Source organism: Pezoporus wallicus, unplaced genomic scaffold (assembly GCF_028554395.1).
Source record: "Pezoporus wallicus isolate ANWC-B61680 ecotype Strahan unplaced genomic scaffold, APGP_CSIRO_Pwel_v1 contig_2749, whole genome shotgun sequence".
Taxonomy (NCBI): Eukaryota; Metazoa; Chordata; class Aves; order Psittaciformes; family Psittacidae; genus Pezoporus; species Pezoporus wallicus.
Genome location: NW_026638346.1, coordinates 83,206 through 371,563, shown reverse-complemented (window position 1 = coordinate 371,563; position 288,358 = coordinate 83,206). Strand labels below are relative to the sequence as shown.

Below are 288,358 nucleotides of genomic sequence, written 5' to 3'. Positions count from 1 at the left end.
ATCTAAAATGCTTTTCTGCTTTATGCAGCTGCTAACAAACCTTTGAAGAATTCAGGTGACTGTAGTACCTTTTTGAAAGGATAGAGGTTTTTGTGTATATAAGCGTCTTTGACCTGAGAAATGAGTAACTCGCCTGTTCCCTTATCTTGGTTATTTAGTCACTGGTGTGTTGCATCTGTAAGACTAGTAAGTTTTGCAGAACTATGTCTTGTCAGCATGTATTGGGTGTGTTTTGAAGAGGCCTGCTAAACTGAGCTTCTGAAAGAAGACAGACCAATACCCACTTCTATGGTTGTGCTATCCTGGAAGAACTTGAGAAGAGGATATTATGTGTCTTGGGAACTAGATTGCCTAAAGGGTTTCTTTGTAAATTGGTTCTCTGCTTTCACGTGACTAAATGGCTCATATTAGACATGCAGGTAAATTAATGCATGACTCCTTCTCTTATTTTGAGATATTTTGAATCTAGGTAGAAGTTAATTTCTCCTGTAAGCCAAATGTGACAGACCAACTTTTAGTAAATGGTGAAAGCTTTCACTATATTGATCTAATATATCTTTCCTAGGGCAGAAGAATAACTGCATGATGTATCTTAAGAACAGTTTAATACAAGATGGAATGAAAAAATATAATGCATTGCAACCAGCTTTAAAGATTTTGCATGCTGTGAACATCAATTTAAAAAAAGTAAAACATTTGCTTTCAGGGAGTTTGACTCTCAGGAGCCCACATCAGTTTCTGAACAATACTGGTCTTTTAGTAAACAAACTAAAATTAAGAATTAGGCAGTTATGTTGCATTTTTACCTTTTTTGTTTCAATCACTTGTACTGCCAGCTTCCTCTGTTGCTATGCCAATTTACTAATCTAAGTGTTGGATTCTTCTCTAAGCTTGGATGTGGCTGCTTGTTGTCTGCTCCTTCTGGCAGTCTGCTAACCAGCTATGTTATAATCAGTGAAAATTTAAGAATTTCACAGCTTGTTTGAATAAAAATGACTTGCTGGTTTACTTAAAAGGATATTAACTGGCTGACTAATTAAGAATATTGTTAGTCCCCTGTTTCTTGCATTAATTGCACAGACTTTTTTGGCAAAAATAGTAGAGAGTTTTCAACTTCCAGATGATTGCAGAAGTAGCATAGTTAATAACAAATTGACAATTTTATGTTCCATTATTTAATATGGATGGGCAGGTTTGGACAAATACCTGAAAATACTTTAAAAGATGATGATATGTAATCAAACTACACAGATAAATGAGAAAAAGGCCTCTGATACCTGCTAATTTTCTTCTGCAAATGTTCAACTGAGTTGCATCCCAGGTCTGTAGAAATAAGCAATATCACCATATTGCATTTAGTGAGGGGCATGTTTGGACTTATACAGTGTTCATAGAACTGGGCTATGGTTTGAGAGATTTCATGTGTGAGAAAAGTGAAAAGAAGACATGACTAGGTTTTCATTTTTTAAGGGAGATTTAGAGCCATAGATATAATGTGTGAATAATACCACATTTTTGTAGCAAATGGTTCCTTAGAATTGGCTAAAAATAATAAACAGTGAAGCTGACAGCATTAGATAAAAGATTCCTTATATTATAATTTGCTTATATGTTGCAATTTTAAGCAATTGAATTATAAATATTTTCCTTTTCTTTTTAAGCACTACAAGTATTGTTGCTTTTGCTGTCAGTTCACCTGGGAATGAAACTGATACTTTAGACTCTTGTGGCAGGTGTTTTATTGTGAGTGTAATTTTGCTTGGTTTACTCCAACTGTATCTTTTTTTTTCTATGTCAGGCTGGAAGAGAAAGTGATTATATCATATTTCTTTTCTTGGAACTTGCATTTTTTTTCTTAGGCTCTGAAACTTCCACCATCATTATACCACTAATATTTCTGTGTTGGTTGTTTCTTTTTTGTTTTTGGTTTTTTTTCCTCTGTGTGTGTGTGTATTCTGTGTAGTAGGTTGGTGTTGTGGGTGTTAGTTGTTGGTGGGGTTCTTTTGTTTGTTTTTGTGCTTTGTTGTTTGTTTTTTTGCCTGTTTTGTTTTTATTTGCTTTGGTTGTAGTTTTTTGTTTGGTTGGTTGTTTTTTGTTTGTTTGTGGTTTTTTGTTTTTTTTCCTCATTTTCCTCCTGTGGGGAAGATGAGGCAGCAAGTATTTATTTTTTTTTTCCACTGAAATTTGACTGAAGTGCAGAACTGCTAGGAAATGTTTTCAGAATTGCCATACTGGCAACTGTAGACCAAAATCTTACAGGATACTATGTGACTGAACCTCTTAAGACTAGCTCCTACTAGAAGTTCTAGCTTACAGTAGGTAGCTTTCTTCTGTTTGCTTCATCAGTAAAGCTTCTAAGGGATCATGTGATTTCTGTGAGTGCAGACCCAAGAAAATACTCCTTTTTTTTTTTTTTTCCCCTTTCGTTTTATTTTTGTGAGTTATGCTAGGTTAGACAGCTAACAGAGTTAGTTTCCTGTATGTCAGTCCTAGCTGACAGCTTCAACAGTGAGGCTAGTTTAAAAAAAAAACAAGAACAAAAAACCAGTACTTGGACTCTTTGGTAGTTGGTACATGTGTGCAGTTGTATCTTCTAGGCAGTCCACATATTGGCTATTCTGCTTGAAGCTGCATAAAATAACTGCCAATAAATATTTTTTTTGCATATATGTATTCTCTTTTAAAGGGTAGTGAAGAGATCAATTTCATAGTCAGAAAAGAAAAAAGCTTTCTTTTCTGGAGTTCAGAAAACTGTATTACTGGTTGCAGATTCCATTTTCATGGACTTCAATGTCTCCTTTGTCAGTTTGACTCCTTGAATGGCTACATTGTTAATTTCATATATTGTAAAGATTAAAAGTGACTTAGAGAGACACAAAAAGCCACTGAGCATCTGCAATACTGAACTTCTAAAAGCATTTGCACAAACAACAGCCTTTGGATATGAACCCTTCTGCTAAATTATTAATAGTGAGTCTTTCTGGGGCCCTGGTTTTGGTTTGAGAGACAGTAGCAAACCAAACCAAACAACAGAAATGCCCCAGAAAGTGAACATGTATGGATTTTTCACTGTATTTCCAATTTTAAATAAGGTGCAGATAACTAGAGAATGAAACTCCACATCTTAACACCCCTGGAAGTGTTCATGGTCAGGTTGGACAGGGCTTTGAGCAACCTGGTCTAATGGAAGGCACCCACTGCCCACGGCATGGAACTAGATGAACTTTGAGCTCCCTTCCAAATGAAACTATTCTATGCTAATAGCTGATTCTACTCCTGTAGTAAAATCTCTCTTCATTTCAATATTGGCAGCTTTCCACCACTGTTTTTCAAGTTTTCTTGTACACTTATCCCATGTTTTCTTGGCAAAAGCATTAAGATCTGTTAATACAGAATGCTGCTGTAATAGCAACCATTTGTGGACAATTGCCTTGTATGGCCATGCCTGCACATGAAGTGTGAAGAATAAAGCCTTCTTTCTGAGACTTAGGACTTCTGTTTTAGAAGATGTGATTTGATTAATTGTACTCTTTCCATCACAGAAAGCCAGCTAGTGCTAGTTCAGTTTTTTGCATTACCTGAAGGCTTTTCTGCTATAATGCTTGCAAACATTTTGTAAGCTGACAGATGTGCTGTGTCACAGCTATGTGCAGAAGTGCATTACATTTGAAAAAAAAGTCAAGTGACATCTGGGCTTTTTTTTTGTTTAAAGTCTCTTATTTACTACAGACATGTTAAGATGGGGGCAAAACTGCTGTTTGTCAGTGTTTTGTGTAGATGAAAAGTATGTGTTTTCACAACATATGTGCTGAGAGCACTCCAGGTTCTCAGTAATTTTATTGTTAGTGAAGTTCAAGACCTTACAGGGATAGGAAATTTTTGCTAAAAAAATTATATCAAAGTGTTGGAAAAGAGGGAAATTATCAAGTCATAATGTTGTCTCAGAAGTCTGTCTTTTTCTTTCCTCCATAATCTTACGTAGCAATGGATAAAGAAAGTGGCAAGCCTGCCTGGCCCAAGCCATCAAGAAGATATCGGACTATTACAGGTAGAAGATATGGAAGAAGGTATGCCTATGTTGGTTTTACACCATCTTCGGATAGCCAAGTCGGAGATGAACATCAACACAATGAAGACCACAAACGATTAGAACTAGAGGATATTCAGAAAGCGAATTCTTTAGGTACGTGTGTATCTTTGTGTATGTCCATTTAATTGCAAACTGAGATACTTGGGAGTGGAGGGAAAAGGCACATGGAGGGAATGTGAAGGGAAGATGGTAGCCACTTAGCATGTGTAAAGTACAATTCATCTGGCTTCATAGAATGAAACTTACTATGAAGGCAAATTGAAGTATATCTATCTTAGGCTGTTTAGTTTTGCCGGAGGAAGGGCCTTCCTGAGGGAGTTAATTCTTTCTAACCAACCTGATAACTAAAACATTGTATAATTCAAATTATTTTTGTCTTCAGATCAAACAACAAATCACATTTACATCTAACCTGTTTGGAACTAGGCTATGAAATATTTGACATATGGACCGGGTTATTCTGTCTTGGTCAACTGTCATATAGTTAGTGGGAATTAGTTTAAGCCTATGAAACATCTTTAAAGGTTTTCTTTCCATTTGTTTATACCAGTCAGAGCAATTCCTTTATTTAATGAATATAGAATGTTAGTGTTTCCCAAAATGTCTTTTGTGTTTTCAGTGTCGAATAATAATTTTGTAGAGAAATACAAAATGGCTTATTGAATTAGACTTGGTCCCATCTCTGTCAGTGTATGAGGTTTTCTGCAAAAAAAAACCACCCAAGAACCAACCAACCAAACAACCTCACCAAAACCAATCAAATAACAACAGCAACAAAAAAATCCAAACAAACCAAACCAACCAAACCAAAAACCAGCCAAACAGCAATCAACCCTTTTTTTTTTGATATAGTTTTAGATGTTCCAAAGCTGCAGGTCCTGCACTTGGGTCACAGCAACCCCATACAATACTACAGGCTTGGGGTTGCTACAGCTAGAAAGCTGCCTGGTGGAAAAGGACCTTGGGGTGTTGTTCAGCAGCCGCCTGACTATGAGATGGCAGTGAGCATCAGCATCCTGGCCTGTATCAGCAATAGTGCTGACAGCAGAACCAGGGCAATGATTGTCCCCCTATACTGGGCACTGGTGAGGCTGTACCTCTAATCCTGTGTTCAGTTCTGGGCCCCTCACTACAAGAGAGACGTTGAGGTGCTGGAGTGGGTCCAGTGAAAAGCAACAAAGCTGCTGAGGGGTCTAGAGAGCAAGTTGTGTGAGGACTGACTGAGGGGACTGGTTTAGTTTGGAGAAAAGGAGACTGAGAGGAGACCTTATTGCTCTCTACAACTGCCTAAGAGGAGGTTGTAGTGAGGTGAGCGTCAGTCTCATCTCTTGAGTAGCAAGAGGAAATGACCTCAATCTGCCCCAGGGGAGGTTTAGATTGGATATTAGGAAAAATTTCTTCACAGAGAGGGTTGTCAGGCACTGGAACAGGCTGCCCAGGGAAGTGGTTGAGTCACCATCCCTGGAGGTATTAAAATACATGTTGATGTGCACCTTGGAACACTATTTAGTGATGGATTTAGCTGTGCTAGCTCAACAGCTGGACTGGATCTTCAGGGTCTTGTCCAACCTAAATGATTCCATGATTCTATACAGTAGCATTTTTGTCCTCCTTCCTTTACAGACTTTATAAACTATTTTGTAACTGCTTTCTCCTTCTAATTTTCTGGGACTTTGTTATTTTAGGTTTGTTAGTTGTTTGTTTGGGTTTTCTTGATAATTGCATATTGCTAATGTAACTCTATCATGGCATTGATCTTTTAGGCTGTTATGTGATGTAGATAATATTGGCATGGTTTTATTTTTCTTGTCGTTTTAACATTATTGCAGTTGTTTGTTTCATACACTTTCTACACTTTCATCTAGTTAAAGATTCATTTCCTCTACAGAAGTGTTGACACTTGTGGAGATCTTCCTTCTGTTTCTCTATAATGCTACCACTTTTCTTGTTTCTCTTACTTAGAAATGAGCATGTTATTATTTTAGGGGTCACAAGAAATATGCATTTTAGAGTGTCTTATCTCCTTGTTCATATACAAAGCAACTGTATTAAGAACTCTTGAACGACTCATTTTCTACATTAAATCTAATAATAAATTGCCTTTCCTTTTATATTTTGTCCTTTTTTCATGTTATGGCTTTTCACATTTATTTTTGAGAAATGTTTTGGATTGACTTCTGTTACCTCAGCTAGGTTGCATTTTCCCTAGTGAGTAGTTATTTTTTGATGGGTGGGTACTAGCTAAAAACATGCTGTGTATTTCCTTGCTAGTTGGTGTAACATCTTATATGCATCTAAGCAACTATGGAAGATGGGTAGAAGAAGACATCCTTGGAAATATTAAAAATCTGTCTGCATTTGGTCCTTGGTAACCTGCTACAGGTGACCCTGCTTGAGCAAAAGGGGTGAACTGGATTGTCTTCAGAGGTGCCTGCCTACCAAGCTCAGCTGTTAGTAATTTTGTGAAGGAGCTTCAAGTTTTTTGTTAGATAAAACGTAATATTACAGGTATTGTTTCCTGAAAGTCAGACTTCTAGAGCTGGGAGGCATGGCTCTCATAAGAGTTCAGCCTCATAAGGGAGCCTACACATAGATTAGGTATGTTAAATGAGATGTGCTTTTTCTTTTTTTTTTTTTTTCAACCCTTGGAATTCTCATTTTACATTATTTACTACCTCCACCTGATTTTGAAATAATGTGCTAGAAAACCCCTTCAATTAACCATGCATCTCATTTTTCTTCACCTTTTCTTCACCTTCACCTTTTCTTCACCTGTAGTTAAGTCAAAATCTCTTGATGAGGTTACTCAAAATTTTAAAGTCTACATTAGTTATGCAAGCCATTGTATGTCGAAAAATTGTTTGGACTATTGCCTTGGTTAGAAGTTTGTCAATTAATTGAACTAAGCATTAAATTCATAGTAGGAGCAATATATGTATTTTTACTTTCTATAATTCTTGCTGCTGGGTTTGTTTATTGTCCATTTATGCAAGAGGTGTTCGAGTGTAATATAACCATACTGAATTTGTGATGGTAACTGCTAACTGTATTTCCACATTCATGCCTGCAATTATTTGCTTCTTAAGAGGAGTTGCATTCACAGCTGCATGTACAAAATATAGTGCTATTAGTGTGTAATTTGTAGTAGCAAGAAATAAATTCATCTTAGTGTGGCAGGAGGCACAATTTAGCTAGTTAATGAATGGATAGTCTGATTTTTAGCTTATAGAGGGAAATGTAGATTTTTTTTTAATCTTGTAGTAATTTTTTCAGCTTTCCTGTTCTTATCTTAAAATTCCCCTTTATATATAAACAGTGTAAAATGCTGCTTATGTAAAAGTGTTTCCTTAACATGTGGGGTTTTTTTTTCATATCACAGGTTAAGCTGAAACTGTAGCGTTTAAGTCTACTTCTATATGCTTAGTTTATATAAATGAGAACATAAATGTATTGGTACAGAATGACTGCATCTTTGGTAAATGTTTCTCTTAATCAAATTGCACTGCAGTCCTAGTGAACTATCCTTTCTTTTTCATGAGTATTTGTTATACTTGAGAATATTTTTGTTGGTTTTGATTATTCCAATGCATTCTTTCTTACAAATTTCTGTAAAGACCCCAGTCCACCAGTTTAAAGTTTCTTCTTGTTTATTAGGTGAGCCTTTGTTAGAAAATACTGGAACTGGAGAACCTGTTTGCGCAAGTGTATCAAGTCAAACTTTGGAAGTGAACATGTCACCTTTTTCTTTATTCTCTTATGGTCTGGAAGGCAACCAAATCTCAGGGAACTTTATGAAACCTGACAAAAATTTTGAGGGCCTTGCAGAATATGCGACTGCTGGATGTAATGATTGGAATGGTCAGAATGGAATTGCTTTTGTAAACATGGACTCTTATAAGCCACATGGTGGTGCTGGAGAAGATCATACTCACGATGAATTTTCTTTGGGAACAGAAGAAGCAGTTGTGTTCCAGGAAACAAGAAATAAAATATATTCTCAGTTTGAAAAAGTCAGAGAGTCATTTACTGACTTACAGTCTCAATTGTCCGGTCTCAATCACAGTGTTACTAGAGAATGTTGTGAAGAAGCAGGACCAATGCCTTTAAGGAGATATTTTAGCATAGATTCAGACTTGGCATGTCCAAACAGCAGGACATCTAAAACGTCTGATGAAGATCAAGCCATACTGAAAAGTAACCCAAGTGATACAGTTCATGAAGTACGGCAGATAAAAAGTAGAGAGAATGTTGAAATCCAAACCCCTAGAGCAATTGCTAATGAGCTACATGTCATTGATGACCAAGGAAGTTCACTTGAACTAGTAGTGAGACCTAAAATAAGAAAACAAAATACTTCAAACGAGTTGGAGAAAGAGAGGCTGCTTCTTGATGATGAGGAAGGGGAAAGTATTTCCTGGAGGAGAACTGAAACTGATGAAGTTCAGCAAGGGTGTGCTGAATGTGCCTTAAATAGCAAAGATACTAATTCTAGTATGTTCTTTGGCTCAAGAGGGCATGAAGTTCATCGAAACAACACAGAACTAAGGAAAAATGCAGCAGCTCAAGAACGAAAAAATGTTCTGGAAGATAGTACTTCTTGGGATGGGCTTGAAGGCTGCAGCAGACACTTACCAATGTACCGTAAAGATGAAGACAGGTAAAATTTAAGTTTTGTTTTAGTATTGAATCTTTTGTGTACCTAATGTGCAAATCTGAATAGTTTGTTAGGAGATGGTTTGTTAGCAAACACAAGCAATTTTGGAATATGATCAGATAACAAGATGCCAGCTTTTCCTTTCAGTTTTTCTTCACCCTTCTTCAAGTCCATCTAAAGAAATGGTGATGTGCTTTCTTCTAGTAATGTAAAAAGCCTTTTCTTATGTTTAAGACCAAAGTGTCTTACCACTAAGGAAGACTACTTTTCCATTTTATTTTTGCTGAGCAGATGAAGACAGAAAAGCTTGTTCAGCATAGGTTTTGGCAGATCATGGGTCTTTGAAAGTCCCCTTCAGGACTTGTAATTTTCAGTTGTTCTTTTTGCGATCAGATGTCAATATTCTGCATTACAGCATGTTTATATTCTTATCCCCAGCCTTTTGAAAGAAACTTTTCTTCCTTGTTATATCTGAACAATAACTTCATAGGATTGCTTATAGTTCCTTTTTCTGATGGTAGTCCTTTACACTAGTGGGTGTTTCCAAAGTGACTATTATAGTTTCAGATCTGTACAAATGGCTCCAACTTGGACACCAGGGTCAGTATTCAGGCTTCTTCTATTCTGAGCTCTTTACCCAGAAGACAAATTAATTTGGATGGAATTTACATTGATTAACTTCTACTCATATAGTGCTGTGTTAAGAGCTTTTCACTGTGGATTGGAATTGGGTAACTGAGGTATTTGAGGGTAAAAACATTTCTAACATTCTGTTCATATACGTCAAATGCAGTAGTGTTGTTTTTTTGATTTTTTTTTTTCCTATGTTTCTTCCAGTTTGCTTTCATCTTGCAGATTCTGTTACTGCTGCATTTTTAACATGACATGTCTTCTAGATGTTGTGGTTTTTTTGTGTGTGCTTGACATTAAGCTTCATAAGCTAACCTGCTTAGTGTAGATTGTGTTTCCACTGCTTCTATAGAGAGAACGGCATGAAAATTAGTCTACATAAACTCTTGTCCTTAAAATATCTTACAGTCCCGATTATGAAGAAACAAAATGCTTAAGGCATTGTAAAATGAGGTAGTAGACTTAATTTGGGTTTGTTTTTCTTATTCAAGAAATAGGAGGACTTGCAAATGAATCCTTTCCTTCCTTGTAAGGTTTACTTTTTGCAAGTTTTTGTTACTGTGTGATCTTTTCCATATCTGAAATGTTGCTACTACAAAATTAAAATGTAATGGAGAAAAAGGAATATATTTTACATTTATAGCATGGCAAAAAATACAGCTTGCTTGTCTGAAAGTGACTGTATTTGTCATCATGGCAGCAACTAAACCACTAAACAAGGAAAATGTGTATTCTTGAACTTAAAAAAAATAATTTCCTTTTTAAACCCTCAAAAACCTTATCCCTAGGAAGTAAATTGTCAATAATTACTCTGTACAAAGGAGCAGTATGGTTTTCCACTCTCACAAGGTAAAGTTTCATGTTTAAAGGGTTAAGCCATATCACATGTTTAAATTTACATGTATAGCTGCATAAAAAGCAGAATTAACATATGTATCAAGTTAGATCCTGCAACTCACTATTCACTTATGTCCAATTCTGGCAGAAACTCACCCTGCTGATTACTGCAGCCTGAGCCTTCACCTCACCTTTTTGCTTCAACAAGGTGCTATTATGGTGTTAGCATGTAAAACCTATGTGTGGGAAGGAGAAAATCCTGCATATTTGTTAGAACCACATATGCTCCAACTTGGAAGGGTCATCATAGGTTCCCAGAGGGTAGAGGTAGTGGGAGATGAGAATTGTATCAATTGACTTCCTCCATTTACTTTTAGATCAAAGGACAAGTACAGGCCAGTTAAGGCAGGGCAGAGACTATTCTCAGAAAACTTATGTTCAGATTCTAACTTAATCTTTTTTGCTTTTGACAAGTGACAAGTCTGTAACTCTTTAACCAGTAAGTGGTGTTCTGCATCTCCACACAATTGGGCACAGTTAAATCATAGAATAGTTTAGGTTGAAAAAGACTTTCAGAGGTCACCTAGTCAAACTCCCCTGCAATGAACAGGGACATCTTCAATTAGATCAGATTGCCCAGAACCACATGGAGCCTTAAATGTCTCCACATGGTGCATCCACTGCTTCTCTGGGCAGCCTGTGCCAGTGTTTTGTCACCCTCAGTGTAAGAATTTTTTTCCTCAGATCCAGCCTGAATCTCCCCTATTTTAAAGCCATTATCACTTGTCCTATCACAACAGACACTGCTAAAAAGTCTCTCTCCATCTTTCTTATATGTATAAGTACTGAAAAGCCAAAAAAGGTCTCCATGGAGACTTCTCTTCTGCAAGCTGAACAGCCCTAACTCTCTCAGCCTTTCCTCATCAGAGAGGTGCTCTGTCCCTCTGATCGTTTTTGTAGCCCTCCTCTGGGCCATCTCCAACAGGTCAATGTCTTTCCTGACCTGAGGACTCCAGAGCTGGACACAGTACTGCAGGTGGTGTCTGATGAGAGTGCTGTAGAGGGGAGAATCACTTCCCTTGACCTGCTGGTCATGCTCCTTTGGATTTAGCCCAACATATGGCCAGCTTTCTGGGCTGCAAGCACATACTGCCAAGTTATGTCCAGTCTTAAATCCACTAGTAGCCCCAAGTCCTACTCCGCAGATATTCTCAATCCCTTCATCCCCAGCCTGTATTGATACCAGGGGTTGCCCTGACCCAGGTGCAGGACCTTGTACTTGGCCTTGTTGACCCTCATGCAGTTTGCATGGGTCCATGTACCTCTGGATAGCTTGCCATCCCTTGGGCATGTCAACTGCATGAAAATCTGAAGTCTGGAAACTTAAACATTCAGAGTTTTTTCTTTGTTCAGTATTAATTACTTCAGATTTATACTCCTTTCTAGTTTGAACTAGTAGCTTTGTGTCAACTTTAAAGAAGGCAAATTTGACTAATAACAAAGGAATATTATTCTAAACTATTTTGGAAATTCCTGAATTACAAAATAGAAAAAAGATTTGAATATTTGGGCTAGTCTTACAGTGCATTTAGATAACCTTTTTAAAAGATTCTAAAATGTTAGTATTCAGCTTTAGTTGGTATAATATAAGATGCATTAGACTGTATAGCACAGTTTCTTAACAGATACGATGTCTACTGTAGTCCTTTTAAAAGGCCCAGAGTTAATGAATATTCTCATTTCCATAGTTGTCAAAATTGTGATAGAAAAATATATTCCTGCTTCAAATTAAAATCCTTCCATATAATCTGTGTCTTGATCTTCTTTATGCTTGTAAATATTTGCGTATAATATGCAATTTTTCAGAAGTACTTGTAATTCATTAAATGGCAAGATTGCTTGGAATTTACTTATAACATTAGATAGGAGGGTTTCTTTAAAGTGAGTTTGTAGAGGGAGACATAAGATAGATACCAACAGTCATACTGTATTTAGCAGATTGAAAACAGCTGCAGGTGTTGTGGATTGCTGTGTAAGATGTGCTCTGATAAGTATATTTGTATATTAGTAGTTTCCTATCACTCTTTGAAAGGACATAGCTACTTGACTGTGCTTTGAATTTTGCTAGCTGTCTTCTGCCACTCAGTATTGAGTGAATCTTCTAAGCGGCATTACCAGAGGTAGCAGTAGATAAATTCATTTTTCTTGAGATTCTGCCAACATCACTGTTTTGTTTAAGCTGCCCTCAGTATGTTATTTACTGCCCTTTTGTGTGTGATGGCTGACCAAATTCTTTTTGAAAAGCTCCCTGTTTCATCTGTCCAGGCTAGTGAATTATAATTTGCAGTAAGTCATCCATTGTATCTTCGTATGATTTTTCTGTTTTGAAAAGAAGGGGCATTGTATATGACTTAAAGGCTATGAGAGTTTTTAAGTTTTCTCTGTCTGAGAGGTAAGGCTGATATGGCTTATTGTTTGTTAAGCAAGCATTGGTTTCTCATTGTCACTGCTGCTGTTTTATCTTTGTGTGCTTGGAGAAGGACATGTAGAGTGGGTCTGGGTTTATTTTAATGAGTTATGTGCTCTGTAATGTACTCATGTACTCTGAAGATGTGGAGGGGGAAGAACAAAAAAACTTCACAAAGTGAGATGGACAGAATTCTTTCTTAACTTTTTTCAATCAGCTCTTTACATATATTTGCCTTTTAGTACATCTACAAATACTACATACTGAATTTCTCCTAGATAAAAACAGACTATATTGAGAGCAATGTTCATAGGAAGTAGGAAATCACAGAACACTTGTGTTTGTTTCCTTTTAAGCAGTGTTTAAATTCACACCCTGTTGCCTTGTTTAAATCGCAGCTCAGAATGCAGCGATGGAGAATGGTCTGCAGCTGCACCTGCATATTTTACTGCTACAGAAAAAGACCACTCAAGTGCTGAGAGCTGTGAGACTATCCCAGGCAGGGAGAAATGTGAACCTGAAGTGCAGAGCAGCAGCAGCAGTGGTGCAGAAGAGGAGAGCAAAGACTGCTGTTCACAAGGAGGGTATGGTTTTATTAGCTAACTTCCTGTAAGTTTTGACATGTAACATGGTATCCACATGACACCATGCAGAATAACAAATTCTAAAAGTAGTTACTGTACTAGCAGTAATAATTTACCTACATGAAAATTATTTGAATGCTTATAAGTATTTCAAATCAGGAGAAAAAATGGCATGTCATGTAAATAATTCTATTTAATGAAAGATACAGAAATAATGAGAGGGCATTGACATGTAATGTTAATAGGGATAATAGACTTGATGTACTGACTTTAAAAAGCTATATTATGCCTGTTAATTGTAAAGACATACATGGTACATACCCATCTGATACTTAATACTCCTCAAAAAGCAATTGTTTATCTTTGCATTGTTGCTTCTTATATTCCATTGCTGCTCTTTATTCCTGCAGCCCCATCAGTAAGTATAGTAAAGTATACTTGAACTACTTGCTTACTGAGAACTTAATAGAATCATAGAATCACAAAATGGTTTGGGTTAGAAGGGATGCTAAACATAATCTATTTCCAAACCCTCTGCCATGGGCAGAACACCATCCACCTGACTAGGCTGCTCAAAACCCCATCTTACGAGGCCTTGGACAGTTCCAGGGGTGGGGCATCCACCACCTCTCTGGGCAACCTGTGCCAGTGTCTCACCACCCTCACAGTGAAGAATTTTTTTTTCTTAATATCTAAACTTCCCCTCTTTCAGCTTAGAGCCATTCCCCCTGGTCCTGTCAATACAGGCCATGCTAAACTGTCTCTCCCCATCTTTCTTATAGGCCCCTTTCAAGTACTGAAAGGCCACAATAAGGTCTCCCTGGAGAATTCTCTTCTCCAGGCTGAACAGCCCCAACTCTCTCAGCCTTTCCTCATCAGAAAGGTGCTCCATCCCTCTAATAGCTTCTGTGGCCCTTCTCTGGACCCTCTCCAACAGGTCCATGTCCTTATGCTGGGGGGCCCTGAGATATAAATGCAGTGCTTCACGTGGAGTCTCACCAGAATGGAGGGGTAGAATCCCCTCCCTCGACCTGCTAGCCACTCTGCTGCGGATGCAGCCCAGGACACAGTTGGTTTTCTGGTCTGTGAAGGCATACTACTGGCTCATGTCAAGCTTGTCTTCAACCAAGAGCCTGAAGTGCTTCCTCTCAGGGCTGCTCTGAATCACTTCTTTGCCCAGCCTGTGTTTGTGCCTGGGATTGCCCTGATCCAGGTGCAGGGCATTGCGCTTGGCCTTGTTGAACTTCATGAGGTTGGCATTGGCCCACCTCTCAGGCATGTCAAGGTCCTTCTGGATTGCATCCCTTCCATCCAGCGTATCAACTGCACCATACAGGTTGGTGTCATCAGCAGATTTGCTGAGGGTGCATCAGTCCTACTGCTCATGTTGCCAACAAAGATGTTGAAAAGCATGGGTCCCAATACTGACACAAAGGGACACCACTTGTCACTGATCTCCACCTGGACATTGAGCCATTGACCACAACTCTTTGAGTGCGATCATCCAGCCAATTCCTTATCCACTGAGTGGTCCCTCTGTCAAATCCATACTTCCTCCAATATATAGACAAGGATGTTGTGTGGGGCAGTGTCAAATGCCTTGCACAAGTCCAGGTAGATGACATCAGTCACTCTTCCTTTCTTTACCTGTCAATGCCATCACCTCAAAGGCCACCAAATCTGTCAGGTATGATCTGCTCTTAGTCATTGACCAGCAACAGGATGAGGAGCAGTGTTCATAAACTAAACCACAAGAAGTTTCACCTCAACATGAGGAAGAACTTCACATTGAGGGTGGCAGAGCACTGGAACAGGCTGCCCAGGGGGGTTGTGGGTTTTCCCTCCCTGAAGGCATTGAAAACCTGCCTGAACATGTTCCTGTGTAACCTGGTGGCTCTGCCTTAGCAAGGGGTTAGATCAGATGGTCTCCAGAGGTCCCTTCCATCCCTAACAATTCTGTGATCTTATCAGACCCCATTGACTTCTGCACCTTCAGGTTCCCTAGATGATCTTGAACCTGATCTTCTCTACCATGAGCAGTTCTTCATTCTCCCAGTCCCCATCTTTGCATTCTGTGACTTTGGTGGTTTTGGTTTGTTTAGATGCTTTGTGGAAAGAAAAAGGAAAATTGATCTTTTATCCTTATTTTTTGCTTTTTATAAAGCAACAAGCAATGCCTATATGTTCTTTCTGTTTCTTCCACTCTTATGTAGATGGTACCTACTACCAAGTAGTCCAAATCGCTGGTACTGCTTTCTTTAACATTGCCTACTCTTAAGTTTTGGAGAATTAGTGTGGCTTTATGAAAACACTATCAAAACGCATCTGTTTCAGAACAACAATTAAGCTATGTACTCTTTAGGTTTTTTTTGATGTGAACAGCCTGCAAACATACCCCTTTCTAATGTGATTCCTCTTTATTTGCCCTTTAATAAGGAAAGTGGACTTGCCGCCCTGTGGCTTTAAACATCCAGGTGATTTGTGCTCTTCTAGAAAGTACAGGAATGAGAGGAATCTTAGTCCTTATGCAAGTAGATTCTCTTGCAAATAGTATATTTTTGCATTTGGGCCAAGCTTTCCCATGAAGGCTGTTTCAGGGTGTTGAGACAGCTTTTCTTTTTAGTAGCTTTACAAACTTCTAGATGAATAAGTATCTTTAGTAACAAACTTACCAGCTCTGGCAGGGATACTGCCTGTACTAGTGAAAATGCAAATAAGGTGCTTACTGTACTACTGGCCTTGAGCATTAGACAAATAATTTTGCCATGGAATCATAGTGTTACTAGATTCTGAAACTGGAGCTGATACCATTGGGAGTTTTTTGTTTTTTTTTTTTACAGCAAATGCTGTATTCCTAATATGGGCCTCTGCTGTCTGGGAAACATGCATCTTCAACCCTTGCAATATGTGTAGCTTTTGTTACTTGCATGTGTTTGTAATTTCTCCTACCTCTTTAGTTTCAGCTTTGCATTTATTTATTTTAAGGCAACCCTTGTTGGAGGAAGGAGAGATTCCTCCGTTACAAAACCAGCAAGTAGAAAACATCAGTGATGTGGAAGCTAATCTACTTCATAATTTTATGTATTCTGGATTCTTCTTGTTGGCTGGAAATGACAGTCTTGAGGATGATTCCAGTGAGAGTGAAGATCTGAATTCGGACCAGAGGTATACCTTTAATAGTTTTCTGCATTAATTTCATAGGGCTTGTAGCTACTGTATCGCTTATCATGTAAGATGTCAAAGATATTCCTGGCTATCAGTATGCACATGCTTCAAAGGCTGATAAATCTGAGGTTTAAGGCTTAAGGAATTTCAAGTGCTACATGCCTTCTGATGAGAGTAAAAGGAAGTAGATTTACTAAATCAGGCTGTGAGACTCTGAGAAATTGGTGCACTAAATATTCAAGGGATTGCTCTACTTCTTCAATTAATTTTCAAGGTGGTAAGTTTGGTGCAAGTATAATGAAAGTAAAGCAACATAAATGTAGTCAGTATTCAAGTCAGTGCTATTTTATAATTGGTCTTCCCTCTTTTGCAGCTGGCATAGTTTAGATGTTATAAGCCTAATCTATTTCACTTTGAAATGCCATGTGCTTACCTGATATCATAGTTTTAAGGGCATTTTTCTATTTTCTGTCATAAGGTTACTGAAGAATATTGCAATATATTCATTACAAAAAAATCTGCAGATACCAGGAAGAAAGTGATTGGAGACACTTTCATGGCCTTATTTTAGAATAGTATAATGTGTTTAAGAGTGATCTAGACAGAATGCTTTCCAGTGAGATTTAACACTTGTTCTCTCTTTTTAAAAATAGTATGAACTGCAGCATAGGCATAACAGAAACACTGGTATTTTTTCCTTGTGAAGCTAAATTGTGAAAAAGCACAACAGGTATTAATACATGAAATTCCAAGCTAGAAATAAAGCATGTGTTCTTACAGCACCAGACAGCAAAGTAGCAAAGGAATTACAGAAAAGAGACAAAACTTGGTTTTTCAGTGTTGGAGGGTTAGCCTCAGGAAACTTGCTAATTAATCAAAATAGGAAGGAAGATGCTTCTCTAATAACACATTAAGTTTTGTCTGCTGACCATGTGCAGATCCACACATGACTTTTTACCTGGTTTAGGATTTGATACCTGAACATTGAAAATAGAACTCAAAGCAGCTGCCAAGCTATGAACTGTGACACAGAATGTAATAAAAATCTGAACAGTAATTGCAAAATGAGCTTAACATATGTATTAAACTTACTAGCTGAACCATATGCCCTTTTACTCTGGAGCAGTCAATGGTAAAATTTGCCATCATATTCTCCTGAAGCCTATATTGTCTTGAGTGTGCCAGTGTACTGTGAGCTGTGAGGCAGGCTGCAGGGTGGCCTGGGAAAGTATATTTAAGAAAGGATAAACAACGCTGCACAACAGAGTAAGAGAAAGGAGTGAGGATAAGAGAAGCAACCCTGCAGATGCTAGACTGAGACGAAGGGGAGGAGTTGCTCCAGGTGCTAGAGGAGGGATTCCCCTGTAGCCCTGAGAGAAAACCACAGTGGAGCAGGTAGGTACTTGTTGAAGGAACTGTACCTGTGGAGAACCCAAGCTATAGGAATTGGTGAAGGACTGCAGCTTGTGGGAAAGACCCATACATGAGCATGTTTATAGTGAAGGACTGCAGCCTATGGGAGGGACCTACGCTGGAGCAGGAGAACTGTAAGAACAAAAGAATTAAAGAGAAGAACTGCCATGAACTGGCCACAGCCCTCATTCCCTATTTATCTGCATTGCTTGGAGTGGGGAAACATGGTGGAGTCAGGAGTGAAGTGAAGGAAGGGAGGGCTAAGGGTAAGGCATTTTAATTGTTGTCTTTGTTTCTCGCCATCCAAATCTATTTTTGTTAGCAAAACCTTTTAGTTAAATTAAGGTTCCCCTTTGAGTCTGTTTTCCCTGTGATAGTGATTCACAAGTGATCTCCCTGTCTTTATCTTGACTCATGAGCTTTTAGGCCTATTTATACACCTATCCAGTTGGGGTGGGAGAGTGAGAGAGCTGCTGGATGGGCAACCAGCCTAGGTGAACCAAATACAACCAACTCATGTGAGTGTAAGATCACAGTTGTTAATCGGTGATGTGCAGTGATTTGATGTATCCAGCCCTCGTGTTGTTACTATTTGCTTTTAAATGACCATGATTCCCAACTCCTGTTTTTCAGACCACGTAGCGAGTCTGGTAATGGCCTAGGAGTTGCTCAAGCCGCTTCTAATGTGTACTCTATCACATTTGAGTCACTAGAAGAACGCTTACAAGAAGCTATGGAGGTATTAAAATATTTTTGGTGATATTATATTAGTGATGTTGAATCATTTTTTAGCATAATCTGAAAATTGGGAGAATTGGGGAAGAATTACTTTCCTGCTTTAGCTTGAAGTTTCAGGTCTGCAAGGTTGAAAATAAGCGTTAGAGATTCTTCTAAAGCATATAGTGCAAGAAGTCATTCATTGGTGCTGCTCCTTTTAGAATAGATATTTATTTCCTCTTGCAGGAAAAAAGATATTGATTTCTATCATGTAGATTTCTAACATGTAATTTAAATTATTCTAGGAATGTTTTCAAATTCCCTTCATAACAAAGAAAAGTTCTTACCTGTATCTGTGCCTATGAGATGTCCCAGCTTTATTTTATTACAAGAGTACAACTGGATGTCTCATGTTTTTATTCCTCAGTTGACAACTTTTCTGTTTGACTGTCTTGACTCCATGTGGTTTAAATTAAAAATAAAAACAAACAAAAAAACGGAACCAAACAAAACAAAAACAAATGTAAAAAACCCCAACCAGAAGCAAAGAAACCTTTTATCTTTACCTTGTTCTACTCATTTCATCTATCTAACTTTGGATGAACCAGAGCATTTTGTCTTTTCTGTGTTACATGACATTGGTTACTGTCAGAGTGAATACAAAGCTAGCTGAAATTCAGTTTGCAGTATGACTATTCTTGCACTGCCAGAAATCTCCCCTGCTGGGTATTTTGTCAAAATAAGAGTTGAATGATGTATAGACTTATAATATGGTGTTACAGCAGTCAAAGTAAAAGTTGTGTATGACATAAATTTAGGGGCAGTTTGACTACTAGCTCTTGGTTAAAAGGGGTGAACAGGGCAGACTGTATGTCATAGTATGCTTGAAGACAAAATACCGAGGATGCTTTAAAGTGCTTTCTAAAGCTGACTGTCAGGGGAACAATCATAGAGTTTTATTATTTTTTTTCCTTCCATGGATATGTGCACAATCAGTGGTTTTGTGAATAAACTTCATGGGGATTTTCAAGGGGTGGAAAGGTTGCTCCCTGAAGCTGGCAGTCATTCAGTTTCCAGGTATTGTTCATCCCCCAACTTTATGTAGGAGGTCAGTGTTATTCATGGTCAAGTACCACAGGGTCTTCAGCTGTGTAGGATCTTGTTAGCATAACTCATCTGGAGACACTTCAGAACTGCTTATTAATATGTAGGAGGTCTGTTAATGTCATTACTATAAAAGCAGTATTTTGAAGTTGTGTAGAGAAAATTCCTTGTCTCTTTCATAGCTGCTGGTTCTCACTACATCAAAAAGCACAGAACTACAGAAGCATTTGATCTCCTTTGCACCAAAGCAAGAGGATCTCTGTAGAGAGGCACAACTAATCTGATCTTTTTTTTTGTCTTGTTTCCATGTTAACACTTGAAGAGGAGACTGAGTTGTTACAGCTCTGAAATTTTCTTTCTTACTACCATGTAACAATGGTTTTTCTAGTTACTTTGTCAGATGAAACATTCACCCTCTTGTGAGGTTGACCTGTAAAAGCAATCCTGGGTGCCTATGTGCATGACTCACTGAGAAGATGTTGCAATTATGTTAGTGTTACCAGGAACAGTGTCACTGAACACACCTGGCAAGCGGGTAGATGACTAGAAAGGTAGTTGTGCTCTGGTATCTGTTGAACAGGTCACTGTGGCTGTTGGGCAAGAGGTAAAGCAAATTTTCTGAAGTATTATTTGTGCTTGAATTATCACTTACGTGTCTGAAACCTTATGGTGGTCATAGAAGTCTGGCATAATTTGAATTAGTCAGCAGAAAATGGTGGCTGTGTAATAAAAGGAATCACTGTATTGACTAACTAAATGGTCAACACAGGTTTTGAGTAAAAATTATCAGCATTTCTTCCAAATCTCAAGCATAATATATAAAGCACCATTCCTCCTAGTATGAAAATGCTTACTAAAATTTTTCAGAAAATAAAAGCAAGGATTACACAAAAACTATACAACATATCTGTTGGGCAATACAGCAAATATTTTGGGAAGTGGAGAGAAAGAAAGCAAAAAAGGCTCTGTAATGTCTTAATTCTAATTACTTGCTGAATTAGTTTTAATTATTTGATGAGATCCTATCTTTTAATGTCCAGATAAGATCTAGATATGTTTTCTGCTTTCTAGAAAGTAAGACTTGCAAACAGCTAGTCCAGTGTCCTCTTTTAATGAAATATGAGCTGACCCTGTCACTGACTTGATTGACATAGACTAGAAACTTGTGCTCCTGGAAGGACATTAAGTACAGCTTTTAAACACAACTTTTCTGGTTATCAGAAAATTGTAGATGAAGATGTAGAAGTGTTCCACAAATTTAAAAATGTAATATCTTTCACTGAAAAAGTAAGTATCTTACAGTGTTACAAAGCCTTTTTCTGAACTTCAGTACTGCGGTCACAGTGCTTGCTCAGAAATCCAAAATGTGGCTTACAGCATTTTCAGGGTAAAAAAAACCCAAACCAAACAACTCTTTAAAAAAACAAAACAAACAAGCAAACAAAAACTAAACCAAAAAAACAAACCAAAAAAACAACCCAAAACACAACTGTTTCTTTTGTGATAGAAAGAGCAAACTGAACTATCTTTTCAAGTCTGGGTGAGGAGATTGCTGAAAATGTCTTTACTTTCTTCTAGAAAATGCAATTTCTGATTTTCTATTTATAGGGTTTATGGAAAATGTAATATGACAGTTTTTGTTGGTAGTTTATCACAACTCTATGTATGTATCATGTAGAGTTAGAGATCACTGTGAGGGGCATCTTAGTAACTAAGTTCAAGGTGATCAGGCTTGATCACTCTTTGAGGGAAGTAAGAATTGGAGCTAGTTGTTTTTCTTCCTCGTGATTGGCATTTTATGTTCCTCATCTCTCTCTCCAAACATAAAGTGATTTCATCTATTCTTGACATCTTTCATGTTATTTTTGGGATCAGGACTTGTTATGCTTTTGCTAGGCATTTTTCTGCAGTATGATTAGATTTCATCAGATACCTTTTCTGATTGTTCTACAATTTTATTTCTCACCTTCCGGATCTTGCTTGCTTGAAGGTTTTCTTTCCCTGGTTACACTGAAACTGGTTTGCCACCTTGCAGTTACATAGTATCTGTATATTTATACTCAGCTTTCTAACAGGCTACTTGCTGCTGGTGATGCGATCTCGGCAGTATTTAGATCTGGCTTTAGGGCAAACAGCTATTTCTTAAACCTTTATTATCTAATTCTGCCTATGGGTGTAACAGACCTCTGCTTTTGCTTCATAAAGTTGAAGTAGTAAACCTGTTAGAAAGTATTTTTGCACCAGAGATTTTGTAATAGAGAATTCTGAGCTTTTACTAACTTGAAGTAGTATTCTAATTCAGTGAACAGGTTGGGTTAAGTTTAATTATAACATCACTAGTAATCTAATGACTGTAAATTTATTCAACCTCTTAATGATTTATTTAATCTGCATGCTTCAGTGTCAAATTCTTTTAGCTAAAATAGCGGATTCATGAACCAGATCTTTTTCACCTATAACAATGTAGTTTATTATGACAGCCTATAGCTCAGAAACTTTTCTGAAAATTGCTCTATCCAGCAAGCTCATGTAGTGTAGCTGTGAAACACTTAAAGGATGTGATGTAATGCATCCAGAATTCAAGTATATCTTAACTGGGGAGGAGGGGAGGGAGGAGGATCAGTTAATTGTGACACTTGAAGGAGAAAAGTAATGAACGTATAAAATAGGGTTTTTTTTGTAAATAGGAAAAAAAAAAATGCTCTGTGAGATTCTGCGATCCTAAAATAACCTGTATGTGTGATTTATATTTGTTTCCATTTGTTTTAAAGAAATTACTTAGCTGGGAGTATTTAGTTCATTAGTAGTATAGAGCAGGAGCATCAGAACTTCATTTATGAATATTTCTTGTACCAACTCAAAGACATGAGGAGTTGTATGCTATGGCACTCCTGGTTTTAGCAGTGTCTGACATTTAGTTTTTGATACATGGAGCAGTAAGTAGTTGCATAAGTGATAAGAGGAAGAAAATAAAGGTATCTTTGAAGTTATACATTTATCTTATAAAAGCTGTAAAATGGCTGCTTTCGAAGATGTGATGTGGATCAGTCATTGTGGAGCTGTGATGTCTCTTTATTATAGCTTTCAAAAGCAAACAATACAATGATTTTGTTAATTGGTTTCTGGTTTTGAATGCTAATATATAGACAGAGAAGTTTGACACATAGGTAACACTGCTTCCTTCTGCCTGGATCTTAACCTAACTTTTCCTGCTGTAGTAGGCAACCTAATTACAAATACCTACACCTTATTCTCAGACCACTGCCACTGTAGCAAAATACCGCAGGAAATTTTAAAATCATCTTAATGTTAGTCAGGCAGTATTGTCTGCTGTAGCAGAAGTGAATGTTTTTAAACTGTTAAATTGGAGGAGTGTAACTGTTTTGCATTGTAAAATGCACTAGGGATAACTGTCCCAGGATTTTCTTTTAATTAGCAGATTTCTAAATAAGTATGTGTGGCAGTAGGAGCTGTACATATTTGTCTTGTTAGCTCAATCTCTCTCTGCCTGCTACAAACATTTGACTGTATGTGTAAACATGCTAGTTTAGATCTGTGGTAGGATGGTTGCCTGAGCTACTTTGCCACTGTGATAAAAGTGCAGGCATGTTTTCAGTCTACAGGTCTTGTAACTTTCTCTGAAGCTTAAGACGAGGCATTACTGAAGATGTTTGTATTATCTGATCTTTCTCTAGTATATTTTGGGGTTTTAGTTAAGTGTACCCCCACATAACAAAAATGTTAGGTTATCTTAAACATCATACCAAGGGAATTTTGTGGCCATTAGAATAAATAATTTTCATGTTGATCAGAGCAGTATTTGTACTTGAGGAGTGTGACTGATTCATTCAGGATATGAACTAAATGTTTCTGTGTTCTTGGCTCTTCAGTTTCAGCTTGTTATGCTGTTGGCACAGGTATATCTAGTACATTCCGTAATGAATGTAACCAATAAGAGTTCTGTTGCATTTCTTTCTACTGGAGGTCCTTAGTGTCTTAGGTAGTCGAATGTATGATGTTTACATCAAATCTGCCTGCTGCAGCATACGAGTCTTAAAAATGATTCATTTCAGAGGGCTGTGTCTCTTAAGTCATTATACAGATGAGGAACATATATGTGGATCCTGTTTTGGTGCCTTTTTTTTTTCTTCTCTGAAAGCTTGCATTGGTCATATAGCTGAGGTACTTCATATTTTTGCTTGCACCTGAGTGATTTGATAGGTGAAGCCAGGAAACACACTGATGTGGCTTTTATTCTCAGAAAGTAATGACAGTTTTGTGTTAGCAAGTTTTATTACGTTTTTGACTTGCTACCATTTCTGAAATTTTATAAAAGGACCAAATGTTCATTAGAGAGTACTGACTCTGTCCTGATACTTTATGAAGGCTTAAAAACCAAGCTATTACTTTTTTGACCTTCACTTTAATCTCATTCATTATGAAAATAGAAATGATGTAGTGGCTAGTGTGACAGACATAACTTCTATTTAAGAAAGTAGTAGTATTGGAACTGGATTCCTTTTCCTGCTTTTTCTTTATATGGAATGTTACATTTGTGAGTAAAAAAAAAACTTAGTTTCTGCTCACTTTTTTCAGAATGCTCTGGCACACTTGGGGCTTCTTGGATTTGAGGTTGACGAGGCTCATCCACCAGCTACTAAAGAAATGATAGATTCTCTGCCACAGGTTGTCATCACAAATGACCAAGATGGTATGGAAAAGTAATTAAGAATTAATTTCCATGAAGTTTATAAGAACAAATTTAGCTTTCTGAAATATCATAGGCACAGTTTCTAAACAGACTATGCAGCTGGCAATACTGGCCTAAGAGCTTTTGAATCTAGAATCAGACTTAATATAGCTTGGAAAAGTAATTAACTGGAGTAAGAGTAATTATATTTTTTAATCATTAGGGATACTGTTGATTATATATATTATCTTAGATGTAAACCAAGATAATACTAATTTTTGATTTATTTATTTTTTATCATGAGTTTAGGTCAAGAGCAACGTTGTATTATCTGTTGCTGTGAATATGTGGAAAACGAAATCATAACAGAGCTACCCTGTCATCATTTGTTTCACAGAACTTGTGTAACTCTGTGGTTAAAGGAAGTAAGTACTACAGGATTGATGGAGGGTTGGTGGGTTTTTTGAGTATTTGCATTCTTTTGTGGAGAACCATTTAAATTTCTGAAATGTGGGATGAAATACAAAGAACTGTGGAACTGAATTCTAGTGCAAGTGAGGAAAGCAATATATCTGTACTCAGCTGAAGGGCAATTTCTTGAACAGAAAGGGTATTTTTGTGAAGAAAAGCATGATCTGCTTTTATTAAGTATAAGTGGCTTAGTTATAACTCATTTTGATACAAGAAAAGCTTTCTTTACTGTACTCATATCTTGAAGTAAAGAAGATTGCTTGCTTTTCTCTGAGAAGAGTCAAGGATCTGTTCCCTTGCCAGAATATCAGGACCCTTTTCTAGTGACGGTTAAGGTTGGTGGGAAGAATAGTGGCATGCATGTAGATTAATTTTAAAAAAATTGTTTGGTAAGTCTATGTTGTATTAGATTTCATTTTCATCATCTGTAGTCAGTTTTCCTTCCAAGTGTCTTACGAAGCTTACGTCATGTTGAGGCTATACTAAAATAACTGCAATTAATGAACTGGTATTTTCCTTGCACTTGCACTCTCCTTTACACCATATAAGCCCTGAACTTCCTAGTTGTCAGTGAGCCTACAGTGTAACACATTGTTTCCTCAAGAGGTACAAGAGAGATTAATTGACTCAGACTATGGAGATCAGATTAGAACACCTCTAGTGCAGGTTGTTGTTGGGTTTGTAATTTTTTAACTTTATAGTTTTAAAAAAGGTTTATTACCATTTTAACATTGCTTTTATTATATGTTCTGCCTTTTTCTGCAGTCACAGTAAACTGCTCTTGCTGAAAACTAGGACAAAATACTTCCTGTTAGATGTGGGCTAATTTATTTTTAATCCTTGCCTTGAAAAAAATTCTCACCTGTAAAATCAGTTCTTTGAAGATGACCTTGCAGGGAACCTGATGTGTCTGCTGTGCAACTGGTGTAAAAGCAAAATGAAGCTTTCTTCTCAGATTTTTAGCTGTCTTTTAGCTCCAGGTAGCTATCCAGTCAAATTTGACTTTGAGGCAGTGCTGTTGGGAAGACATTAAAGACTCCATAAACAATGACCTTCAGCTTTTCAATAGAATTGTATGCAAATTGCAAATGACCTGAATTTTTTTTTCTCTCTCCCTGTAGTCAGGAACGTGCCCGGTTTGTCGTCGTGTGCTTGCACGTGTGCCTCCTGAAACAGCTGCTGCCACTGTTTCTTTCCTACCTGATCATGACTTGGCATCTTCTGCTCACAGCATTACCGGAACTACAAACTAGGACCTGAACTTAAATTGCTGCCACCAAAAATAAAAATGTAAATTTTCCTGTTTAATTACAATGTGAATAAATTGTGTATAAAATACTATATTTAAAGTACTATCTATATTCTAGTTTAGAAAAAGGGTAAAAGACTTTTTCTGAACTCTTTAGGCTTACAATGATAGCTTAATTTTTCAAACTGCAAGTTAGAAGAACATGTGGCAGCCTTGTTAGAGCAGAATATTCCTGGTAACTGCAATGTCTAAATCTTGTATTATGGTAACTTTACTCCTGAATGTGGCACTTTGTTCAAGTTCTTGCAGCTGCAGTGCAGTTGCATCTTATTAATGGTATGCTTACTGGGTTTTCACAATAAAGTGCAATTGATCTCATATTTGTGTCAAATGCAAAGATGTTTTGTGATACCGGCAGTGGTAGAATTTGATTTCATTGCATAGTGGGCAACTCTCCTACCTCTCTTTTCTTCCTGTCCTTTCTGAATAGTTTATAGCCGTCCATCACAGGATCCCAATCATTGGGTTCATTGAATCATAGAATCACAGACTCATTTGGTTTAGAAAGGACCTTGAGAATATCTAATTCTAACCCCCTCTTCCAGGGGCACAGACTCCTCACCCTAGACCATGATTTTGTTAATAATTGTGATAGTGATTTAATAAGATTCAGTGGTGAGGTATACTTGAATATTTGCTGCATAGAGGGCAGGGTCAGTCAAAACTGTCAGGGAAACTCTCTGAGTCACAAGGTTCATAAAGAAACCCCTTGCTTTCTAAACTCCTTCTTAAAGAGGAGTCTAGGTGTGGCTGGATCCAAATGTAGTCTCAGAGGTCAAAGGTTTACGTCTAAAGGATTATATATGTACAATCAATCCTTTATGTCACTTGGCTAATATTTGAAAGTTGAGCATGTTATTAATCACTTACTGAGAATATGTGACTGCAAGGGCAAGGAATCTCCCAGCCTCAAGGAGTAACTTTGGGAGGCATCCTTACTCAAGGGGAGAGCCTGGTGTGCAGTGCCCTATCATGTAGGATTGCTCAATGGGCCCTGGGCTGTCCACTGATTATGGAGTGAGGTAGTTGACTCAGCCATGTTTGTGTACTAAGTACAGAAACTTGGCTTGAGTTAGACCTTGACCAGGACTATGGCTGAGGATGGTGGTGCATGTTGCTCAGATTAGCCCTTGGCTATTGTGTTATCTGTCTTTGCTGAATACACTTTGAATCTGGTGCAACCATCACAACCAAACAGCATCAGTTACCAACACTGGTGGTTATCAGTTGAACAGTATTATGGGAAATAAAGGTCAGGTTTGAAGAACACACCACTACAGTGTCTTCTGTGTTTGCTTTAAGCATTTAATCCATTTTTCTGTTGGCTCTGCCAGGACCTTGAACAGCCTGTTGTGTCTGAAGTATTTTAATTCCACAGCTTTTTTTCTTCATGGGCTTCACCAGCTGTCTTTTGGTCCTAATTTGGAGTGGAAGCATTCACTTGAAACTCCTGCTGGAGGCAGTTTTTCAGCTGCCTGAGTTTACCAAGTGTTGATTTTCAGAACTCTGCACCACTGATTCCACTTGCTGCCCTGTACTAGGTGTGCTATTAGCTCTGGTGATTGTTTAGCAGAGCCTCATCATATGGAGCTACCTTGGCTCCAGCACTTCCCTTGAATTTACATGCTTTACATTTGAAGTAAATCTATCACTTTGCTTTGTGTGGGATGTCATTCCTCATTTCTCTCCCCCCCCCCCCCCCCCCCCAAAAAAAGTATAAAATTATACTGCGTTAGTGTTGTGACTTAGCTTTCCAGGCTTGAATTCACTGATCATCACATTGACTTCTTACACTGTGGGAAATGATGTGCTCAATATCTGATGAGGATATCTACCATTAACAAAACAAAGAAACAAAAAAAAAAGGTAAAAACCAAAGAACTATAACAAAACACACAGACCCTATACCGCAAACAAAACCCTTCTCAACCTAGTAGCTACAGTGTGGAAAAAGCCAAAAATCTTTTTTCTGTTTTTTGTATAAATAGTCCATTTCTGCTCTGAACACACAGAAAATATTTTCTTTGCATTGCTTTTAACCTGTTCACTTGAATTTCATTGACAGGTAGATGGTGAGGTAGAGATGGCCTTTAGGATGAATTGTTGAATCTGTAACTATTTTTAAGATGTTACCTTTTTGGTACATTTTTAAAGATACAAAAGCTCCCTTACTGTTCAGTTCCATAAAGAATTGCAAAGTTTTATGCAGAAAATTGGGCGTTGCAACAACAGAATTTTTCTGAGCATGAAAATACTATAACGTACTGTATCTTGTGCGGTCTTTTTCCTACAGAGATGGTTTATGAGTTTTGAATTGAAAAAATAATAACTGCATCTTGGGAACAGGGGGCTAGTTAAAACTTGTTGACATGATGATACAATTTGATATTTGTGCTCTGTCTTGAAAACTATGATTTTGCTAATTTTGGGGGGTTGTGTGGGTTTTTTATTGGGGTTTTTTGTGTGTGTTTTTTTTTTTTTTGCTTGGGTTTTTTTTTAGGTGGCACTAGGAAAAGGCCTACTTGAGTGAACTTTGTAACTTCAATTTCTCTAGGGTTTGGTTGGTTTTTGGTTGTTCTTTTTTTTTCCCAGACCTCCCCTTGTTAGGAACTACTTCTTTAAATTTAAACCTTGAAAACTGTTTTAAAACCTTTGTGGTGCTGCTTGCTTTTTTGCATAAATACCTGTGATGTATGCTTACAAAATTCAGTTTGTTCTTGAACAAAATATGAATACAAAGCAGGACTTGCTGGGGCTGACAAGATTTGTCCATTCCATGACTTCCTTGAGTCATTGTAAGTTCAAGGCATTTTTGTCATGGTAGCAAAATGGGTCAAAGAAGGTAGAAGATAATACTCTCTGGAATAAGCAGATGTGTGAGATGAGAAGCAGAAGTGGGAATTCGATGGTGCTGCCCGTTAGAGGTGGGGAAGGTGTGTTTTTTAAAGGTTTTCTCCTACCCCTTTCTGGAAATCTTTTCCAACAACTTACAGTCTCGCCCCAAGATCAGCAGGTGCCCTTCACCAGTACAATGGCATCCCGTGAGTACAGTCTTTTCTGTTCATTTCCCTTGGCAGTGACCCTGCTTTCCTTCTTTTGGCCAGCCAGCTGCTAAATATAGGAAAAATTGAGGCAGAGGCGGTGGGCTCTAATCACAGACCTGGGATGCCAGTGGAGGTGAATGGCATTGTTGTGAATGGAATTATAATTTGTAGAATTTTAGTTGTTAAAGATTGAGAAGATTTGTTTATATTGTAACTTCTCAATAAGAAACAACTATTGACACTTAATGACGTATACTATTGTTTTTAAGCTGCTTCTTTCTCAGAAAGCCAAAACAACAATTAAACCAAAGAGAAATAAGTTTCCTTTTTAACTGCCCAGCTGTTATTTTTGCCTTGAAATTTCTTTCCTCTTCTTCCATTCTTGTTGAGGCAGATATAATGAGGTTTTACGGAATATGGAGGGTGTACAGAGATAGCCTCCCTTAAACTGAGGCTTCATTGATTATGGGGGGTAAGGCACAATTACTGAATTGTAGAATAGCTGGCAACTACTAGTGGATAAGTCTCCTTGTCCTGTGTTATTCAAGGAACAAACAGGATGACAATCATCTGTGTAACTCTTCAATGTATAAACTTGATGTCAAAAGTTACACCAGTGTTTGAGTCTTGAAGTGCCCCTGACTGTTACTGTTTTGTGATTGGAATTCTGTCCAAGCTAACAAAAACAAAATTTGGTATTTGTCAGAACCAACGGAGTACAAGGCTTCAAAATTAGTTCATCTCTCATTCCTCACATACAGTGTAATCAAATAATAATAAAAAAGGTCTTTTCTCTGGGTATGGAAGCAAAATCTATCAGGTGATTTTAGGTGGAGAGACAGGAGAGAGTATTTTGCTGAGAAAATTATGTATTTGGTATAAATGTAATTTCAGTATACACTCCCAAAGTATATTTCCAGATTCGTTATTTTGCTTATCTTTTCAACTTGCAATAACATCAATCCTGAAATGGCCTATCATATTTTAGTTAATTTAAGACTATTGTCATAAGTTACACATTAAAGCAGCAACATCAGAATAACACTCTTTCATAAAACAAATATATGCAGCTGTGGGAATCCTATTCCACATTCTCCTTCTAATAGGACAGTCTATGGTGGCAGAGTAACTGTGAGCACATCTGAATTGATGCTGTGTATTTAGCCCTTGTTGTTATAGGTATCCTATTCTGAAAAATATTAACGATGGGAACAGAAAAACAATGCCACTCAGTAATCTGAGTTTTGGTTTATCTACATGGCTTTGGAATCCATGCTCTTTACGCAGTGTTTTCTGTTGCTCAGTGCTTTAGGATATTCACAATAGAAAACAGATAGAATGTTGGTCATGTGCATTCCTTTAGTCAGTGTGCTACACACACAGCTAAAGTACATAATTACCTAGGCAAGAGAAGCAATATTGCTATTTGGAGAATAAGCCTTTATTCTTTATAGGCTATTAAGCAAAACCTTTATTTACAGATCTTTGTCCTAAAATTCCACATAATTGTGACTTCTTTTTTTTTCTAGTGTCAAGCCTCTCTGCAGATAGACAGTTACCTTACTCTAAGCCATATATCATAAATAATGATAGATAAAACAACTAATGATGGTTATTCATGAGTAAGTATGAGGATTTAATGATGCCTTGGGGCCAAAATATAAAGGACATGACTTTCATTTATGGAAGGTGTCTGCCCATGGCAGGGGGGCTGGACCTAGATAATCTTTAAAGTCATTTCCAACTTAAGCCATACTATGACTCATTTATACTGGAGTAGCTCTGCCTTTCTGATGCATAAGAAAATGCTTTCAAGAAGAAGTAAAGGAGAATTAGGTAACAACAAGGAAGGATACTGTAAACTGGATTATAATCCAATGTTTCGTCAACAACCTTTAAACCACACTAAAACAAGACCTTTTTTCAGTTGTGAAGCCTGCTAGACAGGAGCCTTTGAAAAGACTTCCATGGAGTCAATTAAAATTAATACAGTGGTGAGAATTATATTTTCCAAGTGAGGTTAGGTATTTTATCAGTTATGCTAATTGAAAGGAAGCAAGAGCTACAATTTTAGCTTTATAACAGTGGTGGTGCTGATTAATAATAGCTAGACCCTAGTGGTTTTTGATACCTTTGTGATAGGAAAACCTGATCAAATAAAAACTGCAAGTCAAAATATTTCTTCATTGTATATTGAGTACTGTGACCTGCTAAAGTGAAAGATCATCTCAGTCAATGGGTAGAAGAGCTTCCCTGTGTATCAATAGAATTCCCTCCTCTTACTAAAACCAGAAATACACAAAAAGATTTTCTAATGCTGCTATAGTGCTGCAGTAGGAAGATGTCAGCTGCAAAAAAACTGATACAGATTTGAAAATGCTGTTTGCATATTCCAGCCAGTTTGGTAGTAGCTGAATCCAATTTTAAGGTAGTTAACTTTTCATTTGCTTGTCAAGGAAGACGTTCTTATTAGCAATACCATTAATAGGCTTCTCTTAAGCTGTTGTAGTGAAATACACTGAATAAAGCCTGTGCATAAGTATGCCTTTATCTTATTGTTTTACATGCCTCAATCACATGCCATGTAAGAAAGGAGAAATTTTTGCTTTAAGGCTAGAGAAAGTGGTTTAGTCTTCATTACTTATGTTTAAGCTGTGTTGGTCCATCAGACTGTCAGACCTTTTTTTCTGACAGTATGAAAGACAACTAAATAGACCAACACAAAGTAACTGTAAAATCATACACCAAAACAGTGAAGCCTAAGTAAAAAGGTCACTACTGAACAGTGAGCATCTGGGACATGAAAATACCATCATTTAAAGAGAGAAGTGATGCAAAAGAAGAGGTACTATTCAACAGTGTCTGTTGGCAGCCTGATGGCCACAGTCCATCTTCAGTTCTCTTTCTTCCTGTGAGGCAGTGTTTTGCTTGGAGCTTTTGTACCTACTTTCAAATTCACTGGTGGTTTGAACTTTCAGTGAAGAAATGCTCTTCAGGTCTATTCCTTTCATGCAGTTTTCATCTGAAAATGGACAAGAGGAGAAATGGGACCAGAGAGAGTATGGTCTTTTCAGTGAATCTAAGCAACCTACCGTACCAACCAAGACCAAATCCAGTTGTGAGTTAAGGGGAAGGAAGCTGAAAGGGGGGTGTGCAGTACAATCATGCTTTTGGCAGTCCTGTTCCACAGCAAAAAGCATGCAAGCTCCCCAGGCATTCCTGCCTGGCCTGCAGCACCCTCCTAGCTCTTCAGGAAAGGTGGAGCCTGATCCCTACAGCACACTTAAAACTCTGTACATCTAAGTCTTACATGATGCATGAGATAATTTTCTTTCTGATTGAGAGGAATAACTTGCACGTGTCTGGTGTCAGGGACAAGAAAGGATGCCTGCATGCCCTGCAGGTTGTTAAAGGCAATCTAATACTGTGCTCATGAGCTACACCTTGCCTGCAGAATGGTGTCTGTCTTAAAATATCCCAGCTCCTTTAAGCTGTTTTACTGTATACTCTTCCTCCTATGAATTGGTTAGCATACCTAATCAAAAGAAAGAAGCATAATTTCATTTGTTGAAAAGTTACTTTGTGTTCTGCTCCTGCAAATGGTGTGATGAATGACAGTAAACAGAGGCATTTATTACTAGTACAGTCAGTGTGTGTTAGTGGGAAGGTGTCTGAAAATAATATACATTAGAGAGGAAAGATAGCTCTTTGTGTTCTTAATTAAAGCTTAGAGCTTCAAGAACAAGTTCTGGATGCTTCATTTTCAGAATTAACAGCTATTCAAATAATAATTTATATTTCCAAGCAAATATAAATTATTTTTCCTACCTTTTAGGGTTTGTACTTGGGATGTCTATCTTACAACTGTTCATCTTCTATCCTTTGTAATGCATGATATCACATACCCAAGGCAGATGACTATATTCTTTTCTATCCATCTACTGTATTTTGAAGTTATCAGCAAGGTAGTATAATTGGTTTACTTACATTAACATTCTGGCTTCCTTGTTATGATATGGTTTGGAGCACACCAGAGAGTGCCATCTAGTCTCACCTCCTCTAGAGTATAAGAATAGGGTGCATACAGGGAACAAAATGCAATGCAGGGTAGCAGCTTGTCAGAAAGATTTTAAGACATTCCTTCCTAAAGGAAAAAAAGGGGATCAGGTCAGTGCTGATTACTTCCAGGTTTCCACAGCTTTTGCTGCATAATTTCATCACTCACTGGATAATCTTCATAATAATAAGAGATAATACCACAGGTCTAGATATAAGTACAATATCTGAATAAAGGTTTTTTTTTACACAATACACTCCCTTCAAAACTGAGATTACACCTATGTACTATATACAATGGAATTTCTAGTTCATATTAAAGAGCAGAAGATTAATTAGAAATCCTTTCAGGATTCTCATTATCCAACTGAAAATTCATCAAATATTGATGAACTTCTTGAAACATTGTGATCTGTCTTTACATCATGTTAACAAAAACCCCACTTAAATGTATATATTTATATTCACTGCAGTTAGAACTGACCTCATACAGTTTTTAGCTGTCATTCTTACTAACAAATACTATTTATGTCTTCCTGTATCACACAAATTAAGCTTTGCTGAATATCTAATCCCTCAAAATTCTTTCCATGCATAAAATTCAAATATATTTGCAACCCCCAAATGCAAAAGGCGATTTTGCTGTTATATGAGACCTCCTCATTCAGAGGAAAATTGCTTCTTTTTTTTTTTTTTTTTTTTTTGAGATGGAGCTGTGGGAGAGCAAAAAGGTTGCCGAGCCTTTCTCTGTTTCCTTAGATCAGTGAGTCTCTTGCCCTCTATATATGAGAAATTGACATATGAGGTGATGACTAATTTTTAAGAACATCAGAGTGACTTAGAATGGAAAAACTTGCTGAAAGATGCTGTGAAAGTTCATTTTGAAATAATAAAAAACATATTAATTGCAAAGATGCTTTATATGCCTGCCAGCATTTGCATTCTCTTCTCTGCTATTTAAAAAACTAATGGAAGGAGGGTAGTGCTAGATGCTCAGGTGTTAGCCTTCCAGCCTTTAAATGTCTTCATTATGGGCTTATTATGTTTTCTTAGCTATGACCACTATTGTTATTAGGTTTGATTTTTTTGGTTGGTTGTTTTTTTTTTGTTGAGAATATATTTAGTATAACTGGGTAGTGATTTATAGGTCAAAGTGAGGAAGCAGGAAGAGATTAAAGGCTGTCCCTCAGTAACAAAATACAGACTGCGGTGTGGAAAGGAAAAAGAAAATCTTGGCAATTTCCCAGATATTAAAATATCACTGCCAGTTTTGTGGCTCCTTTTCAGGCAATATTCCCACTGAAGTCAGTGAACTAAAACTGTATTTAAAAATATTTAAATTTTTATTCACAGTGGTAGTCAATGCAGAAGCATATCAGTTCTTCTAAAATCATTTATTTACCACTAACTCAAGGCATATGCCCTTCATTTTCCTTAACTACTCGTAAAATTTTAGATTGTGGCACATTTATGATTTTGACCTGGTAAATTCGAGAACACTTGATAAAGCATTAAGGATCATTGTAAGCAGTGCTTTCAGGAAGCAAAACCATTTCACCTCCTAAATGCTTGTATAAACTAGTGTAGGACTGCACAAAACAGTAACCAAGAACTGTACAGCAAGAGTAGATGGACTACTGGAGACTGCCTGCAAAATAAACATGTTTTATGTAAAATGGGGGAGTCGATACCTGCCAGCTGTCTCAGCGTTGTCACATCACAGAGCAGTAGAGTCATCTTGGCAGAATTTTCAGGAAGGATGTGAAAGTGTACAAGACAGAGGCTTTATGGAGTTTGACAGGTAGGATAGGCACTATTGTGTGAGGAGGCATCTTGGTGCTGGAGACAAGTCTCTCTGGCACTGCATTCTAGTGCACTTTACATGTATCTGATGCTGCATTTTTTCTTGCAAAATATTTTATTTCAAAAGCAGTGCTGTTTTAAGTCATAAGTCTGTTCTCTTTTAAGCCTGGTTTAAGTCGTACGATTTAAGAAGGACTGCGTGAGCTGGAGCTTCTGGCTTACTCCCCCTAGCATATCTATTTTATTGGTATCTGGAAACAGATGGTTTGTGCACAAGGAGCCTCAAAGGTGGCCTTTATTGCTGCATGTACCCACCAGAGCCTTAGATGCATCATTATGGGATAATATGCTGTACCAAGTAATCACAATATACTGCTTTTATACTATCCAAACCATGTCTTGAATGTGTTTGAGAAGCAGTGGATGATTGGAGGAGGCAAGGAAGGATTTATGGAGCACAATGTGGGAGACCATATGCTGGTGAACGCAGCCATACGATCATGATCCCTGAATGTGGTCATGATCACTGATGTCTCAGTGAATATCATGAGGTTATTCATTAAGGTCTTTGCAGCCCTTCTGCTCGTGCTGCACCTCTGCCAAATGCTGCCTGTGCAGTGGCACTCCGCAGGTTCGGTTGGAGAAAGCTCCTGTGGAGCAACAGGATTTACTTTGTCTTGTTCCCAATGGGATAGAAAGAAGAAGACTTTGTTCCCTGATGTTCAAAAAGAGATTTGAACTAACAGACAGTTACGGCACTTCCAATCAAGAACCTTTCTGGCCTTCCAAGGGTATTAAAAGCCAAAAAAAATTTGTTTTATGTGCCATGTTGTAATATCTGAAAAGATGAATAAATTGTATTGGTTTGTAAGCTGTTAAATAGAAGGATTAGTGTTTAGATTGTGTATTTAAAAACTGGTGCAATTCTGTGATGGTTGTGTGGACAATGGAATTTCAGAGTAAATGCAATCTATTATGTTTTCACAAGTGCAAGTAAGTCACAGCATCTGCTTGCCATTACTAATGTACATGGATCTGTGCATATATGTACACAGGAGAGACAGTTTGTTAAACTGTTCATTAAAGTGGAGTGTTGTGTCTTGGCAGGACATATATTTCTGTGGACCACACTACACTTTGAGGAGGATTTTTCTTTCTTGTGCACTAGTCCCATAATTTGTTTAACTGGGTCATGGCAAAATATTTAGTGTTTTTTTCTGAAGAGCTCTCCAGCCTTATCTCAATGACAGTAAGGCAAGAGAACAGTAGAAACATATGGCTCACTCATTTAAACATATACTCTTGTCAACTTCAGAGGAATAAATATGCCGAATAAACTTTCATTGTTAATTATATGTGTGTGTGTAAGGTCCCCCTTAGAAAACCTGTGTTCTTTTTTCTCATGAATGCATATGATAAATTTTTTATTTTAAATAAAAAATTACTACAGTCCAATTTCAGACAGCCACCATTTTATTTGTAGTAAAATCTCAAGATACAGTAGACTTACATGTCCTTATTTAATAGCTAGAATGTATACCTGTCAGACTACATGAACGTGCTTATAACTTGCATATATAAATACTTTATTGACAATTAGAATGAATGTGGAATAATTTCATCTTGCTGTATTTTTGAAATGTGTTTTACATACGTGTTTATTTCACAATGCTATCACTTCCATATTTCCCATGAGGGGCTCTATACATTTGAGTAGCAGCAAGATACTGAAACTGAAATTTATGGCAGAGGTTAAAATCAGGTATTTTCTTGATTTCCCTACCTATTGAATATTTTTGTCTGTGTATTTTCCTTGATACCAACAGTAATAATTGTCAATAATCGTATTGGGTATCAGACAAACTTGCTTTTCCCTGGTGATTGCCTCTGAAGTAAGGATAACGTCTGCCAGGTGTATGTGTCTCAAAGACTATATTAGTCACAGAGAATCTGTGTTTCTCTTCTAAAGCAGGTGACTTCACCAATAATCTTTAATGTATTTTACTTTATATGAATCACCAAGTCATCTAAATTACATAGTAAAGTCAAATTCCAGTTCTCATGAATCTCTGGAAGAATTACCATCTGTGATTTGCAGTTCAGCCAGCAAACAGTACCCATGTAACAGCAAAAACACAATCATGGATAACACATGTAAACTTGGTCTTCAAGGGATTTCAAAACCTTGGCCTATGCTCAACATACCCTTTGACAAGCTGCTTTTACAGTCTGCTGGAGACTTCATTGCCTGCAAAACCAGTGAAAAAACCCACTGCTGCATTGAGTTAAACAACAGGCACCAGAAGTTAGTGTTGAATCCTTATCTGGAAAATATGGAATGGGCATAGGCCACATCATCATAATCCATAAACACATATGAAAACACAGCATCAACAGGAATAGAAAGAAATTGAGAGCACTCTTTCAAATTTTTTTTGCATATGAAAATTAACATTTTAAACACAACGATATAAGGTGAAAACATTTTGGGGCAGTTTCCTGCTCCATAAACTTTGAAAGGAAGTTGCCATTATCCATTTTACTATCAGGGTAACAGAGTAAGTTACTACAGCGAATCCGAAAAGGTCCTGGCACTTTGGCACTGCTAAATCCTAAATTTTTGTGCACTTTGACTGAGAAAGATGTTGCTCATAATAAATGCGTAATACAGTATGAATTCAGTATTTGCTTGAAACAAACATAATTGCATTTAAATGTAGGAAACTACAAGCTTGATGTTGCTCTGTGCAGTTCTAGCCTGTTGATTTCAGTATTAAAAAGGGAAAGGTAAGAGACCTACTTGATAATGAGTTTTGTTACATGGTACTGAGCAGTATTTTTTTGTTTTGGTTTTAACTCTTGCTGCCAAAGAGTTGTACTCACTGGAGCACTCACTGGTGTCATTGTGTAGTTACTTTCCCCTGCTCCCAGTGCTCACAGCACAGTTTATGCATCAGTGTGCATCCCCATTTCACCTGGTGGATATCCTTGGGATTGAAGGAACTATAAGTCCATACCTCCTTTTTAGCTTACCCTTGCATGAGGATTGTTCACAGCAGTGAGATTTTTCCATCTCCAGTCTAACATATTTCAGCCGTTTCATAAGTCAATTTGGACTAAATTAATCTCACATTAACTTTGAATCTGTGGAGTTTGCAGTAGAGTTTACCCTGGGCTAGTGTTTCTAAATTGGATCTACACAGACACTGGTTCTTCTTTGTTTGATGCTTTTTCCCCAGCTAAACAGCTTGATCTAATTTCATACTGCTCTAGCTAATGTACCCAGGTTGAGAGCGCTTTGCAGCAGCCATCTGCTAACAGTTTGAGTCTATTCCAGGTTACAACGTAAGGAGATTTAAATTGATCCTGTACTTTTCTTTCTTTTTTTTCCTCTTTTGACTACTGGCAATGTCATGTACATTAACGCTGTGTACAAGAGTAATGTGTTTCCCCATAAAAAAGGCTTCCTAAATGACATGGTTTCTGTCAGATCATCAGATGGCATGGGTCAATACATGACCCATTTTTATTTACCAGTTTTCCTAGTAATCATAGAATCATAGAATAGTTAGGGTTGGAAAGGACCTTAAGATCATCTAGTTCCAACCCCTCTGCCATGGGCAAGGACACCTCACACTAAACCATAACACCCAAGGCCCTGTCCAACCTGGCCTTGAACACCACAAGGGATGGAGCATTCACAACTTCCCTGGGCAACCCATTCCAGTGCCTCACCACCCTTACAGGAAAGAACTTTCTCCTTGTATCCAATCTAAACTTCCCCTGTATAAGTTTTAACCCATTACGCCTTGTCCTGTCACTAAAGTCCCTAATGAAGAGTCCCTCTCCAGCATCCCTATAGGCCCCCTTCAGATACTGGAAGGCTGCTATGAGGTCTCCACGCAGCCTTCTCTTCTCCAGGCTGAACAGCCCCAACTTTCTCAGCCTGTCTTCATACGAGAGGTGCTCCAGTCCCCTCATCATCCTTGTGGCCCTCCTCTGGACTTGTTCCAACAGTTCCATGTCCTTTTTATGTTGAGGACACCAGAACTGCACACAGTACTCCAAGTGAGGTCTCACGAGAGAAGAGTAGAGGGGCAGGATCACCTCCTTTGACCTGCTGGTCACGCTCCTTTTGATGCAGCCCAGGACACAGTTGGCTTTCTGGGCTGCGAGCGCACACTGAAGCCAGCTCATGTTCATCTTCTCATCAACCAACACCCCCAAGTCCTTCTCCGCAGGGCTGCTCTGAATCTCTTCTCTGCCCAACCTGTAGCTGTGCCTGGGATTGCTCCCACCCAGGTGTAGGACCTTGCACTTGTCATGGTTAAACTTCATAAGGTTGGCATCAGCCCACCTCACAGGCGTGTCAAGGTCCCTCTGGATGGCATTCCTTCCCTCCAGCATATCAACCGAACCACACAGCTTGGTGTCATCAGCAAACTTGCTGAGGGTGCACTCAATCCCACTGTCCATGTCAGTGACAATGGTCAGTGAACAAGACTGGTCCCAACACCGATTTATGAGGGACACCACTGGTTACTGGTCTCCAGGTGGACATGGAGCCATTGACCACAACTCTGTGTGTGTCCATCCAGCCAGTTCTTTATCCACCGAGTGGCTATGGGTAATAGGCAAGTCTCACAATCTTTACATTCACAGCCATTACATGAAAATAATGAGGCTTACTTTAACATGTAAAATACAGTGTTAGTGCTATAGGAGTTATTTTAGACTATACCAGCATTTCTACAACAGATTTCTACAAGAAATGACAGGTCATGTTAATCTAGAGTTTCATAAAAACAATCAAAAGGATTTCTTTACAGATATATGCCTTTCTGTTACAGACTTCTGAGATCTGTGCCTAACATTATGAGAAATCTTGTCGTTTGTTCCTGAAAGATATCTCAAACTCAGGATCATTCCAATGCATTTTGTTTTGTATTTTATTTCTGAATACTTCATTTTCTAGCAGATGTCTCCTATCTGTTTTCCACCTAATCACTTTAGAACGAGATCATTTAGGATGCATGCATTCACAGATGTATAAATTAATTTTTCAGAGCATTTACCTCTGCAACATTATCTATAAGCCTCACCTAAAAGAGAACCACCACTCCGGGAACAGGGTGAGAAAAGAAACCAGGATTTTCTCTCAGGTGTTTGCTGCTTCTTCTTTTTATTCCTTAGTGCTTAGAAAATTGTTGAGCTCAGCTTTATGGTTCTTATTCAGCAAGAAGAATTCCTTGAACATATGGACTTTCATATGGATGGTTTTTGTAATAATAATAATAATAATAATAAAAATTCTTACAGGACCAAGTCTCTTACTGTTTGCTGGTTTAAAACTGTCTGTGGAGGTTCCTATGTTGGACAGGCGGCATCTCCTAGAGACAGAAGCTACTCCAAAAGCTGCCATCCCTCTCCGCTATTTCCTTAGGTTAGTCTAGACTGGAGCAGCTTCATTTACACATTGAAATGAGGTGTCTATCCACTGCATTGGATTCAGTGAGATGGAGCAAGTGTTGTCCTCCAGCTGTGCACATCTCAGGGCTGTGAAGAGTGTGTTTTTGTAAAGGAGTTTTGGTTATGTGGTACTGCCTGTGCCTGTGAGCTTTATATATGAAGATAACATAACATCAGATAGAACAGAACTGAAGACTGAAGAATGTGTTGCTGTAAGGTGTTACTTGAAGTAGCTTTAAAACTAAAATATTCTTCTGATTTGGTCTTTTGCTGAGAGCTTATTTTTCCACATATTCTTTTCAGAAAAGGAAATTTTAGATGAAAAGTGGTGATGGAATCTTGCCCATTGCTGGATATATTTATGGGATGCTTAAGCCCAAGTTGATGAAGATGTCCTTCTTTTAGCTATTGCTTGATACAAAAATACAATAGCTTGTTTTCTAGCAGATGTCTCCTATCTACTTTCCACCTAATCACTTTAGAACAAGATCATTTCGGAGGCATACATTCATAGATGTATAAATTAAATCTTAAGAGCATTAACCTCTGCAACATTATCTATAAGCCTCACCTAAAAGAGAACCACCACTCTGGGAACGGGGTGGGAAAAGAAACCAGGGTTTTCCCTCAGGTGTTTGTTGTTGTCCTTGTCTTTTGTTGTCCTTTCTGTGTCCATGGATTTTTACCTCTGCCATTCACCTTCTCATAACATCCCAGAGAAAAGTAGAAGACTGTGAAAGTGGTTGCTAGGAGAAAATACCAAGAAGGATATGGGGAAAAAATAATCTCATAATAAATTGCAGTACAGTTTCTCCTTGGTATGAGGCAATTCAGAAACAGTTCATAGAATCTGAAAAACATGATTGGATACAAATTCATTCCATGCACTGGTATATGTTTCCAAATATTCATCCAGTGAGTGATGTATGTGTATATATAAAGACTCACAGTGATATGTGTCAAATATAACTGTAATCTTAAAGAAATGCATACTCTTTTCTCATGTTATTATTTTGTGTGTGACTGTAATGTTCTGTTGATTGCACCTGTGCTCATTTCATCCTGCTTACATGGATAAGTGCTTTCCCATGTAAAATAAATAATAGCTTTCTTTTAAATAGTGCACATAAAAATATAAAATTTTTATAGTTTCATTACTGCAACTTTGTTTTTGCCATTGGTCTGGTTGGTCTTAAAAAATAATTTATATAAGTTGTTCTTATATTTGTAATGAAATGAAAAAAAAAAAAAAGAACCAAATTCAGCCATGCATTAACTGTGTTGATTTCAGTCTGCTTCTGCTTAGTTTATTTTGGTATATTATGTCCAGACAACAGGCAACACACTATGTATTTTTGCACTAGACAAATAAGTCTCTGTAGGTGTAAGGGAGAAATCACACTGTCCTCATGAGAAATAGTCCTGTGGTGAGCATCAGCACGAAAAGGAAGAAGTCATTGCGCTGAAATGTGACAAACCCTTTTGCTGCTGAAAATGGAAATGAAAGGTAGCACATACCTATAACATGTCACGTAAAAGTGGCAGTTAAATGCTTTCTATTAACCCTTTAGTTATTATCATGCTCCTGAGCACTCAGATGTGTATGAGGTGAAAGTATTTTTTAAGAGACCTCTCAGAAAAATGGAAGACAGAAGAGAATAGAAACATGAGTATATTATCTGTCTTCTAACCTTCCCATCTTTCCACTGTAATGTACAGTGCAGCAATTGTCAATGTTGGATTTCCTTATAAGGTCCCTGAAAATGCATTCTGGATTTGAAATTCAGGTCTTACTATTTTTGGGTGCATATAGTTTTGGGTTCTGTTTTTTGTTGGTTTTTTTTGTTTGTTTTTTTTTTTGTTTCAGAAATAATAAAGAACAGCAAAATATAATCCTCATATTAATCCTTATATAAAATATATTATCCTCAGCTGTGGATAAGTGGATAGTCACTGGTTCACTGCTGCTCTGAAGAACAGAGGACAGCCTTGCTTTAATCTGTTGTTTTAGCACCTGCTGCACTATCTATTTATTATTCTGAACTTTTCTCCAGCCAAGTACGGATTTCCTCCTCCACTCTTCCTGTGTTGTGTCCAGTCTTGAGATATACTTGGCGCCTCACCTTTTCCTCTGTTGTTCCACTATCTCTTTTCGTTTGCCAAAAAACTGTTTTTCCCATGCTGAAACATTTGTCTCCAACCTGCTTGCAGAAGAGCTGCCCTTTTAGCATGTTCCCAGGGGAGGCAGAGAGCAGAGGGGCATGCTGATTCCCCATGCCCATTTTTCTCCCTCGCTGCTGCTCCTGGCTGCAGCTGCTCCCAGACATATGTGAAGCAGAAGGGAGAGGCATAGGCAATGCCCTTGATGCCAGCATCAGTGCCAAGGGCTTTACCCAAATGCAGATATCTGCAGGCTTTGTTAAGTTTCTAGGAAGGGGACATGTGACTTTTTAAATTTACCTTATTCTGAAAATCATGAACATAATCTTGTAACAGCAGCGTGCCACTGGACAGTTAAATCACTTCACAGTAAGAAATTTCTGCATTTAAATATCAAATCAAATGGCTCAATCCACTGACTGGTGGATTTCAGTCAGCAGAGTCTTTTTATGGAAAAAAAACACAACTAAGATCACTCTCTCCATGAAAACTCCTAGCTGAGATGTGAGTGAGGAAGCCAGATACCACTGGCTTACTGCTGTGGGTCTGCAGCAGCAGGGGTAGCCCAGGCCAGATGTGGTGATGAGATGCTTACGGCCTCCCCCAGCACAGGAGGTGGTGAGCAGCATGTGACACCAACAAAACAACACCTTCAAAGCTAACAAAAGGAGGCGATTCTTCATGCCACAGGTAGCAGTTTCATCCTTGCCAGGGCACCTTGCGGCTGTGTGCAGCTGCAGAGTGTGGCCCAGTTTAAGCCTGCCATTGATAAGCTTGTGGTTGGTCCCTCATTTCATCAGATAACATTTGGAATTCCCCTTTGGGATGCTGGTCTCCCTCCTGGGTGGAGAGTGGTGGCCTGCCTGCCACTGCTTCCCAGATAACAGCATTCAGATGCTGGCAGAATGAGTGCCTGCTCATCAGGCACCTAGGAAAGCAAGGTGGACAGAGAGGGGACTTGCCTCCATTCATGCCTTTACTTTAAGCTGATGTCTTCTGCCTGGTGGGAAGAGGATACAGGATCCCCTTGGTCTTGTGTTTTTTCTTGTGGCTGGTCCTGTTCTATTTCAGGGAAGGCAAAGCAGATTCTGCCAGTCTATCTTTTTTCATACTCCCTGATACTCTATGATTCTACGATGCTCTTTAACCTTCCCACTTCACCTCGAAGCTCTGCCACCAGGCTGAGCACATCATCTGGTTGGTCAAACCTCACACTACAAGTTACTGCCAGCCCTGGGAACTGGGGGTAGAATACATCAACAACAACAAAAAACAGCCACACTTGAAAACAGTGACAAGAGACATCACCCAGCATGGAAAGAGTTCTCCGTGTTGTGGTCATCACTGCTCTGACCTTAGGGCTCTGTACTGTGCCTCACCAGCTTATTAACAGGAAACCACTAGCGGAGAAGGTCTCATGGGGTAAGATACAGCACAAAATACCCAGAACCACAACAAGGACTTTGAAAAATATAGTGAGCCACAGATAAATTCTTGTCATTGGTCGCTTCCCCAACACATGCACACATACACATCTCTGCATTAGTGGGTCTTGTATTGAAATGAAAAAATGCTATGTTTTCACTTCTTTAAGGTGAAATACAGTTCAATGGACTTGCTGAGTTCAGCAGCTTTAGGTTGTTAAATAACTATAATGTTCTCTGCTTTTAAAAACAAAACATATCTAAGAAAGTTGGCCTTTTGGGGGCTTTTGCTTTTATTTTTCATTAGAGTTTCGTAACAGGTGCTGGAAAATGAACTCTTTTCCTCTTTCAGTACTGAAACTGCCAATTAATGCTACTGTCTGGCAACAATTTAACTTCAAAAGCACCCCCAACTTTCTGCTGTAATCCTGGAGACCTTAACATGTTCATTTAGTCTCCAAGGACTGAGAGATTACTGCTAGGAAAAAAAAGAAAAAATGAAAAAGTAGTTCATTCCTATTTTAATTAGAAAGATGCCATATTTGTTCTGGAAATTACTTCCAGAGTTTGAATTAAATATTAAATTAATTTATTTAATGGAAGTTATAAAAAATATATTATTAATGTGAATAACCAAAAGGATGAAAATTGTTTGTTCTGAAACTTTGTTGAGGACTGAAACATGTTTTGTTTTCTGTATTACTTATGGCTGTTTTCAGCATGAAACTCAAAGGTGTTATAACTTGAGTTCTACAACAAGGCTTCCTCTTAATTTTATGCCACCCTCAGCTGGGAATCCTCTTTACTTACTTTTTAAACTTTTTCTTGCAGAGGACATTAGCTCTTATCATTACTTTTTTCCTTTCAAGCAGACACTTTGACAATCTGGCACAACATCTGGAGCTCAGAGACACTGTTCGCTTATTTACAAAAGCTAGTCAGGCTGTATGGTGTAGAGAAGGTTGAGTGGTAAGCACTGCAGAGGTAGCCCCACCAGGCCTCTGAGGAGTGCTCAGAAGTGACAGATCCTTTGCCTCATAAATCAGACTCCTTAGCAGCCATTGCAGTTGATTTTTCCCCACATGAGAGTCTTCAGTTTGAAGTTGCTCTGTGCAATAGTAGGAACTGTCAGACAAACCTGGACTCTGACCCAGACGGTGTCTGTGTCCCTGCAGTAATGAATCCGGCACATGACACCTCAGTTCCTTGTCTGCCTACTTCATTGCTCTTCGATGACCTAACACAGCCCTGGATGTTTGGCAGCTCTCACTGCTCCACTGAACACCTGCAAATGCCAGAGAAGCATCCTCTGCGCAGGTGGGAATGAGAGAAAAATCTGTGCTGCACATATGACAGGTTCAGCACAGTATGGGAAGCATTACTTTTCTTACCATGAACTTGAAAACTATCAGCGGTTACATCCTTATCAACTGCAAACCCTCATACTTTTGTTTTATCTGCTTTTGGTTTATCACTGTTCAGCATACTGTGGAAAGGCCAGTGTGATGCCATAGGCCACTAACAGAGCACATTTCTGAGATACTTTCATCCCAGTTTTAAACAGAGGAGAACTGAGTCACAGGAGAAACCATTTCCCCAACCCATATTCTGAATTGTGACAGAATCGTAATTAAAACATCCTAGTCTTTATCCTCTGAAGAGCAGCTGCTGCCTTTCATCTTTTCTTTTTTCTGCATTGATACAGATTTACTTGGCTTTGTGTTTCTTGCTCTTATTGTGATCTTTGTCCCAAAGGTACAAAACTGTGCTTTGTCGCTTCACTTATTACCTTTCCTTCCTCCAGGTGAATCCTCCCATCTTGAATCAATCGATTTCCTTTTTCAGAGTTTAGCAGTGTCAAAACTAATTATCAGCTCCCTGCATATATTGAGCTGAAATGATGACTTATTAGTAAAGGCAGATCTGAACTGACAGGGAAAACCAAAATATTTGGCAAGCTGTAGTAAGGTGATCAGCTTTTAAATGGATCTCCATTTCATACTGTCCAGATTGTTGAAGACACCAGTGAATCTTCCTAGATCATATTTTTTTCTACATTACCTTTTCCAAACTGAAGGTACTCTCACTCAAATAATTTTGGCCTTCTTCATGGCTGTTTTTATTTGTTTGATTTTTTTATTATGATTAAGAAAAAAAAATCCAGTGATACCACTTAAAGGATAGTTTGAATCTCTTGACCAGGTATTGCTTTTACACTGCTAACATATGACACCCTGTCCTCTCTAATGCTGTCTAGTAATGGCAGTCCTAGGTGCTGCAGAATAAACCTGCAATCCCAGACTCATGTTACCTAAGGACTTTTAACTTTAAATCAATGCAATTGCTGAAATATTGAGAGCTAATGTAATGTGTCTTGTGTTCAAAACTTGTGTGCAGCTGGTTGGCCTCTGTATGGCTTGTCCCAAGAATGTTCTTGTCTAAAATCACACCTTGCTCTAAATGACTCTGATGGGAATGCTAATAAGTAATGCTGTACCTCACAGTATTCACCAGTACACATTTTGATCAAATGCAGGAGATACATGATCTGCAAAGAGCTAAACCTACAGTTTCTTGCATGCCCAGCTGAAGGGTGCCTTAGATCAATAAAACGTGTCTGTATTTCTCAGGATACCAAACTGGTGGTTTGAAGTGCAGATTATTGGTTATTGCTTTGGAAAAAGTAGCTAGACTTGATTAACCAGACTTCATATAATCTCTAAGCTAAATGATAGCTTTAAAAGGTAATTTGCACCTCAGCTGTTTGGCCATTTACTAGAAGTAGCCTTGGGATGAGATAAATTGCATGGAAGCATTACATGTCTAAGTTGTTTCTAATTCTGTTTCAGCCAAGAACAACTACTAGATTTAGGAAGAAGAGCTGACTTTATCAGAAATGAAATACAACAAATTTGTCTTGCATCTTGTTTTTTTTAGGTTGTATTTGAGGCCTTTTTGTGGATATGGAGTCTCTCATCTAAGTCCTATAATATCCTTACCTTGAACAATCTGCTCTATAGGCCATCTGCCAAGGTGGCAGTAACCCCTTTTTTGGAGGTAAGTCATGCTGACATTGGTGTAGCTAGTTGCCATTAAAATTTTGGGGGTTTCTTAACTGTTACTTGGGTTTGTGTGAGGAACAAAAACAGAAGTTGGTGCTTGCATACGCAACAAGCATGACTGATTCCCACCACGCAGTGAACAATTCTGCCCTCTTTGTCTAACTTCTTCTCCATTCCCCACCCAAAACAAACCTTCACCAAAGGGGCCCAAACTTAGGCCTTGGTGACAAACATCCTCTATTCTGTACAGCTCATGCATGCAGACAGAGGTTGTTTTCCATATCAAAATGACAATAATCTCATATGGTAGATTCTTTTTTGTTTTGCCCCAGCATTCCAGTCAGCACCAAAACTTTATCAGAAAGTTAACTGGTAGAAGTTAAACTGTACCCTAGCAATTGTGACGCTCTCAGTTTTTGCAGGCTGCCTGAAGGTGATATTCAGTGCTGAAAACCGGTAGCCTCCCTGCACAGTGATCTCCAGCAGACCACCCACTTTCTTTGAATAAAAGTGAAATAGCCTTCATTTGAGGACAAATTGAATAAAGCAATTTTTAAAAGGCAAGAAAATGAGAAATTGAATATGAAACCTTAGGCTACAAATTGTACCTGAAACCCTAATTCAAAACTTCAGTCATGCATCGTTGGATGATGTAAATGCAGCAAAGGGGCTGCTTTACTGCTCTTTTACAAATTAGGATCAATGGAAAGCAAAAGCAGAGGGCATCCATCACAGTCAGAGAGAACTGTAATACCTTGTGAGGAGGAGGAATATTTGTGCAGGACTATTTCTGTAAACATCCTGTGCAGCACAGCTGCCACATATCTGGATCAAAAAATGGTATAAAGAGACAACACAAAAGAACATCTGTATTCACTAACTTGATCTTGCTCTGAGATAAATGGGTTCTTATAGATCTCCTATCTTATTCATAACTCCTAAATATGCAACTACTACTTTTAAGACAGGATATTGACCTCTAATGAAGACAAATCGTGCTGCCCCTCCTTAATGGTTTTGTCCTGTTGTAACAATAGTAGCACTGATGTGGCCAGACCAAGGAACAGCAAAGGCATAGGACAGCGAAGATACATAGAAACAGACAGCGCTACATGTCCTTGCAAAGTACAGCTCTACTTCAAAGTACTATGGACATTGGAAAGGTACTATAGGACAGATAATATTTATTACTGATGAAGTTAAGAGGCTGTGCTTCTGAACATGCACTTCCAGCTTTCTAACCTTTACTGGCTCCTCCTGGTTTAGCTGTTCGTTGCACTCAAAACAGGAACATTTTCCCCCAGGTGAGCTAGTGGCATCTAGCTTTTCAATCTTCCTTCTTATTTTGCACTTCAAGATTTTGTTCCTGAATCCTCCATAGGATTGCTCATTGAGTTGCAGAGCTAAAACTTAAGCTGCCTATAAATGTAGTTGGAATGTGTTTTCATACACAGGAAGCAATTGGCAGGAAAATTTGGTTTTAATCAGAACTTGTGCTACAGTTGGGGGGATATGTGCCCCTTGATTACTTTTGGCAAGCAAAGGGTTTGCTCTTATATGTTTCAGGGGAAGAACTGCTGCATTTGTCTCCATTGTCCAGCAGCTAAATCCAGAATAAGGGATGATTTAGCTTTCAGGGAGGGATGAAGGTTGTTTTTGAAATACTGTGCTGGTTACATGCAACAGTACCTCTGGTTGCTTTAAGCGAGAATTTTGCATAAGAGATACTTTTTTTCCCTACCAATCTGCTTTATCCCTGTTGGAAGGTATAAATGTGGAAATGCATAGCCAGAAACGAGACATGAACAATAACTGGCAAGAAGCTTTGTCAACCAGAATGAAAATAACTTGCTGAGCAAAACATGTTCATTGCTAATTTTCAAAAGCAAGAAGGTGAGAATAGAAATGTTCCAGGTACCTAGTTTCCCTTTCAGGCCAAGGCAGGAAGAGATGAAGCATGCTCTGAAAAATATGTAGTAGGATATGGAAAAAAGTTGGGAATGATTCAGCAATAGCAGAGGATGGTCTCCCATGGTTCAAAATTAAAAAAAAAAAACCAAAACCCAGCCAAACAGCTGCTTTTTTCCTTGTTCACATGAAATAGGCCTTTAATAGTGCAGTTAGAACGTAACTGTAACATCAATTTCAAGCCTTTGCTTCCTGGAAGTACTCTTTCATGTTCTTATAAGGATCATCCCAAAGAAAGAACCAAGATTTATTTCAGCCTAATTATATTATGAATTTGTCAAGGCTTTATGTATGCAGCTTTCGTTATTTCTTTTCATGTGTGGAATATCATTTTCTTCCTAATTCAGTACCTAGCATTAATACCCCACTATTCAGAACATTGTATGTACGTATGTAAGATGTAACCTCCTCAATTAAAATGTAGGCAATGGTGGAACAAACAAGCTTTTGAGGGTTCCAGGCAAGACACTGAGGTGGGAGAAGTTAATGTAAAAATGGTGGAAGAGAATGCAAATTACAAGTTATTTTGTATAACAAGGGCAAGTCACTCTTAAGTGCATCATCACTGTTTACAAGGGGTGGAGAATATCTGAGAGCTGTCTCATGTCACATCAAAGCCAGACTTCTGCTGTGTTTTGTTTTTGGTTTTTTTTTGTCTCTTTTCCATCTGAATTTCACCTACTAGTCTGCAGGACTTGATGTTTGTCCATGGTCACTCAAACCCTTATTTTGATTTGAAATGTTCTCTGCTCTCTCCCTGCCTAAAAGTGTCTTAATGTCTTCCCTGGAAATGTGTAGCAATAAAGCTGTATAATTTCACAGTTCCAGATGAAGTCTCTGAATCTCTGTACCAAGCACTGGACACCTTTGACTTTCAGTTCATCAGTGTTTAACTTTGCCCATGCTATTGCAGCTGGACTACAAGCTTTACCAGTGTCAATCAGCTAATGTAGTGCTAGATCAGTTATACCTGCATAACAGGGACTACAGTGCAATTTTTTTCCCTCTTTCCCTACCTGGGTTTGGGTGGTTATTTCATCATCCTTTTCTTTCTTCTTTTCACTTTTATATTATCCTCCCTGGTTTACTTGCTCTGCCTTCCGCGTTCACCTTGCTTTCTCCTTGACTACACTTACTCTCTTTTAGGATGTCTACTCTTCTTTCCTGACAAAGCAGGCAAGGAGATTTGATATTGTAAAAAGGGGGCTGTACATTGGTTTGCATCTACTGTCTCATTCTGCATATACAGCTGTTTTCTCCTCTTCCCAACAGCAGTGAGCAAATCCAGAGCTGTGGTAGCTCCTCCCCTCACTACTGTGTGGGCACAGAGAGACCGATACGGGAATCTTTCTTCTGTAACTGCCAACTCACACAGCAACACTTTTCCTGATTGTCCCCAGAACAAGGTCGTAAGAGCAAGAATGTAGCTTATACTGGAGAGTCAAGTGGCAGCTTTGTTAGGGTAGGCTTTTGTTTGATTTCTGCTTTCTTTCCCCTCCCAACAGAAATGCAGCCCTTTTAACTCCAAACAGCAAAAACCAATTAAAAGTTGTGAATGTAATTATTTTCTTGAATCACTGTGAGTTTCTAAGGGGGGGGGGGGGAGGAAGCTAACCTGTCAGGAATTGGGACTATATGATTTGCACAGGAGAAAACCACTGTAACTGAGTCTCGGAGAAGCTGACAGCATGCCTTTGTAGAGTACCTGTGTTTCTGCATTTTTTCATACTGTCCTTTCTGATAAATCAACAGTGACTTACCACATTTTACAGCTTGAAAGGTGGCATTTTGTGCTAGAACATATGAGTACTTTTTTCTTTTCTTCCTTGGGTTTCTTGTCAGCTGTGTCCATAAATACAGACTAAGTTGGATGAGTAGAGTAATTTTATACATTCCAGACAACTTGTATTTTACAATGCAAGAAACTAGATTCTCTCATGTTCTTTGCTTTCTCTTTCTTGCTCATTTTGACTATTATATTGCCTCTTGCATGCTGCAGCACAAGTCCAAGGCAATACAGTGCTCCATATTTTTCAGCCAGAGCCTTTGGCAGTTCAATGGTCTGCAGGCATTGCTGTTGCAAGGCAGTGTTTCAGAAGGATCTTTAGATGTAGCTGGGAAACATAATTGTACACTTCACTGGGGATCAGAGGAGGTTTAGTGACAGTATTTTTAAAGTGCTGCATATAACTATGTGTACTGCACTAATGTCTAAAATCCACTCCATTTTGCTGTAATTTATGTGTGGAGAGGATGAAGAAGACTGGTTGGTAAGGAAGAAATATGGCAGCCAGAAGAGTCACCTTTTCTCTCTTTATTACAAAGAATTGCTCCGGTGTTCTCACCAGGAACAATTAACCTTAGGAAGTATAACAGGAGTTCTCCCCTGAACCTTCAAGAATTCTATTTCAATGGGTCTGAAAAAGCTTTTTTGTGCCTAAGATCAGTTTAAATCTGCTGTTACATAAGGTGTTTGGCATAGAATAATAGAATCAAGTAGGTTGGAAAAGACCGTTAAAATCATCAAGTCCAAACTTTACCCTAAGACTGACAAGATCCTGGGATAAAGTTTTTGAACACTTCCAGGGATGGAGATGGAGATTCCACCACTTTTTTTTTTTTTTTTGAAAAAATATATGAGCAAAAATGTTAGTTGTTGAAATGCAAAAGAACTAAGCAAGACTGCTGACCTGCTGCTTTGATCACTTGCTCTTCAGCCTCCATTTAACCCGCAGTGGTGGACCAGCTGTACATGTTCAGCTGGGCTTGCAGGAGGGAACAGCTCATGGTCCCTGTGAAGGACAGGGGAAGGGCCTGCCCTCTGTTCTGTCCATCACTGTAGCTCTGATACTGCAGATTCGGAGTAGCTTTCCAGGAGCAGATGTTCAACATATCAGAAGCCATTTATTCCCACAGCCTGCGCAACACGTGTATGGCAGAAATGTATTACCTACATGGGAGCTTTAACTAGTGTTCTCTGCTATTCTTGATTGGTGGTTTAATGATACTAGATCAAACCCTGAGGAAGGCCACTGTCCAGGGAAGGAGAATAGGAGCGTTTTCCAGATAGAAGTCAATATTAGCAAAAATAAAATGAATTGGGAAATAGCTAGAAAGCACATTCTAATCAGAACAGCTGGTTCAGAAATAAATTTCCAAGGTGAATAGTGAGGTGTTTAAGAGCATTTATTTTTTAAGACAGATCATGATCAGTTCATGAACCAAGTTAGTGTTTTAAGTACGTGGGAGCTGAAAGTCAGGGTGAGGAGGGCCCTGAATTTTTTTTATTCTTTGTGCTTTCAGTGCAAAGACTGACGTGTCTTTTTAAAATTTCCAAACTGTGCACATAGCAATGTTTTGTTGGATTTAGTAACAGTTTATGTTTGGATTTGATTACAGTGCAGGTGTATGTTTTACAATGGTGTTGAGGGATATTTCCTAATTGTGCAGGATTTGAAACCATGAAGATAAGGACATGACAATTTTCATATTGAATATACTGAACACTATAAACAGTGTTTAAACAAATACTCAAAAAGAATTTTAATACCTTATTGATGGTATAGAATCATAGAATGATTAGGGTTGAAAAGGACCTTTAGATCATCTAGTTCCAACCCCCCTGCCATGGCCAGGGACACCTCACACTAAACCATGTCACTCAAGGCCTTGTCCAACCTGGTCTTGAACACCACAAGGGATGGAGCATTCACAACCTCGCTGGGCAACCCATTCCAGTGCCTCACCACCCTTACAGGAAAGAATTTCCTCCTTATATCCAATCTAAACTTCCCCTGTTTAAGTTTTAACCCGTTACCCCTTGTCCAGTCACTACAGTCCCTAATGAATAGTCCCTCCCCAGCATCCCTATAGGCCCCCTGTCAGATACTGGAAGGCTGCTATGAGGTCTCCACGCAGCCTTCTCTTTTCCAGGCTGAACAGCCCCAACTTCCTCAGCCTGTCTTCATATGAGAGGTGCTCCAGTCCCCTGATCATCCTCGTGGCCCTCCTCTGGACTTGTTCCAACAGTTCCATGTCCTTTTTATGTTGAGGACACCAGAACTGCACACAATACTCCAGGTGAGGTCTCACAAGAGCAGAGTAGAGGGGCAGGATCACCTCCTTTGACCTGCTGGTCACGCTCCTTTTGATGCAGCCCAGGATACGGTTGGCTTTCTGGGCTGCAAGCGCACACTGAAGCCGGCTCATGTTCATTTTCTCATCAACCAACACCCCCAAGTCCTTCTCCGCAGGGCTGCTCTGAATCTCTTCTCTGCCCAACCTGTAGCTGTGCCTGGGATTGCTCTAACCTAGGTGTAGGACCTTGCACTTGGCATGGTTAAACTTCATAAGGTTGGCATCAGCCCACCTCACAAGTGTGTCGAGGTCCCTCTGGATGGCATTCCTTCCCTCCAGCGTATCAACCCAACCACACAGCTTGGTGTCATCGGCAGACTTGCTGAGGGTGCACTCAATCCCACTGTCCATGTCAGCGATGAAGATGTTGAACAAGACCGGTCCCAACACTGATTTATGAGGGACACCACTTGTTACTGGTCTCCAGCCGGACATTGAGCCATTGACCACAACTCTTTGCATGCAGCCATCCAGCCAGTTCTTTATCCACCGAGTGGTCCATCCATCAAATTGATGTAGCTCCAATTTAGAGACAAGGATGTCATGTGGGACAGTGTCGAAAGCTTTACACAAGTCCAGGTAGATGACATCAACTGCTCTACCCCTGTCCATCAGTTCTGTAGCCCCATCATAGAAGGTCTCCACATTGGTCAGGCAGGATTTCCCCTTAGTGAAGCCATGCTGGCTGTCACTAAACACCTTGTTGATTTTCATGTGCCTTAGCATGCCTTCCAGGAGAATCTGCTCCAAGATTTTGCCAGGCACAGAGGTGACACTGACTGGTCTGTAATTCCCCGGGTCATACATTTTCCCCTTCTTGAAAATGGGGGGTATATTTCCCTTTTTCCAGTCATCGGGAACTTCACCTGACTGCCATGATTTCCCAAATATGATGGCCAGCAGCTTTGCAACTTCATTCCCCAGCTCCTTCAGGACCCACGGATGGATTTCATCAGGACCCACGGACTTGTGCACTTTCAGATTTTTAAGGTGGTCTCAAACCAGATCCTTTCCTACAGTGGGCCCAAGGTGTTAATTCTCACAGTCCCTGCGTCTCCCTTCCAAGACTTGGGTGGTTTGGCCAGAACTTTTGCCAGTGACGACCGAGGCAAAGAAGTCATTCAGAACCTCAGCCTTCTCCAAATCCTGTGTAGCCAGCTCTCCTGAGAGCTTCCTGAGGGGGCTTCTGTTCTCCCTTGTCTGTTTTTTGCTATGTACCTGTAGAATCCGTTCCTGTTATCCTTAATACCCCTAGCCAAGTTTAATTCTAACTGAGCCTTAGCTTTCCTAACCTGGTCCCTAGCTTCCCAGACAACATCCCTGTACTCTTTCATGACACCTGTCCTTGCTTCCACTTATTATAAGCCTCTTTTTTCATTTGAATCACTATTATAAGAGAAGGGATGAAGAGAGAACACACTTACTATGGTTTGGGTATAGTTTTGTATTTTAATGTGGTTTTCTCAGTAGACCCTCTTTAATCTTTGAGTGTAAAATAGCTTTTTGAATTTGGTTGTGTGGACCTGAAAGCTTTTCAATAGTGCTGAAGCAAGGGATGGTTGTGAAAGTTGGCACTTGCTGATGATATCTATACCCATTTAAAAAAATGGTATTTAAAACTTCTGTGTCTTTTGGGTACTTGTCTAAGTGTAGCAAGGAAAATGGTTTCTGGTGCCATTAGTAGGTGCTAGGGCATATACACGAGATGTGTGAGGAGTTACAGGGGTAGAGACAAACCAAGTGCCTTGAAGGGTCCTTGCCATATCAGAGCTCTGGATGTCCTGGTCTCTATGAGGAACCTGCAATGTACCTGCCAGGCTTGAAACCTAAGCCTCAAGCCCACAAAAGCATTGAAATAACTTGCCATCAACAGTCAGACCGATCCCAGTGACAGCAAGGGACAGTCAAAGGGACCCGGAGACCACCTGAAGAGTCAAAGGGACCACTTAGTTACTTTACTCTTGCAGCCTCCAGGTATATTGTTCTTGAGTGCCCAGCTTGATTCATAGCAGATTTCTAGTGAAATGAGTCCTTTCCAATCCTCCTGCCCTGAGGTGCTTCCTAGAAGTGTTCACAAACCGTGTAGATGAGGCCCTCAGTGACATGGTTTAGCGGTGCTGGAGGAATGTTTGGACTTGATGGTGTTAAAGGTCTTTTCCAACCATGTTGATTCTATGATTTTGTAATCAGTACCTGTGGCAGTAAGGCACCAACTGAGAGGCAGCGTGGCTGGGAGTCCTGCTAGCAGCACTGCTTTCACCTGAACTGACATGGTGACAGCACCCTTTAAGGACCCACCCAAGGCCTCCTTAATTGCTGGATACTAGTGGGTTTGAAGGTGGTATGAAATCTACCCTTTCCTAAATGCAAAAGCAATTAAGCTGTAACTGCATTTTTTTTTTGGGGTGGGGGAACAGTTATGTTTGTAACTTGTAACATCAGAGAATGTATGTTGTTTCAGCATAGGAATTAGTTCATATTTGCACCAGTCCACATGGACTTAATGGTGACACAGAAGTAATAACTCTGGTGTACCTTTCATCCCCTCCCCTGGCTGTTTTTGACAGCTCTGAACCAGAGCTGCCTAAGAAATGAAGTGCTTTCCTCAGATATAACTTTGATCTTCATGAGCAAGAAATTCAAACCCTGCAAGACACAGAGGACACTTACGGTAAAACTTCCTGTTTTTCTGCAAGTGTTTCATTACTCTTTAGAGCCTGATTTTACTGAAGCTAAAGTTGGACATCTGTAAAATCTGCACCCACAAGATCTATGAATGCATGAGAGGTGTACAATGAAGTGCCGTGGATGAAGACATGAGACTGCCTGGACAGCAGGCTGCCACCTCATTGCTCTGAGCCAGGGTGGCCCTGATGGGCAAGAGCTGGATGCCCAGTAAGTCCATGTGCCCTGCAGGGTGGCATCTCCTCCAAGGGTAGTGGGCAGCCCTTGAACAGAGCTCTGACTCTGAGCCTCCTTCCTGGGGCAGCCCATGACAAAGGCTTAGCAATCATCTGCCTGGATTTGGTGTGCATTGCTGGTCCAGTGGCATTGCTGTTTGGTTGGATACTGCGACTAACAGCAACAATCATGCCTAACTGAAGCAGGAGCTACAAATTTACAGGGAAGATAATATTCACTTTTAAAAACCCCTTTATATTATTGCACTCTTTTCGCCCATCCATGTCCAGGGTCACTGAAACACAGTTGAATCATCTGAGCTTGGTTTAAAATGTTACTATTTGGACAGGAGGGTATTAGAGAAGCTCTGTCTCCTCTTGCTTACCTCCATTAATAATTTGCTCTATCCCTTTTTTTTTTCCACTGGAAATGGAGGAAGATGACAGCCATGCTCTGTGTGAGTGGGATTTCTCTCACAAACAATAAGCTGTCACAGGGCTCAGGCACTCACTGTAGCAAAGACTGAAAGAGGAGTTACAGGAAAATGTGCATATAAAGTAAACAAACTCGAAGACTGAAGTGAAATCTCTTTCTGAGAGAAGCAGTGCCTGTGTTTTGGAAAAGAAGAGTAGACAAAAATCGTTGCATTTGAAGATTTGAATAAAACTTTTTACTGACTGTTCATGTGTATTTTGTAACCCCAGGACAAGTGAGGAGGCAGTTGAGATGGGGAGGATTTTTGGAAGTAGGGTAAGACATTAATGCAACATTGCATGGGCGCTTCCAGGCTTCTGCTGCAGGCTTTGAGAAGGGCTGAGCTGCATGGGGCTGTGCTCTGGTGCTGATAACTATCCCCATATACCCTTATGAAACTTAATTTCTTTCCTTTTTGGCTCCAGTAACCACTGAATTCACAGGTAGCAATGAAACCCCTTCAATATATTGCTTACTATGTAATCAGTTACAAGAAAATTCAACCTGCATGCAGTGACAAGGAAGGAAGAGTCACGGAAAGGGAGAGAAAGGTAATGGCTGTAACACCCCTGGCCTCCTGTCCCTCCTGGCTGTGTTTGCCTACAGGATGCCCACTGAAGAAAATACCTGATTGAATAATGTTTACGCAGAAGCCAACTGTAAATCCCTTGCACAGTTAAGATGCAGCTTGTCAAGCATATCTGCTGTGTCTTGTATTTGCCCTCTATTTGAGGACCGACTGTGAGGATTGCATTGAATTGTGGAAGAATCTTAAATGCTGACTTAACTTGACAGTTGGTCCTATGTCTTACTAAAAAATGGTTACATTTTTATTAGGAAAAATAAGGAAATTGTTAGTAGAGACTGCAACTCAATGCAGGGTTTCTCTTCCATTTGTGCTTTATTTCCTCTCACAATGATTTAGTTGGTGATTGTCTTCTTTAAAAAAAAAAAAAAAAAAAAAAAAAAAAAAAGTGTATGCATGGTTTCCCACCAGAAAGCTCTCTGTAATGAAGAGAATAATTAAGGATTAAATGCTACTTACCACTAGTTATACCTCTTGCTGATTAAAGAGGAAAAATTTGGTGGTAGATACAGGCAGACTTTTGAGGAGAAGAACTAAGTATTAACAGAAGCATCAAGATGCCTCCTTGAAGAGACGGGATATGGGTTTTCTCTTGCTTTTAGCACAAACAGCTGATATAGACTCATCTAAATCGTTTTACACACAAAGTATGGCATAGCACTGCCCTAGTTCGGCTGTAGCAGTTATTTTTCTCCTTCCCAGTAGCTGTCACAGTGCTGTGTTTTGACTTGTCTGAGAACAATGCTGAGAACACACTGACGTTTTAGTTGTTGTTTGGTAACACTTATCCTGATCAAGGACTTTTCAGTCTCTCATGCTCTGCCACGAGGAGGGGCACGGGAAGCAGGAAGGAAGCAGAGGCAGGACAACTGACCCAAACTAGCCAAAGGGGTATTCCATACCACAGCACGTCAGGCCCAGTATGTGAACTAGGGGGAGTTACCCAGAAGGCCCAGATCACTGCTTGGGTCAGGCTGGGTATCAGTTGGTGGGTGGTGAGCAATTGTGTTAATTGTTTTTTTGGTGCATCACTTGCTTTTATTGGTTGTTTTTTTTTCCATTCCCTTTTTAGTTTTGATGTTCTCCCCTCCTTGTTTTTTCCCTTACCATTATTATTATTAGTGGTAGTAGTAGTGGGGTTTTTATACTATACATATTGGACTGTTCTTATCTCAACCCATGGGGTTTGCATTCTTTTGATTCTCCTCCCCATCCCACCCAGAAGAGGAGGAGAAGGGGAATTTGAGCAAATGGCTGCACAGTTCTGAGTTACTGGCTGGGCTTAAACCACAATAAGCACCCACCAAAGGTAGCAGAGTATAGCTGACCTCCTTCATGTGCAGGCAGGGTATTAAGAGATTTTTCTTGGCTGCTTAATTATGAGTTTCTTGATGCCCTAGGTGTAAAATGGGTCTGCTGCCTTGGAGAGCACGGTAACAGTATGATGATTTTTCTCCCTCTGCCTTACTGCCCCTACAGCATACACCAGCTCTGTAGATAGAAACCGGGTTTGAGCAGCAGCTCTAACAAGGTATCAGGTGGCTCACTGGCCTGTGCTCCTTTGTGTAGATTACTTACCCTACCAACCCTTTTTCTTTAAAGCTATGTTGTGACTAAGCTGCCTGAGATAGACTGCTTCATTTACTTATAAAAATAAAATTGTATTTTGACACTTTTTTCATGATATTAATTGCTATTAGAGAGAACAATGAAAGACCAGCTATATCCAGATTTTACTGTGAAGGTGAGGCTGGTGTTACTTCTCAGGTTCTGCATAATGTCTCTTATGAGCTTCCACAATTTGCTTCCCAAATGAGTACTAGATGCTGGCTGTTCAGCCTCCTTCTTAAAGACAGGAATAAAACTCACACAGGGAGCCATTCTGATCAGGAGGACTAGCTAGGCACCTGTCCTTGGGCATCCCTAGCCATTGAATAATTCTGTCCTTTCTTCTAGGAACTCAATCTCCTCTCTCCAGCTCAGTGAGGTCCTGGCTTTGCTAGTGAGCTATTCCCTTTGGCAGTGCTGCCACAGCCGAGTCACTGTGATGTGACCTGGTCTAAATGGCACAGCATGTCAGCCTCCTGTAACATTTCAACTCGGCATGCTGCAGTGTGCTGTCTATTCTTGGAAACAGCAGCAAAAGAATAAGATCTGGAAATGTGTTTTCTGACGTACAGATTGGTCTCCCTTGGGAAAACAGCATTGCTTTCAAAAGGGAGGGTGCAAATAGCTGTCTGCTCACTGCATATGCAGTGTCAGTGCCACATAAATACCACAATGCCCTCCTCCATCCTAGATTATAGAGCATTTCTCCAGAGGCTCAGCAGAAAACACAGCAAGAGCAGGCTCCTTCCTAATGAGGTTGTTGTATTATTTTTCAAGGAAAGTAACCTTCCCACATGAAGAAAAGACTTTAACCTTTAGCAACAGTTGTTTCTTGTTTACAGCTCCCTATGAAAGTATATCTTGAGACCAATTAGTAGGCATGGAATGAGCTTATTTAGAAACACAATAATTCATGACATTTTTGTGAAGTCTAGATGTTAAAAAACTGGTAGGTGATCTGAGAATGGGAGACAAGCACAACTGAATAATCAAGAAGCAGACAGGGCTGTGCAATGAGCACTCCTGTGTTGCTCTTAGCACAGCGGGGCAAATACGATCCAAGCATTGCCTTGAATGTGCAGAACTGAGTTCTGGTGCCTTCTGAGAGGAGCAACTGCTAAACCTCATGTTCGTGTGCCACGTCCTTTGTCTTCATACCTAGGGCAACAAGAGGAAGAGAAGAGATGCTCAGAGCAAAAAGGCAGGACCTTTTACGCTTGCTTTGCCAGGCCATCTGAGGTGGGTGCCAGCTGGAGGGCAGTGCTGTGGGAATGGTGGTTGCCAGTTTGGAAACTGCCACTAGAACAGCTGCTTTGCTTGCTTGGGATTACAGCTGTAGGTATGTCAGTAGCATAAAGCTCTGTTTCCCAGCAAGGGCTTGTAAGGTTTCGGCAACAGCTGCGATCATTAGCTATGTTACTGGATGGCTGCTCAAGTGATGGGGAGCCTGAGAAAGGCAACCTGAATGTTGCCATCTGTGGCTTCAGTGCTGGAAACAGAACAAGGTTCCAAGATCTCTGCATGGTCTTCTTTGGCTTACATACAGATGTGACGCTCCAGGTCCCCACTGACTTTATCACATTCCATGTAGGAGAGGGAAGTCACAATACAAACTGTGATACGACTGTTGGGTGCTGTGTTTAATTTTGCATCTCTCTAGCATCAGAAGCTTGAAGTGCCCAAAAAAGGGTTTGTTAAAGTGTTAAAACCAGTGCAGAGAGGATTATTGATGTTTTGCTGAACTCATTAAAAAGTGCTGGGACACAGCAGGCCTACAAAAATGTTATGAATCTTGGGGCTTTGTGTTGAATTCCTGCAGTACACACAGAGCATGGAGACTAGCAGTATTTCTATATGGTCCCACAGGTGTACTTTTTCTCCTAGCGTATGTTGTTGCTGAATATAGTCTACACAGCCTCCATCATTCTCACCACAACTCCCTCCTAAATGAAATCAACACTATCAGAAAAAACAAAACCCACAGACATCTTTGTGCCAGCTCTGAGCAGTGACGCCACTCTGGTTCCCTTCCTGCTGTCTTCCAAGCATGTCTGGTAATGAGAAATCAAAATGTCAGTGAAATCTGATCAGACACACCTAGGAACCTCAGAAATGACTTCATGCCATTTGATGGGGGAAGGAAAAAGTTTCCTAGGACAAGGAGGAGGGCAGCTGGAGTGAGAATTATTCAGAGACCATGTTTTCAGAAGAAAATGTACACCTGAACCTGAGTTTGTCTCTGCAAAGAGGCCAGGTCTCACAGTTTCCACATTTTCTTTCTTTAGATAGTGAGGAACCACAAGAAATGTAGGTATGACATGCCTGCCCATGTGAAGCATTGCAGTAGCATATCTGACCTCAAAAGACCGGTCACAGTGCAGCTTTTGCTGGAAGCTATGTAATGGATGGGTTATTCTCAATGGGAATATGAGAGTCACAAATCACTTCCACACAGAGACCTGAGAAATCACATTGTAGACTGAAAGGCTAGTGGAAAGTCAACAAAATGCCTTTCAGCCTGAGCAAACTTTTTTACTGGATCATAGATATCACTAAGTTTGAACAAAATAGATGTGGCATTGGAATTTGTTTTTTTCTGCTCCTGCAGTGATACACTTTTGTTTGTATAAAAAATAAATACTTGTTTTGTTGAGATTATCAGTTTGTTGAGCCAGTAAAGGACAAAGTCCAAGGCTGTTGCCACTGAAGGCTCCACAGGGTCTGGGCTGACAGATAAGAACTGCTCTGCCTTGGGTGCCTGACCATGGCCTTGGTCTGGAAGCCACATCCCAGACAAGCTGTCCCTGATGGCACTTGGCCATGGGTACTGTGTGTAAAATTGGGTAGTGACAACAGGCATTAGTTTGTGTTTTGACATGTGAAAGAAATGAGACTTTCTCTGAACTGCTGCTAAGAGGGATGCCAATCTTCTCGATGCAGAGTACATGTTATTCATTATTCATTTTAATGAAATGCAGAGTGCACCTTGCTATGAGGCCAGCTGCTCATTTATAAAATTGATTACACATTCTTTAAAGCCATCTCTATGGAGCAGCTAAATTGCATCCATCAAGGCCAAAGGCTTTGATAATCCCCGTGGCTGAAGAATAATAACCAAGAAAGACAGGCTATGTTCTGATTTTTGATGTTGGTCAAATTTTGCTTGCCTCAGAGTTTTAAGGAAATGTGTTTCTGGTGTGTAAGCTGTGGTTAACCTCACAGCAGGAGTCTGTCCAAGATGTCTTGGAGCATCAAGGCTACTTTTATTGTGAAAGAAGGTAATTATGCAGCTTTCATTTTTTCCCCATATTAATCAGGTGCTTGGTGAAAGTAATAAAATAGTAGCTCTTTGATACTATTGCTTCAGCCTGATTTCACCATCAGCCCCTTAAAGTGTAGAATGGAGACAGGAACATTCACGTTACTCTCAGTAAGGCACTTCCCTCTAGGTGTGAAGTCCCACAGTTTGGGGAGACATTGCAGGCAAGGCAACACCCGGCCCAGAGCTGTGATAGAAGCCACCAGGCTGCCCATGTCAGGGTGCCAGGGGAGTGTATGGGCTGCAGAGGCATCCTCCCCAGCCCCACTGGGAGATGTGAGGAAAAGGGCTGGCCACTGCTCTCTGAGCAGCTCTAATGCAAAGTGGGTTCCCAGCCTCTCTTCTAGACAGCATTAAGACTGAGTTTTGAAATCAGGCTTTAAGAGATCGGTGGTGTATCTGCAGATAACCATCAGGGCTTGAAATCTCTTATGAATTAGTGCTGATAACACTGTATGAAAAGCAAGATCCAGCAGTCCAATATTCTCTCTACAGTAGCAAATAGCTGGCTATAATGCAGCCAGAACTTTGACTTTTCTGAAATTGTATGGCACAATTATTTTCTGAAAGCTGTCATTAATGAACTTTTCTCCACCCCACACAATAAAGGTCCTGTAAATCAGTGTAGATGAATATCAGACTGCAAAGCAAAGACTGTTGACAAGTGGATCATGAAGAAACTGCAGAAAAGTTAAAAGGCTGAATGGATTTTCCCATTTCCTAGTTTTAAAATCACTTAAATCTTGCATTTCACGGTGATTTTGTAATTAGAGGAGTTCTGGCAATAAACCTGATAAACCCTGTGTCATATGCTGCTTATGCTTTCTGAAGTCATCTACACTCTGGCTTTCAGGAACCACTTTCAGGTTCTTTCAGCTCAGTGGAGAGAAGGACAGCCATATTGAAGGATGCAGGATGCTGGGCGAGCCACCAAAGGACCAAGGCAGAGGCGTGCAGGCTGCTGATGCCTATAGACATCATTCCCCCTGCTGGAGGAATATTCAGTGCTGCCTCCAAGCTAGCCAAGTACGTCAGACATGTTTTTGGGTGATACCCATCTGGAAGCCACAAAACGGGTCTTGATGGTTTCTCAGTTTAGTAGCCACGTCTGGAACTGGGTATGCAGAAAGTGACAATTTACTTTGTCCACAAGGTCTTGTAAAGCTTCCCTTGCAGCCATGGAGGCTGAGAAAGTGCCAGGTCGTAGCTGCTGAGCAAGGGCTTTTCTCCCCACCTTCTCCCACTGTTGTGAAAATAAAAACTTCCTGGGGCCAGAGGGAATTGTTTGTGTCTTGGCCTCCAACAGGAATTTTGGTATCTGTGAGAGGACTGGTTAGCCTTGAGGGCCTGTGAGTGTCCCAGGAACGTTTAGCATATGTGTATTTTATTCCAATGGCTGTTTAATGTAAACACCTACCCTGGGAAAGCAGCTGAGGCTGTCCTTATCTCTTCACCCTTATCTGAGGAACAGCCCTGCCCATCTGCTTCTTTCAGCCAGCGTCTGCAGCTCTATCACAGCACCGGACGATGTCAGATTCATGGAGCCGGAGTGTGCAAGCGTGATTGCTCTCACTAGCTCCACCCAAAGGAGCTTCCTATGCATTGCCTCACATGTAAAATTTCACTGTGTGCCCTGCCTGCATTAAAGGCTTGGGGGCTAGAGGCGGGCAAACCTTTACAAACAGACAAACTCACCAGAAAATGAGGAAAGGACGGGGTGAATGCCAACATCTCTGTTCCGTCCGGGATTAGCTCAGCGTGTTTTAGAAGATCAAACAGTCTCAAAGGTTCCTTGCCCCGGATTTTGTTTTTTAAGTAAATCTATTGAGTGGTTAGAGGGAGGATGTGGCTGTGTCATGCTCAGCCCCTGCACTGCAGGCTCTTTAGGTATAAGAGTGTAATTGGTGGAGACCGGAGCTGATGAGTCTCAGGGGTGTTAGTGATTAACTCTCCACTGTTTAGCTTGTTAGGAAACCTCATAATTGGTTACTGTGATATGTTGAACCTTATCAGAAAAATGCACTTGTTGACCTAGGAGTCTCATTTAAATGCCTTTATGAAGACTGAATCTGATGGGATCAAAAGACAGGTGCTTAGACACAAGTTCAGTGGAAATTATTTTCTGTCCTGAAATGCAAGGCAAACATATTCTCCTCTAAAGGAAAAGTGGAGATGAAACATGCTAGCTTGTTGTCCTGGGTTCAGCAGTAGCAATCTGTTGCTGTAAGCAACCCTGCTGGGACAGCAGTGTCACAGGGGACCAGCTGAGAAGCTTTCTTATTTAGAAACGAAAAGAGGTTTTGGGGTTGGGCCAGCTGCTGCCTGAAGTATGCCTAAAGTGTGTGGATCACCTGTTTGTAGTGAAGTACTGTAAATGTCTTCATACTTCATGTAATGGAAGTGCTTGCTGCCCTCTGCGTTTACTGTCAATGCCAAGAGAGAACTTCATAGAGAGGAGGAAGGCATTGTCCTGGTCACAAAAGGGCATTTGGACTGTGATTTACAATGAAAGAGCTGCTCTAAAAGCACATCAACTTCTAAAATAAGCACACTGAATATACTCTTGCCTCTCACCCTGGACTTTCTGCTGGCTTGATTTTAAGCCCAGTGAACACCCCTGTGTGTAACAGCTATGATTTTTTAGTCTTGGAGACTTTGCTCCTGAATGTCCAGAGCTGAAGAGGGATGCAGCTGGCTCCACTATCTTGGAGAGCCAGCCCTCATCCCAAAATCAGGGCAGGTTTCATAGAACTACAGAATCATGAAACGGTTTGGTTTGGAGGACCCTTTAAAGCTCATCCAGTTCCAACCCCTGGCCATGGACAGGGACATTTTCCACTAGACCAAGCTGCTCTAAGCCCCGTCCAACCTGGCCGTGAGCACTTACAGAGATGGGGCAGCCACAGCTTCATAAGGGAAAGGCCAGCTGCTAGCTAGCAGACATCACTGGGCCATGCATGTGGCAGCAAAAGAGAGATGTTATGCCTCTAGCTGTGTTTTGGATTAGGCTTACTCAGGAGGTGTTCTCTGAAGACACCTCTGGGTCTAGTTAGCCCTGAAGGTGAGAGATACAAGCACATCTCATCTCAGAAGCACTGGGAGAGCCTGAACATGAAAACCAAGATGGCTTGTTGTACCTCCAACAGTGGAAAATCTCCATGTAGTAGACTGGGTAAGGTCAGATAAAACAACAATCTGCACATTAGATTTACATAAAACCAGCTTACTTCAAATGTGAAATCAACCACTGAGTCTTCTAAGAGGGGATTCAGTCTGGTTTCAGCCCCTGTGTCAAACAAAATTTAGTCTTTACATATAGTTTGGACTATAATCAAGATAAATATGTGTAAAAACTTGGAATTGCCCCATTTGTATCACTTGGCTGATTGTTTTTTGCGCCTGCTTTTCTGTGAATAGCTGTATTTTTGTGCTATGCAGCTGATTGAGAGACTGACTTTCTGTCTTTCCCTAGCCTTCAGATGGACTTGATCACCATCTGGCCCACCAGGACTCAGCCCCCAGCCGCAGTCCATCAGGTCTGGCAAAAGACAAGAAATCAAAGGTACCTCTTACTAAATCATCTGCATAGCACAAAAGTGACCCCTTGTCAGGCCCACACATTAGAGACCTGACACTCTGGATTCATAACTATTTCCAGTGAAATGGAAATTACCTATCTAGTTCCATCATATTAGAAGGTGCTCTAATTGTATCTAGCCAGATCTAGGTCACTGCAGGGTTTTTTGAGTTTGTTTTCTTTAGAACTCAGGGTTATAGGGTATTGGAAAGAATATTTTGAACCTGCAGGTCTGTAAGGTTAGATGACCAAGGGTGTTTAGGGGTCACAATTTTTATGTAAGGGCTTTCTACGTATTTGTCCTTGGTTCAGCAGCAGCAGTCATCTTTCTCCTTCTTAGTAGCTGGTGCAGTGTTGTGTTTTTGACTTTCAGCCTGGGAACAGCGCTGATAACACCGATGTTTTTAGTTGTTGCTCAGTAATGTTTACTCCGACCGAGGACTTTCTGAGTCTCATGCTCTGCCAGGGAGGAGGGGAAGCTGAGAAGAAGCAGAGACAGGACACCTGACCCAAACTAGCCATAGAGGTATTCCATACCACAGCACGTCATGCCGAGTATATAAACTGGGGGCAGTTACCCGGAAGGGTTAGATCACTGCTCGGGTTGGGCTGGGTATCGGTTGGCGGGTGGTGAGCGGTTGTATTCTCTTCCCTTGTTATTTCCCTTATCATTATTATTATTGGTGGTAGCAGCAGTGGTTTTGTGTTATACCTTAGTTACTGGACTGCTCTTATCTCAACCCGTGGGAGTTAAGATTCTTTAGATTCTCCTTCCCCATCCCTCTGGAAGCGGGAGGGAAAGGGGGCAGGGTGCGAGAGAGGCTGTGTGGTTCTGATTTACAGGTGGGCTTAAACCACAACAGTATTGGTCTAACTTCACAAGGTCTTGTGAGTTCTATGTGTTAGTGTTAACAGGATGTGCTTTCGTAACTGCGGATTGCACAGACTAAATTTTAGCAGTTATCCTACAGATTATCCTACTAACCTTTCTCTGTGTCTTCTCTTCAATGAATTTCAATTCACTGAATTAACAATGCAAGCTTTTGAGAGATGAAGTAGAAGAATATTTCAATATACTTCAGCTGTTGCTAATGTAATCCCATTTTTCTTTCAACTGTCAGAGAACTAATACATCATGAGTCAAATTGTGTGATGAAGATGGATGTTTCTTTCCATTAAGCATGGTCAAATGCAAGTCTGTTCTTTTGAGGATTCAAAGATAGCTAGTGGTTTGATTTTACTCTTCCTAGAGTTCTGTTTGCAGCATATTAGGTCATTGAAAACTGTGGGAGCTTAGTATTTAGAAAATTAGAGCACAGTGTCTCATTATTCTGTATTTTCAACACAAAGAGCTACTTCTTTAGTTCAGATGCATTTCTGCAGACTGTTTAGCAGCAGTGCTTTTACTCTGGCAGACTTGCAAGGATGGAGGAGGAGATGAATACTGATGAAATTGCATTGAGTAAGAGCTCATGGCAGGTTTAGTGATGTGTGCAAATGTTGTTGGCTTGCATTGCAACCCAGGACACAGAAATTTGTAATTCTGGCACTGCTGGAACTCAGTCATCTGTGATGGTCCTTGGGCTCCACACTAACCAAGTGCAAATTACAGCAGGTTTCCTCATACCTATTTGGTCTTGGGGGTAGATCCACCAAATATTTTAAATACAGGAATACTTGGCTTTCAAGTACTCTGTGGTCTATGGCCTGCGTTAAGCTCCCAGATTATGGAGGTGTCATGGTTTAAGCCGGGTTCAGGACATGGTGGAGACTTAGAGACCCCGGAGCGACATGGAACTGAGCAGACACGGCATGCCACTCAATTGAATATGCTGTAAAGTTAAAAATCCACTTTGCAGAACAACTCTTCCCCTCCTTGCTCTTTCACTAACTCTCCAAATCCCTAACATCAGGCAGTAGGCAGGCACATGATACTGCTTGGAGCTCTTAGCTGTGAGCTTCTTCTGTGTCTCTAAGTAAGATTAATATTTGTCCCTCATCTAACAAAACCACTATTTCTGCCAAATTTCAAGGGAGGTTTTGTACCAGAGTATCAAAACACCTTTGCATGCACAGTACTAAAAAGGCAGGAGATACATCTGCCACTTGCAGAGAAAAGAAATTGATCTAGATCTGACATTCAAATTTTGTGTGATCAGAAAAATATGGATGGATGCAAGCACTGCTATGGCTACCATGTGGAGTTTTGCCAGTCGTATGGTACCTGCAAGGTTATGGCACATCAGTCAGCTAAGCAGGAAAAAGTCCCAGTGGAAAAACTTGAGCTGAAACATGAAAGGAGGCGTTATGGTTGTGTTGGAATTGGGGCATATATTCTCCTGTCTGGGGCTGTTTTGCTGCTGCTGACTGTTAGTTTGTTAGGGGAAGATGTGCTAGCATGGTTAAGTTGGGCATCTCAAGAATATGGAAATGCTGTGATCTGCCATTTAAAGTGGTTGGTCCTTGGGCATCTAATGTCCTTTGGGATCTTCTCAGAAGTCTTATCAACTCAATCTTTTAAACTCTAAGTCCTTTAAATCTACTTCTAAACTGTACAAAATATAGGACTGCACCAAGGCCATGATCACCTTAAAGGCTCCTTTCTTTAGCCTTGTTCCCAATTCACTACCGTGACACTTCAAATGAGGAAATTTGATGACCCTGCTCTGCTCAAGGTTTGGCAGTGGCAGGTTTTCCAACAACATGTTTCTATTATTTGGACTCCAGACTGAGCAGAACAGATTTAGTAACCTTTTCTAAAATTATTCTGCTAATAAATAGGTCTCTCAGCAGAGCTGTACCAGAGCTATGTGCAATCCCATGCTGTGTTGTCTTCTGTTTCAAGTAAATTCAGGGGATGAGCTTTGGACTTCGGTATCTCCTATATGTGATTATTGAGAGATGGTGAGAAAAACTACCTGGAAGAGTTCACAGGAGGGAACAATAGTACTTTATTCAGAAAAGAAATTTTAATAAAAAAACTAGGTACCTCAGTCACACTTATGAACCAGTGCCATAAATTTGCTTCTTTGCCAACTCCTTCTTCAGTCAGGCACCAAGTCTTGAAAGTAACAGTGCTGTACCAACACACAGTGTGCTCAGTAACACTGTGTAAGGGTGCAGGTACACAAAAAAACCTTTCTACTTGGTTTTGGGTGTTTAAATGAAGTGCATCTGCATAAGGCAGAGAGGTAGCATAAGGCAGTAGATGTTTTTTCAATTGTGTATTCATACTTTACATTAGTCACAAGATCTCAAAAGATTTTTAAAAATTTTTTTAAGCCATAATAATTTTTGTTTTTTTTTTTTTTTACCTCAGTCATAGTTTTGGTATCAGTCTATTATGAAGGGATTATGGAAATTAAAGAAACTGCATCAAAGTGTGGTGGAAATAGCAATTATTATGGAGATTGGTTTCATTCAAAGTAAAGCTTAAAGCAGCTTTAAACAGTCTGTTTTCAAATGAAGCTTGTATTCAGAATGTGAGTAGCAAGATTTTTTTACATAAAGGGAACAGAGAACTACATCATGTAAAAGAGACAGTATAAAGCTTGTGTATGGCTTTAGACTGCTGCACTGCTCTTAACTGGAAGCACCTGTGGATTTTGCTTTGCTGTTGGGGTGCAAAATACACGTTTGCTTTTCAGTGCCTAGCTGCTTAACACAACTCTGATTTGAGGAGCAGCACATAGTGAAATGAGACATGGTCAAAACTGCAGGGCTACCTACACCCCTGAAGTTCCCAAGCTGTTTCACCACGTCCTTCCCCTTCTGCCCAATAGGTTACTCCTTCTTTCCATATCTTCTGATACACAAAAGGTGAACAAAAGTGACAACCAAACTGTGAGGATCACACAGACATAACTCCAGAAATCGGAAAACAAAAATATTTCAAATAAATCTTTTTTTTTTGTGAAATACAGTATTGAGAGTTGTAGCTATTCCCAGGAGCAATGTTTCTAGAGCTCATCTTTCACTTGACTACAGAAGCAAAGGAGTAAACATAGCCAGTAAATACAAATAAAATGAGACAGCTGGTACAAATATGGTGCAAAAATGGTACAAATATTTTACATTTATTGGAAGAGTACAGTAAAAAGGGGGCTGCAGACTCATTAGTGGTAACTGGTCCATAGGAGAAGATACAGGACTATTCAAAAAAGGTCTGCAGTTTACAAGAATACTGAAATTTTGTTTTAACAAGCCAGGAAAATAAAAGTTTGCTTGAGTTCAAAAATGTAACTTTAAAGAATATAAAAATTGGCAAATAAATAAAGTTAAAATGCAGATCTATTTAAAATTATACAGGACAGACAACTGGCAACGGTATTACATAGTTATTATTTCAGATTTGCTTAAAAGCCAGATAAACTCACAACTGTTGTTTCCCTTTTTTTTACATGCGTACTTTTGGCAAGAAGCACCCATTTCCAGTGTTATGTTTTATCAAACTGTTTCACAAATATATTATTTTTAAACAACAAAAAGTATAAAAGGTGCTTTACCTGACAAACTTGCTGGTGCATACTTTGGCACAAAATCAGATAGAAATCTAAACACATTTGCAAATGGCATCTGTGCTCCACTCAAAAGTGTCAAAAGTCTTGTGCATGATAGCAGGTCAGCAACCAACCTTCCTTTCACTCTGAACACCTCTTCTCTGTCTCCAGCTGCCTATGATTATACAAAGGAAAAGTAATACATGCAACTGAAACAAGCAGCAGTCCCACCGATCTTAGCCCAAGTTTCATCTCTGGAAACCATGTGAACTACACACTCCTTTAACAGAAGGGACAAGGCAGGTGTTTGTTGTTGGCTTTCAGTCCTCAAGATTCTCCTTGCAGGAGTCTGCCTGCCTTTTGTGTCCTGTGTGATGAACCTGTATTGTGAGCTTTTTCCTATTTCATGTTTTCAGCAAAAATTAGGGGGGGGAGTTCAGTGGGGGGAGGAAAAAAAAAAAAAGGCCAACTTGTCAGTTACAGGTAATGACACAACTAACAGCAGAAACAGATATGTTTCTTCTAGTTATTCTGTCTATTGAAGACTTGGAAGACTTTGAATTTGAATGGGGTGGTTAGTAGGTCGAGGGAGGTCCTCCTTCCCCTCTACTCTGCCCTGGTGAGACCGCATCTGGAATATTGTGTCCAGTTCTGGGTCCCTCAGTTCAAGAAGGACAGGGAGCTGCTGGAGAGAGTCCAGCGCAGGGCAACGAAGATGATTAAGGGAGTGGAGCATCTCCCTTATGGGAAAGACTGAGGGAGCTGGGTCTCTATAGTTTGGAGAAGAGGAGACTGAGGGGTGACCTTATAAGTGTATATAAATATATAAAGGGGGAGTGTCACGAGGATGGAGCCAGGCTCTACTCAGTGGCAAACAATGACAGGACAAGGGGTAATGGGTACAAACTGGAACACAAGAGGTTCCACTTAAACTTGAGAAGAAACTTCTTCTCAGTGAGGGTGACGGAACACTGGAACAGGCTGCCCAGGGAGGTTGTGGAGTCTCCTTCCCTGGAGACATTCAAAACCCGCCTGGACACATTCCTGTGTAACATTATCTAGGTGTTCCTGCTCTGGCAGGGGGATTGGACTAGATGATCTTTCCCTTCCAATCTCTAGCATACTGTGATACTGTAATTTGTGACATGACCAAGCAGGAGGTGGAAGGAAAATAATCCAGCAGCTTCCCACTGTATATTGCATTTCATGACACAGAAAAAAAGTCACGATTTCTGCTTAAAGCACTACAACTACAGGTGATTTAAGGAATTAGCTGCACTTAGAGATACAGCAGACTTCCAGTCTCTAGTGAATTTATTAGTGACTCATCATAGACATATTATAAAGACAGGCCATGCAAAGCTTCTCTATGGCATCCTGGCTGCACCCACACTAGCTATCAGCCACCTGACCTGGCTACCTCAACAGAGCAGTTCTCTGACAAACTAGAGAGGAAGGAAGGTACCTTCCTGTTAAGTTCAAGTCAAACAGAAAAATTACCATTGCAGAGACATCTTGAGCAAGGAATACTGCTGTTCAAACTGTGTAACAGGTTTTAATTGTACCCATTACTTCAGTGATATTTAAAATGCATTAAGCCAAATCAACTCAGACACCCAGTGAAAGATCAATTCCCTGTAGACTTTTACTGACTTATCAATACTTATCTTCTGAAGTTGCACTTCATGGTGGTGGTGGTGGGGTAATATAATTACCAGTATAATATTCTATGGTATACAGAAGACAGATTTCTAAAAGCAAAACTGATGACAATAATGAAAATTAACACTATTTGGAAAGCTCTTATTAGGAAGAAGGAAGTTGGAATTAAGTCATTTCTGTTAATTTTGAAGATGGTATTTGGAACTGTTTGGACAACGAAATAATTCCTTTTCCAAGGAGCATATTTAGGGTTATATTTATTCCCTAGCAGGATGCTCTGTATTGTAAACTAGGCTGTTGGAAATTTTGTTTTTCTGATGTCTTTTGCAGTGTGGACAACTCACAATAGAGTTTGTAACATGATTAAAAACATGATTTGAACAATGTGCATCACCTTGATTCACAGTTACTTCTGTTTTCATACAAATACACTGCCACAGTATCAGAGTATAACATCACTACAATTCCTTGAGTCAAAAAAAAAAAACCAAACCAGGGATATTTTTGAACTTTTCTGTCACAAGAGTAACTTTTGAAGTGAAAGGGCATCATCTGTGGTTCACGGACACATCAGAATGAGGAAATGTCTGGGAGATGCAACAAGGAGATCACTACAGGAGAGCTCAGATAAAACTGTAAGTTTACTGCAGCCCCTTAGAAGAGCAGAAATATTCTTCAAGAACTCAAGCAAAAGATCAAAGTAGCTTACATATCATTCATCCAAGGATCTTGATTACTACTGAATTTCACAATTATGGAATTCTTTATATGCTGAGAAAGACTGAACTGGCTATATGTAAAGACAGTAGTGTGAATCTTTCTTTAGTGGTGGAAACCTCTGGTGTATGGTTTCAATATGTAATCTAGAAGAAATCACTGATCTATCCAATTTTTCTTTTAAAAAGCATAATTGCCTTAAATTGAGTTTCAATGGAGAAGCATGCACTGTCTCTCTTACCATTCTTGCAAAATCTATGTACTTATCTATAAACGTTTGTAGTTCTAAAACTAGATGACAGTTCCAAATAGTAGCAAGTTAGAAGCACTTTTTTCCAAACCTCCTTTGCCTGTAGCAATGTGAGTCCTATGTTATCATACTGGTTCACAGACCATATTTATCTAGAAACACAAAGCCAGTTACTGCCAGTTTTATTTACAAAGCATTCAATTCTGGGAGGATAGAAGATGTAAATGTAGCTCATGGCTCCTCTAAGTTTTCACTTTATGACCTCTGTCAGTTATAATTGAGGGTTTTATATATACATTTTTTGTAAGTATGGCTAACAGGTTTGGGTTTAGAGAAGGCACACATAATCAAAGATTCATAAATGAACTACTCTCTCACAGATATAATCTGAAACAGCTGCAAAATAACAATGCATGCAGCTAGCAATATAGTTAGTCCTTTATCACACAAGAAAAAAACCCCAAACCAAACCATCTGAAAATTCTTATTTAAGTCCTGCCTAGATGGTATCTGAGAAAATTGTGTTCTAAACCAGCTAATAATATACAACTTCCTGAAAATCAGCGTTAACACCCAAATTCTACACCTGGACATACACTCCAGTTAGAATTTTATCTTAAAGAGGAACAGGAACATAAGGGTAACTTGCAGTTACTGGTGGAGGTAGCATTCCTTTAAAGCAAAAAGTAAATATATCTCTGAACCTTCCTGTTTCATTGGTAAGGCTGAAATACAGAAATTTCTTTTGCTTATTTAACAGAGAACAAAGTCCAAGTTGGCTTCTAGAGTCAAACCTGTGAAATTTTGAGGACTACCTGCTGATTTAAACACAATGTCTAGCTTCCAGCTTCTGTTCTGTGTGGTGCTTCTTATAATGAACACAGTGATAGCTGAATGTGGAAGTTAAGGAAAATGTAACAGCTGCCAGGCAGATCTTGCTACAGTTTTCAATGACAGAATTTCCCTTCTGTGGTCTAAAAGTAAAATTAAGTTGGGTGTCTATAAAACACTAATATAAAGTTTCAGCTTTATAAAGGCTGAAAATTATGTTAAGAGTGGAAATCACAGGTGCATTATAAGTTTCAGGAAAGAAGATGTGGCAGTACTTGAAAGACTGTTCATAATGTGACAAGTACTCTTCTGTTTCAATTTGGAGCTCTCACAGCTTTTTAAGTGCTTGTTTGTTTGGTTTTTTTGTTTGTTTTGTTTGTTTGTTTGTTTTTTCCAGGAAAGCTATCCTGTGGGGATTCCAGTACAAGATTACAAAAAATATTTCTTAAGTTACTCTTAAAAAAGCTTGATAGGTTTCTGAGGCGATGCAATTTTCTTGTTATTGATGGTTGTTTAAGGACTGCTTCTTTTATGGTAAATCTCCAGAAGGAAACTAGAAGAAAGCGTTTTTAATAGAGCTGATGTCTCAAACTCACCAGATTACTCTCAAAAACTCATGGTTGTCTGGAACTTCTGGAATACTGTACTGCCCTGTACTTTCTAATTAGTAACTAAAGTCCTGTATTCCTGAAAGTGAAGGATTAAATGAATCATTCTAAGAAGGAAAAAGATACACCTTGTTTGGTAGTAAGGGTGTTCTTCCCTCTATATTCTTCCCTCCACATACCCTGACTTGCCTAGCAAGAATGCTTCCAAGTCCTCTTGTGCTTTAGGAAAAAAAGTTAATCAGTGAACTCTTCTTTTAATATCAAACTCATGCTCAGTCACAGAATTGTTGCAAATCCAAGTGCACTCAGGAAAGTGTTTTTTTTCTTTAATATCTTTGCAATGGATGCAAAAAAAGGTAATATAATAGGTATAAGAGAAAGCAAATAGATAGCTTCATAGTTTTAGTGATGTGCAGTAGATTTCAGTGATGTGCTTGCAGGATTTGAGTAAGAACAACTGATGGTCAAAGAAATGGATGAAAAAGTACTTAAGTCTGAAAAACCTATTTCCTTAAATAGTCTTCTGTTTCTCATCAGTAAGATCAGGCTTACTTTACACACTGCAGTTCTTCTGATAGCCTGCTGGCGATGCATGTTCCAATAAACTTCCAATGAAAACATCGGGAAACTGCAGAAAGGCAGGTTTTTGTTAAGAAGAAATGCAATATAACTGTAGCTGCTAGAAGAAAAGTAGTTCATTGGTTTCCTTAAAAACTAATGAAAATGTAAGTTTCAAAGAGAATGTGTTGATGGGATGCTGACTCTACAAGTTCACACTTTGCTGAAGCAAGGTTTGTTTTCAGACAAGACACTTTTTGCTTACTTTCCATAAAATTAAAATGCTTAGGAATCCTCATGATTTCACTAATAACTGAACTCTAAAGCTAACATGTGTGCTTAATTTCTATTGAAAAGAAACTAAGAATAAATTTTTTTGCTCTCAAAACAATCTTTCTTAATACAATAAATGCAATTCCTTGGAAAAAAAGGGAAATAACAGATAACCTGTTGAATTCCATGCTACTTAATAGGCTGAGGCATTTCTACTTGACTCTAAACAGTATTCAGTTTCTCCCATTTAACAGTGTAAAAAAGTCAGGATTCCATTAGGGTCACCCTAGTTGGGACAGGGCTGGTGTAAAGAACCTACCTGAAACACTACACTTTTAACAGAGAGAGTCTTAACTTTTTAGTAAATTCTCTAGGATAAACATGAGCCAAATGGCCAGTATCTGGCTAACCTATGAATAATGCTAGACTAAGTCATCAAACGTCCACAAAAACCAGATACGGCAGTGTTGGTTATTGATTACCACTTTTTCTTTCTAAATTTCATTTATGACAGGTTTGTTTATGAACTCCTCTGTGAGAAGTTTACAAAGCTTAAACCCAGTATCTATAGGTATGGATTCCACCTCCTAAATTAGATAACTGCAGTAATTACAAGTGAGACATGATAAACAAGTTCTGCCACAAACCACCAAATTAATGGAAAGAAAAAGTTTAAATAACTGAAGAGACATGTACCTGTGTTTATATTTATTCTATACCCATAAACTCATTCCGGTATTCTCCCAAAGAGTTATTATTTTTCAACTGATGTCTACTTCAAAAACAATAATAAATTTTCTTGCTGCTGTAGAAATCCCATGTTTTAAAAAGCCTTTAAACAGAAATGTGATATGAACTATAAATGAAAACTACCTCTGAATAAAATATGATCTTTTTTTTTATCTTTATGAGCAAAATTTTTATCTTTATGTGACAGTTAGGATGGTGACCGGTTAAGACAAATAAAATGGCATATTATTTTATAAAAATAAAACAGTGTTTCTTGCTCTCAAGAGGCCACATAGCAAAGAGTCAGTTCATCTCTTTCACAGAAGAATATTAACTCTCTAGAGAAGCTGTGAATGCTAACAGAGGAGACACTAATTCTTCCATTAGTGATGTATACATAAGGACCTGCAGTTGAGTTAATCTTGGATTTTTCCAAATGATTGTGGAACATTCCTTAAATCTTAGTACACTTGCATTTGCATTAGCATACTAGCAAATTAAGGCACAAAACTGTGTACTACTTGAAAGCGTATAAACTAAGAAGAACGTTTCCCATTGCTCTTGAAAAATATCTTTGGGCTACTTGGAAGTACAGAACTAAGTAAATATATCCAGTATGCTTATAAGGAGGATTAAATTTATGCCACCAAGTTTTGCAAGCATTATACCTTTCTGAGTATGTATATACTTCCTTAGCTCAAAAAAAACCAAAAACCAAACACACTTAAGAAATGCAAGAAGCACTCAGCATTGTTTATATTTGGATGCTGAGACTTCTACCTCAGCTGCAGGTGACGTGCTCCAGCACTAACTCCAATACAACAAACAAACTCTTCTATACTACACATATTTTGGTCACACATAGCCCTTAAACATTACTACTCAGTACTACTATAAATACACTTTAGAGAGCAAAAATATTGTGAACAACAGAAAAGTCACCTTAACAGAAACAAAAATGTAATGTAGCTACTGACTTCACTACATCTCAATCCCCATATAACAATAATATATACGGCTAATTAACATTCCAGATGCTGTGTTACTTACATTCCCTGTTTCTTACTTGCATTAGCAGCAACTGGCATTCCTTGATCCAAACAAAAATTTAGTTAATTCTCACAAAAATTTTAAGCACCTTAACTCTGGAACTTAGACCAGGATACTGCAACTTGCTCCTCTTCCTGTTTGGGCCCTAGAAAAGAATTACAGCCCCAAAGAGGACACAGCAACAAGCTGTGCCTTTCCTCTCTCTCCTATCTAGTAAGATTTTATTCCTTCTGGCAGGTTTTTTTTTTTCCTGTTGTTTGTGTTTTGCTTTGTTTATATATATATATACATGTACATATATATATACATACAAGGTTTTTATTCCTAGAGGAATTTGAAACTTGCCTATCCCCAATCTTCTGAAACCCACTGCAATGATTTAAAGATATTAAAGGTTAGCATTTCTACTGTGCCTTGCTAAGCCTGCCAGAGGCATACTTCTTTATTTGGTTTGCTTGAACAATTTCCTTATGCCATACAGAAGTAGCATTTTCCTTTGGACACTATGCATGGAATGAACTTTTGCTTAGCATAACCTTTTGTAGGCTTCAGCTGCATTCTGAGAATTATTACCAATTAAAGGAAAAAAAATCAATATGATACACAAATCTAGCACTTCGCATTCTTTAACCTCTCTAAGGTCAATATTTGTTATTTGCTGCTATCATTAGTAAACCTCTTTCTGCTGGCCTAATGCTTTTAAATATTCTTTGGAAAGCCGATAATTTGCAGTATTTCTTAACATGTATAGTCAAGACTTGATACTGGCTTTTTTGCTTCCTAAACAAATGTAGGTCATTGTAAAGGATACATTACTGAATTCTGATGTCTTTGTTCGAACAAAAGGCATGGTTTAAGTAAATCACATCAAAAGTCAGAAGTAGTTACTACAGTAGGGTAAGAAATGCACAAGTAACTCAATATTCTACAAAAGAAATTTCTGGATTTCACTGTTCAGTAAGCACATTTGCATCCAGAATCTACCTGACCTTCACCCTTAAAACAAAGTATCACTTTAAAATATCAATTGCAGAAAGAAATCAAAAAATCTCAAAGTTTGTAATTGAAATACTTGTCAAAACTGTCTTCAGTTTTAAGGCCAACATGTATGACAGTCACCACATTAGAGTGCTGCTGATATTGACATACAGGACAGCGACAGCAGAGTGAGAACACAGCTTAGAGTAGAAGACCTCTGAAAAATGTCACTAACAGTTACTTGATGTAAAACAGATAGAAGCCACAGTCCCTTAAACACTATGTGCTCTACTATTTATGTGTATCCTCAATGACATGATTACTGTGACTGGATATATAATATTTTGCAGTATATGCCTTTAATGCAGATGTAGACATCATTCAAGATGGTACTCATATATACAGAAAATCAGTTAATTTCAAACTAATCACAGAAAAATATTGCAAATAATGTTGTATAAATGCATAGTGTTTGAGGGGAAAAAATTACTTCATTGGACAAATAAAGTCCCACACATTGAGTCTGGCACTCGCTCATCACTATGTCACTTTCTTTTTGATTGAAGACAGCTCTTTCTGAATCTCACTGAATTTTGGCCGGTTTTCTGGCTTGTAGTCCCAGCACCTCTGCATTATTTTATGTATTTCTTCTGGACATTTTTGTGGCGCTGACATTCGGTAACCTGGTACACAAAAAATGGGAGTAAAATGTTTAGCATTGACAACTGATGCATATTGACAAATATAAAAAGAAAAAAGTAAAGTCCAAGATCATTCCGTTAAAAAAGATCTTCAGGGTAACATGAGGAAAGCCTTAGAGATAAGTAATAAACTAATCAAAGCTCAGGTACCAATGACATTTAATTTGGGCATGGCAGATTGTCAGTATGCTTCTCATCCCTAAAGGCAGCAACCTGCACAGATTTGTTTTCTGTATCTTAGGAAGTAGCTACCCTCTAGGTTTTCTTTGTGTTCCTCCCTGAGGAAATCAATAATAAACATTAAGATGGGAGTAAATTTCTGAGGTACTGAATGCTGCCTTTGCCTCAGTCTTCCCTAGCAGGACTGTCCTTCAGGAATCCCAGGCTCCAGAGATCAGGGAGAAAGTAGGTAACTCATTCAATGGCAAGTCCCAATGGGACGTGATCAGTGGCACAAAGTCTAGTTGGAGGTCAGTAACTAGCAGTGTATCCTAAGGTTCACTGGTACTGTGTCCAGTCCTGTTGAACATCTTCATTAACGATCTGGATGATGGGCAGAGTACATCCTCATCAAGTCTGCAAAGGACACCGAAATGGGAAGAGGGGCTGATATGTCAGAGGGTTGTGCCACCATCCAGAGGTACCTGGACAGGCTGGAGAAGAAAGTGGCCCACAGGAACCTCACACAGTTCAGCAAGGGGAAGATTAAAGTCCTGCAGCTCAAGGAGAGGAACAGCCCCAGGCACCAGGACATGCTGGAGGTCCTGGTGGACACCAAGGGTTGAACATGCACCAGCAATGTGTCCTTGTGGGAAAGAAGGTGAATGTTATAGGTGTTACGAGCTGCATTAAGAGAAGTGTTGCCATCAGGTCGAGGGAGATGATCCTTCCCCCCTGCTTGGCAGTGGTGAGGTCACATCTGGAGTATTGGATCCAGTGTTGAGTACCAGAGAGACATGGACATACCAGAGAGAGTCCCACAAAGTGCTACCAAGATGATGAAGGGACTGGAGCAGCTCTCACATGAGGTAAGGCTGAGAGAGCTGGGATTGTTCAGCCTGGAGAAGAGTCAGGAGGAACTCACCAATGTACATAAATACCTGCAGGGAAGGTGCAAAAAGGACCAGGCTCTTAATAGTATTGCCCAGTAACGGGAAGAAAGGCACTGGGCACAAACTGAAACACAAGAAGTTCCTCCTGAACATCATGAAACACTTCTCTATGATGGTGACTGAGCATTGGCACAGGTTGCCCAGAGAGGTTACAGTGTCTCCATCCATGGAGATATCCAAAAGCCATCTGGGAATAGTCCTGGGAAACTCGCTTTAAGTGGCCCTGATTGAGCAGACAGCTGGACTAGATGACAAACAAAGGTCCCTGCAGACCTCAGCCATTCTGTTAATCTGTCATTCTATGAACTGTTTACCACATGGAGCTCTCTGAGCAGATGACAGGCAGTGGACAGTAAAGTTAGCTGGCACACAGGACTCTACAGCTAAATGCAGATCCATGACTCTCTCCATCTCCCTTTCTAATGCAGAGTATAAATGATACTGGCCTCATGCAACAGGTAAAACAAAACATTCTTACTTTATTACATTGCATGCATATGCTCTGCGTCTGGATTAACGTATCTAACTTCAAGGGAGAATGGCTGGGCTGTTGACACAGCCAATGTAATATGAAACTACTTAAAAATCTTTTCCTTCACCCAAAGTCTCCCCTGCACTTAAGGCTCTTACTGATTGAGTAACTGAGATAGATAAGATAAGGAAGAGAATCTGGAGTGTCTTAGCTGACAGTCCTAAAAGAAGAGCTATTATATACTGAAAATCAAGACAACAGGATGATGGGAGAAATGAAAATTGCATTAAAAAACAAACAGAAAAAAAGGTAAAAAGAATTGCTGATAAGCCAACAGAACTATTTTCCCCGCAGTATAAATAGCTGAAAAAAACATAAAATTCATAAAGATTGGGGTTTTATTTTTAATCATTTAACATTTTTCCTAGCTTAGAACCTATTTATGAACTACTGTGTACTTCATAAAGTTCAAAAGTTCTGAAAAGCCACTAAGGATGATAAAAATAAATCAAAGCCTGGAAATTCTGCTCAAAATTATTTGCTATTTTAAATAAAAGCCTTTTGGTTGTTTTGTATAAAAGAAATGTGGCTTTCAACGCTCAACTAGCTTACCATTTTCTACCAATTCTACATAATTGCTAAATCTTTGCCTGAAATGCTTTAATAGAGAAGATGGAATGACACAGATTTTTTCTTCTGGCAGTTCAGAATATTTATACTTGCATTAGCATAATCTTAAATAATACATTCTGGTCAAGCCTCTCCTTTGCACAGCAGTAAAACCCTCCTCTCTGTCTCACTTTCTAGTTCTGACACAATGAAAGTCAACATCCTGTAAGTCTTCTGTCCTTTAAGTCACTGGTCAGTATATTCTATTTTTCAAGAAGCCTATATATAAAACACTAATCCTTCCAGAAAGCAATTAAAAATATCATATTTTTGCCCAATTTTCTGGATAACTCACATGCTACTTCTTTGCCCTTTTATACTATATGCACTATACCCTTATGCATCTATGGAGCATTCTTTCACTCGGTACAAATAACTACCTTTCTCAACTTGTTCTCGTGCTTGCTGGTTGGTCATTCCAGGGTACGGACACACTCCTAAACTGAAGGTCTCCCACAAAAGGATTCCAAAGCTCCATACATCACTCTCAGACGTGTATCTCCCTAAGAAAAGGAGAGAAAACCCTCAGCTTAATGTACAGAGACACAAATGTTTCAGATAATTATGGCTCCAAATTTTCCGTAAAGGTGAAGTTACAGGTTATGTTGGCAAGCTTTAAGCAGAACAAAGCTGAAGCTACTAGTAATACGTTCTGCGGATACCAGTATCCTGTATTGAAAATTAGAAACAGAATATCTTAAGGTCAATATCTATGCATAATATAAGCTAACTTAAAGTTCCACTATTTGACGGACCTTAGTTATTTTTCAAGGAAGTTAAGAATTTCTTTCCTTTTTTGTGTATTAACATACTATTTTCTTTTTGAAAAATGTCAGTTCCTCCTCCCTCCCTTTCAATTCAAAAGATACTTTTTTAAAAATTACATTTCCCAGTTCCCTAATAACGCATTGCAATGAGTATTCTGAGAGGAGCTACAACCAGCAGTTTGTAACTGCAAAGAGGGCCTGGTTTTCAAGCTTTGAGAAATTGTTCTCTGAAAATTACAGTTGCCTCAACTTGCTTAATTATTACCCTGAAGAACTGATGTACCCAATCAGCTAGAGAAAAAAAAAAAAAAAAAAAAAAATCTGGCCTGCTGGTTCCGTTATGTTCAACTATGCTTAGGATACAGCAAATTAGGTAACCTCTCTGTGGAATGAAAGCTTTATATTATGGAGGAAAAGAGATCTTGGACGAGATACTTCTATTGTCGCTGATGGAGTCATATTAAGAAGGATGGATTCACATCAGAAAGCGAAGGCTTCTAGCCCTTTGCAGCAGGATATGTGAAATTATCTTAAAAATGCATATCCAACAATATTTTCAATATTTTTCATGACTGTTTTTCTTGTTCCATACTATTACTTTGTATATATGTCTTTATTCTTTAAATATTTATGAATGTGAATGTATTGTTTCTTCATCTCTTACCATTAAATAAACCAAACTAAGCAACTTCTGACTTGAAGAAAGGAAAATACATGTTAATTACAGTGAAAGTTGGTGATATGACAACTGTTCTGACATCAGAAAGTTCAGTTTACTCTTAAACTAAATATCACTTTCAGCTGCACTACATTAGCTTGTGTGCCTTCTAGGTGATAGACATTCACTATGCTCTTTTTTGTCTACGTATGAACTCTCTTCAGAGTTTGGCATCCAGTAATTTAACACTTTTTATTGAAATAATTTAGTAGATAAAAGATAGGTGATTAGGGTTTTTTAAAGAGAGTGCAAGTTCTGTAGAGCTAATTATCTCTTTCGGTATGACATTATTTGGCAGAAAAAACAGGCCTGTTCATTCACAATAAAAAAAAAAAACCACAACAAAACAACAACCAAACCCTTCCACACAATAATTTATTAACATGGCAAACAAGTCAAAATGTCATACTGGAAAAACATACATATTAAATGTGTGTCTTATTTCTGAGAGACTAGAAAGCAAAAATACATGGCCTAAATATGTAATTTTATTAGGAGCTTTTCAAGCAATTTTTTCACTTGCTGGAAGTGATAGAAATCACATAGCTCCAAGCAAAAATAACATCATGGAACAGCACTTACTGAACCAAAGGTTTAGTATCACAGAAGCTCTAGTAACATCGGAATTTTGATTATGACTTCAGACACAACTAACTACTCCATTTGACCTAATCTGGCAATTCTAGATGTCACAGCCTGTGTGGTTATTTTGTTTTTGTTTTTTTTTTCTCATTTAAAATCTTTCTGTGACTGCTATTAACCTACTGTGACATTTGAAAGTTGAGTATTAGCCTGCAGAACACACTATCAAATGTTTGAGAGAGCTTACTTTCCAAACACCATGGAAAATCACTTAAAGGTGCTTGAGTATTTATGCATTTTAGGAAACACAAAATAAATAGATGTCAATCAACTATACTCGCCTTTCCTGTACTATGAAAATTAAAGACTCAAAAGTACAAAGTGAAGGTATTGTCACAAAAGCCTGTTTCCTGTTTAATGTAGTACACTGGACTGCATATGGCTATGAAAGATGGATTTCCATGATGTATCAAATAAACTGTATGCATTTCTAAAATAACAAAAGTAAAATTCAAAACACTTTTTGCATTGGAACAAACACCCAGAATAGAAAAAGTGTGTGAACGTTAGCAACACTGACATCTCTTAGAATAGTTGATAAGACATGATCATTACCTCAATACCATGATCATGATCGACTATGATCGACTATGATCTATGATCAGTAGCCCCTCTACTCTGCTCTCATGAGACCTCACTTGGAGTACTGTGTGCAGTTCTGGTGTCCTCAACATAAAAAGGACATGAAACGGAACAAGTCCAGAGGAGGGCCATGAGGATGATGAGGGGACTGGAGCACCTCCCGTATGAAGATAGGCTGAGAAAGTTGGGGCTGTTCAGCCTGGAGAAGAGAAGGCTGCGTGGAGACCTCATAGCAGCCTTCCAGTATCTGAAGGGGTCCTACAAAGATGCTGGGGAGGGACTATTCATTAGGGACTGCAGTGACAGGACAAGGCGTAATGGGTTAAAACTTAAAACAGGGGAAGTTTAGATTAGATATAAGGAAGAAATTCTTTGCTGTGAGGGTAGTGAGGCACTGGAACAGGCTGCCCAAGGAAGTGGTAATTGCTCCATTCCTGGCAGTGACGGAGCCTTGGGTGACATGGTTTAGTGTGAGGTGTCCCTGGCCATAGCAGGGAGGTTGGAACTTGATGGTCTTAAGGTCCTTTCCAACCCTAACCATTCTATGATTCTATGACTACTGTTATTAATTTATTATTAGCCTTCCAAACGGAAGATCTGCTTTATTGTGTTGTGACATTAACTCCTGCAAAAGCACTAATGAGAAGAAGCATTTTGTTTGCAATCATAAGTCACAACTTGCAATTTCCAATGCACAATTTTTTAGAAAAAAAAGCTTTGAGATAGCAGAAATATTTATGGACACTTCAAATGAAGAATTTGAAACACTTTTTTTTTCTAAGTACTTAACTGAAAAACTGGCTGAGAAAACTACATAATAAAACATGGCATTGTTCATTTAATACGCTGCTTCTTTAGAGCCCACTTTACTTAGAACTTAATTTTCTAGTTTCATATAAGCTAAAAAGCAAAATATAGCAGCTTCAGTTAAAAAAGCTGCAGTTAAAAAAAAAAGTGTGAGTCGGCGACTATACTTTTCTCTAATGCAATATTTTATCCAACAAGAGTGTTCTAGTATGTTAAAACTTCCTACCGTTTTCAAAGAGGTGCTGGAACAATCACTGCCATAAATAAACAGAACTTGCTATACATTTTGGTAAGAATCATGATTTAGATTACTAACTAGGTAGTCTACTAGAATGAGTCAGTAACATAACCTAAAGTATTATTTTATTGCTGCATAATAGCAATTCTGATCTTGTTGCCTTATTCCTTTTGAAGGCAAACCAGTATTTTATAATTGAATAAGATTGAAATATTAAAATAATTGTAAAAATTATTTATTTGATCTGGGCAGTAGGAATGTATATATATTTTTATATATATTATATATATTACTATGAATATATATTTTATATATATATATATATATACACACACACTCAAATATTGCCCATGGTGTAGTCCTGGTGCTTCTTATAGTACTTCTGGTTGTTTTTTTTTTGTTGTTTTTGTTTTTTTTCCCCAAGAAGACACGGGTCTGTTCTTACCATAGTTGAGAGCTTCTGGAGCAGTCCACTTGATAGGAATCTGCTTGAGGCCTGACGATGAGTACACACCATCATCCTCTTGCCGGGACATTCCAAAATCACTTATTTTCAAAATGTTGCTTTCACCTACCAAGCAGTTCCTTGCAGCCAGGTCTCTAAATTAGAACAAAAAGTAAACACCCATATATTTACACATTTGAAACTATTTGAAGCCATTTTAAATGGCTGACCACCTCAGCCAAGATGGTGGTGCCTCTCGCAAAACATTCCAGAAACGGTAAGAAACCATACATGGCAGCTGTGGAAAAGAGGAATGACAGAGGGGAAAAAAAGTGTGAGAAATAATGTCATGAACATCAAATCTGGTGAGAACTAGGGGCATCCACAAGCTATTTTGTCTTGACTTTGTCCCCTGTCCTGTTAAGGAGAGGGACTGAGAGAGTGTCTGGGTGGTTCTGTGGCAACCAGCCAAGGTCAACTCACCACAGGTGCCCTCTGAGGTCACACAAATAAACCTGCAGATTAACAAATCAGATTTGATATAGATTTGGAGAAGTACCTTGAAACATGTTCCCATAATTACAAAAGACATTGAGAAATCAGACAACTGGCTCCATCTTCTCTCTACAGATGTTACCCAGCATTAGTTTCCATCAAAACCAAAAAAGCTACTTAGTCTTACAGGAAAAGGAAATTTGGCTAATGATGGATGAGAAGCTCAGAAAATCAATAGTGTTTCTTTCCCTCCCTCCATCTCAAATACGTTTCATTTTTTTTATATTAGGAGACAGCCCATAGTAATACGTAATAAAAAACCTACTGTGGCTTCTCTACAGCATATATTTGGAAACATAATACATGCTAACAATATATTATTAATGTACTATATGTACATTACATTTCATTGTTTATAATGTATTTCCATCTTAATCTAATAAAATACGCAAAATTTTTTGAATGAAAACAAATGTTAAGCAACACAATTAAATCTGTAACATTAGTAGTATCATGGGCAAAGTATTGTTAAACTAAATTCACGTTTTCAGCTTAAATAGCTAATATGCTCACAAATGGCTTGTATTACGTAAATATTCTAGAATAACTACATTAGCTTTAATGTTTTGTATCAGTGCTATAGCATAGTTCTGAAGTAAATTCCCTGGGCATGTAATGCATGTTCACTGGCTTTGAAGAATGATTTTGGTGCATACAAACTACACTGCTCTTGGAAGCAACCAGTGTAAAAACCTGCCCACCGTGGGCAGATTTTTTTCTGCAGCTTATGCAGAAGAAAGGTCTGAAGCAATGACAGCTTCAAACACTATGCATGGTGGGGACATTCATGACAAAAGACTGGACTATATTTTGTGTAAAGTAAGTCTTGAGCCATATTTAAGGATGTTAAAGCTGGTATATCTATAACTACTTTGATCAACTGACCCATACCAATGCTGCACTATACTATTTGGTACGTAGACAGAGCCTGTGTTAGAGTGTAAATACTGTAACTTGATTTAAGAATTTTAACGTATGTGACTCACATGACTTTTCTGCCACTATGGTTCTTGAGCTTGATGATGAAGGGATTTAAATGCAGTTATTCTTGCAGTTAGAAAAGACGGAACACTTAAAAACAAGACTGAAGTCACAGGCTCCAGCTGAAGATACGCACTAATATATAAACCAGTTCAATATGCACTGTATTACATAGTTTGATGTTCCCATGTGGTATTGTTTGTTGGTGAAAGAAGGAGAAACAAAACCAAATCATTAATTCTTCTATTCAATCTGTAAAAAGTAATACCAAGAAACTTCAAAAATTTTTGCCTTCGGTTCCAATCATACTTCAGTCAATACATTTTTTATTGTCTTAGTATAGTCTAGATTTTGTGACAAATGCACATTAGGAGTGGAAAAAGGCAATGAGGTCATATCTCAAAAAAAAACCCTAAAACAACAGAGTTAATTAAAACCTACCATTAAAACCTACCTGAACCTGACCTAGCATTTAAACATGTTGTGAGTCAGATTAAGATAAAGCTATATACTGAACTGTCTTAGGTTTATGCCTCATATGTAAGTCTGATTATTAGGGAAAATATACTGTAAATAGTACACAATGTGATGCTTACAAACATTACACTCGGTTCATATTTTTGTCAATTTTTGTCAGTTTGTATGTGACATTCTTTTGCTTTCAGTCATCTAGAGGAACTGTTTTTCATCATTGCTGAAAATTTACAAACCCACTTGCACGAAAACCGAACTGGGATTTCAGAAAGTTGGTAGAGATTTTGACACTATGTTCAGGATATATGTAAATTAACAGTAGGTCTTCTGAAAAACAGATATACAAAGTCTCTGCTTCATGAAACAGTGGTTTTCAAGCTGTCTATTAGCTGGCAGTGGGTCACCCAATTACACAATTCAAGCTGCCAGGCTGCACACAAGTGCCAAGGGAGGAATCATGGCCTAGCAATCAGCTAATGGCCCAGAGCTTCTGCGGGTGGACACAACTGTCAAGTCCACTATCAATTTTTCCATGCTAATGGCTTCTTTCTTTTTGTCTCAATTTGTATCAAATAGCGAAACCTTTTCATTGCCATCTCCCACAGGATATCAGTAAAATTTACGAAATAGTGAGCATCAAGCTATTAACGCAAGATAGAAAAGAATGCATTATGCTAGAACTTAACTTACTAGTAAAGGTACAAAGAGCAAAATAAAAGTACTACTGCTGGATATGAGTTTCACAGTATTAACATCTTTTTCTCCCTTTAGTTAATAATCTCATATTCTCGAAGTTGCAATACTATGTATTACTTTTAATACACCACCTGTATTAATAAAGCCATTTGAGAACTTAATACATTTACTTCTGACTTAAGCAAATTTGCTTTTTTTACTCTGTGTAAGGTAGGCTCTTCCTCTCACTTAGAAAATATTTCAGATGTGAATTTCTTTCTTTTTACTCATAGTGTTTTAAAGGGACTTGTATAATCCCCCTCTCAGGTAGTTTTCACAGTTCTTGTGAGGAATTAGTTCTTGGACAACACAGAAACCACCCATGGTTAGCAGATCTAGTGATACTTAAAATCTTGCTAAATCCCAGCAGAAGTTACTTAGCACTTTTAATAACTTGCCGTTCAGTGGAGTGAAACAGTATGAGCATAATTTCATTCTAAGTGCTCCATCACCAGTCACTTACATACACTGTAGATGTCCTTTTTGGGTTCTTTTTTTCTCTGTTCTCTTACTTGTAATTTATTCAAAATGGCTATTCGACTAGCACTTATTATTTCATTCCCCAGGGTAATAAACATCCTGAAAGCTAGAGTATCTTGTTAGCGTTTCTGCTGCCATTTTAGATGTTTCATATCCTCAGTGATTTGTTGCTGAATTTTCCATATTTCCTCATGTATATTTGCAAGCTTAAAAGTATTTCTGAAAACGTTACACTGAAGGCTACAGCTGCATCAAGCTTTTAAATTTTTATTTTTTTATTTTTATTCTGAGGGTTTGGTTAAGGTTTTTCAAACAACTTTTTCACTGTTTTTACTCGTGTGAAACCTTATTTAAAAGGATGTTCGTATTTTTCAGTATAAATATAGAACTACAGAAAAATGCATTTTGATCCCTGTGATTTATTACAGAATTTATAGCCAGAATCTGAAAAAAAGGCATTTAAAAATGTCACCTCCATTGCTTTAAATTAATAGCTAACATTTAATTTTCTTCCAGTTTCCAGGATACTAATTAATTTCAATTTGCTACAAATAAAGATCTCTAGTATAACAGTGTTAAGTGACTTATAAAAAGGCCATTACATGTTAACCTTCCACATGAAATATACACAAAAGAGTAACATTCAGGTATGTATGACAGATGACATGAGTGAGGGAAAACAAGATGGGCTTATGACTGAAAACAGCTATGAGGTGTCACTATTACAGATAATTTCAGTGTTAAATACTTAGTCAATCATAACACTTTCCAGACAGCCTTTTAAAAACAAAAATAAAAACCCTAAGGATAACAATGCTCTACTTCTTTCCACTAAAACCAACTATATTCTATTTGTTTTCTTTTCTTTCTCCTAAATGTTCCTAAAACCACTATCTTGAAGAAGTACCTATACAATTGCATGGAATTAGGTGCTTTCTGCTTGGGACATTAGTTTTTGTTCTCATAGAGCATTTGCTACATGCTGCAGTAATTCCACGAAATCAGTATGTATCTTTAACAGAGAAAATGAGAAAAAAAAATAAAAATCCCTATCTCACATTTTGAAAGCTGAAACTTAAAAAATGAGGCACAAATTACACTAGGCTGCTACAGAACAAGTACATTGTAAAAGAAAAGCTGACTCTCAGAATTTAATACCAAGATTATGTAAATTCCTAGTGCTATTAGAAACAAATGCCTTCCTCCCAACTACTCAGGAATAAAAATTAATATATAAATTGGAAATTTCAGCCTTCCAAGACCTAAAGGGGCCTACAAGAAACCTGGAGACAGGCTTTTGACAAGGGCCTGTAGGGACAGAACAAGGAGGAATGACAGAGAGGAGACTGAGATTAGACATTAGGTTGAAGTTGTTCCCTGTGAGAATTCTGAGGCCCTTGCACAGGTTGCCCAGAGAAACTGTGGCTGCCCCATCCCTGGCAGCATTCAGGGTCAGGTTGGACAGGGCTTGTAGCAACCTTGTCCAGTGAAAGGTGTCTGCGCATGGCAGGCGCTGGAACTGGATGCCCATGGCAGGCGCCGGAACTGGATGATCTTAAGGTCCTTTCCAACCCAAAACATTCTAAGATTCTATGATTGTATGAAATTTCATTTTTAAGCACTGGTGTGCAGTGCCTATAAACACAAACAGGACATTGACCAGGAATCACAAATATAGTTAGAATACACTGAAACTTCAAGAGCTAGCGCATGAGACTTTTGCTAAAACTCCAATAGCCAGTTAAAAGAGGAAGTAGAGGCTAGAAGCTGTTATCACCTGGATTCATGTCTGTTAGTAAAGACAAAAACCTCATAAACTTTTCACTAAGGATACTCTTATTCCCCCTCTCCACTTCCTTCCACCATCCCAAAAGAACTACACAGCAACTAACATCTCATGTTTCAATGGAATTCCATCAATTAAAGCAAATCAAAACAAGAGAGTAAACCACTCATTACTAAACCAGCAGGACAGACTACCTCACTGAACTAATTAACCATTTTATGTCCCCTCTCTGGATCATGCAATTAAAACACTCCTAGGTAATAAAAGCCAGTGATTAGTTAGTGAACAGTTAGGATCAGTTTATCTCCTCTATATATTTAATTCAATGAAAATAGTCCATTACCTGATCAATAAGGAAGGGGTAAGTCTACAAGGGAAACTGTTGTTTTTTGTGGACTGTAAGACACTATCCTTCAAACACCTGAGGCAATTTCCAGTGGTGCTGAAATCAAAACACACCTATTTCAGAACTTTCTTGATATGTATATGCTGCTGTATGTGGAGAACATAGAAAACAGCACTTGGCTAGTAACAGACTGGAAAAATATTAGAGGATCAGAGAACAACCTTCCATGCATTCTGGGTTGTCTTCCTTCTTTACACTTTGTTTTACTTATTTCTTCATATTATTTTAGCTACCACATGAATACTAATGAAGCAATATTAACTACAATGCTAGTAATTTCTCTCAGTTCCTCATATAATGCAACTCCATCTTTACAGATGAAAAGTATTAGGAAACTGAGAAAATCCAAGTTAGATGAAGTACAGATTTCTCAATAATGCCAGGTGTTCTGCTTGCTAGCTGTAGTTTTGGACATTGCTCAGTTCTTCTGAACTGTAAAGTGAATAATTTTCCCCACCTCAAAGCATCAGTGACATGCAATTACTCCCTCCAAAACACTTTGTAATTATCAGATGATGGACTTAAAAATTTTGCAAAAAGCACTTGAAAAAAAAGTACCAAAGCAAGTCCCAAATCATTGTATTCAGTGGCTGAACACAAGTATGAAAGCCACCTTCTAGCTAAAAGCGCACTTTTTCTGTGGAACCTTTAGCCTCTCCACCTCAAAGAGAAAAACGTATTCTCATTCCAGAAATAGTCTGCATTGCACTGCTCACTCTCATTATCATGATAGTAAGTGCTACCAATTAAAATGCTTTATAGCATTGTGAAGAACATATTCCTGTGAACTAAGGTTAGGAGGATCACAATAACTAATGGGCAAACTTCCAGTAATAAAGGCAGAAGAAAGGAAGAAAACATAAAAGCATAATTAGGCATAAGCATCTAGATTACTTTAACACACACTTTAACAGCATGGCTGAACTAAAAATTGGTTGGTAAGCTGGTAAGCAAAGGATCTGTGCATAAATGTACAGATTTCTCCAATAACACAACTACATTAAAATACAAAATATGTCTCTCAGGTACCGGGAGGAGTTGTGTTTTTTTAAATGCTGCAAGGTTAAACACACTGTTGATTGCAGTGATCCTAATTCAAAATTCCAAACACCTGTGCATTTCTAGTTTAATTCCCACCCTCAAAAGATGTACTTGGTAACTGTTATATTCCTAATTTTCTCTAAGTGCTCTTTGCTCAACTGTGGCATGAGTCACAGTAGATGATAGAAAAACACAGCGTTCTATTCAGAACTGCAGAGTGGTTCAAGTGGACAAAGCATATTGCTTCACCTGTACAGATTGTGCAGCTTGGTAGGGAAACCACTGCTTGCAGGTAACTTATCCCTCAGTCCTACTCCACAACCTTCATGCTATTTACTTTCCTATGGCTACATTTTTTGATCAAGTGACAGCTGTCCTGCAATGTACAAACATAACAAGAATAAACTTCTTAATAAACTGCTGTACAGGAAAATATATTAACATTTTTTGTACCACAGTTCATTACCACAAATGCCTTCACATACCCATACTTGAAAATAAAGATATAAACTAAGATTAAACATTTACTTATTGCAGAGTCATTTCTGATGAACAAGACAGTATGAGAATCAGCAGATTATATTCATTTTTATAGTCTGCAAAATGGTCAGTTACTAATGAACAAACACACAATCACTTTAAGGTATACCAAGACGTAGGTACAAATATTTGGCATAAGTTAGATACATTATTTATTTTTGCAGAGGAGTAGCGGTACTGTCTTTCGGACTTCGAGCAGAATACTTACATACTTAACATATGTTAATGTTTCAGAGTGAAACTTCCTGTTTTACTTCATGACCCTGATACAGATCACTCATACCTCAAAGGGCATATTTGGAAGTCCCTCTGGAGGTACAGAAGTGAAGCACAAATGCTATAAACATTATCACTTCTCACAGTTGTACTTAATGGTCTCCTAATACTTGATGTTGGGTGCAAATAAGTTTATTTCTTAGAGTTGAATACCTCTAAGAAATGTGTTCAGTATGAATCTCAATTTTTATTTAAAGAGAAAATGTTTCAGATGGATAACTGAAGAAAAGACTGGAAATGAGTTTGGAGATAAGAGAGGAATAAAACGAAACTCAAGCTTTCTGTTTAAAGAATGTTTTGCATCTTTAAGTGATGCAGTATTTCGTATAAAAACAAGACTGACAATCCTGCATGGCAGAAAGTTATGCCGATCCAGACTCCAGATCTGAGGACAAACAAAGTCACTCTTGCATCTTGGAGCCTTCTCACCTGCCTGCTCTGAGTACGTTTTTACTATGAAAACCCCAAAGTTGCTCTCACACATCATACAGAACTTGTCATCTACAGCGGTAATAATGGAGGAAAACTGAGCAATTGTAAACTTATTGTTTGCAGCTCAGAGGTGGCTCAGGAGATTATACAGATCCACTGACACATTACAAACCTTTTATCTTCTTTGCTTTTTATTGAGGTATGTTACTATGCGTCCTACATTTTCCTAGTAAGAGAAGGTTTCTCTATCAGCTCAGAGATAAAGATAGGCATAGTAGACAATGCACAGCTCCTGAGGAGTATCAAAGTGGTAGACTACAAAGATGGAAATAAAGCTATAAATCAATACATCCTCTATTTTTTTCCCACCTTTTTCCTGTTTCTGAGGTTTTATTTACAATGCCTGCTTCTAGGGCAAAAACATTCCTATCAGCAGCATCTAATGTTTTCCTTCTGCATTTTCTCAACTCTTTTAGAACTTAAGTTATTGTCTGCATTTTTCTGAACCATTATTTTGATTATAACTGCTTCCCAGTCATTTTAGACTATAATGGCCTTCTTCGCATTGATATCTCTGTACATTTTTATAACCTATTTTTCCTGTGCACTTCTGATTACAGGTAATGCGCTGAGGGAAATGAGAGACTTAGGAGTGTCTAATGTTTCGGGCTTTTCTTCTCCTTGTACGTCATTTATATCCTGAAACAAAGGCCTGTCCATTAATATCTTATGTGTGCTGATTTATTTCATTTGGCAGGAAAGCTTACCTCATTTTTGTCAAATATTAATAACGTAACAGAGTACATTACTACTTCCTGCAATTTTATAGCAACACTCGACCTTCTATAGGTAGCTGGTTTTCCTTTCTAAAATTCAAATTTTCAAAATCAAAAGATTTACACAGCATACATTTTATAACCACAAGAAAACCCTTTAAAAAATAGGTCTGTACAACTGCAGAATAGCTTACCCAGCCTTTTCACTTCTCATAATGTAAGGGCTACAACATGAGATTGAACTCTAAAAAGAAATTTACAAGAAGCAATCCCAGTGTTAGTCTTTATGAAAACTAAGGGTCTGGATAGTTATCAGGCTGGATGATAAGTAACTTTATGGAAATACTACAATATTAGGGCAACTGGAAAGTGGAAAACACTTTCCAGAAGTCCCCACTGACACAACGCACACAGGAATAGCACAACTGCTGATTCCATGGAACCACTCCTACAGTCTTAAAACATTACAGAACATAAGCAGCACAAATATGGATACATTTATGATATGCATGAGATTTTTATTATTCCTTTAAAATGTATTTAACTGAATTATAAATGAATTTGAGTGTCTAAAATGTGATTATCCAAGCTGGACAATTAAGCAAGACAGACCAGATGTTAAGTTTTCATTTTGTGCCTAAGAAGATTGCAGTGGACATAATTCACAACCTCAGATTTTTTTAATTTCCAAAACTGCTCATACAAGTAGACTGTAGCATTCATAGTAAAGCAAACAATTTTTAAGCAAAAATTTCCACACTTACTTTATCTTTTACAGAAACAACTAAAATGAAACTCAACAATAAAGCATATTATTATACTGTGTATTTTTGGTGATAATATCACGGCATTATTCAACCTGTCTTATGACACAACACTTGCTACTATAACAGTCCTTGCACTTTTACATATGAAGGATGCCTTAATTTAATTAATTCTGAATTTTGTTCCGAATGAATATCTTCCTTATTCTATTATATTGTATAACATCAAAATATCATTTTTTTCTCTGTACAGAGACATTAAATATTGGTTTAACTTGTTTACAAAGTTGGCAGATATCATCAAAGATCATATTTGCCTGTTCATTATACATTATTGCCAGAAAATCTTGCATGCTGAATTGGAAGAAAACGGCTAAAGCAAAGTAGCTTCAAGAGCTGTCTTCCCAATGATCAAGTTTTCTAGAAAATAAATTTCTTGTTTTATTAAATAGACATTTTCTAATGCTAATATTAGTGTGTGTTGTATTAAGTTAAAGTATAATTAATTAATTGAAGACTAATAATAAAAAAAAGAGCATGAGAAATAGCTGAAAAACACTGCAACTGGAGCTGGCGGAAAAGAGAGCAGACAAGGAATAGAACCAAATAGTGGCAGCCAAGAGGATTATGTTGTAGTCCTAAGCTTTGTGGCTAGAATCCAAAAAAACACCAAAACCCAACCTCTTGAGTTTTTAAGAGAAAGTCAAAAGGAAAATCAAAACCAAAGAGATAAAGAAGAACCAACCACAACTGAAAGCAATTATTACACTGTAGGTGTTTCTCACTTAGAAAGGGAAATATTTCAATGGATGGCACAAGTAGGATATGCCAGCAAAGCAGTCTTAGCAATAGAAACTGGTTTGACAAAGATACATAATAATACTTCATCAATTCATAATTTTCTAATCTGAGTAAAAAAAAGGTTATCTTTCTACTTCTAATCCAAGTTTACCAACATACAATTACTGGTAGGTTAAAATATGTTAGTATTCTAAAAGTAGTCTGTTTTGTAACAGTCATAAATTAATTAAAACCATTCAAGATGGTAAAATGAGGGTGAATAATAATTTACTAATTGTCCTAGACATCTTAGTAAGGTTTGCAGTTAGCCTACAGAAATACAAAAAAAATTTTATCTGACTAATACATTGTAGAGAATTATATACAGAAATTGAAAGGAATAAATTGGCCTATTAATTTTCTGTAAATTCAATTAGGAAATAAATTGAACCTCCCTTTCCCCCTTTTGTTGCTATTACTTAAAATCTACAATAGGTTTTCTACCCCAAAATTAAACATAAAAGTGGAAGAAAAAAGTGCTCATTTATGTACAGAAAAGTACTACATATGTTGCCACCTGGGTACAGGTAGGTTCCTAAAAAGTCAGATGTTGGAATTTTAAATGACCGCTACATTGCCTATACTATTTGCCTCAAAACCTGAATCTACTGCATTGTCACTGTAATATACCCTCTCCTTTCAAAAATATTGAACTTTCCTACTACCAAAAGCATGCCATTTATGGAATCATAGCATAAATACTAAAACCCTAGGCAATTCTAAAAAAGCTGGTGAGACATGTGGTTGTAATTTCATGAATTTGCACTGTCAATTTGAATACAAGACTGCTCAAAACCTACAGAAAATTCAGTAAGTGTGCACTGAAAAATCAGTCCTTGTAGTACATCAGGGACTGATGAGACATCATCATCAGCATTATTTACAAGGAGGTGATGAAACAGGAACTTCAAAAATGAGGGTTCTAATTTTAATTATTTTGAATTTTAATCTATTTAATACCAGGGAGCATTCAAAAGGTCATTGATATTATAAGGTAAGACAAACATCTTACTTCTTTAAAGAAAAGCTTCCACATAGGCCAGTTGGAAGCCAGTAACTAGCAGTGTAAAACGGGTCAATACTGGGTCTGATCCTGCTGAACACCATTAATGATCTGGATGTCCCTGCCCATGCCAGGGGGGTTGGAACTAGATGATCTTAAGGTCTTTTCCAACCCTAACCATTCTATGATTTTATGATTCTACAATGGGGCAGAGTGCACCCTCAGGAAGTTTGCTATGCCTCCTTTCACCAAGCAAGGCATTAACTTCCTGCTAGTTCTTACTGTCTGCAAAAGTTCTATTCCTCTGCACAGCTTAGCTCTGCTGACTTCTTTTCCAATATAAAAAAATTACATACTCCTGATCTGACGGTTATGGGAGACAGGAAATATTTTGCCCAACTGCTGTAACAAAACGTGTCTGCAATCTTAACCATGACAAAGTAACTGTAGCAATGCAGTATCATCAAAGGTAATCATAATTATTTATAGCTTTGACTTGGGAACATGACTTTCTCCTGCTCATTAACACCATTTCCTACAATTATTCTATGTATAAACAGCAGAGGTCTCAGGGCTTCCACAGTTTGAAGAAGCAAAACAAATAAAAATGGAAAAAAATTACAGAAAATAAAAGGAACGGCAGCACCAATGGTACAAATCGAGTAAGTAAGTACAAGTTAAAAACAGAAAGTCAAGTATTATTGTTATTATGAAGCTATTTATAAAGGAACAAAAGAAATAACAAATTAAATTACTCAGAACAATTGGAAGAATAGAACTATGAATTGAAAATTATGATACACGTTTTCAGTATTTCTCCATGGGCTTTAAGAGTACGTTAGTGACATAGTATGTGGAATTATAGATAAAGAAGTAACATTCACTAGCTTTTCTCACAGGTAAGAAGAATAAAATCAAGTTCATAGAAGTGTGCATATTAAACCAAAAAGAAAGATAGGTTAGGTAATTTGGAAGGGATATTAGGTAATCTTGTCACACATGGTTTTAAAATATTTATCTCATATGTGTTATAAAGGAAAATATGTCAGCTAACATTGCAGTTCAACATAATACAAGAGCTGTAGGTATGTACAAAACCTCTAAACTCCACCTATTGCAATTAAGTAGAACTGAAACATAAACTGAGGACATTACAGGAATTCTTTCCATTCATCCCAGAACCATCTTTTATTTACAAAAGAACAAACACTTCCACAACAATTATCTAATGTATAAAATGCTTGCAACATTTTGAAGAACAGCAATAATTTTAATAGGGACCAGAGATCAAATTTTAGCCTATTATACCTTATGAGGTAGGCAATGGTAGTGCTTTCACTTAAAATCCTTACTCTACTCTGTAAAAATTTGGGGTTTTGATTTTGTAATGAATTGATAATTGATAAATGCTGAATGTTCAGTTGATCCCACAGTTCTACATGCCCACATGAAGCACTTTCTCTTCCATTTTGTGTTAGATGGCTCTCACTACAGAAACTGGGTATTTGTCAAAGTGATGCAGGTATCTATTGGAGTACTGAGACATCCTTTCCACAACAGACTGTGCAATATTTTAATTATTTTCTTCTTTCATGGTTTCTAAAACTTGTAAACCCATGGTGACAGTGGCATGTCCATCTGGAAAGCCTGAGATCAATTCCATTATCTAGTGACATTAAGAATTACTAACAGCCTTCCTCAACTGCACCTATCATGCTACAAATCAGAAGATCTGGAGACGGATTTCTTGCATTCACTTTTTAATTTTACCCTTCTAGCCTTTTTCTGGAGACTTTGTAATCACCTTACTGGTGAAAAAATTTGCCTGCCTCTATTGCATCTGTTTCTTTGAAAAATGTTTAGCTAAAGTATATGGAACATTTAGGGGACAAAGGGGAAAACTGCAGATGGGGCTATACCACTGTGATGTGTGTGGAATATTTTTTGTAATACACAGTTTCTACAGGACTAAAATTCTATGTCATTCGGATATGCAAGTCAACTGTAAGTAGGACTGTTAAACCATCATTAAAGCTGGATTTAATGATGAAAACAACCCCCAGAAAGAAATCCCTAGTCTCAACTCACAACAGAGAAGAAAGTTTGAAAGAGATGAGGTTGGAATATAAAAAGATAATGAAGTTGGCATTGTGAGCCAACTCTTCCTATGTATAAATAAAAAATGAAAAAAAAGTACTTTGTGTACAGTTAAAACACTCCATGTGTCTTTCTTCACTAATTATTTTATGTAAATGTAAACCACAGTGTGAAATCCAATCCTGGTTCTACTGAAGTTAACTATCTTAATGGAATTAGGATTTCAACCATTGTTTTTAAGCTGAATTTGTTCAAGTATTTGACTATACTTTCTTCCAACTTTGTTCAGTTTTTCTATAAGCAGATACAGAGAAATTATGCACAGCTGCTCTCTATATTAACTAACAGGGGTGTGACACACAGAAAAGTGGGACCTAAGAATTGCCCTGGTGACAGGACAAAGTAAATTTCCTTCTCCCATAAAGAATAAAAATATCAGCTTCTATTAGCAGCACATAGTTAGTGTTTGTTGACTGCAACAATAGCAACTATGGCAACTAGCATCATAAGAAAAGAAACATATTCTCCATATCTATATTCTAGTTTTCCCTAGCTTGGGTCATGTTTACTTTATGCACTCCCTTCCCACAAATACAGACTCCAAGTGATACAATATTCAGCTTCTGTTTTGAAAATATTTTTATTAGATCAACTAATAATTAAATCATTTTACTGCTTTTACTATTCACAATGCAATTTGTTAACTGTATTGTACAATTCAAAGCAAACATTTTTATCCTTTGCATTTTTATTATTCAGCTTTCTCTGTCCATTAGTTTTGGCTATACTTTTGTTTTTCTCCCCAAGTTAGTAAATTATTTCCCACTTTCTAATAATCAGTGTCCAAGAGTTGCATGCAGTGTTCTGTTCACTGTATCTCACTGCTCCCTTACAGACTTTTTTCTACTGATTTCTAGTATGTGGAAAACTATAGCACCTCTCTAAGTATCCCTGTAGAAGAGATACAGATGATACAATATACTAGATATGAAATTAATTTGTCTTGAATATACATAGAAGAAACATAGAAGCAGTATACAATTCATCAGCGAAATGAAATTTGTGTCTATAGGCCAGAATCTCTGAGGAAATACCTGAACAATATTTCAAGGTTGGTTTTTTTTTCATATTAAGTCAAGTAGCTGCAGATAGCAACTTAGTCTATGGAGATTTGAATCATGTCCAACAGGTACCTCCACATTAGCAAATAATTCAGTGCAAGAGAAGCAGATAAACATACTGAAGAAGCTGGTGCAGAGGCTCCTCCAATTTCCATTACATACAGCTACAGAGGTTAACTTGGGATTAGATGCAGTCTGCTTTTATGTGCCAAACATGGTCTCACACTATGTGCAGCAAAGCTATCACAGAAATTTTGGCTTCCTCAACTGCAGGCTTCTTTAGGGAGCACCATTTTTAACTTTCCCCTATCCCACGTCAATGTCAGCAGCACATGCCACATCAGAGCCCCTGTCACTGTTGCTCATGGAAGACTCCCCACTATTTCTGCTCATCTTCATAGCAGTTTTGAGTTATGTCATTGCTCCTGATGACTATCGTACCTTCCTCCTCCACATTTAGACAACATCTACTGCAAGAGGTTCAAAATATTAGTAGAGGTGAATAGTGTAGTTTTAAAATATAGGTTAAAACTATCATAGAAAAATACTGGCTCACTGTCAAATGTAAGAGATTACCAAGTACTACATCAATTGCTACAAAATACTCCCCAAAAGGAAGCTGAAGCACCTCAATTCAATAGCTACTTGATAGTTAAAAAAAAATAAAATCAAGAACTGCCTCTTTAAGAAAGAAGTATGTCTTTGTATTTGACACAGACAAATCTTTCAGAACTTTTATAGTCTTCTAAGAATTCTGTCTGCCCTTCTAAGCATTCTGTCTGCGTAACTCTCTCAGAAGGTTACAATGCTCTCTGGTGGTAGGAAAGATGGGTATTTACTTGCAAACAACAGCTAGTTTCAATTTACAACTGAAATTCAGCTGTGTTATAGAAGAATAATGAAATACACATAAGTTAAACAAACCTTTAGAAACTAAAATACCTTAATACATAACCAGGATAAATAAATACACCTGTAACCACAGTAATAGTATTTCACACTTGAGTTCAGCTAAAATAAGACAATAGCAGCATGGTAGACCCTGTCATCTCTCTATGATACTCAGAATTTCCATTCAGAAGCATGATAAACCCTGGTCATTTCAACCTGAAAGGTATCAAGCACATATCTAAGACTAAATTTTTTTTTTTAATCTAAGCAGTTACAATAGCTACCATAAGGATTAATTGCAATACAAAAGGGAGGCAAGTCAAGAAAATGGGGAGAGAGTAGGACTTTATGATTCCATTCATAAGCCTGCAAGAGGCTAAGAAACTACTGCGGATAATTATGCGCAAGAGAGTATGGTCTGCAAAAGCAATAATGGGAAGAAAGGGTGGCTTCCTTGAAGTGAATGATGTCAGGAAGGTTTATAATACCAAACAGGAAGAACAATCAGTTCATTTGGTACTGAATTGGAATGGACATGTCTATAAACAGCTAAGAAGTAATATTAATAGCAGGAAAGTTTAAAACCTCCTTATTTAAGAATTTTAAGCTTACTCCTCAAAAATCAATCTCCAAAATCCTGCCCAGAAAGTACTTCAAAAGCAGGAAGCCTTTTGAATCAAGTATTTTTACTTACTCTGTGATCCTAACTCCTATATACAGTTCTTTAAAACTGGGACTTGGCCCTTATTTCACTGATCTATTTTTATTTCCCAGAACCCATGAGACTTGATGAAGTGTCTGACATCTAGCTTTGCCAGGAGCTTTTTCTGTCAGGCTTGAGTGACTCAGCTTAAAACTGTGAACAAGAAGATACTGTAACATTGATTCAACAATTCTTACAGCTCCATGCACCTTGATGATCTCCGTCAATCTTCCCAACCAGTTAACACGCCGATAAGGCTTTCTTCACTGTACACTGCCTTACATAAGGAATTTTGAAATAGCCTTTGACAATGAGTCAACAAGTCCCTATTTCATTCAATATGATTTAATGATTTAAAAATGTTTAATAAAAGCATATCCCTGCACTATAATTCTGCCAAACAAGATACAAAAGGCTGAGAACTACAGAGCAATGACAAAAAGTGAGAGAATGCAACATGCACTTAGCATACAGTATGTTCTATTCCACTAATTCTCAGCTACTGTGATTCCTTTAAAATGCATTAGATCAGAATCTTTTTGTGAGCAGTATCTATCAGAACTGAATTTTCCCTCAAACTGGTCTGATCATGCACAACTTCACCTAAGTTTCTCTCAGCTTTATGAGAAAAATATGATTCTCAAAGATTAACAATAAACTGGGAAACAAATTTCTTTGGTATGTAGAACTACATGCCATCTATTATCATACAGAAGCAAAATATTCTCTAAACCATAATATTTTTCAGTTGCAGTAACTTTAAAACTGATTTCTTTCACGAAAGCATACTATACCCTATTTTATACTGTTCTTTCAGCTGTTTTTCACTATGTACACAGCAACACACCTATGGTGAATGTGATACTTCAGTGGAAGAACTACAGGTATGTCAGCCTTGGAGGCACTTCTTAGAAACCTCCTGAGGCACTGAAAGAATTGCAGTAGAGTAAGATATATCATCAATAGTACTATCTGAAAAAAATAGTGGATAAACATTTTGTCAAATCCACAAAACAGGTGTAACCTAGTATTACTGCTTATATAAAGATTTATGTATGTGTGTATAAAAATTAGAAAAGGGAAATATGTTTATTTTCCCCAGGAAAGCAATTTGGGAATTTATTACTTATTACCACTGACACACAGCCTAAGACTTTTTTATTAAAATCAAAGCAGTTTCCTGTCCAAGACAACTGGATTACATTCCTCTTCAGAATGGCATGAATCAGTATTAGGAAGGCAATAAAATATTAAACCAATACATGATACCTCTGTGCAACACGTATTTCCTTTTCTAGAAACACTAATGAGAATTTTCTGCTGTAAGAAAGTAAACAGGAAAAGTTCTACACCCTAAGGAAAACACAACAAGCAAGCTTTGGGTTTACTAAACAAACACTGAAACAAATGCTATGGTCAATAGTCTCTGCTCAAAGAACTACCCTGCACCTCATTTCTAAAATGACTGGCTTTTAGTTGAATACATTCTTCCTTTCCTCCCCAATCTACCTTCTGCTTCTGTCTTATCCTATCTTCTAACTCACTGCTTATCACCTACCACTAACGCCACCTTTAACCACTGCAAAAATGAAATTCTGCAGTTCATCTTTTTGGTACACATTATCACAAAATACAGCTTAAAAATGCTGTGGAAATACCAGCAGTGGTATAGTCAACCAAAGACATGGTTTGGATCTCCTGGTTCTGAAGTATTTGATACCTGATGGCATCTGATGAGGGGGTGTTTGAACTTTCTGGGCAGATTTAATATAAAACTTGGAAATCCAAAAAGAACAGTAAATGAGAAGAATTACTGCTGTAGCTTCATGGCAATGACTACAGCAACTTATTAAATAACACATTGCCATGGCTTAACCCCAGCCGGTAAGCCAGCACCACATAGCCATTTGCTCACACCCCACCCTTCCCTCCTCGCTGGGTAGGACGGGGAGGAGAACTGAAGGAACACAAACTCCATGGGCTGACATAAGAACAGCTTAATAACTAACATACAATATACTACTACTACCACCAATAATAATAATGATAATGGAAATAACAAGGGGAGAGAATATAAAACTAAAAGGGGAAGGGAAAAGAAAACAATAAACACAAGTGATGCACAATACAATTGCTCACCACTGACCAATACCCGAACCAGCCTGAGCAGCGATATGCCCCTCCAAGTAACTCCCTCCAGTTTATATACTGAATATGATGTGCTGTTGAATTCAGCATGGCAAGTTGCGTTTAATGGACTGAGGTAAACACACGATACTGGATTTCCAACATCTCTTGCTCTGAGACTTTGGTATGTGGGCTCAGTTCATTTTTCACTACAATTTAACAGCAAAATTCTTGAAAGATGATAAGTAAATCACTATTTTATATAACCAGATAGCCATTGATAACAAATTAATTTACTTCTAATTTGTGGAATAAAACTTAATCTGCCCCTAAAAAGTTGCAGCTTTTCATTTACTATTGAATTTCAAAGGGAGGCTAGGACCCTTGGTTGAATAATGATTTCTCTTGATATCTCTTCATACTTTCAGGCTCACACCTTAATGTTTTCTCCCAATTATTATTACTAAAGCTACAACATTCACTATATATAACTTTAAAATCCTTTAAAAAACCCTGTTTAAGGAATAGACATATACTTCAAGAAAGTGGATAACAGAGCTATTCCTGAAAGAGTATACAAATATTTACACTGTTAAACATTAGGTGCATTTTCCTCTCTGGAAGACATTTGGGAATTTGAAAAGTATTTGCAAATTATGTCATTTGCTTCACAAATACACTATACACAAACTGTCAAAATCTGGAGAAACACATCTAATGGCATACAGGAACTTCTTCCTCTTGAAAGTTTCACAGTAAGTAAAAGAAATTTAAACCCTTGCTCAATAATGAAAGCTAAGAGAACATGGAACTGTTAAAAATGAATCACCTGAAACTAAAATACAGAGCTGTCTACATGCAATACTAATCTAATTAGTATTGCACACATATTGAAAGTAAATAATCTCTTTTCTGTGCATGGTTCTGCATAAAGTATACAGGTATGTCCTTTGACAACAGTTCCAGAGTACATGCTTATTGATCCTATATAACACAAGACAGAAATTTCACAGACCATAAACTTCAGCCTTGTTATTTCTCTAAACAGCAGATGTCACAAAGCTTTTTACTTTTACCACAGAAATTAATTACATTTCAGCCACTATTCTCCACTGCAACAGGACTATGCAAGTAGGGAGAATATTATTCATACTATGTAGGAAAGCTATATGACTTTATGATCACCACAATAGCTTTCACAAATACTAGCTGTATGTTATTTTTATCTGTTTCAATATTCTCTATTCTCATTTTTTACTTTTCATTTAATTAGAGCCTGTTGCCCTCATGCAGTGAGTAGATTATTATAAACCAATGTTATTAAAATGATTTTGCATGAATAATACTTGTAAATTCCCAATATTTAGCAACAAAAAGTAGAATTGCAGTTAAACAGAAACAATCCTAACATGAGACCGTAACAGTCAAAATACTACAGCTTGCTAAATAGGGTGAAGAAGTCTATGAAAATTTGTTTACACTTCCTTCAATTGCATTTACTTTATTTCGAGTAATTTCTTTACTCATTTTTCAAGAAGGAATTTTCCGTATCAGGGATATCGCAGATACACATTGACTCAACTCCACAAAGGCAAAAAAATAAGATATTTTTCAGAATATGCATCTTCTGGAACAAAAAAAGACCTAAACCGTCTTTGAAATTTCTTATGAATTATCACCAAAGAATTTCTTCTGATTTCTTAGAATAAATATCATTCTTTCTATAATCAGCTTTTGACACTTAAATTTCTCCCCACTGTATACACCCACTAATTTTTCTAATGCAACTTTGTTTTGGTGTTACACACAATAAGAACAGCTGTCTCACAAGCATAAAATAGATACACTTCTAAAAGAACAGATCATGACAAGATGCATTATATAAACTATTTACTACAGCATCTCAGAGTATTCTGAAGACACACTTTGTATTACCCTTTCGGACCCTCTGATGAGCCTTGAGACCCAAACCTGAGTTCAGCATGCCATAAAGACGAGACCATTATCTGAGATGTCAAGGTCTGGATTCATTGTTAACTCACACTTAAGAGCACAAATACCAGGGAGCTACAAAGACAGTTGTGCTTTACCTATGCTGTAACAAGGACAAGTAGTATTTCCTTCCTTATAAATTTTCCTTTTGCAATTTTTTTTCCTCATTCTCAGCCAATTAGGCTATAAAACCTGGAAAGGTAAGGACAATGGAAAAGAAAGGTACAAAATCTCAGAATGAGAAACCCTGGACCATCAGAAAGTAAAGAAACATTAAATGTGGGTTTAGGCTCATTTTCTCACAAAATATTATCCTAAAACTGGCACTTTTTCTTTCCTTTTATATTTGTATACAATGTAAACAACGCATACTCCTTGGCAAGGATTTCTTGTGTTCTTTCTTCACGGTGTCAAATCACCTTCCTATGCTGTGTGCCCAGGAACCCAGCTCCATGCTCAAGTCGCACTCCTTCCCACAAATGCCTGGGCAAATGCCTGAAGAGTTTCATCACCTCCCATGTGTAAACTGCTCCCATAGCTCCCTCCCCAACGCCCCCCCCCTCCCCCAACATTCTGATTGTAGAGATTATATCCCAGTGATTTTCAGTCATGTTATCTTTCAGGCATCGAGGTCCTTGAACAAGGAAAGCTGACCAGTTCATTAGAATAAGGATATGATTATATGGGTAATTCTTTAAAATCAGTTAATACTGCAAAGTATTTAATTTACAAATGAACTTGGATACCATGATAATATTACACTACTAATTAAATATTATGACTTTTATTTTCATTAATCTCCTCATGTTACATTAGGGAAATTTTGGTCTGTCAGTGTGTCCATGAATGCACTGAATGGAAAACCCAAGTTATAATCTTCTACCCCTCTCCTCACCCCCTTCTCACTGCACCCCCCCCCCCAATCCCCCCCCATCATCAAGAAATCCTTAGTTAGTACAATGAATTTTCAAGAAAACAAGAATGGTTTTTAGCAGTGTAAAAAATGGGTGTTTTCAGCTACAGATACTAACTCTGGAAGGTCATTCATTTCAAGGCAGTCCAGTTCAGAATGAGGCAAAAGATGTTCTCAGTTAAGCAGTATGTAATATCTTACATCCAATATAAATCCAGTGACTGTCATTGTCAGTTTTCACATGGCAAACAATGCTTTCTTTAAAGAAAAGACAGAGCAGGGAGGCCAAGAAACTCTAGTGGACATGGAAACCCTGAAATCTAAGGAAATCTTTTATATCATCACATATATTTTTATTGCAATAGTTTATCGTCAATATGGATATCACATTTTTTTAAAATAACAAGGTCTACAAAATAATTCTATAATAATATGCTAAAGAATTTATTCCTACCTTTAGTTTATGAGACATTTTATCATCATCCTAGGTGACATACTGAAACATCAGAGGTCTGAAATAATTCAGTATTTTCCCCATTTTACAGGGAACACGTAAAGGATGATATTCAAGCACAAGCTGAAAAAGTAGCACTGGGGAAAGTTTACTGTAAAATTAAACTATCGACCTCATTGAAACCTTTAGCTGTCACTTCAAAGCATTAATACAAAGGACCGTGTTTGGCTGATCATGCTAGATTACCCCGGTGCCATTCAGCTGATACACAGACTGTTTATTAGCTTGATATCAGATTAAATCTAAAGGAAATTTCAATTAAATAAGATTTAATGTTATAACTACCTTATCAAAAGAAAATTCAGTCATGGCAAGAAATACTTACTTTCCCTCTATTTATTTCATATGAAGTTAACTGCAGTTTGCCATTCCAAACTGAGAAACCCTATACTAAATTTGCCTCTGGGAACTATTAATTAGTAATATTAGCCTCCAAATGACCACAGTTAAACTAAAACTTTGTTTTGCACTTGTATGAATAGATGCCTTATAATTTAATGTTTAAAAACAAGAGTAACAAATGGTAGAGATAACTGGTGATGCAAATTCCCAATGGCAAAAAAATCTGTCCTAACAGCAGTTCAATAAAGTAATGTGCTATTCTTAATAAAAAAAAAAGAGACCAGAATTTCAAGTTCCATCATTAATGTGTTTATCATTAAGTTAACATAACCGTATGTATAATCTACTCCTTATTTATGTAATGCAAAACACCAAAAATCTCCAATTCAGAAATATATTTCCTGTATATTCTGACCCCTTTGGTAACAGGTCTGCATCAAGCATAATTCAGGAATATACAAAAGAGCATGATCTTACTGAGATAGCATGATACGTTGAGATTTACAGTAAACAAAAATGTATTCAGGCATCTCTTATATCATATTCTGACCATCCAAATCCATGCATCTGCTACTCTAATTCGAAGTCTTCTGCAGCAGTGCCAAAGCTAAATCTGAGATACTAATCTGCTTATAAGAGAGGTCATGGGGAATTTCAACAAGGCACACAAGGTGAAGAAGTATCAACTTCTGCAACAAATGCACCATCTGCAAAGAAAAAAATTACCACTCTCCCTTTTAAAATCTTTTGTTATTCATCCATTCCAGAATTCAGCAGCTTAGGGAAACAGATAACCGATTAGAAGGCAGCTCACTTTTTACTGAGAAGCAGCTCTTCATCATAGTTCACATCCACTTACATAACAGCATGCTTAGAATTCAGTAATACCTCTAATTTATTATAATGAATTTAAAGTATACAATATCAATAGCATTTAATGTAGTGGTAGTAATATCTAATGGGTTTGGATATTTATGTTTTCCCTAGTTTTTTCTTTAATACTGTCAGATCAGAATCATACAAGCTCATTGAAGAAGAATAATCATGTTGCTCAAATAAGATTTCAGGCAACCAGAAGTGATTCAACTCAAACCTCTCTGGAATCAATCTACATTTACCAATATGACAGTGGAGATGACTGTAAGTTGCAGAAAAAAAATCCCTTGAAAACCTTGAAAATCTATTTTTAAAAGGAGAAACCTGGGATATAATACCATAATATATTCCTATATGAAAAAACAATTCCCTGGAGAGTTTGAAAGCACTAATGCATTTGTATTGATAAATATGGTCCAGAATGGAGTTTAGATAGCCACTGAGGAAAAAAGGGATCTTCTGCAGACCAACTACCTTAACCTCTGTGCACCTCGGAGCACAGAGACAGGCAGTCAACTTCATAAGTCTTGGTCCAGTGTGCTGCAGAGCTGACTTTCTGGGCTGTAAGCACACACTGCTGGGTAATGTCCAATCTTTCAAACAGCAGGATGCCCAAGTTCTTCTCCACAGGGCTACTCTCAACCCCTTAATCCCCTGGTCTGTCTTGACACTGGCCATTGATCTGACACAGGTGCAGGACCTTGCACTTGGCCTTGTTGAACCTCGTGAGGCTCACATGAAATTATTAATTAAAAAAAAAAAACCCAAAGCCCTGGTTCTTAATGTATTTGTAAAAGCTCTTAAAAAAGCCAAAAATCAATCTACTTCTCAAGTAAAGCATAAACTGTCTGCAGATCACTATCAAGGAACACAGTAGCTAACAGAAAAAAAAAAAAAATTCTGCCAGTTTCAGTTAGGTTTATATATGCATTACCTGTAGACAAAGCTACAACACAATTTTCCACACAGAGATATTTTTAGGACCTAACTGTGTTTTTGATTTTGAAAGGTTGTACTAACTATCAAATGATAAAACCAGAAGAAATCCTCCTCAAAACTGCTTCTCTCAATATTAAAATATTTTTCCAACTGACTTCTACCATAATCTGAATTATTTTCTTTACAAAATGGTGGTAATGAGAGGTAAAAATAAAACAAACAATAGGTATGTTCAAATTCTCTGAATCAGGTAGCTGCAGCTTCTCTCCTATATTCCTACAGACTGTTTTGGAAACCAAACATAAATTATGAACAAATGCATTCCTCATATGCAAATCAAATACTGGAAAATATACCCATAAATGCTTATTGAACCAACTGAAATTATCACATCTCCATCTTTATCTTCTCTTTCTAATTAACAGAAAAAAATGGAACTATCTAAACAATGCCATATGGTAAAAATGAAAAGTGAGAAACTATTCGTCAACCTCATGTTAATTAAATGGAGATGAAAACATTAAATTCTTCTATATATATTCAACCACTCCTTTTATTACTTTTAATAACATCTTTTCATGCAGCTTTTTTCTTTTCTCATTTAAGCCCACTCATTTCTGCTCTTTAAACAGAACAAAGAGAGAGCAAAGAACATGTGATATCTTGATGCTTGAGGAGATGAAAATGTGGATCAAATAATCACTCACATGCATTAAGCATTGTAACTCTGATGAATTTTCACTTTAGATTTCTAACTACTGAAACACCATAGCACACAGGAAAATAGAAAAGAGCGAGCAGATTAGGTGTTGCACTGATGTCAGTACTGAAAGGCTAAGTTAATATATAACTCAAATAACAATTTCAGAAAGCTAGTACAGATTTAGATAGAATTTCAGAATATAAAGGCTAAGTACAGCTAGTATATATAGGTACACTATAGTATGCTATATAGGCATATAGGTAAGATTTAGGTAGAATTTTAAAATATAGAGGCTAAGTTTAGCTAATATACTTAGTATATATAGTATATATTAGTACAGTGTATAGTATATATAGTATATACTAGTGTAGAGGCTACAACTAAGAAGTGACATTAAAAATAACTTTCTTAGACTGATAAGCAGCCTTTATTTTCACATTAACAAGTCAAATTACAGCCACCTAAACTACTAAAAAACATATGAGGATTCTGAAAACAATCTGCAAAAGAAACAGAATACTACAGAAAAGCAACAGCATGAAGCAAAACAATTGTTTTGCTGTAACCTACATAATAGAAACTATTTCTAATTACATATTACTCATCTTTCTTAACATTAATCAAAGTAACCAAAGCCTATGAACTTTAAACAAAATAAAAAACATTCCACTGCTTAGTCCATCTTTACCTGAGAGCCACTTTCAGCTAATGAAGTTTCTGAAGTTTATTGTTCTTTCAAAAAACAACTATTATTTTAACATGTTAAATCTTCCTACTATAAACTGTTTTTTTTCCATTCTAATCTACCTGTTCTCAACATTAAATGTACCCATTACTGATTTGTCTTACCTGACCTAAAAAGGAGGAAACAAGGCCTCCCAGATTCCTTGTATAGATCACGCAGTCACACAGCTGTACCTTTGGTGCCTGGGTAAGAAGGGGCTGAATCTCCAGTGGGGTTCTGAGTTCTGAACCCCTTGAGCTTGCTTATACAGCATGAAACAGTTTGATTTTTCCCTGCTAGCCTGTCATTCCCTTGTCTTGTGTATCTGCAGCACAGAACCAAGAGCGTTGTTCCTACCACTGGGCAACAGGTTAAAAATACCCGGCAAGCAACAGATGCTTGGTGCTTCTGTGGCAGACAGCATTTCTAGACAAATGCATCTCCAGCCACCCCTTCTCTGGAAGCCAAGAAATCATGGATAAATGCTCAGACACCTCAAACGGGGGAATAGACCTAGAAAAATGTGCATGCTAAACCCACTGAAGTGCAGTTTAGCCTTTGGTAAAATTCAGTTTAAAAATTCAAGAGTGACTGTTTTTTGTTTGGTAAGCATTTGCCAATTAACCTATATTAGCAATTCAAAAAAGCTCTCACTCAGAAGTCCCTCAAAAATTTCTGCTAAAATTAATAATTTTAGCAGAAATTTTTGGTTGCTGTCCTGATTCAGAAATTTTCATTATATTTACCTATCAAATTCAGAAGAAATAGCTCATAAATATAATAAACATATATTATGGCCAACCACATAAAACTGGAAACAATCCTGAATACCCCAGAAAGTAAGACTGACAAAATAATACTGGAAATGCATATTTTGATTTATCAACCTGTGAGTTTCATAAAAGTAAGCCATTTTCCTGAAGGCACTCTTTGCTTGATCGGTTGCACTTCAAAATTGTATCTTTCTTCAGGATAGGTCTACTAAAAATTTTGTTTCTCCCATTAAGGAAAGTGGTAGCTCTCTCTGATAAACTCATATGACAATCTGTGATAAGAATAAACAAACTTTGTGAAGATTCTGAAAGTTAAAAAGTCAACATGGTGAAAGACCTCTTTCCCTACTTGTACTACAGTATGTTTAACTCAGGTGTGTGCATTGGCAGGTCTATGGCACTAATGAAACAGATTGGACTATAGCTATGTTTCCTGACTTGAGATCTGTATGACATTTGTATTTAGCTTTCTAACTGAAAGCAATGACACAATTAAATCTTCATATGGTAAGACACTGCTACATATATCTTCTCTCTGAATCACTATTAGCTTTTTTAAACATACCTTAAGAATAGCTGGTCCTATTCACTAAAACCAAGTGCACCTTTCAGAGCTACATTGAAGCCACATTGTGATCTACAGCCATTAGAACAGTACTAATCCACACAGACATGCAGAGATACCTTCTTCCCAGAATTAAATAAAGGGGGGCGAAGAAGGGAAAGCATTTCTCAAAAAAATTTTTTTGGGTAAAAATTATTTATATTTTGCAGGCCTCGCTCTACCATTTAACAAATAAATACCTTACTCTTCCTCAGTAATTACAATTATTAACTAGGACATTAAACAATACATTTCTAACAAATTTTAGCTGTTTGGCAATTATTTTTCCCTCTAATTTTAACTTCTAAGAACACAGGAGTTCTAAACAGGCACATCTGATTTAACACTGATCTGACAGTTACAGAAATTATTCGGCATTGGAGCATTTATGTGGCTAGTGTAAATCACTAATGCTGTGACTTGCTCTGACTTTTTATGCTGTTATTTTCTCGGCAAACACAGCCAGGCTCTGAAACCCATTCTCCTATGACACAATGCTGGGACCTTAATCCTATTTTTTGCCGTGGTGCTTACAATGCTTTTCTGGGATTTCCCAAAAGGAATATTCCCCAGTTTTATATTGTGTGTTTTCGGGTATTTTTTTGTTCTTTTCAGTGCTTCTTTTATATCATGATCTCGCATAAGTTTTCAAATTAACTTGTGCTTCCAAATATTTTTCCAAATTTTGCAAACAGTATAAGATTACTATTCCATTTAAGCTTCCTTAAATCAAGTTCAACACACACACACAAAAAAAAAAAAGGCACAAAAAATACACCTATGATAATACTGTCAGATTTTATAAATAGGTTTTAGGCTCACTGTCACTGGTAGCATGTTTTTAAAGATAAATCTAATTCTTGACCTGCACAGTTGTGATTGCAAAATTCACTGTTGATGAAAACATAACAGAATACCACTCAGGTCTCTGATAACAGCATTCACCTGAATGATGCTAAATACGAAACAGACTGATTATGTAAGTGAAGTGGCACACAGTTCACCTATAAATGTTTTATAACTTAAAGCAGAAGTTATGTTTCAACATAACAAATGCAAACTTGTTCTTCAAAATTTTTCTGTCAAGTGGATTATCATCATGCTTATGTCTCATATTTCAGCTGTATCAGTGTAGCAGGGTATGCACTGTCATGTTTTCAGAGAAAAATACGTGGAAATTAAGTACATTCACTTTGACACAAACTAAGTACAAGCAGTGCCATGGCAAAGTCAAACTGGAGAAGAAAAAACAAAAAGGCTTGGTACGAAGAGACATATAGTACCCCAAGAGCATAATGCCTGATAATTTTCAATATCTTAGAGAAAGCAGCATATGTAATTAATATTTTAATATACAGAACTCCAGTTTTTTTCCTTTTATTATCTGAGAAACCAGTACATTTTTCTGACACACACTCCAAATGTAACTTAACTTATTTGTTGGCCAGGCAAATATCTGTGAATTTCAGACAAGAAAGCCTCACAGATTGCTTTCTGCCATGATTCACTGTCACTGTACGGATGACACTTCTTATAAGGCTACTATTATTGTGAAAAATAATTATTAAAATCTTAATAGCAACAAATGATACAGATCTAATAATATAGTACTTATTTTTACCCAAATGAACACAACAGTTTTAAATCAGCCAAGCAATTATTATTCCTACTAGAAATAGTCCATTTTTTGTTTCAATTGCAGGCACCACCCTTGTTGATAATATGCATCATATACACTGAAACAGACAGCATTTTTAATTATGAAAATTATAATAGTATGGGGAAAAAAATCTTTCTTACCTATGTATACAATTTTTAGATTCAAGATATGCCATACCAGAAGCAGCATCCAATGAAAATTTCACCAACTGTTTGGTTTTTAGATCATCCTTCTTTTTTCTCAAAAAGGACAAGAAATCACCTCCTAGCAAAACAGAGAGATAGACAGTGAGACACAACAGATAGTGCACTGGCATTTACTTCTCTTAGGGGTGCAAAACCAAACTAAATGCAGCTTATTTTCTTAACCCATCAGTTTGAGGTTAGCCTAAGAACAAGGAACTTACCTTCCAAAATGCAGTTTCCTTAACTTCCCTTAAATACTAAGTGCTTAAAGTGAAAACTGCACAGGACGTTTCTAATATACCCAAAATCCTCACCAGTGTACATTAAATACAGACATATATGAAAAATTGTTGACAAAACCTAATTTGTGATAAATATAACTAATCACAGAATGGTTGCTGCAGGGGTTTACAGAAATTCTGAATAAAGAGTTTAGGTCCTACTAGATAGGTGAGTGTAATTTTTAGTTGATCATTTGCATGGGTGTATCTCAAATTCTACACTGATGTGTTTGGAGGGGTAACAAATTTACTTCTCAGGCAGTGTTAACTGCATATTTGACACTGCCAACTGAAGGCAAACAATGGTTGCTGTGACTTCACAGTCTTCTGCCTGGGAGGAACAAAACTGCTGTCCTCTTGTCTGAAGAGGAAATGGGTCAGTATGGAGTATTTCAAAAAAGGCATTTATGTTTGCAAAAAAAAGTTTCTGAAACTAAATTAGGACAAAGATAAGCAGGAGAGACATTGTATGTCTGTATATATTATATGGAGACATTATATGGACCGCAATGCCATTTTCTGATTGATATTAACTGTGTTTTTTCTAAAATATAATTTATTGTTCCAGACAAAGACAAAAGATTCTAACGGAGCTTTCCACATCACATTATTCATTTACTAGAATGTAGCCAGCCATTGTTCCAGTCTTCGTTTCTCTTCACTTTGCACTGAATTGACCATAGTGATTCTCTTTTGCAAATTCTGCACTCTCACACAATTCTATTTGCTGCCTTCTTATCAATGTGAAAAGACATTATTAAAAGCTTCATATGGGATTTTCTTAGAAGGCCATTCCTATTTATATTTCAAAAATATAAAAATGCAAAAAATAAGAGAATATTAAAAGTTTGCTATTATGAAGTATAACTGTAATGCCCACTTAATATTAAGTTGGAGTAATTGTAAAATGGATTAGCACCTTAACTGTCAACAGCTCTGTTTATTCTTTTTCCCTGGATTTAGGTATCTTTTAGTACAAATGATCTTGGTAGGCTTTATAGGCTCTCCCTTAATGAAACTCCCAGAAAATTAACACCTAACAAACTACAGATAACCAGTTTCCATTTTGATTTTTTTTTTTGGTAAACATGGTGATATTACAGGAAAGTCAGAAAATACTCTGTTTTCACAGAACAGTATAGTTGAGGCTGGCAGTGATCCTCTAGAGGTCACCTGGTTCAACAGTTTGCTCAAGCAGGGCTCCCTAGAGCTGGGTGCCCAGGACTATTCCCAGATGGCTTTTGAATATCTCCATGCATGGAGATGCCAGAACCTCTCTGTGCCAGTGCTCAGTCACCATCACAGGGAAGTATTGCCTGATGTTCAGGAGGAACCTCCTATATTTCAGTGTGTGCCTATTTTCTCTCCTCCTGTTACAGGGCATGACTGAAAAAAGCCTGGCTCTGTCCTCCTTGCACCCTCCCTGCAGGTATTTATATACATTGATGAGACCTCGTGACCCTTCTCTTCTCCAGGCTGAACAGTCCCAGCTCGCTCAGTCCTTTCTCCTAGAAGAGCTGCTCCAGTCCCTTCATCATCTTGGTGACCCTTTGCTGCAACTGTCTCCAATGTGTCCATGTCTGTCTTGTACTGGGGAGCCCAGAACTGGACCCGGTATTCCAGATGTGGTTGCACCACTGCTGAGTAAAGGGGAAAGATCATCTCCCTTGATCTGCTAACAACACCCCTCCTAATGCAGCCCATAACACAGGATACCATTCACCTTTCCCACAAGGGCACATTGCTGGCCTGTGTTCAACCCTTAGCGTCCACCAGGACCTTCAGGTCTCTTTCTGCCAAGCTGCTTCCCAGCTGGCAGCCCCCAAGCATGTTCTGGTGCCTGAGGCTGTTCCTACCCCTGAGCTGCCGGACTTTGCGCTTCCCCTTGTTGAACTGCATGAGGTTCCTGTGAGCCCCTTTCTCCAGCCTGTCCAGGTCCCTCTGAATGAAAGCACAACCCTCTGGTGTATCAGCCCCTCCTCCCAGTTCAGTGTCATCTGCAGACTTGCTGACAGTGCACTCTGCCTATTACCCAGACCATTAATGAAAATGCTGAACAGGCCTGGCCACAGTATTGACCCCGGGAGTACACTGCTCTTTAATGACCTCCAATTTCTTTAATACCTTGATTCCAGTTAAACAGGTGAAAAAGTTTACCTGATACATTCTTTCTTCAGTGACAGATTTCCAGACATTTTTGAAAAGCAGTGCACATAACAGTTTCTTTAAGGCATATATAGTCTATTTTTCCATTTGTAAGAGTAACAAAGAGTTTGTATAAACCACATAATCCAATACTATGGATCATCTAGGTATTTAACTACCAGACTGCAAGAATACATTTTTCAAGTACAAGGATGAAAGCAAAGGTGAGCAATCTTTTTTATTCACAATGCTAGGAATTGTCCATTTTGGGCCAGCCAGAACCCCTTAGGAGCTACTAAAGATTTTTAAGATATTAAAAGTTAACCATATGCATTAAAAATTTAGAAATAATACATGCTATAAATTTGTTTCTAATTTTCTCAATCAAATTACGATCCTAATCTTCATCAGTTTGTTTCCAAACAGGATCAAAAGCTGCTCAGTTCCTTACATTAGAATAAGCCAAACTCACAAAAGCAGAAACCCATAACTTCCGAGTGCAAGCCTATCATCAGGAAGTGATTTAGACTTGCTAATTTTCAGTGTTTGTACTGTATTGAACTTTCAGAGTTCTGAGCAGAACCAGCACAATAGACTTTGAGCTGTATACAGTGTATTTTATGCCTATCATCAAAACACAGTTAAATAAAATTATCCTAATCTGCCTCAGTCTCAATAGTGAAAAAAGTCAGCAAAAGAATGTTTTCAATAGCAGTTCTGTTTTCTTCTATCTATCCTGGCACACAGATGACAAAAATGTCTTTTAAATACTCTGTTCAGTACTGATTTGAAAGCACCGTCTGTTGCAGACAAAAGAACACAGCAATGCACTTGTATAAGAGACATCATTTTAGGTTAAATCTGATCCTCAAATCAATCATCCTCAAAATCCTCATCATTGTGATATGAACATAGTCTTAAGTCTGTCCTTTAACTAACAGAATTTTTCTTACTAGTAGATTTTTACTTTCACTGTCTACTGTGGCCAATGTTCCAGTTACTCATCTTCATAGAAAAGCATGCACATGAATACCTTCACTGATGAGTTAAGAGGATTTCACTACAAACCCTTCAGTGTAGAACTGTGGCTATGTAATGTCTTTATGTGCTTCTTAAAACATGTTTAAATATAAAAAGTCCTAATTCACTATTTGCAGCACATAAGAGCACCATCTCCAATATAGTAGCCATTGATAAAAAGATTAAATAAACAGACCAATTAGACTATGAAACAACTGAAACTAAACTAGTTTACTACATACTAGTACTTTCTCTTATACATGGAATTTCTATTGTATTCTACATGGCTACGCGTTATTACAGTTAATGGCATTCAACACTTACCAGGAAATAAGGTTTGTTCCAGCCACTCTTAAGTACGACAGAAATAATTAGGCCAGTACAGTATTATCACCAAACAGAAACTGACTGCCTGTTTGGGGTTTACAGGAGGATAAATAACAGTAGAGGAGTGTCTGCCTAATACGATAGATTTATTTTACTAAGTAGATGACAAAATGCAGTACCTAAGCACAAGCTCCATGAGAGCAGACTCTAGTAACTGGATTCCTGAAAACACCCCTTCATGTATTACACTGTGAATGTGAACTATTTCTCATTATATACAGAATTTTTAAGCGTAACAATACCACATACCAGCATCTCCTAGTGTTTTCCATAGTTTATAGCGTAAACTTTATGCTGTATGTTAAAGAGTATTTTATGGCAATATAACAGTTCCATTAATGGTGCACACAAAAGTAAGCTGACATTTTGCAGGAGAAGAAAAAACTACCGGTGATCTATGAGAATACATCAAAATACAAGAAACGCCAATGAAATAATTTCTGACTTCAATGGCATTTATGATCAGCTGTGAGCATGAAATTCAGTGCTCTCTTGAGCTGGCGCCCAAAATTGTTCTACACAGTCTTGGTATTCTGAATGCCAAGAGTGCCAATATCCACAATGAACATAATTAAAAAATAGCTTTGAAATTATGGTGTGAAATCTCCCACTTACTGATTTCTAGATATATAGACATACAATATATAATTGTATCTCTATGTGGCATCACACAATTTAAATAAAGTTATGAATAATAATTATACAAATATGAATGTGTTAACAGCAAAGAGTGATATGGAATGATAAATTATTATTTACATATAAGTTTTAATAAAGTGGGAGAATTTCCTTTATTAAACAACCTTGTTAAGTAGCACCTTGTTTAAAGCACCTTTAAACCTTGTTTAAAGAATCCAGTTAATTCTTCTTAAATTTATATATGTATTAATCATGAAGATGCAGCATGCTTCTTGGCCACATCACTTAATGGTCACCTAACAAAGAGGAGCTACACGATTCAGTATCTGCAATTCTTTTATAAGCTATTATAATATTATTGAAATTACCTTTATCTGCCCCTGTGAGCTTTTATAAATTTGGGGATTCATGCGGTGAGTCTTCTGACTAATGTTATGAAATTTAGCATTTCTCTATTGTCCAGTACCTTAATCCCATACACATTATCAACAAAATAAACCCAAACACAGTTACTTAATACTATGAATTTAAAATAGCAAACATGCATCTGTAGCAACTATAGAAGATATTTTTTTAAAAAAGTAAGCTATATGACAAACTATTAAAAATTAAAGGTGTAAAAATGCTGAAGCACTCATTTCCTTAAAACCGTGTGCTTCACTTTTCAGCTAATGGATCGCTTGTATGTAATTCAGTATTTTTCAACTGTGTACAGAGTACTGTTGAAAGATTTAGTTAAGACTTCATTTTTCCTGTTAAGCAAAGCAAATAAAAGTGGAAAGGCATGTATGTGAAGCCAAGAAATGAAAGAAAAAAACCCCGAAGTTAAAAGAATGGCATACATCGAGAGCCAAGCAGCAACAAAGAAGTAAACACAGAGACGTTGTTTGCAAAGGACTGCAAAGAGGATGACGTTTTAGCAGAAGAACCTGTGATAAGACCACATCTTGCACTGTGGAAATGTGGATGTGCAGGAGATGACCCACTATCACAAAATAACTAAATTACAGTAAAATGAAGAAGGTTGCAACACATAATGTGCTATTTCACTTCATTTAATTGGGATGACAGACTATAGATATATAATACTGAAAATGAGGAAAATACTGACAATGGTCAGTATTTTGGATTTGTGGTGGATCAAGTCGCTACAGTGTGAAGCCAATGATCCTACCACATTAACTAGTTATTTCCAAATGATATAAAAGCCTGTGAAAAAGCAAGTCTGTCACTATCTGTCAAGAATAAAGCAGAAATCATAGCAAGAAATCAATAGCCACCATCCCTTGTCCTCTATGCTGCACAAAATAATGCTGGCTAGACTTCTTGGATGCTTATGTTTTGGCATTGTGGCTGTAAGAATATATGACTATAGGAGTGGGTAGATACAACCTACTTCAGAAATTAACTAAAAGGAAAATCAACTTCCCTCAGGAAGTGCTGCATTCCGTTTTGTTTCAGTAATTCCTATAATCAGACTATGGTTAAAAAACAACAGTTACTAGCCTTGAAAAGGATTTCAGATTAGAAAGTTATGACAGCCCATATGAAGCATATATGAAGAACAACGTTTTCTTAATCTACAAAAAAAACAATGAGCATATTTTTAAATGCAGACACATTAAATAATAGATATTTTTACTTAAAGTTGTTATAGGCAAAGCAAAAACAGTAATGTGAAGGAATATCAATAAATAAAAAGTAAGAAATAAGATGCATATAGGAGTTCTTGTAGCTACGAAAACACGCTGCTGACTTTTCATGCTTCGGGTTTTTTTATTCGGTTTTCAGATTTTCCAGTTTCATCTACTTGACAATATATTTCTGTACAATCTCAATACAGAACATAAATATTTGAAAATATAAAAAACAAACTAACCTCAAATGTTAAATTAAAAGAAGACTGTACAGAGGGCTTCTGGTTTTGTTTTATCAAATAGAGAACCTCTGAGTCCGAAGGAATTTTTAATCACTGCCACCTACACCCCGACAAAGGAAGCTTACTGCTTCCTCTCTTAGTATCTTCACAGTTGGAAACGATGCAGTAAATACGAAGGCAGGGGCCCATATGGATGTACAACACAAAGAAGGGAAAGCATAAAGAAGAAATGGGGTCTGTATATCTGCAGGTGCGTGCATACACCCAGAGGACTTGAGAGGGTGAAGCTGGACATAAACATACACAATGAAGGATTCCACGGAAGGGTGACTGGTTCATAAGGTGACATGCCCAACAAGAGAGAAGGTGGCAGAGGTAGAACCATGGCAGGTTGCAGTGGAGACAAAAACGGAAGCTGTAAGCTTAGCTGAGCACAAGAGAAAAGGAGAAAGTGTAGGGCAGACAGAAGTTGGCTTTAGCAACAACTAGGTATTGAGCCAGATAACTCATCTGACTAGAAAACAAAAAATTTAATGGAAAACAAAGCCAGTCACTACCACTATTAAAAATCTGCACCTTAGCTCTGATATCAATTTGGCTAGAATTTGATCTTTTTTTTTCTTTCTGCTGCACTGATTTTTCACCAGCATGCAGTAAAGATTCAGGATGTGACTGCAAGCCAGGACATAAAGCTGAAATTTGCTGCAAAAGTACACAATACAACCACAGGGGCAGATCATGCAAAACTTTTTATTAAAAGTTTTAAGTGATGTCTTGACAAGAAGCAATTGAGGAAAAAAAAAAAAAATCTCTATAGAGATTTCAATCCCTCCCAAAGTAGGAAAGAGAAAAAAAAAAACACCAAAGTTGAAAACATAGCAGCTGAACCACATAACATGAAATTAAAAGTTTCCATTTTTTTTTCACCATTGATCAGCATTTCAAGAATATCTATGAATCTGGCTGCACCTCAGAGACAGCAGGGCTAACGTTAAGCTCAGGTAAGCCACAGCATACATGTACTTTAGCTACTCTTAGCATTAGGTCTCCTTTATTCAACAAAAAAGGAACAATACCACAAAAAAAAAATCATTTACAGCAGCCTTTATGATTCATAGAATCATAGAATAGTTAGGTTTGGAAAGGACCTTAAGATCATCTAGTTCCAATCCCCCTGCCATGGCCAGGGACACCTCACACTAAACCACGTCACTCGAGGCTCGGTCCAACCTGGCCTTGAACACCACAAGGGATGGAACATTCACAACTTCCCTTGGCAACCCATTCCAGTGCCTCAACACACTTACAGTAAAGAACTTCTTCCTTATATCCAATCTAAACTTCACCTATTTAAGTTTGAACCCGTTACCCCTTGTCCTATCACTACAGTCTCTAATGAAGAGTCCCTCTCCAGCATCCCTATAGGCCCCCTTCAGATACTGGAAGGCTGCTATGAGGTCTCCATGCAGCCTTCTCTTCTCCAGGCTGAACAGCCACAACTTCCTCAGCCTGTCTTCATACGGGAAGTGCTCCAGTCCCCTGATCATCCTCGTGGCCCTCCTCTGGACTTGTTCCAACAGTTCCATGTCCTTTTTATGTTGAGGACACCAGAACTGCACACAGTACTCCAAGTGAGGTCTCATGAGAGCAGAGGGGCAGGTCACGCTCCTTTTGATGCAGCCCAGGATATGGTTGGCTTTCTGGGCTGCGAGGGCACACTGAAGCCAGCTCATGTTCATTTTCTCATCAACCAGCACCCCCAAGTCCTTCTCCGCAGGGCTGCTCTGAATCTCTTCTCTGTCCAACCTGTAGCTGTGCCTGGGATTGCTCTAACCTAGGTGTAGGACCTTGCACTTGGCATGGTTAAGCTTCATAAGGCTGGCATCAGCCCACCTCACAGGCGTGTCAAGGTTCCCTCTGGATGGCATTCCTTCCCTCCAGCGTATCAACCGAGCCACACAGCTTGGTGTCATCAGCAAACTTGCTGAGGGCGCACTCAATCCCACTGGCCATGTCAGTGACAAAGATGTTGAACAAGACCGGTCCCAACACTGATTTATGAGGGGCACCGCTCATTACTGGTCTCCAGCTGGACATTGAGGCATTGAACACAACTCTGTGTGCAGCCATCCAGCCAGTTCTTTATCCACTGAGTGGTCCACCTGTCAAATTGATGTCTCTCCAGTTTAGAGACAAGGATGTTGTGCGGGACAGTGTTGAACTCTTTACACAAGTCCAGGTAGATGACATCAACTTCTCTACCCCTGTCCATCAGTTCTGTAGCCCCATCATAGATGGCCACCGATTTGGTTACACAGGATTTTCCCCTTAGGGAAGCCATGCTGGCTGTCACTAACCACTTCATTCTTTTTCATGTGCCTTAGTTGCCTTCCAGGAGAATCTGCTCCAAGATTTTCCCAGGCACAGAGGTGAGATTGCTTTGTAGTTCCCAAACTACAAGTTCTACATTACTGAAGTTCTTCTTAATACTAACAGGTTCCAATAGTCTATTTTTTTCTAAGCAGACTTTCTGAAAGGTATGAAAATCTTAGGCAGTATACATCAACTTGAGAATTGTACTCTGCTTTTTCTCAAGCTGATCTGAATCATTCTACTTTTTCAACACAGGAGTCAAAGTTCAGGGCATGATATTGCAATTACAGCAAGATTTAGTTCACTGTCATGGAGTTCTCATTAGCTATGTGCTAACACAGCATCTGAAATCTGTTCTTGGGCAGTAGAGACAGAAAAAGAAACAGGCAGTCAAATGCGTTTCCGTACATCCAGTAGCCTCAGCGACATCAGAATTAGTAGGGAGACTTTTCCCACTGTACTGTCCCTAGGTATTGCTGCAAGGTAAATCTCAGGATCATAGATCAAGTTTACAGGCTCTTTACCTGAATAATGTCTTAGTATTAAAACACAATCCTCCACTGGATGCATATCCTTCCTGTTACTATGCTATGCAGATTATTAGCAAAGGCTCAACTAGTTCATATGCTCTCTGGCTCAGGCCATCACACCATGTATCCAAGGAGCTGAGCTTACTGGAGTCTATGCATCTAGAAACCAGCATATCTGACTTACCAAGTGAGGGCATGTGCATATGCATTGTTCAGGCCCGTCCTAAATTAAGAGTCCTAATAGAATGTGAAGAGTAGAAGCTAGCAATATGGAATCAGATAATATGAGCAAAGGTAAGTGCACAGCAAATGAGAAATAAAAGCCCAACCCCTATTAGGAACACAAAACAAATGCAAAAAAAATCAGCATACAAATGCATGGGTGTTGTGCTCCTCATTTGTGGAGACAGTGTTCTCACAGGAGAATGCATAATTGGTACATAAACCCTGAATAATCCCAAAAGATACAGCAAGGCCATGAGAGGCCCGAAGAAGCTTAAGCAAGACAAGAAGAAGCTGGAATTGATCGTCTCTGCGTTGTCCATGACTCCTGCGTCAACACTCATTTTCTTTCTTTTTAACAGTCTTAATATTTTCAAATTGTTAACTACAGCTGTCACGGAGAAAGAGTCATAACTACCAAAGAAGAGGAAATCTCTCTGAGATGTTCTCTGCTAGCAAATGTTGTAATACAAAGATTATTTCCAATAGAGTTGTTTTCTCAGTTCTTGGTCTACTAAAAAATTCACAGAAAAAAACCTATGACATTGTAAAACTCAAGGCTAATTTTTATTACATGGTGGCTGAGAAGCCAGAGAGCAGCTTCAGTAATAGGCCCTTGTAAGGATCTGGGCCCAATATTTCAATGTCATTCAGGTAAAAAAGAATAAAATTATTTGCAAGAATGCTTTAAAAGTTATTACAAATGTATCCATTATGCAGTCACAAATCAACATTTTATAACCATCTGCTTTGCTAATTGCTTTTTTAGAGCAGCTAACTAGCGTAACTTAAGCCTGCAATTCAGATTTTTCTATATATCTCAAAACATTTGTAAGAAAAAAATTTAAAGACTCAGTGACTCAATTTCAACGGCTCTCTTGGCAATTTTCTGAAGGTGAGGGGAGGAGAGGGAGAACAATTTGCTTGGGATTTCAAAAATCTTAGATTTTGTATTTTGGTAACTCTCATAGTAAATTTCTAAACGGCAGTCTTACATCACAGCTCTTCTGTATGTTTAACTTTCCAGGTATATATGAAGGACATAGTTGCCGTTACATGCCATTTTAGCTCCTGTTTATACAAGACAGGGAATATTTTAATCCTTCTTTTAATCAATTACAAGAATAGTTTTTATAAAGCAATAATAAATCTAAATTAAACAATAAATAAATATTGTCCTACACAAAATAGAGCACACAGCTCCCAAACAGCACTTTCAGAATACTGATTGGGAGTTTCTTATTAGTAAGTAGCCATCACAGCTTACTGAAATTTTTATTTGTGGTATGTGTGTCAGAAAGAATAAGAAACAGTTGTATTCAGAGAAACTATTATATAACTTTACTTGGGCAATATTACAGACACTCACCTGGAAAACAGAACTCAGCTCTTTAAAATAATTCCTGTATCTTTTTTGCCTACATTAAATTGCATGTTGCCTGATATACGTTCTTCAAAATGTGAGAAAGAAGCTTATCTTGTGACGGTCATTGGGCATATTTTATTAGAAACTGTAAAACACACATTTCTTAAATTATTTGTTATATATATGCTATATATATGACATATGTAATGTGTATATTTCTTTCTTCAGAAAAAATTGTCTTCTACCAGATTAGTAGAGTCTCTTAACTTGACATAAAAATCATGCATAGCTATTAGGACTTCTACTGTTGTATCTTTAATCTAATCAATAAAGCATTCTAAGTCCATGCCATCACAACAGGATCATCATAAAAATACAGTTATGTCTTTCCAGGCCTTCTCCCTTCTCAATTTAAAGAACTGTTTCTTTCTATAGACGTTATCTGAGAAACTAGAAGGACCAGAGTAACCTCATCCCAACCTACTCTAAGAAAAGATGGCACATTCTGTTCTTCCCCTTCTCACCTGTAGAGGTTCCTGCAGAAAGACGTGCAGGACAAGACTGAGCAGAGGCCTGGCCCTAACAACACATCTGATGACAGGGAGACGAGATATATTTTTCCACATATGCATGCCTTAAAGAGAATTTATGTAAAACACATATACATGACATTGAGATACTACCCTCATTTCTTTACAGGTGGTGGATTGAGAAAGAGGCAATAGGGTCTTTCTGTACTGGAGTAATCTATGATGGATTGGCATAGGGTGGACATATACAGTGAGATCAGTATGGCCAATGGCAAGTAAGTAAATAGAAATTGATGGTTCTTTTTCATTAACATATATAATTTCTCATCTACTTTTTCACTTTGGCTATGTATCTGAAATGCTCTGCTACCTTATTTACTATTTCAGTTAATCCTTCCTGCATAGAATCATAGAATAGTTAGGGTTGGAAAGGACCTTAAGATCATCTAGTTCCCCCCCCCCGGCCGTGGGCAGGGACACCTTACGCTAAATCAAATCACCCAAGGCCTCGTCCAACCTGGTCTTGAACACTGCCAGGGATGGAGCATCACCTATCTTGAAATTTCTTTATGTGATTATTACTTTAGGACACATCCCTTGTTATGTTAACTCACACACCAAGAAAAGGGACAGACAAAGGATAACTTTGACAATTTGCTTTACTTTTCTTTTGGCAACATCTGGGCTATTTCTGCATCTAACACTGGGTGCACAGATGCTTAAATATGCATCTGCCATCATCTCTACTGTTTTTACTGATGACTTTATGCAGATGCATAGTTTTTAAACCCATTTACATTTGCAACAAAGGAAGAAGACTCCTTTGCAGAGATAGCTTATGACAGAACCAGTAACTGAGTAGCACCTATCTACATAAAGTGCTAAGTTTCAAATTACATTTTTAATACCTGAACAAATTAAGAATCTGAACTGAAATCTGAATCTGGAGTAAAAAGCAGAATTAGCTGCTACTGAGCCACACCACAGCAGTCTAGAAAGATATAGTATAGTAAGCATATAGCTGACATGTATTTAGGATATAAACACAGTAGAAAAAGTGCAAGCATTAAACAGAACAGAAAACACAAGAAGAATTCCACATTTTATGGAGATGTTTCTGATTTTTTCCTCACAGTAAAAGCTGTCAGACATTTATTAATTACAGGCATCCTCAGCCATACATTTGCAGAATACAGTTCTAAGCTAAACCATGCAGTTTTTAGTTATTAAAAAGAATGTCACTGCTTAAACACCTTCATGCATAAACATATTTAAGACAAATCACAGACAAAGCAGATACTGAAGAAGTTTTGCTGAGTTCAAGTCAACAAGCCTATTGCTATTTTGTTCTTCAGAGGGCAGCATTAAATACCAAATCAGAACACTAGTAATTATTATCTGAGGAAATCTCATCCAAACTTACTATTGGAAAACAGAAAATCAGTAACATCAGAATCACTGCTTCTCTGAACTGATGTGTTTTATCTTTCCTCTGCCAGCTTCTTCAGAGTTCCTTATCACAGCTGATTTGGTCAGTCTCATGGTGTGCTAGCAAAGGTGTAGAAGAACATGGAAAAGTGTAATGGCTTGAACATAATACAGGGTTTAGGCGGACAGGGAAGCACAGAAGCTATACAGAGGACTTGAAGGCCAGCAAAACAGGGTAAGAATTAAGAAGTTGTTTCTCACAAATTCAAAGCCAGGACATAAAAGAATTTTTTTATAGACTTGGACTGCAAAATAGGCATTAAGAATCACAGAAAGGTTTTCACTAATTCCTCCTCAAATTGTATTAGTATATTTCAACAGTTTGTCCTAGGCTCTGAAAACCCTGAACCAGAATGATAAAGGTGTTAAAAGATCACGATTTATTTTTATCTTCAGAGATGTCTGGAGAATGTAATTACCAAAGTATGCCTTGAAACCGAGGACACTGCTTTTAGTCTCCATTTTAATAAAGTTAATCACACTTACAAATATAATTTAATTGACTAAAGGCAGAAAATTCCAATAGGTCCTGTTGTACTAAAGCCATTACTCAAGAATTATAAACAATCTAAGTCTTCCTGAATGAGTTCTTAAAACAGCTTGCTGCATAATTTTGAAGACAAATACAGTGATATGTAAAACAAATAGTGTTGCAGTACAAAAGGCTACCAAGCTCACACATGTTTCAGCTGCTGAGAAAACCAACAGAGAAATAAAATTGCCCAATAGCTGTTATCATCCCAACACTTGAAATTCTCTCCATTCCTGAATAACATGAACTCAAGATTACAAAGATAACTCAAAAGCTATTCATAAACTGAACATAAAAACCCTGAACATTTTGATACAGAAAAAAACCTTCTTATATTACCAAAGATGACCCAAATCTGTATTATTAAAATTGAAACATTACACAGCCATGAAGTTTCTTTAAATACAAGGATCTTAGCATTAACTACATAACTCTACTGTTAAAGGAAGAACCATGTACTGTCTTGTCAGGAGGAAAACGAAGATAGAGCTGAGATACCTTTCAGCACACTCTATTGTCTTCAATGCCTACAAAGAAACAACAGATTTGTGGAGATCCCTCCAGTCCAAATCTAGCAGAACCTAAGATTTCCAAAGATTTGCAAGAGAGATGGCTTTTGAGATCAGTCATAAGAATGGAAATAAAGGCAAATAGAAAACAATACATTTTATATTATGGAAAAAACACCTATGAAAATATGCTGAAAAAAGGGGAAAAAATTACCTGGAACAAGTTCCATAACAATATAAATAGGCTGTCGTTGTGTGCAAACTCCTATTAGTTTTACAATATTAGGATGATCATACTGCTTGAGTATTCTGCAAAAAATATAGTAAGTTTATTATATTAATTTTAACTTTATTTTACATTATTAATTTTGTTGTACAAACTGATTGAATAACATAGGAAAATATTTTAAACCCTTAATATTATTTCAATGGAACATGTCATTATTGTTATCATAAAGATAAAAAAGCAATGTAACAGACCAATCATCATTGTGTTTTAAATGGAAGGCATAGTGATTTGCTAATAAATCAAGGATTGAACACTTTAAGTTTACCTTTTGTCCACGTAACATTTGTCTATATTACTGAATAATGGCCTGACAGGTTCGCAGTTTCTCAAGAACCCTTGTAATTAAACAGAATTTCAGTGGTGGACCAGAAGCAGAGCTACATCAAAAAAGCATGCCCAGCATGCCTCTCCATTTCCATGCCTCTCCATTTCTGTGCTGCACTTTTCAAAAGCACATTCATTCCACTTTTATTGTCAGAGATTAATTAATACAGTAAGTTTCAGAAGAATATAAGGACAGCAATTTTAATTTTGGGAATTAAAAAAATTTACATCATCTCAAGCAATACTTCATTAATAACATTTGCAGCCTAAACCAGCATGCTACGATTCAGAAGTGAAATGAAGGGCAAGGAAGAATTCTACATAGACCCAGTAACTTAAATGTTTTTTCTACTATTTGTTGACTTAAAACACATCTTTTTCCCTCTTCCATTTCTGGGTTCTTGAGTAAAATGCTAACCTACCTGGTGCATACATGTCTAGTGAGAAACAATACATTTCATTTTATTTCAGACTAACATTTGCAGCAGGCTGTTTAACAAGCTGCACTTGCCAACTTCTGAGCTATTTAAAGTTATTCAATAGATACAGTGGCTGATCTTCAATCTCTAAAATGTACATTTTATCTTGTACTTTTCCATACTGATCATACTAGCTTGAGAGTAAAAATGAAAACATATTAAGCTTCTGAGCAAAAGTGAAAATGTTAAATAACTGTGAAATTATCTCAACATACCCCTTTACTGTGAGGTTTCAGAACTTACCTATCTACCTCAGGCTACATTCAGAATACTTAGCATATTGTGGCATGAATATTATTTGAAAAATAAGTATGCAATCACATACTGCCTGACACAATATAAAATATTTCTACTGGAGTGAACTCTTCTTACAAAGAAAATTATTAAATGGAATCTATTCAGTAACCTTGCCACATTTGATCAGCTCTACTAGTCACACATGTAAAGTAGGATTTATGACTGGTATAATCTTATTAAATATGCTCATGATACATCGTAGAAGTTCCAAATGGAAGCACTTAACATAATTGTGTTTTATAGGCATAGCATGCTTTGCCAAAGAGGTAGCGTCAGCAAGTGCAGATGCTAGTGCATTCACATACTAAAATGCATATCTTTAGTTACAAGGAAAACAGTTCTAGAATAAACTGAGAGGACTTGACTTTTTCTGAAGGTCAGATTTTGTAAATTCATCTAGTAATAAAACTTGAAAAAAAAAACCAACATCCGACGGCAAGTATACATTTAAATTAAATTTAGAGAACCTACCTGGCTTCTGACAGAAATTTTATTTTCAATTCCTGAGGAAGATCTTCTTTACAAGTTTTTACAGCAACAGGAGTTTTATCTTTTAATGTTCCCTTATACACCTCACCAAAATTACCCTGAAATCAGGAAAAAAAAAAAATCTTCTAAATAAAGAAAATCTTAAAAAAACTCCACAAAAATAATGCAGAAAGCTAATCTAACTGGTAGAGAACTCTGAAATGTGTTTATGAAGCCAAATGAGGTTTTCTTCTAGTATTTGTTCCTAACACAATACAATTCACACAGGCATAGTTATATGGACAGACATCTATTATATGGGCACAGTGTACAAGTTCTACTTTGACCTTGATGGCAAAAGAGAAAAAAACCATTAATTGTATAATCACAATTTTCCCATAAAACCTCCTACTATCTTCTAAAGTAAACAGACATTCATAATAGTGCAGTTTTTTCTTATTCTTACTCCTGCACTCTTTCATTTCCACACTAGTGTATTTTATAGCAATTTCCAACTTGCAGTCTGTAAATGACCACAAGATGATCTGTGAAACTAAGACAAAATATATCATAATAATGTATATACATTCTCACATATACAGGAAATAAAAAAAATGCAAAATAAGAAAATTTGACACCACTGAATAACTTAAAGCCACTTCAAAAGTATCTTTTTTGTCTGCCCTGAGAAAGTTAAATGATTCACTTTTTTTTTTTTTTTTAAATCTAAGCTCAGTACTGCTCTATATATTTGGACAGGACTTTAGAAGTAGCTCCTTTCATAACCATTTTTAGGTTTTCAACAACATACCCCAAGGGTAAATTTTTTGGTTTGGGTTTTGGTTGTTGGGTTTCTTTCATAGGAGAAAACTGAAGTAATACAGATCATAGAATAATCTCCAACAGATGTAATATTTACTTAAATAAAAATAAAAGGAAAATTAATTAGGACACAAATGGAATGAAGAAGGAAATTGTGGTGTATATGACAAAACACTGTTATCAGTGAAAAAAATCCAGGAGAAGAAAAAAAAACAAATCTCCCAAAGTCAAACATCTCATACTTTTATTAAAGTTTTGCATTTCCCAAAGAATAAGTACAACTTAATTTAAATTAGGCATCTGATAAATTTCCACATTGATTCCACTTCTGTGTCCTGGTATCTGGTGCTGCAAGTAACTTAAAAAAACAGCAAAGCTCTGTTGGAAATGTTTTTCTTTCTTTCCTGAGTGATGAAGATTTCATTACATCATTCATTTGAATATGGTACTGCCAAAGCAAGAAGACAGAAAAACTCACAGATGGAAAATAGTAATGTACTGCTAGTAACAAGGGAAGAAATTTAGGCCTAAACACAGGTTTCCAGTATTATTTAGTATAACCTAGGATAAAGGAAGATGTAGACCGCAAAGACTGCTTAAGTATTGAAAATGTTGCTTTTTTTTTTAACTTTATTCAAAATATTTAATTATTATTATAGATACAATTTTTTTAATATAGCATGTTTCTTTCATACAATTTTCATTTTGTGAGGTACGACAGAATTAACACTGAGTAAATAAACAAGACCATTAACTCCTAAGGTGAAGGAAAATCTTCATGTTTTCTGAAGTTTGAGTCCTCTCACACATTAAGCTTTCATGATTTTCATCCTAAAGTTTTCCAGGCCACACAAGACTTTAAAGACCCTCAGATTTCTCACTTCCATGGTGAATGGCTGTAGTTCAACTTTTATCATACAGATGCTGATGGTCCTGGCATTCTTACCTTTTCCAAAGTTTGCCTCGCTCTACAGATGGAGGCATAACAGATTTATACTGTATTCCAAGAAAGTTTGGATCCTTTTCTGTATTTTTTAAAAACATATCCTTCTATAGTCACTTTTAAGCACTGAGGGGTCTTCACTGAATGTTAAAAATGCTTTGTGCTAAAAATATGCAGTGCACATGTAAATTCAGTTTACTAAATTTTCAGATTACTTTAACTGTCTTTACTCATCAAGACTAATCCATATTTGCTTTTTAGCAAGACAAAGCTTTTTTTAATGCCTGACACATCTTAATTTAATGCTGCCAAAGAGATTTTGTCCTGGGTAACAGAACTTTCTGATAGTATTTAGCTCCTCCATTTCATGAATAGTTATCAATTCTTTTAGTGTGTATCAAAGTAAGGCAGCAATTACTGCTTTCAGTTATCTCTTCATTTACACTTATTTTTCAGTTTTAGGGAAATCCTTTGTAACATTGTGTCCAGTGTGACACTTGGATCGTCTTTGCAGGTGCAAAGATGCTAAAAATTTAAGTGAGTTATGGGGCTTACCTGATTTTAAAGACTTGGAGCTCTGAAGCAGAATTTTTGATATAAACTACATTATACAATTATTAATTTTATACATAAATGATTGTGAAGTTACCTAACATGCAATAAATCATACAAAATGGAGAATATTTGCCTTAATAGATTTTGATTTAATCTCATTATATAAAATATTTTACATAACCCCAGAAATTTCATAAATACATAAGCATATATTTTTTGTAATTTTTAAATTTTGCAACATTTTTGTAAGACTACAAAAAGTAAAACAGTCACATTGCGCTTTACAGAAATCTAGTTAGCTTAAAAGCCTTCCAAAACAGAAAAATATGTATACCAGTTACATACTTTCAGCATACCCATTCTTCTACCAGTAAATGTGTCTTATATTTATATAAAGTGGAATACTGTCTTTTCTATTAAAGTAAAAGAATTTATACAAAAATTATGTACCAGAGTAATTTAAAAGATATAGCAAAACAAGAAATGGCTCAATGATTAACATATACTTATTTAAATGTTTTTTAGCTCCCTTGATTACTTACTTTACCCAGTAATTCTCCCAGTGTGACATCTTCATGATTGAGAACCCATTTCTTATCCTATAGAAAGAAATGTAAAGAAGAATTTTCAGCCTGTGCAAATATGTATGATTTTCTATAAGATACATTTCACTGGTAGAACCATTGTATTCAGACTGCTCAATCAAAAACATGCCAGGAAGTTTTAAAGCTAAACTGTTATAAAACAGTTTAGAAGATCTGCTATACAATAAAATATTGAAATATACCACATAGCAAATATCTATCAGAAGATTAAGCCTACAAGAAGACAGTATGTATGCAGATAGAATACTGCAAATTTTCATACAAGCCTTGGAAATGATACTTAGCACCTGTTTTTAACAGGTCAAAATCAGATAAGATACCTGAGTCAAAATCAGATAAGAAAACTTCATTTTAGTATATGAAATATAACATGAAATGTAACATGAAATGGTAGATTAAAAAAACCCAAAATTTTTCTTCTCAATGCACATGAAGAAGAACAGATTTTTCTATGTATTAAGAAGACACATATTTGTGTCTCTTTTGTGGTAGTTTGAAATATTACAGGCAACTACTTGAAAAGACAACGTAACAAATGCCAGCAGGGATATCTTTCTCTAGATAAGGTTGCTCAAAGCCCCATCCAGCTTGATCTTGAACACCTCCAAGGATGGGGCATCCGCCCCTTCTCTGGGTAATCTGTTCCAGGGTCTTACCACTCTCACAATAAATAATTTGTTCCTTGTACCTAACCTGAATCTACCCTCTATCAGTTTAAAATAATTGCCCTTTGTCCTGTCAGAAGAGGCCCTAGCAAAAAGACTGTCTTTCTTGTAAGTCAACTTTAAATACTAAAAAGCTGCCTGAATGTCTCCCCAGAGCCTTTCCTTCTCCAAGCTGAACAATTCCAACTATGTCAGCCTCTCTTCGTAGCAGAGGTGTTCCACTCTTCTGATAACTTTTTGTGCCCCTCCTCCAGACACATTCTAATGGTCCTATCTTTCTTGTATGTGGATCTCAGAGAACATAACAACTGAAGTCTGCTGTCAACTTCTAAGGAAGGTGGAGACTTGTACTGACTGATGGCTCCCTCTTTTTGCAAGGAGGAAATTATTCATCAGATAAGCCAGAGATGTTCTGGGCAACTGAAAGAATTAAACAAGTACAGAAGATTTAAGCTGCACTTGCTGGGAAGGTGGCTACTCACTTGTATCCTCCATATTTTTTGACTGACATGAATTCAGCAGAGAAAAAAAAAAAGTATGTGTGTGGGGTGTCATTGGTATGGTGACTTCTGTGGGGTTTTTTTCTTCTTACATATAATGTCACAAAATCACACAGGCCACTGCTCCTGTAAGCTGTGCTCAGTGTCCACATTCTAGAGACTTTCTGAATGCCTCTGTTCACCCATACTTCCAGCAGGCGACTCCTGTCAGCCCCATCACATGAATTTCTGTGCAGCGCCACCATGCTGTGATGGGATCCATACTCTGCCACTCCTACTCCTCTTGTGAGAAATACCCTACCAACACAGACTCACAGAACAGTTTGGGTTGAAAGGGATCTTCAGCATCAAATGACCTTTCTCCTATAGGCAAGATTCTTGATTAAAACTACTGCCTCACTGATCAGATCATAAGTAATGTATTTCCTTGATCTCCTCTTGATTTTACTAAAAATCATGCATTCTATTCATTGAAGATTTTCTAGATTTATTTTTTTTTTGCTGATTGGATGCCTCAGCCAGAAGCTGTTACACTACAAACAGCAAGTGTCATCAAAGTGCACACTTTAGCAGTAAAATGCAAGTTTAAGAAAACAATTTGCAAGTAAAGCTCTAAAGAAAAAAAAAAAAAATCACAAAAATTATTACTTGGAGGTATTAGAATAATGGGTTTTAACATTGAGATACAAATGTAAAAGCAAAAAAGTTATACAATTAAAATGTAGTGGATTTTTTACTGCTTAATTCCAATGATACAGTACTTCAGTGAATAACTTTTTGAAAATATTAAAAACATGGCATTTCAAAGGCTTGTTTATGGAGAAAAAAAATCTGACGCATAGCCCTTCAGAAGACTAATCAAAGCAAATGGCAACATAAACTGGAACCAAGCAATCTGTGGAAGGATTCGTTATCACTGTATCAGCACACTAATCATTACTTGTACTTTTTATGAAAACTTTCAGTCATTTACTATACCAGTATAACCCATTCATTACGTTATCATGGTTCTGCCAGAGCTTTCACAATCAAAGGATTGTTCAAAGTTTGATCATCTTTGTAACTGAAGCTCTCATTGTTGGTTTAGAAAAAATCTTTAATGATCAGCATATGCAAATTATGCAGCCCTGCTATTATCAGTTTCACAAGGTATCAGCAGGTTAATATTCACCTCAGTGGTACATAAATGGAGAGTTTGCTTTTTATGAGATCTTTTTATGAATAGAAATCGTGAATTAATTTTGTAGGTATATAAACTATATCTTAAATTCAGAAGACTTATCATATGTCTCACTCCTGTGGCTACACGGCCGAGCCAGCAGACTGAAAAGGAGGCAGGTGCTGCTTCAATGATCGTTTCTGCTCCCAGATGGAATCTCTTCAGAACTGTTCTTTCACTACTCATCAGGCACCACCTGCACAGGCCTCAAAAGCAGACAGCTCCAGAAAATGATGCAACCCTTAGCATGTTGTAGTCTTTTTGACTGCACCTCTCATCATTTGTTTAGTCTTTTAACTTATACATTTATAACGGAACCTGACACTAGCAGTATTTGCCAGATGAAATTAGCAGAAGGTATATACTTTGACACAATTAACAGAACAGAAACTGTAACCCAGAACTTTTCCTTTCCTTTCCTCTTTCCCCTCTCTTTTCCTTTCCTTTCCCTTCCCCTCCTTTCCTTTCCTTTCCCTTCCCCTCCTTTCCTTTCCTTTCCCTTCCCCTCCTTTCCTTTCCTTTCCCCTCCTTTCCTTTCCTTTCCCTTCCCCTCCTTTCCTTTCCCTTCCCCTCCTTTCCTTTCCTTTCCCTTCCCCTCCTTTCCTTTCCCTTCCCCTCCTTTCCTTTCCTTTCCCTTCCCCTCCTTTCCTTTCCTTTCCCTTCCCCTCCTTTCCTTTCCCTTCCCCTCCTTTCCTTTCCTTTCCCTTCCCCTCCTTTCCTTTCCTTTCCCTTCCCCTCCTTTCCTTTCCTTTCCCTTCCCCTCCTTTCCTTTCCTTTCCCTTCCCCTCCTTTCCTTTCCTTTCCCTTCCCCTCCTTTCCTTTCCTTTCCTTTCCTTTCCCTTCCCCTCCTTTCCTTTCCTTTCCTTTCCTTTCCCTTCCCCTCCTTTCCTTTCCTTTCCCCCTTCCCCTCCTTTCCTTTCCTTTCCTTTCCCTTCCCCTCCTTTCCTTTCCTTTCCCTTCCCCTCCTTTCCTTTCCTTTCCTTTCCCTTCCCCTCCTTTCCTTTCCCTTCCCCTCCTTTCCTTTCCTTTCCTTTCCTTTCCTTTCCTTTCCCTTCCCCTCCTTTCCTTTCCTTTCCTTTCCCTTCCCCTCCTTTCCTTTCCTTTCCTTTCCCTTCCCCTCCTTTCCTTTCCTTTCCTTTCCCTTCCCCTCCTTTCCTTTCCTTTCCCTTCCCCTCCTTTCCTTTCCTTTCCTTTCCTTTCCTTTCCTTTCCTTTCCTTTCCTTTCCCTTCCCCTCCTTTCCTTTCCTTTCCCTTCCCCTCCTTTCCTTTCCTTTCCTTTCCTTTCCTTTCCTTTCCTTTCCTTTCCTTTCCTTTCCCTTCCCCTCCTTTCCTTTCCTTTCCTTTCCTTTCCTTTCCTTTCCCTTCCCCTCCTTTCCTTTCCTTTCCCTTCCCCTCCTTTCCTTTCCTTTCCTTTCCTTTCCTTTCCTTTCCTTTCCTTTCCTTTCCTTTCCCTTCCCCTCCTTTCCTTTCCTTTCCCTTCCCCTCCTTTCCTTTCCTTTCCTTTCCTTTCCCTTCCCCTCCTTTCCTTTCCTTTCCCTTCCCCTCCTTTCCCTTCCTTTCCCTTCCGCTCCTTTCCTTTCCTTTCCTTTCCTTTCCTTTCCTTTCCTTTCCCTTCCCCTCCTTTCCTTTCCTGTCCCTTCCCCTCCTTTGCTTTCCTTTCCGTTCCCCTCCTTTCCTTTCCTTTCCCTTCCCCTCCTTTCCTTCCCCTCCCTTCCCCTCCTTTCCTTTCCTTTCCTTTCCTTTCCTTTCCTTTCCTTTCCTTTCCCTTCCTCTCCTTTCCTTTCCTTTCCCTTCCCCTCCTTTCCTTTCCTTTCCTTTCCCTTCCCCTCCTTTCCTTTCCTTTCCCTTCCCCTCCTTTCCTTTCCTTTCCCTTCCCCTCCTTTCCTTTCCTTTCCTTTCCCTTCCCCTCCTTTCCTTTCCTTTCCTTTCCCTTCCCCTCCTTTCCTTTCCTTTCCCTTCCCCTCCTTTCCTTTCCTTTCCTTTCCCTTCCCCTCCTTTCCTTTCCTTTCCCTTCCCCTCCTTTCCTTTCCTTTCCCTTCCCCTCCTTTCCTTTCCTTTCCCTTCCCCTCCTTTCCTTTCCTTTCCCTTCCCCTCCTTTCCTTCCCCTCCCTTCCCCTCCTTTCCTTCCCCTCCCTTCCCCTCCTTTCCTTTCCTTTCCTTTCCTTTCCTTTCCTTTCCTTTCCTTTCCTTTCCTTTCCTTTCCTTTCCTTTCCTTTCCTTTCCTTTCCTTTCCTTTCCTTTCCTTTCCTCTCCTCTCCTCTCCTTCACCTCACCCATAAGCTTTTGTGTCATGCTTCCCCCTCCCGGTTTCTCTCTCTCAGATTTAGTGAAAGCCTTAAAGACTATGAATACAGTATTTACTTCTTTTTTTCCCACTGGGAAGTATCAAAACACAATTCTCCTTCCCCTGCATCTTACATACCCTTGCCTGGTGTTAACATTGAGCCTCTGGATAAAAAGATGGCAGCTTTCATACTGCACTGTATTTTTCTATTTGCAAAGTAAACTGGTTCACTTGAGATACCTTCACCTGAGATACTCAGGTGCTGCAGTACATAGGAATTACACACTGTAACTCCTACGCAGACAGAAGTGCCTAAGCCCTAGCACTAGCTAAGCCTGAATTTTCTCCTAAGACTGTAATTTTCTCCTAAGGTACATAATTCCTCATGCTGTGAAAAGAGAGGATGGAAACCTAACACAGAGTTTTGTATTCTGTGATGGTAAGGAAGCACTTCCAATTACGGTCCCTAAGTCCATTTCTGAATTCAACTCTGAAGCTGCAGTTAGTACCTCTCTCCCATAGCACTAATAAAGTTAAAGAAAGCATTTCAAGTGAAATATTAAGTTAAAAAGGCAGCATGCATTGCAGTTTTATCTGGTATCTTCAGGCACCTGTGGAGTACTACAACCCCAAACTGTACCAAAGCAGTTTCTTAAAACAGATAGTAAGAAAGAATCTAAGAGAAAAGGTGTTGTCACCTACATCATACCAGTGTATAATTCTGGCTCTTGTCCAAAACCAAACTCATCCATCAAGAAACAAACCTGATTTTCTAACCTGCAGTGTGTTGAATATCCCTTTAAATACTGCTTCAAAACAAAGTGTCACTGGTTCAAATTTATCTTTAATTAATAAACAGTATTGCAGGGTGAACACTAACAAAGAAAGGATTCTTTCTACAAGTATGTTGTCTCATTAATTGTGTTCAAATTGCACTGAGTTGAATAGGTCATCATTCAATATTTTTGATAGCTGCCAGTAATTAAATAAATCCTTTAAGGACACAAAGGAATGGAGGCATACTAGCATATCATTAAAAAAAGTCAGAAATAAAGTCATGACTCTTTTCCTGTCTGATCATAAATTTCATGATCTTCTGGAAGTGCTTAATTCTGATTGGGAATAAAAAGTAAATATTTCTCCAACTGTTAAATGCTTTTACTCTACAGACTAATCAGATACTGAAAGCTAAAAATGTGAGAGAAAAATGTAAAATAAAAAATAATCTTCAGTGTAGGTATAGACAAACAGACACTGTAATGCCCATCAATTCAAGTCACAGAAATTTTCTTTTCAATTGAGCTGCTTCTACGTCCAATAGAGCAAATCCACCACGTTTCCATATCTAATCATAAACTAATCTGAATGAGAGAGGACAGAACTCCAAAGACTATTAATGCACTACTATTCCTCCCAGAAGGAACCTGCTTAGCCACCTTCTTGTAAGATCACTATAAATCTCTCTTTAACTCATGCTCATTCGGAGTTTTCCGAATGAGCCACAAAATATAAAAGCGCTTTAGACAAATCCAGTTACAGAATTTAGTGCTTGAGGATGCTTGGTTTTTATGTTAATAATAGATCTTATTTCCAAATGGGATTGAGAAATACAGGACTTTACCACATTCTATTTTATTTATGTCCTATGGTTTTCCCCATGAGGGGAAAGTGAATTATATGACTGCCAAACTTCTTAGCCAAGCACTGTAACCAGCGTGGCTCAGCTCAGATACAGCTCCAGTGCCTCTTGAGAGATAACTATCAGACATGAGCAATTTGGCAAAAGCAGGGTTTTGAGATTCTCTATGGAAGTATATCATGGAAATTACAAGATACCTAAACAATAGGAAGGAACTGCCTCAAGGTGGACTTTCACCTTCCTCTTGACAGGGAAGTAAAGATGAGCAGGAACCCTACTGAGACCACTCTAGGCAGAAATATTCTTTCTTTCCTGGCTGGGAAAGGCATCACTGTCTTTTGAAGCCACATCCTCGCACCTATTTTGTTTAATGGTGTTACTTCTCCTTGCTTATTCATCCTCCTGATTTCCTGAGCAGCAGAGCAACAGTGCGTTGTGAGGGCTGGCTGCTCCCTGGAGCCATGGGGGACCCCTGAGGCTCACCCACACCACTGTCACCAGCAAGTGAGCAGGGCAGGCTGGGTGGACAGCCCCAGGTTCAGATCAGCCACGTCCTTGGTGATAAAGCAGGTCTGGGGCCAAGCCAGGAGGTCAGCCTGTGAGTTGGGGTCAGGGTGAAGACCAGTGAGGGGAACCGGAGTCTGACAGCCCATGACTGGTGGGCACGTTCATAGCAACAAGGCAGTGTCAGGCTCAGTCTGGAAGCGATCTGGGCATCAGGGGCCAGGGCCTGATGAATGGGGTGCATGACCAGGCACAGGGCTGCGAGGCAGCAGGAGCTGGGGCTCAGGTGAGCAGCAGAGCCTCAGCCAAAAGTGGCTCCCACAGGACAGGGTCTGGCTCTGCCTCAGACCTTCACCCAGCTGAGGGTGGAAGGAGCAATCCTCAGCTGCATTATCTTGTTGGTGCTAAGCCCCATCCAGGACAGGGAATGCTCTCAAGATCCTTACTGTTTGGAGTCCTATCTCCGCATCTTCACTTTGAAGATACTGCTAGATCTGTTGGTAAAATCATAAGAAACAAGGTGTCAACTAGGCAATCCACACAGTGGAGAACTTGCTCAGCCTTGACACTGCTACCTTTCCCCAAAGCTCAGGTACCAGCTGACTGTCATCATACTGAGGGTATTTAACATGTAATTAAAGAAATAAACCTCCAACTGTGAAAGAAATACTTCAAAAATAATCAGATATTTCTCTTTTTACTTGTAAAATAAAGTTCTCTGAATATAAGATGCTAGTTATTAAGCCTCATGGTTCCCTGGACTACGGTGAGTTTCAAGACCTGAGCAGTCAGTAGGGAATCAGTCGGTCCTTTCTTCAGTGAAGACGCAGGTATTAAGAGTTGTGTTCAAGGCCACTGAGGCCAAGGTATGAACAGCAGATGGTGGCTGTACAAGACATAACCTCATTTTAATTCTTCTGAGCTATGAGACTAAAACATTATCAGTATTGCCCTGAATTTCTTCCAGGTAAGCTCAAGTCTGAAGTGTAGTTTTCCTCCTGCCTATCTGCTTTCACTAGTAGAAAACACATCAAAGAAATCACAAATTATTATGCCAGGAAGCAGTCTTATAAATTAATTGCAGTAAATTGTAACAGCTTTCAATGAGATGAAAAACATAACCCAGAAGAAATACTTAGTGTTCACATTCCCCTAGCACTATTTTTCTATAATTTTTGGTAACAATTTCAATCATGAAGTACTCTAAAATGGTATTTTTTCAAATTAACAATGAGCATTAACACAATTACATACTAAGCATCTTTAAAACAGACATTTAGGAAATTAGATATGAATTTATCAGCCTCAGCTTAAACATTTGTCTTTAAAATCTTACCATTTTTAATAGGAGAGAGAAAAAGGGATAAAAAGAAAATGCCACCTGTGCTTACATTCAGTTTCAGAATGTCATCAAACAAAACCAAGATTCTTACCCAGAAGCCAAAGCAAGATTTGTGAAAGAGGAAGAGTGAGCAAATCCTGATAAGGTTCCATCACAATAAGAACTCAATGTTACCATCACTTCATTTACTTATTTCATGCTCTCTGTCACATTATTTATTCCAGCTACTTCAGACCACATTAAAATAATAAAGCTGGATGACATCATGCTAATGAAGGCATTACCTACAGCAAATTCTGCCACCACTTTTAATCTTGACAGTAGGAGCAATAAAAGCAAAAAAGGCTAAAGACCTCTAGAAAGTGGAAACCTTAGCTGACTTGGAGAATCCCAAAATGGCTGAAGCCAAAGGAAAACATATTGCTTTAAAAGAACTGAAAACATAAGACTTCCTAGCCTAAGAATCCACCTGAACACAGCATGGAGAATTTAGCAAAAGCCTAAATATCCCTCCCTTTTCCCTCACCCCAGTCAATTAAACATTAATATTACTCTAAAAAAAAAAAAAAAAATTAGTGTCAGCCTCTCACAAGTACAGTGCATAAGCACCAATTATGCTCATTTTTCGATGCTGTACACAGAAAAAATGCATTCAGAAAAATATCTGGAAAGCAATATTTGCTCTCCTTCTTCCAAATGACACAGAAAATATCAATACTATGAATTACTGAAGCTAAGAGACATTTTTCTACAAGAAAAACAGAAAGTAAAAGTCAATATTTCATTTTCAGTATTAACGATAATTAAAGACTCTTTAACGGATAAGAAAATAATCATAGATAATTTTTTATCACATTTATATACCACTTAACAGAACTTGATGAACCAGAGGAAAAAAAGAAAGTGAGTAACAGTTGTGTACATGTGGATAAGGCCTAAAAATGTTGAAATGAGAAATTATTTTCTTAGAGAAGTACTATTTTTGACATCACTTATGCCAGTATATCTAATGTGCATATGTTGTGGTTTAAACCCAGTCAGGCAACTCGTTCACTCGCTCTCCCCCTTCTTTCCCTCCCCCTACTCCCGGACGGACAGAGAGGAGAACCGAAAAGAATGCAACTCCCACGGGTTGAGATAAGAACAGTTTAGTAACTAAGGTATAACACAAATCACTGCTGCTACCACCAATAATAACAATGATAATGGAAATAACAAGGGAAGAGAATACAACACCTCACCACCAGCTGACCGATAACTCGCCCCCCCCCAACCCGACCAAGCTCTGACCAATGCCTCCTCCATCCCTGCAGTCCCAGCCCTTCCAGGTAACTCTCAGTTACATCCTGGGCATGACGTGCTGTGGTATGGAATACCTCTTTGGCTAGTTTGGGTCAGGTGTCCTGTCTCTTCTTCCTCCGGGTTTTCCCTCCTCCTTGGCAGACCATGAGGCTCACAAAGCCCTTGGCCAAACCAAAACATCATTGTTATCAGCTCTGTTCCCAGGCCAAAAGTCAAAACACTGCACTGCACCAGCTACCAAGAAGGAGAAAAATGACTGCTACTGCTGAACCCAGGACAGTATATCAATTTCATGAATCATAAGCTATGTGTTTCAAGTCCTTCAGAGTAAGTACAGAAATAAAGGTAGCTAGTGGAAAAGATTTTTTATAAGAACAAGTGAGTTTTACAAAAGTGGATTTAAAAAAAACCCTGTGGACAACTTCTTTAAAACTGTTTCAGAATAAAGATTCATGAGCTGTAAACATTGTTATAGAAGCTGTTCTGCATTATTATCAGCACTGTATTAAGCCACACTGATGAAACTCAATGTGAGCTGTAAAACAGAATAATAAGGCAAATAGGTTTACCTCCTTGGAAAAAAGCACTATTTCATCTGACCTGTTATTGTTCCATAAAAAAACACTGTGTAGTTCAACCTTTCTGCTAAACCAAATTCTAAGTCACCGTAAATCTAGAGGGTAGAACTGAGATTTGCAAAAGCAAATCTGTGTATAAATTGCAGAAGTGACAGATTGACTCCACAGCTTTTCTTTGAGCATTCTTTCTTGAAGATCAATAGACAAAACTCTTCTCAACAGTAGCAGTCAGTATTACCAGGGACATCCTTTCCATTACTTTGTATAACCTATCAGAAAGAAAACTGAAATGTTCATTAACCCTAATGGAAATACTTCTGCATATTAAGACTGACGCAAACCAGCACTATACAAGTCATATGAAAAAAATAAATGGAGCCTATGTGACTGGATTTTATGGATTACTTTCAGCACTTCAGGAAACCTGAGTAGCCAAAAGTACTTTCAGTGCAGCTCAAATCTACTACCAACTGGTCATAAAACTAGCATGATTCTAGAGGAAATACTAGTATTTCCACTAATTTTAGTTAAGACTAACTCAACAACTATAGAGAGGAGAATTCCCATTTCATTTTCCCCCATAAAAATAAAAAAAAAAATTAAAAAAAAGCCAAAATCACACACACATACACAAAACCAACAAAAAATAAACCTACAAAAACCCAAACAAACCATAACTAAAAACTGTGACAGTAAAAACCCTGTCTTAAAAGTTGTTCTCCATCCCTTTGTAAGAAGATTATGACACAATGTAGTGGTATGGGTTCAAGCCCTGGAAAGACCAACCACACAGTCATACATGTCTGCATGGTTATCACTGAGGTATTCACATGATCTGTTTATACATTTATATCTCAAAGGCCATGAGATCAAGTACAGTCATGGAGAAATGATCATAAAATTGATTTGGGACCATATTTCTTCATAGTATAGGTACTGGAAAAACTGTTTGCCAATAGTTACATAAAACTGTGCATAAATTTAAACTTGACTTTATAAAAAAAAAAATTATAGCAAAACAAAAATAAAATGTCAGGAATACTGAGACTCCTCGGCTTCCAAGTGAATAACAGAGAATGAAGAGATGATGTTTTCCAGATGATGTTTTCCTATTTGAACTTAATAGAAAATAACTAAGTTCTGATATCATTTAGTATGTAGTAATATACTGCACTACACTTTTACATTTGCTAAAATAGGCCTGCTCTCACAATAACAGGAAAAAGAAAAGTCCTTAAACATTTAAATGAAGTATTGTATTATAGAAGACAAAAATTTGCAAATAGGTACAAAAAGATATTTTCAGTTTGACAGCCCTTTATTTTTAGCTTAAACAGCTTGTACCAAAATACAAGTTATTCATGCATCAAAAATAACGTCTGACATTTTCTCATACGTTCCACAATGAATTTAAGAAATATTTTATGTTCAATAAGGTGCCAAGTTGGTAATCACCAAGACATTAGCCAAAAATGTATATTTACAAAGCCCCATTCTTTAAATTTTAAAATCATATAATTTGGTAAGCATAGATAAGTGTTAAAAAACCCCACAATTTTGAGAATAGAATATGCTTTAATTTTTTAGGATTATTAGGGAAAATTGACTAGAATATTGGGGTAGGAAACTAACTCTGAAATGTAAATTGTTATGCTTCCTGAAATTCTGTAAACACAGAAGGTGCTTTACACATGCTTGAAACCAGTCTTAAGAAAAAAAATCAAGAACAAATGGCTTACTCGTAGTTAAAATGCAAAGATTTAAGTGGAAAAGAGTTTGCTTATGAATAAAACATCAATTAAGTAGATATTAACTGCAAAACTACTGAAGGAAGCCAAGGGGTCTCTTAAGCTTTCTAAACAGTGATATACTTTAATATTTTCATCCCTTTCATTTCCCTTCTGAAAGACTTTCTGCAATAGCTTACTGATTAAAGAGGGACTTTTTATTTCAAACTTGCAGTGATGCTGGACCTTTCTCTGTGTCTGTATACCTTATTTCTGACTCATAAAATAGAGACAAAAGAGTTGCCGTAACTTCCAAATTTCATGAGAACTTTACCAGTTAAAGAACTCCATTTTATCAAAAAAATTTCTTCATCACAACTTTATGGGCAATGAACTACTACTTTCAATTACTTGGAAATTAAATCCAAATGGAAAAGAAAAAACAAAAGTAGGAGGCTATTTTGTCAGATGCTGAATGCCACTCTTTCAAGATAGTAAAGATTTACTATAGAAATCAGGATGGAGCATTATTTTAAAAAAATATGTTGAATGGAGGAGAGAAGGTTGAAAAGCTCAGTCACAAAATGAGCAAGAATTGAAATATCTTCTGAGAAGTTGCACAGAAACATAATTTAAATAACAATACAAACATCCTCTCCAAATTCTTTTCAGTTAAACAGAGTTCTTGGAATGTATGCATTACCTTAACAACAGGATTCAGCAGAACAACACCTGATTTCTTTGTAATAACTTGCTTTGTTGTGTAATGATGTTCTATGAGCTGAGGAATAGTTGGAAATCCAGTTCCTTCAAAACGATATTGATTCTGTATGGAGGTAAAAGGAAATAATTGTTTCTCTACAAGCAGTATTTTGAACAAGAAACTTCAAAAGCGCATGACCAAGCTTCCCTCACTAGTAACAAAGAAATATTTGCTTTTACAAAACTATGTTTTTTTCCTGATCTACTTAATAGCATTTCTACTGAATTAAACGGAATGATAAGTTAAGAAGATGATAAATTAGTAAATGCAAAATTACTGCATCACTCATTTAAGGCAATGTGATAAAACAACAATTTATTTAAATTCATAATTTAAATATTTAGGACAGAGTGAAAAAAAAATGTTCTAAACTACAGAAAAAAAAAACCAACTTCCTAATTACTTGAAGTTCTAAGAATTACAGATAACAAACTAAAAACTAAACATCTGGCAATAAAATAAACAGGAGATGAGTAACACTATCTAACTTGGATCTTACTGCATTTACAATGTTTGATAAAATTAATAAATCCCTAGCACAGAGGACAAGATGCATTGGTCTTTAATAAGCAGTATAGACCAAAAGAGTCTACAGCAGCCAAAAAAAAAAAAAGAGCAGGTTATGCACAGAATTTACAGAGAAGTTGGGCAAGACAGAATTCCCTCCCTTGCTTCATAAATTTATTTATTTTTATATATATGTAATTAAACACAATGGAAACAATTAAATCCTTACTAGTTTCTTAGAAGCATGTAACATTTTCTTAGCTATGAATAAATGCTATGACATAATTTTTTCAGGTTTTAAGGAGAAAAATTGAAATTGGCATTGTTTATCTTTGCCCACACTCTTGATGGGGAAAAAAAATAGCAAAGAAGTATTTATTTCATTCTCCTGAATGTCTTACTAAGATAACTAACATTTTGATATAGCACAGACTCAAGAAACAACAGCTGCCTTGAATGACAACAGTGAATTTTGGTGCTTAAAGCTGAACGCTAAAGTCATTTATCACACACATAGTTGTATTAACATTAAACTTCAAAATGATAGAGTACAAGTTTGGTCTCCATATGGGGACTACTCAGTGATCCAAGGGGGTGATTTGACTGGTCACAGAGACCTGATTCCACACAGCATACCAATGCTAACAAACAAATCTCTTGCACTAAGCTCTCCTCAAACTTCCCTACCAAAATGCTCATGAATACGATTCCGCTTGTTATGTGATCATAACAATCCCACCATCTAAACACTTTTCAGAGCCTAATAAGCTTTATTCTTTCTACAATTAATGCTCTTTTTTTTTTCCACCACAATAAATGCACAAAATTAATCAAATAGGAGTACATAAGGAGTCCTGCATTTCTTTAAGAAAAAGGCTTTAACTTCTATGATTGTCAAGGAAATCTGACACAACTGCATCCCACAAACAGATGAACATAATGCTCTATTACTAAACTTAAAAGCAGAAAAATTGAGTGACCTGATGATGTTTAGACCATCCAAGCTATGCAATATTAAACAGCACCAGTCTTACATTTCAAATGTCATTCCTAAGAGAAAGTAGTGAAATTATGGAAATAAAGGCAGCTTTTTTTTTGGTGGAAAATTCTAATATAAAATGAGTCATCTTACAGGCAAGCCTCAAAGTAATACTTATTAAGCAAAATACTCTATTTTAACTGACTAGGAAGTCCAATTCCTATGAAGATCTACTTGTTGCGTATTTTACACAAACCTGTTCCAGCCAAGTATATAATGTGCATTTATTTCTGCGGTGTCTGGATCAGAGAGATCCGAGCACCTTGTAAGACTGTGTGTCTAGGTACAGGTAATTTAATTGCTCCTATTTTCTCATTCCTCATCCTGCCATGTCAAAATGCTTTCAGGATATAAAATTAAAATAAAATCAACCCTGACTTTGTGTAAAGGTTCACTTCTATAAGGAAAACTCTAGGTGAAAATTAATTAAAACTCCAGCTGCACCAGGTTAGGGTTAGGGTTGGGATTAGGGCCCATAATGATTTGCTTCTGTAAGCAAAGCCTCCCAACTTCTGCAAATTTTAAAAATATCACTGCCTCTCATTAAAAAAAACAAACAAATACACAATATTGACTTCATACAGGCATGCTGCATCAGCTGGGGATTTTGACAAGTAAATCCCCCTTTGTAAATCTCATTATATGATTAAATTTGTGGTTTTTTTTCCTGTATGTGGGAGATTTTATTGTAAGAGACTGAAATATGTTTTGGCAGCATTACTGAATCAAAACTGAGAATGATTTGCTGATATGTCATACTTCAAGAACTTCTAGTAATGTTATAAGAACTGTCATATTTTGAATAAGTTTGAAATTCTGTAAAGTAAAGCAAATAATACATTAAAAAACACAAATAATGCATTAAGAAGAGTAAGAAGAAATACACTGCAAAAAGGCATATAAGAATTAAAATACTGTTTAAAATGGACAATTTTTCCTAAGTTAGAGCAAAAAGGAAATAAATTCTGGTCCTTGGAAGCATATGAGCTGTGCAACTACCACAAGTTTTTGTTATACTGAACAATATCCGTAGGGCTAAAAAGAACAGAAGCGTCTCTAATGTAACAGTTTAAATTCCCAGCCACACAGAAATCAACACAGATTACTTTCTCCTCTGTGCATGTTTGCAATTTTCAATGGAATCTTTACAGTCTGAATTAAAAGTAGCCTAATAAGTACCAATTATGAAAACGGGTTTAAAAATAAACGTACATGCATAAACTAGTAATAACAAATTCTGGATTTCAAAACATTTACAGAAATATCTTGACTTTTCAAAGTAACATAAAAGATGTTGGATAACCTCATATTTTGTAATTTTAACTTATTTCCCAAAATTATCTTTCCTCTCCCTTGATTTCAGCATTGATGGAAATATTTCCAAGGGCTTTCATATTTTCATATAAAGGCTAAAGCCATTTGCCATAGTAAATTATGCATAGGTTACACTGGTTAGCTGAAACTATATATTTCCTAACATTTAAAATATCCAGTACTATGTCAGAGACGTACATCAGCATATTGTATGATAAAGTGTCTCCGTTGTCCATCTGAAAACACAGAAAGGACATATTCACCAGGTTTCCCGTGGCTCTCTCGCACCAAGAAGTCTCCTTGCTGTTTTAACAGCTCCTGGGCTTCTATTCTTGGAATTGCGCCATGATACCAGTCTTGCTCAGCCAGTGGTTTCTCAGTGGTTGAAATTACATCAAAGAACTTTGGAAAAATATTGAAAAAAATGTTACTTTGATAGCTTATTTTTAGTTTACTTTTACATGAAAAGCATGATAAACAACGATTTCTATTTCTGTATCTAAATTATGTATTTCTGTCAACAAACAAAATCAAGGCTCTTACATTTACAAAAATGACACAGTGATCACCTTTTTATCACCTAAAAAAATAACATATAAAAAGCAAAAGATTATGGAAACAGCCATAAAACTATTTAATATTTTTCATTTGCCTTCCATTTTTCCAGAGTCATGCTAACCAACTCTTTCTCAAACATCTCAAGTGTTATTAATAATTCAAAATGAACCATTTCTTTTTAAAGACAGAAACTTCTCAAATATAAAAACATAAGAAATTGGTTTATACAAAGCATTTGAATTGGATAAATTGTTTTCACCAATTTATTTACCAACTGCATCCCAAATCAGTTAATAGCTCTATGAGATATTTTTCCTAGCATTTACACTGTAACACAGAATATGCACCTGAGTGTACTGGCTATAAATGGGAGTTAATGAGTTTTAACTACCAATTTAAAATATTAATTCTAACATGCTTACATTGTTTAGGAAACTGAGAAACACTTAGTATTTTGGTCAGCGAACACTTCAGATTTATTTGTTACGGCTATACAGAAAAGCCCTTACTTAAGCTCTATGTCAGTCAAATCAATAGTGCCAGCACTCATAGAAATTCTCACCACCAGAGTAGTAAAACTGAACAAAATAACAGTGCATTCTGTTTCATGAGTTGAACAGGCATGCGAATGTGTCCCAGGCAAGCCTGCTGAGCTGCGTTTTAGATAACAGTAGGAAGACCCACACCTCAATTATGCACAAACAGATACAAAGAAAGCATACAGTTCTGAATTAACCTCTCCTACTGCTCTGCCCTGATGAAACATCCCTTCTGAGTGGAGGAAAATGCCATCATATACTTCCTCATGCTAGTACTGTCCTCTTTACTTATTCCTTTGACCTGCTGGTCACGCTCCTTTTGATGCAGCCCAGGACAGTTGGCTCTCTGGGCTGCGAGTGCACACTGAAGCCGGCTCATGTTCATTTTCTCATCAACCAGCATCCCCAAGTCCTTCTCCACAGGGCTGCTCTGAATCTCTTCTCTGCCCAACCTGCAGCTGTGCCTAGGATTGCTCTAACCCAGGTGTAGAGATAACTCTCTATGGAATATCCTACCTTTTGCCTCCATATACCTGGCTCATTCATACATGCTAACATACCATATGAAACCAACATTAATTGCACCTATTAGCCTAAAAAAAACAACAAAAAAGTTATAAATAATAATAGATGTCTGTGCTAAGCTCAAAGGCCGCAGTGGCAAAAAAACATAGGCAGTGGGGCAGACACTGGTATTCATGATGCTATTCATTCCAACTCTTCATACAGTTCCTTCATAGCACTGCACTCCTACATGTACATGAAAGTTGCCCCTTTTCTTGTTTTCACTCATTTCATTAAACTTGTGTCTCTTCCTATTACAGAAAACTGGCTAGAATCTTCCCCACAAGAAGCACATGAATTACTAACCTTGCTCTTCAAACTATACTGTTTCCCTATATTACCCTTTATCTTCACATTCTGACAGCACAAAAATAATTTAAGTAACAGGTGAACTCCTGGCTGCTTTTGGAAGTGCGGTTTCTCTATGAATATGAAAAAAAAACCTGTTTCCTCTAATTACACGTAAAATCCAACTTCTCCCACCAATTAAATATGGGATGGTGTTTTAGAATAGCACTGTATTTAAACCAAGATATGGCTCTACTTCTGAAAGTTTCAATACACTTAAAACACATAATATGAAAACAGCTAGTTCACATCACACTTTTTCCTACTCTGCTTCAAGATCCTTTTTGGTCTTAATCTATTAAAAAATAAATAAATTCTTTTACATGTGTTAAAATTATTTTATATCACACCTTCAATAATCACTTTGGATACTTTGTTGATGGGTAATAAGTTTTAAGTACCAGCTTACACATTTAGCAATAAGCACAGTGATGTAACCGTCACCATGAAAAAGCCTAGCAGCTGACCACGTTAGGAGCTAAGTACTAATTTGCAAAGTAAATTTTAGCTGTATATGCATGGTTAGGTTTTTTAACACACGACAAATTGCTGAATCAAAACACGGCAAAACTGAAAATTGGTTAGTTTATATATTCTGACTCTGAAATGCATTTAAGTGATAAGTAATCAAGAGTACAGTTGTTATTCAGATTTTACTTTCTGCCTCAAATGATCCAATTCAGGTCTTACTTCTCCCAAACATATTCCAAGGTTTCAGCAATCCTACCCACCATGTATATACACAACTTTCATGGAATTAACAGTGACACAGATTGGAATGAATATCAAAATGAGTCACGTAAGTTCTTTAAAATGACACTTTAAAGCCAATGAAGATTTTTCCATCAACTTCCCCAATTTAATCCGAAGTGTTTTATCTTGACTCTTCTTGCAATTTTTTCTCTTCCAATTTTTCTCTGAAGCAGTTTTGGGTAGTACTTTTAAATATTAAAAAAAAATTTAAAAATCTAAACAAATTGTACAACACATACAAATAGACAAAGTTCTAGGCCTACACAAAGAACAGAGACCACAGCAATATACATTTTAATATGTTTTTATTACGAAATGTTGCACATTTATGTCAACTAGAAGTTTTATAAAGCAAAGATTAGGATACTGTTGAGATTTTATGTATCTCCAAGGACACTTCAATATTTTAAAAAATAATTGCATATGTCATGCAACTTTCACACTTCTCATAGGAAGAGTCTTCCTGTACTGATTTTATTTCATTATCATATTTATTATTTCATTATTCCATTCCATTCCTTTATGACTGCAATTTTCCTATGCATACAAATACACATATATGTACATACATGTTTGTATGCATATATGCAACTGTAATTTCTTCCACACATTCTGAAGTGTTTAGCTTAAATAAAGTTTACTGGATCCTTTAATGGGTCCCTGGATTCAGTGCTGCAGCATAAACCAGAAAATTCATTCATTCTAACATTTTCTCAAAAATGCTTTTTTTTTTTTTTTTTTTCTTGGTAGGGGGAAGGGTTAAGATGTTCCACTTCAGGAAAAAAAAAAATAATCTGTCACCTCCCTAAGGAGGTGCTCCAGTATTTTAATCAATCTTGCAAGCTTCTTGAAAACAGTCAATACAAAAGCAAATGAAACAAGAATGTTTCTCCATCCATTAGGGAACCTGAACAAAAGCCAACTAGAAGAGATACTCAACAAGCACCTTTAGTGGGGATTGAAGAAAGATGCATAATGCCGAATTATTTAAATAGTAAAAGCTATTGAAGAAGTAGAAGTAGTAGCAATAACATGCTGATATACTGGTGCCTTTATAATAAATATGGGGAATATAATTATTGCAACAATTTAACACATGCATGACCTACTACAGGCTATGACAACATGCTGCATTTCCAGTAATTCAGACTCCCTGGGAAGGGTACTCTTGAAAGTGTATCACCAGTCTTAGAGCTATAAAAAACATGTAATTCTCTCTTTTTTTTTTTATTAAATGCAGTAAGTTGTTCTCACGTACTAATATGCCACAATATTATAATGTCTGCTGATCAATCAGAACACTGTTTTTATAACATTTTAATGTAATTTTTGTCCATATAGGTGGAAATTCATGATGTTTGAGGAAAAAAAAAAATCCCACTTAAACTGTAAAAATAACACAGTGTACTATAACAAGTACATTATTGATGCTACTTACCGAGGATGAGCCCAGCATGGATTTTGGAGACCTTATAATTCCAGCTATGGAATGACGTATAGTATCAAATCTTGAGACTTTGTCTTTCTTGTCCTAGGAGAAAAAACAGTATCTCCAGTGAAACCTAGCAAATTGATATGACCACTGAATTATTGGAGAAGTGCAAACTTCAGTGGGATAAAGCTAACTCATTTACAAATTCTGTAATTTCTTCAATATTTTGTGTAACTATTTTAAGTATCACTATTGCTAACTACAAAGAGAACTGAAATTCTTTTGTATACTAAAAGTACAGGACATAATTCTCAGTTCACTCTCTCCTAAAATACTTATTATTTTAAAAGGACACTGATTTAAAAAAAAAGTCCGCATAGTAAAACAAAAATATACAGGTACATTACCCTTGCTTAATATATGCTTGTTTTTTTTCCCTTTCATTAACATGTTCTTCTCTAACAACAGACTACTTGTAAATACTAGTAGCAATCAGTGCAAATTATAGGATCCATCTGCTTTCTGGCATTACTGTAAATCATAGGTGCAGGCACCATCTGGATTTTAAACTCTGTAAGTAGAGAGATCTAACTGGAACATTGAAACAGCCCTTAAGCACCACTAGTTCAGCACATGTCAACATAAACTCCAGGTACTCATAACTTCACTTAACCCAAAGCCTGCATATAACTTAACCTCTGATTTATCATCAACTCTCCAAGTTAGTATCAAAGAATCTTTCAAAAAATACAAAAATGTATTTTAACACTGACAAACCGAGTTTATTGCTTGCAAATCACAATCAGAAACAGGAAAGATATTTTAATGAGATTCTGCAAAGTAATTAAACCTGAAGCAGAGAGATCACACATGAATAAACTCATTCTAATTAGCTATAGGTTATCCATAAGCAACTGATAATGGAGACAAGACTACACTGTTTGCGAGTGTTACAAACAAAAGTTGCTTCCAGGTTTTGGACACCTCTGACTGAAGAAACCGAAAATCTGATAATATAATAAAAGTAGCTTCAGTTTATTCCAGGACTTCAGAATGAGGAACAAAAACTGAATATACCAGTGCTTGAAAATGACTCAGTTTACTTAACAGGATACAGGTTAAACATTGTCTTAGCAATAGAAATCTATTTATCTGGCAGTAGAATTCTGCAATGTGCTTTAATATGCAATGTGCTGGGCAAAAGAGCACAAAACCCAGTCAAATAGTAAAAACAGCAATATGGATTTTATTATTCCCTGAAATATTCCTAAACTATGTGCCCATTTACCCATCAATAACATTTATATTCCTTTTCATCAGACTCAAGTAATATTTTATGTCAATTAATTTTCTTATAATAAAAAATCTCTGTGCTGGGACCTGATGTTTATTTTTGCAATATTGATGAAATAAACAGAAAAAAAAAATCTTATTAATGACTGAGGGTGACAAAGACTAATTTTGTTTGCATGCTGGGCATTGAATGATCCACTTATTTCACACATCTCTTCAGAAGTGCGCCATGATATTTAACTGCACTTAAATGTATTCTTCTTACAAATCAGGAAAAAAGTAAGTTACCAAAAAGATGCATGAATTCCATTTGCAATTCCCCTAAACAAACTCAGAAGTTTTCTTTCTATTTTAAGCTAAGAGTATGTTTATTTAACAACAACACCAAACTACAAGTGTGGCTCTACAGTCACCAAATTCTCCTTACTGAAAAATGTTTTTTATACAACAGGGAGGTTTATTGACTCCTAAGTACCAGAAAGCTTCGTGGACTCAAACACCAGAGGACTTTGACAAGCAGCACCAAAATCTACACAGAGGCTAATAGTCACATTAAACAGAATGAGCATGAAAATGCAGATTAAAGGACTTTGTTCAAAATGTGGTGCATGTCCTGTTCAAACTACATTTATGAACTCTGTTCAGTATTTTCACAGCACTTTCTCTCTGCCATACTGAAACTACTCTGTATCTTACAGCAATCAAGACTTATAATTTGTTGGCACAGCAGGCATTATCAAACATGTGACACACACAACCATAGCTTGTACTGAGTTTATTTCTTCCATTTAAGAATTTTTAGGGCAACCTGGATAAAACTGAAAAGCAGCAACAGTGGTCTTTTAAAGACTTTTTCTCTTTTTTCGCCATTCCTCAGATGCAGACCACCTTAGAAGGATCCATTTCATTTTGCAGGAAACCAGTTTTCACTGAGAACAGTATAATCACCAGTGTGAAGAGGTTTTTTTTTTATGCATATGACTTATATTTTTTTCCTAAACTTATATAAGAATACAACCCAGAACAGCCCATCTACTTTTTTTATATTATACATATTATATCATACAAATTAAATTTTATATTTATGCGTGCGTACAATCTTACTAGTTAAGTCAGAGCATTATTTTAACTCTACTTTCCAAAATAAAAGGAAATGCTCATCAGAGCTATCCTTCACTGATCTCCATCCCAGTTACATCAAATTTTGAATCTCTCAGCCAAGGCCCTCACAATTTAGCAAAGGGTTTAGTAGATGAAAGGATTATCTCAGGGTATCTGAAGGAAGCTAACAGAGAGCAAAGACTCTCCATGTCCTCAGGAAAAAAAGTTCATTGTAATTCCACACAATACTCACTCCAACAAACATCAGGTATCAGACCAACCAGGACAACCTTGCTGGCTATGTAGTCACTACATACACTTCAGACAAACTCATAAGACATGTTACTATCTTGACTAACAAACCTGATGAGGACATGGGAAAGTAACTGGGAGCTCTCCATGAATGATGCTGTACAGAGCATTATGGAGTAGCATGGTTCCTAGAATACATGATCCAGCTATAAAACATATTAGCTGATTCAGTTTCATTTTGGTTTAAATGAATGACTTTCAGAGATGTTAGCAAAATCATACTATGATTCCTTTATTTTATACTACATCAATTTCATTAAAAAGAAAACTAACTTGTGGGCCACAGAATTTTATTCAATGACTAAATTATTGTAGAATAAATTGTAGTTTATCATTAAGAAGCTAGATACAAATAAAAATACATACTGCCATTAGAGGACACTCATAATCTATTTCTCTGATTGTGTTTTAAGTGTACTTGTGGCATGACGGTACATCATACAGGGAATTATGAAAAATTCATTGACCGATAGTTCCATTTTAGGACTAGCTGGATTTCTAATCACTCTCTGGAATGCATTTAAATGAGTCTCCACCACATTTGGGACTGGGACCTAGAGCAGGTAATAAATTTTCTACACATTGGACGATTACACCTACCAAAACTGCTGAAAAGCCAACTACTTACTCCGGACTGATGGAAGACTGAAAGCAAAGAACCGTTTTATGGGTGGGAATTATTGTCATTATCCTGTTTGATAATAATGCAAAGCACTACTGCTTTCATTTCCAAATAATATAGAAAGGATTTATTACGAAAAATAGCTTTTATTGAGAAACTTGTTGACAGCAGCTACTTGTAACCATCAGATTAAAGTCCTCTGTCATATTTTACAAGAAATCAATTTTGGATGCAGCAGTGTTGTTATAATTCTGCCACAAAACAAGGAATGCTGAACTCCTGTTTCCAGCTGTATACATTTCAATTGGACTTTTGTTCCAGTTCTTTTTTTCCTTCTTAACAGTCAAAACAACTACCTCAGCCCTTTTCAAGAGATGTCACAGCAGAAGGCAACCACTCAGGCTCTCTTAATTTCACTTTCCATTTTTCAATTTCGACAAGATGGAGAAAGGAAAAATAAAACCCTAAAAGAAGTGCAGGATTCAGGGCAGCCGTAAAATGCAAGGGAAGCACTCCCTGTTTTGGCTGAGGATTTCCTTAAGTGCATTTTCTATACGAAACACAGAAAGCCAAGCTTCTCTTTCGTTATGTTCACTCTGGGGGATTTTGTGCAACATGAGTTCCTGTCCATTTTAATGGATTTTTCCCTAAAATTTATCTTCTATGGCCATGCACTGCAACTGTTAGGGTCTTGTGGACAAAAATCTCCTTTTTGCCTGACATGCAGTTCTGTCACAGGGCAAAATCATCACAGAACTTGGAGTGCATGAAAAATAATACAATATACCCAGAACTGTGACACAACCAAAATAACAGGCCTTAAGAATCACATTCACAATGGTATTTTGAATGAACCTAAACAAGACAAAGCAACAGTGCAAAAGATTTTTCTTAAATTGAGCTGCATAACATAAAAGCCCCAAAGAGCCTTTTAGCTGTATAAATCCAGAAAAAATGGCTGTATGTTAGATGTTATTTTATATATATATATATATATACACACTCTTTTTAGAAAAGCAAGGAAGTAGGAAGCTGGACAGGGATCTAAGAAAGAAAAAAGAGCTAATGCTCCCAAGCGACAGGCTAAGAGTAACATATCTCTACTGATCAAAAGGTGGAAGATTAGCAGTAAGAGGGACAATGGACAATGCAGCATATATTTAATACTGGTAAAAACACTAGCCAAACATGTACATATAGGTAATATGAACAGGATACAGAGGTTGAATGTGAGCTTGCAAATGGAATCAGAGAAGCTTCATAGGAAATTTAGAGGAAATATGATGAGACCCCTTCAACTGAAAGAGGAACTAAATTCTCAAGAAAAGGACATTGCATTATCAGCGACATCTAAAAGGTGAGCATGATAGTACTGTTTCTGCAATTTGGCTTGGGATCTGGTCCTTAGAGATTTTGATGAAAACTCTTTCAGCATAATACAAGAGCTCTAATAAAACCAGAAGGGAGGGGTTCCTGGTAGTTACTGAAAATTATATGTTCGAACGAACATACAGATAAAAAAGACATACCAGACAGTATCTGCCAGAGCAATTAAGACATTCTCTTTTTCATAAAGAAAATGCTTCAATTTTCCTGATGAAAAAGGTACAGAACAACATTCATCTTAAAGCTTCAAATTCACATAATGGGAAGAAAAAGGAAAATTTTTGCTTTTAGAAGGCTATAAATGTCTGGCATGAGAATGGAGTTTAGTGATTTATAATCAAGAATTCTTCAAAGAAGCTTTAGAGAAAATAATTTTCTGAAAATGGATCTCTGCATTAATCACTTCAGCAGTGGGTGTTAGAAGTTACTCAGGAGACACCCCAAAACTGTGTAACAGACTGTAACAGGAACTCTAGCCTGCCTATTGATGACTGGATGAGGATTGTAACCACAAAATCTTTGTGTCTCTGTTTTATAAGTATTAGCACATACTTGTGGAGATGTAAACGCTGATGTATATTAAAACCTGAACAGCAGATGACTGATGTCCTTAAAGTCTATGACTTTATTTCTGAAGTAAGACTAACCTCATACCTGAAAAGCATTTTTATTTTTTTTTCTTTTTCCTCTGGGTATCTCAGAAAGACCACAGGTAGAAAACCAGATAAAGAATCACACTGTCTTTACCAAACAAAACAGGGTATTTTAAGCTATTAACATGGCACTCACAAATGGAATGAGAGTTGCTGGCTGAATATGAGCTGATTATCTGAGCTGAACAGATCATTATTCTCAGAGCACCTTCCCAGAAATATAATAAATATGTGTTTTCTTAGTTTCCTGTTATAGGTATCTAGAACTGAGAGCAGCACTGTGCAGAGCCATGACGAAGTACACAGTACATTTACTAAAAATTAAAACATTCAAAGGTAATTAAAAATATCTCCAGTACACAGTGAAACCAATTAAACAGCACACCTATTCAAAAATAATTTCTTGATAAGGTCACACTTTCTGTTTTAAACACAAGCAACACCTTCCAAAGCAGCAGAAATTATGCATAATTGAGGAACGCATACTGTAAACCACTGTACTGGATGTAAATTAATGTTCCACCTTTTGAATTGCAGGGTGTAGCCAGAAAAACACAGACTTACTGGTGTGAAATTTAAGACCAGCTACGTTTTCTAAGACAAAAGATACAGCCCAGGCTATGCCAGCGGCCTAATGGCCCTCAGGAAAAGACAAATGATAATTCTTTAGAGCATATATTTGTCCGCTTAAGTTCTGTGGTATAAGATCTGCCTTGGTCATGTAAGATGTTATGTTTCTACATGTAACAGTTATGGAAGGAGTTTTTTCAGTTGCTTTCTGAATCTGTATGAACTACTACAGACCACTGCTGTAGCAACCAATTGCACAACTTCATTACATGTTTTTGAAGAACACGTTTGTCTGCTTGCTTTGAATCATCTGCCTCTGTGGTTATCTGATGGCCCCTACTTCTTGCTTCTGAAGAGACAGCGAACAACCAGCATTCCGCGTTCACTTTCTCCATGACACCCAACACATTGTATATATCTTTATCACATAACCCTTTAGTCTGCTTTTCAAGTCTGTGAAGCTCAATCTACTCATTCACTAATTCCAGAGAAACTCCTCCACATATTTGTGCATTATTTTGCCTTTCTGAATTCTCCTACATAAATTTTGTAATTTACAGAGCTGAAAATAAGTGATTACCTGGAGGCAGATTCTTCTGGGTAGTATACAACACAAGGAAAACAGCAACAGAGAAGAATTCCGGTTAGATATTCGGGGGAAAAGAATCACAATAAGGACTGATCAAATACTGAAACATTGCCCAGAGAGACTTCCATCACTAGAGCTGCTAGAACCTCAACTGCAAGAAGGGATTTTGCAGCCTGACATAACATATGACCCTGCTCTGAGCAAGAAGCAAGACCAGATGGCTTCCCTGAGATCTCTTCCAATTTAAATTATTCTGCAGCTCTGAGATATATGGGAAGCAGGCGCACATCAATTTAAACAGTGACGTAATGTTTTCTTCTCTATCTTCTCTCCCTTTCCACAAAACTTCTAGCATATTTTTTGGTTTAGAGCACTAAAGTAAATAGTGACCTGATATCTTCAGGAACATTCAGACCTTGTTTTGAGCAGTAACTCTTGAGTTCATTACTGTTATATGTGAAATCAAGCACTGTTAAAACAATCCACTCTGCAGGAATGTAATTACTCATATATAACACTAACATAAAAAAACAAATACAGATATAATCTGTATAATTTATAACAAGGAATTCACTCAACTTATTATCAAAAATCTTTGCTTTATTTCCAAATAAAGTTTTCTACTATTTTGATTACTTATATACCAGAATCTTTAAGGTGCAACACAGACTAGAAAAGTGGTTTTTTTTCTGTTCACAGAAACAGCAATTAAAAAAAAAATCATTACACAAGAGACTGGTGAACTATCTGGAGACAAAAACCTGGAGACAAAAAAAAATTGGCAGATTTTACTTAGGAAAGCATCAGATGTCATCATACACTTTGTACAAATGAATTAATGTTTTAAAAAGCAGCATGTATTCACAATTGACCCTTTGCTTTCTTTTTGAAAGACTATCAGAACAGAATGTACAGTTAAGTTGACTGCACTGTTACCTGTTTTAATTAAGAGTTTCAGAGGACCAATTTTTCAAGCTATGTATAAAATATCAGGGAAATGTCACCTTCATCTTTGAAGTGCAGTAAATCTTCCAAATCACACAAATGCGTATTAGACATCTTTAAGGAAGCAGAGTACCTCTTAACTGGGGCTAGCAATAATGTTTCCAGAGACATGGTACATTTTAATTTTTACATACTAAACAACTTTTTTATTAAAGGAAAAAAAAAAGTTGATTTCATCTAATTATCAAGAATGTCAACAGTCCTCTAGAGAAGATGATGACTAAATATACTGCACTTAAGCTGAGACACCGATATCCTGCCCAATCACTGTTTTTGTGAAAGGAAAAGGTAGACAGAGAAATGCTTTTGCAAGGCAGATAGAATTTAATAAGGAATTCCTTCTTTGCTTAATAAATGTATCCCTATACCATGAATACACCTCCATCCTCTGATCACATAATGATGCCAAACAAAAGAGAACTGATTTCAATAAAGGCAACTTAACAAACCAGTTCAGATTTCTGAAAGCTTAGAGAAAGCTTTGGAAGGAACACATATTTTTGAAAAATTAAGATTTCTTGACCTATGCTCAAGAGAGTCATCAAAACAGGGCAATTTTAACAGAGGAAGAATTTGGTGAAAGACAGCTGTATAGACGAGTAACACAAAAAGGTGAAGAACCTCTAAGGCTACATTTTGCATGAGGCATGACTGATTTTACAGTGCAGGTGGCTGAAACACAGTGAATCACACAATGAACTCAGCAGTTTAAGCAGATACAAACACAACTTCCAGGCATTTTTACATGAGGATCTGGACTGTTGAACATAAGAAGTGTTGCACAAAACGGCAAAAAAAGCCTCAATTCCTAATGGTCTCTGCAATGGTCCGTAGCTGAAGACAGGAAAGGATGAAGATCACTCACAGCTACCACAAGCATGTTGGTGAATCCCTGGAGAGCAAGTGTACATGCAAAGAATGCCACATGGAATGGAAATTACCTTTACCAACCACAAACTTAAAATCATAGTAATAGGCTTGCAAGAAATCTATGTAAATTTACATACCTTCGAGACTGAGAAACACAAACCATTCTCCCTTCCTCATTGAGAGCAAAAACCTGTACTCTGGTTATTTTATAACTCAAAAATTGCAGATCAGAAGCCAACCCGCATTTCATCAAGGCACAAAGCATGAACTGCTCTCAGTCGTTTATTCCTCCAGTTCCACCAGCTATAATGGCACCAGTACCCTGATGAAACATGATCCCAAATCTGTTAGGCTCTTTGTAGGGAGGGATTAGAAGGCAACAAAGACAAAAATCTGTCGTGGTTTAAACCCAGTCAGGTAACTCGTTCGCTCACTCCCCCCCCTTTCTTGCCCTCCCCCTGCTCTCGGAGGGACGGAGAGGAGAATCGAAAAGAATGCAACTCCCACGGGTCGAGATAAGAACAGTTTAGTAACTAAGGTATAACACAAATCACTACTGCTACCACCAATAATAACAATGATAAAGGAAATACCAAGGGAAGAGAATACAACACCTCAGCACCAGCCAACCGATAACTCGCCCCCCTCAGCCCGAACAAGCTCCGACCGATACCTCCTCCAACCCTGCAGTCTCCCAGCCCTTCCGGCTAACTCCCAGTTACATCCTGGGCATGACGTGCTGTGGTATGGAATACCTCTTTGGTCAGTTTGGGTCAGGTGTCCTGTCTCTGCTTCCTCCCGGCTTCCCCTCCTCCCTGACAGAGCATGAGGCTCACAAAGTCTTTGGCCAAACCAAAACATCGCTATCAGTTCTGTTCCCAGGCCGAAAGTCAAAACACTGCACTGCACCAGCTACCAAGGAGGAGAAACATGACTGCTGCTGCTGAACCCAGGACAAATTGTAGTTATAAGCAGGTGCTGCTACAAAGGCTACTCAAAAGATGTCACAGAAAAATATAGGGAATACAGAGCAAAGGTAAGGGGTCACATAAGAAGGACAGTTTGGGGGCTTCTCCTTAGAGATAACTGAAAACAAAGTTTCACATGTCCTCAACTTGAGCAGAGGTTCCCTCTAAAAGGAGATTTTTCTAAGGAGGACTTTGGAATTCAGCATTTTGTATCTAAACGAGAATAAATTGATAGACAACTGAAGCAATTTACAGGACGCTGTACCAGCCACATAGTTAGGACTGAAGCTATGAGAGAAAGTAGTCTGTCCATCGGCCAACAAAGAAGAGCACTGTGCCAGCTGACAGTTATGCAGGCCAAAAGATACCCAAACACAGCATTTTTAGTACAGCATGAACTGAATTTAGCATGCTGTTAGTGCCTGCACTTAGTATGCAGGTCAATTACTTTAATTAAAATGCATTAGTCAGTAGCATAAGGAATGACACAGTCTTTCCAGATCTCATTAGATACACATTCTAAAAGCTGTGGTTTGTATTTAGTTGCTTTGTAGTTAAAGATACGTCACAGTATGTCACACAGTCACAGTAATGCCTGCTAAAGAAATATGTCTGACAAATCCAGTGGTGGAGTCCAGATTTGAGACATTCAAGCCCAAGAAAGGCTGGTCTCTGGAATTAGATTAGGGGCACTGAAGCAGCTATACCCTTAAGTGCCAACAGCTGCTAGGGCATCAGTGGCCAGAAGTCAACATGTAAGGAAGGAACAGGGAAGAAGAACATGTTCTCCATATCGCATGACCTTGAAATCCACAAGCAACCATTAATTCCTTCCAGGATCCATGAGACACCAAGAACTAAGTACTTCATAGGTGCAGACTCCCTGGCTGTAAGCGGGGACTCGCCACTCAACTTTAGCACTGATCCATGCCAAACTACAGAAGACAGTACTCCACCCAGGGGAGAACTCCCATATTTTCCCCTAACCTCAATGGAAGTTTCTAGAGGCCCATGAGGAACCCAGTCTCCCCAGCCAACCATTACATGCACCCATGAGAAATGAGTTGTCTATAACTTAATTATCATACCATTTTGACTGGTTTAAAGTAACATTCATTGGATTCTGCACTCTACACACTGCCACCCAGAAACTGGCACCTAACAGTGAAGATGCCTTTTGTGACTCCAAGTGGCTGTAGATGACTCACTGACTGGTTTTGATGAAACAACCCTGGCAAATACTACATCAAGTGATGTGAAATAGCGTTAAACATATTATGTGATCTGCCAGTATGTAAAACCTCTTTCTTCCCTGAACAAATAGCATTTTTAAATATAAACTTGTGATTGCATCCTGTTCTGGTAACTGTATTTTGAGAGGATGCATTTGCTGGATCACAATAAAACAAAGCTTAATGAGTTAACCCTGAACAACTTCAGTCAGATGAGACACAACAGGTTCTTAAGCCATATACACACTTAAATTAGTCATTTAAAGAATAAAACTGATACTTTCATAACCAGAAAGATTTTGTAGTGCAACCAGATTCAAATTTGATGAGGTATTTCTGTTGGACAGCTAGTACAGTTAGAACATGATGTTCTTCATAGATCCCGGCATCAACTTATTAACAAACTCAGATTTCATATTAATATCTATAACAGAGCAACTTTGTAACAGCTGCAATAAACAACTTCAGCAGCTTCATGAAGTAGGATTAATGAGTAATTTTTGTAGGGTGCCAATTTAAAATTAAGTTTTCATTTCTGTAAATAGCATCTACTGGCATAACTACTAGAAATACACTAGTATTTTTGTTCAGAACTGACATGCATAATACACAAATACCCACTATTTTTTCCATTAAGAGAAAGAGCAAACCAACATAGTGTTAAAGGTTTTTACACATTAAACAATACCACAAATATGTGTTTAAAAACAGAACATGAAAAATGCAAACCCAATAGGCAGTGGTCAAATTCTTGTCTGAGTAAAGCGTATGGTCCACTGACCTCATGTCATGCATCACAGGTGTATAAATCATAAGCACAAACAAGACTACTCTGAAAATACAGCCACTGGAAGGAGGAAAGACTCAGTGTGCAAGTCTCAGTAATGGTATGAGAGAGTAACAGATTTCAGTCCTATCCGAGCTGAAGTTCATAAATTGTATCTAGCACAATGAGCCCAAATAAATTATACAGCATTTTTCATGCAGAATTACAAAAAAGACTGTGAATTTTTATGCTCAGTACTAAGAAGGGTCTTTCATGTGTTTCACTCATTATTCATTAAAAGGAAACTTGTCCAACCAAGTGGTCTCTCTTCAAAGTTCATCAGTAGTACCTATTAAGCATTCTCAAGCTGCTTGACAAATAAAAGACAGTCTCCTCAGTAACAGAAAAAACTTCTTTTGCTGTCCCCTTCCCCCCACCAAAAAAGCACCAATAATTACTACAGATTATGGATATAGTTATACATGACTCAATGAGGCAACTTCTTGATAAGTATGTTGAAGAAAGGAACTGACATACTCTAGTTATCTTAGTTGAAAATCCTTATTTCCTCACTAATTTTTATCACATTATAAAGCTCCATTTCATTATCACACAGCTCCTGAGACACTTCAATGTCAAGATCACATTGTAGATACTATGATCCATATACGTAGAGTTAATTTTACAATGATACATGTAAATCCTGCAGACTGAACAGAACAATCACACAGCAGCAGCAAGCACCTGAAATGTACAAACCCCCTCTAATACACACCCACAGTTTGGACACTGTCACACTGGCTCTCTCAGCAGTGCTCTCCAAAGAACTGAATTAGTGACACTAAAGAGGATGTTTCACCAACAGCCTTAGAAGAAAACTCTCATATTTGTCAAAAAGCCACTTCATTGCCTCATACAAAAATTACCTGAAGACAAATCATCCCTCCATTAATAGTACTTACGTACGTAAGTATGCCACATATTACTGTAGCTTGGAACTCTCATTCACAATTACTAAATAAGAACAATTACACTGTAATGAGATATCCCAGTAGGTAGGAAATGCTCTCAATTCCTACCTGCAGGTTTGTCTTTTTGTCCCACTCGTTGAGATAACAGTATATCCTCTCTATGCTATAATAACAGCAGACTTTTAAAGCAAAAAAGTTAGTTTGTATCAGCTGTTCTGAACCTTAATTTTCCCTAAAGATAGGGTCTTCCTTTTCAGACTCATGAAAGATTTTTGTACCTAAAAGTTTATTCTTTTTTTAACTCAGAATTTACTATTTCACTTTTTTTTTTTCCAGAACTCTCTGAATATATCTCCGCTCACTTAAAAATACTAAAAAATATATTACTGAAGGATGACCCAAAGGAAAAAAACAAACAAAAAACAGTGATATCTGGAACATGCTATTTTATTAACCCACTGTTAAGAACCACTAACAGTAAAATATAAAAAGAGGAACAAAAAGCTACTGGGCCTGTATCTTAAGGGTAGGGCTCTGAAAAATAGATTAGAATGCCATTCTGTTTTCTCAGAGTGTAGCAAGTAAGAGTCTCCCCACAGCTTTTTGCCATACTCATGGCAAAAAGATCAGAAGCCACAAAGCAAACCATAAAATCATACAATTCAATCTGGCAACAAACTACCAGTGGCACTAGATCAAACCCATGAATTCTAATTCCAAGAAGTATTTTACAGTGAATTTTAACACTTTCAGAAACATAATAATTGCCTTTAAGAACAAGGGTATTTTTAACCAGTCACTTAGAAAGGGAGATGATTTGAAGCAGCCAAATTGTATCCCACTATTTCCTCTGTATTGCCTGGAGGGTATAAGTTAATAATTGCACAAATCCTGTCCCATCACTATGAAGAAGATGCAAGAAGCTAATCGTGATAATTCTGGCAGAGAATTACTAGTTTTCTCCCAGCACACAGACAAACATTCCAAAACATACCGAAACTTATGCTGGATACCAATATGTGATTTCTATTCAAAGCAGAACTTCTGAGTGAAGCTCTCCTAATTCACAGAGAAGAATTTGACTGAGAGAATAAACCTCCAGTGGGTGTGCAATGCTGCAACATTATGATGAAGCCTTCTTCTCAAGAAAACTGAAAGGCCTTGAAATATATCTGGCTGTTCAAGAGAAGTATATGTACTTATCTTAAGAACATATACTCTGATTCATACAGAGAGCACAAACTAATTCTGCACTTAAAATATTCTGAGAGTTTGTTTACTCTGAATGAGTCATCTCCCTCAATTCCTCCCCAGTTCTAATTTTCCTTTCCCCAAGACTAGGTTATTGCCCAACACTTTCTGATAGATAAAATGTAACTTTAATAAATACATAATTTCTGAACCTCAGTCTATGAAAAGATTAAAGTCATGCTAATCTTTCACTTCAGATGTTCCTAGGCACGTTCATTGGAAAGAAACTTGACAACTCCACAGATCTTCCACCTTGCACATTCTGGACCACTCAGTAATGCCCACATGGGACAAATTATGACTGAGTTCATCTGTCTGTTTCCTTGATATCTCCTTTCGGATTGCTCTTACTCTGACACACGTCCACCAGGCAAGTAGGATTTACAAAGAGAAAAAACAGAACATGCTCACTCTGCAAGCAAGATGAACACAGTTCATCCTCCACACTTCCTAGAAGCATCTGACATTTGGAGCGTTTTTCTCCACCTTAAGTTTGGCTGTAAGCCAGAAACACAGATCCCCAGCCAGCAAGCTTGGAAAGTGGCCCAAAGCAAAGATCACTTAGATGAACTCCAGCTGTCCAGGCAACCAACAAATGCAACTGTTTATTTCCAAGGCTTTTATGAATTAATAAGCACAATTTCAACATGACTGCACTGGCAGCATTTCCTCCACTGAAGAAAATAATAATTGAGAGAACAGATAGGGATACCAATACTGCATAAACTTACTTTGGCCCAGTTCCTATTGACAAGAAACTTAAATTCTTGGAATAGCACAGTGGAAGTCTACAAGATCTATAAATACATAAATAATTGTGAAGGGCTCCCCTACTACTTCGCACTACATGCCCTCATACAATCTTAGTTTTATATGTCACGAGACACAAATTAGTAGAGAATTACTTATATGGACAGATAAGCAAGGGAGCTGTTTGGTGACTTTAAAAAATTTAGAACTGACAAATTGATTAAATTTGTCAATTATGATTTTAGTGAGAATCCTGAAAACATTTCCCTAAAACCCAAACCTGCACAGGAAGATTCTTAAGACTACTGATCGCACTATTAGAAGGAGCACTGAGTCATGGAATTCAGAAAGAGTGCATTCAAATATAAAGCATTCATATTAGGAAAATACTGTTTCATGCATTTCATATTTTTCTTCCATAACCATTGAGAACTTGTTGGGTTTTTCTACCATGATCTTTACCAAAAGCTGGCTTATGGTACTTTTAAACATTTTACTGAGAACAGAATAGGATCTCTGAAGCCTTTGTTGAAGGAATGACAAATAGTAAAATCAGTGACATATGAGGTGAACTTCTATACATTTTTTTTCCTTTTGGATAATTCTGCTATAACAGATAAAACTGGAATTCAGAAATGCAACATCTCTACAAATACCACAGTGTACCCCACTGCATACAGTTTTAAGCATATCACACTCCTGGAGGAGTGCATCATTTGTGAAATCAATCCCACTGGCTGTATCACGATATTATGATGCTTCAGCTTCCTTCTACTCTGTGTAGCTCTCATTAATTAATGTTATCAGAGACATTACAGTCTCCTTCCTGACTCAACTGCACTCCAGAGAACCTGCCATCCTGACAGCCAAGCTGGACAGGGAGTCCTTTAAGGAGTGTATGGAGAAAGAACAGTGACATCATACTGTTGCTCCATGGACATTATAGCTACGCAGCTCTTTTAGTTGCCTTCCATACTGCTGGAGATTATGAATTAAGATCTTTCTACATTACAGTTGTGTGTATTTTTTCATTATTTGTAAAAAAAAATAAAAACAAACAAAACAAGAGAAAGCCATTATTTCATATTATTTAGTTGTTAGACAGATGAGAACACACATTTTTATCTTCCACGTTTGTGTGCCTTACATGACTTTTTTAAACATATGTAAAGACGAAAAATTTTGATTTTCAGTCGCAACTTGTCTTCTGGCACTTAGCTCCACCTTCTGACAATTCTTTAAATATTGCAAAGGCTGCATATCAAGTCTCAGTTTTGTCAGTGGTTCCAGTATAATGCTGTGGCACTCAAAATAAATTTACTTGACACATTTCTATAGTGAGAAAACTATATAGTTTTAAATATATATTCCTAAAAGTAATAGGATTGCACCTATATAATACTTGCTGTTACCATGTAAAGAAAAAGGAGAAAACATTTTAAATCAGTATATAGATTTCACTGTATTATCGCTAAACAAAATTCATTACTATTTTATTTTAACTAGGCTTAAGCACTTCATGAAGATTTCCTACTCTGTAACAACTTTGAATCATAGAATCATAGAATGGTTAGGGTTAGAAAAAACCTTAAGATCATCTAGTTCCAACCCCTCTGCCATGGGCAGGGACACCTCACATTAAACCATGTCACCCAAGGCTACGTCCAACCTGGTCCTGAACACTGCCAGGGATGGAGCATTCACAACCTCCCTGGGCAACCCATTCCAGTGCCTCACCACCCTAACAGGAAAGAATTTCCTCCTTATATCCAATCTAAACTTCCCCTGTTTAAGTTTTAACCCATTACGCCTTGTCCTGTCACTACAGTCTCTAATGAAGAGTCCCTCTCCAGCATCCCTATAGGCCCCCTTCAGATACTGGAAGGCTGCTATGAGGTCTCCATGCAGCCTTCTCTTTTCCAGGCTGAACAGCCACAACTTCCTCAGCCTGTCTTCACACAGGAGGTGCTCCAGTCCCCTCATCATCCTCGTGGCCCTCCTCTGGACTTGTTCCAACAGTTCCATGTCCTTTTTATGTTGAGGACACCAGAACTGCACACAGTACTCCAAGTGAGGTCTCACAAGAGCAGAGTAGAGGGGCAGGATCACCTCCTTCGACCTGCTGGTCACGCTCCTTTTGATGCAGTCCAAGATACTGTTGGCTTTCTGGGCTGCGAGCGCACACTGAAGCCGGCTCATGTTCATTTTCTCATCAACCAACACCCCCAAGTCCTTCTCCACAGGGCTGCTCTGAATCTCTTCTCTGCCCAACCTGTAGCTGTGCCTGGGATTGCTCTAACCTAGGTGTAGGACCTTGCACTTGGCATGGTTAACTTCATGAGGTTGGCATCAGCCCACCTCACAAGTGTGTCCAGGTCCCTCTGGATGGCATTCCTTCCCTCCAGCGTATCAACCGAACCACACAGCTTGGTGTCATCGGCAAACTTGCTGAGGGAGGACTCAATCCCACTGTTCATGTCAGCAACAAAGATGTTAAGCAAGACTGGTCTCAACACCTATCCCTGAAGGACACCACTCGTTACTGGTCTCCAGCTGGACACTGAGCCACTGACCTCTTTGCATGCAGCCATCCAGCCAGTTCTTTATCCACTGAGTGGTCCATCCATCAAATTGATGTCTCTCCAATTTACAGACAAGGATGTCATGTGGCTCCGTGTTGAACGCTTTACACAAGTCCACGTAGATGACATCAACTTCTCTACCCCTGTCCATCAGTTCTGTAGCCCCATCACAGAAGCTAATACTGACGCTGTAATTTTAAACTTTTGAAATTCAAACCACCATCGTTGTACTTAATTACCTGAGTAAGCGTTTAACTGGCACTGCAATATTCCAAATATTCCTGGTGGTTTTATTTCTATTCAGATCTTAAGATATAAGTGTTCCTGTTGTTGTATTTGTTTTAATTACAATGGAATACTGCCATACTCTTGTTAATCATACTAATAGCAAGAACAGCATTTATACCTTAGTACAAAAGACAGGCCATACATCCATTGACCTAACACTGAAACATGAAACACTAGTTAAGCTTCCAGCTACCGTTTGATTTTTGTAAAGTAACATAATACATATCCAATCAATCTGGATACATTTGGGAAGTAAACCCAGAAGTTTACAAGGAATAACCAGCTTTTTCTTAGTATTTACCTCTTAAACGTAAGTATAGAAGAAAAAGTTAACTATGATTCTTCGGATTACATATTGCATTGCATAACTTGAAGGGGCTCAAAGCCATTATTTTAAACTTGTAGCAACTTCAGCATTAAAATTATCTCTGTCTTGCATGGTTATCCAAGTAGAAAGGCAAAAATACTAGGAAAAAAATATTTTTCCACATATGATACCAAAACTGATGAATGTAATGTTCAGTAATGGCCAAAAGTAGAATTTTTTTTTTTCACCTCCTTGCTATGGTACATCACTGAACAAAAGAGAAGCATCCAGCAATTTTCTTTTTTTCTTAAAATGTGCACATGAACACTAATACACAGCTAACATTCTGCAAACAATAAAATACATTGAATAAACCAAACCATATTGAAGACACTAACAATGTGTGCAGTCTACAGTTAACAGGGACAAAAAAAGAACTAGGAAACAAAGGAAGTTATAATACACACGTATAACACTGTCTATAAAAACACATCAAAAAGAATTTCATAATTTCATTCCTTGTTAGTATTCTAGTATACTGTTACCTAATGTATGAGATGGAAAACAACACAATTTGTGCACTAATCTACTACAAATTTAATTGTATTTATATGACAGCTTATAAATACTCAAACAGGAAACTTTACAAAATGTTTTGTGTTTCGTATTTTTAATTTTAAAATACAAAAAAAAATTCACTTGTGACTGAATACACTAAAATCTACTTCATATGCATGCTCACAACACAAGCCAACTATGATTTTGTCTTTCCTAGGAACAGAATTCGTAAAACAAGCATTTATAATGAAGTTCTGAAGAGGAATAAATAGCCACATTCAAATGTAGTATCAGACAACGTTTAGATGAACTGCTTCTAGATACAGACAAGAAACCTAGACAGAATCATAGCTGAAGAAACAACAATCCTCTTGAATGATACCACAATGAGCAATCAGCAGTAAGAACATTTCATTTTAATCATTTAACAGCTGCATAATTTTAAGCAGTTTTACTTAAAAAAAATCCTATTATAAAAAGCATCAGGAAGCTTATTTATTTGAACAGCCTGTCGGTGTATTATTTTTTCATCTTGAAATACAGTCAAGACTGCCCTCTCAAGTTACAGGAATTTGAAAAAAAGTTCAATTTAGATTCGCGCTGTATCTACCACTTCTTAATCAATTTTACTAGTACATGATATTAACTTAATGGTTAGACAAAATTTAAGTGGTATCTGCCTGTTTTAAATAAATTACTCAAGGGAAATCACCCAACACTGAAGTCAAATTCCATTATTTATCATGGTACATACAAATTATAAGACTAAATTCTCTGAAGCCAAATTAGCAACATTTTCCTTACTCTCAGTTCATTTAATATATGCAAAAATATATTTCCTGCATCATACCAGAAATTTCAGTATGCAGATACTTGGGGGGCTGGGGGGGGAGGACAAAAAAAAACCAAAACAACACAAAAACAGCCCACAAAATTACCATGGATAACTTTTATTCCAAAAAAAATAAGAGGTGAGCATTCTTTACTTTGTGTTGTACATATACGCAAGGATTATTTTCTCATACCCATCGAAAGAGAGACTTGGACGCACAATGACAGTTCTTAGTAATCATACACTGAGGTAGAAAAATACCAGTCTCTTGATTAGACTCATCATCTCAACTAACCCTGACAGACAATATTCACTAGCGCTACTACAGGATGTGTAGTAACGCTACGTCTAAATAACTATGAAATACCATAATTACTATAACTAACATGAAATAACTAACAAGATAGCCTACCCCAAAAAGATTCCAAGCCTTCTAATCTTTCACAATCATCACCCTAATCTTTCCTTCTCCATCTTTTTGTGCTTTAGCAACTCCTCTTAGATTATGATTAGCATCCCAGCTTTGTGAAATTATGTTCTGTACCAGTGAAAATGGCAACAACCTGCCAGCGCCTTGTAAATATTAAACAGTAGTGGAAGTAAGAGAATACTGATAATTAAGTGTATCTGTAGAAGGTGAATGGAAATAAAAACAAACTTGATTCCACAAATAGAGAAAACAAAAGCACTCCTATCAGAAACAATCGTTTCATTATTATTTCACTGAGCTAGTGCTCTGTGGGCCAAAACAAATGGCAAACTAAACCTCCAAAGAAAACAAGTCACTAAAAATCTCATATATGTCAAACTTAATCCATAAAAGCAAACACGACTGCTTTTCCCTTTAGTAAACACTTAAGTTTCCTTCTTTTATGAAGCCTACTGTCCCTACACATAGCTGCATACAATTGAGAAAAGGAAGTCACAAAATATTAGCAAAGTACTTATTCAAATTACATGGGGCCTCATCATAGTACAAAACGTGCCTTTTGATAATTAAGGGGATATAAATATTTAAAAGTTGCAAAGAAACCAGCGTTTGTTTCTATTCAAAGAAAAGAATAATTACTATACATAAAAGTCACTTCTTAGTTACACAGTGTGTGCAGCAATTCCAGCAGCTTTTAGTGTTATATTTCTATCTACAACTGTGAAGGTTCAACAGAGTCAATGAAATTACCAATAGCTACCCAGCCATGTTTACTAAATCTATTCAAGGTTTTATACATTTGATTGTAAAACAGTCTAATGAGAATCTAAGCATCAACTGTACAGAAGAACAAACCAAGTCCACAGACATATAGGGAGCGTTACAAGTCATTCAAATAAATAAAAAAATAAATAAAAAAATAAAAAAAATAATCACACAACTGAACCTTTTTGTTAGACAAATCTCCACAAAGGGAAAGTGAGGTTTACTCACTTCAGTCATCCCTGTGAATATCTTGGGACTCTTTCCAGCACCAAAGTACAATAGAAAGACTGCACACTTCAGTAAAACAGATGTAAAACATACCATAGAAGTCACTGATCTGGCATCTTCTTCATAATTCACTACAGGTGGTGGCTCTTTTCCATCATTCTCTTGGACTTTTTGTTCCAGTAGTTCTTTCTGGGCTGCAAATTTTGCCTCAGAGCATCTTAATTGCTGAACTGTTTGCTTAAGTTCTTCCAGTGCTTGCTTTTGGCTCAGTAAGAGTACAATACTGCAGAGAAAAATAACAAACCATTTTAAAATATACATGACTTAAAATACATAGTTTGTTTCAAAATATTTTTTTTAAAAAGACATACAAAAAAGAGCATGAAAACTTCTCAAACAGAATTATCTGTTCAAAGGCATTAATATATGACGCGATTCTAGAAAATTTCCAAATCTATAAGGCAATGCAAACATCTACTTTGCCATTCTCTTTTCTCAATCTATCCCAAAATCATGTTGTAATAAATATAGATGAAACTCCTATTTTTGTCCATTTTTGACTGAATTTATAAACACTAGGGTTCACCATTCTTTAGAGAAGAAATACAATTTTGGTTTATGATTTCCAGCAGTGAGAAATCCACTGCAATCCACATAGTTGTTGTAATACTAATTAGCACTATTAAACTCACTTTACATCCTGTATAAATTCATCTGGCGCCAAGTTAGATTTATCTGCTGTGTCTTCTGGACTGAAAGGTCCTCTACTGAATAGGTATTTCTGGACTGCAGTACAGCATTCTGCGATACAAAGCTAAGTAAAAACTCTATGAGGAGCTAAAAGCAATTTTTTCTTGCCTTCTGCATGTTCTATGGCTCTTCTCTGAATACCTCTCATGCCCCTGAATACTTCAAGACAGACATAATTCAATCATTACTGAAGGACAAGCAGACCAGTTAGAACATCTGCAGGTACCTATATGACTCAATTATCCCCAAGAACTGACAACCAAAGGTGGACAGAAGCTGCCTGAAAGACAGAACCATCCACAGTACTATACAGACACCCTTAAAAGCACTCAACTGAAGCCCAATGACGTCACCTATAAAGAAATGCAGAGTTCTAACAACCTGCAAGCACAGGTGAAGGAGGCAGAGTGACCAGAATTATAAAGAATGAGGACAAGCTAAAGAAAAATCACAGTATTCTATTTGTGTATCTTTCTGATAATCCCTGAAGACAAGAGCCTCCTTAGCGAAAAACAGTCACAGACATTGAGATTCACAAACTGATGCTGTACCAAATGACTACTCAAACAGGTTCACAAATGATAACAGAACCATGTCATAAAATCCTCATTGGCAAGAAAAGATAAAAATCATACCCCTGTAGATGAGCATTGTACTAAGTCACCAAAGAACAGAATTCTCTACAATGGCCGGAATGATCATTCATGTTAAAATATTAAGTATGATGTATAAAGACACTAATAGAGGACTTGAAATGAAGTTGTGGCTAACCCATCCCTGGCAGTGTTCAAGGCCACACTGGATGGGTCTTCGAGCAGCCTGGTCTAGTGGAAGCTGTCCCTGCCCGTGGCAGGGGGCTGAAACTAGATGGTCTTTAAGGTCCCCTCCAAACCAAACCATTCTATGATTCTGTGAAACTGAGGTCTGACATGAAGACTGCACACATTTAAAAGCACCACACAAACAACAATTATTCTGACACTATCCTCAAGATAATGTTCTTTCATATGGTCCTCTTGAAAAAAGAGATCACCCTGTAAAAATTATGGTCTTCCACCATCAGCAGGGCCTTGGTGATGGTGGCTAGAATGACACATCCCAGACACTGAATGGCTGCCTTCTTATCATGATCTGGAGACAAGAAGACACGCCTTGCAAGTTAAAAGTTACACGCTATTCTCCCTCCTCAACTGTGGCAAAATGGATTATCATCTAATTGGCTTGCCCAAACCCAACATAGACTGCTCCCCATTCCATCTATGCAAGAGGAATTAGAATCTATAAAACTATTTGCCTATGTCTTGCCTGAGTGCAAACTTTATAGTCCTTGTGGTATATTAAGAGCTGCTACATCTCAGAGAGTAAGATCTTGTGTGAAGAATCCTTGCAAGACCTGAAGAGAGCAACATGTTGGGAAGTGGTAAAAAGGTTAACTCAATTAAAAAACAAATATTCAATATGCTATCATGTTAGAAAGGCAGATGGTACATACACACATATAAATAAAATATAAAAACACTCCCTGTGTTATGTGTGATACTGTCATTTGAAGAAATGGATATTGATAATTATATTTATATATCTTTATAATTATTATTGAGGAGAAACACAAAATCAGAGACCTGGAGATACAATTCTGCACATGCCCTAATTAAAAGCTTAGTATACGCAAAGATCAATTTGTAGTTTTGCCAGAATTAGACAATGAGAAATGCTTTTAAGCCCCAACCCAGACTGCTGCTGTGAATCCAGTAAACAACTCAGAACATGTGGTACTGAAGCTGTGTCATAAAGAAGTAAGGGGACAGCTGAAGTCCAAACTGCTTCAAATGAAGAGACAGAAAACATGATTTTGCAGACTTTTACCATCATTTTGCCCAGATAAAGTAGACAAGTAGATTTCCTCAGCACTGAAGGGCAATGCTCAGCACATTGGGTGAGGCTCAACAATAACATAGGGTCTAGAGCTCTTGCATTTGGAGTGGGCCTCCTCACTCTCTTTTCCTGACAGACTTGCACTGCACCAGCAGAATAACCTCTGGCTCAGGAAGCAAGCTTTCATTTTTTTGTTCAACTACCTTTATTTTTCGCCTTGTCTTGCAGCACTGATGCCAGTCCGTATGCTATGACAGCAGTCAAGAGCACGTAACAGTTGGATGAGAGATCTTCTGCGGACCCTAAGCACATGCAAAAACATCCTGATCACTCTGAACTGCAGTTAAAAGGTGACAATAGCATCTGCTGGAGGAAGGCATGACCAATAACAAATCAGAACTGGGACGATTTTATGGAAGCTTTTATCTGACAAGTAGAAATCTAAACCAAATTTCATGCCTCTTAATACAACCTACAAGTGCCGGTGCAGACTGAACTGGAATCACCTCAACACCACAAATATCTACGGGATCAGTCAAAGGAGTCTCTCACAGTGAGAAACACAGGGATGGTCTGAACTGTTTTCATAGAAAGGTAACTAATAATTATACTGATGAAAAAAACAAACCAAACCAAAAAGAAAATAAAAACACACCACCAAACTCATCTAGTTCAAATACAATTTATCCTTTAAGTAACATGCAGCAAGGAAGGTAGGTCAAGAACCAAAAGACTGTAAAATATACTGTGCCTATATGTGAATTTCACCAAAGAAAGAACAGGAAAGTATCTAACCAAAACACTAATATCTTATACATTACATACATAAAATTTTGTTTATTAATAAAATTATATCCAAAGTATCAAGTGACAAGTTGCCTTCAACAAGGAGCTTCAAGACTTCTTCAGTGAATGAAAAAAGGATTACCTGAGGACTTGTGTTCCAATTCACTGGTATTATAAACTCATATTTATGACCAAGTTAGTAAGGTTATGACTGATTGCAACAAGAACCAGAATAACATCACCACAACAGGTTTGGTTGTGTGCTGTATTCAGTTTAGACTGAGATGTATTTTTTCTAACCAGAGGTAGAAAAAAACTAAAGATCTTGTCCAATAATAACCTTTTACTAATAATATAATAATCTTTTATTTATGGCATTGTAAAGCACTCATTAATCCCTCACCTTCATTATTTACAATGCTGTACTACAATGTATTAGATCTACATTCAGTTTTGTAAAGAAAATGCAAAAAAGAATGAACTTAACCTTATAAGCTCAAACATTCTTGCATAAGAAAAAGTACATCTTGAGCATGAATCTGAAAGTCTTTCACAAAACTGTATCTACACAATAAACTCCATCAGAGAGGCAATCTAAACTGACCGCTCTTCTTCCATCAGGCAGAAGTTGCAAATAACAAAAGGTCCAATTCCTGAGCCACCTCAACACTGTGACAATTATATTGAACTAATGGATCCGCTCAGTTCTCTACTGAATTAGGATCTGCAGTGGGTAGGGGTTATTTTAGAGATGAGGTATTCAAAATAATCTCTTCTCACAAAAGCAGAACAAGATGAGTGATTGTTACTTCTTTCTTTCTTCTTAGGAAATCGATTATAGGTATTTTTCCCTCACATTACTGTATTTTGAAATTTCATTTTGACTTACTCAGACTTCTTTTCACAAGTCTTAGAAGACTCTTCTATTTTTTTCTCCAGTTCCAAAACAAGTTCCTCTTTGCTCAAAAGGTTTTGCTGTGTCTGAATCAGTTCTTCTATTACAGTTTTTAACCTGCAAGACATAGATTTCAGAAACCCACATTATTAATATGCAAATTGTATATATTTGGGAACATTGTATTTTCTTCCTTAAGATGTAAAAGAGCATTACTCTTTACATTACCTTACTCGGTGCCTGGTGATCCTTTTCTGTGGATGGATGTTTATATTATTAACTCAAATTATTACAGACCCCATACTAATTTCTGTACACATACAGGCTTATAGAATGATCTGCCGCCTGCAGGCTCTCCTGAAGAAAATTTCTTCAAGAATGTGTGATGAGTTCTATGAATTAATACTTTCCTAATATATTGTTAATTTATGAGACATTTTATGAAACATGAAACCCTTCCAAATACTCAGGCAAATGTTAAATACACTGAATCAGCAGTTGGGCTGTACTTACCTCTACAAATAACAAAAATAGAAAGGGACACTACCATAAGAGTGATTTGTATATTCTTCTCTACAATTAACTTTTTTAAAGCCAGTCAATCTTTGGTAACAGTTAATTCAAATGAAAGATTACATTTGTACAAGAAGGTATCAGTATTTGCTCAAAACTAAAAGATAAGGGGTTATTACACATTACAACCATTGCAATTATGCTGGCAAACATTCCAATAACAAAAATTCCAATACATGTGGGCTCCTTCAAGAAAGCAACAGAAGACCTGGACATGGAGAAGAGGAAGGCACTCAATGACCCTTTTGCCTCAGTCTTCACTGGCAAGAGCACCAGCCACACTGCCCCAGTCACAGAAGGCAAATGTGGAGAGCCCATGGTAGCAGAAGATCAGGTTTGAAAACAACTAAGGAACCTGAAGGTGTGCAAGTCCATGGGACCTGATGAGATGCATCCAGAGGTCCTGAGAAAACTGGAAGACTTGCTTACCAAGCCATTATCTATTTTATTTCAGAAGTTGTGGCAGTCTGGTGAAGATCCTCCTGACTGGAAAAAGGGAAATACAACCCCCATTTTTGTAAAGGAAAAAAAGGAAGACCTGGGTAACTACAGGCTGATCAGTCTCACCTTGGTGCCCAGCAATATCATGGAGCAGATCCTCCTGGAAACTATGCTAAGGCGCATGGGCAGTAAGGGGGTGATTGATGACAGCCATCATGACTTCACTAGGGGCAAATTTTGCCTGTCAAATTTGGTGCCCTTCTATGATGGGGTTATGGCACTGGCAGATAAAGGAAGAGCAACTGATGTCATCTACCTGGACATGACCAAGGCATTTGACACTGTCTTGCACAGGATGCTTGCCTCTAAATTGGAGAGGCATGGATTTGATGGATGGACTACTCAGTGGATAAGGAATCAGCTAGATGGTCAAACTCAAAGAGTTGTGGTCAATGGCTCAATGTCCAAGTGGAGACCAGTAATAAGTGGTGGTCCTCAAGGGTTGGTATTGCTACTGGTGACATTCAACATCTTTGTCAGTGACATGGACAGCAGGATTGATGCACCTTCAACAAGTCTGCCAACACCAAGCTGCGCGGTGCAGCTGACACACTGGAGGGAAGGGATGCCATCCAGAGGATCCTTGACAGGCTTGAGACGTGGGCCAGTGCAAACCTCATGGTTCAACAAGACCAAGCACAAAGTCCTGTATCTTGGGTCAGGGCAATCCCAAGCACAAAAACAGGCTGAGTGGAGCATGGAATGAGAGCAGCCCTCAGGAGAAGGACTTGGGTGTGTCGGCTGGTAAGAAGCTCAATGTGAGTCAGCAATGTGCGCTTGCAGCCCAGAAACCACCTGTGTCCTGGGCGGGCTGCATCAAAAGGAATGTGCCCAGCAGGTCAAGGGAGGGGATTCTTCCTCTCTGCTCTTGCCCACCTGCAGTCCTGCATTCAGTTCTGGGGCCCCTTAAGCAGATGTGGACCTGCTTGAGCAAGTCCAGAGAAGGGCCATGAAGATGATCAGAGGAGCACCTCCCCTATGAAGACATGCTGAGGGAGTTGGCCTTATTCAGCCTGGAGAAGAGAAGGCTCTGGGGAGGCCTTAAAACAGCCACCAGTACCTAAAGGGGGTCTACAAGAAATCTGGAGAGGGACTTTTTACAAGGGGCTGTAGTGATAGGACCTGTGGCAATGGCTTTAAACTGACAGAGGGGAGATTTAGATTAGATATTAGGAAGGAATTCTTTTCTATGAAGGTGGTGAAAACACAAGCAGAGGTTGCTCAAAGAAGCTGTGGCTGCCCCATCCCTTGCAGTGTTCAAGGCCAGACTGGATGGGGCTTGGAGCAACATGATCTGGTGAAAGGTGTCGCTGTCCGTGGCAGAGGTTTGGAACTGGATGATGTTTAAGGTCCCTTTGCATTGTAACCATTCTAAGATCTATGTTAACCAGAAAGTGAACAAATATACAAAACATTTGCACTCCGAACAATGCAGGAAAAATACATACACCTTATTTCCTTCAGAGCATTCACCTACCTGTCTTTTACTGCCCTAATCTGCTGCCCCTGTATTTTGAAATCCAATTTAAATTTAAAAAAATCTTGAAACAAAGAGTTGAACAAAGGTAAAATACACATAGTACTTGCCACTGCACAAATCTATTACCCAAAAATCATTCCAGACTGGGAAGCGGCAAAGAAGGTCAATTAAGAGTAACATACGTGGACTCTAGGTATCTACGAGCCACGTTCTACATCCATATATACCAAACTGAATTATTTGATTCTAAATGCTGATTTAGTTTTCTTTCTTCTTCATATATTTTATTCAATGTTGATTATATATATTCTTTACTCAGAGAGTTCTGTCTCTTACCTTGGAAGACTTAAATTACTGTAAGAAAGCCATACAGTGAATGGTAAGTTTATTTACCATATCAACAAGCTTCTGCATGTGTTTATTTTGAAGTGAGTAGAATACTTGAAACGTTTTTCTCAAGTATCACCACAGCTCTCCTTCTAATAAACACTTTTTTTTTGTTTTAGGCTATAAAATTTTGTATGCTGAACTTCTCAGAAATTTTCTTACAATGGATCACCAATATAATATGCAGTAGCTTTTTTAATACCTTGCTGAAAACATAATTACCAATTCTGTAACTGCAGATACTGCTTTTTGATCAGATTTCTAATCAAAATTTTAATCAACATTGTATTGGCTTAATAATTGATTTACAGGAAGCAGATGTTAGAGCTAATGATCAAGCACCAATATTCAAGAAATTAAAATCAAATTAGTAAGACTGTTCATCACTGGAAGATACGAGTGCATACATGCAGAAACAACGTATTAAAATATTGTACCAGTTCAAAAATATCAGATTTTATATTGCAGCATCAGACTGAAACAGGAAGTTCACGTAGGTCTCCCTGAAACCTTTAAGATATTTTAAAATATTTGTATTTACTTTAGAGTAAACAAAACAAAGTAACCATATACACACTATAACCTTTCTCCTTGTTTCAACCTCTATTTTTTGTTTTAAGCAAAAATTTTCATTCAAACTGGCAAGAACTGACATCTCTGCGTCTGCCTTGTATTATCTTACTCCTAAGTTTCTTATGGCCTCATATTTGCCTCCTGGATAAAATAGTTTACAAAATGGTTTTTATTGCTAACCAGCTAGTCACTGTAATCCTTACTAGCCTTAACAGCCATGCAATCTCAAACTGTTAGGTTTCAATGTCATAAGAACATATAAAATGAGACAAAAAAAAAAAAACAAACCAAAAACAAACCACAACAAAACAACAACCAAAGAAACCCAGACAAAAGACAGCTTCAAACTAGGTTCTGGCTACCTGGAAAGCTGTCTTTCAGATTTCTTTAGTCATTAGCACTATTCTGCCTCAAATATCAATAAAAATAAATGCTTGTGCTTACAGACTCCTATTTTGAAAATTTTTTACCTTCATTTGGATATTAACTCATACGCCTTCTGAACAACATTTACTTAATCCTGATTGGCTCCTCTCAGCTTTTAATGCACTAACCTTCAAAGCATAAACTGCCATTGTTCTACTTTTCAGAGTATCTCAATATTAGTCAGTGACAGTCATCAACATTTATCAGGAGACATCATACCTCTCTCATTACTTACATGCTAGGCAGTCAACGTTTTTAACTACCTCCCTCTGTCAAAACATTACTTGTAAATATAAACTTCCCTAAAAAATGTAAAAGTAAGGCAGTTTTCTCATCATGTTTCCTTAAAATATTTTTTATGAAAACCTTTAAACAGTAATGTATGCAAAGCTGTCATGTTTATCTTCACATAGTCAACTGATGCAACCAAAAATTACTGATTCGAAATCAGTATACATCGTCGTATCTATTAAAAGTCTGTAAAATATATCCAATATGTGAAGAACTGCATTTATTATATTTGGTAGATACCAAAGGTAGTTCTCTTCTGCAGAAACATATCTATGGATATAGGATGCAATACTTAGCTTACTTGCAAATTTCTAGTCATACACAGTGAGTTTATGAAAATGTCTGTGCGTTTTTTGGCTGTAGTGGCTTAAAAGTAAGACTAGCAAATATATCTAAAAAAGCAGTTAAAAAGGTGTATGAGCAAAGGCAGTAACAGAGAACTAAGCACTTCTAAAAGGAAAGGTTCTGACCTGCACTAAAAAGCAATTAAAAAAAGGCCAAAGACGATAAGAATAAACAAGTTTTACAGTACCAGGAGATAGTGGAGTTTTACAAAAATCTGTACTGCTTAATGTGTTCATAATAGCACAAATAAAAGGACAGTTTAAACAGTGACAAAGAATGCTGACAGTACTATGTTATTTGAGATAGGGGGAAGGGGCTGAAAGCAAAGAATACGAAAGGATTATTCTGGATCTTACGATACTCAGTTATTGTACTGTCATTTAGAAGATGCATATTGAAACAGGTAAATATACAGCAGGGAAAAAAAACCAATCCAGAGCTTTATTTATGTAGTGAACAGCTTTAAACTGACTGTTACCATTCAGAAACGAGATCTAGGAATTACAGCAGATTGTCCTGTGAAAACACTGCCTCTTCTGACCACTGCAGTGGTCAGAAAATCAAACAGAACAATTTCCTAGGGTTTGTCAAACACAAAGCAGAACAAGAATACCAGAAACCTCAGTATGCCTGTCTCTAAACTATGCCTCTAGATTAATTATGTAGTCATGGTCATTCATTTCAAAAACAATACAGTAACCTCAAAACCATTCAAATAAAGATGACAATCCTGACAAAGGGTATGAGTAAGTTTTGCGAAAGAACAAACTAAAGCTAAAGACGCCTCTGAAAAGTAGATCGCCAAATAGGAGTATGACAGAAGTTTACTGTATCATAGCCAAAAAGGAATAGAATGTTCCTGTTTTCTTCCAAAACAAAGAGCTTAGGGGCCATAAAACAAAGCTAAGAAGTAGCAGGTTCATATATGATGACAGGAAGTTACTCTTTGGAATTCCTTGACCAAAAATTCTGTGGACAATGAATACCTGAACATACTGAAACTGACTGTACAAATTCACCAAATTAAAATACCTCTGAAGGGTATTAAAAACTACCTCTAAGGCTTTTATAAACAAATACTACTTCTACTACATTTCTGACCTGAACATCATGGGAAGCATGAAAAGCAAGATTTAGTACATGTATTTTTCTTGTTACTGTGCTGAAGTACATGTAGATGTACAACACTGGCACAGTTTAAACAGAAATAAACTCAATTTTGTAATGAAGCAGAATATATTATACAGAGAAACATGTTTAAAGGGAAGAACTTCAGTTATCAAGGGATTCTTCTCTTCAGAAAAGAGATGGAGTATCTTCAGGACTAAGGAGGAGTTTAACAAAGGAGGCTGAGACTTCATATTAAAAATATAATTTCAATACCTATTAAGGAATATATTTATGAAAAGTAATAAGAATGCAAAGGTAAAAACAAAAGGATGATTCATGGTCTTGAATGGGAATTTATTATAAAGTCCAGAGTTTCTGTCATGTTGAGAAAACACAGGGATATTAGAATAATCTGCAGAAGACACTGCAATGTATTTACATGTGAAATACATCACTGCTATTAGACTCCCTATGATTTTGGTCTTCAGAAATACCTACAAGAAATATGGATCATAGATTGATTAAGCTGATGAATTTTCTAAAAAACTTTTAAAAAACCCTCAACACAGCATTAATATTAGTTGAACTTTTCCTTTAGAAAGCATAACTGATGAAACTAAGTCAAACATGGCTTGAAATAACTGTTGGGACAACAAAAACATCATCAACAAATAAAATTCTGAATTTTCCATTTTAAATCACTATCATTAATATAAAAATAAATATACAATTAATAGTTGCAATCGCAGAAGTTACTGTGTTAGACCATTTTATTATGCCAAATGTTGTGGCTGATAGAACATAATCACCTCAGCAGGAGGTTTGCTCCCCAGGGAACAAATAATTGAAGGTGGAGTTGGTAAAAGTAATGAAAAGATTTAACTAGACAATGTATTAACAAAATACATGGAGAGGTAACTTACCACTCCGAATAGCTGAAAGCTCCATGAAATGCAACAGCTACACCTGTGTTGGTAAGTTAATCTGTTTTAAAGGTTAAAATACTGAATGTCTTTTGGAAAACAAAAGCACTTAGAAAACAAGTAAATACAGTCACGAAAATTTCACACTGCACTCTGTGGTTCCATCAAAAGATTTCAGTATTCTTCCTAGAGTACTGAATGCGGAAACATATTTGGGCAGATGAATCAGTATCAGCCAAAGGAGGACTCATGATGGGTTTGACGCATTATATTAATTAACTGTCAAGGAGACAAACATATATTGAAAGTGCTACCAAGCTGGGGGGGGGGTATGACTAGAGCAGAAAATTTTGTGCAAAGGAACAATAAAACCAGCATGGAAAAGAGTCTATAGCATGAAAATGTTAAGAGACTAGACTTTAAAAATAAGCACACCATGTGATGATTAAAGTGAGCCTAAATATAATGTGTAACAGCATTTCCAAAGGTTGAAAGGTTTGTAAAGACTTACGTGATTTGTAAACTTTCTGCTGTCAGATTATTCCACATGATCTCATTAGCCTGAAGGTTTTCATTTTCTTCTAGTAAAGATGTATCAAACTCTATTTCTTGCTCAACAACTTCTGATGATCTAATTTATTAAATATAGTTTAAAAAATAAAATTACCTTTGAGCAGATCATAAACCAAATCATTATGTTTTGAATTATTTTAATAACTAGAATTAAAATTACATACAAAATAAAAGTTAGTAGCTGGATACATATTCTTTTTCTTTTGAATAAAAATTGCAGTCTTAAAATCATACCAGGAAATAAAATTACATACAATTCTTTGAATCAAGATCACACCATAATGAAGGTTCTCAAGTGGTATAAATATGCATGGCTCCAATCTTGGCTAGTCCTGCTATAAACCTGCACATAACAATTATGAATTCATACATGAAAACAAAAAAGATAACACATGAAGTCTTAGGACTATTTCAGCATATCCTAACACAGAGCAACAGTTCAATAATGGTACAGAGTTTATTTTTACAGTAAAAAATCTAATTATCTGTTTACTCTGTAAAAGAGTACCTAGAGTTCACTTTAAACTAGAACTTGGAAAACAAAAGACATAAAGCAGAGAAAGTTTAGCCAAGAAGGCAAAGTGCATCCAAATAAAGAGTGAATTAGCTTACACAGTTTGGACTGTTATACATAGTCTGCTGTTAGTACTTAAGTTACGGTTCTTTACATGTATGTAATAAAGGCAACTGAAATTTTGTTTTTTGTACTGCCAGACAAGCTTTGGATGGTTAAAGAAAGTCAGGTACAAAACCTGACTTTCAGCCAGCTTTGTGCACATACAAGTAGAACAATTTTCAAACTATAATAAAGCTTTACAAGTAAAAATGTAAAAGGAGACAAACAGATACAAACTCAACTCATAAGCAGTGTTGCAGTTTAATGCAGGGTTTTCCCAAGAAGAAACACGAATACGCACAACAAGGTGAAAATGTGCACCTGTGTGTATCTATGAAGTCATTATACTCAGAGTTAGGGTCTATCTGTTCAACCGAGGTCTGGATCTCTTTATGGACATTCACAATCTCTTCTGTTACAAGACTGGTGATTTGGCTATACTCATCCAAGATTCCTTTTCTAGAAAGGAAAAAAAATTCTAGTGTGTAACATGGCACTGAAGGTATAGATGACATTGAAGATGCTTCAAACTTTCAATTTTCTGTTTCTACAAGCTCTTGCTACAACTGGCTAAAAAAAGGAAAAATGAGACAATACATTACTTAGAGAAATAACAGATCAACTGGGGCCTTTTCTTTACAGCTTGACTATGAGCCTCTAAGACCACGCTCCTTGCACTGATTGCAGTGCATCTACATACAGAGTAGCTAAAAACTGTAGAAATTACATGGAAAAAGTATCTATATAGCTCATTGATGACATTCTTCTTCACAAAGGACTTACCATGCTTGCTCTATCCTACACTAAAGCTTTTTATGTTCTAACTGTCAATTATATTCTGGCATAAGTCAAAACAAGTCACAAAATAGTGTGCATTTCCTTTAAAACTGGTTTTCTTTAATATTTAAACTATCTTCTTTCATATATTCATTTTATGATTTGTTATTCAGACAAAAATAAGCATAAATCACAAGTTAGCATATTTTTACAACAAAATCACACAAGAATTCCATGTAAAAAAAGTACAAGCTACCCAGCCTTGTCTTTACCTGCTTCCCAGAGTGGGAAAAAACAGGTGAATAAGGAACAGCAAAAGAATAGATGGTATTGTGCCACTACTCTTCAGAGCATCCAGTGACATATTCTCAGAACACCCTCCTATTCTCTTTAATTTTCAGTTTTCCATAAACGAACCCTCACAATTATTTCCTATTTCAGCTTTATCTTCAATAAACTTGCCAGGCTGCCAGGCCCTTAATCATGGTGAGACTTCATAAAATATGGATGACTACTGGCTAGCCCAGAGGAACATGCAGAGAGAAAAAAAAACAAAAAAAACCAGACTTTTCCCGGACCAGATGTCAAGTTACACAAACTCTGTAGAAAAAGTTATATGATCAGATTTTTTCAATACTTTTTCTGAGGAGGAAACAGACAAAAGAAGGCATTAAATCTTGCCTTGCCTATGAACAACATGTGTGAAAAGGTTCCAGAAAATAGCTTAAAGAATATGATTACAAGATAGGCAAACAGCAACTACAGCAATGTCATCTCAAAGAGAAAGGAAATCTGTCAATTACAAAAAAACCCCAAACATTAGCAAGACTAATCTATACTCATTCAAGTTTACTGAACTAATTTATGAGCAAAATCAGGTTATCAAGGAAGTATGTTTCACACAGATGGCCACACCAGGCTCTACACCTGAAATCACCACCTCTTTCTGTACAACAAAGTCAGTAGAAAGGAGTAATTTTCCTGTACATTCAGATCTCACAAAAATGTCTATGTAGTGACAATTTTTTTTCACAGGTTTTCATTCCAGACATCACAAAGGCGAGTGGGTTAAATAGGTTCTTGTTCCATCATGAAATTCTTCAGTGAATTATCTCATAATTCTGAAAAATCACTTTAATTACAGCACAGAAATTCAACTGTTGCCTTTTGCTGTGATTTTACATACAAAATTAAGATGAAAAGGACTGTATACAGACTACTACAAAGGTGTATTTCATTTTGATATTTGCACCAGAATCAAAGGAATTAGGAATTAACGGCAGAGGGCCGTTAATGGCATCTGCATCATGTAAGCATGTAAAGCCTGAAATTCGCAATTCTCCCTCACTTCCTGTGTGCTGAAGTCACAGACTTCAGAGAAGGTAAGAAAATGAGTTAAGAGTGCCTCATATCTAAATGACAAAAAAAGTAAGCTCCCTTTCTTTTAGGCTAAGTGATTTAAATAACACCAGAGCTACAGCGCAGACTCCCATACCAACTTCACGAAAGACAAAGAGACAGCATGGTGGTTCAAAACTAGAAAAGAGAGCTTAAAGTCCTCTGAGATCATCAGCTTGCACACCTTTTGTAATGATGTTAAAAACTATCTATGATCTTTCAGGAAAAAGGTAACTGTATTTTTAAGGTTGAACACCTTACAGTGAGATCAGGATTATATGATTCTGTTACTTCTCCAGCACACATGATAAACCATGCATCTGCCTGGTCCTCCTCCACAATGACTTGCAAGACAGCTGGCCAGTTTAAATCTAAATTGTTGCTTAGGAGAACTTCATAAAAATAAGACTACAGGAGATGCAACGAACTTGCCATAATATACCTGTACAGTAAATATGTAATACACCAGGCTGAAGGACAAAGCATGAGCTCAGATGTAAACACTACACTTAATCTGTAATATTTTAAGCTTTAATGACAAGACAGTGCCTTGTGACAATGTTCAAGTAACCACCCAAAAATACAGTGTGCATTTGTCAACTGAAAGATAAAACATCTTTTCTTCATTATCCCTTGCTATACAATTAATCAGATTACTATTTTCAAATAATAATAAAAATTAATTAGAATGCTACATATATAAAATTTCACAAGTATAAATATATAAGAATACATCTTACAAGGCTTTAATCATTTCTTCTTGCATCTTCTGTAGTGAATCAAGTAACAGAGGAAGTGTAGCGTCATAATACTGGTGCTGATGTAACTGCGCTCCTTTCAGTGCCAACACATACTGATTATGCAACATATGAAGCTTCATAGTGGCTTTCTCACACCGATCTTTCGCTTTCTCAGTCTCCTTTCCTAAGAGAAAATAAAAAAGAAGGATTCATGTGGTAATTTAGAGTATGTAAACTTGTAGATGACATAAATTTAGTGGATTTATGATAAGTTAGCACCTTTTTCTACAGTAGTCTTTTCAAGGTACTTCTCTTAAGAACATAAGATCTTACTGGTTTCAGATCACTAGCAAGACCAAATGTCTTGATCTTCTAGTTAAGAGACTAAGTAGGAAAAAGCTGACGCTTTGGGTTTGGGTTTGTTTGTTTTTTTTTTAACAGCAATGTGAGCATTCTTTACCTAAAAGTGTATGAAAACCACTATTTACATGGTATAAAAATAACATAACTATGAAGAATAAACAAAGCTCATACACAACAATCACAAAGCTAATCTTATTTACCTCAAAGCAAATAAATATTTTGTAATGCAAAAAGTAAGATATGTCCAACCAGGTAAGATCCATGGTTCAGTCAAAACCCGTCACTTACTGCAAGCAAAAAATCTGTTGCTACATTTCATCCAAATAAAGCAACAGTGCAGTCTCCATATTAGTAGCTGAACTCTCACACTATTACTCCAGTCCAAAATTGGCAACTTCTCTACTATATGATTTAACATTTATCACTGTTGGTATCCTGGTCAGCAGCAGGCTGGACCTACAATCTCAGCTCTATACGGTTAAGAGATTAGAAGACTTGAAATCCATGCTGACAAGAACAGTTCATGCTGAACCCAAGAGCTACAAGGTACTTCAAGAGGTCACCTATTCAATTTTTTGCCACAGTAGTACAAGTATATGGTGTATGCTTTCATGATTTTCCTAAGATCTCCACTGACATAATTTTGCAACTTTCTAGTACCATTCAGGCCTAGTGAAGGTTTCTCTCCACCTCGCTGCCCCTTCACTCTCCAGTGTAAATCTTCACTGCTTTAATTTAAACCCTTACTTACTTCGTATGTGCCATGGGGATGAGAAACAGATTCTATATCCTCTACAATCCATCCTTTATATATTAGGTAACATACTCTTTTCTTCTGCCCAGTCTTTTAAACTTTATACTAACTGACTTACAGGTCTTCCCTTGTAAGCCCTGTCGTCATTTTTTAGTTGACTGGTTCACAATCTTACACAAGTACAATTTCAGTCAAGGCTTAAAGTCAAAGAATAACTACATTCTTGATGCTTCTAGCTCATTGAAAAAAAAAAAGTGTCCGTTTTGAATACCATACGAACATGGCATCACTCATTTTTGCTTTGGCATCTGATGCTGCCAAGTAACACTGTTTTTTTGAGACAGACTTCTCAGTTTATCAAATTATTTTTGACTGTACAGCTGCCCTCCAATGCGCTTTTAGTCCCTTCAAAGCATAGTGATGCCTGGGAATGTGATAAGCAAACTCTGAAACTAAGTAATGATACACTGGAAGACCACCCAAACCTAATCTCAACAGACAAGCTGGAACGTCGCGTAAGATACATTATTCTGCCAAGACCTCGTTAAAAACCATTCTCCAAGCAGCTTTATGAAAGTTCTGCACCTCTACTAGAGTATTTTCAACTTGGTCAGGCACTGCCCTTGTTATAAAAAGATATTTTTGGTCATCTGCAGACCAAAACAGATATACTACAAGGTCTTTACGAAAAATGAAAGACATGTGACATGGGAAATAACAGAAGGTGTCTGAAGGAGGTCTGGAGGGGAAGACATCAAGTAGTAGTTACAGAGTAGGGACTAGATCAAAGAGGAGAGGATGAGGCAGGTGGAAATCACTGGATCTAGAAACACAAACCTTTCCTTGCCCTGGTCCAGTCCCTTGGGAAATACACTGGCCAGGGAAACAAAGAGGGAGAGAAGGCAGTATCAGAGTGAGAAATCCTGAATTATTTCTTTGCTTTTTTTATGTTTGGCCACCTCTACTCAAGCACGTGCTAGATTACAAAATCCAAAATTATTTTCATATGTCACAGTTTAAAACGTTAAAACCCACAACTTGTCCACGTATGTCTTTAAAATACATCCCCTATCAGCTTGCCAAAATCAGCATATGTCAAATTATACTGTGTACCATCACTACAGGCTTCTTACCTATGAACCACAACAAACAGCCTTTAACAGTTAAACTAAACTGAAAAGTTTCCCTAAAGATCGTCTCAACCACGTAACTAGAGACTTAGCAATACTACCTCTCTCAGAAACTTCATTAATGGCTAAACTACCCCGTTTTCCCTCCTGCCTTGAGGACTAAATTGGTTTGATATACATTATTCCTCAGTAGAACACCTCTGCTAACTGCAAAATAAATTAAATTATCACATATACTCAACTTCTGAAAACAACCTTTGGACCTATAATTAATACAAGGAATGCAGCTACAGTATCATCTTCATAGTGTAATTTATCTTTTAAAGCAGCTAAAACGCAGTGAAGCAGAGTGCACAGTTGTTCTACATGTCAATTAGCACAGAGGAAAACACCCAATTTTCTTTATCTGTAAAATGAATTTCATAAATAGATCTAATTATAATACCACTGCCATCAGTTGTTGACAGAACTGTTTAATGTTTATAGAAACTGTGTATACAATATGTCACCCCAGAAACTATTATGAAGCTTGCAAAATATAATTATGAAAGTTTGACATCTGCAAAGGCTGGCATTCTTTTTTAAGCATTCCACAGAGTCAAGTATTTCAATTGCTCGTAAAAACTCTTTCAGATTTTACTACATACAGTATAACAGAACCATCCAGAAAAAAAAAGGTTTTAGGGTATTTTCTATTAAAAAGGCAGATTTACTATTCTAAAGTCTTACTATTGTAAGTATTAGTCTCTTTTTATTATTAAGCTCGAATGGAAGAACAGAAACTAGATAGAACAACCGAGGAAAAATTCAGCTCATAATAATCACATAATAAACAAGCAGTGTACGGTGCAAACGCCACACAGAAAATTACTTGCAGAATGGAAATACTGCAAATAGAAAAAAAATATTTTTTTTTTTACTAAAAAGACATAATTATACTGAAAAGTTCAGGTTTTACCTCCTTACTATTTTTTCCAGCTGGTCAAAAATTGTAAGTCAAGGCTTATATTCCCTTATATGTTCCCTACATTTAGTTATCACTGATTTCAATAAAATTTAACACTTGTGAGGTCTTCAAATTTGCATTACAGAATTTAATGCTTCATTCAAACAGCAAAATTCAGAATCTGTGGAATACAGTGCAATGAACCCACTAATTCACACAGGACAAAGATCTAGATCCTGAAGGCTACCTGTAGCATGACATTAAGACTCATGTCAAGACTTAGCACAAGCTTAGCTATTCAGATTTCAACCCTGCTTCATGATAGCATAGGTTAAACTAATGACTGAGGCTTGTATCTACTGTTGTTTCTGCAAAAGAAAAATCCAGTTAATCTGGTTTAGTGACAACCCTTCACTGCAAACGTAACTAGTCAGCCTTTCAGCTCAGACAAAATCCTGTAGCAATGATATCCCATTCTATAAAAAGATTACATTTTTCCCTCTCCATGTTGCCTTGCAACAATGGTAAGAAAAAAATGGCTACAAGACCTCCTGGAAGCATCAGATATTAAGTTATTTGTTCTTAAGTTTCCTTTGTTTTTATTTGATTTCTTTGAGGATAGAAAAGGAGAAAAAAGATGGACATAATAAAAAAATCAAAAACTTTTCAACATCTAAGTATGCTTGAAACGCTCTTGCATCTTTAAGTGTTTGTTCTTAAAAGACAATATATATCATCACTGCAATTACGCAGGAGGCATAACTGAAATACTAAGTAGTTTGTGAAAACAACATAAATTTGTCAGAGTTGGGCAAATTTTGGAATATCTATAATTAGAAAGAATTTCTTATCCAGTTTTCAAAAATGTTGGATGAATTCTGTCTGTAACTCTCTGTATTTCAAGACTTCCCTTTGCCTCCCACTCTTGGGAACTTAAATGATACCAATAGGTATGACCTTCAGACATTCCGAAGTGATGACAAAGTTCACTAAAGAGTCAATGGAGATCACTGTAAAAGCTTAGCTTACAACAGATGAATTAACTTTCTTGATTTACAGCTCCTAACTCTGAAACATGACTTTTGGCTTCAGTGTGCAGTGAATGCTGCGGCATGAACAAACATTAATGAAGATAACATCCATCTGACAAAGGTGAATATAATTTTATTACACAAGTCCAGTTTTCTGACAATTTAATTCAGTTTCAATGAGGCACACCTGACATGACAATAAAGGGTAACACACTCCCAAAAAAACCACAGTGGGAAGCCTTAAATATGGGATGACTTTGGAAACAGAAAAGCAGCAGAATTACAAAAGGAACAAAATGAAAATTAAAAGGGCAACCAGAAGATCTACACAAGTAACAGGGGGGAAAGATGATCTTTATACCTAAATAAAACTATGACTAATATTCAAGAGAAACTTGGAGGAGTACATACATCGAGAATTCACATAACTGCCTCTGCAGTTCAAGGTGTGATATGATAGGAAAGGACAGAAAAAAAAAAAAAAAAAAAAAAAAGAAGTGTTGCCTAGTGTGGGGTCACCTCCAGCACCTGCATACAGGGCACGAGGTGCCTACAAGGAACCACTGTGGAAAAATTCCCCCAAATCCTCTCTAGGAACTCAAAATGATGGGGTGCCACACTGAAGTGCCTGTATACTACTGCATGGACAGTGGGGAATGAACATGATGGGTTAAGAGATCTGTGTGCAACAGGACTCATGGAGGCATAGCGAGATGGTTCCCATGACAGGACTGCTGGAATGGATTGAAACAGGCTCTTGAGGCAAGACAGTTCAGGAAGAGAGGAGAGTGAGTTGCCTGCCCTTCATGTGAGAGAGCAGCTGGAGTGCAGGGAGCTGTGCCTAGGGATGAATGAAGAGCTGACAAGACAGCTTATGGGTTAAGACAGGCAAGGCTCCAGGAAAAGCTAAAAAGCTTTCTGTATGAAAACCTCACTATCACAACATATGATTTCAGAAAATTTTTAAATGGAAAAAAAAGCAAGGAGTATCGGGGTTTTTGTTTTCTTTTTTTTTTTTCATTTGCATGAAGCAACAATTCTCCTCTGAGAAAATACTTATAACTTCAGTGTACAGCAATATTTCAGACAGAAAAAAAAATGTTTATTTTTTGGTTTGCTTTAGAATCTTTCATTTTTGTAAATATCAGCACTGAAGTATAAACCTGCCAATGCATATAGTGATCTATTAGACATTTCCCAATTTTTATGATAGCAGTTTTTCAAATAATTTCCCAGAACTGCATTTATCTTTTCATCTACATATTTTTAGCATTTTCAATAACAAAGGTAATTTCTGACTATTTGGCTGTCTCCACATTGTAAGTCCCTTCATTATTTATTTCGATTCTGGAGACACACGTTTTCACAGAGCATTATTTCATTGTGCTTGGAAAATAGTATCCCTTTATATTATTTGTTTGCAGTATTCTACTGAACACGTTCTTTATACTCATGAGTGAGATCACCAAAGCTTTCAAATCTTCTTTAACAAGATTTTTTTAAAGGAATATTTAATATATATATACATATTAACGAATCCTAAAGCTTGACTTCAGTCTGCTTCCACACACTGATAAATGGAGAGAATACCAGTGGGACCCCCACATGTTCATTCTCTTAAGTGAATTTTGGTAAGAAGTAAGCATTTCTTAAATTGAAGCAAATGCTTTTAAATACCTAGGTATGACAGAAAACAAGACTATCCTTAGTGACATATCAAGTCAAAGTCATTACGTATATTCAGGGTAACTGATTCCCAATAGTGAAGAATGTGTTACACAATTTGCAGCGAATTCTTGAGAAAAATTTGTTGCCCCCTTTTTTCGGAGGCAACCCTTTAATTTCTCAATTTCTTCTATCATGCAATTCCTCATACTTTGTTCAATTTTCCAAGCCTTCATTACTGAATAGGAAAGACACAGATTATAGAACTTACTTTATAATTGATTAGTCTATATTACCCATTTAACTGATTTTGGGACCTTCATGACCCAAGTTACCTGCTTAAACTCAGTATTTCACACAATGCTAGGCATGTCTAATACCACTGCTGATTCTGAAAGTTATTTCCTCGTACAATACTTCTTACAAGAAAACCAACAGTGACACAACTTTTAGCCAGTGACATGACTTAGTTTTTATGTAAACTGCATAAACATCCAACTAAACTAGGATGGCTCTCACTGTTCTGTCTCAGGAAGCAAACTCAGAAATTTTGAGTTACCAGCCTTATCATCACTCCCCACATAAAGAGATGCAAATACAGTTTCACAAAACCAAAATCATAAAGATATATAGAAAGAAGATTAAATCTTGGCTTTTAATCTCTTAAGGTTTTTTTCCCTTTATGTCCTTTAAGAGGCTTACATGAACGGAGTTTTTTTTCAAGAAATAAAATCACTCCCTCCTCCACTCAGCTTATTTCTAAGAAGAGGATAAGATTTTTTCCAAATGTTATTTAACAAATTAATGACTGCAAGTAACAGTTTTGTAATTGGGGGGGGGGGGGGGAAAAAATCGCTATTTGTATATACTTCCAGATTTCAAATTCATAGAATAAACTCTAATGCAAGAATCGGTCCAATTAAGTTATCTGCTTAATGTTAAGATAAACAAATAACATAGTATAAACATGACATCTGAAGTGCAGTCTTTTGAACTGCTGTCAGATGTTTCAGCTAATAAGGACCACTAATAAATTATCTTGGAACTACGAGTGCTAACTTGTGAAGACTGAGGACAGAACATCCTGGGGCTGCATGTCCATATTGAGTGGGAACAATACACCCAAGCTGGTCTCCCACACTCCAAAAGAAGTCACCAAGATCTCTTGGCATTCCACAAGCTTTCCTGCTCTAGAACATTTATTTTACACATGAATAAACAACCCTCATCCTTGAAAGCACTGGTTGTGTCTGAGTTTAAATACTTAAAATAGGCAGTTAATTTGAAATCCATCCAGACTGCTGATGTCTGAGTATAAGAAAGACCAGTCTGGACAGTGTTACTTGTTTTGTCTTAACAATGGGAGAGCTTTAGTCAAAAATAACAGAAAAACACCCACTAGGAGTTTCTTTGATCTCAGCAATAGCTGAAGGCAACACATACCACCAGGAAATGTAGATTTTACAGGCATCTTGGGATGAATGCACCAGCCACCTAATAAAAGTAGTTTCTGGCCGCTCAGCTAGTAAAAAGAATAGTAAGACAATAATTTGATTTAATGAACACTTTTTCAACAGCTCCTTAGTTAACACAGATATAGCTTATGGTATCATGTAACTTTAGTATGTAACAGAGAAGTCACATCAATTCTGAAGCATTAAATCACAGGAATTACAGGGATCAGAAAACATTCGTCCAGCAGATGCAATGTTGTATAATGTGCTAGGAATATTGTTAGTATTTCTAGTCTTCTCTAGATCACAATATTGTCAAAGAACACAAGCCAATCTAGTACAACATTTTTTTTAATAGTGCTCTAGCAGCAAACAAATCAAATTATGAAATTAAATACTTAGTATCTTTTTCCTTTATTCTTTACTCCAGATCCATTCTGTCACACAATAATATGGTAACATAATTTCTACATTCAAGCAGTAATTAACCAGTAACAAGAATATGATAAACTGTAATACACGTATTGAAATTCAAACTGTAAGGAGATACTCACATGATATCTATAACTGTTCTACAGTTTCCATTTTGTGTTCTTAACCGATTAATTTTTTTTTTAGAAGCTTTGTGATTTCTTTTTAGCCAAACAATGGCTTTATTGAGTGGCATAAATTTTGTTTTGATGTGTTTTTGTTGCAGCAGCAACACTAACATGCCACAATTTATACACCTTGTTATTGAACAGCCCTGGTGTCTCAGCACAGCACAGTAGGCTCTGAGTTGTACACAATCTGTCAGTGTTATTTTGGACCACTATTCTAAGAATTTTACACCAAATTTTTCTCAGTATCACACATCCAAAAGATTTGCGAGGCTGTCTATTTCACTATGGAAAATCAATTCAGTAAGTTTTATCTATCATTTGCTCCAATGACCCCAACATGGCCTGATGCTCCAGTCTGGCAAATGAACATGCTGCGCATTCACAGTAAATACTTTTCGGGTTTTAGAAAGCTTTTCAATCCATAAGAGACTACAGAAATCAACCTATCCATAGCCCTAGTTGCTGAAGTATGTCTCATCAGAGAGGCACTGGACTAGCTCTTGCTAACTTTATTCCCTCTCAACTTGTTTTCTCCACCCACACATGAAAAAAAAAAAAAAGGCAAAAAAAACTTATCAATCAAGTAACAACCAACCAAACTGCCTGACACCTGAGGTCTCCATCCCCAGGAACAACCACGCAGGCTGCACTTGTGATTCCATGGTAGCAACAATACATGACTAAATGGAGTAAGGGATAGAACAAGCAATTTAAATCAGTCAGTTCTGACTGAGATGGCATGCAGCCACTGGTGGCCACAACAGGGCAGCGCAACCCAGTCTAAGGACTAAGTGGCAGACACGGCTCATTGGTGCACACTCTGCAACACAGCACATCTCACCACTTCCCTGATGCCCAAGCAGAACTGCTATGGAGAATTAACCAGAAGAACTCCTGAGCCAGCACCTCAAACACTTTCATCTTCCTCTACATCTGGACAGCACAAAAACTTCCATACTGAAGCTTCTGCATTCTTCAGAAAGCAGTTCCCTCTTCCTCACTACAAAACTACCAAAAAATAACCACCAGCTTCCTTTCCACTGCCCTAACACAAATAAAAGGTGTAACTAACCAGCATCACATTCAGTGCTAGGCCCTTATCCTTATTACTCTTTCCCCAGGTCCTCTTAGTGTTTTCACCAAAAACTGAAAATAATGCATAACCCTGTATTAGTGTTACAAATCAACATGCTGATTCAAAGCGACTGTCCTGTTAGCTGGTAGAAAGTGCAACTCATAAATTCAAGTTTACCCAAGTACACTTTGCGACTGAAAAAAAAAAAAAACCACACATAAAAACAGAAAATCACTTTCCACTCTTTATAACTTTGCCAGGCTTTACCCTTTTCAGTTAATAACCTCTACTCTGTGTGTTTAGCCCAGAACCTAGTATCACTTTTAACAACTCAACCTGAAAACTGGGAAAGTTATTTTCCCAAACTAGAGAACCACCTCTATCTCTTCCACTAGCAGCAATTTACTCTCTCACTAGGAGATGGTTTTTCTATTCCAAAGCAAAACAAAAAAAAGTCAATAAATTTCAAGATCACTTGCAAAACAGATCTAAGTCCTTTCTTTGTGTGCCTTGCATTCTTTTCATGTTGACCAGCTTGTAGAGCTAGAGGTACACAAATTTACAGCTAATTCAGCATGCACCCAGGGGAAAAGACAAAATAGTATGTCCTAAGGAGTAGCTATGCCATTTAGCTCCAGAAATGCAGGGCCATGTACTCTAATGGAGACTTGGTTTACCAAAGGAACATGGTCTGTGGAGAACAGCATTTTACAGAAGTGGCCCAGGACTGGTTCTTTTTACTCATTTCTTACACAGGCTGGGGTCCAAAGATTTTGGGTTTCTGTCTAACAAAATGTTCCTGAGCATATTTCCAATATTTGATTATGCCCTCCCAACTGTTCTGGTATGCACTGTTCCTTCCCTTGTTTTCAATAATTCTTGAAATCCTGAAAAACCGAATCAGTTTGTATACTAACAAAAGCAGTATTTCCTAATGGAACATAATTTGGATAAGGACTACTTACCAAGTTAATGCCTGCAGTAATGAAGCATTACAATTTTAACTTCACAAACCAATTTGACAACTTCAGGGCTCAGAAACCCTATAAAAATACTATGCCTTAAAAAAAAAAAATCTCAAACAGCTCAGGTGACCTGCAGTCAATATGCAATTGTAGTAGTTGACCAACAACACAAGTATTTGTAAACAAGAATATGGGCTGGGGTGCAACAGGGGAGAGGCAATTCTGCATTTTGGGGGGAGAAAAATCTGCAACATTTTTCTGGAGGTCAGTGTTTGTTAAAATAGTTTTACACTAAGATGTTAGGTAACGTGAAATTAAGTATAAATTGTAGTAAGACAAATACTAAATGGAAGCTTGAAAGAAGGTCAAGGAAAACCACAGGAGAATTAAGTGTCTTACAAACAGCTATCTAAAGAAATATTCAGTTAATCAGAGCCACATCAAAACATCACAGCTGCTGACAGCCAAAACGCTCTTTGATTTCAATGGGAAAGTCTGGTGCTTCAGGAATGGAGAATGATCAGAGCTGTAACAGGAAGACAGGATAAAAAAAACACATAAAGATCACAGTACCCTATTAAATTTGCCATGTTATTAAAATTTTCCGTATTACCATTTATATGTATGTTCCCATGTTAAGTAGTTAATTGGACGTAAATCAAGTAACCAAAGTAAAGTTATATGCAGAAAACAGCTAGGAAACTGGATGAACAACTTACATTTTTAAGTGAATATGAACATCATTAAAAGAAAAAAAAAAGAAAAAAGCGAAGCTAGAGTGCTGACTGTAACTCTCTTATCCCATGGTGTTTTGTCATTATATTCACATATCAGCTACTGCTCCAAATTTTAGAGAGATTTGAAAAGAAATAAATGTTCTCTCCACACTTACAGCTATTATACTGCACTGCGAATTATAATATAATAGAAAAAAGGACAGTAACTGTCATTTTTAGCAGTCATACAAAAAACTTACAATATGGAGCTTGGAATTCTATTTATACACTCTATTCAAATCATTTTCTCTAAACAAAGAAAAAATCTTAGAAAAGCACACAAGAACAATAATTAACAAATTATTACAACACATTATAGAACACATCATAGAACAAGGGCTTACATTTATCTCGTGATTAGCACATAAAACAATCCCTGCAGTTTGGACACATCATTCCCCAAAAATCTTTAAACATCTCAGTATGCAAATAAATTCTTTTCCTTTTTTGTGTAAGGTTGACAAGGTCAAATCGATTACACTGCAAAGAACTGATGCTGATTCCACTGCAGCAACCAGAGTAGGTCAAGAGATGCAAGTAGCCTGCAGCTACAATGTGAATGAGACAGACCTGCAAACCACTTATCACTGTCAATAACTGATTTGAACAAATTCTCTTTCCAAATACATTGACTGAATAACAGAAGAACTTAAGAGGATTACTATTTACATAAAAAGAAGGGCTAACCTTATTTTTTTTTAAAAGAGTACCACCAAGTACACCTGATAACAATTACCTTGTCTTACTTAAGATACTAAATGAGCTTTGTACTGTAACTAAGTTGCTCAAAACAAAAACATCACCCTGTTTCAGTGTAAGAGTTCTAGCAGGTTTGAAGAAGGCACCAATAAATATACAAAATTAATAGTGTCAGTAATACCTTTCACCACAGCTTCTTTATACTTTTCTTTGGCAGAATTTACTTCTTTTATTAGTTGTCTATAGCTAGATTTTAGTTTCTCTAGTTCTGTCTTTGTGACCTGTAAGAAAAAAGAAATATAAGAAGTATTAAAAATACTTAATCACAACATATAAAAAAACCTCATAGCATTAGTTTAAGAGAATTAAGATTTATTTTCCAAAATAAGGATGTTAACACTTCCCAATAATAGCTTGAGATAATATTAATAGGATATTACATGGTGGAACAAAATCAAATTCAACAAATGCGTGGAATGAAATAAGAGGCATGGAAACAGATCTCCATCCACATCAGTGTAATGAAAAATGTTTAGGAAATCCAGCTAATCTTAAACACTTCCATCACAATGACAAGATAAAAAAAAAAACGAAACACCAAAAAGATGCTTAATAAATCATATTAGATGAAAAATTTCTATGCATGGGAAGGAAAACCTTTAGCATCTTTAAAAAAGTCAGAATTTTTAGGTATTACAGTTCCTAAAAATGGCTTAGAAACTTCAACTGCAACCAATCTAGCTGTTGTAACACTTAAACCCTAAATAGCAAAAAAAAGGGGGGGAGGGAAAGGAAAAAAAACCAAACAAAAAACCCAAAACAAATTCTTGTGAAACACTGCACAGATGAATCTTTTTGCAGTGGAAGCAGGCCCTTTATTTTTTTTGATCAAAAAAATAAAGTTGTCTTTTCTATCCCCTACTTACATTTACTGTTCACAAATAATCACAAATCATGAACTCGCAAACAAAAGCTAGTAACAATCTAGCCACTACAATACCAAAAGGGTGGCATATATAGTAATGAAAAGTAAAAACTCTGACAAAAATACACTCAAGATGGGAAAAGAGGAACTTAGTGTAATGGAAGTACTTTATACAATGAATGTGCAGAAAAGGAAGTCCGTTCCACAGGAAAACTGTTCCCTGGCGTGACGAAAGCTGGAGTTCACAATTCTCCACTTTTTCATGAGGCAATGCCCAGATACCACTGCTTTTACCCTTAATGGAATTCTTCAAAGATGCAGCAAGTTGCCATCTACAGCTTCTATTTCTGTGCCGATTGTGCAAAGACTTCACTTAAAGGCAGTAACTTCTCTCCGCACAGATCCCATATTCTCATCTGATATTTCTACACACTGTAAATTATACTCACAATTGTTGCTATTACAGACAAGAAAAAATAACTAAGACAAACAAAACTTATTATAAAAACTCTGTGAGAAACTGAGAAAAAAGATGAAGTTAGGAAGTAATGAACACAATTAAGACATAAATAACAAGGAAGTGTTTCTCTTATGAAAAACTGGAAAATAAAAGACAATTTGTAGCAATTACAAAATGTATTTTACTGATTCTCAGACTGTGCTCTTCCAACAGACAAAACCAAAACTAAGAGCACCTCCATCCCCAAACGACACTTAACTAAGATAGTCAAGAGTCAAGGTTGTACATGCATTGTATGCACAGTTGCATATAAAATAAGGAAGATGTTCTTTACTGTGAGGGTGTAAGGCACTGGAACAGGTTGCCCAAGGCAGTTGTGAATGCTCCATCCCTGGCAGTGTTCAAGGCCGGGCTGCATGGGGTCTTGGGTGACACAGTTTAGTGTGTGGTGTCTCTGCCCATGGCAGGGGGGTTGGAACTAGATGACCTTAAGGTCCTTTCCAACCCTAACTATTCAATGATTCTATGATCTTAAACCCAGTTTTAACAGCAAAAAGTCTTGCCCACCTAACTAGCACAGTCCTCTTTTTTCCTCAAGTTTCATGGGAAAAAAAAAAAAATCCAGTATCTGAACAGGAATTGGAATAAATCTACAAGAGATGAGTTCTACTGTATTTGTGTAAAAGCCATGGTGTTTCACTGTCATTAAGAGTTTTACCAAAAGATTCCTCAGTGAAGAGGTGTCTAAGAAAAGGAAAGGATGATACATATGTATTTCACCTAAAGGAAAACACATTTTTTTGCCATTGATCCTATAAATATAAACTGCACAGACACTAACCTTCACAAGATTTGGATAATGTCCTGGGAAGTACCAAGTGTGCTGCTTCTGTGTGTAACAAAAGCAGAAGTAATAGAGACTATGAGAAGTATTTTGAATTCCTGGGAACCATTCTTTAAGTGTTCCAGTGACACAAAACCTTTGAACAAACAATGTCAGCTAACAATGCAAGAGCATATCATATCTAACCAGAATGCTATTCAAATGCTTCTTAGGAAAATCAGGAAGGGGAAAAAAACACCCAAACAACAATGCAAGCTTATTCATCAGGATGCAAAATATTCGCATGGCCATGCAGCCTGTAATTAAAATCAATATGGTTTTTGAGTGCTCAATATACACTATATTTTTTTATAAGTCTTATTTTAAAATACAGCTTTAGTAGAGTTTTTATGAGAGTTAATTTCTTAACAGAAAAAAACATGTTTTGTGCAGTCTTTTTTAAGAGTATATCTGTACTTCCAACAGTCTTGCTTCATCTAGCTTCTCTTACATTACTGTTCCCATTTCCTAATTCTTTACGTATTTAATCTCTATTATTTCTAACATATGCTACCAGTTTTATCTCTTCTTCCATCCTGAGTGCTTTCAGACACACCAATCTGTAAGTGGCTGTGAGTGATTATTTGGCTTGGGAATTTTATCAGATCAGATAGTCAACTGACCATGCAAAAAACCGATGTATTCCCCACTGTCAATACCTGGGAAAGATGCCAAGATCCCAGCATATCATGGGAGCAGTCCCATTAGAGCAAACACATTTAACCTAGTAAGTTTGCTCCTAAAATTCTTCTCATAACTGGATGAAGAATTTTTTACTCATCAGTCCATGACATTTGTACTCTACTACTCAGATGTTATAATTACACTACTCTAAATTTCAAATTCTCTGCTGGAACAAAGAAGAAACAGTGCTTCTTCTCTCCGCAGACCTTTAGGACTATAAATCTGAAATTTTTGACATTTACAGTTAAACTTACCCCAGAGCTCCTGAATGAAACCGTGATTTCTGTCAGCTTTACTGACGAGATACACTGCTTTCAACATAAGCAGGACAACTGACATGTAATAGAAAAGGCCCTGAAGACCTCCATCTGCAGCCATAGTGTTTGGTTTACACTTGATTTACATTTTAGAATAGACACTAGAAGCCTTCCCACTCAAAATAGTCTGGACTATCAAGAGCATTCATTCACAAATGTTTCCAGTGCCTTGGTCCGATGCACGTCTGGAGTGGAATGAGAACAGGAAGAGAGATGGAACAGAGATGCATCCAACAGAATCATCCTTTACTGGAACAAGAGCATTTCCAGTGCTTTTGTTCATATAAAAGAAATGTATTCATCTCTGCCTTGTCAGCTAGCAGGGGAGAGAAAATGTAGAGGAAACAGCTAAAATTTAAACTAGATTCTACATATCACAAATCACAACCTTTTTCATAGGACAACCATAACCACAAAAATAATCCACTCTCAATATACGACTTTTAAACATACGAAACTATAACAAATTTATCAAGTACAATTAAATAACACACCTTGTACATCTCTGCTTCAATTTGTTGATGAACACCTATGAAACTCTTCTTAACCTGCTGCTTATCTTTGATCATCATTGTAAGCCTATGCAAAGGCCCAGAATTAAGGTCTTCTGCATGCGTCTTCATTATTTTGCTCAGCTGTTCTGTTTGCTGTACCACAAGCAACCAAGACTATAAAAAAAAGCACAAACAGAAAACACTCACTTACTCTGGCTTACAAATAACCAAACAATGAACATGAACTGTGAGACAAGATGCATCATTTAAAATTCAGTATAATCCATGAAAAAAAACCACGAATTTTAAACTTACCCAAATTCACTTCCAAAATAAAAGTTCTTCCTGCTACAGCAAAATCATGCCTTGAACTTACTCATAAAACCATAAAAAAGCACCAGAGACAAAAATACAATACTGTAGGTTCACCCTTCAGCACTGACTTAGTACTTCTAAACACTGATGAAAGCTTTACAGCCTTTTTTTGGAATACATCCCCAACACCCCTGACAACCATGTTCGCATGTCCTTTGTTCTCCTGTTTCCCAAACAGTTACTCTGTTCAAGCTGACTTCCCTTGTCTAAATACCTCACATTAATATGCATTTGAGTGGTTACTGTTTAAGACCTGCTTCACATAACTGACAGCATCAGTCAGGCCTCCAGTACCAAAGCATAAAGTGCTAATAGCGTAAGAGACACAAAGAGTTACTCCTGTCATAGTAATCTATCATCTTTCTGTACCCTCATTTTAATAACCTCCTTGGCCACTCAGTCAATCTTCAGGACAGCTTAATGTGCTGTCTGTGGCTTTGAATTTTCATTAAGAACTCTAAGGTGAATAGAGACACTTCCAAAGCACCACAGATAAAAATACAAAATTAAAATTCAGCTCAAACAAAAGCATTTGCTATCCTAAAGATCCCTGTCACAGTCTGTTGACAGGAACAGTACTGTACTGCTTAGCAAGAACTCCCTGATACTGAGTACTATGCTGTATCCAAAATTCCAGGAAGGCTATATGCCATACAATTATCAGGTTTTGAAGGCAGCTAGTATGCTAGTTTTACTAGCATTTATTTTACTCTTACAAAAGACAGAAATTCACCTTAGATCATCAAAATTTAGATAAATAGTTTGTTTGGTAGCTTTGGGGTTTCCTTATATCTCAGCTATAAACACACATGCACACACAAAAATATATATAGTATTTTCATGTCTAAATGACAATGCTGCAATGCAAACTGGATTCTTGAGAAGGAAACAAAAGGTAGTTAACTCCTGTATACATTATACCATCTTTAACATTTCCGTCAGTTTGTAAACATCCCATAGACTGGTTACCTCAGGCTATCTGAGCTATCTTCATGTTGTAGCTATCTCAGACTGCTTTAAAGTCTGCTGGTGTAAAATATCATGGCCTAAAGCTCCCCAGCTATGGCTGAACACTTTTCCACCTCTCCATTAAATTTCCAAATGAGATCAGAATTATAGAACAGTTTGGCAGGGTTGGCTTACCCTAGACCATGTTGCCCAAGGCTCTGTCCAGCCTGTCCATGAACGCTGCCAGGGATGAAGCATTCACAACTTCCTTGGGCAACCTGTTCCAGTGCCTCACCTCCCTCACAGTAAAGAGCTTCCTCTTTATCTCTAACCCATACTGCATAAACTAAAAATGTCATTAAACACCTGCCTGAGCAGAGTGGTTCTTGTGGTTATAGAAGGGTTTATAAGAGCACTTTCAGAGGTGAATATGTAGTCAGAGTTCTCCATTTTCTTTACAGCTTATTTATTACTGATGAATCAAGTACCATTTCCATCAACCCTCCAAATCACAGGAAAAGCATTTTCCAACAGGACAAGTACTCTGAAGAAATACTTAGCTTACAATCCACCAAATGAACATGAATTAAGTCAGAAACACAGCAAAAACTTCCCTTTCAATTAAAAAAATAATTAAATAAATCATTTGTACATTTTCCTGTTCTCTACATCCCTCTTTCCATACTGACAAAACATCAAGACTTACATCTATTAGTAAGATTTCTGTGTTTGCTATGACTAATTTTAAAATAGGAAAAGCTAAAGTGAAAAGGTATACTTGAGGAAAAGCTTAAAAAATAAAGAGTCATGTGGGTCAAAAAAGCAGCTGGGTAGAGAACGGCAGAAAAGGCAAAGTGTTTTCTTTCACAGAAAATAACCACAGTCCAGCAGAACCAATAGAATCAAGTATTTTTTGGTTAAAGAGTATTTTTTTAGATACGTACACAAAAAAAATTATACATATACACAACGAAGCTGTGTATAAACACTTAAAAATACTGCTTTTACAGCATTAGCAGTTGATGCCACTATGCCATCCAGCAAGTTTGCTGCCTCTGCATAGAATAAACATAGGACAGATTTTCCCAAACATCCTTTCTCTCAAAGTGCTCAGGCTTGCTGTATGCTTCAAAAGAAAACAAAAAACAGCACGCACACATAAAATAACAACAACAAAAACTAAACAAACAAACAAAATTATAAAATCACAGAATCTAGAAAGGTTGGAAAAGACCTTTAAGATCATCAATTCCAAGTATTACCCCAGGAAAAAAGCAGGTATCTTTGTATTTGGCTTTAATGCCACATTATATGAAATATTCAGTATACAAGTATTTTAAATCCTATAAAATTCAAGACGCTAGATTTATGTCCCATAATATTTGGGTTATACTTTAACTCTGTAAAATGTGAGGAAGAGAGCAAAAGTATCATGAAATAGTAAATTAGCATGAGGTGAGTGAGGTAAGCAGTATTTTGGACAATTTAACCACCAAAACCAGTAAGGCAATGTGTCACTACACAACTTTAAAATTCAAGGTGACAGTGACATTTCAAGGCAAGCTCATACAAAAGATCTGTCAGTAGTATATGAATATATTTGCTGTTATATAAAGATGTAGAGATCAGGGATTCTATTGATATCATTGAAAGAAAAATGGTATCTCTTTAAGAGAAAAAAAAAACAGAAAGAATAAAGGAACAAAATGATCCTGAAAGAACAACTTGCTTTCCAATTTGTGCCTATGTCCAAAACAAGATCTCAAAATATGACACACATGTACTTCTCTTCAACCCAAAAGGAACATGGCTTAAGTCAAATCTCCAGTTTTTTTAGATTTATTTGATCACAGGAAGTGCCCATGTTACTGACATGAACCAAGGCAGACTGAGCTAGCTATACGAACGTTAAAGATTGTATTTTATAACGCTAAATACTCTGATTTGTCTTGCTCCTTTACCTCTCTTGCCCTAATCCACCCTGTTTCATTGGCTAAAAAAAATTGCGACAGTTTAGCTAGCACGTAAGAGCAATACTAGTGGGGCAGCAATAGCAAGTATTATTAGCCACATCACCAATAATTCTATACATAACCTCAAGATCCAAGAGTAGAAAGCTTGAAGACAATCCTGACTTCTGCTTATCTTAGTCTAACAACAATGCTTTTATGTTTATTTACCAAAATCATCACAACCTATATAGCAAGATCTGTAATAACCCATGTAGAAGAAACATAACTGGGTGAAAAGCATTTCAAATACACCACCAAAACACACAGATTAAAAAAAAAAATATAAGCAAAAAAGAAAATCAGCACCCTCAATTTACATGACAAAAATTGTTGTGGCAGAGGGAAGCAGCAGCAGGTTTTACTCTAGATAAATGTTGTGTAGTGCTACTTTTGGGGCAGCTGAAATAGGATAGCTGTAACAGCACAACATTCAAGTCACACACCCCACCACTTTAATCCAGCATAAATCTAGGCTGCTGCAAAAGGAGCACTCACATTGCTAATGCTGCACCATAGCTAGTGCTCAAGCAGCCACACCATAAACCCACTACATAAAAACTGCTCTGCCTAAAACTTAACCTGGCCCAAAAAAGGGTGCTTTCCTGCAGAGATGAGATCAGAGTCATGCCAGTATGAAGAGACTGTGGAACCACTGCTGTATCAGAAAGGGAGGGAATTAAGTAAACTGTTAGAGTGGTTTTCTCTAGTCAGGATGGAATTCCAATTCAGGAGTGAAGCATACAAACAGGTGAAATATGCAAGTTTACTTCATCATTACCTTTACTGAACTTGCTCTAAATCTGAAAATTAATAATTTGGAGGAAGGAAAGCATTACCTTTATAAAAAGAAAACACACTTATTTTAAATTGGGTACAAAATAACTTCACAATTATGAGAAACATCCTGAATTAATGTTTTGTTTTTACAACACATGCTGCAGTGTGAACAACAGCTGGAATGCTAGGCTTCGCCTGGTTTCCTGGCATTTTTCTATTTCTGTCACAAATTCTATATAACACAGATAATAGTTCCTATTTAACCATCTTAAAATAAAATCTTACTATAGCATGCTGTATTTTCAAAGCACTAAACAAAGTAACAGGCTCAACCCAGGAACTAAAACACTGAATTTCAGAATTCAGGATTGATTCTACTTCCATCATTATTTTCAAAGCAAGATTGGAGCTCAAGTTCTGCATATTCCACTGAGGAACTGAAAGGAGCGCATTTTAACTACTTCAGCAAGATTAACGCCCAAGAAGCTGAGTGACAAGAAATCCAACTCAAACTAAAGCAAGCAAAAAAAAAAAAATCTAACAAACACTGTTATTTCCAAAGATATTCCAAATTCAAAATAGTCTTACCTTGGACACATTGCTGATAAAATCCAATTGACAACTGCTCTCTTTATCTACTTGATTACAAAGATTCTGTAAAGTAGAGGCATATTCCTTATCACTTTTTACTCGCATAACCATAAATTTCTTCACCGTTTCCAGCAGCCGCAGTTCCCAATCTTGCAGTTTTAATAAAGCATCATGAGAGTACTTCAGGTCACCTCCAAACCCCATTTTTTAAGGCACTATATACTACACAGGGGAAAATACAGGCTCTTCACCACATCTGAAATCAGAACAAGATTCATGAGACACTATCAAACAAACAAAAAAAAAAAAAGACACTTCCAGTGTGACAAAGAGAAACTATTAATGTCTAAACCCTGAAATAACTGAAAGATTAACCACATACATATACTTCTTCAAAAAAAAAAAAAAAAAACACAAAAGGAGAGTCAGAGTGTTTCAAACACCCACCTATGACTGGAAGAGATCTCAGGCTGTTCTCCAGTTTCCTTCTGCAAAATGTACCTCCCCAACTTAAAGTGAAACTATGGGGGCACATATAAAAACATCTAAGACAGATACTAAAGACCAATCCACTTACTTAATCAAGTAAGTATAGCTGACAGTATCTCCACACAAGGCCTGCCAACTACACTGCCAACACTCCTGGTAACCCAGAACATTGGCTTCTGGTGTTTACTCTCCTCTGAGCACAGAAAAATCCAAATAAAACATCAGCTCTCAAGCAGCACATTTGTGGGAAATGGATAGCTAGTCAGAAGCTAGTTTGCTCCTAAACATTAGCAGGCCATTAAACTTGCAGATTCAACCTCCCAAAAATCAGAAAATATTCCAAACAAGGCTCCTCATGTAATTGTCCATTGCTCCCCTGTGACACACATTAGAGGGGAGTCCCTCAGTTCACAGTTTCCCCTAAGGCAGCCCAGTCTTACTGTACTAAATGAAAACCATTTGATAAACAGCTAAGAAATGCTGCCTTCTGAAATCCTATGACACAACCACAGGTCAAAGTCATTTGTTTGAGCTAGCTCTAAAACACCTCCCTGTAATACTGAAACATGCAGCCACATCATAGAAGACCTGAAGGAACACGAGTAATTTCCACACACTTCCACAAGTTTTGTAATCCTGTTTTCTGATATACATCAAGAAACTGCTCCTACACTAAGCAGCTTCAAACTAGGTAAGATAAATTCACACTAAACTGCAATTACAGCTCTTGCAGTGCAGACACAGCCTGTGTACTCAGTCACAAATTCTTGCACCCCAGCAAAGTCCTGGCTCTTTTGAATACAGGTATATCAATTTTTTCATAGTCTTTAAATTGCTACTTAAATTAGCAGAATGTATTTCAAATATTAACAGACTCATTTCCTAACAGCCCATGGGATGAAGAATCTTATTTTACACTGAAAACTGAGACACTTAAGCTAATGACAACACTGTACCTGCTAATACTGGAATGTACATGGGTTTAAGAGCAGACTTTTCAGTGTTTTAGCCTATCAAGTATCAAGAAAAAAGCAAGATGTTACTGGCTTCAGTTACCACTGAAAAATTCAGAAGATTTTCAGATCAGAACCTAAAGCCTGATTCCCAGGACCCGCTTCTCTCTTCATGCAGTTCCCTGACTCCATTAGCTTTTCCCATAAATTATGGAAATAAGCCTCATCCACTAAGTATTTATTCTCAGAACACAAACCATACTATGTTATTAAAGAAACAAAGATCTGGTAAAATAGTAAGAATAGTACCATCCTACTATGCCTATACGCAAGAGAGACAAGTCAAGGTTGTATGAGTAACCTTAAATCTATCTTAAGCCTTCATATTCTCTTTCACTTGAAGCTGTATATTTTAGTTAGAATTCTTGCTGATGGCTAGGAGCTCAGTCATAAAGAGCAACAGCAAATAATTAAAAAGGGTGGACTATGTCATTATTAGTTGTATTAATGATAACTTCCCAGTTGAAATTTAAGAAGTCTTGCAAAACTACCAATATTTTAGTAAGACAAGAAAAACATCTTAAAGCACCTACTTACTAACATGACTGAAGCAGAATTTGTGATTTTTTTGACACCCTTTAGACAAATACTAACTTTTGTGATCAAGCTAATTTTTCTCTTAGCACATTTTAGCATATTACCTAAATATCCTTTAGCTATAAAAAGGACAGCATCATCCTTTTCTTACACTCCATATTCAGAAAAGATGGGAACTGAATGTCAGGATGAAGTCTGGCCTTGTGCTATGAGTAAAGTGCCAACTTGCTTGCTTTTACTCTAAGCTTGTGCAATGAATAAAATTTGTTTGCTTTCACTCTAACCTCTGTCTTTTACTGAGAGGTAGGAAGGCAAGGGCAAGAGGAAATATTCTCAGCATATGGTATTTCAGCCTGCTTCTACCGACTCACTGTGGAGCCATACAATTTCAAAAATCAATAGAAGATCCAACAATATCTCACTCTAGCGTGTTTAGCCTCCCTTCACTACGTAGGAATTTTTTTTTTCTGATTGCACTATTAGATGCCTGGGTACCTAGATAAATTTGCACAAATACTGCACTGCGGTCCTGGTTTTAAATTATTCCATTCACCATGGCAGAAGCAGCACAGTAAAAATTAGTTTTTCAAAACTAATAAAATTCTGACTCTGTAAGACTAACGAACATGAATAAAGTCTCAGAGCTGTTGACTCCCAACTGGGTAAGCCAGCCTTTGTATGCCTTCATTGTAAATTAATGAAATGTTCAATCAAAACATTCAGCAAAACTCAAATGGTCCAATATTGTGGAGGTAAAGAAGTGGTGAACAAGTATCCAGCACCTCAGCAATTTAACTGTTGGTTAGCTAAAACCCAATGCTTTAATTAAAACCACTTTTAATTTTTTAACATATTTTAACAACTGAAAACAGTACAGATCAGAGTCACTTATTTGAAGTCAAAACTGTAAGAATTACCAACACATGGACATGTTCTACACAATCTTTATTTCCGTTACTCTTAACAAGCACAAGCACATTGCCAATGGACAGTGTTCAAAGAGAAAATATCTGGCACCAATACAGAAACGTATTTTTCCAAGTTTGGTATCTCCCTGCTTTGCACGCACAGGTGAGTTGACAGCTGCCCTACAGGGTGAGACCAACAGAACAGAATATTTCAGTTTGAAGGGACCTACAACAATAATCTGGACAAAATGACCCATTTAGATCAGCTCTCCATCTCCAACCATGGCACCAGGAGGTGCTGTTCAAGGACAGCAAACAAGTTGGGCTGCTATTTCTGGCATGATCTTCCTTCTGCTTCCCCATGTTCACAGTTACAGGATTACAGAAGAAATATTCATAGTCCCATTTTTTGGCTTTACCATACATTACAATGCTCAGATTGTACATGTAAGATAGATTCAGATTCAGATTTTGCAACCACATATTAGCGGCAAAATGAAGTACTGCAACAAAATTTGACACCAGAAAAGATTTACCAGAAGAAGATAGGGGGAGTTTCTACTCCAGTGTTGAAAAGATGAAAATATAGTATCAAAAATTCTAAGGGAAACAAAATCCTGCTCAAAAGATTTTTGGGAGAATATTTTACCTTAAAGTAAAAAAAAAAAAACAAAAAACAAACCCAACCAAAAACCACAGAGATGGCATCACATTTTAAAGTAGCTGGATGGAAAACTGATGCCAACAAGCATGTGATATGCTAAATTCATACAGAAAAAAACTTTAGGAATTACTTGCTCTGACTCTGAAGAGATCTTTCCTACTTCTGGCAGATACCCATGAGGCTTATCTCCTTTTCCATGCATGAACAATATTTGCATAATTTGACAAGCCAATGAAGTCTGAATTCTAGCATGTTTTGTTAAAGTAATAACATCCCAGTGGTGTTAAAGAGGACAAATGAGTTTCAGCTAGTTTATTTTTTTTATTTTGAAAAATATATATATGCTACTACAAAAATTGTGGATATGCAAATTAGTCAACCAGTACTTGGTAAGCTTTAATAATTAAATACGTACCAGAGCCAATTCAAAGAAAGTAAGAATTTCTTTCTTTTTAGAATCACTCTCAAAAGAACAAGCTTATCACTGACAGGAAGTGAACACTCACTACATTTAACAACACACTGTGAATAAGCAATCAGACCCTGAACAGCAATAAATGAATACATAGTTACTGAATACAGCTTATAACTTGTCTTCACCACCACCACAGTGAGGCAATCAGATTTCAAACAAAGTAATCTTAAGTTTTGTCAGCGTGACAGTAAGAAAATTCAACGAGTCACATAATTCTTCAATATTGTAGCACTTCCTTCAACAAATAAAGCCGATATTTTAGCATTAGCTGTCTTCCTGAATTCCAGCAACATCTCTGAAGCAAGTAGTTTTCATAGCAAATCTACATTTAACTTAAAGATTGCAATCTGTTCATGACACATGACAGTGGCCATACCATGACAGATCCTATGTGTCTGACAATGGCTGAAATCATATGAGCACGGAACACATACATGGCAATACTTTTCCATGATGCTGTCCTACTCTCATAACAACTGGTGCTTTCTGTTATATACTGCCATGAAATATATCCAAGACTGTGACTGCTAGTCTTAAAATTATGATGGATCTACATGCATCAGTTGGAACTTGTGCTTTTACAATATCGATGGCAAGGTAAGCAACTGATAAACCACAGACCAGAAGCACACCTGACCCCCGGTTAAACTCAGTACAAGAAAGTACAGAACACATCTGGCCCCTACAGAGGGAGCAATATGGAATGGGCATGGTACACAGTACACCATACTCACTCTTGATCTGCTGTCATCTCCCTTGATCCTAAATCTACATGGACTCCAAATCACTTAGCGTGGCTTATAGTTTGCCTCCTAGAAACATTAATAAAACTGCAAAATCGGAAAATAAGAGGACTTGGATTCAGGTGACAAACCCTCAAATGCAAGGCTTCTGTAGTGATTTAAAAGCAATTTTATAATAGATGACCAATTTGTTAAGTCCAACTCAGTTTTTGAATGTCAGGCTTATGGCAGTTAAATTCCATTAAAACTGTGAAATGAATCATTCTTAGCCCTCCATCCATACCTTAAATGAAAATTGAATTGTTAAATAATTGACATTTCTGTAAGCGTAGGATCTATTCCTGGAATGTTCAAGACCATGAAACAGAAAATATATGATTTAACTACTATTTGTTTATACTAACCACATATTCAGTATTTTAATGTGAAATGCATGGAACATGAACTAGCAGAATTAATACTTCTATGGAGCTACTGCCATCAATAAACATTCAAAGTTATAATCTAAAGCTAGCCTGATCATTTCAAAATTGGTCTAAATATTAGTCCACTCAACGTAAAATAGCCAAGTTATTTTCAGGAAGGCCTTTCTGCAAAACACAGCTCACATACCTTAAAAAAAGGTCCTCAAGAAATGATCCTTAGTACACTTCTCTCTACGTCAGCAGCTACTTCTGATTTTCACTTTACGAAATATGCTTTTATTTTCTGGGAACTCTGGGAAAGAAACAGAGATCAAACTTCTTTATTATTTTAGCATTTTAAAATAAATTGTAAAACTTAAGGTTATGTAAGTTGCTTTGCATTTTCAGGCTATTACCAGAAGACAGATATATTTATTTTTTTTTTTAAGATCACTCAAGAAAACCAAAAGAGCAGACTTCTTAAATGACTGCAAGCAGCAGCAGTAGGCTATCACTTCATACACCCAGTTCTGAGGGAAGAAATTATTTTGCCTCTACACATGTAACCAAAGATTGGGTTTTTTTAAGTTCTTGAAATTTCTTATGACAGAGTGTACTGTAACCATAAAATTGAATAATTTCATTTATTTCTGAACTTTGCCCTTGACAAAACAAAAAGGAAGCCAGTTAATAAGGAAAACGAAAGCATGAAAGGCCAAAATTCATCATATGAAAGACAAACTTAGTAGCAGTATTTTCACAGCACTGTAAGAAAACAAGCGTCAACATAAGGGACCAATCAAGACACAGAAATTTCTTATATGGCTCTAATTACTCCAATATCTGGAGCAGTAAGAGGTCAGGTGACTGCAGCACAAAAATTTCAAGCTGTAACTCTGAACTGCAATCTAGATGAAGCAAACTGAAACAGAAGACTGCATCTTTGAGGTTTTATATTGAAAAAAAGTATATGAAATATAAAAAATAATAAGAAACAGGCTTTGCTATAGCTTACAAGTGTTAGATATACTGTGTAAGCTACATCTAGACCAATATCAAGTGGTCACTCACACTCTTATGCCAGAATGTCTCATCTAAAGATTTAGCTTTAGATGAGACATCCAATATTAGTTTAGCAATACCCTTTTAAGAAAGGGCATATTGAGCAAAACTGAAAGACAGACAGTGTGTAAGGATAAAGAAAACAGAATTATTTTCAAGATCACCACTATGTAAAACAAAGCACTTATGTACGCATTTACAAAATCTTATGAAGGGATAGCTTTATTTTATGCTGAAGCAGCCATTATTTAGTATTCCCTTCTGGTTACTTAGTGACATTCTAGAAACAAAGTGCTGCCTAATATAAATACGAAACTTCAGTGCTCCATGACCAAAAATAGAAAAGACTGTATGTGATGCTTACATGCAGTTACTGCAAAAAAAAAAAAAAAAAACCAGCAGCTGTGCAAGCAGATATGAAAAGAGGGAAAAGAAATGCAGCAGGCTAGAAGCATTACACTTTAAATCCTCTACATTTTTAAAAACAGATACAAAAATACTTGTTGCAAAGCCCAAGAGAAAGTCTTCACCAGCAAAAAATTACAAGAAAGAGCAAAAACATTATAGTAAATTTGGCTTCAGTCCCCCCATCACACATACAAACCAGTTGGAAACACCAGCATATCACTGGACAGGAACACTAGTTTTAACCCCTTTCCTCGTTCAAACAGGACTCATGAAAGTAAAACACATACTACCACCAGCCCCTGGCCACATTTAGATTTCAAGCAGATGTTAAAAGCTTCATCTTTTGCTCTCTGCACACAGACAAAAAGTACTTTTTTTTTTTAAGAAAAAAACTTTATCATGGTAAAATGGAGAATTGTTTGTCAATATAAAACTAAAATGCAAACCCAACTTATCTTTAGAATTCCAATTACTACTGACTTTTTATCTATGTGCATATTTTCATCTGCATACAGGTCATTAGTAGAATTTAAAACCGCTAATACAAGTCCAATACTGATCTAACTGATAGGTCTATACTAGCTAGTACACGGAAGTATAATAAAGGCTTGCCAGTGAACTACACAGCCATCTGTAAGAGAGCAATAAAATGCTACAGGCCTCCCATTGCTGTTTCTGAGCTCTAACACAGTAGAATTTTATAGTTACACACAGCTTGCTACCTCAATGAAATAAACCACTAGATAATGAAGATATAAAAGAAAGAATTAAAAGATAAGATAGAGCAGACAACCTAGGATGATCTGTTGTTTTCTGAAATTACTGCTGAGACACTCAAAGACAATCCTACATCAGATTCCCTGTAGACTGGGAATATGTAAAGCATTCTCTCAAAATGAAGCATCAGAAGGGCATTTAAAAAATACCAAATCAATAGTAAGAATTCACCAGAAGCAGATACTATTCAGCTGATGTGTTAAAGCATCATAAAATATGAAATTGCCAAATTATTGGTTCTTTAAAAACTTAGGCTTCAGGTGACCCAACTAAAGAGGAATGGAGAATGTAAAACATTATCAATTTTTTCCACAGTTTGACAAGGCAATCAGCAGAAGCAGAACAAAGACAGTCTGACTTCAATACCAGACCAGGTGGTTAAATCATACTGAAGAATTTGTAGACTGGAATAACAGGGAGAATAAAAATACACCGCTGCTTTTGTAGAGGAAAATCATGCTTTGCAATTTGAAGAGTTCTTTGAAGTAACGAAGGATCCTGCAGGTAAAGGTGCTGGAATTAGTGGTGAACAAAAGATTTCTAAGAAGTTTCTGCTGATGTTTCTCATCTGAAGCTATTACAGAAGTGAAGACCTTGCAGGCTAAGACATAGAGAGAGAAAGACTCACAGGGGAGAGTCAGAAGCCTCACCAGAATCTAAGCCAGGTCTTGGACTGCTGTTCAGAATGGTCACCTGCATATCTGTCATTTCATATATCCGTGCTTACGTTTCCAAATTATACAAGATTATTATGAGCAATCAAAACTGACACATAATTAAAAAATTTACTAAGAACTCCAGAACACTGAGCAACAAGCATATAAAACAGCAGATGAAGTCACATGTCTGTAAATGCAATGTAACACACTGGGAGAGAGAACTGTTGGTTATTTAATGCCATTACCAGAAAAAGGTCTGGTAGTCCCTGAACATATACCTTCAAAAGTATCTGTTCAGTGCTTTGAGGTAGTCAGGTTAGGAACCATCCAGAATATCATTTTTTTTAAATGAAGGGAAAAGAGAATATAAACACATACTGCTGACACATTTGTGCTGCTCTAAACCTTCAAATTATTCTAGCTCATGAAGAATGCAAAGCATCAAAAATAGTATAGGTATCACTGCTCAAAATATGGATCAACTTCTGCACAAAGAAAGTAAAGAGAATTTTTTAGCTCACAAAATAGATAAGTATGACAGGGTGTCAGATAAAAGTACCAAAAAAAAAATGATAGCACGAAGTGACATGGTATGTCAGATCCCTGAAGTGTTTCCCAGAAGAACACAGGGACAGAAAATGAATTTTTTTAAAGCTGCTCTTGAGTAATTCTTTGCCTAGTAAATAATTAAATGAGAGAATTCAATGTCTAAAGATACTTTTGCAACCAAGAAATAAACAGGTTAAAAAATTATGATAGAAATTCATGAAAAAAGCCACAGATCTGTTTAACAGCAGAACTTCAATCTCAAGACATCTCTAAACTGCAAAAGCAGGACAGGAACTACTATTCTTCAGTTGTGCCAACATCCCTCCTTACCTGACTGAACCAAGTGAAGTCTGTATCTCAACACTTGCTCACGTACAAGCATCTTCCCACAGTGTGCTCTCACTCTGTTATCCCTACAGCTGTATGAAAAACAGCTTTCCCTAGCAGGTCTTGCAGCTGTGATCTTATTAAAAATACATGCAAATAAGAAGGAATGAGCTCCATCAAAGAACTGGATTTCACTTGTCAGTATATCAAAAAAATACACACACAAACCAAAAAACAAAACAAAACAAACAAACAAAAAAAACAACAAAAAACCAAACCACTGATAAAAGAATGACAAGATACACTTCCTCTTTTGGATATAAAAAGTTTTCATTTACCTGTTGGAATTCTCTTCACATGTGCAAATGGTAGTAATAGACACAATGAAAGTAAGTCACTAATAATCATGTAGGTATAAGGCTTACTATGTAAAGAGCCTATCTAATCCTTTCCTGTTCCACTGAAATACCACAGAAAGATTTTTGTCAAGACTCAGACTTCTCAAGCTATCTGATTTAGCACTCCCTGCCCTTAGCATGAGGAAAAAAGTTTTCAATGAGCAAACCTAACCTTCCCCACTCTGTGACTGAGGAACAGAGAGAAATGGCTAGTCACTTCTGTACAATCTGAATATACCGGTTTTGGACTAAGCTATTTTGATTCTTTTAATTCTTCACTTTAAATCATTTTCTAGACCACTGCTGTCCTCTGAACACCCTCCAATTAGACACTATCTCGCAGATCAGAACCTAAAACAGTTGGGTACTGTACAACCCATCAATTATGAGAAAACCAGAGAGATTACTTGAAATTACTTCTGAGCTTCTGCCCAAGTGCTTCAGTCTCTTCCAAACAGCATGATACTGTGTCCTACTTTGTGATCAAATAATTCCAGGTCCTTTTCCACAGAACTGCACCTTACCCTGTTTCTTCCCCCATCACCTACTTATGCAGTCCAGCCTATAGACTGTGTGTTGTTGCTTTTGCACTGATGCCTTGCTCTGTTCCAAATGATGTCTCCCATCTGCCAAGATGATTCTGAACCGTAATCTCATTCTCTACAACACCTGCAGCTGTTCCCAACTCCCCACGGCCTGAAATCTTTCGCAACATATCCTTTATCATCTCAGGCTTCCCGTGAAAAAAGTGCAACGGGAAGGGATGCCATGTGGTAGTGAACCATGCAGTAAGTACTCTTCAGCTGCAGTCACTCCACCACTTTTGCTTCAATCCTGTAGAATTTTCTGCCTCAGAGTCAGAGGTAAATAGCAAGGCAGATGCTGGAGACCGAATCTCACCAGGCAGAAAAGTACAAGAGGGTGAGGGCCTGTAATCCTAATCTAAACCTAATCTACAGGTTAAGAAGAGCAGAGCTAGACTGGCTACCACAAGCCACACTCTGCCTGTGAGCCTCTGGACTCTACATCATGCTCTTGTTAACACTGAAAATGGCAATGTCATGTACAAAATAACACACATACACCTTGCTTTCACAGGGTAAATGAACCTAGTTTCTTGCTACCTCCTACATGCTTACAAATAAAGAAAGCTTCCATTCCTGCGTTTTTTTTCCAGGAGTTAAGCTTTTCTTAAATTAAGTGCCAGGCTGTAAGGACAGCCAAAGAAAAGCATGGCCTCAACAGAAAGTACCTGACCAATGAATTTCACTGAACTCTCAGTTCTGCAGTGCAGCTGCATTTATCTCCACACTAGATCATAACAGAAAAAAGGATCGAGCCGGAGGCTGATAAAAATTATTCTCAGGTGGCGGGCACTGCACTCCAGTATCTCCGACACTGTTACAAGTTCTACCAGCTAAAGGACAGCACTGTTCTAGAATTACAAAGAAACATATAATGCAAAAATTACCAAGAGTTGGCCACAATTCTTAAATTAAAAATTAAAAAAAAAAAACCTACATGTATCAGTGACTCAAGCTTATGTACAGTGCATCTTATTTGGAAAAAAAAAACCACAAACCTCTTATTTGGAAAAAAAACCTAAATCCAATACCTCTAAAAGTTATGCTTCCTATCTTGGTATCTATCTGCCCTGAGATAAATACATGACAAGTCAGAACAAACACACACACACATCCCACACAACAGAATCCAAGAGCAAACCCTCAATCCCTAGACCACCTACTGAGGTATCTCTTCAGGAAGACAAAGAGGGAAGAATACTGACACAGCACTGAGGGTCTCTCATCATCACAGAATATCATGTAAGACTCCTCCCTGGAAAGGTTTCAGGTCCCCAAATTCTTCTAGTTGCTGACACTGCACTTTTCAATTTAGAAATCCAGAATACTGCTAGGAGCTTCCTCCAGAAGCACTGTATTACCTCTTGAGATTATGGACATAAAGTGTAAAGAAAAACAAAAATCCACAGGACATGAAATTCTTTTAAAAGTCTAGAGGCATCTTAATTTTTTCCTATGGCCCAACATCAGCCAGAATTTCTCACTGCAGCCAAAAACAATTAAATTAAAAATCTGCCATTACCCTGTAAATACACAACAATACTGGTCTCCTCAGGAGAAACACAATCTAGTTCCAAGTATTTATCACTCTTTGAAAAGAAAGTCAAAGAACCAGTGTGCTGCTGCTTCTTTCCTCCTTCATTAAACTAATTACATCCTTCTGGTTCCTTAAACCCTCTACTTAGTTAACTTGCTATTCACTCAGTCTTCTTGAGGCCACTTATATCACATTTAATGTAGTCTGACCACACAGTACTCTGTACAGAAAATCAGTCCACAAGAAACATAGGTCCATAAGGAAGAGAGAGTCCTGTCACCTCCCAACAGACTGCTGCACTACAGGAATACATTGTGTGGTTCATGGAAAGGTGTTGCTTCAAGTTCACTCACACTCTCCGTATCCTAGAAGATACTGTGGTAACTCTGTTAAATACAGTAACTCTCACTAAAGGTTGAGTCATCAGAAAGGCAGATGACTGAACTATGCATGTGCACCTTCTTAAGCACTTGAAGTGCATAAAAAAATTTAATGAGTATACTTTACAAATACATAAAGCTAATTTTTCAATGAGAAAACCTACCCTTTTTACATCCAGCCAGTTTTTTTTAGATAAGCCTTCCCAGTTACAGACATTCCTTCTGACGTGTATTTTTCTCATTTCAAAATGCGCAAATGGATCAAATTTTAATTAATGGGTATTATAACAGTTAAAAGTTTGAATGTTTAACCTCCCAGGTCTCTGGGATAAATGGTACTGAAGTCCACATGAGCAAGAAAAAACCCAAAACATATGCTTGGACTTGTCACAAGGAAATCTATTTGTATATATAAGACTCAGCCTAACTGATCTTTATTGCAACAGATTATTTTTTTTTTGCCCCAGCTTTTCATTCTGCATATCGGAAGTATTCTTTTCACCAATAATGCCAAGCAGCTAACTTTTACTTTATGAGGCCAGTGTTCTCCAAGACATAGCACCATTCATGAATGTTCTTCAGAAAAAAATATAAATAAATTCAGGGATAATAAAGTTGGTATTGCAGAGAAAAGGCTATTTAGGTCCCTCTGAATTCTTGCCTTACTGTACTCTGAGACAGTTGAAGGGAATTTGACTGACTGCATCTTTAAACCTGAAATCCCACTTAATCTCAGAAAAACTCTGCAGAGGGACAGAAGGCATCTTACTGTATCTTACTGTAACAGTCAAAAAATGTTAACAACCATCTGCTTTAATCATTGTTTGGAAATGGCCCCTCACAGCTGCTGAAAGACCCTACAAACCCCTGCATCTCTATTAGGCTCCCCATGTTGGGGTAGGGGAACTTTGGTGATGAAATACTAGCGCACAAGGAATCACCATGTCACAGCTGTCAGAATGATGTTACAGCAGCATGATATGCAGGGTATGCACTGCATGCTTTGTGGAAACATGAAGCCTTAGGTGTGGGGACATAAGGCACATAGGATAGTAGACTTCTGGGACACTGTTTAGCTTAGGACACAAGTCTGCTGCAGTGTGCATCCACATTGTGGCTGCAGCAAAGCCTGGTGGAAAAAAATCCCACCATCTGTAGGCAGGTTTCCTTTCAGAGGGTACCAGATGACACCAGCAAAGCAGAGCTAGGCAGCATGCAGCATGGAAAGCTAAGAGGCCATGGAAGAAAAGGAGAGCTGAATCGAACTGAGATTTTGACTTTAATGAGGATGTGTGTAATTATCTCCTCATATGAAAAAGGAGCCATTTAGATAAATTCTATAATCTAGATGCCAATTAAATTTGTTTAAATAAATAGATTAGGATTTACTTAACACATTCAGTGACAAGTGATTTGCCACTCCAATGTCAACATTCACCCAACCCAAATGGCAGAAGTGAATATTAAATGGCAGCCTTCTACCTTTGATACACACCTTTAACTCTGTAATTCTTTGCTTTTTCAGCTGCGCACTTCAACCGCTAACATCTTTGTCTGGTGAATCAAGCATTTGCTTTTATCTGGTGAACTTCACTTATCACATCTGCTGAACTGGTAAACAACCATATTATGGAAATTAGGCAAAAGATATTCTCATTTGCAGAAAGCACACTATTCTCAGCACCAGCAAACAAAAAAAAACATGCACACTAACAATAAATGAGTGTGTGGTTTTTGATTCCATGCTTTATGTTTCTTAATCAGCAAAAAGATGTTCAAAAGGTGTATGATTTTCCTTAAAATTTGCTACAAGAGCAATTCTCACACCATTTTGCTGAAGGGGTAGCACAATTGTTCTAAAATACAATTGTTTACAGTGTTTAAACCGTCACATTTTTAAACCATAGCCACTTTACTCGACTGCACCCCCTTACCTAGAATTCCTGAAACTTTCTTGAGATACAAATACTGTGGGGTACTACTTTACATCTGTGAACATTCTGAAACAGAAGCCACAGCTACGAAGTCAGCTGCCACCTGAAAGAAAACCAAAACAATAAAGAAAGCTTTAGCATAATTCACAAAAGCTGTATTTTAACAGAGTGGCAGTATGCTACACTAACGAGATTTTTAAAAACTTTCACAATTTAATAGGCAATAAGTCAAGCTTTAGATATTCAAAGACTAAGATTTATCTTAAGACCCTACTCTTATTTATAGGTTCAGCACAGGTGAATTTTATGATTTATTAGTCCAGCCACTAACAACCTCTACTAGCTGAGCCATTATTAATATGTTATTTGTATTGTCTGAGCATTACTGCACCAAATATTCAATAAAATTATTCCGGCTTTTATTAAATAACCATTAAACAACCAACCATCTACGCCATTTCCCACTCCAGTGTGGTTTTGTACTGAGAAAAGCAATTTATTACTGCCATTCTCAGTTCAAACAGCAAACACTTATAAATGTGACAACAATGTTGGTTACAATATGCTATAGATGTATGGAATAAGATTTTCTAATTTTTTCTAAACCAAAAAGTTAGGCATAAAGAGAACTGCACAAATGGAGCAAAACTGACAAATTAAGTACTGAAATTAAGAGATTCACAAATTGAGGATGAAAACCTAAATGCCATCCTCTTTGGAATATGCATTATGTGGTCATGCAATTATTTCCATACTGCTTTTCTCCATTAACACCTGCCTCATTTATTACAGAGGATGGACTGCTTTGCGTATGATTCAGCATTCTGCCAGAGGGGCTCATCTTCCCAACTCTTATCACGCTCATTGCTGTAATTGCATGTCTCCCAATTTCTAAACAGGCAATTTCAAGGGAACAAAGGGCTCATGATTAATGTACTTTAACACTGTTCTGGATTCTATTTCTGCTTCTGGCAAGGAGCACTTACATCATATGCAACAATTCACAAACTTTTCACAGGTTGACCCTACTTAAAAGGTAATTGATTTTTCATTAGGTCTTAATTATGGTACTTTATTTTGATGATTAAGCTTAATTTCTTAATGTCTCAGCTCCGCATGTTAATCACTTCCAAAATCATAATATGAAAAAAAGGTTTTCAGATTCTAAGAGCAAATGATGATAACTACAAGGGAGATAGCAAACTACTGTCTTCAGACCAAGATTTGATTACCATACAGGAAACTGATAACAAAATTATAAATAATAAATATTTGATAGTTATCATGTAAGTATTTTCCTTACTACCACTTAATAAAACAGGGTTCCAAATGGACTATAGTGTTGTGCAAGCAATATTGTAAAGCATACCTAAAGGACAAATTAAGACTACACTTGCAATGTTTTTAATTCTCCCTTAACAGTCAAAAGCTTCATGTTATCAACTTGATAGAGAGCCACCCCACAGAAACTCCTCACAGTACACAACTACTGCCGTCACTCCACGTTCACCCTAACAAATTCATAAGGACAAGACCTGGCTAGAGTAGTAACTTTCCCCTCAACAGAAAGAGCAACCATATCAGAAAACCTAATGAAATACCCTCGCTGCTCAAGGTGCAAGTTCACAACACAGACAAGATTAAGCAGCCAGAGCTGTGTTCTGACAAGCTAATACATTTCAAAGATCAGGAATTCTGCCAGACCTGTACAACTGGCCAGAAAACTCACTGAACCACACTACAGTTTTGAGTATGGAGTGTTGTCTCTACTCACCATGACACTCTTGCCGAGCATTTAGTAACAAGCTCAGTGTATCATGTCCAGGTTAGTAACAAGCTCAAACATGGGAAAGAAAGTTTGAAATGGTATGTTGTTAAACCATTTGGCATTTTCCCTCTAGTACAGAAAGAAATGTGAAGGAAGCTGGTGTCTAAAGACCAAGTGATAATCTGAGATTCAAAGTAGAATTTTGTTATGAATTGCAATTCACTCAGTCTAACAACAGCATTAAGTCTTAATTTATTAGGAATTTATTTTTATCATCCACAGGGAAACACATAGGACTGAAAAACTCCCTATTACTTCAGACGCATTACACTCAAAACCAACCTCAACTCCGAATTCAAACTTGCACAGGGAATTAGAAAATACTACAATCATGCTTTCAAATATGATTTCACGCTACGAGAGGGATCAAAATCCCATGAATCTGGCCTAAAAAGCGGGAGAGGGAGGAAGCCATTTCAGAAGCACCCTTGCTGTTTTTTAGGAGCTATTACCAAAACTTTCTGTGCACTGTACAAGACCACACATGTAGTTCTTACAAAGGTAACTACCTTCCCTACCGTCTCCCGAACCTGGAATACACAGCTACAAATGCCACTGATTCACTACCAAACAAAAATTTCTAAAACATAGTTTTTTAAAATGTGACAGTTACCTAATGCAAATATTATGCAGTAGAAATGTGCTGCATATTTACACACACAGTACTTCAAACCCTTTAATTCCCTAAAAGAAACGCATACTCGACAACTCCAAGACTATCTATACTGTGTAATAAACCCCTCCATTAAGTTTTCAAAATACATTCTTATAACGCAAATACACCAACACTAGAATTCAGACAGTACCGAGCGGACAGACTTATCTTACGACAGGAGCATATATACTCAGCTTATATCCTGCTAGAGTGAACTCAAGCTTTCCTCTCTCTTCTCTTGCTGCTGCTCCTCCCCTCACCCCCGCGCCCCGGCAAAAGAATCCCCTTTCCTTTTCCTAGACCCACTTCCCACACAGGGCAGAAACCTCCTCCCTGTGCAGTGATGACCTCATGCAGCTAAGCCCATCTCCTTGTATGGAGCAGCTCCGGGCTGGCAGCCAGCTTCCTCCGCCTTCGGGCTGACATGCAGCGTATCTCCCTTCACCCACCGACCACAGTACCCCTAGCCGCGGCGGGGAAAGCCGGGCAGGAAGGGGGGCTCTCCGCATGGACAAAGAACTGACGCCAGTCACCTGGCCCAAAACACCCCGAGCCGCGGCGAACTAGCATAGAACTACCTCACATCATCCGCTCCTCTCCACCGGACTACGAACACTTTCAAGCATGGAAATACATCCTATGTTCCCTAACTGCATTGCAGCCCCACGCAGCTGGATCCTGCTTCCCTGTGTTAAATCTCTCATTCCAGTGAGGCACACATAGCAAAGGCCTTTCTCATCTTCCTTTGTGTCACTGTATCCTTAAAAACCTCCTGCCCCTTCTTCAGCCGGTCTCATTTTCTCAGAATGATTTCTACATAACCACTTTACACACTGGCAATACAAATACCAACTGCAGAAGTGCCCTCCTTTGAAAGACTCAGCTGTGACTGAAAGTTATAGCTGCAAGGAACCTGGAAAGAACCTTGGTGATAACATAGCTTTTGCTCTGTTAATAAGTAACCTTGCTCTTTTCCTTCGAAGAAGTATCCCCAAAGCTCAACTCTTCTGGGGTTAACATTCCACACATGTATGTTTTAAACCTGCAACAATGTACTGACAATTTGCGTAAACACATTAAAAGGTAATTTATAAAAGGAGAGAAAATACATTTGTCTCACCAATGATAACCACTACAGTACCTCAACCTGTATGTCCATCATTTGCAATCTGCTTTCACTCTGCACACATTAGAAGTATGAACATCCCACCTCCTTCAGTCTCCCAAGGACTAACACATTCAGGTAATAAACTGTATCAGTCATCTCCTTATTACATATTACTTAGGAGACACAATTATCTTAAAATAATACCTGGTAAACTCTTTTGGTCAAAAGGCTTCAGATGTCACCCAGATTTTTCTCACACAGGAACTTGTTATAAGAAGCTGCACTGAAATACAGTAGAGCATCAAAATCTCTTTGTGAAGGCTTGTTGCAAAGCAGGAAAAGTCACATCCACGTGTGGAAACTGCTGCTTTCTCGCAAACAGAAGAGTCGGCCTGTTTAAAAGTGCAATAAAACCCTGCATGTTCACATATGATGTGTCTCTTCCAAGGGTGTATGCTCACGTGAATTCAAACAAACCAGAAACATACTCCAAGGTGAAAAGGCGTATTTCACACCCTTCTGCGTATTTCGACCTCAAACACTAGCTATTTGAGCACTTAGGACCATAGCAGAGACCGAACCCGGGTACACACACAGCATAAAAACGCAAGTGAAAAAACCCTGGGCAGCAGCACTGAGAAGGTCCTATCTATGTCGGCCTTACATCTAAGGCCTAAGTTCAGAAACTCCTCAAGCTGTACACTGCGGGACATCCAAAGCCTGTGGCGCTGCGTTTATCTGGGAGGTGGGCACACATCACATCACAGCTCCAAGCGGTGGCTGGCGCGTCCTTCCATTATTCGTGGCAGTCTCAGCCCGTAGCGCAGGACAGAAGACATGCCGTGTCCCCACAGTTGGGGAGAGATGCTGCAGGAACTGGCCCGGGCCAGCCCCATCCTCCCTTCGGCCCAACCCCACGCAGGGCCCCGCGGCCCCAGCCCGGCGGCAGCCCCGGGGGCGGGCATGGGCACTCGCCGCGCTGCGGGCCCCGCTGGGGCGGAGCCGCCCCCGGGTAACAGGCGGCGCCGCCGCCGCTTATCTGCACGACCGTCGAGCGAGGACATTAGATGCCACCGCAGCCACCCCCTCAGAGGGAAGCGTGAGCGGCGCCGCTGCCCGCCCCGCCCGCAGGTAAAACCCCGCACAGGGCCTACCTGCCCCCTGCACCGGCCGCCTGACGGGCGGGCGGGCGGGCAGGGCACGACAAGGGGCAGGAGCGGACTACCCTCTGCCCGACCGCCGCTCCCAGGGCGGGAGAGCATTGGCGGCGTCACCGCGCAGCGCACAGCACCTTCCTACCTGACAAGCCGGACCCCTCCGCCGCCGCGGGCGTCACTGCCCTACCAGCGCCGCGTGACAGCCGCAGGCCAATCAGCACCAGGCTCTCCCTCCCCCTGACAGCCAATCCGGGAGCTCCCCGCCTTCTGGTGACGCACTGCAGCCGGAGACCACTCAGCAGGGCAAGATGCTCCGCGGCTCCCGCCTCCAGGTGCAGAGGCACGACGCGATTGGAGGAGAGCTGTGGTACGCCTCGGGAACCTGGCCTGCCCTTCCACCCCTCCTCCCGCGCGCTGGTTTCCTAGCAACGGCTGTGCTCGGTGTTTCTGGGAGCGCCTCAGGGCCCTGGAAAGGGCGCGGCGGTTTTATCCGTGGGTCAGTGGACCTGTGGGAGTAGAATCACAGCACTGTGGTGCAATGTACACCGGGCCTGGAGCACCTGTGTAGTCTGTGTGCTTCCATCGCCACTGCTCTGCCGAGCGGACAGAAGGACTCGGGGGTGGGTGTTCGCCAGCTTCAGTGTGGGTTCTCAGCTGAGAAACCAACCATGTACTGGGCTGCAGCAAAATGAACCTGACCAGCAAGTCGAAGGAGATGATCCTGCCCCTCTACCCTGCTCTTGTGAGACCTCACTTGGAATATTGTGTACAGTTCTGGTGTCCTCAACATAAGATGGACATGGAACTGTTGTAGCAAGTCCAGAGAAGGGCCATGAGAATGATCAGGGGACTGGAGCGCCTCTTGTATGAAGGTAGGCTGAGAAAGTCGGGACTGTGTGAAGAGAAGGCTGTGTGGAGACCTCATAGCAGCCTTCCAGTATCTGAAGGGGGCCTGTAACGATGCTGGAGAGGGACTCCTCATTAGGGACTGTAGTGATAGGACAAAGGGTAATGAGTTAAAACTTAAACGGGAAGCTCAGGTTAGATATAAGGAAGAAGTTCTTTCCTGTTAGGGTAGTGAGCCACTGGAACAGGTTGCCCAAGGAAGTGGCAATTGCTCCATTCCTGGCAGTGTTCAAGGCCAGGTTGGACAGAGCCTCGGGTGATCTGGTTTAGTGTAAGGTGTCCCTGCCCATGGTAGAGGGTTTGGTACTAGACGATCTTAAGATCCTTTCCAAACCAAACCGTTCTATGAGTCTATGACTAATGGTGTCAAATCCTGGACATTGCACCTTATGGGCAGATAGACAAGGAGTCTGATGTTCGGTAACCTCCCAACTCTGTGTCAGGAACAGAATAGAATCAAATAGAAACAGAAATGAAATTAAGAAGGGAAGTAGAAAACAAAAAGAAAGTTTTTTTAAAAAGTTACTATTGTTACACTAACTTGACAGGTTTAGGGAAACTTCATGGATATTAAAGTGTTGCATATCATCTTTTGAAATAGTTCGTGTTTAAATGAACAAATTAATTTAATTATGTAGCAATAACAAAGTTTGATACCACAATGTTTTTCATACATATGGAAGAACGTAAGATTACAGTTGCAGACAAACACCCTTTTCAGTAAGTTGCCAGCCGCTGGTATTTCAGAAGGAGTCTAAAAACAAGACGTGGGTAGAGCAGTCATATTCCAAACCAAGCCTTTCTAGAACAGAGTGTTTAAAAAACACTAGAGAAACTTTGCTGTGTGCAGTTTCCTACCTCTGTTTAAGGCATTTATGCCTTTTTCTTCCATAGCATTATAACACAAAAACAGTTTCCTTTATTTAGCTGTTTAGCAAATGAGAAAGAATTATTCTTTTGTAGTTCATCCATATGCACCTTGAGGCAAGTTGAGACATATGTACAGTTAGAAGCAAGTTTTTATGTTATGTTTAAGATGTAATTTGCACTTAATTACTTTTCAGTAATATTTGGGATAAAAAGCTTCTATTAGATGCAAATAGTGAATTCAGTATAAAAACCATTAATATCAGAGCTTTATGACAAATGCAGGTGCAAGCAGCCTGATTCAGTTTTGTTTCAGCTATATTCAAAGATAAACTGTTTTACTGGGCAAATAATTTCTCAGTCGTACATGCCTAAGGACAATCTTTCACGCTTATGTCTACAGTTTGGTAATTTAGCCAGCCTTGAGACCCCTGAATCTGATTAAAAGTAGTAGACAATGTTATGAGAGTAGAAAAATCTCTCATCATTAGTTTTTCGCTTTGAATTTTTTAAACATTACTGAAGAGCCAGCTTGCCTTCTAAGAAAGAAAGAATTTCCCGTTCTTTTTTGTAGTAAGGTGTTTTTCTCCCAAAGCTGTCATATATTTGTTGAATAAAGATGAAAAGAAGGTAGGCCTATAGTATAGTCACTGCAGTATGAGTGTAGACATATGCAAACTATTTTGAAAATCAAATTGTTAATTTTATTTAGAAAGTGTAATAATGGAATGTGAAAAGATTTAAAATTATATCAGCACTTGCAATTAAGAGACAAATTAAGAGCTTTATTTCTATGAGGCTGCAGATGGTGATCCTCTCTCTTCCTTATCCTAGTCTTCTGGTTCTGCACACGTTCCTCCACTCAGTTCCATATGTGATTTCCTCTGCCACTTTCCTACCTGGCCTGATGTAGGTCCCAATTCTAACTCCATAAGCAGAGAGGCTAGGTCCTAAAAGTGTCTGAAAGAGACAGGGAAAAAAAAAATCAGGAAAATTATTGTAGTCCTATTTCAGCACATTCTATCAATCCCTGGACCTACTTTCTTTCATCCTCTCCCCTTTGCTCCTACATTTTATATCATACACATTAAATCTATAGCTTTATGCTAAACCACAGCTGACCAACGTGGGTATTTTAAACCTGTGGTTTGGACAAAGGTGACATTGAAGAATTGCTTCAGATCTTGACACAAAATTGCTTCCTGACACACTCGGCAAGCACCTTGGCACATGCTGAATTCTGTGGTGCAACAACACCTCAACACCTACCAAGCAAAGGACTTCATGGCTCAATTGGCTGAAACTATAGCAGCTGTCTAGTAAACATACCTGAAAACTTTTTTTACTGTTTACTGTTTACTACTACTACTGTTTACTACCCTGGGTCTATCTTCTCTGACATGACTCATCTTCTATGAACTCATCTTCTTTAATGTCATCTGACTTCCCAACTACCAGAGAATTTTCAGCTTTCTATCATAATTACCATTGCAAACCTAGAAATACCAGAGAATTTGCTCCTTAAATTGGAAAACTCTTGACCTATTTGTTTAAAATCGAGGCTTCAAGAATCTTTTTCTTTTTGTGCTTCTGTTTGCTCCAACTCTTCTGGTGTACTGCCAGCCTATAATTCAGTCAGCACATTTTCATAATTTTGAATGCTTCTTTTCTACCTTTATCTAATTTCTTTGTTTATGGCTTATTGCCTCAAATTCCTGGATGTGACATGCAAGTTGTCTGCTTTATACTGCTGATATACATGTTGAAAAACCTTAAAGTTGTTCTCAGAGGATAGATACTGTAGTATTATCTTACTTCAAGAATGATAACAACTTTAAATTGAATTACATGCCTAGAAGGGAAATATGAATGTAGGAAAGAGAGAGAAAGAAAGTTTCTCATTATCACTCCTTCAAAATGCTGAAGTAAAATGCAAGTCATTGCAAAATCCAGCATAAAAAAATCTCATGGATATACTAAAGAATTCTATTATACACAAGTCAGTAATATAGAGAAGTTATTATAGTGTTAAACTCAAAATAGAAGATTGGAAAGAGATGTCTGTAAGGGCTAAAAATAATAAATAGAGAAAAAAACAGTAATCCCAGGGTTTTGACCAACAATATGGTTCCTTTATCACCAACAAGGGCATATTAATGCCTTCCTGTTGAGTTAGATTTGCTGTAGTTTCCTGATGAATTAGACATGAATATCTCTTTCTAAACTGTTGCACATCTTCAGGAAAAGAAAAATGCAGTTTACCATTTCACTCATTCTTTCCCTATTTACTATCAGTATTACTGTAAAGAAATACAGTTAAAAGTTTAAGTAATTACACAAACTGCGTACCATAGCACTGGAGTTTTATTGTCAGAAAAAGAATGCTGTTACTACCACTAGTAGTAACAATTAAGTAATTGTTAAATTAAACAAGTAATTATTAAAATTACTCAGGTCCTTCTGTTACGTATCTATATAATAACATCATAAAGCTCTGTCATGTTAAACAATGCAGCAAAGAGCATGTGAGCACAGAGCTAAGCAAACAGCTGAACTGTCTTTTCACTTCTGCATACACATTCTACTAACGCAAAGGTCTCTTTGTCTTGGTATTTCTATCTATACATGACAAGATCAATGATTTCCATGAGGGATGTTTGATGATGTAGATTGTTAATATTTATAAAGCATTTTCAAATTGTTGTATGGAAAAGGTAAAAAAATGATAATTATAATAATATGCAGAATAAGGATATTTTAGTTATTCTATCATTGTTTAATGGAAGTCTAATTTTCACATTTTTTTGACAGATTTTCATCATTGCATACTACTTTTCTCTGTCCTTCTTCTCTCACCCCCATTTTGTACTTCATGTTTTGAATTTCAATATCTGTTGCTATGACAACACAGTCTGACTAGTACTGCCTTCAGACCCCTTTCAAATCTACATCTTGCTATTTAGAACTGCACATTTTATGTTAAAGGTGTCTGGAGATTTCCTTAGAATAACCTGACAGGGTTTTCCCAATCATAAACTGTGGTGCAGATATGCATTCCTAAATTCTGGTACCTGCCACTTACACGTTTGTTTTTCAGCTGTGTGGAAGCTGGAATTTGCCATAGGACTTCTTAGAGAACTAAGAAAAGCCAGCATGTTCCGTTTAAATTTAAAATAATGAATTAAAACTTAGCAGAGTTTTAGAAAAGAAGATCAGTGTAAGGGTATTTAAGTTGTGGTTTCATTCTTAAAAGGAGATGCCAATCCTTGCTAACGCCTGAATATAAAATACAAGCACGTAATGGAGGAGCCACTCATAATCCAAAGCCAACTACAAGCATCCAAATCCTTTATACCTAAGACTATTTACATTCTGGATAATTTTACTGCCATTATCATTAATTAGAGTCATAGCCTGAACCCAGGACAGGCTGCAATGCAATAGATGGTCACAGATGCCCTGCTCAAGTACTGGAACAGACACACTGTAATCTAAATGTGGGATCTAAATGATGGACTGCATCAACTAGTGATAAAAGAAAGGACAGACGTCCCATAGATATAAGTTCCTTAGCACTTAGACCTATTAAAAAAAAAAAAAAAATCACAGAGTCTATGCAAAGAATTTACAAACACTTGACCCATTCCTAACATGGTAAGCCCTGGCTGTATCCTGTACATCAAGTGGTGTTACAGACTGACACACTGTTTTCATTTTCCTACCTCTAACTCTATGAAGCAAGTATTGCTAATCTATACTATTACATTTCTGACCAGTTAAGAAAAAAAAAAATTATGGTGAAATCTTCTGTGAAAATTTGTTTGAAATTCCCCTTCAGCTGCTGACTGAAAGGCTAGTTACTGCTCTTAAGCTTGAGAAATAGTAATGTCTCAGCTAAATGTCTCTTCTTGAAAGTCACAGAATTTATATCTTGCTGCTTACTTAACTGAATTGGAGAAAGGTGTGAATGTTTATGATTCACACAATACAGAAGCCACTTTAAAAGAGTTCAACAGTGTTAAAGCGAATTAATTTTCCAGCTGCAAGAAAGCATAACAGTTGTATGCTGGTCTAACTAAGTAAAAGCAGACCGAGCCTTCTGTTAATATTTTATCTTGGACTGTACATTCATGATGTGAAATCTTTGGATACAATACCTTGAGTCAGGATTGCTCCCTCTGCCACCCTTCCACAGCCATGTGTTCCCCTCCTCCATCTTCAGCACGCTGTTCCCTCACTTCTGCCCTGAGAAATGTCTATGCAGTGAACCTGAAAAGTAGATATGGGAGAAGACCCAGTTTAAAAAGTAGTCTTGCTATTATTTTTATATATATATATAATTTCTTCATGTAAGTCTTGTTATGTTTTTTAAACCAGATGTGTTCCCTATCTGATTAACAGTACAGCCAGCACAACTCAGCTGCTCAAGGCTAGGTATGCTCATCAGGGGAAGAGCATGAATGTGGCAATACCTGAGTCTTCTATTGTTACTACAGAGTACAATTCTTGAAACAGCGGGCTGGGATTACCTCTTTCCTATCCCTAGCCCTCCAAGCCTGGGATAGGAAATCTACCTCTTTTTCTGTGTCGCTGCTTTATCTATTCTGAGACGGAGACAGTAGTGTAAGGCACATGCGAAGCTACTTCATATGTTTAAATAAATCATGGCCTTCCCTGGTCATACATTTGTATGAAACTGTTGTCAGTGTTTTTTAAAAAAATAACACCTTCAGGACAAATTCCAGCTTAAGCCTCTCTCCCACAATGCACATTCCTTCTCCTGTGCTGCGTTATGCTACTATGCTAGATTGTGCTGACACAACTATTAGTAGTATTACATTGTGAACAAAACCAATCAGCCTAAATAAAATCCTGCAGACAAACAAAAAAGTCTTTAAGACAGGACCTGTTAATCCATGATCTAGAAGTTGATCCTTCACCTTAAGACATTAGCATGTTTTTCAGGACAGGTTCATGATTTAATCCATCCCCCTACTATGGTGAAGGAGTAGTCTTTCTAAAACGTAAGCAGCAGCAAAGATAAAAGTCAACATCTTAACCTGAAAATTCCCAAGAAGGCAGACAGAAAACAGAAGGGAGAATTTATAAGGCTACGTATTTCTTAGGTGTTCTTCCTTTAAGGAAAACCTTTTAGGATGAAGAGTTTGTATAAACAGTATCGTAATGTGTTAAGTCTTAAGGACCTCTATCGGTGAATTATGGAGAGGTGTTTCTCAGACTTAGCGTACCAATATATGTAACTCTTCCTCTGAATCTCTCCCTAGACCTGTCAAAGAAGTTGCACACAGCTGGTTTGTTGAATTAAATTACTCTGCTTTTATTTTAGCCTTTGTTGGGTGCCAAAGGTAATTTCAGTATTAAAACCTGTATAAATCTTTTCCTCACTTTCTCATTTCCATACTTGAGATGTTCTTTTCTGGGTGGTGTATGAGTTGCCTTATAATTTTTAAAATTTTGGTTTTGCTACCTAGATAGAGCTCAAGGAAAAAGCAAAAAAAAAATTTACCCTGATGTCAGAAACATCTTATTCAAATCACCTGTCTTTTCATAGTGGAACTCTCCTGTCTGGCACTATTTTTCAGTACCTATTAGTAAGAGAACCTAGAGGGATAACATGTCATTCCAAACTACAGAGCAGGAGGCTTTAGGAAGAGACAACACTGGAGCTCCCAAGGCAGAAAATGGCAATTTTGTCATTATTTACAGTGAAGGTTTTATGAAGAGACATAGGAACTTCCTTTAGAATGTATCTAAAATGGAATTTCTTCTTATCAGAAACTGCTTTAGACTTCTGGAGCTAAGTCCCCTGGGATACTTTACACATCATTACTCTTCTTGAAACAGAGTATATTTCACAACTAAAATTGTCTTTTATGTGTTACACCACACAGCAATAATAACTGGGTACAATGAGCTACCTGCCACACTGTTTCCGTTTCTCAGAGTCAATCCCAAACCTCTTCCAACTATGTAAGAGCTAACATATCCTTTCCTGGGAAGTCCAGCTATTCAGGTCTTGGAATAAGCATACATGGCACGTATATTCTCTCAGAAAGTGAACTGAGGGAAAAAAGAAAGAGGGAGGGAAGAAGGGAGAGGTACAGAGAGAAAGGGGGTGAATAGCCTTCCCAGATTTTAAAACAAATTCTTCTACTACTACATGCTAGTGGTAAAAAAATATAGCAAGCTGATTATCTCATAGCCCTGGAATCAAGGTGGTGCTTCCGGCATATCTAACGTATTGTGGCACTGGACATTCAACAAGTGTTTAGCAGATTGTATGACATTTATACAGTTTAGATAGCCCCTGGCAGGCCTACACAATCTTTGAAGGATGAGTGAGTAAATGCAGGCTTTCTCTTGAGACTTTTATAAGTCAATCACACTGAAAGCAGCAGTAGAATTTGCAAAGAAGAGCTTTACGCAACAGCAATCTTTATTCCGCATAATTGGAAGCTTTTCCTATAAGGAACTGATACCTTGCATGTTGGAGCCAAAGCATATTGACATCAATGGAGTGGGAGCACATTCAACAGCCAACACTATGAATTCCGCAGCTTACAGCAAACCAAATGAAAAATCGGCAGATATCCATCTTCCAGGTTTGAACACCTGCAGGTGAAGCTGTAACAAATTGGTGTTTTTCATTTTTTCACCCTTGTCTAATCAGCTGCCGTAAATCAATCTCGCCCTCTAGAATCCAAAGCAGGATAATAAAAGCCTCTGACTTGATTCAATTTCATTATTTCAATATGAAAGTCAGAAAAAGGTGCTTTAATGGAAAAGTTAATCAGAATAGTTTGCTTTGTTTCATAGATGTTAACCTCATCTCTATTTTATTCATATGTCATAAATAGCATTTCTTGTAAAACACAAAATTTTCCTCTGCTCTAATAGATAGTCTAGGATTATGATGATACCGTTTTAGTAGAAACTACACTAAAATTGTTGATGTAAGTGCAGGAAATAAAATGTCTGTAGCTTATCAGCATTCCTTACTGTTAAATATTAAATTACAGAAATTGCTTGGCTAGTTTATGTTAAATATCTGGAACAACATTTGAATTTAGCTAAAAGTAAGCTTTTTCAACTGTAGAAAACATTGTTTTGATCTGATTTATTATGATATTTTTAGATGATCGGGCTAGCATATTTGAAGGCACATTCTGTTTTTTTCATCTTTTCATAAGAGAATGTATAAACCAATGTAGCAAAACTGGTCTTGCTGCATTCTGGTGAGTTTTCTTATTGCAGAAGACTAAGTATTCTTCAAATACTTAGATCTTCAAATAAAGTATAGAATCCAGTGGGAGCTGGGCTTCCTTAGTCTAGAGAAGTCTGAAAGGAGATCCCAAAGATGGGTGCCAGGAGGATGGCGTCAGACTCTTGTCAGTGCTGCCCAGCAACAGCACAAGGAGCAATGGCCATAAACTAAAGCACGAGAAATTTTGCCTCAACGTGAGGAAGAACTTCTTTACATTGAGGGTGGCAGAGCACTGGAACACGCTGCTGGGGGGGGTTGTGGAAACCTGCCTGGACACATTCCTGTGTAACCTGGTCTAGGTGGCACTGCCTTAGGAGTGTTGGACCAGATAATCTCCAGAGATCCCTTCCAACTCAATGATTCTGTGATGCTGTTGTACTGTGATTTACATTGGCATCTTTTCTACAGATGATCCAAATAAATATTTGTAAGTATCAGAATCTCCTCTGTAATAATTAGGTGAACTGTGAACCTCACAAGTACTTGTAATCCTATGACGAGGTTGGGTACCTCATTCCCAGACACCTGTATTTAAGCATTTGAACTGTGAGTGCAGAGAATCTGCCACCTCAAAATGTAATCCAGACTAAGCAGGTGCGAGAACACAGTGAGGGTCAGCTGCTTCCTAAGAGCCAATACCTCCGAGGCGCAGGAAGTCAAGGGGACCCCAGGGCTGACAAGGCAGGAGACCTCACCAGCCATCTCATCACCCCAGGAAGGGAGCAGGGCGGGTGCTACGGTGTGGTGAAGGAAGGAAAGCCCCAAGTCTAGGGCACCTCACAAAACTGAGGGTGGGGTAGGTCCAAGATCAAACCAAGGAAATCAGCCCACTGATCAGTATTGGTAAGGACTATGGGCAGGTGTGGCTGGAGACCAGCACTCCTGGGTAGGGACCAAAGGCCTAGAGCTGAGCTTAGATGGAGTCCCTGTGCCATGGGGACGGTGGCAGTCTATTGCATGGGTGAAGGTCCCATATGCAGTTGATTATAGCCATCAAGGCTTGTTAGTGCCCTACCAGGAGATTATCAGAAAGGAGATGAAAACCCTCTTGGTGGCCTTCTGCTTGACTTGCCTCAGTTTGTCAACATTTCTTGTACATGGTGTCCAAAACTGGATACAATAATATTCTAGATGTGCTCTAACAAGTGCTGCATAAGGCAGAATAATCAATTCCCTTAATCTATGCTAGTGTTAATACAGACAAGGATGCTTTTGGCCTTCTTTGCTGCCATGGCACACAGCTGACTCATACTTGCCGTACACCAGGACCTCCAGCTTTTTCCAGCAGAGCTGCTCCCAGTTTGTTAGATCTTGCATCTACAACATCTTAATCGGGATATTAGTATATTGCAGGGAAGGGTGTTTCGAGCCTTGTTAGTCTTGCAATATACTCAGTGTATGAAGCTGCAAACCACAAAGGAAAAAAATAGTTCAAAAACTTAAAGATTAAGACAAATATTGGTTACAGGAGTTGAATTCTGACCCTGCTTTTGTTGTGCAGACCTTATGTGTGTTTGCATGTCAGTAGCAGGTCTGAGAATAATGAACTTGTTGTTTCGTAGTATCATAGAAGGGTTCAGGTTAGAAGAGACCATTAAGGGTCATCTAGTCCAACCACCCTGCAATAAGCAGGGACATATTCAACTAGATCATGTTACTCAGACTGCCATCCAACCTGACCTTGAATGTTTACAGGGATAGGGCATCTGCCACCTTTCTAGGCAGCCTGTGCCAGCGCTTCATCACCCCCATCATAAAAAATTCTTCTTTATATCTAGTCTGAATTTACTCTCTTTCAATTTAAAGGCATCATCCCTTGTCCTATCACAATAGGCCATACTAAAATATCTGACCGATCTTTTTACAAACCCCCTTTAAGTACTGAAAAGCTGCAGTAAGGTTTCCTTGGGACCTTCTTCAGGCTAAACAACCCCAACTATGATTATCTTCATGGTCTTCCTCTGGACCCACTCCAACATGGCCCATGTCTTTCTTGTTCTGGGGGCCCCAGGGCTGGATGCAGGACTGCAGTGTGGTCTCATGAGAGTGGAGTAGAGTGGCAGGATCACCTCCCTCGACATGCTGGTCATACTCCTTTTGATGCAGCCCAGGACACTGTTGGGTTTCTGAGATGTGAGTGGACGCTAAAGCTGGGTCATGTTGAGCTTCTCATCAATCAACACCCCCAAGTCCTTCTCCTCAGGGCTGCTCTCAATCCCTTCATCCCCCAGCCTGTATTGATACTGAGGGTTGCCCCGAACAAGACACAGGACCTTGCACTTGGCCTCTTTGAACCTTATGAGGTTCACATGTGCCCACTTCTTGAGCTCGTTGAGGTCCCTCTGCATGGCATTCCATTTCTCAGGCATGTCTACCACACTACTCAGCTTGGTGTCATTTGCAAACTTGCTGATGGTTCACTTGATCCCACTGTTTACATAGTCAATGAAGATATTAAACAGTACTGTCCCTCCTACTGGTTCCTTCTGTTAGAGTACTTGATGACTTGAGTACTAGCAACTTCAATAAGTTTAAGATAAGTCTTTATATGCACTTAAAATTTCACTATGTTCACTAAGTTCTTCTCTTCCCTGCAATTATTTCTTTCATGCAGTATAGAAACCACTTAGTAACTTTAAATTCAAGCAATAATAACTGTGTCTTTTCTGTTGGGCTTGTGGTTTTTTTTTTTTCCCACCATTACTCAGCTTTTGAAAACAATAGCAATATCTAAAAATGTTTCTCACATTCGTCTTGAAATGCCATGTGAATATTTAATAGCCCAGTTTCAAATCTGCATATGGCCAACTGTCACTGGATGGTACTACAGAGACTCCACTATAACTGGCGTATGATATGGAGTCATATCCATCCTTAAATCTAAATTTACCTGACAGCTTAAAGATGTAGCTATCATCAAATCCAGGAATAAATCCTTTGTTGCTTTCATTCTGAATCTCATCGCTTAGTTGTCACAAACTGGCTTCCATATATAATGAATGTTGAGTCTTACCCGTGAGCAAGCGGAAAAGTTTATTCTTTGTTGTGAAAGTCTGTAACATTTCTCCAGAAGATGTGCAAAGGTATGTGGTGTATTCATCTGGGTTTTATCTTTCTTATCCTATCCCTGGAAGAAACTGGTTGACAACTACAATTGAAAATTATCAGATGAACTGCATTTAAAATAATCAGACTCATAAGTATTTTTCCTAACTGTAAACAAATTGAGAGTGAGTGTAGATAAGCAATAATATCATGAAACTGTAAAATGGTCACCAACATAGGTGACTATCAAAATCTAATTGTTCACTTACTAAATTCCTTCTTTCCATTTAATTGATAGCATTCTTCTAATTTTCATATAAAATCATCTGCACTTATTGAGAAAAGGGAAGATGAAATTTAGCTTAAATGAAATTCAGCTTAGAATCCACATCTTATTTTAATAAATAATGCCCCACATTCCACCTGTGTATTAAATTTTTAAATTTCCTTCTCGTAGCTCCTAGCTGATAGGTATGCATTTGGGCATAAATTCTCATTAAGACTGCATAAATCATACAGTGCTTTCTAGAATACTTTTAAGATTGGAACCCTCACTAATAAAATCTCTGAAATTCATGTGGCACTGATCATGCCCAAGAAACAAATAAATTATATAAAAACTGCAGGCTCAGTCTCCTATTTCTGACTTGAAATAATAGCAATGCAGTCCAGGTCTGTAGGTGAAGTCATTTATGATAAACCAGGAAGATTACTCTCCTAGCTCTTAAATCCTAAGGCTACTAAACACTTTGGATACTTCTATGCTAGTATATTCCCTGGCAAATGTGCCTAACATTGCCCAAAGTTATCCCTGGAATGATATGGGACTCAGAATTCACTGGGGCCTTTCCCCTTCTGACAGGTACTTTGCTCACAGCCCCTCTTTTGGAGAGCTGTCTACAGGCTTTACTAGAATAGCTGCGCTCATTTTGTGAGTTGGTCTCAGTTTTCACAAACACTTCCCTGGCACATTTAATTTACTGGTGTGGATGAAGCCTCTGAGTATACTTGGCACTAGCTGCAGTAGCCCTCAATGCTGTTTCAGGTTGCATTCACATCTGCAGGGCAGGAGAAAGGGAAGAATTTTCTCATTCATGTATATCTTCTAAAAGGGGCATCAATTTGTGCATGCTGAAGTGACCTAAAACTTACCCCTCATCATAATGCTCTCTGCAGAGTAGTATTAAAGAACTTCCCAGCTACTAATTTCCTAAATATATCCCAGGCTATGAGTCCCTTAATAATTATGTACATTGTCCTCTTTCATTATTTTCTGACACTGCATCTGCTGAAGAAAATCAGCACGTCAGCATCACTCAGTATGCTGACTGCATACTCATACATTAAACATTACATAAAATATTAGCCATGCACAAGCTCTATGATGCTCAGGATCTCTGATGTGTGTCTTGGGTTCAGCAGCAGCAGTCATTTTTCTCCTTCTTAGTAGCTGGTGCAGTGCTGTGGTTTTGACTTTCAGCCTGGGAACAGCACTGATAACACCGATGTTTTTAGTTGTTGCTCAGTAATGTTTACTCTGACCAAGGACTTTCTGAGTCTCATGCTCTGCCAGGGAGGAGGCGAAGCTGGGAGGAAGCAGAGACAGGACACCTGACCCAAACTAGCCAAAGAGGTATTCCATACCACAGCACATCATGCCCAGTATATAAACTGGGGGCAGTTACGCAGAAGGGCTAGATCACAGCTCGGTCTGGCTGGGTATTGGTTGGCGGGTGGTAAGCAGTTGTATTCTCTCCCCTTGTTATTTCCCTTATCGTTATTATTGTTGGTGGTAGTGGTGGTGATTTGTGTTGTACATTGGTTGCTGGACTGTTCTTATCTCGACCCATGGGAGTTACATTCTTTCAATTCTCCTCCCCATTCCTCCAGGAGCGGGGGAAGGAAGGGGAGCGAGTAAGCTAGCAGCTGTGTGGTTCTGGGTGCCAAGTGGACTTAAACCATGACAATGTGTTACAGGCTTTCTACTAAGGACAGATAATACTAATGATGGTGATAGAATTGATCACAAGCTGTTTTTCTTGGACAAAACTCAGCCAGCAGGGTTTACCCTCTATCCCTCATTTGTTAATGATTCCTCTGGGTCACAGTTTCAATGGATTGCTCCAGCAGCCAGAGACTGAAATACATAAATTCTCTTTTCCCGTGGCCACACAGTGGGACCATGAAGAAAGGTATGATAACACTGAATGTATCTGATCAGTGCAAATGTAAGGTTTCTTCATGTTACCAGATTAACATAGGCCATTTTAACAGAGTAGGATTTTATTCCATGAGTTTTTCCTGTGTTAAACCTGAGGGAATGAGGTCTGTAGTTATGAATTATTTGGGACATTCTTGCAAATGGCTCCTTTTAAACAAAATAGACAATTGAACTACATGTAGTAGTAACGAGTGAAAAATGGTATAGGTTTATTCAAAATTTTAAAGAATATCTGCTTTTAACAAGGATTCTAAATTGGAAACTGCTTAGTATGGTTTTTAATACTGGATCTCTTGAAAAAGTGTCAGGGATCCTTTAATGACAATCAACTGTGAGGCTGAATTGTTGTGCCCAGTTTTATAAATTGTACCCTTTGTACCCTATTTGTACCTTTGTACCCTTGTACCCTATAAATTGTACCTCCCTTTGAATTTTTCACAGCAGCACATGACCAGAAATATAATTGAGATAAAAACCCATTTCCAAATTTTCTGATAACATTTCATTTCATACTCATTTTATTCCTCTTATCCCTGAAAACCACCCTTCTTTTTTTCTCACACAGCCAATTCCAGCAAAGGATATTATATTCTGATACAAAAGATAAAATTTGAACTGAAATTGGAAAGTAAGGAAGAAAAGAGAATTACTAAGTACCAATGATGTATGATACAGTGCAAAGATACATGACACAAGACCAATTTTTTTTCTGTAAATTCTTTTTCTGATGTAAATATTCTCCTGTTTGGCCCTACAGGTTGAATGTATAACATAGCCAGAACTATGCTGTTGGTTGTTGCGGATATAACTTTTCCAGCCACTGACGTGACATGAAAGTATCATTCCATGGAAGTCTTTCTTCTTAATTTTTTACTTTATTAGATTTTTTTTTTACCTTTTGCTTCATTTCATCCAAACTTGATATTTGTAGTAAATTCCCACTGATTTTTTTTTGCTTGTGCTCTAATGATATTGTTGGTTACTATCTTACTGTAACTAACAGTGTTTTATGGTAGCTAGAGGATTTTTAAATTTTCTGTCACTCCTGGCCTTTTTCTTTCTTTTTTTTTTAAATGAAAAGTACTTTTCATCCATTGCTATCAGAATTTGTACTCTTCTTCTAGATGTGTGCTTACAAAATTTATGGTCTTCTCAGTGATAGATTCAGGCCAGTATACCTCATGCTACACTTCAGAAATCAAATTATAAAATTTTTCATTGGACACCACCTGTTATCTGACAGATTGAGATAGCTGGTATTGTTGATCTCTGTGGAGGGATGCATCCTACTGGAATAAATACATAATCTGTGTGCTGTTCCACAGAACCATCATATGAATGAAATGCTGTATCTTATGACAGGTTTTATAAGCATTAGAAATATCAGGCAGAAATTTTGCTATAAAACACATTATGTGTGATCTGCTTCACCAGTGTGCAATGCTTACTCTTATAACGTGCTGTTCAAGAACTTCCATAGGGGAATTCTGACCAAGCAATTTCCTATCTGTCTTAAAATAGTGTATATTAAAACAAAAAAGTATAAAAGCTCTGAATTTCACACAATCAAACTTGCAAGACATAAGCCCTTTTAAAAATCTGTATGCTACTGGAATTTCTGAAGCTATACAATATATGAGATCAGTGTCCAGGAGGTGCTAGAAAATTTGCCCTTTATTTATTTGTTTCGATGGCTTTTAGTAAGTCTATTGTTTTATAAAGAAAGCAAATCCAGTCCTTGAATCCAAATTCATGAATACCCTCAGTAATGCTATGGAGATCACCTTTCAGTTGTGCCCAAGGTACCCCAAAGTGCCCATCTCTAAATCACAGAATCATTAGTCCACATTTTATCTAAAACTTTCTGTGAAGCAAAAGGATATGGGCTACTGGGACACTATGAAACTTGCAGAATTTGCTGACTTGTTAAGGGAGGATGCAGCAATCAGTGATGAAAAAAATCAGACAATCAGTGCACTGTCAACAGAATTAGAAAGGTGAGTTTCTGAAAGCAAACCCAAGCTGTCAGTGTCAATCTTCAGTCTAGCTTTTTTATTTAATAAATGCTGTAAGCAGAGTTTTCTTTTTTTAACTGAGAGTGTCTAACTTGAAAAACACACTGCTGTAGTTAGGCATAACTTAATCTCAGGTGGGATTAACAGTCTTCAAATAATTCAGACAGCAAATTTCATTCATACAACATGCATTAGATTGGAACAGTTATCTTTTCCAACTGCTGGAATTGCCAGAATTTGGTTTGTCCACCTACCTTTATTTCCCCATCTTCTGGCACACATTATAAACCTGGGTTTAATTAACTGATTACATACGATCTGCCTTGTCCTCCACACCCCACTCCTGACCAGACTCTTGTCTCCTGCTGTGCACAATATGCAGATAATGCTCACTGAATGAGTAACTATGTGTCTTTTTTAATTTGTCATTGTTCAGTGTAGGGTCCCATGCCACGTTTTTAAATTCTGCTCTGAAGACAGAATTTCTAATTACCTCCTGGGCTTTTCCATGGTGCTTATCACTATAATGTCTGAGTGCTTTACAAATCTTGCTGAATTTATCTTCACGGCGCTTCTATGCACTGAAGAGGAATTATTATTCCAATTTGACAGAGAGAGGACTGAGACAGAATAAATTAGAAAATATCACTGGTTTTGACAGTCCATATGAGGTGCTTATGAGCTGATTTTTCAGATGGTTTAGTATTATATGATACAAGATACATTCAGTGCCTATGTTGCAGGCCTAGCTACTTCATGTTTTCAAACCACAGCAAGGGCCTGGAGTTGCAAGAAAGAGAAAAAAAGATGTAGTGACCACTTGCAAAAAGCTCAATTGAAGTGATTTGGCCGTGAGAGATTGGTGAGAGGGATATAGCTGTTGAGGCCACCATTCCCCTCCACTTTCAGACCATCCTTTCTTTTCATTTAGTTTCTACTGCATCCACTTCTGCACATCTTCCAGCTTCTGCAAAAGTAATATAGGGATTATACAGCATTCTACTCTGTCTAATTCTGATTTTTCACCAGAGCAAGACTATCCACTGTTTCACTGGGTAAGGAACAAATCTTATGTAAAATAAATTTCCAAATTTATTTATTTAATGAAAAGATACAGGAGGGATTTTTTGATATTTTGTAGGAAAATTCAGTAATTCTTTAAGCCATGTTTTTAAAAGTGACCTCCTGTTTGGTTTTGGGTTAGTTTTCTGTTTCTTTGTTTTTGTTAAAAAAAAAAACCAAACAAACAGAAAACAAACAAAGCTGTGAACTGCATGTATATCACCATACAGATCCTCACCTGGATCATGCTGGGTCTTTAGATAGATCAGAGCTGAGCTGGAGCAATAATGTCTCTAAATTGACTGACAGAAAAGAGGATTTGTGAAATATTTCCTGATAGCCCAGGGACTGTAAGATTTGGGAATTATAAATTTTAATCTAATTTCTAAAGGAGATTGTGCTACTGTGAGCTCATGCCCTGTGGTGGTTTAAACTCAGTCAGGTAACTCGTTCGCTCACTTCCCCCCTTCTTGCCCTCCCCCTGCTCCCGGAGGGACGGAGAGGAGAATCGAAAAGAATGCAACTCTCACGGGTTGAGATAAGAACAGTTTAGTAACTAAGGTATAACACAAATCACTGCTGCTACCACCGATAATAATAATGATAAAGGAAATAACAAGGGAAGAGAATACAACACCTCAGCACCAGCCGACCGATAACTTGCCCCCCTCAGCCCGACCAAGCACCGACCGATACCTCCTCCAACCCTGCAGTCTCCCAGCCCTTCCGGCTAACTCCCAGTTACATCCTGGGCATGACGTGCTGTGGTATGGAATACCTCTTTGGTCAGTTTGGGTCAGGTGTCCTGTCTCTGCTTCCTCCCGGTTTTCCCTCCTCCCTGGCAGAGCATGAGGCTCACAAAGTCCTTGGCCAAACCAAAACATCATTGTTATCAGTTCTGTTCCCAGGCCGAAAGTCAAAACACTGCACTGCACCAGCTACCAAGAAGGAGAAAAATGACTGCTACTGCTGAACCCAGGACATGCCCTTTTTGCAAATTTGATTCTTTCTGGTGTTTTCCCTTCAGTCTGTGACAGATCCAGTTTTGTTACTTTATTCCATTTTGAGATCTCGCTTCCTTTAGGTGCCCCTTTGTCCCTGCTCATCACAGTTCTTATCAGATTATTCAACTTGTTCTCTCCTCTAGGGTTCCTAATCAAGCCTGAGTCTTCACAGAAAGACTTCAGAAAGTATGGCTTTCTTTAATGCGGTATTGCTTTTTAAATTATACCTGGATGGTCACAAATCCATTAGCTATGCTCTTGTTTAATGCATTACAATTCGAAACACTATCATTTCTAAGCTATTTTAGCTTAAGCCTCTTTCTCTATTGATAAATAAGTTGCAAAAAAGAAAGATCCATAAAATTACTGTCTGAAAAAAATTGTATCTGACAGCACCAGAAATTTCTGTTGTGTCCTTGACAGATCACGTAAGTTTGCTGTTGATTTCTACCCCAGGGACAAAACAGGGTAGCAATATCTCCATTGTTTAATCCACAGTTTTCCTTGTTAGATATGGACATGCTTTACATTGTTACTGTGCTTAATTCCACTACTTTCACAGGGTCAGAGGCTGAAGGGTTTTTGCCCCTTGGAAGTGCTTTTGTAATAGGATCCCAATCTCAGTTAGGGCATTTGAACTCTATTATAGTTCCAGCAAATAAAAGCAAAGTGGAAGCATATATAAATAACACATAAAATATACATGGTGCTTGTGAAAGATTAGCTGTAGCAAAATTGCCTTCCTTTCCTGCACAGGACAATATGCAATGATTCAGCTCAAAGCCTGTTTGGTAAGTCAGTCAGGATATAAGTGGATTTTAAGAATTTATGGCATGTAGTTTAGAAAGGGAATATTGTCTTCATTTTAGAAGAAAATATCTCAAATTGAATTTGACTTTTTAATAATCATATCTACAGCAGCAGACATATGAAAAAATAGAACTGTTGAAGAACACAAGAGTTAAAAGTTTGTTCAAAGGAAGCAAATGGTTTAGGGGAAAGAAAAATAAGAGTATTAGTATTTACTAATATAAATAAGACCTTTTGTTATATGTGGAATGAAAGAAATGCATAGTAATTAGCATAGGTATGTACATGTATGTATATATGCTGTCACTGTGTCTTGCAGATATTCACTATTAATAGTTATTATTACTGAGTTCTTAATAAAGTTAAAGTGTGGGAAATTCCACAGTCACCACTGTAGTATCAGTTCATTCCAGTTTTAAAAAGTGGGTGTTTTTGCATGGCAGTGGGCATAATGACAGCAGCACAATGGTAAAACACTATAAATCATTAAAAAAGGCACTCAGGAATATTTCTTCTTTGCGACTTTTTCAGTGATATGGTTTTGATTTTATTTTGCTGGTAGACGGGATCTGATGACACCAACCCACATATAGTAAGAAACGATCTATGGAAGATGCTGCTTAGTAACCCCTCAGGCTGCAGCAATTCTGTCTTATAATTTTTGGCTGTGTGGATGTATTTTATCTTCCAACATAAGCAGTGAAACTCAATAATCCCATAACTGTAGCAAAGCAGGGTGCAAGAATCCTCCGAAGCAGAAAAAAAGCCAAAACTAAATTAAATACATTTTGAGACATCAAAATATCCTTTAAAAATCTGGTTTATGCAGTGTTTGGATTTCTTTGTAGATTTTTGTTATTAAATAAGTAAGTGAATAATCATTAAATTATTTGTAGTTATTCTACCCTGAAGGATACTTGATGGGATTCTGTGTCACGGTTCTGCTCAATATAAGTATCAGGCAATTGCAATTAGGGGAGTCTGTGAGGAAATACAGGTAGAAACATTTTCAAGACAATACCATGCACTCGTATCTGCAGCTCATCTCGCACAGGCAGTGTGATCAAGCATCTCATTAAGAGCTTGGTAGAGACTGTGGCATGGTTGAGAGAAAATCGATTAAAGTTCAGTCTTGATATTAATACTAAGATGATGAGACTGGGGAAAGCAACCAGAGGATATGGAAAAGATGTCAGCCCTTTTATTGAGGCTGTGCATCCATCAGTTGTCAGTTCAGCTGAATCCAAAGTTAGAGGGCATCCTATTAGATTTTCTACAGCTTTTATATCATCACTCAACTGCTTTGATCTGGGTGGTATTTTATTTATTTTTAACCCTGAATCAGGTCATAGTACTACAGCAGGCTCTCCAGCTCTGGAACTGGTGCAAATACTCTAAATGTTACTCATTAAACAACTTTAAAATAGTTAAATAGAAGGCCCTGTGAAATTTCTGGGGTTTATTTTCTCATAAATAAAGGGCTGATCATAATATTTTCCACTTGATTATGTCATTCAATGAGCTCTCCTATATCTCCTTCATCTGAACAAGGTCTGTTTTGGGTAGGGATTGCGGAACAATAGACTCTTGTGGGCAGAAACTGTAGCTCTCTTGACAGCGTACTGATAAAAGGTCAAACTGGGTTATCAGCTCTGTGATGATGAGGCTAGGATAGGGGAAATAACATGTAAATATATTGAGATATGTTTAACAAAAGCTGTGGTGCATTTAATAATTGGCTGCTTTTAGTTCTGGAGCTGTTATATACAAATCCTTCCTTGTCCAAGCACTAGTAATAGGTATCACAGTGAACAGTATTAAGTAATCTGGCCAAAAATATATCTTTTTTCCTTGATGAGTTTTCAGTTTCATCAGTTCCTTGGTCTGCCTCCCCACTTAGCTTCAGGAATGCCAGTACCTGTATGAAGAAAAGTTTGAAATTAAAGAACTGTAGATCTGTCATCTTAGCAACAAGCATTACTGATCTTTTCCGTATTCCAATATTTGACACAGAAGCAACTGTTTCTATACACTTTCATAGATTTTTTTTAAAATACCTGATTTCTATATGTTAATGACAAAGTTTTTAAACAACTAGTCAAAACAAAAATACAGGGATTAAATGTCCATGATAATATTAGAAACATTAAACTTCCCTTAGAAAAAAAATAAAAAATGCACAGTTCAGTTCAGACTTACTATACTAGAAAGGAAGAAGAAAATTTCATTGTCTCAGTCACATAGAACATGCTGACTGCTGAATTTATGTTCTTTCTCTTCCATACCTGAAAGAGGGTACCTCAATTTTTACAGAGCCAACAGAGGCAGCAGTTTGCACAAAAAAGGGCCTCAGCTGAGAGTGTATCTGCATCATCCATGCCAGGTAGGGTGGTAACAAGCCACAGGTCAGTCTCCCCAGCAGGTGTTGGAGCCACTGCCCCAGCCAGGGTAGAGGGTTTCACACAGGCAGAGGCTCAGATCGTGGATGCAGCCCTGCAAGCCCCAGGCTGCAGGGAGCGCCCTGTGTCTCTGACGCCAGGAGCAATAGCCCTGTGTCCTTCAGTGCAGTCTTGGAGGACCTGTGCTGCCAAGTGGAGGAGTTACATGGAGAAGTGAGCTGGCTATTCAGCATCAAAGATAAAAGGGAGATAAACAGGATCTCTTCTGAGATGCAGCAACTTGAAGAGCATCAGTCTCCATGTGCAGCAGAGATGCAGGCAGTGTCTCACCCTAGTATTAAGGTATAGGCAGCATGCAGAGAAGGTGAAGGGTGGAAGCTCATGACTTCTGACTTCAATGGGAAGGCATCTGCCCCACCTTAAAGCTTACAACTGTGAAACAGGTTCACCACCCTCAAAGAGGAAGAGGACCCAGATATGCCTTCAAGAAAAGCATATGGGCCACCTGACTATAAACCATTCAAGGCCACCAGGAAGAAGCGGTAAGAGATTGTAATGGACAACTCCCAGCTGGGGGGGACAGAGACACCCGTCTACTGACCTGGCCTATCACCAAGAGCTTTGCTCTCTGCTGGGGTTCTGGGTCCGTTGTGTTGTGAAGGAGCTGTCAAAGATACTATCCCCTCTTGTTTTTCCATATGGGCACCAATGATGCTACCAGGGTGACAAACAAGTGGATGAAGCCCTCTAAAGATAGTATAAGGCCCTGGAGTGGAAAGAGACCCAAGAAAACTGGTTCATATTCAAGGATCACCTCCTCCAGGCTCAAGAGAAGTCCATCTCAGCAAGTAGAAGTCAGGCAAAAATGCCAGGAGGCATGCATGAGTGAACAAGGAGCTCCTGGCAAAACTCAGACACAGAAAGGAAGCACACAGAATGTGGAAGCAAAGCAGGTAATGTGTGCTGAATATAGAAACATTGTCTGAGCATGGAGGGATTAGGTTAGGAAAACCCAAATGAAATTGAATCTGGCCAGGGATGTCAAAGGCAACAGAAAGCCCTCTGTAAGTACATAGGTGACAAAAGAAAGGCTAGGGCACACTGATGAAGGATATGGGGGACGTGGTGACAGGACACGGAAAAGACTGAGGTACTGAATGCCTTCTTCACCTCAGTCTTCACTAGCAAGACTGGCCTTCAGGAATACCAGGCCCTAGAGACCAGGGAAAAAGTCTGGAGTGAGGAAGATTCTCTTTCTTTGTGGAAGAGGATCAGGTTCAGGGATGCTTAAGCAAACTAGACTTATATAAGTCTGTGGGCCCTGACTGTATGTCCTCATGAGAGATCTGGGGGTGCTGGTGGATGCTAAGGGTTGAACATGGGCCAGCAATGTGCCCCTGTTGCAAAGAAGGCCAGTGGTATCCTGTGTTATGGGCCACATTAGGAGAAGTGTTGCTAGCAGATCAAGGAAGATGATCTTTTGTCTTTACTCAGCAATGGTGCAGAGCCACAGCTGGAATACTGGGTCCAGTTCTGGGCTCCCGAGTGGAAGACAGACATGGATACATTGGAGACAGTGCAGCAAAGGGCCACCAAGATGATGAAGGGACTGGAGCAGCTCTTCTAGGAGAAAGGACTGAGCGAGCTGGGACTGTTCAGCCTGGAGAAGAGAAGGGTCACGAGGTCTCATCAATGTATATAAATACCTGCAGGGAGGGTGCAAGGAGGACAGAGCCAGGCTTTTTTCAGTCATGCCCAGTGGCAGGACCAGAGACACTGGACATGAACTGTGAGAGTGGCTGAACATTGGCGATGGTTGCCCAGAGAGGTGGTGAAGTCTCTGTCCTCGGAGATACTCAAGAGCCATCTGGGAATGGTCTAGGAACTGGCTCTCGGAAGCCCTGCTTAATGAGGGGGCTGGACCAGATGGCCTCCAGAGATTCCTGCCAACTTCAGCCATTCTCTGGAACGATAAGGAATAAATTACAGTGTATTTTCTGATTATTCTTCATAGCGTATATTTATTTTATATTTCGTCAGACTATATCATGTACATATAGTACTGCTACAGTCTTTCTTTATGCTGACAAGACACATTTTCCTTGTCTATTTCTTGGAGCAGAGGCTAGTGCATTGTACTGGATGTTTAAAAGTGGTTTGCAGCTTTTATAAAGAACATAACAGGCAGGCAATTTATAAAAAAGTAGTTCAGAAGCCCCATCTCTCTGTTCTTGAACATTTCACTGTGACTGGTAACTGGGCTTATGCTAGGTGAATTATCTTAAACAAGGTTAATATGAAAAGTGTTCAGCCAGATGGGAAGGGAGATTGCTGTGATATGGTTATGAAGCTCAAGAAAGGAGCATTTTTGTAGGAGGCCAGAGGGGGAATGCTAGGACAGTTCAGTGCAGGAAAACAGAGTTACAGTCGCATGTATTCCTGTAAGTTCAGAGAATGAGTCTGGAGTGACTGATGTTTTAATATTGACTGGTTAAAACTGGCTACATTTTACATTTACTGCAAACGGTGACATTTCTAACACAAGATGGGCAGTCTGGCAGTTTTCCATCCTTCTGAAAAACCTTCTGAACGAAGAAGAAATACTTTGTTCTGTTATATAATCTTCACACATTGATTTTTTTTTTTTTTTTTTTTTTTAAGATTCTGTGTTCTGGCCGTTTGGCTGCCTCTCGCTTCTTCTGTTATTGAAGCAAACAAGATAGATAAACTGTTGAAAAGACCAATATTTAGAACATTATTAAGTCTCAAAGACATTCATACTCAAGTTTCTCACTCTTCTGATAAGCTTTGTTGGAAATAGGCTGGAAATTACTGCACGTGACTTTATCAGTGTTTACTTACTGTGAGGGGATTTTCAAAAATTTCACAGTGTGAGAGCCTCAGTCTCTTTTCAAATAATGATCTCACACTAAAACCAGATTGTCAAAGCTATGCATAGCCCAGATCCAAAGGAATATTTAAGATCCTAATGTCCAAGGCCACAACTTTCTATCAATTTCCTTAACAAGACAGTAGTATCCTAAATATTCTGTTGTTTCTGTGACTAGTTATCTAATGATAGTAATAGGCAACAACTCCTACCGTGAAAAGAATCTATGTGGAGTATGTACCTAAATCTGTAATTTCCCATCTACTAATGAAACACGTTGGGATGATTCATATAACAGATAAAAACTAGTTGTCATAACCTATTTGGAAAATGTTAATTGTTCAGAAAGAAATAAGATTTGGTATTACATGCCAAAAATTGACGTCACCTGCTTCAAGTCATTTACAACCTGACAGCCGGTTATCTTGAATGCATATGGATTATTTTCTCATAGGTAAAGACCAGTATGTATAAAAGTCTTTTATACATCTCACAGGTAAAGACCAGTGTCTTTTATACATCATATAAATGATATATATCATGAAATGTCACTAAAGTGCTGGGTGAACAGCTCATTGCATAACAATATATAAGGTACATGCACTGGGTACCTAATGTCCCTCAGGCAGGAGACATCCAATACTCTTAAACACCAGGGAGTTTCCAGCAGGCTTTCAGAGATAAGACACCTAATGAGGGAAGAGTAGGCTGTATCTCCAGGTGTTATGTCCATTTTCTATTTACTTAGATCCATGATAATAATTTTATCAAAATAATTAAAGTGTATTTTTGAATTGTAATTATATGAACTGCTTTGTAATATAACTTTAAGAGTAACTTGAATTAGTTTTTCTTGTATAACATGCTAACCTGAAGGCTAGTAAAACTAAGAAGCACTGTCGAGCAGGAACTGGCTACTGCCTATACTTAAAATGAAGGATCTTAAACATCAATGGCACTTGAAGTCCATAGTTTATGCTTACCATCTTTCTAAAAATGGGCATCTAAACCCAGGCATCTTGCTCATCCAGAGGCTGTAAATTAGTCTCCAGGCTGCTCTTATACTGGTTTAACAGTAAGAACTATGATACTTGAACATTTAAACATCCTCTTATTCAATCCAATTCTAAGGACAAAAGCTTTTCTTTTTAATTATTAAATTGGTATGAAAGCAGGCTGGAGACACTGGGATTTCACTCCAGTTCTGTCAAAAATTGTCTTACTTTCAACCAGCTACCTGATAGAATTAGAATAAGAAATAGTAAATGTGAATTTAAAAAAAAAAAAAATCAATTTAAACAATTGTAACCTCTAGGTAAAGTTTCTGACAGCATTAACCAGCTGAAATTAAGTTTTTCTTAGACCTATAGTCCGAGACTAGCTTTTACCAAACACTTCTCTTGCTAGCTACATAAGTCTGTCATCAACATGTAACAATCTCAAAATAAAATGGTTGGATTTTAGAAAAGCCATTTAAAATAGGTATCCTTTGCAAACATACATGGTTTTTCACATCTGTTAAATTACTTAGATTCCCCCTTTCCCAAGATTTGCTTAAGTGAGAGGAGCTGGCTACAAAGGGATTGCTGCATCCTTTTTACTTGCTTGGCAGGCTATGCCATCACCTACCTTGTCATGTCAGTTACTAAAAACCAGGAATAGCTTAAATTTAGGCCAATTAACATACTGTATTCAAACGAAGGAACAGGGAAGCTGACAAGATCTTGGTATCACTTTTTCATCGGTGGTATTGAAAACTGCTGGGATGATCAAGCTGGTCATAACTGAGGAATGTTCTTTCTAATTTTATGAAAGTTTCCATGGATTACTCTGAAGAGAACTAAGAGCAAATTGCCAGTGACCTAGGAAACTTAAAGTCTCTAGCTTCTTCAAGAATTGCTTCAGCAGAGACCTCAGGAGAAGAAAACGTTCTCCCTGAAATGTGAAGTTATTAACTGTTAAAGATCTTCATGCATAGATGCTTTGCTTTCTCAAGATCTTTAACAGATGAGCTCTAGCAAACCTTATTGCAGTGCTTTAAGATGTAATTTCCCCAGATGTGTGACTGCACTTTTACTGAAGAGTAAGTCCAGTAGCAGCATCAGAAAGTCAGTTTTTGAGCTTCTGTTCCTCTGTAAGCCAAACCCTTAATGGAAAGTTTGGCTGACAAAGGTGGGCTGTATTATGGACCTGACCTATGAAAAGTTGACTGTGAAGTATGTTGATTTTGTCACATATAAGTGACTTCCACCCGACACTTGATGACAAGAAACTGCAAATTCATAAAATCACAGATGGCCACAGCTCTTTGGTCATGTGTTTCAGAGTTCTTAATCTGTTTTCTATCTGAGGGATGCTTAATTTATCCTACATAAAATAGAGGTCTTTATAGTGCATTTGCCACAATCAACAAAACTCTTTAATGATGAAATTAAACACAGCTGATACACTGGTTGACAATATCAAGTGAGGGATGAGGAAATTTAATGACTGAGCTGCTCTTTTGTCTAAAATAGAGATCAAATTGCTAATTACTTGTTTAGATATAACACAAAGAATTACTTTTCAATAATCTTTTTTTTTCTAGAAAAATACGCTTACCAGAAAAACACTGGGTTTGTAATTTTTGACATATACACCAATCTATCAGCAGAGTCTTTAACTGGTGATTCTAAGCAAAAGCATTCATTCCTTTCAACATATTAAAGACAAATTAGAGCAAAAAGCTGTACGTGTAGAGCCTCTTTTTGATGAAGAGCTGATGAATATGCTGAATAATTTTGTGTGAGCCTTACGAATTGAACCTGTCTAACACCAGGCCACAGGCACAAGGAGCAGCATGGATTTGCCTCTTCATACTAAATTTATCCAGTTATTGGACCCAAGATAGAGTGAACAGGCAATTCCTAAGAAGGGCTAAAAAAACTGAGCTGGAATGGACTAAGCAGTCTGTTATGGCTGCCTCTTCATTTCATCTCAGAGAAGAGAGAGATAAAGGCAAAGGACCCTGGATAACTGAAACCTACTTAACTGGAGATTATTTTGCTGACATTCAATGTGCAGTTTTCATTTGAAGAATGAAATGGAGAAAAAGGCTTGAATACATTTTGGGGCTTCTATTAATTATTGTTGGAGTGATATGCCTGGAATTTAAAGGCTTTTCAGACAACATTTTCTCCATGAATTAAAGGTTGAACATTTCAGACATAATTCTTTAGCATAGTCTTCCTGTGCACAATGTATTCCCATCCCCAGAAAGATTGTACTGGCAACCCACTAGAACTTGGAGAAAATAAGTAAGAAATCCAATATTCTGAAGAGTTTTGATGATTATCTGTCCATACCTGTAGCCAGTGAGTTCTTTGAGACGATGGAAACTGTCTAAAAATAAAATCAGTCATGAATAGGATGGTCTTTGTAATCATTATCACTGCTCTGCATAGTGGCTTTCATTTCTCACCAGTCATTTCTATCCACTTAATAATCTGATCCTTCATAGACTTGGGAAGGCTTCGAGATGCGCAGTATTTGTAAATAATAGTTGGTTTGGACCATGTTAATTTCATAATGCCATTACTCTACCAGTGAGATGATCCCGTTGTCTCCAGAGTGCAGTCCTTGAGTACGGTTGGAACAGGAACACATGTGCAGTCTTTTGTATTTGAAAGGCTTCTGCCTACAAACATTTCCACTGCTGACACTAAGGTAATCTAAAGAACTCACACTATTGTTATTTCACTAGGAACAGGGAGAACAGGGTGTTTTTATTATAATATGACTCCTTGGTCACATATGCCCATGGGCAGGACTTTAAAACTTCTCCTTTTCTTCCAACATCCAGTAACACATTAAAGTTTTTCTAAAATCTAGTATTTACACCTTTCTAAGCTTATAAAACACACAAAACAGAAACCTGTTTGAGGTTACAATGCATGCTAAATTTCTCTTACATAAATCATCGTCCTTGCTCAATTGCTAAGATCAGCCTATTCCAAGATTCTTTCTAGAAAACTAGGTAACGATTAACCAAGTCTATGAAGAATCAGATTATTAAGCGGATAGAAACAGCTGGTGAGAAATGAAAAACACTATGCATTGCTTATTATCCTTTCTGGGCAAGTGAAGACCATACTTTTTCACTGCCACCTGAATTGTGTGACTTGGCTTTGGTTGTGCTATTTGGTCAAATTAGCATCCATACCTTCTTGCCTTTGGCTTTTGCCAGGTCCAGCTCTTCAGTCTCAGTCAGCACAGGCAAAACAGCCTCCATTCAAGCCATGAAAAGTTTCTATCAGGTATTAACTCACTTTTCTTATTTCTTTTTTATCCCAGCCACAGGTGAATCAGCCTGCAGTTGGAATGAAGATTCAAGATTCCTACTACCTCTGTGAAGCAACATTTTTACAGTACAGGTCTAGAACAACTTGATTCTTGGCAAGTATTTTGTTTTCTCCCCGATACTGAGGATAAAACACTTTGGAGTTTAATGAGTCTGGCAAAATAAAGCTAAGATTTCTCCAATGAGTGTTAGTTTTTAAGTATGTTACTATATATTTAAACTCTTTCCTAGCTATCTTGTTTTGGCTACTTTTGCAGGTAAGTTATTGACCTAGTGTACCTTCAGTTTGACTGAGGAAACCTCTGGTATGACTTTTATATTTTTACAGAAAAAGCAAAAATACATTATTCAGGAAAAGCAAAAAAAAAGACCCTAAAATGTCACAAAATTGAGCTAAGTCTTCCTTTCATTGTTTTTCTTTGAAAATTTGGTGCAGGTAAAGCTGAGATAAGTGTAAATTCGGCTGCAAAAGAACTCAGGAAATTTTTTTTCTTTTTTTTTTTTTTTTCCCCCAAGATATTCTGTGAAGCTGTTGGGACTACAGAAAACTTCCTGCAAATTAAAATCTTAGTTTATTAATCAGTGGTAGAATGTTTGCCTTGCTGTAAGCCATGATTATTCATGCTGCACATTGCTTTGTCTCCATCCCATGTGAAGCCACCTGTTGTGTAAACACAACTACCTGGCAAATGAGGGCAGCATGTAGAGACACGAATCTGAATTCTGAAACTTTTGTTTTGCCAAATTTTTGGTCAGATTAGTTTCCTGGGTTTGTCCACAGGATATCCTCACAAGTAGTTGTGCTGGCAGTACTAAGGATAAGGATGGAGGGGGATTCAGTGATGCAGAAGTAGAGTTGAGTCAGTGTAGTGAGTCAGTCAGTAGGGCTGAATGAGTGGTTTTGGCTGGGGTGTGGTTAAGAAATGAGAAGCAAATAAGTCAAAAGTAGAATTGTATCACTGCTGAGTGTAGAACTTTATTTTCAGGAAGGAGACATTAAAGTGAAATATATGCACCCTATGGAATTTCAGCCATACCAGAGGCTCTGATGGTGAAATTGAAAGTTTATAGGATCTCTTGGTTTTTTTTCTCCCTCATGTCAAACATCATTCAGGACAATAAAACGGTTAATTTTTCGAGACACCAGTAGTCTCCTCTTATGATAAGTTCAATTTAAAAGCTTTACTCATAAATCTGCTGTGATGTGGTATAACATCAGTGCTGGCAAAAATATACAAATGATGCCATCTGTTGTTGGATTGGATACAGATGTCAATTCTTTAACTGGGCAACCAACCTGAATTGTTCACAGCAGGAATAAGTAGTGTATCCTCATTGTTCATGTCCTGGATTGGCAATCATGTTGACCAAATGGTTACTCACTTATTATTCAGTAGCTAAAAATATCTAGACATTTAACTTTCACCCTTTTAACTTCCCAAGCTTTAAAATTAAATAGGAGTATGTTTCTGGCAACTGAAAATCAACCTGAAGGCTTTATGATCAGATATCTACCAATAATACACATGAACAAATTATTTTACATTTATTCTATTCCTAAATATGAAGTTACAACTTAGTTTTTCATCTTCCTTTTCTGCCAGTGCTTTAAAGTTCATGCTTCTATCAATAAAGGTGAGAGTATAAATATCACAACGTAAGAATCAATTGTGAAATGTTTAATGAAAATTCTGTGAACCCAAGAGAAGACTACATGTGAACTTAGGGACAATAGCAGTGCCTTTTTTGTACTATGCCAGTTCAAAATTAATGTGAGAGATAATGATGTAAAAGTATTACAGTCAGTGTAATATCCACTGTAATGTTTATTTTATATATACCTTCAAACAATTTCTAGCTGCTTTTGACCCAAGCATCTAGACAAAAGCCTGGAGAATTGATGGTTGTTCTAATTAGGAAAAAGAGTGATGACGCCTTTTTAAAATCTCCATGCACTTTATTTAAAAGTAGCCCATTATTTTTCTTGTTTGTATTAACCTCTATTTTCCTGAATGCTGGAAAAACTGAACAAGAACGTTTATCCCATGTTCAGTATCTTATGCTATATCAACTGTGCCTACATCAAAAGGTCATTCTCTTGAGTAGTTTCAGGGTTAAGTCCTGGTCTTCATGTAAGGCTTCAGCTTTACCTCAGGCTGTTTCATACCACAAATATAAAGTGCATTCAGCCCTTACTCTCAGCCCCTAACAACAGCATTGGCATCTCTTGCTTTTACTGTGTGCTGTGGTGGCATCTTCCTTGCACCTAAACCCCGAACAAAGCAGGAAAGCCTTGGACACTGTGCTGCAGCCAGCGATGAGCACCCCAGGGCACAACATGTCCTGCTACCATGGTCCCAAATGCAGCTCCTCACTTTTACTGATTCAGCTTGCTGTTGAAACGTAGGTTGCAGATCACTATTCACTCACAAGAGGAAAAAGTGTACTACGTACTGTGGTTGTTGAACTCTGAACTATATGAGATCCTTGATTAGCATAAAGAATATCCTGGAAAATGGCACAGTTGTGTGATCATAACAATCATACTTGATTGATCTTTTCAATTCTAGCAGCAGAGAGAAAAAGCAATAACACAGAAAGAGTTATAGTACTAGAATGGAGAAAATATGCTTCCAAAAAACCACATAAATTAACCTATACAAGTAACTATGAACTGACCCTGGAATGCCTTTGCTTCCATTCTGTGTCTCACTTAAATGAGATTGAGTATAAGCAGCTGCTCTATACAATGGAAATAGCTTGTAATGGTTACTGTCAAATTTGGGGCAAAAACATTTCTAAATTCTAAATTCAAAATTCTAAATTTTGCATTATTAACACAGTCCAACTATTGTTTGGTGAACCAGATCTAGCTCACAGGCTGCTTGTATCCAGCCTTATCAAGGACACCAGAGTGCCTACCTGCTCTGCCACAGAACCCTCAAAAAATGCTGCAGTTGCGGCTGCTTGGGTATCCTTCTATGCTGTAAGAAACAGCAGTGGCTGCAGAAGGAAGGCGCCAGACTTCAAGTGTGGCCACTTGGGGATTGCACTGGTGGTAGGTGGGATAATCAGCAGTGGTTGCTTCTTCACATCCAAAGAGTAGCTGCTCTAGAATGAAGAAAGGTGGGTGTCAGTGATGTCCCCAAATAACCTCCCTACAAGCATATTCAAGCACCTCTGAAAATCCTGAGCTTTCTGCTTAAACTCTTGAATAAATATTTGGGTCAGTACTTCTCATTTTTAAATTCTGTCTGATGTTCTCCTTGAAGTAATGTACAGAAAAGATCTGATTGCCTCCATATCTGGAGCTGAAAAAACAGTCTTGCCTGTTATAGCTTGTAATTCTGAAATACAACAAGAATGGTCTGATTTCAATAAAATTGCATTTTAATTATTTAGTCTCTTTAATCTATTATTGAAAAGCTCTTATAATGAAGATCTAGAAAACAGTCCTATACTAAACTGAGGGGTATTTTTTCTGGCATTGTAGCAAAGATTTCTGATATTCTTAATTAATCATAGCTAGGTTATGTGCCCTATAAAATTAACAATATATGAAGCTTCAATATTTCATTTGATCTTAATAAGAATGGTCCACGGGAGCCAGTGAGTTTTTCAAGCTAGATTAAGCTACAAAAATCAAATGATTAAACACAGATTTATTTTTAAAACGAGACTATCATTCTCACATTTCTTCAGCACTTTCTGCAATTAGAATATTAGTATGTATATGTAGGACTTCATTTAAAAGTTGATCCTCCCAAACGCACTTCTCATGGAAAAAAAAAAAAAAAAATCAATATTTACCGATTGTGCACTTACAAATTCTCTAAGGATTTTGGAGGTATGTAACTCTGACAAGGTTGTTGGAAAGGAAGGTGATCCTTTAAATTCCAGCAAGCATAAATTCTCATTCAGTCAAGGTCACATCAATGAAATGAATGTCATTTCATAAACACCTCTGAACAACTGTGATCTATTACCTAAATGGGAAGGAGAGGTGTTAATGGGTGTCTAAGGAATGAAATCAATTTAGCTTGGAGGCACTCAGTTGTTAGAACAGTTGTGAGCATGTCTGGCTGCTAATATATGTTGATTAGTATTAATATTATTCCATGTCTGAAATGTGGCCGTCATGACATTTCTAAACCAACGAATGGCGATTACAGCTCTGTTTTCTTTATTCCCTTATCTAAGTAATCACTTCTGGCTGGGTGGACTATCAGGTTTGCAACTGGCACAGTACAGAGTTTGATGACTTGTACCCACAGGCATCTTCTCATTGCTGTGATCCTGCTGCAGAAGGAAAATAAAGAGCATTTAACCTGTTGTTTACTGGCAGGATTCTGCATAGCCCACTGAGAAAGTTACAAGGACCTGAACTGAATTAAAAATACAAGCATATCTTTGTATGCTTGATACTTATGCTGACAATATATGCTTGATGTGTTGATGCTGACAACTTGAAGTAGAATTTTCAAGTGCAGAATTGCAGAATAAACTTGCCTTTGCAGGGTTTATCTTTGATTTTTTTCTTTTCCCTAACATGATGCATGATGGAAAAGTTTAGTGCCAGAGGGGAGACAACATTGATTAAAAGTATCAATAAAACAATGACAAAATAAATGTTTTGTTGACTTTGCAGATGAGTAACCTGTCTACTGTACCATTTCAGTAAAATAATGTAGAGGGATTATGAAAAATTAGGGATGCCCAGACTTTCTGCACCATCCTAGTATATCTCACCATTCTACATATCTCAAATACTCCAGTGAAGAGAGCTTTGCAATGGAAATAAGCTGGGGCCACCTGTCCATGAAAAATAATCTCTTCCTAAAAACTATTCAGAAGAGATGATGAAATCAGTTCCCAGAAAACTCCCCCCAGTTTATATACTGGGCATGACGTGCTATGGTATGGAATACCCCTTTGGCTAGTTTGGGTCAGGTGTCCTGCCTCCGCTTCCTGCCAGCTTCTTGTGCCCCTCCTCACTGGCAGAGCATGAGAGACTGAGAAGTCCTTGATTGGAGTAAACGTTACTTAGCAACAACTAAAACATCGGTGTTAATCAATGCTGTTCTCAGGCTAAAGTCAAAAACACAGCACTGCACCAGCTACAAAGAAGGAGAAAAATGGCTGCTACTGCTGAACCCAGGACACATGGGAACTACAAAGCTTCATTCTTGTAATAAAGGGTGGAAGGGTATGCTTTTTCTTTAAGCATTTGCAGCAGTAATAGGAGTGGATATCCTTCTTACTTGATGGTCCATAACACTTCTCCCTGTAGTTCTGCTGGTCCCAGTTTTACATCACTAGTATATCCCATGGCACACATCTTATGGACCTCTTATGGATCATAAGAAATTTTTTCTGAATCATGTGTCTTAGCCTGATTTTTCAGTAAAATTGCTGCTACACAAATCATGCCATAAGAAATGGAGGTGTACATGATATCAATGACATAGGCTGACCAAACAAACAAAAAACCTCTCAAAACCCCCAGCCAAACAGAAATATCTAGGAGCCATTTTATCTCACTATAGACTTGGTTGTCTACAATTAAACAAGGTCAGACTCTGTGAGTACTTGGTAGGAGAATTTAAAAGAAAGATTTATTCAAAAGAAAAGCTATCTAACTGGCCTTATGAAAAGATCCAATTTTTGGTGCTGTGTAGCATCTCCTCTGCCCCATGAATTCACCTGGAGTCTTACCATACTTATTTCTGTAGAATCTATTGGGAAGCTGATTTGGTAAAACATGATTAAATGGAATTTTAATAGGTGATGAGGTCAGATCAGATTTAATTTCAGAGACTTATTCTGCTGCCTTGATATTGCACAGAACATTTTTCCACACAGGTCTTACCTATGGTACCTCTGCCTACTCGAGAAATATCAAGTTAAATGGAGGTCATGACTGAAAGAGCTGCAGTGTTCACAGATATGAGCACAATGAATTAAAAAAAAAACCTAGAAATTGAAGTAGTGTTTTTCTGCCTATCTGGGCATGCTAACTGGATTTGCTAGAACATGGTATAACATAACAACATGCTAACTCAGTATCTAGGATGTATCAAGACAAACATCCTTTTCTATCCTTATGACCCAAAAAAAAACAATTGTTATAGGGTCAAAAGACAATTTAGTATTGTACTGTATAAAAGAGGCAATACATACATATATTTTTCACCTCAGTCTCATCACTTCTTATTAATGCCACACAAGGTTATAATTTCATAGGCAAGTTACTGACTTCCTTCTTTTGTAATGTTTTCACCCTTTTGTGATAAAATGCTAATCTTCAGTGCTTTACAAGTAATTACCAGAGCAAAATAGTTTTCATAGATTAATTCTTATTCTTCATATTGTGTGTGTCCAAGTACCAATGCAGTGGCAGGCTGGCAATGACCAAGATGAACCATACCGCTGTGCAGCTGTCGGAACCCTGGTGAATACGGTCATCTGGATGTTATAACTTTCACTGTGCCTAGAAGTCATCACATAAAAGAGGTAAAGATTGTATTCAATTTGGCCTTAAGTAGCACACCACTGACAAAAGTTTGTCCAATTTATGCTGTGGAACAGAATTTCACTATATTTTCTAAATGTGCAGCAAAAAAGACAATTTAAACCGGCTGTGGGTCTCAAGCTGGTATCTCCTAAGGCTTCTAAGTCCGCAAGTAGCAGTGAACTGGCCTGTTGTGCTATGCCCTAAAGCAACACAGCAGTGTTGAAACGGTCTAATTAACCTCCTGCTAAACCTGAAATGTCAGGAAGAAGTATCACTAAACCTCAAAGGCTTTTTAACTTAGTAGATTTGGATAGCACTAGTTTTTTCTAGAATTCAAATCAATTGCACTAAAAATTGACTAGACAGTAATGGAGAGGCAGTTTGTGTTTAAAGCCCAGGATTTTGCCAAGAGAAAATTTTTAATTTTGTCTCTTCTTAATGTTGTCTGTATTTTCAACTAGTGTGTTAGTGTCACAGTTTAAGCCCAGCCAGTGACTAAGTACCACACAGCCACTTGCTGACTCCACCCTCCTTTCTCTCCCCTGGGTGGGATGGGGAAGAAACGTGGAAGAAAATAGTATATTACATGGTTCATATCTTATCCTAACTATAAGAAGTCTTTTTTGAATTAATGTATTTTAGCCTGTTTTGGTTTGGTTTTTATTTGGGTCGTTTTTTTTTTTTTTCAGTAAAATTGCTGTTATACAGATGGTTCAAAAAGAAATGGAGGTGTACATAATATTAATGGCATAGGCAGAGTAAAAATCCCCACCAAAAAAAACCCCAAACAAATGAAAAGAAATATTTAGGAACCATTTTATCTCACTCAAATTACACATGTTTATGTGTAATTAAACAAGACTGGACTCTGTAGAATCTAATATGTAAGATTACTTTTCTGCTTTACATTTTTTAAAGAGAGGTTTATTTGTAAGCAATTGCTTTTTCCTCCTGCAGAGCTTTCTGCTCCTGTGCATAGAACAATTTTAATTCACGTAAGTGTGGTAAAAAGAAGTGATCATGTGTAGTAATTTAAATTTTCTTTATGTGATTTAGTTCTAGATTGTCAAAAGTGATACCTGGATATTATGCAAAAATATTAATTAACATTTTTCTAGGTAGTTTAGTAAACCCAGATGAGAGGAAAAAAGGAAAGCTTAGAAATTAAATCATCCTGTATGAATCTCTGTCTGGCTGACCAAACATTAGTTGTCACATATCGATCTTGCACACATGCATCAGAAAACATAGAACATAAAATTTGAATATTTTAATTACAATTGTAGGTTGAAAGAAATATACCATTAAAAATCTGGTGATTGCTCAGGTCAAGTTATCTTGTTTATTACATAGACTTGAACATTTTTTTGCTTTTAATTTATTTTTTTCATTTTTATTTCTATTATTTTTTTCTTGCCCCTATAGGCTATCGAATTTTAAAGAGATGTAACTGTGTGCTGTTTTGGGAATACTAGCTCTTTTGTAATTTTTTTTTTTTCTTCCAAGAAGTTATAATAATCTCAAGATATATAATTCAATAGCAATTATCACTCACAAACAACTTTTCGTACTCAGAAATGACAGGTATCTGACTTTTTTTTTCCCTGTCTCAGAGACAATTACTTCCTGAGACAAGGAGTTAAACTGAAAGAACATTTCTAAAGTAGCAGTGGGATTTTAAGAACATTTCTTCTGTATTTTACATTTTACTGATAGGTAGGTATCTGTTCTGCCTCCCAGAAGACCATGCAGATGAATAGACATGAAAAAAAAACCCAAACAACTCCTATGGGACACATTGCTCTGGCTGACTGAGTTAGAATTACAGTTCCTAGTGGGATAAATGTCTTTTATTTATTTAAAATGTCTTAATTACCATCTGCTTGACAATATCCTTCTTAAATCTGGCAGATTTGTGGACCTTCCCTTCACTTTGTCAGGTGTTTATATTCCGTCTTTGAAATTTGAACACAAGTCTCACATTTACAGAGGCTTTTGACTCTGTCTTTTAAACTGTTTCACATTAAAAGTAATTTCAAAACAACTTCCCTGGGGTCATAACTAGAAGTGTGGAAGAGAGAACTAGTGGTTAGGTCTGACCTAAGGGCAAGGAAATGACCTTCCTTCCATTGCAGAATCAAGGGACAAGCAGTATATAGTTATGTTGCCTTGCTGCCTTTTACTGCTTCCCATTGAGAGTGCCTTTAGAAATAACTTGTGTGGGAAGGTACAATTTCTCTGAAGAGCAGGCTGACTAAAGAGGTTATGAAAAAGTAGGAGGAAAAAGCAAAAGACAAGCAAACAAAACTAGAACATCTGCTTTAACTTTTTGGCAACTTGTATTAAATACACAGACCAAGAAGTCTGAATAAGAAGTTCTCCAGCACGATGAAGGTGTGATTGGAATAGAACCATAGAATCGTAGAATAGTTAGGTTTGGAAAGGACCTTAAGATCATGAAGTTCCAACCCCCCTGCCATGGGCAGGGACACCTCACACTAAACCATGTCACCCAAATGAATGATAGGAACCCACTGAGTTTCAGTGGAGCCTGTGTATGCAAGAGATACCATGCACCTCCAACCATCCTCCATATTCTTCCTCTTTCTTATTTTCTTCCTCTTTCCTATTAAGAAGAGAGAGACTGTGAAAAGGATATGTTCTCCTTACATAAAGGAAGTCCTCCTTTGGAAACTGAAATCTGAATTAAGTTCATTTTTTATTCTTTGCATACTAGAGAGTGCTTCAGCAGACAAGGGAACCCAGACAATGCATTCAGTAACTATTGTGCCAGCCAGTCTGTTAAGCATGGGGACTTCCACATTTCCAGTTTTTTTAACTTTTTTTGTGCTTCATTTTCTTTTTTCACCTTAAAGAAAGAAAATAAAAAGCAGTATATCTCTCAGTCTTAAAAAAATCCCCACAAACCAAAACAAAAACTCAGCAACAACACCTGCCCCCTCTCAGGAATGGTCTTCCCTTCTGGAAACCATTCTGCTGTCACTTTTCTTTACTGTAAAATGTTGAGTTGTTTCTTTCTAAATAACAGTGCAAGTACCTCGTTTAAAATAATAATTCTAATAAACTATAGTTTTTATTTGATTCTGACATTTCTCTCTTGCACTAAGATGCTAATATATACCCATGATGGGGCTACAGAACTGATGGACAGTGGTAGAGAAGTTGATGTCATCTACCTGGACCTGTGCAAAGCGTTTGACACTGTCCCACACAACATCCTTGTCTCTAAATTGGAGAGACATCAATTTGATAGGTGGACCACTTGGTGGATAAAGAACTGGCTGGATGGCCACACACAAAGAGTTGTGGTCAATGGCTCAATGTCCGGCTGGAGACCAGTAACGAGTGGTGTCCCTCAGGGATCCATGTTGGGACCGGTCTTGTTCAACACCTTTGTCGCTGACATGGACAGTGGGATTGAGTGCACCCTCAGCAAGTTTGCAGATGACACCAAGCTGTGTGGTTCGGTTGATATGCTGGAGGGAAGGAATGCCATCCAGAGGGACCTTGACACGCTTGTGAGGTGGGCTGATGCCAACCTTATGAAGTTTAACCATGCCAAGTGCAAGGTCCTACACCTGGGTCGGAGCAATCCCAGGCACAGCTACAGGTTGGGCAGAGAAGAGATTCAGAGCAGCCCTGCGGAGAAGGACTTGGGCGTGTTGGTTGATGAGAAAATGAACATGAGCCGGCTTCAGTGTGCGCTTGCAGCCCAGAAAGCCAACCATATCCTGGGCTGCATCAAAAGGAGCGTGACCAGCAGGTCAAAGGAGGTGATCCTGCCCCTCTACTCTGCTCTTGTGAGACCTCACCTGGAGTATTGTGTGCAGTTCTGGTGTCCTCAACATAAAAAGGACATGGAACTGTTGGAACAAGTCCAGATGAGGGCCACGAGGATGATCAGGGGACTGGAGCACCTCCCGTATGAAGACAGGCTGAGGAAGTTGGGGCTGTTCAGCCTGGAGAAGAGAAGGCTGCGTGGAGACCTCATAGCAGCCTTCCAGTATCTGAAGGGGGCCTACAAGGATGCTGGGGAGGGACTCTTCATTAGAGACTGTAGTGACAGGACAAGGGGTAATGGGTTAAAACTTATACAGGGGAAGTTTAGATTGGATATAAGAAGGAAATTCTTTCCTGTTAGGGTGGTGAGGCACTGGAATGGGTTGCCCAGGGAGGTTGTGAATGCTCCATCCCTGGCAGTGTTCAAGGCCAGGTTGGACGAGGCCTTGGGTGATATGATTTAGCGTAAGGTGTTCCTGCCCAAGGCAGGGGGGTTGGCCCTAGATGATCTTAAGGTCCTTTCCAACCCTAACAATTCTATGATTCTATGATTCTATATTATGCATCTTCTATTTTCAAAATAGTACATTTAGGTCAATGTTAGAATCAAGCCTGAAATGCACAGAAATAAGATTAACTTAATAAATACATTACATTCTAGACAGCAGATTGAAAACAGCAACTGGAAAAGGTGTTGGGGATGCTTACTAGGATGATCCAAGGAACAAAGAATCCATATTAGAAGAGGTGTCTGGAAGAGCACAGTTTTTCTTGTGCCTAGCAACATGAAAGAGAAAACCGCTCTTCATAAACATGTGAATGACATTAGGAAAACATAATATGATTACTACTGAAAGAAAACCAAATGGCTTTAAAATGCTTGTAAGTATAACTAAGCTGTACATCAGAGGACTGTTTCTGACTTTTTAAAAGTGTTTAGCAACAGTTTTTCTGTAGAATACAACGGTTTGGGCTTCCTTTTTAAAGTGGTGGTGTAGCATGCTTGTCTAAAATAGATGAGAAATAATGAAAATAGTTGAACAACAGATATCTGAACTCAAATCTGGCAGAACTGCTAACAGATTAAAGGGACTGATGAAAACCTTGTCTCTTGCTGGTATTTTTAAAGAATATTTCCCTACTGACAGGAAGTAAGTAAGGAAAAAAAGCTAGTAGAGTTTTGTCAAGCAAAAACCACCAAACTAAATATCTATGTCTCTTCTGACACACAGTATTGGTGTATAAAGGCAATGTAGCATATCTGAACAAAACTCATTTAACCATACAGCGCAGATAATTCATGGAAACAGCAAGAAAATACTGCCTCATTAGCAGTATAGAATAAATGAGTACACTTCATCCTTATCAGGTAAATTCACAGCAATGAACGTAGCAATACAAGCACTCAATATGAAAACAAGCGTAATTCATGCATTTAATAATGACCTAGAGATTATGTTAATTGAACAATAATTAGCTTCATTAATGAGAAAAAGACAATGGTACAGCAAACACAACATGTTTAATGTACACATGGTCTTATTTTTCTCATCTTCTTCTGATCTATGTGCTAAAGATTGACTATAAACCACCTTGCTATGATTATTATTTGTTCTTGTAATCTATTTTTTGTCTACAGAAAAATCAATGCAAGCTTACCACGTGTCTGATGCCAGAGAAAATGCTGCGTAGGAAAAATTTCAAGAGTGCATTTTTTTGATTAAATACTCTGGGACTGAAATATTTTAAAGTTATTTTCTGCACTTGTGACTTCATATAATTTAAGTTATTCAACTCCTAGTACATTCCACTACTTCAGAACCATGAATGCTTTCCTGCTTATCTTTTTATCCTAGTTAAATGAAAAAAAAGTATGAGCACTTATCAAAGCTGCTCTAGACAAAGACTCCTGTTGGTAAAGAACTGAAACTTGTTTCTACTTAGCTCTTTTTGCTAATATTGAGTTTAAAAAAAAGAGGAAGACAAGTGAAGTGGAGTATCCGTTCTTTCTGTTTGGGACACCTGCGTGCAGGAATAACTGCAGGATAAAGCTTGGAAGAGAGCATTAACTGAAAATCAAAGCAAAACACTTTGAGACAAAAAAACGTTCTTTAGCTATACTAAAACCCCACATATATACTTGACAGTTTTTGCTGCCTGCTGCTTTAAAATTTAGGTTTTAAAGGGAAAACTGAGCCAATCTACTTAGATAATTACCATATGACCTTACGTTTGGTACAGCAAGAATAATAATAGATTTTGTGAAAAGAATTAAGTCAACTTGGAAATGATTGTGTATTACAGAAATGTAGGCTACAGCCTCCTTGTTTGGTGAAGACAACTTACAACTACCTTGTCACGTCCAAGAGCAGAAAAGAGTCCCTGCTAGAAAAGTAATGCAGCAGTTACCAGTTTTTCTTCTCTATCTAGCTCTAAATAGATGTTTAGCCTCACCCAACTCAGCTTCAAAAATTTATTTCTGTAATAAAAATGTAGTGTATTCACGGTAATTTTTACTAAAGCATGACACAGGTTAATAAGAAATTCTGGGCCTTCTTCACATACCTGAAGAACAAGCGCAGCATCACGTGGAAGTACATGGGGTAGGAGCTGTGGGAAAGTAAGAAAAGGGCATAAAAAGATTAAGAGAAATATGAAATTTGAAAGATGTGACAGTTTTATAAAATACATAAAGAGCAAATTTTGCAGGCAAGAGTAGCAAGCCTCTGTATTCCGCCTTCAGCATCATGTAAAACAGGTGATAACATATGGTAGTAGACAATTACTTCTGCGGATTGTCTCTTTACGAAACAACAGACATTAAAAGAGGGAGAAAAATAGAAGTGCTCCTGATTCCAAATAATCTTGGAAAGAAAGAAAACTCATCAGAAAATAGGTATTCGAAAGTTACAGCTAGCTTGAAGTTACGATATAAGAAATCAGAATGAAGTTTTTGATGAATTACTTTTCAGAATAGTATAAATAAAATGTTGTTTGCAAAACTGGCAAAAGCTTTTTCTTGGACTAATAGACTAAAAGTGTCAAAAGGATAGATTTACAATATTATTTAAAGACTTCAGCGTTTTTTTCAGTGGAACTGATAATCTAGAATTAAGTATCTTAGTTATCCTGTTCATTGCATGTAGATGATTAGGAACTTGTAGAACAGGAAACATAGAAATCAGCGTTCTCTAAATATGCTTATCACATTGTGCCTCAAATGACAGACAGCAGAACACCTTGTATCTAAATCTGGAATACATGGAGTACCACCAAGTTTAGCGTTGTTAAGATTCAGCTGCTGCCCATGATAAAAAGTCAGAAGTAATGCTTCAGGGAACTGAGCTAGTGAAAATTCAATATGATGGGATTTAGCACCAGCTGAGTAGCTGTCTGCCAAAAACTGGGTAGGAATCTGTCTCCAGAAATATTGGTGCACTTTAGCTCAAGACAGAAGTAACAGTAGATACAAAGGAGGAAAGATTCTAAATTAATCATTTTGAAGTGAAGAGGAAAGATAATTTAAAACTGGAAATCTACATGTTTAGGCTTTTTCACAAGTGTCTCCAGCTTTCTTAATTTACTACAAATTCAGAACTTAATGCTGATTTTTTCTTTTCCAGAAATGAAATATCCTGAAGACAGTATCTTGTCCTATTCAGTTTACACTGTATTTTGTAAACAGCAGGTTATATACTGACCTCTGTTCCTCCACATCAATATTTCTAATGTTTCAGATCTCCAAATGGAGAAACTGCTGGGCTACAGTAACCTGTCACAGATGGCTGCATGTCTACCTGTCAGCATCAGTGCTCCTTTGCATTAGACTAAAGCATCAAGCAATAACTGTGGGGGTTGGAACATATCAAAGCTGTTAGAGACCATGGGAAGGAGAAACTACAGCTGGCAATTAAGAGTGACCATGGGAAGGAGGAACTACAGCAGGCAATTAAGAGTGACCTGTCCCTGACTGGTACTTGGAAGATGTTGGAACTGGCAAGGAACAAGGACGTCGGAACTGGAAAGAGGATGTCGATAAGAAAATCAGATAGACTTTCACGTGATGTAACTGCAAGGCAAACACAGATGTGCTTGGCTAATTGCTTGGAAGCATATAAATATCGTGTAATCTTTGCAATAAATGATCCAGCTTGCACTCTACCTCTGGGTCCATGCCTCCATCCTCACAATAACTTACTTAAAGTCTACTCCCTAGAGGTGAAAAGATTGTGAAAAAAATGATTTTTCTCTGTCAGTAGTTTTCATTGTATACCTATGTTGTTTAAGTACTGTTCTGTACCTAAACTGACATTGGAACAGGAATCATTGCTAATGGATGAGCTTTAGCTTTTCCTGATAAAGTTCAGATTTAAAGTTTATTCTGTTTTCACAATATACTCCAGCAATAGGTCTTAAAGCAGGACAGTGCAAAATTCAATTAAAAGACCAATTTTTAATTCTAAAATAATTAAAATTGCCTAAACTTTTCTAGTGATACTTCTTTTTAACCCATCATCAATTGAAGATGGTGTTACTCAATGTGCAACACCCCCTCAAATTTGTAGGGTATTATAACGTTCAGTATGGTTACTTCCTGGGGATAAGGTCCAATATTATTATAACCTGGGACTTGCACATTTCATGTTCTCTTACATTTTTTTAATTGCCAATGTCTCATGTAAATGTCTTGTACTTTAGAATATGGCTTTAACCTTGAACTCATTGTACCTGAAGCAGTTGCTGTCATTGAATTTTAAGTGAGTGTAGAATCTGTGTTTATGGGTAAGATTATGGTGCAAATTGTCTCTCTAAAATGCTAAGCAGCACTTGTTCAGGATGAATCTGATAGCTTTCATGCAACAAACTCACAGAAAAGGAAGTTAATTAAAAGTTTTTAAGGTAATTACTAACAAATCTGTCATTAAGGATTCAGTTCCAGACACAAATATATGACCTTTCTTACAGTTCAAAGTTGACCTTTTCAACTTCAGGGGTTCTTCTTAAGTATTCTTATGCAGCCAGTAACAAAGCTGTTTGAGAGTTTATAAAGGCTTTTTCCCTTTAAACACCAAAAGTCTCTTCTTTTGCATGTGGTAGCACCCTACCAGATGTATGCAGAAATGCAGAGCTTAGGCTGAAAATTCGTGGTTGTTTATAGTACCAATTATAATAATTTAATTTTATGTATTCTATATGTACAGAATGCTGTGCCAACATGCAAACCCCAAGTCTGAATATTCTAAAAAGACAACTAGGCTTAAAGCAACTATTATTACAATGATTTGAAACTCTTTTAAACTAAAACATTAAAACTACCAATGAAAACTAGAAATTCTCTTGAAAAATACATTACTGAATACCAAAAGCCATTATTCCATAGACAGAAGTTGAACTGTGGAAGAAGTCATTCAAGGCAGATGTAGTGATCAAGCATTTTTCATGATGGATGTGCTTTTACATGCAGCATAAAACATTGAAACTAAACATCAATGAATATAAACTTAAAAATGTAAACATGGGTTCTTAATGAGGAAAATTAGAAAGATATCAATGGCCACTACAATCAAGGAACCAATCTTCAGATCATTATAAAGACTCCTGTCAATTCATTGTGTGAAGGTTTGGCTTTTATAGCGTTAACCGGTGGAAATACCAGTGTGACTTGCTGAACACTGACTGCCACACACCCATACTCAGTACCTAGCACCACTGACACTAAGGGAGCACCTTAGGCACTGGCTGCACTAGGGTATCCCATGCAGGTGGCATGGAGCGTTACAGCCACAGCTTTCAGAGCTAATGTCAAGGAGCTGAAGGTTTTCCTGTAAGCATAATCTTGTAACGTTTCAATGATTTACCTCTGAATTGATCAGCACAATGAAAGGACCCACCAAAAAGAGTTCTGGGCAAACTGTTTTACTATACATGCATCATATGTCTGCAGCAGCATAACTCTGTCAATGAGAGCATTGCTTTGATCACAGATACTTGACAATAACATGTAAATGGTGAAACTGTGGATGGCAATGTAGAAAAAGTAGAAGTTTCTGCTTTGTAATTGGAACAATGCTGGAAATTGTAGCTCTAAAGAATTACATTGTGGACAAAAAAAAAAAAAAAATCAATCCTACATCCTTTTTTATTAAAAAAACCCAACATTAACAGCTTTAATTCAAGATAATCACAACACTTCTTCAGAATGAAAAAAAAACCCAGTTAAATACAGAATTGCATGCAGTCCCGGGACTGGAGTCCTTGGTGTTAGGACAGTGTGATTGAAGAATGCAAAAAAAAATAGGCCAAAACCCAGTCAAATATAATCTAAGTAATTTAACTGTAAGATGAAACCTGTAGTTCTGTCATTAACATGTTTGTCCAACAGTTGACAGTGTATTGGTTATTGTAAACCTGGAATTTTGCAGACATTTTATTTAGTACCATATTACTTCAGTTGCTTAGCACAATGTTATACGTGTCAGCTGTATTTCTTGATTCTTTAACATATGTCCTACTAACGCTTGCTGTAAGCTAAAAGAGAACATATGATTGCATTAAAAATTGTTTCTGTCAGACCTCAAAATGGTGTCAAAGATGTGAGGTCACTGAACAGGGCACACAGATTTCTCAGGAAACAGGCACTGGCCCAGGATTTTGGAATCTTTCTCAGTAACTCAGTGGAAGTCAAATCTCTACTGATAAGCTTTGACAATAACACACAGGAGATACTGAACTTGATGACAAGTTGCTGTTCACTTTAGATCACTTCCCTGGTCAAATGCTTGCACCCAGTGTGAGGCACTTCTAGATTTCTGGTTTGTGTATTGAAGTCATATACTGAAAGGAAACCAGTTCCCAGATCTGCTGTTTATATTTACTATTTCCAGTCTGATAAAGAAAAGACAAAACAATATTTTGCACCTTACTTCCTTAAGAAACCTCTGCAGTTGCAATGTTTGGGGCACACTTTATCACTCCTTTTTGATGATTCAGCCTGATTTGTGTGCCCCTGCAGCTGCTGTGGCCCACCATCAAAAAATGGCTTGCACTGCAGGAGTGTAGCTGCCCCAATCATCAAAGCTGGTTCACATCATCAAGGAAGAAAGTACTGTAAGTTATATGGTGCTATATGCACAGGTCTGCAACAGAGGTACAAGCACCTATTGTCAGTGTATTTGGAGTGGTACTCAAGGTTTGGGCTCTTGCTCTCCTTCCACCTTTCCCTTGTTATCTAGGAAGAGATAAAGCTTTTTTTTTTGACAGTTGGGAGGGAGATGTTTGTTTTTCTAGTGTGTAGATCCCTACTGTAACTCACTGAATGAAGCAGAAAGTAATTTTACATTAGTCCCTGGCCTATGGTGTTACTCCTATCACCTGTGAAGCTATAAATAAAATGAAATCATACTATTCATTGATGTTCAGCTGCTATGTTCATTAATGACATCCCTGTCCTCAGTAATGAGTCCCTTCAAAATGCTGTACAAAATAGGAGGTGGACTAAAAATAATAAATGCGCTTAAGCAACGAATGTTACTGCCTTTTTTGAAAGGCACTGTGACTCAGCAAGACAACAGAAGCAGATAGTATATAACCTATTTGGCTAGTGACCAGTGACCAGCAGTGTTCCTCAGGGCTCATTTCTATTCTGTTCAATATTGTTAATGATCTTGATTCAGGATTGGAAGGCACCAGTAGCAAGTCTGCCAATGATACCAAACTGGGAGATGCTGTTGACTCTCTCAAGGGACAAGGTGCCTTGCAGAGGTATCTAGACAGATCGGAGCATTGGGCAACCATCAATGGCATGACATTTAACAAGAATAAATGCTGGACTCTGCACTTTGGACAGAGTAACGCCAAACACAAGTATAGATTTGGAGCAGGTCGGATGTGGAGCAGCCCTGCAGGAAGGGATCTGGGGAGCTGGTTGTCAGCAGCTCAGTGTCAGTCATCAGTGTGCCCTGGCAGCCAAGAAGGCAAACTGCCTCCCTGGGGTACACCACGAACAGCATGGCCAGCAGTCACAAGAGGGGATTATACCGCTGTGTTCAGTGCTGGTACAGCCTCACCTTGGGTGCTGTGTGCAGTGCTGGGCCCCACAGCTGAAGAAGGATGTGGAGTCCTTGAATGTCTCCAGAGGAGGGCACAAAGCTGGTGGACAGTATGGAAGGCAGGTCCTGTGAGGAGCAGCTGAGGACTCTGGGTTTGTCTGATTTGGAGACAAGGAGGCTGAGGGGTGACCTCATTGTTCTCTGCAGCTTCCTGAGAAGGGGAAGTGGAGAGGGAGGGGCTGAGCTCTGAACCCTGGAACCCAGTGATAGGATGCCTGGGAATGACTCAAAGTTGAGTCAGGTGAAGCTTAGGCTGGACATTAGGAACCACTTCTTTTACAGAAGGAGTGGTCAAACACTGAAACAGGCTTCTTAAAAAGGTGGCCAATGCTTCAGGCCTGTCGGTGTTTAAGAGGCATTTGGACAACATGCTTTGACTTTTGGTTGCCCCTGAATTGGTCAGGCAGTTGGACCAGATGATTTTGTGATTCTGTGTCTTGTGCGTGTTCTCTTGACCCACAAGCTTTGCCATCTTTTTTTCTCCCACACTGAGCTGACAAGGGGGAGTGAAAGAGCAGCTAGGTGGGTATCCGGCAGCCAGCCAAGGCTGACCCACCACAATTACTCTCCCCAAGTCCAGACTAGAGCTCTTTTCTTCAAAGAGATTTACTCCTATGATTAAGTTGCCAACAACTTTGCTTTGAGCCTTGGGAAGCTGTGAAGCAAGTAACATGATAAAGACAACGTCCTTATTGCACTTCCTGTCAATGTGGGCTGCGAGGACAGATGATTTGGGTGGCCACAAGTGCTGTTTAAAAAAACAAAAGCAAAACCCACAAACACAAAACCCAACAAATTCTAGTAATGTCTTTACATTGCTCTGAAATTGAATGCAGTGCAGATGAGGAAAAAGGACGGTTTTATAATTTTCCATCTACATACTAATTAAGACTTGGTTTTCTTATATTCTAGGACCTTTCATGCTGATGGATCACAAGTTGTATGTTAAGAAATAGTATTATATTATACTGTCTGAAGACTCAAAATATATCACTTTAAACTGGAAACTGTTCTAATCTCCAAATTATTACACACACTTTGCATCATGAAGTCTTCAGAGCATTTACTCCTGATGAATCATTTCAAACATTTTAAGACACTCCAGCATTTTAGGATTTGTCTCAGAGATAGTGTTACTCAGGGAAACAGGACAGTCCTAAATACTCCTCCCCTCTTCCCCTGTATGAGATTCTAGTATTAAGGTGTGGAATAAATTCATTCCCAGCCCCCATTGTGGGGTAAATGAGGTAAGTAAGGAGACCACAGGAAATGTCTGACAAGTTTTTCATCCTATTTCTTATTCTGCCACAGCTTTCCTACGTGACTATAGGCTGTTTTATCCTGCCTGTGCCTCATATTCCCCTGCTGTGCACATAGATAACAGGTTTTTTCTCTCTTTATGAAAATGTGAATGTGAATTCATTAATCTTTAGCAGTCACTTTTTTCTGTAAGAGACACATTTGCTGTGTACAGGGAAAAGGCTCACATTATTCTTTTATTTTTTCTTCTTTCCTGCAGTTTTGAAGCCATTGCTATTTCAGTGTCAGCTAAGACTTCCTTTCCAAGACAGCAGAAAAGCCCTCTGTCCTTCTCTCAGTTGTGGCTGTGACTGGCAGTGCCAACATCAAGGCTCTTCCTTATGAAAAGCTGTTTGAGAACACTGGACTGCAAGAAAGAGAAGGGAAGGCTTATATTTTCAATGAACTTCCAGAAAGGTAAGTATTAGGAAATTGCTACAGGGGAATCCATTTTCCAGTTCACCTATACTATTCCCAAAAGTGCCCCACTAATGTGTATGAAAATTCTTAACAATTAAATGTAAGAAGTTATTTTAGGAACAGCAATGATCAGAAAACAACTGATTGGAACAGCTGATTTGGACAGAAATATTAAAATGCTTTTGCTGATAAAAGATTCAAGGTTTCCTGGAGTGGAGTTCCTGTAAGTGGTATGCCAGCTGAAACGGGACATGAGTGAACTGAAATAGTTGTATTTCACTGTTCTCCCACATTAAGATCAAAGCTTTAATCAGCAGACTCGGATTTTAATTATATTAAAATAACTTGAAATACTATTCCTTTTAGAAAAAATATTTCGAACATGAATTCCACATGCCTTATGGAGGAAACACAAGATTACTTTGTGTATGCCCTACTACTGTATCTGGGCACTTGAAGAGCTATACATAGAACTAACTGTGTTTTCCATTCACCAGCACAGATTCCCAGAGGGGAAGAATTTATCTAGGAATCACCCCCCTACTGGTACAGTACTATGTAGCCCACCTTAGTGCTGACAATACTACATCAGCAAGTATCTAAACACTTTAAGACAACGCAGAAAACAGTAAAATGAGGTCAAGTGCATCTTTCCTTTGATCTTAGCTCTCTGTTCCAAATGTCTACCAAAATAACAGCCTCACTAAGCTATTCCTACTAGTCCTTTCATTATTCCTATCTCGTTCAACATAACCACACCTTATGCAATGAATACAATCTTGATTTCATAATTTCCAGCATCTACTGCCAGCCCCTGCACAGAAAGTGTCATGATACATCTGAGGCACCTGTTAAAATAACATTTTTGCTTTTCAAAGACTTGTCACCACACAAGACACTCTGGAAGAACATAGGGCACCACAGGGAAACTTTAACTCTACATTAATAATACTGAAAGGTGACTATCTTGTTTTAAACTGGCAGATTATGACCAAAGCATTTATTTAATAACTTTGATCTGAATATTTAACAGGAAACACAATCATAACCAATTTACAACGGGAAGAATAAGACACTGGAAAATCCACAAGGAATATGGATCTTTAATTAATGAATATTAGGCACTACTGCCCAAATTGAGTGCATCTGAGAGAGTACTTCTCAAGCAGTAAAGGAATACTGCATATGACAAGCAATTCATGCAATTACTTCTAAATAATCCCACTTTGCAAGAAAACAGTTTGCATGCTTCTGAAAACAAGCTGAGTAAATACTAAATTTCTGAAGTATAGCTATGTTACTCTGTAAAATTAGGTAGCATATGCTCCAGTTTTTGCAACCACTGACATGCAGTTGTTCTCCTACTGATTTCCTAAGATTGCATGATGCTTTCGACAGCTACTGTAGCCATGCAATGCTGTCCGTTGCTCATACTGCAAAATGGAACAGATCTCCCTTTGAATCCTCCAAATTATGTTCACCTACAAGCTAGATGGTGTCATGAACATGCAGGTAGAAGAAGAATATATTCTACCTTACGTATTGCAGCAATAGTATTAGGAGATATAGACTTTACCAAATTAAAAAACAAGCACCCATCAGGGCTCAGGTGGGCAAAAGAATATGCTTTTAACTGTATGGGTGAAAATGCTGGATACATTCATACAATGAAAGAATGGTTTTACATTTTTCCAGGTACTTTGATGGTTTTGGTTTGTACATCCAAGACACATTTTCAAAACCTGAGTTAGACATTCAAGGCTAAGTGTTTTCCCTGAGCATTGCCCTGAGATCTGCAAAGGGCACCAGCTGTCAAGATTTGCTCTTAAAACACCTAAAGAACTCTTCAAGGTGCCTGCAGCACCCTGAGCAGTTACAGCAAGAATCACATCTTCTATGTAATATTTTCAGACAATTGTTTGAAAGTCCCACCACCCATTGCTCTCAGTGTAGTTTTTAACAGCCCATTGTACCGTTCGATTTTCCCAGAGGCTGGTGCATGGTAGGGGATGTGATATACCCACTCAATGCCATGCTCTTTGGCCCAAATATCTATAAGGTTATTCCGGAAATGAGTCCCATTGTCTGACTCAGTTCTCTCTGGGGTGCCGCGTCACCACAAAATCTGTTTCTTAAGGCCCAGGATAGTGTTCCGGGCAGTGGCATGGGGCACAGTGTATGTTTCCAGCCACCCGGTGGTTGCTTCCACCATGGTAAGCACATGGCGCTTGCCTTGGCGGGTTGGTGGCAGTGTGATATAGTCAATCTGCCAGGCCTCCCCATATTTGTACTTCAGCCATCATCCTCCATACCAAAGAGGCTTTAACCGCTTGGCTTGCTTAATTGCAGAATGTTTAACAGTCATGAATAACCTGGGCAACAGTGTCCATTGTTAAGTCCACCCCTCGACCACGGGCCCATCTATATGTTGCATCTCTGCCCTGATGGCCTGAAGCGTCATGGGCCCACCGGGTCAAAAATAATTCACCCTTATGTTGCCAATCTAAGTCCATCTGAGCCACTTCAATCTTAGCCGCTTTATCCACTTGTTGGTTCCTCAGTGGCCTGACTCTGGGGTACATGGGCATCTACGTGGTGTACCTTCACCACCAGGTTCTGCACCCGGGCAGCAATATCTTTCCACAGTGCAGCAGCCCAGATGGGTTTACCTCTGCGTTGCCAGTTGCTCTGCTTCCATTGCTCCAACCACCCCCACAGGGCATTTGCCACCATCCATGAGTCAGTACAGAGATAAAGTACTGGCCACTTTTCTCATTCAGCAATGTCCAGGGCCAGCTGGATGGCTTTCACCTCTGCAAACTGACTTGATTCACCCGCTCCTTCAGCAGTTTCTGCAACTTGTTGTCCAGGACTCCATACAGCTGCCTTCCATTTCTAACACTTCCAAAGCACTGGAGCAGCCCACTGGCCTAGATACTTGACCATACTGTCCCACACACCCTGCCACTCATGACTGTCCAGCCTTGGGGAAAATCTCTTGGTCCTCCTATATCATCGTCTAACCCTAGAAAAGACCCAAACCCAACTCTGCTTAACTTTCAAGATCAGATGAAACAGTTGTGGGTAAAACAAGCTCTATATGTGTGCCAACATGCTGATCCCCATCACAATCAGCAGGCAGGTCTTGAGGGTATGCAAAGGCCATTCAAAACCTTCAGAACTCTCAAATGATGCTTTAAATGGTCTGGTGGGGGAGCTGGGAAGGTAAGGGGATGTCTCCTTCATAGGTTGACCACCCAAGGAGGGAAAAAAAAGATGTGTAATTGCTAAACACTTCTATTATATACCTCCCAAAGTATAGAGGTGATTACCACACTGGGAACGCAAGCCAGATTTGTTTCATGATCAGTGAGTCTATTGCATTACAAGTCTACCATAAAGTACAGCAAAACAAGAACCTTAGCCCAAGCCCCCAGCTGATAAACACTAAAACAGCAAATACTGGATGTAAGTAATGTACGACATGCTGAAACTCTGAGATCAACAACTTTGAGAGCCAATAAATCAGCATTGTGACGAGTGACTATTAATCTGAAACAATAAATGGTTATCACAAATATGATTAGACACACTCAGGTCAGATCTGTCGTTATCTCAACCCTTTGTGCCCCATGTTGGGAGCCAAGAAGAACTGTCGTGGTTTAAGCCCAGACAGTAAATCAGAACCATGCAGCCACTTGCTCACTCCCCCCTCTTCCTCCCCCCAGTTGCTGAAGGGATGGGGAGGAGAATCAAATGAATGTAACTCCCACAGGTTGAGATAAGAACAGTCCAGTAACTAAGGTATAACACAAACCACTACTGCTACCATCAATAATAATAACGATAAAGGAAATAACAACGGAAGAGAATACAACCGCTCACCACCCACCGACCGATACCCAACCCGACCTGAGCAGTGATCTAGCCCTTCTGGGTAACTGCCCCCAGTTTATATACTGGGCATGAAGTGCTGTGGTACAGAATACCTCTTTGGCTAGTTTGGGTCAGGTGTCCTGTCTCTGCTTCCTCCCAGCTTCCTCTCCTCCCTGGCAGAGCATGAGACTCAGAAAGTACTTGGTCAGAGTAAACATTACTTAACAACTAAAAACACTGGTGTTATCAGTGCTGTTCCCAGACTGAAAGTCAAAACCACAGCGCTGCACCAGCTACTAAGAAGGAGAAAAATGACTGCTACTGCTGAACCCAGGGCAAATACGTATCGCATGCGTTTCCCTGTGCTGGTGATGATGGAAGATACGTGCATTCCATTCAACATGGGTCAACCCTTCAGGAATATGCCCTATCTTACTGAAATTTGCAAAATGCAGAAACATAAATGGTCATAACAGCAGCATTTATATTACCCATCAAGGTATCTCTCATCTCTTAGACTTTCTATATTTGCTTGTTAGATATTTCTTTAGTTTCAGGGATATGCATTTTGCAAAATCATGTATTTGTTTACAACAGCTGATGTAATGGGAGCAAGGTGGTGAAATTTTGAGAGGTTACTGAGAGATACAGTTTCTCTGAAATGTGGTGCTGCAGCTGCTGCTTCCAGATAAAGGGCCAGTTTGGTTTGCCTGTACGTTTTTGCCAGCAGTAGTTAACATGAATTCTGGCAAAGGCCCCAATTTCTTTTCAAAGACAGACACTGCAGGAAGCTGGCATTGCCTGAAATGTTGCTACAAGACTACCCTTTCAAAAGATCTTTTAGCTGTGCTTGATTGTATTTTATATCTATCTATCTATCTATATATCCATCTATATATCTATATCTATGTATATATATCTGCCAAGGTCATAAGTTTACACCATAAGCCCGGTAGACAGACGCTAACTAGGAAGAATAATACAGCAGTGTGAGTGATCTCTTTTCAGCCATTCTGCTGTTTGGCTGCTTAAAACAGAAACATTTGTGAGCAGGACAGAGGGATAAAGAAGAGACTATGACATGAATTATGTTACTAATTTATAAATTCATCGTAAAAGTATCATACAAATTTTGCTTGAAAGTCATTCTTCAAACATTTCTCTTCATGGAAAGTTATCATGAGCTATCTTACTTCCTATCATGGGGTTTATTGAGACAAAATCCTCTTTACCTTGCTTTATTTATTTCCATGAAAAAAAAAATCAGAGAATCTTATCTTGGCAGGGGTTGTTCTCAGAAGGCTTTCTCATCTACTTCTATACATAGACATATTATACCTAGATAGATTGTATTCTCTGTCTGTGCTTGCCTCCAATCTAATTTTCCTAAAGTCTAATATTCCCCCTCTTCTTCCTTAGAGGTATATGGGAGAATGAGGAGTGGCACGGGTGGGATGTGTTTTGTTTGTTTCCTTGTGCTTGAAGGCACATGTATGTGTCCTGTTTAAGAACCATCCCCCAAAACACATCCTGTTTTTTCAAAAAAATCTTCCCATTTCTTGTAACACTTTAAATTACTGTCACTGGTTTTATTATAAATCCTTTCCAAGACCACTCTCCAACTGAGATTAAATGACATCTGCTGACAAGCCTTGATTAGAAATAATGACCCCAGTTAAAATCAGGAACTACTTAAAATGTCACATTTCTGTGCATTAAGGAACTTCTCACACAGCTTCTCCTTTCTTTTTCTTTGTGTCCTTGAAATGACTGTGAACCCACGAGACAAAAAACCCCAACAATACAGACTAAAAATCCTGAAAAAAAAAAATAATCTCCCAGTTTCTGGAGTACTGGGCTGCAATTCTGATTCTTGCCACATTTTCATGTGCAAAATTATGAGCACTGCTCTGGACTTGCTAAAGGCTTCCTCTGCTCAGTCTAGTTGTAAATGTGTACCAATCACTTGTACTGGAACACGAAAAGCTGCAGTTCTGATGCTTCCTGTATTGCCCCTATGCATGGCACTGCTGACAGGAACTCCCAGCTTTATTAACTGAGGATTATTACACTCTCAGGTAAAGTATGTAAGACTCTGAGCTTTGGAAAACAATCACTGAGGAAAAGAGTATGTCTACAAGGCTGAGCCACACCCTGTCCAACCTGGTGTACGCAGGAGAAAGGGGGAGAAAGGGAAGGGGCACAGCTCCAGTTCTGCAGCAAGCATTCCCTTGATGGCAGGTGATGCTGACCTGCAGCTCTCCACTGTTATCTGTCATGTCTTAATAGCAGGCTGCTACTGGCTGTAAATGCTCATAAGCCAGTTTCAAGGTGAATTCTAATGTGACCGGGACTTGACTGATACTGATTTGGTTGCACTTCATATTCACTGTGAGAGTCCTAAAAATCTATTGCCCCTTTCCTGACACACAGTGTTGGAGTATGACAAGAGAGATGTGTTCAGCACACACCAATACATCAAATGGATGCAAAAAGTGTGTGATCTTAAAAGTAGCATAAGCAAGCCCAGGATGGAGATAAATCTTCCTAAATAGATAATAAGTGAGGAGGAGAAGACGCCACATCTTTTAGAAGAATTAAAATGTCATACTTTAAGCTTTTCCTCCATTAAAGGTCAGGTTACCAAAATTTGCCATAAAAGATGCACAACTAATCTCATGGTATAGAGAACTCCACTTATGAGCACAAGAGTTTGTCTCTGGTTATGATGAGGAAAGGACTTACGGATCTAGAATTGGTAGGATTCCCCAACTTTATCTTTCTTCTGATCTTGCAAGCCTCATAACCCAATTTGGGAATCACAATTCTACTTTGGAAGCAACTATCATAAATAATAAAAGGTGACCATATACCCAGAACTCATTTCTCACCTCTGTAACCAGCTGAGATAATTTCAGTTATGATATCCACTTACGACTGGCCTTGAACCTCAGGAGTATGGTGGAGTCTTTCATCAAAGTAATAAAAAGATCTTCATATACTCATATAACCCCACAAAATAAATTATTTGGGATGGTGAAAAAAGTATTGATGCATAATACATGCAGGATTTCCACAGATATGTTTAAAATAAGAATAGCAGAAGTATTTAAGATAGCTTTTGTTTTAATTTGGGCTAGTTTGTTTGATTATTTTCACATGATACTCTTGCAAAGAAATTTGCTACAAGGCAACAGTAATGAGTCTGTGCATTACTGAAAGAAATCTAGAGTGAATATTTACTAAGTCATCAACTTTATTTTTTCCTAAGGCAGCAGTCCCTTCATACTTGCATATATTTTTAACTTCAACACGGTATTTCATAGCCAATTTTAAATATCTGTAGAGAAAATGTTTTTTAGTACTGTAAATTCAATGTATTCTCAAACACTTAAGAAATCTGTGAAATGGAAGCAGTTCAGTGCTGACATTTTTAGCATCATCATTTTATAATAGGACAACTCTTAATTTGCAAATAACTAAAAAACCAAGAAGCTCCAAAATGAAGGATCTCGTAGGAAAGGGTTGCTGGAGACTGGAATGCAAGTGTTGTAATGCCTGTAAATACATTATTACTACACGCTCGCTAGAGAATCTTCGTGCTGAGGGAGAAGGAAAAATTATAGCAGGTCAGAAGACTGTGAAACATGTGCCCTCTCTTCTCCTACCATCCCTTTAATTATTGACAGCCTGTCACTTAGGTGCTGTGGTACTATGAATAACAAAATGGGCTCCCATCTGCATTTCTCGACAGGTTTTATTCTTCCAGATGAAATACTGCCATCTTCAGGCAGACCATGTTTCATGTTTACCAGTTCTAGAGGGTGTTTAATTGCTGAGTAGATCATAATGTCAAACAAACAAACAGACAGAAAAAATGCTACTTCTGTGCTTTGCCAGGTAAAGGATTGATCTTGAGAGGTTGCGTCCTTCCTTAGGGTACAGGGTTAGCACTGCCAAAACACACATAGCGGTTATGTTGGCCCAAACACTAACAAAAACATCCAACTATTTCCTTTGTTGTAATGAAAGATGAGCAGTTAAAATTACAGCCATAGTTGAGACCTTAATTGCTCGACACTTCTGATTATGCATACTGCATGTTGTCAAACACATAGGCAGGTCATTGTAGAAGCAGAGTGTAAACTATTACAAATAAGTGGGTTGAAAGTATGTGTTATTTTTGTAAAATTTTTTCTTCCAACAAAGTAGAACTTGAAGATGCCATTTGAATATCAGATCATTATATAAGAAGAACAAATGAGAAAAAAAAATTACCCCAGCAAACTAATAATTATACAGTATACAGTACTCAAGTATTCAGCAGAGCAGTAACATTAATGTTCCTTTTTCACTTAGTGCCCTGAAACTGGGATGACCTTCTATATTCAGCCATAAGGATCACACAATGAATTAGACAGTACAAAAGCCGAAATGAAGACTAGGTCTGTAAAGGTACAGGTAAGCAGCCAAGCCAAGTCCTTCATTTAAACACTGAGACATAGATTTTTAAAATTCTTTATTAGAGTGCAAAATCAGATGCTTTTATTCTCCCCAAAATATTTCTTTCATAATGTGAATTGTTGCTGCTATCTTAGTTTACTGGCAGGATTTGTTATGATAATACATACATATTGTATTCAGTGCAAACACATCAGAATGCCTGCCATCAAAATACAAGTCAAGAGCAGCCAGATCCTGACTGTTGTTTTCAAACAAGCATGCAATTCAGTTAAAATCACGTAGGCTTTTTCTTTTCCTTTATATCCTATGAGCAAATTCTAGATTACATCCTCACAGATTTTACGATGTTTCACCTCTTGCTTGTGGTGCTTTTAAAACTGAAATCTGTAATTAGGTGTGAGCTCTCTGCTATTAGAGAAAGTATTCGCTATGCTTCAATATTCTTTATACTTTCATATGCAGAATCTGTGTTGGGGAACTTAACCTGCAAAGAGATATCTTCCGCCTTCCAAAGAACCACCTTTTTTTTTTTTTTACAGAAGAACAGTATCTTTAGAAACTCTATGATACAATTCATCCGACATAAAATGACTTCAAAAATCTCCCCAGCTTCTCCACCTAATCCTGAAAACTCTACTAAAATATGAAACCTCCCACACAGCACAGACTGAAATTTCAATCTCTGCTAAGTTTGCAGGATAAGGAATGTAAGAAACTAGTCTGCTCAAATTCTGTTTCTTCTCTAGGCCTACTCTAAGAGTTGGCCCTATCTTACCATTTCCACATACTTTTTTTTCCTATTTCTGCTTAAGCCTTCTGTGCCACAAAAAGACCTATGACTTCTTTTAGTTTCTTTTATGCTTCCTTTTTAGATTTCTTTATATTACAGAAAAACTTGTAAATTAAATAGGGCTCTCAGGTGTTCAATAGTTGTTCTAATTAGTTTTTTGGGTGCCTCCTTGCACTATTACAAGGTATATAACATGTAATATGAATACTGTTGTATTATCAGTTGCAGCTTCCTCATCCCCAGAAGAATTGCTTCCTGCTTCATCAGGAGCAGAAACTCATGGCTGTTGCTCTATCTGCCTCTCCCACTGAAAGGAGAGGATACTTCTGATCCTTAGTAACTAAAGTTTTGCTGTTTGAAATAGGAAAATTTGACACTGTAAATTGTTATGAAGAAAAGTCATTAAGAAATTTTATACAAATTTGTAATATTACAAAATATTAGATAATGATACCTGATGGAGTGAAGGTGGGGAGGAGAAGGTGGAGAAATAAAGTATTTTTATGCATGCTGAACAAAATTCCAAGGAGTTTGAAGGTTTCCAGGGACTTTCAGTTAAACTTTCTAAAGACACATACCTAGAGGGATCGAGGACTGGGAAGCTATCATTCATACTCATGTAGACTAAGGGTACTGTTGTCGTTTAATCCCAGCCAGAAGCTCAGCCCCACAGAGCCGGCTATTCACTCACTGTGGGATGGGGGACAGAATCAGAGGGTAGCAGTGAGAAAATTCATTGGTTGAGAAAAATACAGTTCAACAGGTAAAGGAAAAGCAGCACACACAAGCAAAGCAAAGTAAGGAATTCATTTACCACATCCTGTGGTCAGGCAGGTGTTCAGCCACCTCCAGGAAAGCAGGGCTCCAACATGTGTAACGGCAACTTGGGAAGACAAACACCATCAGTCTGATCATGCCCCGCCCCATTCCTCCTCCTACTCCCAGCTTTACATGCTGAGCATGGTGACAGATGACATGAAATATTCCTGTGGTCAGTTGGGCTCAACTGTCCCGGCTGTGTTGCCCCCAAATCCTTGTGCACCCCCAGCCTGCTCGCTGGTGGGGTGGGGTGAGAAGCAGAGAAGGCCTTGGCTTTGTGTATGCACTGCTCAGCAAGAACTAAAATAACCCTGTGTTACCAACACTGCTCTCAGCACAAATCAAAATGCAGCCCCAGACCAGCCACTATGAAGAAAATTTAACTCGAACTTAGCCAAAACCAGTACAATAGTGAAATAAATAGGACTTTGTAAGAGAACTATTATGCTATTTCTAAACCCAAGGTGGAAATTCTGCTACTTTCTTCCATCTTTTTCTCATTGGCATTCCTAAACACCATTTAAAAGCTAACCCATCCTTTAAGAACCTGTTCTACCGAATTGGCAATATTATGAACTGTTGATGGGATCAACCAGCAACAAGCTATACCAATACAGCCAAGAATTTCTTATAGACCCAGCTTCCTAAAGGTCAGTCCCAAAATTCAGGTGAACATGCACTTACAGGTATCAGGACCAGATACAATATCATGACTATTTTCTTATTTATTATTTCTTGTGTTCTTTTGTAGCTCAAAAAATTAAATATCATCCTAGTCTCAGGTCATCAGTCAAAGAATCACAGAATCACACAGAATGTTTTGGGTTGGAAAGGCCCTTAAGATCATCTAGTTCCAACTCCCTGCCATGGGTATGGAAGCCTCACACTAGACCATGTTGCCCAAGACTCTTGTAACGTGGCCTTGAACACCGCCAGGGACAGAGCATTTACCACCTTCTTGGGCACCTCTTCCAGTGCTTCACCACCCTCACAGTAAAGAACTTCTTCCTTATACCTAACCTGAACTGCCCTTGCCTGTGTAGTCTACTTAAAAATACATAGAGATAACATAGAAAAAAATCACAATTTATTCCTATGTATGTAATAAACCTTTAATGTCATAAGTTTGAGGGGATTGTACTGCTTAATTCCTAGATCTTGTTAGCTGTAGTGGCTTTCAGGCTTCCAACATTACTGGCTTTATGACCTCTAATTTCATTAATATAAGCAGTGATACTGAAGAAATGAATTGTTAATTATATCTTCCTTCTGACGTTAATGTGGTGAAGATTTTACAACTGATAAAGATATTTGGTCATGCAGTATTTCATCCAGCTTCCACAGCAAGCGGTTACTGTGATTCTCTTGCATGAAGCAATAGTGACACCCAATGTTAAACCCCTTGCACTGACGAGAAGCACTGCCTTAAATTACCCGGAGTTGTAATTTTAAATTTGTTCAGCTCTTGCAAACTGTCAGGAAAAGAACCTTCAAAAATGGTCTGAAGCCTCCCTGTAGGTTTGTACTGAAAAAGCCTTGCCTAGATTATTAAAAAAACAAATTAAAGCCCATTTACAGTACTTTCACCAGTCTCTCCTTTTGAAATGAGATCTTGATCAGATTGAATTTGTTTCACAGTTCTGAAATTGTGGCGGATGGTGGGTTGAGAGAAGTGGGTTTCAGCTTCAGATAGAAGAGTGAAAGCAGTGGAAAGAATTTGGCATTCTCCAGCTGCCTACAACTATTGCAAGGCCTTGGGGAATGTTGCAGACGGACTTAATTGAAACAGCTAATGACAAGACACAAATATGTTTAAGTAATAAAGATACTTGAAAAGAATGCTGCCAATTAGAATGTGGATAAACATCTGGCCACAGCTGTTAAGTCCCTGTCTTTCCCTCCCTGCTGCTTGGGCACCCCATGTGGTTCCTGCTGCCCTGGCCTCCACATGCCCCTGACAGCATCATTGGCTCACATCTTGCCTACTTATAGGGTTTAGAAATTTTCCTACATGGGGCAACACGAGAAATATTACACTTATTATGTGCATATATATACATACATATATATATATATATATATATATATATATACTTATTATGTCTGCTCTTTGGTGACAGTGGCCCAGCTGTACAAAATATTCCATTCTGTGATAGCTGTGGCATAAAACCACTGAGAGAAACCTGCTTGGAGGAGAAATAAACAAACTGAAAGCATTTATGGTAAACATAGCTGTCACAGTTTAACCCGGCAGGCAACTAAGCACCATGCAGCCACTCCCTCCCGCCCTCCCTCCCTTCTTCCTTCCTCCCTTCTTCCTTCCCTCTCTCTGCCTCTACCCAGGTGAGATAGGGACAGAATTGGAAGAGTAAAAGCGAGAAAGAAACTTATGGGCTGACATAAGAACATCATCATTATTATTATTATTATTGTTGTTATTTGGTATTAGTATTACTAGTAGTAGTAGTAGTAGTAGTTGTAGTAGTAGTAGTCATATACATTGTAAGTAAAAGGGGTGGGGAGCAAAAAGATTGGAAAATAAAACTCAAGAAAGACAAGTGATGCAAATGGAAACAATTGCTCACCAGTATCCCCCTTGCAAGCCTCCCCCCTAGTTTTATTGCTGAGCATGATGCTATACAGTGTGGAACACCACTCTTTGGTCAGATGGGGTCAGTTGTTTTGGCTGTGCCCCCATTGCCCCAGTCTGCTTGCTAGTGGGGTAAGAGGTAGAAAAGGACTTGGTTCTATGTAAGCACTGCTCAGCAGTAATCTTGTGTTATCAAGGCTGTTTTAGTCACATATCCAAAACACAGCCCAGTACGAGCTATTGTGAAGAAATTTAACTCTATTCCAGCCCAAACCAGTACAACAAATAGGAATTTACAAAAGAAAATTCACAGCTACATAAAAGAGGATTGGTAGGTTAAAATACTACCCGCTGCACATTACCATGGGTCATTCAGCTGTCTGACACCACAGGGTAGCTGGTGCTCCCACAGAGGGTAGTTGTGCCCCCCATCACACACCCCAGACCTTTGCAGACAGCTCAGTTACCTAGCACACCTCAGAAAGTACTACAACTATTTGTAGGTAGTTGACTCCCACCCTCTGAGACTGCATGCAGGTGATCTTTTCAAAGCATTTTTCAGATGTCCAAACCTCATGATTCCACATATTAATGACAGAATTTACTAAATTCTAATCATGACAGAGTGGTGAGATGAATTCAGTAAATTAAAATACCAATATAACAGATGGTTATACACAAACAGAGGAAATAGAAAAATGAGCAGCAGCAAGTAGAAATTAAAAATTTGGTAAGGGAAGCAGAAATCATTAGGAGAAATCCCTGGTTTGTAATGCTTAAAAAAGTAGTATGACGATAATGTGTTAGTGTCATAATCAAAAGCCACTCTACAATTTGAATTGCTGTTGGTATTCAATCTGGCATCTTCTAGAGCAAAAGATTACTAGCCTATACAATTTATTGGAGTTAATATTTCCCAAAAGATTTCAGCAAAGAATAATTCTGGGAGATTCAGAAAATTGAAAGATGTTAAAACCAAGAACTGGGCTTTTCACAGATAAAAACAATTTGCCTATAAATCTATAGAAGAAAAAAAGAAAAAGGAAAACCAACCAAAAACCAAAAGCCCACCACTGTACAAAATTGTATTTAATTCTGGGGAAAAAAAAAAAAAAAAGAAGTTCTTACGGTATTTTTTATGACTGTTCAGTCATGATTTGTCATGTCACACATTTTTGTGCTATCTGTAATGTTACTGACAGTGAGTTTATGTTTTACCTCTGTTATGGATTGACACTGGCCAGCATTCTTAACCAGTGTAATTATTTTGGGTAGTACTTTTAAACCCAGAGTTTCTTTTACTAGCTGAAGTAAGTTTGAAAAGTTCAATTCTAATAGATCTACTATCAAAAGCGTTTATATCAGATTAAGTGAAAGACTAGTTAACTCTGATTAGATAACCTGTCCCTGATTTGAATATTGCA

The 288,358-nt window shown here is 37.8% G+C and overlaps 2 protein-coding genes and 1 long non-coding RNA gene across 5 annotated transcripts; 2 read left to right on the top strand and 1 right to left on the bottom strand.

Moving 5' to 3' along the window:
- Window positions 1-3,979: 3,979 nt before the first annotated feature.
- PJA2 (praja ring finger ubiquitin ligase 2) lies at window positions 3,980-26,449 on the top strand. The gene is given in 9 exon segments (XM_057410462.1): window positions 3,980-4,183; window positions 7,705-7,721; window positions 7,723-8,747; window positions 13,077-13,262; window positions 16,248-16,427; window positions 18,474-18,579; window positions 24,258-24,372; window positions 24,661-24,776; window positions 25,944-26,449. Coding segments are annotated over 9 exon segments (2,076 nt in total). The 5' UTR covers window positions 3,980-3,984; the 3' UTR covers window positions 26,076-26,449.
- A 51,762-nt stretch (window positions 26,450-78,211) lies between these two features.
- Window positions 78,212-225,637, bottom strand: FER (FER tyrosine kinase). 3 transcript variants are annotated; one of them, XM_057410458.1, is made up of 20 exons: window positions 225,553-225,637; window positions 212,256-212,360; window positions 206,812-207,070; window positions 202,112-202,285; window positions 198,530-198,629; window positions 186,889-187,072; window positions 184,295-184,432; window positions 183,296-183,415; window positions 176,170-176,292; window positions 171,963-172,152; window positions 151,547-151,639; window positions 147,545-147,748; window positions 144,427-144,549; window positions 131,901-131,957; window positions 129,042-129,157; window positions 127,396-127,490; window positions 113,236-113,359; window positions 85,028-85,182; window positions 81,209-81,331; window positions 78,212-78,557 (listed from the first exon to the last, which is right to left on the bottom strand). In XM_057410458.1, the coding sequence occupies exons 3-20, from the start codon at window positions 207,016-207,018 to the stop codon at window positions 78,415-78,417; spliced, it is 2,469 nt and encodes an 822-aa protein (XP_057266441.1). In that variant the 5' UTR covers window positions 207,019-207,070; window positions 212,256-212,360; window positions 225,553-225,637; the 3' UTR covers window positions 78,212-78,414. The 3 variants fall into 3 exon arrangements, with proteins under 3 accessions (XP_057266441.1, XP_057266442.1, XP_057266443.1); XM_057410459.1 differs by lacking the exon at window positions 225,553-225,637 and adding an exon at window positions 223,297-223,315; XM_057410460.1 differs by lacking the exons at window positions 78,212-78,557; window positions 81,209-81,331; window positions 85,028-85,182; ... (10 more) ...; window positions 184,295-184,432; window positions 186,889-187,072 and adding an exon at window positions 196,716-196,795 and having other exon boundaries at window positions 225,553-225,614.
- Window positions 225,638-274,282: 48,645 nt separating this feature from the next.
- Window positions 274,283-283,542, top strand: LOC130599736 (uncharacterized). The gene is made up of 3 exons (XR_008972293.1): window positions 274,283-274,392; window positions 282,631-282,732; window positions 283,275-283,542. It is a non-coding gene; the product is annotated as an uncharacterized LOC130599736 (long non-coding RNA).
- Window positions 283,543-288,358: the final 4,816 nt, after the last annotated feature.

Bases quoted from the DNA above. Each gene is read 5' to 3' on its own strand.
- FER (XM_057410458.1), bottom strand. From the start codon at position 207,018: ATGGGGTTTGGAGGTGACCTGAAGTACTCTCATGATGCTTTATTAAAA. The intron at 183,416-184,294 runs GTGCACATTTTC...TTAATAAATTAG, and splicing joins GACTTCATAGATACACACAG to ATCATCAGAAGTTGTTGAGC. The intron at 129,158-131,900 runs GTAAGTAATCAA...TCCTGATTTCAG, and splicing joins TGGGAGAATTACTGGGTAAA to GGTAATTTTGGTGAGGTGTA.